The sequence below is a fragment of the Saccostrea cucullata genome, unplaced genomic scaffold (genome assembly GCF_032062105.1).
Source record: "Saccostrea cucullata isolate Sc308-1 unplaced genomic scaffold, CSIRO_AGI_Scuc_v1 ctg1665, whole genome shotgun sequence".
Lineage (NCBI taxonomy): Eukaryota > Metazoa > Mollusca > Bivalvia > Ostreida > Ostreidae > Saccostrea > Saccostrea cuccullata.
This window is the reverse complement of record NW_026923101.1, coordinates 1-211740: the sequence shown is the minus strand read 5'-3', so window position 1 is coordinate 211740 and position 211740 is coordinate 1. Positions and strand designations below refer to the sequence as shown.

At 33.7% G+C, this 211740-nt stretch overlaps 11 protein-coding genes and 2 long non-coding RNA genes across 19 annotated transcripts; 7 read left to right on the top strand and 6 right to left on the bottom strand.

Moving 5' to 3' along the window:
• Positions 1 to 8768: 8768 nt before the first annotated feature.
• LOC134263174 (uncharacterized) lies at positions 8769 to 30539 on the bottom strand. 2 transcript variants are annotated; one of them, XM_062745486.1, is made up of 8 exons: positions 30439 to 30539; positions 25280 to 25454; positions 25079 to 25093; positions 13963 to 14066; positions 13358 to 13422; positions 11234 to 12441; positions 10202 to 10546; positions 8769 to 9573 (listed from the first exon to the last, which is right to left on the bottom strand). In XM_062745486.1, exons 1-8 carry the CDS (start codon positions 30508 to 30510, stop codon positions 9182 to 9184), a joined length of 2376 nt encoding a protein of 791 aa, XP_062601470.1. In that variant the 5' UTR covers positions 30511 to 30539; the 3' UTR covers positions 8769 to 9181. The 2 variants fall into 2 exon arrangements, with proteins under 2 accessions (XP_062601470.1, XP_062601469.1); XM_062745485.1 differs by lacking the exons at positions 25079 to 25093; positions 25280 to 25454; positions 30439 to 30539 and adding exons at positions 14245 to 14259; positions 14733 to 14907; positions 18482 to 18616.
• On the top strand, positions 19192 to 19691 carry LOC134263161 (uncharacterized). Its single transcript, XM_062745470.1, has 2 exons — positions 19192 to 19353; positions 19515 to 19691. The coding sequence occupies exons 1-2, from the start codon at positions 19192 to 19194 to the stop codon at positions 19689 to 19691; spliced, it is 339 nt and encodes a 112-aa protein (XP_062601454.1).
• LOC134263175 (uncharacterized) lies at positions 20263 to 25059 on the bottom strand. The gene is made up of 3 exons (XM_062745487.1): positions 24783 to 25059; positions 23607 to 23671; positions 20263 to 21581 (listed from the first exon to the last, which is right to left on the bottom strand). Exons 1-3 carry the CDS (start codon positions 24906 to 24908, stop codon positions 20672 to 20674), a joined length of 1101 nt encoding a protein of 366 aa, XP_062601471.1. The 5' UTR covers positions 24909 to 25059; the 3' UTR covers positions 20263 to 20671.
• Positions 30540 to 34406: 3867 nt separating the features above from the next.
• LOC134263165 (uncharacterized) lies at positions 34407 to 40882 on the bottom strand. The gene is made up of 4 exons (XR_009991199.1): positions 40765 to 40882; positions 36706 to 36861; positions 35493 to 35576; positions 34407 to 35255 (listed from the first exon to the last, which is right to left on the bottom strand). It is a non-coding gene; the product is annotated as an uncharacterized LOC134263165 (long non-coding RNA).
• Positions 40883 to 43259: 2377 nt separating this feature from the next.
• Positions 43260 to 46626, top strand: LOC134263171 (uncharacterized). 2 transcript variants are annotated; one of them, XM_062745484.1, is made up of 3 exons: positions 43260 to 43326; positions 44801 to 45559; positions 45698 to 46626. In XM_062745484.1, the coding sequence occupies exons 2-3, from the start codon at positions 44807 to 44809 to the stop codon at positions 45887 to 45889; spliced, it is 945 nt and encodes a 314-aa protein (XP_062601468.1). In that variant the 5' UTR covers positions 43260 to 43326; positions 44801 to 44806; the 3' UTR covers positions 45890 to 46626. The 2 variants fall into 2 exon arrangements, with proteins under 2 accessions (XP_062601468.1, XP_062601467.1); XM_062745483.1 differs by lacking the exon at positions 43260 to 43326 and adding an exon at positions 44326 to 44472.
• A 5016-nt stretch (positions 46627 to 51642) lies between these two features.
• LOC134263164 (uncharacterized) lies at positions 51643 to 149778 on the top strand. 3 transcript variants are annotated; one of them, XM_062745473.1, is made up of 5 exons: positions 51643 to 51720; positions 53207 to 53489; positions 53882 to 53947; positions 148522 to 149280; positions 149429 to 149773. In XM_062745473.1, the coding sequence occupies exons 2-5, from the start codon at positions 53280 to 53282 to the stop codon at positions 149618 to 149620; spliced, it is 1227 nt and encodes a 408-aa protein (XP_062601457.1). In that variant the 5' UTR covers positions 51643 to 51720; positions 53207 to 53279; the 3' UTR covers positions 149621 to 149773. The 3 variants fall into 3 exon arrangements, with proteins under 3 accessions (XP_062601457.1, XP_062601456.1, XP_062601458.1); XM_062745472.1 differs by lacking the exon at positions 51643 to 51720 and adding an exon at positions 51725 to 51794; XM_062745474.1 differs by lacking the exon at positions 51643 to 51720 and adding an exon at positions 51736 to 51794 and having other exon boundaries at positions 53207 to 53282; positions 149429 to 149778.
• On the top strand, positions 74842 to 139792 carry LOC134263170 (uncharacterized). The gene is made up of 17 exons (XM_062745482.1): positions 74842 to 74997; positions 87269 to 87412; positions 90165 to 90396; positions 90633 to 90708; positions 91500 to 91667; positions 91751 to 91957; positions 92349 to 92637; positions 93038 to 93200; positions 94100 to 94206; positions 102608 to 102723; positions 113319 to 113416; positions 115477 to 115532; positions 132541 to 132746; positions 134775 to 134916; positions 137850 to 138062; positions 138266 to 139189; positions 139454 to 139792. The coding sequence occupies exons 1-17, from the start codon at positions 74907 to 74909 to the stop codon at positions 139609 to 139611; spliced, it is 3390 nt and encodes a 1129-aa protein (XP_062601466.1). The 5' UTR covers positions 74842 to 74906; the 3' UTR covers positions 139612 to 139792.
• LOC134263163 (uncharacterized) lies at positions 109733 to 111686 on the top strand. The gene is made up of 3 exons (XR_009991197.1): positions 109733 to 110194; positions 110349 to 110448; positions 110760 to 111686. It is a non-coding gene; the product is annotated as an uncharacterized LOC134263163 (long non-coding RNA).
• Positions 149779 to 160388: 10610 nt separating the features above from the next.
• Positions 160389 to 165412, bottom strand: LOC134263162 (uncharacterized). Its single transcript, XM_062745471.1, has 6 exons — positions 165288 to 165412; positions 164887 to 165014; positions 162436 to 162527; positions 161654 to 161866; positions 160669 to 160695; positions 160389 to 160517 (listed from the first exon to the last, which is right to left on the bottom strand). Exons 1-6 carry the CDS (start codon positions 165408 to 165410, stop codon positions 160501 to 160503), a joined length of 600 nt encoding a protein of 199 aa, XP_062601455.1. The 5' UTR covers positions 165411 to 165412; the 3' UTR covers positions 160389 to 160500.
• Positions 165413 to 169794: 4382 nt separating this feature from the next.
• On the bottom strand, positions 169795 to 177889 carry LOC134263166 (uncharacterized). Its single transcript, XM_062745475.1, has 12 exons — positions 177852 to 177889; positions 175398 to 175994; positions 174215 to 174610; positions 173956 to 174043; positions 173808 to 173840; positions 173562 to 173644; positions 173241 to 173364; positions 172220 to 172342; positions 171860 to 171990; positions 171526 to 171560; positions 170911 to 171038; positions 169795 to 170403 (listed from the first exon to the last, which is right to left on the bottom strand). The coding sequence occupies exons 2-12, from the start codon at positions 175956 to 175958 to the stop codon at positions 170246 to 170248; spliced, it is 1860 nt and encodes a 619-aa protein (XP_062601459.1). The 5' UTR covers positions 175959 to 175994; positions 177852 to 177889; the 3' UTR covers positions 169795 to 170245.
• Positions 177890 to 185885: 7996 nt separating this feature from the next.
• Positions 185886 to 190186, bottom strand: LOC134263167 (schlafen family member 8-like). Its single transcript, XM_062745477.1, has 7 exons — positions 189913 to 190186; positions 189074 to 189768; positions 188699 to 188817; positions 188395 to 188548; positions 187901 to 188014; positions 187003 to 187735; positions 185886 to 186748 (listed from the first exon to the last, which is right to left on the bottom strand). The coding sequence occupies exons 1-7, from the start codon at positions 189972 to 189974 to the stop codon at positions 185923 to 185925; spliced, it is 2703 nt and encodes a 900-aa protein (XP_062601461.1). The 5' UTR covers positions 189975 to 190186; the 3' UTR covers positions 185886 to 185922.
• On the top strand, positions 189395 to 197288 carry LOC134263169 (uncharacterized). 3 transcript variants are annotated; one of them, XM_062745481.1, is made up of 4 exons: positions 190386 to 190400; positions 190568 to 190648; positions 196406 to 196500; positions 196664 to 197249. In XM_062745481.1, exons 3-4 carry the CDS (start codon positions 196406 to 196408, stop codon positions 197064 to 197066), a joined length of 498 nt encoding a protein of 165 aa, XP_062601465.1. In that variant the 5' UTR covers positions 190386 to 190400; positions 190568 to 190648; the 3' UTR covers positions 197067 to 197249. The 3 variants fall into 3 exon arrangements, with proteins under 3 accessions (XP_062601463.1, XP_062601465.1, XP_062601464.1); XM_062745479.1 differs by lacking the exons at positions 190386 to 190400; positions 190568 to 190648 and adding an exon at positions 189395 to 189476 and having other exon boundaries at positions 196664 to 197288; XM_062745480.1 differs by lacking the exon at positions 190386 to 190400 and having other exon boundaries at positions 190460 to 190648.
• Positions 197289 to 199684: 2396 nt separating this feature from the next.
• Positions 199685 to 201224, top strand: LOC134263168 (serum response factor homolog B-like). Its single transcript, XM_062745478.1, has 2 exons — positions 199685 to 200165; positions 200819 to 201224. Exons 1-2 carry the CDS (start codon positions 199696 to 199698, stop codon positions 201000 to 201002), a joined length of 654 nt encoding a protein of 217 aa, XP_062601462.1. The 5' UTR covers positions 199685 to 199695; the 3' UTR covers positions 201003 to 201224.
• The last annotated feature ends 10516 nt before the right edge of the window (positions 201225 to 211740 follow it).

The following is a 211740-nucleotide window of genomic DNA, read 5'->3' as shown; positions in this document are numbered from 1 at the left end:
GTCCTCCATGAATCTTCCTCCAATCCTTTTAACAATGAGGGCAACACAAGTTTGACTCCATGAGCAGTCAGCATACTCATCACTGCTTTAGCTGTATCATCTGCTGCCTGGAAATGTTTAATCATTGCATTGTTGTAATTCTAAGACATGACTATTGTTGTGTAATAAAATACTTGTTCATTTGCAGAACACAAGACTAATCGCAAAATTTTGTTCTCCAGTAGATTTTCTTTAGTATAGCTTATAAACAGCAATAACCTGAAATGATTTCAACTACACATGTACCAAGTACCTATCTTGTGAAAAAAAGAGAAGATTTTTGGAGAGTTAACCCATACCCACCTGTCTAACATAAGGACTGCTGTCTCCAAAACAGAGCAGTAGATGTGGGAGAATGTGGACAACATATGGCTCAAACAACTTCCCCAGCATAGTACACAGCATCTCATAGGCAAAGAGGGCACCTGTTAACGAGATAATGAGATATATAGAAGCATCTCATAGGCAAAGAGGGCACCTGTTAATGAGATATATAGAATAGACAGCATAGTACACAACATCTCATAGGCAAAAAGGGCACCTGTTAATGAGATAATGAGATAGACAGCATAGCACTCAAAATCTCAGGCTATCAAAATTTAATTCTCTGGTTCTCAGGCCAATTTTCTCCAAAACAGATGAGGGAGGGAGGTATTTCATTTATCATTTTATTGGCAATAAAGTAGATGAGGGAGGTATTTTTTTTATTTTAATTTTCGAATTTTCTTTAAAATAAAGATAATTTTTTATTCACAGATATACTTTCCAAGTCTCATCAAAAGGTTTGCTTTATCCATTGCTTATCAGCATGTGAACATCGTAGGCAATGTCTTCGAACGTATTTTCAAAAGAAGTAGCCAAAATCTCTTTGCAAATGGCTACCCGAAGTGATATTTGAGAACTAAACTACGAAAAAATGAGGACGGAACCCTTTTTTCCGGATTAGTGTCCGCAATCCTAACTTTTTATTTTTTATAAAAAATACAAAAAAATTAGCAAAGCCGCTACCTCAAAACGGATGCACGCGGGCCTGAGAACTAGAATTTTAATTTTATGTAGCCTCATATGCAAAGAGGGCACCTGTTAATAAGAAATGTAGAATAGACTGCATAGAATACAGCATCTCATAGGCAAAGAGGGCACCTGTTAATGAGATATATAATATAGACAGCATAGTACACAACATCTCATAGGCAAAGAGGGCACCTGTTAATGAGATAATGAGATATATAGAATAGAAAGCATTGTACACAGCATCTCATAGGCAAAGAGGGCACCTGTTAATGAGATAATGAGATATACATGTATAGAATAGACAGCATAGAACACTGCATCTCATAGGCAAATAGGGCACCTGTTAATGAGATAATGAGATATACATGTATAGAATAGACAGCATAGAACACTGCATCTCATAGGCAAATAGGGCACCTGTTAATGAGATAATGAGATATACATGTATAGAATAGACAGCATAGAACACTGCATCTCATAGGCAAATAGGGCACCTGTTAATGAGATAATGAGATATACATGTATAGAATAGACAGCATAGAACACTGCATCTCATAGGCAAAGAGGGCACCTGTTAATGAGATATATAAAATAGACAGCATAGTACACAACATCTCACAGGCAAAGAGAGCACCTGTATCTATTGAATACATGGCATAGTACACAGCATCTCATAGACAAAGAGGGCACCTGTTAATGAGATAATGAGATATATTGAATACATGGCATAGTACACAGCATCTCATAGACAAAGAGGGCACCTGTTAATGAGAATAGACAGCATAGTACACAACATATCACAGGCAAAGAGGGCACCTGTTAATGAGAATAGACAGCATAGTACACAACATCTCACAGGCAAAGAGGGCACCTGTAAATGAGATAATGAGATATACATGTATAGAATAGACAGCATAGAACACTGCATATCATAGGCAAAGAGGGCACCTGTTAATGAGATGTATAGACAAGAGGCCCATGGGCCTTATAGGTCACCTGAGTATTGTGTAACAACTTTCAAACAATTAAATTTGGTTCATGTTTTAAACCAAAGGCCATTAAATTCAGTTTTGAAAGAGGCACCATTGCTTATCATAATTATAAACTTAGCATGCTTACCCTATTTACTTAATACCCAGAGGTAGATCAGAGTAACAAATAGAAAATGCACTTCCACTTTATCACCACTTGTGCACCTCATCCCAAAAGAACCACTGATCCTGGGGCAACATATTTCAAAATTTTGCAAATCTTATCAAAAAATGGTTGATTAATACCAAAGAGCAGATTTCAAAGCATTTATTAATATTCAGACTATGTAACCCCACCCCCCCCCCCCCCCCCCCCCCCCCCCCCCGGCCCAGGGGGGGCATAAAAAATAACCATTTTGCAAGATGCACCTTTCTTCATCATCAATTTATATACTTGGATCATTGGCATAAACCTAGGAGCAAAGGAAAAAAATTTCAAAGAATTCATGCATTTTCACGATATAATCAATAGAGCCCCGCCCTAACATCAGAACCCCTGACCCTGGGGCCATAAAATTCAAAATTTTGGAAGAGGCACTCTTGCTCATCATAACTATGTACTTAGTTAGTGTATTTAATACTCAGAAGCAGAGAAGAAGATTTTCAAAGAATTAATGCATTTTCACTATATAATCAATGGTCTAGCCCCGCCCGCCCCACCCTAACACCAGAACCCCTGACCCTGCGACCATAAAATTTAAAATTTTGGAAGACGCACTCTTGCTCATCATAACTATTTACTTACTTAGTTTATTTAATACCCAGGAGCAGAGAAGAAGATTTTCAAAGAATTAATGCATTTTCACTACATAATCAATAGAGCCCCGCCCTAACACCAGAACCCCTGACCCTGGGGCCATAAAATTCACAATTTTGGAAGAGGCACTCTTGCTCATCATAACTATGCGCTTAGTTACTAAGTTTATTTAATACCCAGGAGCAGAGAAGAAGATTTTCAAAGAAATAATGGATTTTCAATATATAATCAATAAAGCTCCGTCCTAACACCAGAACCCCTGACCCTGGGGCCATAGAATTCACAATTTTGGAAGAGACACTCTTGCTCATCATAACTACGTACTTAGTTGGGTTTTTTTTAATGCCCAGAAGCAGAGAAGAAGATTTTCAAGGAATAAATGCATTTTCACTATATAATCAATAGAGCCCCCGCCCTAACACCAGAACCCCTGACCCTGGGGCCATAAAGTTCACAATGCTGGAAGAGGCATTCTTGCTCATCATAACTTTGTACTTAGTTAATTTACTTAGTACCCAGGAGCAGAGAAGAAGATTTTCAAAGAAATAATGCATATTCATTATATAATCTATGTAGCCTCACCCTAGCACTAGAACCCCTGACCCTGGGGCCATGAAATTCACAATTTTTGAAGAGGCAGTCATTTTCAACTCAATTATGCACTGGCTTAGTTTATTTAATGCCCAGGAGCAGAAAAGAAGAATTTCGAAGAAATAATGCATTTTCACTATATAACCTATTTAGCCCTGCCCTAGCGCTAAAACCCCTGACCCTGGGGCCATGAATTTCACAATTTTGGTAGAGGACTCAATGCTGATTACAATCATACCAACAGTTTGACTGCTTGATGTCCAGGAGTAAAAAAGAAGATTTTTAAAGATTGCACTAATTTTAGTGGTTTTTGCCCCACCCCCCAGGCCCCAGGGGGCAGGGACTATGAAATTCACAATTTTTGTTCCCCTTCACCCATAGATGCTTTGTGCCAAAATTGGTTGAAATTGGTTCAGTGGTTTCAGAGAAGAAGCTGAAAATGTTCAAATGTTAACGCACGACGAACGACGACAGACGAAAACGGATAGCAATAGGTCACCTGAGTTTACTCAGGTGATCTAAAAAGACAGCATAGAACACTGCATCTCATAGGCAAAAAGGGCACCTGTTAATGAGATAATGAGATATATATAGAATAGACAGCATAGCACTCAAAATCTCATATGCAAAGAGGGCACCTGTTAATGAGATATATAGAATAAACAGCATAGAACACAGCATCTCATAGGCAAAAAGGGCACCTGTTAATGAGATATATAGAATAAACAGCATAGAACACAGCACCTCATAGGCAAAAAGGGCACCTGTTAATGAGATATATAGAATAAACAGCATAGAAACTGCATCTCATAAGCAAAGATGGCACCTGTTAATGAGATATATAGAATAAACAGCATAGAACACAGCATCTCATAGGCAAAAAGGGCACCTGTTAACAATCACAGGGACACATCAAGAAATCAAAAGGAATTAGCATGATAAAATTGAAAATATTCAGTGATATGAAAATATTTTAATTTTGATTCTGAGAGCTTTCATTCTTCATTATGTGAGACTTCTCTTTGCGATAAATCTACCATGGTCTTATCATGCAAAATACTTCCATGCTTTTAATTCTACTGCTGTTAATCTTAAGAGATTCCCACAATACTCACCTTCTTTCCTGCGTGGGTTTTTCTTGTCTTTGACTGCCTCCTCCAGGGTAGACATAATCTCCAGCTGTTTGAGGGCGGTGATTCCCAGCCCCCTCACCAGGCCCGCCAGGCCGTACGCTGCCCCCCTCCTCTCTCCGTAATTGTCAGACTCCAGGAGGAGGTGGAGAAGCTTCTGTACCAATTCTGGGGCATTCTGCTTAATTCCAGGCACCAAGGGAGGCAAGCAGTTAGCTACAGCTTCTTGAACCTTAACATTAAAGATCAGTATTAAAGACCAGTTAAGTAAAGTCTTTTTTTTAATTTTCAGCTTTAGCATATAAAATGCATGTATAGGAATAAATGTTAGATACACTACCTCCTGAGAAGGTGTGGACAATGCTCCAATCAGTTGAGCCACAATGGGTTTAATTTTGGGATTGTCTTTATCTAAATGTTTGGCCAGTGATCCCATGAGGATAACAATACTTTGTCGTACGGCATCAAAGCTGGCCGTGTCTGGTGCATTACTCAAACAGTCCTCAAACACAGGCAGAAGGATGTTCACATTCTCCTACAAAATACAAATTTTACTGAATCAATGCTGCAAATTTATACGAAGTAAGCAAGGAAATAATGTACATATTCCGCCAATAACCCCCATAAACTAAATAGGAGTAATAAGCCACAAATACATGCACATGTAAAAGATTTCTGTTACTGATAATTTACTAAAAAAAATTTCTATGTTTGTAGTATTCTGTAAAGTATTCTCATTGTACTCTCTATGACCCTATCTCAACAATATCCAAAGCTTCAGTATACATTGTACTTCAAATAATATCAGCCAATATATACGCATGATTTAAGTTCATTCTGAATTCTGTAGACCTACCTTTCCATGTGCTGTGACGGTTGCTAAGGCAGCATCTCTCATATGCGTCCTGACCTCTGGTGACCTGTCACCTAGGGCTTGAGGTACATAGAAGGAGAACAGATCCTGTATCTGGTCGGCAGGAAGAAGTGGAGAAATCTTCTCTAATGCCAGGGCTACCCCACTGCGACCCTCCCACTCGTCCAGGGGAGGTTCCCCGATCTGTCGTCCAAAGGAGTCCAGAACAGGAGGAGGCATCTGAAGGCAGAGAGGAAAACTTTTATTTTACTCTTGGAACTTATAATAACTGAAATAAGTTACATATACATAGTAAAACATACAACTCTGTAAGAAGAAAGTCAAGTTTAATACATCTTTGCATGCACTATATCTATACAGGACAGTGCATAGTGTTAAACTATAAAGATCAACCTGTTTGCTTGAATTTTTTTAAAATTGTGTCTGTTTAGAAAACATTTAAGCAAATAAAATGCTTTACATAGAGCTTGTCCTGGTATTTTTCCTTGAGTTGTTGGATGGTGGTGGTGATAAGTTCTGGGTGACAACTGATCGTTTTTTCCAGGGCCTTGGCTGCAGCCTTCCTCACTATTTCTTCTGGATGTATGACGTCATCAATCAAAGGTAGACACAGATCTTCATATGGCTCATCCAGCTGGAGCCTCTCTCGTAAGCTATGAGGAGTCCATTTAAAATTATGAAATACATGTACATGTATATACAAACAAGAATAAAATGCAGAATTTATGTTTATTACTGTGGAATCATCATTTGTGAAGAAGACAGTTTTCATTCCCAAACAATAAGTTGTACAATGTGTCTGTTCATTACATCTTATAAATGATTTACCCGACGGAGTAAAATATTGGTTCCAAATTATTCTTACTGATTACTTTTTTAAAACATCAGGAAGAAGTGATTTCCCTTCAGATAATTTTTAGTCTTACATTTCAGCTAGCTGCTTAATGTTGTCATCATCATCATAACTAACCACCCACACCCTCTGAGCGATTTGTAGCCCAAGGTCAAGGTCATCATCAATATTCGGCAGGACGTCTGACAGCCTTATAAGTCCCTGTAAAGGGCAGAGAATGAAAAATTAAATCAACGTTCAAAATATGAATGCATATTGAAAATTCTCTTTTCAACACTTATAAATGTTCTGAAATTCATCTGCCAATGTTTCAAATTTCAAAAGGAAATCATAGAATTTAAAAGAACTAATACCAGGAATTTTAATTTTCCTGACCCTTTGATAATATATATGTAAATTACCCTATCAATGTTCTTATATAAGAGACAGAATTGAACCATATTTTACCTGTAAAGCAGAATCTCTTGAAGTAGCAGATGGTAGCTTCAGAGCTTCCAGCAAAACCACAATGTCTTTCTCATCAGCTTTAGCACACCCCTCTTTCCCTGAAATGGAATCTGCCACCTCCACCAATGCAGTGCTGGCCAGTTGTTGAATCTTAGAGGAAGAGGTTGTTCCAATCACTTGGAGTAGGGTTCTCAGGATATCATGGTGAGGAAGTAATTCAGGGTTCGACTGAAAAGTGAAGAGTGCTGTATAGATGAAATGGACATAAACATGGTATCCTTAAATTGTTATAATTTTCTGTTAACTTTCAGAAAATAATATATACAATCACATGCATTTGATATAAATTAAAAATACATTCTAGTATATGTACAACTTCCATTTGTATTATTTATTCTAAATATCTTTGTTCTTTACATTCATTTATATTTGACATATGTCTTTTCATGCTAAGTTATATGTAATTTTCCTCTACAAATCATATATTGCCTTATTAATATTATGATAGAAACCCTCTAAAGCATTCATTGTACAAGAATGAGTATTTTAACAACAGATGCTAACGTAATTTCCAGACTTGGATTTCCTCATCTGAGCATGTTCGATGATCATCTTCAGACTCTGACACACTGTCAGTTCATTACCGCCCACTATCTCTCCCCCGTTACGTAGAATGACGGCCAGAAGGTAATAAATAAACACAAAAGTGGAGGCTTCAAACAGTTCAGTCTCTCTGTCTGGATCGGAGGCGTCTGGCACCGAGGTCTCACACAGGACCTGTACGATGTGAGTGGCTTGTTCTTTGACTGGAACTCGGATCCACTCCTCACTCAGTGGACAGGCTGGCTCCAACAGTCTCAGACCAGTGTTACTGACCTTTACACCTACAATAGAAACAGGTTTTTTTTTTTAAATTCCCTGCAACAACCTCTTTTTTGCTTCAAACAATTCACACCGTTTAAAATTATTTCTTTGTAAGATAAATATCTTTGAATATCCATGTACATTCTTTTCTCAGAACACAGAGACCAAAAAGCTGTTCTCTTTTTTTACTTTTTACATTACACTTTACATATGTAAACTTTGTCAATACTAACCCAGCATTTTGTCCTCAAATACTGCTTGCCCTAGACTGAGGTACACTTTGCTGGCTTCTGGGGCTCCCAAGGGGGACTTCAGTAGTGGTACCAGACACCCAGAGAGGGCCTTCATATAATCACAGGTAGCTTGACTGTTACCACGGAGACAATAAAATTTTGCATTTAAAAAAACATGAAAAAGTAAGACATTTTAAGAAAAAAGGAGCAAAACTTGAATGTCTAGTCTAATTTGTTACGCCTTGAATTTTTGACGTTTGTACGCTTAAAAGACGTATACAATAACGTCAGAAAAGTATATTTTGACGTTACATAATCAGCCCCAATTCTGTGCGCGACGTCCATGCGCTCCTTGTCATAATCGGGTAAACTGAAAAAAAAATCGTCGAAAATTCACCGTGAAAATATTAATCGAACAATTTGTATGAAAAATGTAACCACACACAACTTAATGATAGATAGATATTGCTATCCAGGTCATTATTTCAACAAGAGAATTTTCGAAAATCTGATTGGTTGATATTTTTGTTTCATCAACATTTTTCTCAGTAGTTTGCCTCGTTTTAGAAATTGATCGCATATAAAGCTTGTTCTTCCGTACAGGATCAGTTTAACTGATAAACTCTATATCAGGTGATAATGGTGAAAGGGAAGTTGAAAAAAGTCATAATGTTTATAAAAATATTTGGTTGATAGGTTAATTTAGCAGTTATCGTCTTTTTCTCGTAAAACATCCCAATATAAAACAAATGTGTCAGATCAGACTATGTGGTATCTTTTCTCTAGAGTTCACAAAAATATACATCGAATCAACAAAGTAATGAAAATAAAAATTGTTTTTAATATAAAAGTATATAAGACGTCATCATAAATTGAAAGTAACAACAGGATAATTCTCTTTTTTTTTAATGCAGATGCTTTTAAATGAATTCTGCTTGTTTTGATTACAAGATTCTCCCAATTTTAAATGTAAACTTCACTCACGAAAGTTGTGAGTTATTACTTATGGCAAAAACATTTATTTATTTCGAAGGGGAGTGTACAACATGTCAAGATCCTGTTTTTTTTTGCTAACAATAACCTCAACATGAGAGTACAATTATTGAATTCTAAGACATGATAAAAAATCTTCACTGGAAAATGATTCCAAGAAATCATGTCAGACAGATAACTTTCGAAAGGTGAACTGAAAGACTTAAAAGTCTAGTCTGTGTGCAAATTAAAAGTGTTATCATCAAATATACTCCAAATCGTATAAAACGATGCCTTTTCTTTCCTTAAATAAATGTGCGGATTTTAGGATGCTGTATTCTAGTAGAGAATAAACACATGTTAAGTTCAAGAATTTTCATGTCTCTGTTTCTAATGTACCAAAAGTCAGCGTTACGCTGTTACTCAAAACAACCTTATTTCCCGCTCCAGCATTTTGTAAAAAGCAATAAAGCGTCGATCCATTTAAATCTGACCGATATGAAAACACCGTAGGTTCAGTTTCATGAACAAAAACCCATTCTCCACAATTTGACGTATAAATTCCACTTCTATCGGGAAAATAGACGAATTCTGCAATTTTATGATCAGTTGAGTTGAAAATTTGAATTCCTACATCCTGAGCCGAATCGTTAGACTGATCTTTTGTAGCATTACAGCTGATCAGGACACCGGCAAAGGTTTCATTGCTCGTGATGTTAATCACGTGTTTGGTCGCTCTAACAGTAACAGCTGGCGGTGTCATTGGAGCTGAAATGATATGTAAAATGATTTTAACGATCATTGGTTACTAGAATGAAAAAAAAATACAAGTACTTACGGGTATATTTTATATACGTGTATTCAATTTGTACATCACACTTTTACTATCAAACCTGAATATTCCATTGATATATGGAGATCACCAAATTTCAAGATTGACATACAATACTTACCCTCATTGTCAGAATTGATATATTAACTTTTAACTATTGAAACAAAAATTTAAATTTATATAGTTAGTTAGCTTAAAGAATATTAATTTTTTTCTTTCAAAGTCATATAGACAATTCTTTTAATCATCATCGATTAATAAGGTGTCACATTACATAATAATCTTTTATTATTGATACTCAAACCTTTTATTAGGAAAAACCTTTGAATTTTCAATTTTATTTAAAATTAAATATTTAAAACTATGTTTTCTTGTGACTTTGAAATTATAATTTGACGCTTTACCTCTTTAAAAATCATAAGATAGAATCTTTACTGAACGCATACAAATCCACTGCATCTTGTAACTTAATTGTACGCATGTAGAATATATAAATACCCAATTTCACAAAGTTTATCATAAGATTATCAGTCTTTGTATCTCTTCATTTGTTTTTTTTCTTACCAATTATTGTAAAACTGGCGGTAGTATTGAAGAAATATCCATGTTTCATCTGCACGCTACAAACAAATTCAAACTGTCTAGATCCACAGCGTTCCGATGGAAACTCGGTTAAGTTAAAATTCACTGAAGCATTTATCCAAGAGGTATCTGCCTCAAATTTGGCAGTGAGAATACTGTCGTTGGTGTATATAACAGTATTGCCATTTTTAAGATAAACTGCTAGATTCTCTTGTCTGTCAGATTGTCTGAGATATACCTGCTCCCATTCACCACTTCTGATGTCAATTCTGCAAGTATGTTCAACCACTTTGCCAATTTCACCATATGAGTGATCCATTGCAACAACTGAAATAAAGAAGAATAGAACTGTTATCAAATGCTTTTATCTTTACCGATGCAAACGAAAGGGTACAATTGTGACTTTCATAAAATAGAAACATCTTTTATTGCAAACTATAATATGTACACAACATATAAATACGCTCATCAATACAAATGTCAATATTAAAACCATAGCTCTAATAACAAATTAAAAGTTATTTCAAAACCTTCAATTCGAAGCATTTGTATGATATTGGTACAAATGATAATTTGCTCAATTTTTTTTTAGATAAAGTACTGTTTATTAGGATTCTACACACTATAACTAATTCAAGTTAAATGTATATTTTCATTTACTAATGTTGCTTGCTAAATCTGGAATTGATCTTTTCATTGTATTATTTAGAATTGTTTCTTGAATAAAGAAAAAAAAAAGCATGCCATTTTTTCCCTCCAAAGTTATTTGTAAAAAGGTCTACTAATGTTCAAGTTTCTAATACTAGTATCATTAAATCAAAAAAAATTTTCTATGTAAAAATATCCCCCCCCCCATCTAGAAATACATGTACGAATAGTACTTGTACTAAAATATAAACATCTGTCAACGTGTTTTATGTAAGCTTTAAGCTCTTAATTTCCACCTGTAAAAATACTAGTTAAATAACTACAAACTATTAAACAGAATCTTTACTAAACACACATATAAAGTACCTGCAAATTGTTGAGGAGAGGTAGTAGTATACGTTAGGGTTACTGAACTATCAGAGACATTTACATTAGAGGCATTGGTAACAGAAGGAATAGTAGAACTAGAGACATTCAAATCTGGAAAATCTGTCTCGGTGGTGCTGTCATCTGAATATGGCTCGGTTGTGGTAATCTTATTGATTGAAGTTGGAGAAGTGGTCTCTGTATTCCAAGAAGAGGAAGTTCTGGAATCCGGAAGCTCTGATGTTACATCTGATGCATCTTTAGGAATGCTGGTAGTGGAAGTCGAGTCTTGAAAATCAAGTGTTGTGCTTTTACCTGTTTCAGTGGATGAATCCGTAAAGTTATTGGAATTACCAGAAGGAGAGTTGGTAGAAAATGTTGATGAACTTTGAGGAGATATCGCGGTAGAGGTTTGAGTGACTGCAGAAATGCTATCGTCCTGATGAGTTGACTCTGTTGAAGAAATAAGCATAGCTGTTGTAAATGAAGCAGTTGAACTACTGTCTTCAGAGTTATCATCCTCTGAAACCATATCTGTTGATATCGTCGATGAAATAAGAGAAATGTTTTCTGTTGATTCGCTTTCTGAAGTAGTTGTTTGAGCAATGACAGTTGTTACTTTTGACGAAGCCAATGATGAAGTATCTCCTTCTAAGTTTGTTTGTGTGGTAAAAGTTGTGACAGTGGTTTGAACAATTGGCACGTCGCTTAATGTAGTATCATCCTCAGTAGTTGTTGTTTCAGTAGAAGTATCTCCTTCTAAAGTTGTTGTTGGTGTGGTTAATGTTGATGCAGTGGGTCGGGCAGTTGACATGTTGCTTGCTGTAGTATCAGCCTGTGTAGTTGTTGATTCAATAGGCATAGAAACAGAGATACTACCGTCTCTCGTAGTGGTTATATTTTGTAAAACATTTGAGGTACTCTCCTCAGGGATTGTAGATGTTACAGTCGTTGTTTGGACGGTACTTGTTATCGAAGAAGGTGTGACAAATTGTGATTTTGATATTGCATTGGCATACTCAATTTGTTCTTGTCGACTTACTCCAACATCTAATGTTTCTATTTCAATTAACACGTTGAACACATTAGCGAATGTGACATTAGAACGTGCCCTGAAGTACTTGGACATTTCTGTTTTTACATTGTCCGAAGTCACGATGACTTTTGTGTAAAAGAACATTGAGAAGCTTACTATGATACTTCCATTCCTATTAAAAGAAGAAAAGTGTTATCCTTCCATGATGCATTTTTAAAATAACATATTTTGCAAAATCTGTCTTCAAGCTTTCTGTTGACAGTCGTGATTTTTTTTCTGCCTACTATAATTAAAATCCAAGAGGAAAACGAAATGTAATCAATCTAAAAAAATCAAAGGCCACAAAATATTGGCAACTGAAAATTCCAGCTGTTTGCTCGTGTATCAAGGAGTAGTTAGTACATCCTGTCGACAGATAAAATCGATCGGAGGAAAGTCATTGTTTTGATAAAAAAAATTATTAACATTAAGTAGTAATACTATTAGAAAAAGTAGGGTCTAAGAGTTAGAATGAAATACTTCTGAATAATTAGGACCCAATATGACAGGTTGGACTTCCTATCAAAATCATTTAACAACCACAGAACGAAATGCTGACTTTAAATGAATTTGAAAGACTGTACATAAAGTTTGTCAGAAGTCTGACAAAATTGACCGAAAAGAATGGAGGCATAGACATTAGATATATCAAATAATATCATTTTTCTTACAGTTTAATTGCTGTATTGTCCTTAACGTCAATGTCAGTAAAATATCCAAATAATGAAACAGATATGATATGGTTGCCTTTATTTCAAGTTCATTGGGATATATCTAGTCAAGAAAAGGATGGACGTTTACTGTTGTTGAGTGATAAAATTTTAAATAAAAATATTTGAAAAATGAGTGGAAGACCGTAGCACGTATTTATTTAATTTCACTCAGATCTACCATACCTAGTCACTGACATATAGTAAAAGAAACATGATATGTTCAAAAATACATTTTTCTTGTATTTTATGGATGAAATTTATAATCATCCTTTTGATAGTAAACATAATACTTGCAGCATATAAAATCCAATCTATAAAAATGGTTATTTTACAAACCGTATTTCTGTAACTAAACAGCCTTGGTAGTCATTGCTGTATTTATTTTTCTGTGTGTTCTCCATCTTTGAAAAATGTACAATAAATGATAGCCATTACTATGCAATTCATTGAGTTTACGCCTTAAACTATTCTCAAAAAGAAGCACAAAAATACAAGTACATTTACAGCTTAAAAAAAATTAATCGAAACAAAGAAAAATTGTTTTAGAAGTCCAATTCAAAATTTCCAAAATTTGAGGCAAGCGGAAAAGGTCAGGATAGAAGTACAGACTGTTTCATTCTTTTGCATGCATCAAAACAAAATTCATTTTGCACACATTTTCACACAATATGCAAGGTGTTTCTTAACAGTTTTTCATGAAAATGATTGTGCAAATGCAATATGCATTTCATATCATTTACTTTCATTTTATTCTACGTTTATTCTTGAACAATTAACTCAAAAATTGTTATCAATTGGATAAAAATAAGTATAATTATTAGAGAATATGTCAACTTATCAGGGTAATATTGATTGATGTTGATAATTACGAAATTCTTATTCTAATGATATGGATGTCTGTAGTAATTAATATTTTCAATATAATCTATTAATATTTTTACCGTATTGCAAAAGTCCTTCTGGAACTCTTTAGATGTCGTACTACTAAGGTTACCAAGTCTCTTATCGTATTGCCCCTGTAACCTCAATGTAGCTGTCGCCCTGTCTGAAATATCGGTATATTTCATTAGGCGTCATTTTCACTAAAAGGTTTCATGAATATATACTTGAATTAGAGATACAACAGGATTTTTCTTTGTCAAAAAGAGTTTAACATTTATTTCTCCCCTTTTACAACAAATGTCCGTACTTTGTGAAATATGAAATAAATATGCCAAACTTACAGTATTTGAATTGATCTGAAATAAAATAATAAAATATATAAGTATAAATATATATAACTAAAAATATTTAATGTGTCGAAATTTTGTGCTTTAAAAAATGGAGCATTTGAATTGAAACCCACTTGTAATTTAACACTAGAGGTACTGTGAGCAACGAGCTCACTGAATGATACCCCCGCCTCTGTCCCTGTTTTAATCTTGAAGACCCAAAAAGTGTCAGATCAAAAAGTGAAATAGGAGGTGCACACTGGCATTATGTAAAAAAGAATCTGTGAAAGTATCATTTTAAAAATATCAATTAGTGGTAAAAGAGGTGTTGCGGATAAGAGATAGGTACACCAAAGCGTAACAGATAGACGGACGGACAGACATCCCGATTACTATATGCCCTCCCGCTTTTTGCAACCGGGGGTATAAAAGTTCTACGTATAAATCATGAGTAAACATGCATTTTTGAAGAGAAACTTTAAAATTCATGCCTAGTGTACCTTCTTCTATTAGGTATAGGATGAGAGGAACACATGCAGCGCCCAGTAAAAGGATAACCAGAGATGTGGCCACCAAAGACCAGACAGCGCACCTGCTGGAGCAAGGCCCGGATTTCTGATCTGGTCCGGAAGTGGTGCTACGGCTGCTGCTGGCTTCTTTTTCTGAACTGGCTTCCTACAATCAAAGGCACATTTCAATCACTTTCCCACGTCTAATCAAGAATACATGATGGAATAATTTTGCAAGATACAGAAGGGGTATTTATGAATCACTTGGGTGTATATAAGATATAATCCTTACAATGTCATGGATGTGGAGCTCCCAAATCACAAAACCTTGCTATGATAAAAATTAAAAACCTCTCGTATACTAGTGATACTAGTGATAAAAGAAATACGTACACTTTCAGATAATTTTACTTTTGCCAAACACACCTATGGCACCTGATCCCACCTCTGATGTTTCGGAGGTTCGTGATTGCACTGCTCCTATTTTTGTGTTGTTTTATGGACTTTGAGATTGAATACTGTTCGTTATCTCCATATTTTTCCTAGATAAATTTGAGTCACAAAAGATTAATGTTGAATTCTTCACTTAAGAAATTTAATGAATATGTATTAGAATAATAACATTTTGTTTTCTAGTCAAATAAACTACTTTTCTCACTAAATATTAATGGTTAAACATAACAGTGATCACTTTTGTAAATCTGGGACAAATAAAACAAAGTAATGCAAATCATGAACAGCAGGAATAGCGCAGAAACACAAACATAAGAATTATTTTTTTACATTCAAACGTTTATTCAATTTGTGGCCTAACATGAGGCATAAAAATACACAGAAGAAATAAATCAACAATAAAAAGGTAATAAATGAATAGATTAACAACATATATATACAATATAAGAGGTAATGGAAGGAATTTCAATATTGAAATTCCTTCCATTACAATTTTACCATATTTTGCCAAGTCAATTAAGGTAAATTTATCATCACTGTTTAACAAATTAGCAAAACTATTAATGTTTTTCATTTTTTTTTTTTTAATTTTTCCTTTATCTTTGAATAAAATGCAATTAAAATATAGTGAAATTGATCTCAAGCCGAGCATATCTTTAAAACAAGACAGCATTCGAAATCGACCCAGCTGCAAATTATGCTTAACCTTATCCTTGCAACGGCGTTGCAGATGAAAAACAAGCATTCAAGGAGTTAATTCTGCAATAAAAATACAATACTAATGTTTGTTTGAATTTAGAAAAAAAATCATTGATGCGAATCGGATTAAGAATTGAAAACTTGATCTGTATATGTAAAGACTAACAAAGTGTGGGATAGACAAACATTAATCACAGGGGAGAAGATCTTTATCTCACCTCCTACCGATTTCACGGGTCGGGGATTGATAATATACAATGTAATACAATAGGAATGACAGTCCACCTTGCGTTTCTAAAATAACTTCGATGTAATAAATCTTCCTGAAGTTTATCATTGTAATTATCGTGCACATTTCAGTAGCAATTTTAACATACTTATGACACATTCAGTAATGAAATGCTATACATATATGCATACGTTGAGAGTCACATTGATGCGTCTCTCTTTCTAGAAAGGATAGATATAGAGCAAATTTGATCCATTTGTTTCGGCCTTTCGTAGTCCCGTTACCACGCAATAAAACATATGGAGATAATGAACAGTGCAGTGTCAAAATCTAATAAAAGACTTTAATACACAATTTATAAGTCATATGCCTTTTTAAAAAGAAAGGTTTTAACATTTTTCTTTAACTCATCGCAAACAGGATAAAAGCTAGAATTTCTATCAAATGTACACGAACACCTTTCAAAAATTAAAATTCTTTTACTCTCTTTGTTGTCGCTCTAGATTTCTTTCCATCATTGATCCTGGGAATGAAAATGGTGAAAATAAAAGTGATCGCCCTCAAAAATCTTTATCACAACAAATCTATGAAAATGGCACATAAATACGGACTCCCAGGAAACTCTTTAGGTAAGATCAGGTGCCTAAGAGGAGTAAGCATCCAATGATGAGCAGTCACACCTGCCGTGAGACTTGTGTATTGATCAGGTAAACGGAACCCTCTGCAGTCTAATTCAGTAAAAGCAATGGCCCTACAGTTGGTTTGAAACAAGTCAGCCAAAGTCATATTTTCAAGATCATTATAAAGACCACAGAATTTACGAAATGCTGACATAAGACAAGGTTGTTGAAATCCATGTAATATCAAATTATCTGTCGGTAGCCTGATCCAAAATTGTTTGTTCTCGGGGCAGGTATGAAAAGCATTACATATAAATGTAGGGTTGTTCAAATGTATGTACTACGCAAAATTTTTGACCTAAGTGAGCGTCGCGAGCTATAGACCTTTTGTTAAAATCCATAAAAATCACCCTTATGTGACCATATTTCTCAACTAAAATTCAATCATTTAGTGATTAAATTAAGGTTCATAATTTGAAAAAGATAACACTGGAAAGATATATCCGTCAGTATGAAGATAATAACTCAAAATTTACATAGCATGAACTTGTGTCTCGTTTTAACTTCCTGTAATGCAATCTATCTGACACTGAAGAACGTTGACGAATGAGAGATTGCCCCTGACAGCCTGTGAACGAGGGATGCGATACCCGTAGTTGTTAAATGATCCTACTAAAGACGACCTCGCCCTAATCTTACTGTCACAGATGAAAACTTACCAATAGACACTTCTAAAAATACATATACATTTACATTCACATTTTAAGTATCGGTTTGGTTAAATTTTCTTAATTCATAATCTTTTATATCTTATGATCAAAAATATTTAATCTTTTGATAAGCATCGACTGATATGATAAGATAGACTTTCTTTGAGAAACTTGATTAGTGTTAATATCTAAATTATTCTATATTTAGATCTTAGACTACTTGAAAAATAAATTATTCATGTAATCTTTTTCTACACTTTGTCAATTATCTGTCATGTCTTTAAGTTCGATTTTTTGACAACATTCGGTGATATTGTCCGATCCAACGAGAATTAAGTCTGAAAGTCTTAAGGCTACCTTATCTTCATTACCAGCAATGTTTCATTTCAACACCTATTGCCTATTCCAGTGGCTTTGCAACAAGCGCACCTATCTAGGGGGTGTCATTTTACCTACGATGTCTCTCCGATTTGTAGATTATCCAGTGTCTTTGTGTTGACTTCTATCTCAAAAATCAAGGATCGAAGAGTTTTTTAAAAAGGAAAAATAAAGAAAACACCCCTAAACAATATCATAACACATGATTCAATCGCATTGTATTTATTTTATGTTGTTAAAACGGCGATTAAATCTCAATGCATATTTTATATAATTCCTGCTATTTGTTGATACAGAAGTATATTTCCTATTGAGAAAATAAAATATGCATAAAATATATATTATTGGTGAATATCACAAAGAAGAAGGAACGTTTTAACTTAGAGTGGAGAAGAATATTACTGCATTGTTAGGAAAAATGTTCATTTCTTAGACACAATATTCTATATCAAATGTATTGAATTAAATACCGGGTATTTTTACTTCCTGTGCTCAACAATAATGCAAAAGCATATGGTGTCTTAAATATTGAATGGCTATTTGTGCCTTTAAAAAATCGATATATTCAAATGCATGTCGAAATCATAAAATAAACGTAGTGACTTTCACTTTAGAAGGCGGCAGGTAAATGGTTACACAAAGTACACTTACATTGAAATATTGGATCCACTGGGGAACATTAAATCCTCTGTCTTCTAATTCGAATATGTTTCTATTCGACATATTTGTCGCAGAATTCATAACAACCCGCAATAAGAGTTTCGTTCTCTTAACGCTTGAGTGAACGCCTTTGATTTTTTTAATCAATGTCTAACGCGAACGGGTATATTATGTAACAAAAAACCTGTTGCGTTTGTGGCATATTAATGTATGACATTGTATTGTAATATTTATTTAACTGATGGGCGAGGCTTTTCTGTTTTATTAAAGAAGGAAATAATAAAGAATATGTATGCTCATGTTCTAGAAGAATGTTTTTATTGTTTTGTTGAAAGATACCTTAAGGGGTGTTTTTAATATCCGAAACACTTTTGATTAAAAAAAATCATTAAGAAAAACTACACTTAATAATTTATAAAAATCAATTAAAAATAATTTTTGATATTGAGTGGAAAAATCTTAACTGAGAGTTTTTAAAGAATTGAATTATTTTGGTCAATTCTAGGAATCAAATTTCCTTTGCACACAAATACGCATAGATTTTATGGGAAAAAACAAAATATAATGTATGGTGCCTCTCTGCTTATTTTCTTCTAAATACCTTTCTTGATGACATGTATTTGATACATTTTACGGACATTTAAAGTCCAATTATGTAAGTGTTGCCTTCTACACCTTGCAAACAAAAATCCATTTTTAAAATGGTTTGCCCATTAATCAAATCAGTGTCCACTCTACTTGGACTATCGACAGAATCTACTGACCTGAAATTTATGCGAAACATGTTGTCCAAAAAAAAAAATCTTTTTGATCGAGCTGACGAAAAACTGGAAGAAATCGCTCGAAAAATCGACTGGAATCGAGTAAATTTCCAGTTCTTATATATTGAAAAGAAAATGTTTGTGATGAAAATGGAGCTGGACAAATTTCTCAAAGCAAGTAGTGACAACGAATTTTCGAGTATTTCAGACGAGTATTTCAGTTATCCCACGAATTAATTTTCTCAAGTTATATTTTGATGGAGGCAATGCGGGCCAACGAATGCAATCGTCGTCAAGTGCAAGCATTCATATTAGGACTAACTAAGCTAGCAATTGTAGGAGCCGAGATTGAGATTGCATACTACAGTGAAAAGCTTCCTACCTATATCTCGATGATCATACCTCAAATAAATACGATGCGTGTGGCCATGAAAAAATAGACGAATGAAGTCGCTACGAAAGACGCAAAAAAGATTCTTGCACGCAGCCGACGCAAATTAATGTACTTATAGCGAATGAGATTTTCTAAAAACTCATGGTAAAATTTTACTGGTGCAATTGGTTTGTTGCAGTCTATGGCGATATCAAAGAACATCACGTCTGGCTCTGCAACGAGACTGCCACCTCGATCTTACACTACACCGGGTTTAACTTGTTGCTGGCCTTAAAACAAGTTGCTGTCCTTTAAAAAAGGAAAAAAGTTTCAGGCAGCATCAGGATCGATAGAACATGTAGCAAGTACTCTTGTTTGGTGGTCATGAGGCGGTCATGAGGCTTATGACAGATGTTGCTACAAAGTTCTCCAAGAAAGACTTCTTAGTGAAAGAACAGAAAAAGCCTTACAGTTTGTTCCTCTTCCTCTAGTTAGTTTTGTTAATCTGCTTATCCTTTAGTAAATTTTTATATACATATAACATTTGGCTTTGTTTTTTAGCAGCCTCTGCTAAATTAAACACATCGCTTCAGGTATTGTTTATAAAATAATATACATTTAATTATTTACGAACAGGGCATTCGAAAAGCGCTAAATCAATCTTACGCATACTTGAAAATTCAAATTCCCACAAATATTACTCCTGCAAAATAAAGTGCATTTGATTTTGTTCCTTGCAATACAATGTAAAATTGTTAAGATGTAAAATACAAGATTTTTTTTAAAGTGCATCTCAAATGATAATGGATTTCACGGAGAGGTAGAATTGTACATGGTAGATGCTGAACTGTCTGTTGTAGTAGAAGGGTGCACTAGAGGATTTGGTAACTAAAGAAAATGTAGACCTCATATCTGAAAATTCTATCACAGTGGCGCTGTCATTCAACAAATTGCACGGTTATAGAAAACTTTCTGACGTGGTCTCTCTATTCAAGGAATAGGAAATAGTGGCATCTGTGTCCTATGCCCAGAAGTTGACAAAGAGGTTTAAATTGTATCCGTGACTTCTTCAGTGGAAGTGGTGAAATCTGGAAGCTCTGATGTTGCATCTGATGTTTCTTTTGGACTTTTGGTAGATGACACTGTGCCTTGGGTATCGAGTGTTGTGCTTGTGAAGGCACCACTGGTACTTGTTTCAGTGGATGAATCAATGAAATTATTGGTATCGCTTGAAGGAGAGCTGGTAGATGTTGATGAACCTTGAGGAGATGTAGTTGTTGGGATTTGAGTGACTGCAGAAGTGCTATCACTCTGATGAGTTGAATCAGATGACGAGATATCTGTTGTTGTAGTGAGTGAAGCAGCATAAGTACTGTCCTCTGAAGTATCATCCTCTGTTGTCATAATTGTTGATATCGTTGACGAAGTCAGTGAAATGCTTTCTGTTGCCTCGCTTTCTGAAGTTGTTGTTTGAACAATGTCTGTTGTTACTGTGGCCATTGACGAGGTATCTCCTGCTAAAGTTGTTGTTGTGGTCATTGTTGTTGCTGTGGGTTGAGAAGTTGAAGTGTCACTTACTGTAGTATCAGCCTGAGTGGTTGTTGTTGCAATAGTCGTAGAAGAGATGCTGCTTTCTGTCATAGTAGTATCATTCTGTAAAACACTGGATGTGCTATTCTCAGTTGTAGTTGGTACAGTCGTTGTTTGGACGTTAGATGTTATCGAAGAAGGTGTGACAAATTGCGATTTTGATATGGCATTGTCATACTCAGTTTGTTCTTGTCGACTTATTCTAACATCCAATGTTTCTATTTCCATTGACACCTTGAAGACATTAGCAAGGGTGACATTAGAGCGTGTCCTCAAGTACTCGGATATCTCTGTTTTTACATTTTCCGAAGTCACGATGTCTTTTGTGTAAAAGAACATTGAAAAGTGAACTATTATACTTCCATTCCTGTTAAAAGAAGAAAATTGTCATCCTTCCATGTTTTCAGTCCCCTACAAGTGAAACCGAAGGGGACTATAGGTTTTCTCTGAGTCTGTCAGTCCGTCTGTCTGTCTGTCTGTCCCTCCCTCTGTCTGTCAGTCTTTCCCACTTGGTTTTCCACACTGTTTTAAAAACGCTTGCAGATATTAAGCTGATCTTTGGTATGTGAGTGTACTTAATAGGTTACAGATCATTTTTAATTTCTTATCGCTTCATTGGTTTTTGACGGTATTATGGTATTTTAAATTTGTCATAACTGGGATTACGATCGGGTTCGTTATGCACTGAATTAAAGTTCAAAACGAGCTTGTTTCATAAAGAAAAAAAGGGGAACCCGGTAGGGAACATATTCTAGTATTGATTATGCAATACTCTCAGAATCTTGTTAAATTGTATAATTTTACAAATATGTCTTCAAACGTTCTGTTGACAATCTTGATTCTTTCTACTTTTTAAGTAAAATCCATTTAGAAAACGAACAGAAATCAATCTAAAAAATCACAGGGCATAAAATATTGACACCTGGAATTTCCAGATGTTTGATCAGAATGGAATATTTCTGTCAAATAAGACAAATGACAAGTTGGAATTCCCATCAAGATCATTTAACGACCTTCGAATTTACGAAATGCTGACTTTAAATTAAGTTGTTGAAAAACCTGTTAACATAAACTTTGTTAGCAGCCTGTTATTGGTGAAAAGTAAAATTGACCGAAAAGTACGGAGACATAGCCACCAAGTATATCTGATATTGGACAAATAAGGAAAGTCATCGATGGTAAAAGTTTAGGTCTTGATCTGTCCTTCTTGTCTTTTTCAGTAAAATGTCCAAATATGAAACAAATCTGGTTACCTTTACTTCAAGTTCATTGGGATATATCCAGTCAACAAATGGATTGAAGTAACTGTTATTGATTGATAAAATTAAGTATTTGAATAATGAGTTGAAGTATTTTTAAATCTTACTTAGCTCTACCATAATTACAGCTCAGCGCACTTTTTAAACTCACATGGTTTTTCGAACAAATTAAGGTAACATTTTTCTTGCAATAAAACTTATAATTATTGAGCTTCAGTGCGAGACATAATCCCTATTTAATCAAATATTTCATGTTAAAGGTGCATATTCTCTAAATTCATTATCTTACGTTTTAAAACTCGATGTATAAAAAGGGAATGTGTTTGTAAATTGCATGATGTTACATGTGTATGATTCTACCATAGGCATTCACAAATTAATTAATCGAGCTTTCCTTGATATATTTAGTTGAAACATTCAAATTGATTTTTTTATGGATGCATATTTTTCTAAGTATTATACACATTTTCCGTTCTTGTCTGGGTTTTGTCGAAATGCAGCGCCATAATATGACAAAACTGCACAAAGAAATCATGTCAAAGGATAGGAAAATAAAGTATTGTTTTTCTTTCAACATAGTAAATTGTTACTATTGAAAAGAAAAAATTTTTACATTTATGATCTGAAACTTTGAAATTTTAATGTACAGAAAATACAAAAGTTACATAAACGGCACATAAACTGCACTGTTTCTGTATTGCAAGGCAAAAGTTTACTTTAAAATGAACGGATACAAAGACGGCTGCATTTGAAGAGAAACCATAAAAAACCATATGGGAACTGTCATAATCCCTCATGCAAGAGCAAATAAAAATCATACTAATTATTAAGTGTAAATTATATTTAAAGTAATGGAATAAGATCAAAATAAGATCAAAATCAAGCTATAAAAATTTAAAATATATTTTGTTGTTACGTTACACAATTTTGCATTATAACAATGTGACCTTAATTTGTGCGGAAAACGATGTGAGTTTAAAATGTGCTTTGAGGTGTAGTCATTGACATATACATGTATTTAAAGAGGCGCAATATGTTCAAAAGTATATTTAGCCCTTATGGGTGTCTTTATAATTAGCCTGTAGTTTTAAACATGATATATATCCAGTTTATAAAAATGTTAAACTACAAACCGTATTTCTGTAACTAAACAGCCTTGGTAGTCATTGCTGTATCTATTTTTCTGTGTATTCCCCATCTGTAAAAATTGTACAATAAATGGAAGCAATTACTACGATTAATGCTGTACAAAAATAATAAACAATACAAAAGTTAAACTTTTTAGTAGAAAACTATACTGAACTAAACCAAGGTCTTTAATTAATAAGGTTTTCTATCCGTAATAGCAACAGATTGAATAAAATTAAATGCATAACAGATATGTAGGTGTTGAATACATAGTATATTTATACACAATTCCCATTAATTACTGTTAGCATGTAAGATTGGATGTGTCCTTTTCTATGACTTGAATTTTTGTAAGAATTATATCCCACTGTTTTAAATAATAAAAATCAATTTCACAAAACTTATTTTTTAAAAATCGCTTTTCCCCAAAGACTTCAATGCAATCTTTGTTAATTCGCTACCTGCTTAGTTAGATAATTATTAAAACTTTCCCTCCGTAAATAAGTTTCACCGCAGAGTTTTTAATTTTTTATTCAAATTTTCACAAAATGGGATTTGAAGTGAAAAATCTTTGTATAGATTAATAAGGATGGTTTCAGAGGGACAGAATTTTGAACACCACAGAAGGTTTATAAATTCCTTATATTCTAGAAAGTTTATATTTGCATCATTTGCAATGAAATTAGGCCAAAAAATATACAAAATTCCAGGCATCCATTTTTGTTTGTATCATCCGTCCTTAATTTAATATCAGAGTATTATGTACTATGTTATATGTTTGAAATATCCAATTCGAATTAATATTTGTAAATTTAAGGCAAACAGAAAAGGTAAGGGTAGAAGTACAGAATGTATCATTCTTTTGCAAGCACCAAAGCAAAATCCGTTTTGCAGATATTTTTACACAATATGCAATGTGTATCTTAACACTTTTTCATATAAAATGAAAATTGTTAAAATGCAATTGATATTCAGTAACATTTACTTTCTATTTATTCAACTTTCATCCTTGATAAACTCTAAAAATTGTTATCAATTGGATCAAAATAAATATTGATTATTTGAGAATATGTAAACCCATCAGGGTTGATTAATCATGACAACTCAGAAGTTCTGATTCCAATAATCTGGATATCAGTTGTGACTAATGATTTTCAGTGTTATTTATTTATATTTCATACCGTACTGCAAAAGTCCTTCTGGAACTCTTTAGATATAGTACTACTAAGGTTACCAAGTCTCTTATCGTATTGGCCCTGTAATCTCAATGTAGCTGTCGCCCTATCTGAAATATCAGTATTTTTCATTAGGCATTATTTTCCAATTAACTACATTGTATATCATAACTATGTACTTGAATCAGAGATACAACAGAGTTTTCTTATTGTAAAAAACAGCTTAACAATTTTTTTTTCTTTTTACAGTAATTGTCTGCACTTCGTGAAATACATGTATAAAATAAATATGCCAAACTTACAGTATTTAAATTGATCTGAAATAAAATAACAAAATATATAGATATAAAATATAACTAAACGAATTAAGATATGTCGAAATTATGTTTTTTTTTAAATGCAACATTTAAATTACAACCCAGTTATTATATTAAAAAATACTTATAAATCATGATCAAACTTTCATGTTTGAAGAGAAAGTAGAAAATCCACGCCTGGTTTACCTTCCTCCATTAAGTATAGGATAAGAGGAACACACGAAGCACCCAGTAAGAGGATGAATAGAGCTGTGGCCACGAAAGACCAAACAGCGCACCTGCTGGTGCAGGGCCCGGATCTTTGTTCTGACCCGGAAGTAGTGCTGCGGCTACTACTGGCTTCGTTTTCTGAACTGACCTCCTACAATGAAATACCGTATATGGAGAAAACGAAAAGTATTTAAGATCAAAAGTCCATAAAACAATACAAAATAGGAACACAGCAAACGCGGACCTCCGAAACATAAGAGATGAGATCAGGTGCCATGGAGGAGTGAGCATCCCCGGTCGGTCACACCCGCCGTTTGCTCCTTGTCAGGGGTATATAAATAAAGGTACATTTCAATCACTTTCACATGCTTTATTTAGGTTTAAAGGTTTAGTTTTATTATTTTTCAAGACAAAAAAGCGGTTGTCTAAGTCACTTTGGTGTACCCGGGCATATAAAACATAAAAAAAGAATAAAAACTTTCATGTTGGTGATACTGCTTATTTATCATAGGTCATTTTTTACTCTTTATTAAAAATCCGTTTTCGTCACTGATATTTTCACTAAACACTTTTAAACAAATATGAGACACATGAAACAAAAGATTTAAGTTGAATTCTTTATTTTACAAATATTAATGTAGATAGATGTTACAGTCAAACTATTTTGGTTTCTAGTCGATCAGATTATTTTTCTGCAGGTAAAAACAGGACAGCTACAACTTTCTCCTACGAGAAGAAAGCATAGTTACCATGTTCCAACCGCTGTGCAAAATACGCCTAACGAAAGGTTGTAGATGCAAATTAGGTAATTATAAACTATAAACAGGAAACAGATTTCGCATGACTAGAACTTTATCCCCTACAACTCCGATGCGAGGAGATGACAAGAATTCAAACCAATCTGCAAAGAATTCCCGACATTTGTTTTATTATTTTAATTCCGAAAAAGAATCATTGACGCAAATCGAGTTGAGAACTTGATTTTTATGCCTATAAACTAAAAGACTGTTGGACAAACAGATGAACAGACATACTTGACGAGTAAGAAGTCCTCCCACCCACTGATTTCATGGCGGACTAATTAAGTAAGGGATGACGTTACGATAGAAATGAGCGCTTACAGTCCACATTCCTTTCCTGAAATATACGATGTTATGAAATAATCCACAAGTGTATCACTGAAAGTGTATCACTATCGAGTACGTTTCAGTAGCGAAATGTAATGTTTATGTCACATTCAGTAATGAAATAATTAAAAATACACATGTATACGTTTGAGTTACATTGAGGCGTCTCTCTTTCTAGAAGGGGTGGATATAGAATAAATTTGATACATTTGTTTCGCCCTTTCGTAGACCCTTTACCACAGAATGAACACATTTAAATGTTGAAATTTGAAAATGCATTACATCGGCAAGCACTTATGCAACTCAATTAATTCGGACATAATGTGTTCGTACATATATATTTATTCAAAAAACCCTAGGCCTCAGTATGGAAATTTATTTATTGACCACATTATATATAAAGATATATATCAAACAGTGGATGAGAAAAATATCTTTGTCCTTATGAAATTTGGGAAACAGGCTAAAACAAAAAGAAACAATACATTGGATCTTTTAGTATTAGGAATTCTTGTTTGTAGAAATAGTTGTCTTGACTTCCTATGAATTCAAAGGAAACTAGTGCTAACTGTAACGGGAACCGTTACAGATGTTCCCCAAACGCTCCCCAACTCCTTTTTGGTGCCATATTCCCTGCAAGCTTCATTAAATAAGACAAACTCTGTGCATTTTTGACTTTAACAACGTTTTCTCAGAAGGATACCAATTATATTCAAATTTTAGCATTGCACCCGTGCGCATGTGAATGCATGTGCGTTATGACACTCATTCAAACGTATTTTTCATTTCACTCGTTCCAAATGCACGCACGTGCGTGCACGTGCATGATGACCATACCTTCTTGTAGGAGTCCCTTATATCTATCTATATTCTAAATCCCATCCTGTTTGGTTGAAAAACAAGGGAGTTATAGCCATTTCAAGTTTAAGCCAATCAGATTGCAGCACACGTGCATGCACGTGATTTCATGATTTTTTTTCTACATCATATTGTAGTATATCCTAATGCATGACTATGTTTTAAATTTCAAAGCATTTCGTCAAAAAACAAAGGAGATATAGCCATTTAAAGTTTCAGCCAATCAGATTGCAGCACGCGGGCATGCGCATGCTTTCATGAAAATTCTTATATATCACGCTGTAGATCTTCATAATGTAGGTCTATGTTCAAAATTTCAAAGGGTTATGACAAGAAACAAGAAAGATATTGAGACTTTAGTTTCAGCCAATCAGAGCGAAGCGCACGTGTATGCGCGTGAGATCTTACTTTTTTGACCATGTCATTTCGTCAAGCCTTCTAATATATACTTATAATATGAATTTCAAAGCATTTCATCAATAATTTTAATAGTTACGTCTGTATCAATTATATTCGACATTTCTCGTGTTGCACATGCGAGCTCTTGCAAGCACATGTGCATGCACATGCTTTCATGATAAATCTTATATTACAGGCTGTAGATCTCCCTAATGTATGACTATGTTCAAAATTTCAAATGATTTTATCAAAAAACAAAAAAGATATTGAGACTTTAGCTTCAGCCAATCAAAGCGAAATGCACGTGCATGCGTGTGCAATCTTGCTATTTTGACCATGTCATCTTGTGCATACTACTAATATATCCTTACATTATAAGTTTCAAAACATTTCGTCACAAAATAGAAAAGTTACGGTTATATCCATTATATATTGGTCATTTTAAGTTTTGCACGTGCGCGCTCTTGCAAGCACGTGCGCGCAAAATGACCTTGATTCCGCAAATCTACATAACATGCCTACTTACCCTAAAAAGGTTTCACCTAAGTCGGATGTGTAGTTTACAAGATCACTCGCAGAAAAGATTTTCCCAGGAAGAAAAATAATAAGAACTAGATGCGTTCTTGTTGCTAGGGCAACAAGTAGGTCTTCCGACCGACTTTTCTTTAGAGTTCTATGCTGCGTCATCCCATGAAATAGATTTCAGAATATATTTTTTCGTTTACGTTCATTTACAGTAGTTTCACAACACAGATCGTGATTGTTCCAGGTATTTCACAAAATATCTCCAAATATAGCTTTTAAAAATCGGCAAAATGTTCCACACATGTTATAAAAGAGTGAAAAGTAATTTGCAACTGAAAAAAAGACAAAAAGAAAGAAAAAATTGGGGAACGCCTCGAGCGGGATTCGAACCCCCGACAGTAAGACAAAGTTTGGTTCGGTCATATCTTTGCAATAAACAAACGCATGAAGAAAATGAAAACATATATAGATATCTTTGAAGACGCTCTATAAACCCTGTAAATCCGAAAGAAAAATATTGAAAAACAAAAAAGTTGTAAAAATGGACTTTTTGAATTCACTTCCGTTTGCGACCGGAAGTAGGAACGACAAAAAATGAAGGACGTTCGGCACATCTACATGTGATGTTCTTTCATGTCCATAAGTTTCAATGTCATATCTTTCGCCGTTTTCGAGAAAAGTAGTGTACAAAAATCCATTTAAAAAATACAAATTTCCCCAAAAATCGCGAACGGAAGAAAATTTTGAAAAAATGAAAAACACGTCTGGAGATATTAACCTGATGCATCTTTCCTGTAAAAATCTTTGAAATCCGTACAGTCACAACTGAGATATCTCCATAAAAATGAAAAAAAGAATAATAATAATAATAATAATAATAGGAAACCGACGGAAAACAATAAGGTCTTCCGAAGGAAGTCGGAAGACCTTAATAATAAGAATAATAATAATAAGAAACAGAGTAAAACAATATGTTCCCCAACTTCGTTTGGGGAACATAATAAGAAATAGTGATCTTAACCTAGTGATGACATTAAAATTTATGATTTGAAAAATTAAGTTGGGAAGATATATCCGTCAGTACAAAGTAAATAACTCAGAATGCACATCATGAACTTACAGTATTCTTGTTTTAACTTCCTGTAATGCAATCTATCTGACTTTGAAGAACGATGACGACTGTGACATAACCCCGGCTGCCTGTGAACGAGGGAAGTGATACCCTTAGTTGTTAAATGATCCTACCTTAAGCAGATCTCGCCCTGATCACACTGTCACAGATGAAAAGTTACCCGAATGTCTGTGAACAAGGGAAGTGATACCCGTATTTGTTAATTGATTCTACAGTGTAGTACCTAAGAACAACCTCGTCCTGTCCATACTAGCACAGATGAAAACTTACCAATAGGCATTTTTATAATAACTTTGAACAATTTTACTATCAAGTTTTACAAATCTGGTAGTTGAAATCAAGGCGATGTCCCTAATACTGTCCGACCTATTTAAGAAGAGGTAAAGGTATGCAAATATTTCGACGTTATGTTTAGGGATTGTATTATCAATTAATAGCCCACTCCAGTGGCTTTGCACAAAAAGAAGCATCTAGCAGGGTGTGATTTTCCTTAAAGGCACCCTTTTCCTGATTTGCAGATAACCAGTGTCTCTTTGTGCATTTTTTTTTAAATCAAAGATCTTATTTTTTTTTGTGAAAAAAGAAAATTTAAATTAAAACACCTCTTATAAAAAAGTTTATTATGATATGATTCGATAGCTTTGTTTTCTTTTTATATTTTAATCACAAGCATAATCGAAAATGAAGATTTAATTATTGTTAAAGAGAATTTTCTTTTTAAAAAAAAATGTTAAAACGGGGAATAAATCCCAACACATTTTGAAATAATTCCTGCTGCAGAAATCTATTTGTTATTGAGTGGACATATGATCTATGATCTTCATATGTAATTTAAAAATGCATTGTTTGAGAAAAAAAACCTCATTTCTCATATATAATATTCTAAATAAAATGTATTGAATATCATAATTTTTCTACTTCCTTTGCTCATTGATAATGCAAAAGCATGGTTCCTAACATATTAAATTGCCATTTTTTGCCCTTAAAAAATCGATTTATTCGAATGCATGTCGAAATCATAAAATAAGCATATGTATGAAATTCCGTGCCATTAGAAGGCAGCAGATATAAATGATAGCGTAAAAAACACTTACATTAAAGTATTGGATCCATTGTGGAACGTTAAATCCTCTGTTCCCTAATTCAAATATGTTTTTGTTCGACATATTTGTCACAGACCTGTTAATTGTCCACAATAACAAATTCGTTCTCTGAACGCTTGAGTGAGCGAACTTGATTCTTTTTATCAATGCCACCGCGGACGGGCAGATACTATAACCAAAACTGAAATGAAATACTTTAACCTGTTGCGTTTGTGGCACATTAATGTATAAAGTTGTGAGTTTTATTTAAATGATGGGAAAGGTTTTTCTTATTTTAAATCAGGAAACAACAAAGAACTTTAAAAAAAAATGAATAGACTGTTTTTAAATGAATTGTTGGAAGAAATAACGAAACTCCTAGGGTTGTTTTAAAAATCAGAATCAATAAAAGAAATTTTTGAGAAAAATTAAACTTATTAATCATACTAATCAATAAAAAATACTTTTGATATCGAGTGGGAAGAATTTTTCATCTGAAACTTTTTTAAAGGAATGAAGCTTATTTTAACCTATGTCATACTTGTGACAGTTAATGTTTTATAAACTGCGATGCGTACGATTTCACTAAGTTTGTGGTATTTACATGTAATAGTAAACATAATAAATTTCATGACCTATTAGTATCACTTCTACAGTTCTATACACAAGCATGTCAAAGTAGAACTAGTGACCTACTTTAGTACTTAGTATGTGCACGTACTGCAGAATATTAATTAAATTGATTAAGTGTGTTAATCTACCGAGACAAAAAGAAGGTTGTTATAAGGAATCCAGCCCATATAAAGCTAGGTAATTAGTCTCTTAATGTGAACCTGGATAAAAGGAATTAGGTCCTAGAAGTAAAATAACGTTCAACGACCAATATATGATGATATAGGTGTTCAACATAACCTAATAAAATGTTCAACTGTGCCATAACTCACATAACTCATAAAAAAAATTCATCGGAAACTAAAATCGGATACACAGGGAAACCTAGTAATCAAGTCATGGTTCAACAGATCCCAGTCACCGAACAGTGTAACCCAGCCACTGAACTACATATCCCAGTCACTATTCAACATTACACAGTCATGGTTGAACTTAAACAAGTCTCTAAACTACCTAAATCCAGTAACAGTTCCACATAAATAAGTCTCTTAACAACCTAACCCAGGCACGGTTCAACATAAACAAGTCTCTAAAGTACCTATCCCAGTCACGGTTCTACATAAACAAGTCTCTAAACTACATAAACCAGTCACGGTTCTACATAAAGAAGTCTCTAAACTACATAAACCAGTCACGGTTCTACATAAAGAAGTCTCTAAACTTCATAACCCAGTCACCGCTCTACATAAAGAAGTCTCTAAACTACATAACCCAGTCACGGTTCTACATAAAGAAGTCTCTAAACTACATAAACCAGTCACGGTTCTACATAAAGAAGTCTCTAAACTACATAACCCAGTCACGGTTCTACATAAAGAAGTCTCTAAACTACATAAACCAGTCACGGTTCTACATAAAGAAGTCTCTAAACGACATAACCCAGTCACGGTTCTACATAAACAAGTCTCTAAACTACATAACCCAGTCACGGTTCTACATAAACAAGTCTCTAAACTACATAATCCAGTCACGGTTCTACATAAACAAGTCTCTAAACTACATAAACCAGTCACGGTTCTACATAAACAAGTCTCTAAACTACATAACCCAGTCACGGTTCAACATAACCGAGTCTCTTAACTACCTAAACCAGTCAGGGTTCTACATAACCAAGTCTGTAAACTACCTAACCAAGTCACGGTTCTACATAAACAAGTCTCTAAACTACATAACCCAGTCACGGCTATACATAAAGAAGTCTCTAAACTACATAACCTAGTCACGGTTCAACATAAACAAGTCTCTTAACTACCTAACCCAGTCACGGTTCTACATAAACAAGTCTCTAAACTACATAACCCAGTCACGGTTCTACATCAAGAAGTCTCTAAACTACATAACCTAGTCACGGTTCTACATAAAGAAGTCTCTAAACTACATAAATCTAGTCACGGTTCTACATAAAGAAGTCTCTAAACTACATAACCTAGTCACGGTTCAATATAAACAAGTCTCTTAACTACCTAACCCAGTCACAGTTCAACATAAAGAAGTCTCTAAACTACATAACCCAGTCATGGTTCTACATAAAGAAGTCTCTAAACTACATAACCTAGTCACGGTTCTACATAACCAAGTCTCTAAACTACCTAACCCAGTCACGGTTCGACATAAAGTCTATAAACTACCTAACCCAGTCATGGTTCTACATAACCAAGTCTGTAAACTACCTAACCCAGTCACGGTTCTACATAACCAAGTCTGTAAACTACCTAACTCAGTCACGGTTCTACATAACCAAGTCTGTAAACTACCTAACCCAGTCACGGTTCAACCTAGCCAAGTCTCTAAACAACCTAACCCAGTCATGGTTCAACATCACCAAGTCTCTAAACTACCTAACCCAGTCATGGTTCTACATAACCAAGTCTTTAAACTACCTAAACCAGTCACGGTTCAACATCACCAAGTCTGTAAACTACCTAACCCAGTCACGGTTCTACATAAACAAGTCTCTAAACTACCTAACCCAGTCACGGTTCAACCTAACCAGGTCTGTAAACTACCTAACCCAGTCACGGTTCAACATCACCAAGTCTGTAAACTACCTAACCTAGTCACGGTTCAACCTAACCAAGTCACTAAACAACCTAACCCAGTCACGGTTCAACATAACCAAGTTTCTAAACTACCTAACCCATTCATTGTTCAAGTGGTATCCAAGGTCCAGTCTGTTACATTCCTTCTTTCTTAAATTTTAAAGGTCTTCACCCTTGACATAACCCAAGTTCTTTGTAGCCTCTTGCAGGAATTTCACCTGCAAGTCCAGGAGTGGTCAACGACACCAAATCTGTAAAGTAGAGAAGAAAATGCAGCGGACTAGACCGAGATTCGAACCCAGGCCTCCTGAAAAACTGGTTAGGTGCTCTACCAACTGAAGTATCTGGCCACCGAAGATCGAACCTGGCTGACCGCCACATTCCTCCCTACTTTAAAGTCTTTTACTCTCCAAAGACCCAAACCCAGGCTCATTCTAGCAGGTCTTTCACATGTCAATTCCAGGGCATGTCTCCAAATGTAAAGGTAGAGGAGAAAATGCTGCGGACCAGACCGGGATTCAACCCGGGCCCCCTGAAACTCTTTGATAGGTGCTCTACCAACTGAGCAATCTGGCCATGGGTTATCGAGCCTGGCTGACCGCCACAGTTACATGCAATTAAAAAGCTTAATTTGAGAGCATTGTTACTAAACTAAACCAAAATACTTCTATTCAATCTAATCATACCGCTTTATCATTTCGGATTTACCAGTATCTGCAGCAATTGGGTCCAGTCAATGAGAGTCATCAAGATAACCAGAAATATGTCCATAGGACATGAATGCTCTACTGAGGGTATACTAGTAATGCAAAGTTAAAACATAGGTAATCAAAGATTACAAAGCTAACCTCGAGGAATGTAATTAGTTTAAGTAATGCAAATCTCACATCATATTTTCTTAATACTTTGTAATTATTCTGACAACAATATTCAAGCATGTTCTGCTTAAATAAGTCTAGAAGTTCATTAGAGAATGAACGTGCTCCAAAAAACTTTATTCTGATCACTCATGTGGAAAATGTAGGTCAGATCCAGCATCCGAAGCAAGTCTGGTAGTGTCCATCTCTAGATGCATCATCCATGCAAGTTTGGTCCAGGAAGGGCTAATAGTTACTTGGGAATGGACTTGCTCCTAAAACTTTAACCTGGGACGCTAACGCCGAAGCCGGGGCTATAGCATAAGCTCATCTTGACTTCTTTTTCATCGTTTAATAACATCAAGTACTCATATACCAATATGTAAACTATGGTTCAAATAAGAATTACAAGTAAAGCAATCTGGAGTGCATTTAATTTGACTGAACTCAAAATTTACAGGGTTTATGAGTTTATCTACATTAACCAGACACACTGGATCAGCTCTGATAGAGTCCATTTGTATGTCATAACAATTAAATTTAATCAGATACTGATCAAACAAGAAATCTGTGAGCCAATGCTCACTAGTAATATCCCCGCTCTGATGTAAATAAGCACTATCATGTTAATATACACTTACAGGCAGATCCACAGAAAAATATGAAGTTGACATCAGATTCATATCAAAATTAATTCCACCATATGGCATGCCTAAACAAAGAGTGTAGTACAATTTCAAACATCTGCTATATATAGTTAATGAGAAAATTTGTTATGTATGAAACCGATGGATGCACAGACAAACAGGAAGTTGACATCGAATTTGAATAAAAATGTATCCCACAATATGGCATGCCTCAGAGAAGATTGTGTTAACATTTCAAGCATCCAAGAAGAGGAATTGCTGAGAAAACTGCGACAAAAATTTGTTACCAACAGACACACAGACAGGCACATAAGGGTAAAACAGTATACCTCCCTCTCCTTCGGAGCAGAGGTATGAATATACCTGTAAACCATATAGCAATAGCAAACTTGTAAAATATATAATTTATACAGTTACTGATGAAGAGCAAAACAAATTTGTTAACTCAGTCAATCAAAACATAAAACTGCTATTTCACTGGGTATAGAAGTTCTTCGGCTTTTCTATATGTGATGTTCTTGACAATGGAATTGGAAGCTGCGGTAATGATTCTTGCCTAAACAAGCAACACATCTTTAAAATATCAAACTTCTTCATTAAAACTCTGTCCTGTCCTAAAAGAGAATGAAAATAAATAAGGGTAAGAATGAAATTCTTTTGAATATTAGTCATTTCAATAGCACTTCAGATGTGACTAATTAAATTATGGATATAAAGACTGGTCTCCACATATGGTTTACCTTAAATGTTAATAAGTTGATTGGTTATCAAAGAATCACAAATTCACTTTACAATATGCATATCTATTTTCTTTACGGTAATTTATTCTGAAAAAATAAAATTTATCATACCCATCTTCCAGTGATGTGAAAACCTTTCCATTTTGGCAGTTTTTCAAACTATAAAGGTAACATCCTGGAGAACTTAACATACCCCTAAAATCAGTGAAAAAACAAAAAAAAAGCTCATTGAAGAATGCTTAACATGATAAGTCAATGGAATAGGTTTTGTGTGTTGAAAAGGGGAAGTGGAATTAGATTGTGTGCTTTTTTAATGTATGCAATATACAGTGTATCACTGGGGGAGTTACCAAAGATCCAGATCCCCAGGCCAGGAATATTTCCTAACATGCAGTTAAGAGAAATAGTCCTGGTGGAGGCGAACTGGAAAAATACATTAAATCATTACTCTCAAGATATTCAAGATAAAATCTTTAAAAAACAAAACAAATTTGTTTGGGACTCAACAATGAGGGTTAAGATGTTAAAATTTTGGTATCATTTGAAAAAGTCTTGTAATAAGGAATGCACATCTGAAATGAATGCTGACCCAACACGGAAAATTAAAAAAATCTATGATTATGTGAGATTTAAGTTTTTCAAAGGTAGTCATAGTTCAAGATCAAGGTCATGAGGTAAACATTAACACTAAACATTCAACAAGAGGCCCATGGGCCACATCACTCACCAAAGCACTGTGGCTAGAAAAAAAGCAGAAATCAGTTTATGATTAAAGTTTAAACCCAAAAGTGGTCCCAACCAATTAAAGGAAAAAGGGTATGATTTGATCAAAGTTCAGTCTACACTAACCTAAGGATGCTTGAATATTTCTTTGACTACCTGTGGCTTTATTGACCTTTACATTTGAACTTACTTTGTGCCCCCCAACTAAAATTAGACCAATCATGGCTTTGCTGTCCAAACATTGATTTGCCATTCTGGCCCACCCTATCCCTGAGGGTCATGATTTGAGCAATTGAGCTATTGACTAGTGAATTTTAGGGGTGGGCAAGTGAAATTTTATCGATCACTTGCCCATGTGCAAGTGACTTAAAAAAAGCCATATGATCTACTTAGTATTTGTCTTCCTCTTCAATTTAAAAATATTTGTATTAAAATACAATATTAGGTTATGGTAGGACAAGCAAAAATTCAGGTTTCGCAAGTGAATTTTGACCATGTACTTGCCCTTGGACAAGTGCCTTAAAAATCTGTCAGTCAGTCCTTGATTATAAATGTATTGATCATATTTATAAAAGCACCTTTTATAATTTCATTTTTTTACCTCTCCTTTCTTGAGACTTCTATGATATTTCACAGTCTGTTAACTGTACATAAAAATAATTTTCTATATTTTCTGCAGGTGAGACCTTTGGGTCTTCTTTAAGTTTCACGAACACTTTCTTCAGAGACTTCTGGTGATGAGGTTTGTTTTCTACACCTGAAAAATATATCCATAAAATTTCATGTTGTTATACATGTTACATGTATTGATAAATATTCAATAATTAATGAAACAAATAAATACATATCAAATAGCTTAAAAACTTTCAAACATGTTAAATATTAATTTGAACAAAACGAGCCATTCTGCACTAATAAACAATTTTGTTGACATGTGTGTTCAGACTACAATAAAAGATCTGGGTTAGGTTGTTTAGAGACTTGGTTAGGTTGAACCATGACTGGGTTAGGTAGTTTACAGACTTGGTCATGTTGAACCGTGACTGGGTTAGGTAGTTTATAGACTTGGTTATGTAGAATCATGACTGGGTTAGGTAGTTTAGAGACTTGGTGATGTCAAAGCGTGACTGTGTTAGGTAGTTTACAGACTTGGTTATGTAGAACCGTGACTGGGTTAGGTTGTTTAGAGACTTGGTTAGGTTGAACCGTGACTGGGTTAGGTAGTTTATAGACTTTATGTAGAACCGTGACTGGGTTAGGTAGTTTACAGACTTGGTTATGTAGAACCGTGACTGGGTTAGGTTGTTTACAGACTTGGTTATGTAGAACCGTGACTTGGTTAGGTAGTTTATGGACTTAGTTATGTTGAACCCTGACTGGGTTAGGTAGTTTAGAGACTTGGTTAGGTTGAACCGTGACTGGGTTATGTAGTTTACAGACTTGGTTATGTAGAACCGTGACTGGCAGACTTGTCGAAATTCTTTAATCGTTGTCAGACATTTGGTCTGACACAGTCGAATGTTTTGTCGGACCAGTCAAACTTTTGTCAGACCAGATACCAAAATGTCCTTTATTATTTTCAATAGCCTTCAATCTAACAAGTTTCCTTTCTTGGGATAACAAAGACATAAATGAGAAGTTTTATGACTTTGCTATAACAAATTTACTTAGCTAGCATCAACATGCTGTGAACGCGGCCATTTTTTTCTGTTTGTGACCTTGAACTACGCATCCCGATCCCGACCATTATTAAATTTGCATTACGCTCATTTTTTTTCAAACGGTCATCTGGACCGACGTTTTCTTAAATGTTATCGGTCCAGACAAATTTTTACCGGCCTCGCAGACAGGACCGACAGATTTCGACAAGTCTGGACTGGGTTAGGTAGTTTATAGACTTTATGTCGAACCGTGACTGGGTTAGGTAGTTTACAGACTTGGTTATGTAGAACCGTGACTGGGTTAGGTTGTTTACACACTTGGTTATGTAGAACCGTGACTTGGTTAGGTAGTTTATGGACTTAGTTATGTTGAACCATGACTGGGTTAGGTAGTTTACAGACTTGGTTAGGTTGAACCGTGACTGGGTTATGTAGTTTACAGACTTGGTTATGTAGAACCGTGACTGGGTTAGGTAGTTTATAGACTTTATGTCGAACCGTGACTGGGTTAGGTAGTTTACAGACTTGGTTATGTAGAACCGTGACTGGGTTAGGTTGTTTACAAACTTGGTTATGTAGAACCGTGACTTGGTTAGGTAGTTTATGGACTTAGTTATGTTGAACCGTGACTGGGTTAGGTAGTTTAGAGACTTGGTTAGGTTGAACCGTGACTGGGTTATGTAGTTTACAGACTTGGTTATGTAGAACCGTGACTGTGTTAGGTAGTTTATAGACTTGGTGATTTTGAACCGTGACTGGGTTAGGTAGTTTACAGACTTGGTTATGTAAAACCGTGACTGGGTTAGGTTGTTTAGAGACTTGGTTAGGTTGAACCGTGACTGGGTTAGGTAGTTTACAGACTTGGTTATGTAGAACCGTGACTGGGTTATGTAGTTTAGAGACTTGGTTATGTAGAATCATGACTGGGTTAGGTAGTTTGGAGACTTGGTGATGTTGAACCGTGACTGGGTTAGGTAGTTTATGGACTTAGTTATGTTGAACCGTGACTGGGTTAGGTTGTTTAGAGACTTGGTTAGGTTGAACCGTGACTGGGTTAGGTAGTTTACAGACTTGCTTAGGTTGAACCATGACTGGGTTAGGTAGTTTACAGACTTAGTTATGTAGAACCTTGACTGGGTTAGGTAGTTTATAGACTTGGTTATGTAGAATCATGACTGGGTTAGGTAGTTTAGAGACTTGGTGATGTCAAAGCGTGACTGTGTTAGGTAGTTTACAGACTTGGTTATGTAGAACCGTGACTGGGTTAGGTTGTTTAGAGACTTGGTTAGGTTGAACCGTGACTGGGTTAGGTAGTTTATAGACTTTATGTAGAACCGTGACTGAGTTAGGTAGTTTACAGACTTGGTTATGTAGAACCGTGACTGGGTTAGGTTGTTTACTGACTTGGTTATGTAGAACCGTGACTTGGTTAGGTAGTTTATGGACTTGGTTATGTTGAACCCTGACTGGGTTAGGTAGTTTAGAGACTTGGTTAGGTTGAACCGTGACTGGGTTATGTAGTTTACAGACTTGGTTATGTAGAACCGTGACTGGGTTAGGTAGTTTATAGACTTTATGTCGAACCGTGACTGGGTTAGGTAGTTTACAGACTTGGTTATGTAGAACCGTGACTGGGTTAGGTTGTTTACACACTTGGTTATGTAGAACCGTGACTTGGTTAGGTAGTTTATGGACTTAGTTATGTTGAACCGTGACTGGGTTAGGTAGTTTAGAGACTTGGTTAGGTTGAACCGTGACTGGGTTATGTAGTTTACAGACTTGGTTAAGTAGAACCATGACTGTGTTAGGTAGTTTACAGACTTGCTGATGTTGAACCGTGACTGGGTTAGGTAGTTTACAGACTTGGTTATGTAAAACCGTGACTGGGTTAGGTTGTTTAGAGACTTGGTTAGGTTGAACCGTGACTGGGTTAGGTAGTTTACAGACTTGGTTATGTAGAACCGTGACTGGGTTATGTAGTTTAGAGACTTGGTTATGTAGAATCATGACTGGGTTAGGTAGTTTGGAGACTTGGTGATGTTGAACCGTGACTGGGTTAGGTAGTTTATGGACTTAGTTATGTTGAACCGTGACTGGGTTAGGTTGTTTAGAGACTTGGTTAGGTTGAACCGTGACTGGGTTAGGTAGTTTACAGACTTGCTTAGGTTGAACCATGACTGGGTTAGGTAGTTTACAGACTTAGTTATGTAGAACCTTAACTGGGTTAGGTAGTTTATAGACTTGGTTATGTAGAATCATGACTGGGTTAGGTAGTTTAGAGACTTGGTGATGTCAAAGCGTGACTGTGTTAGGTAGTTTACAGACTTGTTTATGTAGAACCGTGACTGGGTTAGGTTGTTTAGAGACTTGGTTAGGTTGAACCGTGACTGGGTTAGGTAGTTTATAGACTTTATGTAGAACCGTGACTGGGTTAGGTAGTTTAGAGAGACTTGGTGATGTTGAACCGTGACTGGGTTAGGTAGTTTATGGATTTAGTTATGTTGAACCGTGACTGGGTTAGGTTGTTTAGAGACTTGGTTAGGTTGAACCGTGACTGGGTTAGGTAGTTTACATACTTGGTTAGGTTGAACCGTGACTGGGTTATGTAGTTTACAGACTTAGTTATGTAGAACCGTGACTGGGTTAGGTAGTTTACAGATTTGATTATGTAGAACCGTGACTGGGTTAGGTAGTTTATAGACTTTATGTCGAACCGTGACTGGGTTAGGTAGTTTACAGACTTGGTTATGTAGAACCGTGACTGGGTTAGGTAGTTTATAGACTTTATGTCGAACCGTGACTAGGTTAGGTAGTTTATCAAGTTGACCTTTGGCAAAACTTGAAGTAAATTTGTATATATATATACATAAATATTTCAATTTGATTTTTTCGTATGCTTAAATATATTTATACCAGACCCGTTGAACACTGTTGAAGTGTTTACACCGCATATTCAATCACTATTTCAAAACATATCTCTATGTTTACTACGTTCATACCTATTTTCTTCATCCCTTTCATGGAGCTGTTGTGAAGAAAGAGGTCGTACTTCAAAACAAAGCAGTATACCGGAATTCCTTCCATAAAATACATGTCAAGATTAGATTTACCGCCTTATATGAAGGATACAATCGGGTTCGGCGTTCAAGAAAATTATAGATGTGAAAACCAATCCGGAAATAATTTTCCCGAAATCCAAGACTGGGTTATGTTATAGACTCTACCCATCAGGACACTTATCATTAGTTTTTATGGTGAAAAATTAAAACATAATATTTGGCACTCCCCTGCTTATTTCCTTCCTCTAAAAAGATCTTTTTTGATGACATGTGTTTTATACATTTACGGACGTATAAAGTCCAATCTTGTAAGTGTTGCTTTCTTCACCTAAAACTAGGTAAACTAAAATCAGAATATATACAAACGTGTCTAACTGCATTGACAAAGTAATGAAGTATAGATAAATAACGAATAGAAAATATGCTACAATATGAACATAAATTAGTCCAGTTAATGGACTACACAATAAAAATAGATGGAATAATTTAATATAGGTTCTAACTTGAATGTGCATTATGGGGAAATAAAAACTCGCCAATCAAATTAAAACTCTTACTGTTTAGTGTCGGGTGAAGATAATGAACAGTGACATATCTAAAAAAAAAAAAAAAAAAAGAAGAAGCAAAAATCCTTTAAATAAAAAAATGGCATATTGAGGAAAATCGGACTTCTGAAAACATCAGAAATGGGATCAGTGGTTCTTTTTCCAAAAAAATATTACGACTACCGCTCTGGAATTCCTCATTGGCGGATCCAGAGGGGGGGTTCCGGGGGTTGGAACCCCCCCCCCCTTTATTTTTTGGAGAGTGAGAGGGGATAAAACGTTTTCCGAGATTATTTACATTTGTATTTGTACGTCCCACTTATTTATTGAATACAGAGATTCTCACACATTAAGTTTCCTCCAGTCACCTTCTCTATTATACTTTTTTATGAGAGAATGGTAGAAAATATTCTACTTATTTTTATATATCTAGATCTTGTATGTAGCATGCGAAGTTTAATATGATATTGGATTCCCGCGATCTTTGGCTGTGTTGGCTATACTTGTACCGTTTTTTATCATATCTAGATCTATTGAAGGAACTAACATGTAACTCTGTTTTAAAGCCCACCCGCATCCCACCCCCAAAAAAGTTTTTCAAATTCTTAAAGAAAATTCTTTATACTCTTCGGAAATGATACAAATCCATTCAATTTTAAGGCTTCCGTAGTTTTTGAAACGTGTTTTTTTTTTTTTTTTTTTTTTTTGGTTTTGTTTTGTTTATTTTGTATTTGTTGTTTTGTTCGTACTGGGAAACGCTTTAAAAAAAAAAAAAAAAAAAAAAAAAAAAAAAGGCCATAAAACAAAGATAGTATTTAGCACAACCTTAGATATTTCCATACAAGTCTGTGAATCTTTGCTTGAGAGTAGGTATTTGGGGGGGGGAGGGGGGTAAGAGGGGAACAACCCTGGAACCCCTCCTTTCAAAAATTGCTGGATCCGCCCCTGTTCCTGTAACATCAACTTAACACGTGTGTTGACAACATTTATGTTAAATGTCAATGAGGAACCCCCAGCATCCTTTTAATATCAAACTTTAGAGTACTATTAATCACAAGCGATAACTTTTTTTCGATTAATTACGCGATACGGTATGTTCGCAAAAATACTATTCTAGTATTGAGTTGGATAAAGAAACCACCTCTCTTTTTTGACATCATTTTAATTGTTTGGGCACTCAAAATAAAATTAAGATGAAATTTCATAGAATTTAGAGAATAAGGTAACAATAATGTTATACCGCATGCTTGAATTTATATATTTGAATGCTCATAACTTACGATTTTTTTCTCGGATATGGCATGTAGAAAAAAACGTTATGTTTGATGTTGCGCCACCAGGACAATATTGTATACATTGAATACATTTGAAAAAATATTATTAAATATAGATAAAATTTTATGAGGTGACGCTAACTTAATGATCGATGTACCTCAAATAGGTTTAAATTTTATGACACTAGACCACGAACTTTATATATTGATAAACAATCGCATTATTTATAAATCTAGCTGCTATCAGATATCGATACAAAATGCTTAGGTAAAGATTATATTTTCAGCCTGAGTTTTTAAATATAAATAGATTGTCTTTTTTGTCTATGTGTGATTAACTTGTAAGAAACAAAAATAACTCATTACATCATTTCTTTATTTAAGTAAAAGAATTGATGGTGAAAACGAAAGTAGTAACACTTAATATTCAATATAAATAATAAATAATAGATTATTCAGAACATTCACAATCTGGAAAATAATGCCATAAATAATAAATATATATAAGATTCAACGGTACTTTCTTTTTATTAAGGATTTTTGTAAACAGTTCCATTTTCAAGAACTGTACGTCTGTATTCTCTGTATGCAGTAAAAATGTACTGTCACTTTCTGTTTATTTTCTTATAAATATTGCGTAACTATTGCAACGATAACTGTACTGAGGATAAGAGAAGGAAGAGGTAGGAATTATATAGCAAGTATAACAAGTTATACATTAAAATAGAAACTTTTCTCTTAGATCAATTATTTTCATATTTACTCCATGCACTTTAACATGTTTAAATCATATCTATTCCATATTCTTAAAGTCAAATATGGCGTTTTAGTATTTTGTATAAGATCAGACTAACTTAAATAAAAAAAATCTTACTATTTATTTTATTAATTCATATAAAGATAGAGCTTTTCCTGTGAAAAACACAATTTAAATCAGTCGCGTTTCATAAATATAAGAAATTTCAAACAATGGCCCATTCATTCAAATTTGACAGTAAATAATGAAATATATGGAGATAATGAACAATATTCAAGCTCATAAGTCTATAAAACAATATTAATACGAAATAGGAGCAAAGCAAACACGGACATCAAAAACATCAGAGGTGGGATCAAGTGGTTGCAAACCGGGTACACCCGCCGTGTGCTCCTTGTCATGTTCGGGAAATAAATCCTTCGTCATTTCAGTGTGTAAATAACGGAAAGATTAGTATGAAAAACATCAGTCAACATTTTACTCGATAATAAATTATAAATAACAAACATCACGATCATTAAAACTCAATTCGTATTCTTATTTCTTAGCTAAGATACGCCATGTATAGCTTTAAATTCAATAATGCTATCATTTTGGTATTGGATTCCAATGTTTACAGTTGATAAATTTATTTATGAATATGATTTAATGATATTATTAATTTCAATTTGAATTCTCGAATATCAAAAAAGAGAAAACAAAATATAGTATTCGTGTAGATTCAAATGTGTTCAAATCATTCCCCGGGTTGTAAAGCTGGGCCATAAAGGACAATCAAATTTTTACATATGAATATCTAGAAAACACTTCATCTCAAGAACAGCAAGGTCATGATTGATCTCTTTTTATATGTAAGTATCCCCAGGTAGTGAAGATTCAAGTTTATTCAAAGCATGGTCGAGATTCATTTTTTAAAATAATTCTCAGGAATAGCAAAGCCATGGTTGATATTACTAGTATTTGTATGGAAACATCCTCAGGTAGTGTAGATTTTGATTTGTTAGAATTATTACGGGGGCCGGGGGAGGGACTGGATTTGTTCAAATTATATTCCCCTGGCTTCCTTTTAAAGGTAGGTTGGGACCACTTTTAGAAATAACTTTTCAATGGTGAACTTATTTCTGTTTTTAGCCACAGTACTCAGGTGGGCAATATGGTCCACAAGCCTCTTATTATATCATGTATATATTGAATGCAAGGGTTTTGCCTGGAACGTCCAAATGAAGTTGAATTTCGATAGAATAATTAGTTCTAGTTTTGCATGCTCAAAGTGTACATGTATTTTGTTTTTATTTTGTTTAAAGGCGTAAAAGAATGAATGTATAAAGCATGCTTTATATATTGAATGATTTGTTTTAAAATTGAAAGCATGTAAGACGTTCATGGACATTTTTTGTCAGATCAAAATGGAAAACACATGCAACAACTGTGGAATTCAAAGAGAGGGAATGCAGAAGTGTGGACGATGCCACTTGACGTACTACTGCAGTAAAGAGTGCCAGAAAAGGGACTGGAAAACGAACCACAAAACACAGTGTGATGACCTGAAGAATGCTAGAGATACGGAGATAAACGATAGAAAGGGTAATTCCTCTTCTAGTGGATTTCTTAAACAGTCATTGAGAGATTCGACTGATCTTCCTTCGAGTGCATTGTGTATGTTTTGTGGAACTAGTTCAGGACAACTCAAGAAATGCGGACGTTGCCTGACTGTCAGCTATTGCTCGAAATCATGTCAAACGCAAGACTGGCCCGACCATAAAACCGTTTGCAAAAATAAGGACATTGTTGACGTTATACAGACCGATGGGTACAAGGAACAGTTGAAGAAATCAAAATCAGACAGAATTCTTTCGCAAGCGACCCAGGGCCGTAATAGTTTTACTGCTTTTGATAATGGAGACCAAGTGATGTTTGGACCCTCAACAATGTTCAGAACGGATTCCGCCGATCTTTCTCTGCGAAAGTCAACAACAAAAGACCTTAGAAGACAGGCAAAGATATACGTTGAACGAAAGTTTCCCATGCAGTACATTATTGACGATATTGAAGAAATACCCCATGAGCTTCCTTTGAGTTTTGGTAATGCAAGAGTGTCCTTCGTGGGGTTTATTTCCAGATACCACCACTATAGAGGGCGCCACTGTGTGTATATACAGGTAAGTACGATAACTCTATTGAAATTATGCAGAAGAAAAATGAAGAAGAAAATGTTATTAAAATTTCTTAAATTTAAAACCAAATCAGGATGGCAAATAAATTCAATGCCATACTTAAATTAATTATTCATATTTTAGGATGGAAATAATACTGAGATATACGTCGGATTTTACCTTGATTACGATAATCCCTATCCGTATTTTACCTGGGGAGATGTTCGCCCTGGCAAGTTCATCTGTCTCCACAATCCCAGAATTCACTTCTTTCTGGATGGATCTGTCGGTATCCGCGTTAATGAAAGCAGCGAGGCCTTCTTTTTCGACGTCTGAATTCCTTGACTCTTTGATTAGGCTTAATACTTCATTTTAAAAATACATAACTGAATGTACTCTTTCATGTCTGGTTGTGACGTTTTCTTTAAAACATGTTTGTTAAAGTAATTAATGTTTTTGATTCTGATGCTATTATTTAACAGTCTTTATTGATTACATGTATGCAAAACATCCAGGAATAAAATTGAAAAACAAATACGTGATTCATTTTATTGCACTTAACTGATATTGGTACGATAAACTTCACCTGAGATCATAGGAGTTATCTATATTTTTCATTCGACAAGATATGTAAAAAATTACATATACTAGTGATTTGATATGTGATTTGAAAAGAACGTTTAGGTTCTTTCTTAAATATGTTGTGTTTGATTACAATTTTGAATAAACATCTGATAGAAACTTTTCATTTTCAAATTGGTGTGATATTTATTAAACTTTCATTATTTGTTAGACATATGTATATGTTTTACATAATATTGATATAAAGAGAAAAGTCATTTATACGTGTAGTGTACTTTTTGAATCCTTCAAGGTTCTCAATTTGATTTGTTGAATTTTTGAGTGTAGAGTGTAAGCTAAATCCACTATATAAGATACACTACATTCAAATTACAGAATCATAATAGAAACTTTTATGCCTCCTATTTTTCCAAATGTTATGAAAAAAGACAAATGTATATTGAATTTGTATTTTATCTATCAAAATAAAAGTTTTGATCAATTAACAAAAATTGAAGTTAATAAAAGAATCAAAGGTTTCCAACAAAAATATATGGACAATTGTTCTTATACACATATAAAATATTTCCTCCATGCATGTATAATAATAACAGAACACAAACTCTATATTAACTATTGTTACACCCCCTACTAAATAGTCCCTATATAATTTCTTACTTAAAAAAGTCAAACAGTTTGACTGTTTTCCCCGACAGCCTGTGTAACGACGAAAAATGACCCCCGTAGAATATTGACCAAGGGGTTATTTTTCTACGTAGAATATTGACCAGGGAGTTAATTTTCTACGTAGAATATTGACCAGGGGGTTAATTTTCTACGTAGAATATTGACCAGGGTCGGTATTCTACGACAATTTTTCGACCATAGGAGAACAATCATGACTAGCAATTCTACGACTTCACACACGTTGAAAAATGACCCCCATAGAATTTTGACCCGCTACTGTTTATACAAAAAAACTTTATATTTTTGTCCCCTGATATTTTTTTTTACTTTCAAATGTAACATGTGTAAGGAGGGTAACTTTTTTATGTATACTTTACTCCTTTAAGTTTTAAACATAAATTAAGTATGCATATTATACAGAGCACTACATTTACTTATTTCTTACAGAAATCTTCAGTCTACAACAATTCTTTTGGTGTAAAAGACCATTAATGACATTTATTTTTAATTTTACGACAAGTAATGTTCGTGTTGCTTCTGTACCATGCAAATGAAACTGGAATATTCATGAATGCATTAACAAAGTTATGAAACATACTGCAATAAAAGCGTTAAACAAAAGGATTGATTCCAGGTACAATAAAGATAACATATATTACCCAATATCCCGTGGATATGACTCATTGGATATTCTTTTGATATCCTAAATCACAGTTAAGTGCACTTGTGACGTCACAATGGCTACTGCGTTAGCGCGATGAAGTAAAATAAATTGATGTCCTATTTAAAACAGTATAAAACATTGGGTGTGAATTAAACATGGGATAAAAAGAATCTCTCATGATTTTTAGTTAGATACGTCACTTTTCTCCGACTCGTTATGTGTTAAAAAAATCCACACACCTCATTGGATAATTTAAACGAGGATTTAAAAGCATAATAATTTTAACAAAATAAGTTTGCAGTTGACAAGAAATGTATAGTAAATAAACCAATTTTATATTTATTGGAAAACAGCCTTTACTAATGATGTCAAAACGGCTGTTCCTCAATTTATCGTGGATAAATTTTGAAAAATCCTACGTTTTGATGGTGTTGACTTTGGAAAAAAAAATGGTGTTTGCAAACATTCTTAATGTTCCATGGAGTTTTTACATGTACGTATCCACGTTTGATCAAAGCCACTTCTATAATATCAAGAATTATACTCCTAAAGATTCTCTTCACTCAAAGCAGTTATTCTTTTCGTGAGAAGTAAAGAAGGATCCTTGGTACATTTATTAAAACCCGCTATATACTAGTTTATTAGTTTTTGAGGAGTTCACTAGGAAGTGAAAGACAACAATACTACACTCAACCCCTTTCCTTCAAACATTGAACGACTTCAGCCAAGTTTCCTTCCAGAATTTTATTTCTTTTCTTTCTCATTACCTCAGATAATGAAATAAAGAGGAGATACTATCTCTCATAAGTTAATTTATTCTAGTCGTTATAAAAAATGGAATTGATTTAAATGAAGTTAATTCGTTACCAATTTTTGTACTACGTTTTTTTTTTTTTTTTGATTTGAACATATTTTATTATGTAAAATACATAATTGGATTGGGCAGCAGGCATAGCCTATATAAGCCCCCTCCATAGGTACAAGGTTAATTAATACACATATAGTATTAGTAACAGGTTTATATATGACCAATAAGTTATATATTACTGACACAAATTTAAATAGAACATAGAGGAAAGAAAGATACATGAGTAAAGATAGAAAAAGAAAAAAAAACAATAAATGAATACCGGTTTATAAATGTGGAAATGAATTGAAAAAAAAATCGAAAAAATGAGAACTACAGCAATTTATAAACATACAATGAATGTGTATTTAATTTAAGACATAAACTGGAATAAGTATTACATAGTTACACTTCATTTATGAAACCTTTTGGTTTGTGATATATATTTGTGAACACAATCAAATAATTTCATATTTTTTGCATATGAAATACTACTATCACCAAATAATAAAAGATTTAGGGAAATAGGAATAGGATTTTGCAGGTCTATACTAGATATACAGTTAAAAAGAGTGTTTCTTTGCTCAACATAACATGGACATTCAAAGAAAAAATGATATGCATTTTCTATATGAAAATTCCAATTTTCACATTTTGAGCTATCACTTATATAATCTTTCAGTAAATCAGCATTTAAACTACTAGCATTATTTCTTAGCTGACAATGAATGATATTTTGACTACGATTTCCATGATTAAAAAGTTTATTGGGTGTTCTATAATGAGTCTTTTTAATAGCATTAATGAAAGAAGATAGTGTTGGTAAACTCCTAATATGGTACGGTAAACTATTCCATAATTTAATTGTAGATGGGAAATAACTATTCATACGAGGGTTGTTAGAAAAGTTCGCGGACACATTGAATTACGGAATATCTTTTGTGTACTGTGAAGTATGACCTATGTCTGAATAAATTCCTATATTTTGTTTATTGGTATGAAAAAAATCAGGTCCATATAATAAAATCTTGAATATTTACAACGATTTTTACTATGAGGTCATGGGATTCATGGAGCAATCACTTGACGTAAGGCGACGTGACAACCAGATTTCAACCGGTTAAACTTTGTCGCAGCTCTATAAATCTTTCATTTCTTCAGATTTTTCTTATCTTTTTTCTACTTTAAAATTGAATATCTATATCAAGACATGTTATTTTTCTTCTATATAATGTCTTTTGTACTGATTCGGATATTATTGAGATCTTAAAAAAAGTCCATGCAGTTAATCGATCAGGTATGGAAACTGTGCAAAACCATATAGGCGCAACGCAACGTCCTTGCGATACGGGGGTATTGAAGTATCGATGAGTTAATCATTCAAAATGTTAATCCTTCCATTTTTATGAAGCTACAACCATTTGAAAACTTGTCCTTTGTAGGTGTAAGAAATTCCCGAAAGCATCTTGAACATTTTAATCTCTTTTTAGACATTTTCCAGTCTGCATACATAATTTTTACGTAGTGCAGTGCTCCATGACGCTCAGTGACGTTCCGATTTTTGGCTGTGTTTTTAGGCGTTGATCAGTTATAAACGGCTATAAAACAGTCATATACGCTCCAATTTAGTTCAAAATTTCTCCCAGTGACGTTTCATGAATACTTTAGCGGCAGGTAAAATATCATAAAACTCTTTGCGGTACAATTGTGCAATTTTAAATTTTAATAAAGAGTCTTTGTGATGTAAACGTGCCCAAATGTAGCATGCTCCGTGAAGCAATTTTTATCAAAATAAAAAAGCTGTATATTTTTCAGTAATCATCGGGGAGCACCAAATTCTTGTATATTTATTAGAAAAAAGGTAAAGATTTTATCTGGAAAGTTTGACCGATTTCGTGGAAATAGCGCGCTCACAATAGAACTTGTCCGCGAACTTTTCTAACACCCCTCGTATATGATGTGGTCCTCGTCTGAGGAATAAGAAAAGTAAGACCGTCATTGTTTCTTAATGAATATGAGGTTTGGGGTGGAATACAAGGTCTTAGAAGATCTTGAAGGTACTGTGGTGCTAACCCATACACAATTTTGTAAAATAATATTAATTTATGTACTTTCCTTCTGTCAGATAATGTATTCCAACCCAATTCATCATATAAAAGTGATCTTGATGAGTTCACTCTCATTCCTGTATTAATTCTTGCAGCAGTAATTTGAACTTCTTCCAATAAAGATGACTCCTTTTCATTACAATTATCCCAAACAACATCACCATATTCTAAAACTGGTCTAATAAATGACATATATATTTTTATTAGCGCGTCTCGACAAAGGGAATGTTTTAACATTCGTAGAACATTTAACCGTTTACATGCTTTTTCATAAGTAATTTGTATGTGAGATTTCCAATTTGCATCACCCTGAAAATTTAGTCCCAAATGTGTGTGATTGTCCGATGGCTCAATTAAGGGGCCATTTAAACCAAATTTAACATTGGGATGAGAAAAATGTTTTCTGGAAAAATTTACATTCACTGTTTTCTTGGGGTTAAAATCAACTTTCCATTGTTTTGACCACTGATCCAACTTTTCTAAATCATTTGTTAACTACGTTTTAATACATTTCAACTGTTAAAACATTCTTTTGAAATCGTTATAACGAACGCATTATTAACTATAACAGATTAAATTCTTTATTATCAATTTTTAAAAATGAAATAATGAATTCATAGTGTTAAAACACATTTTACAATTCAACTTAATATCAAATTCAAAAAATATTATAAACAGGACCTAATTAAGCAGGCTTTATTTTGGCTTCCATGTTAAATGATCCTATCGATATCAGATAAATTCTAGATTAATGTATGCAAGTACATGTATAAAACGAAAGTGATATTAATTGAAAGAAAAAAGCTCATATCATTTGGAAAATATGCTTGCATTTATGTTTAAAAAATCTAAATAGATGAGAATACTAAATAATGTTATTTTATATGCTATCAGTTCTGCAATTAAAATGTAGTAAAATTTCACGTTTGTGAAAGGCATCTTTCAGGAATTGATTTTTGTTTCTGTCGACTGATTTTGTAATCGAATTCGCGGAACAAACACATCAGCTAATACTCCATTTCTTTGTTTGGGTAAAAGAAATCAAGTTGAAAGTAAAACTAGAATAAAGAATACAGATAAACTATTTCAGTATCTTTGCTATAATTTTAAAATTAACCTTTGTACAAAGCCAGCTAGTTTTTTTTTTTGTTATGAAGGATTTCGTGAAATAGTTTATATTATGCATTTTGTCTTATTTGAATAGATGTACATACTTTCATTTTCTGTTTGTTTTCCTATTAATATTGCATAACACCTCACAGTTCAGACTTTACTGTTAACATAAAGACAGAAGGAAAAGGTATACGGATTTATTTAGCAATTAATATTTATGCATTGGAGTTACTTTCTTATCTACATTTATATTGAATCCATGTGAGTTTTTCAATTGTAAACCAATAATTTAAAGTTGACAATACGTAAATGCAAGAATGTATAATGTTATTGTGTCATACACCTGTAAAATACCGATGCACACAATAGTTTAAAATAATGTATTTGGAATTTCAAACTGTTTTCGAGCACACAAAAGGTTAAAACAGGCAAATATACCGATCCATATTCATTCTAGATTATGAGAATATTATAGTAAAAATTTAGTTTTACACAACCACATGTACTATCATTACTCTGATGAATTGTGAATTTATAACTTTTTTTCATAAAAAAACTGAAAATATTAATAACTTGACGTTAATGAAATATAGATATTACTACGTGGTAAAATCATCCTCAAAATGAGTGATATATCTTTTATATAAAATTAAACTATGGTAAGATTGATTGATTGATTGATTGATTGATTGATTGATTGTATACTGTTTAACGTCCCTCTCCAGAATATTTCACTGATATGGAGACGTCACCATTGCCGGTGAAGGGCTGCAAATTTAGGCCTACGCTCGGCACTTACGGCCTTTGAGCAGGGAGGGATCTTTATCGTGCCACACCTGCCGTGACACGGGGCCTCGGTTTATACGGTCTCATCCGAAGGACCGCCCCATTAAGTAGTTTTTTATGACAAGCAAGGGGGTACTGAGGACCTATTCTAACCCGGATCCCCACGGGATAATGATGGTAAGAGGAATCCTAGTAAAGTTACATAAATGGAGTTTAGTCATTCTTGTTAAGGGAAATTAAACTTAAGATGAGAGTTACGTCTACCTGATCAATATATAAGGTTCACGGCGGGTGTGGTCGGTCTCCACGGGAAGTCTCAGTTAGATTGTACACAATTGTCAAATCAACCTGACTTAATGAGTGTACAATAGATGTCATTAAATTGTTCAAACGGAAAGTACACATTTGGCAAAATATCCTTTCAAAAATATTGGATGACTTATATGACAAGAAAAAAATACCTTTACCATGTGATTACTCGTATCTCTGGTGTCATGGTCAGGGCAGCACAAAGGGATAATTATGACAAAATAAAAAAAAAACCACACCGCTTTTATATGCACTCTACAAATACTAAATACTGCAGGAAAAATCAAAATTTGTCGACTTCAAGTATAATAATGATTCTTTATTTGAAATTAATGTCTTGTAAATTATATATGCAATTCATAACTTAATATTGTCTCAGATATGTGATTCCTTAGAAAATAATCTTGACAAAGCTCTACAAAAACATATTTATTAGAGCGTACAAGGATCAGATTACCTGATCCCACCTCTGGAGTTTCCAGGGTTTATGTATATGGCCTTCTCACAGATTTGTGTTATTAAATGATTACTGGAGATTGATCACTGTTCTTTAACTAAATCACTTTTTTCATTATCAGTTTTTATTCTTGCTTTGGTTTGCATTGGATAAAGCAAGGTCCTGAAGACGTTAGACCAACACAGACGTTCGACATGGTAAATCTTATGAAAATATTCATCGCTGCCTTACCGATTCTACTTGTATTCATGCCAATCAAGTTTTTACTCAGCGCACCTGCTGAGATGCTTGCTGAAGGGATAAAGTACATGTATTGTCTGTATGTGTTCGGACAAATTGTCGCCATGGTCATAACACTGTGTGTTTTGGTCTGCTTTTTACTGACTTTTACGAAAATGCTCCAGGTCAGCTGTTAGCTAATTTCTATCTTTTGATGTGAAATAATAAAAGAAATGTAGTTAAATAATGACAACACAATTATGCATGCAAAATAAGGATTATATATATATATATATATATATATATATATATATATATATATATATATATATATATATATATATATATATATATATATATATAAAGCACTAAAAAACCAACAACACTGTATATCCTAAATGTCGGATCTACCAAGTATATATATATATATTGTATATAGCTCCAATATTAAGATTTATTGAACAATTGCATCATTTACGTACGTCAGATATATAAGGATCAAAATAAATTCGTAAGTACACTTTTGTTCTCTCCAGATATATCAAACATATTTTTTAAAAATGTTTGCCTATTTTAGCATGAAGAGCAAGGATTCAAGTCTAAGGCAACTCAACTACAATCGAGAGTCAGCAATTTTGCCCCAGTGAGTGAGCCCTTAAACACGATCTAAAGACTGAAATATATATGATTATTTCCTATCTAGCTTGGAGCACGAGCTTTGATTGGTTACAAAGTCGGGTGTAAATATCCGTGCTCCCAACTTGAGCCGGGTGTAAATAAAACGTGACGTCACAATGCATACATTCTCTATGATAAAAACCAAATATCATGACGTCACGATGCATACATACAGCTCAACAAACTTTTTAAACTCACATGGTTTTTCGCACAAATTGTTATAATGCAAAAATTATGTAATGTGACAACAAAATATATTTTAAAAATGATTTATAACTTATAATTTTGATCATATCCCATTACTATAAACATAATTCACACACTCTTGGTTGATATATTATGTTTTCCAAATGGTTTTTCATAGTTTCTCGTCAAATGCAACCGTCTTTGTAACCGTTCATTTTGAAGCATACTTTTGCCTTGCTTTAATACAGAAACAGTGCAGTTCATGTAACTTCTGTATTTTCTGAACATTAATATAACACTAAGGCACAAGATGATAGAAGTATTTCTCATCTGTTCGACTGTTTTCCATGATAAAAAGATGGCATTTTTTCAGGTTAACTTCCTGAAATCTAGCATCATAAAGCATACCTTCCAACAAAAAATTTCAAAGTTTCAGACCATACATGTAAAAGAATTTTCTTTCGATATTCACAATTTACTTTATTGAAAGATAAACAATACTTTATTATCCTATCCTTTTACATGATTTACTTATGTAGTTTTGTCATTTTTCGGCTTTGAATTTCAACAAAACCAAGACAAGTATGGAAAAAATGCAAAGTACCTCGAAAAATAATCATCTTTAAGAAGTAATTTTGAACGTTTTAACCAAATTGTATCAAAGGAACTTCCATTTATTAATATGGAAAAACCTATAATAGAATCATACACATTTAACATCATAAAATTTATAAACAAATTTCCTTTTAGAACATTGACTTTTAAAACTTAAGATAATGATTTAAGAGAACGTGCACTTTCAACATGAAACAATTTAATAATATAAGGGTTATGTCCCTACTGACACCCTTGATTGAACCTGGATAACTAATATTATCTGTCACAGAATGTTGCGAAAAAAAGGGGAAAAATATTTTGAGGAATGAAAAGGGTTTAGATAACAAACAGTTGACAAAATCATTAATCAAGTAAGAAATTCGAATTGTGAAAAATGCAAAAAACGGATCCCTTTAAACCTTAGAAGTGGGATCCGATTAAACATATGCACAATACACCACCTAAGTACAACTCTTTAGAAACACAACATATTAGGCGTTGAAAAGAAAATTTCATTTGCAAACCTAGGCATAAGGTTTTGAACTGAGACACGATTTACATCTCTAATTCACAACCATTCCTTCTAAAATAAAATAAAAAGTAATACACGAACAGTAATTGTATATACATGTAACATTCTCAATGGAAAAGCCAGCTAAAGTGTCATTTAATTATAGAGAGATCAGGTATGTGAATCCACATTTAGGCTTTCAGCGGGGAAAAGCCTTGGATAGAGTCCAGGAATCTTCTTGAGTGTGGAATTTTGATTTTGATTGATTGATTGATTGATTGATTGATTGACTGTTGTTGTTTGTTTTACGTCTCTTTCGAGAATATTTCCGTCACATAAGAGATATCACCATATAAAGGTGAAGGGCCTTGATTATATCCAACCATAAGTTTACTAAAAGAGTTTTAATTATACAGCAAAACTCGGTTTTAGCGATGTCACTGGGACCTATGAAATTATTTCGCTATATCCGTAATTCGTTTTAACCGTATAAGAAATTCATTAAATTTATATAGCTGAGGATCAAAGATAACTTCGCTATATCCGTAAATTCGCAATATCCGTATTTGTACTAAACGAGTTTTGCTGTTATAATTATTATATATACTCTCTTTTGTTTGTTTTTTTTAAAGGTTGGTGTTTGCTTTGCTCCTTTATATTGTTTCAAAGGACTTTTAAGATTAATTATACTGTCCATTATCGTCATATTTCATGCTTCATGTAAAGATTTGTTAAACGGCGTTATCTTAACGAGAGCTTTCCCCTTTGTTCAAAACTTAAAATGTTTTTCCTTCTTTGTATATTTGTTGCCTATTGTATGACCATAACATCGGAAGTATATGGTTGATTTAATATTTAAACCATTTCAATGATTAATTTCAGTTTTTAAATCATTTCAATGGTTGATTTTAGTGTTTAAATCATTTCAATGGTTGATTTTAGTTTTTGAACCTATTATTCAGCAAATAAATTATTATATTAATACCGTTTTTAAATGATGGTCCACATTGAAAAATATTAAAACACATCCAGAAAACCATTATTCATCAAAACGCTGTGTTATAAAGAAAAATTACGAGCTTCGACATAAAGAAATCTTTTTACTACAACTATTTTACCAGTTCATTTATTCATTCAATTTATTCATTCTTCATGTCCTCTATTTAAAAATTTGATTTCCAACACATCTTTTACAACCTAAATACACCAATGATACTGTAAAACAGAAAATGTGATGTGTACAATTTGCTTATATACGCAGTATGAGAACAAAAAAGGAACAACCTCATGTTTGTGTTTCATGCACAAGTGGCTATACTAGAAACTATAAATGAAAAACATTTTCACATAAACTTCTTTATGTATTCTTATGCTTATATGCAAGCTCACCGCAGCTTGTTTTTGCTAATTTTGTATAAGTCAAATAAAACACTTTCATAGAGATGAATAATGTCATTTATTAAAATGACGGTATAAATGTGAACAATTTAACAAACAAGAAGGGGGATCAGATTCACAAGCTTTGATTAGCAGTTACGTAAAATATGATAATGTCTGATCCCCCAAAACTGACTAGAAAACAGTATATGTAAGACAAGACAATGAAAACTTCATATGAAAAAGTTAGCAAAAAGATGGCACATCAAAACAAAATAGGCCACAAGATGTGACATGCAAGTCACATCCATGTTAGATGTGACGTGCAGATCACATCCGTGCCATTGGCTAAGATTTGGTCATGGGTACGTACAGATTATTTTTAGCATATAGGTCACGGTCAAGGTCACAAGGTTAGACAGAGAGACAGACAGAAAAATAGACATACAGTCAAGACAAAAATAATATATGCTCCGATCTATCCATCCGGGCGCATAAAAGTCGTACTCATCTAAACTGTCAAAATCATTAATATTAACATTATTTTTATTCGTCTGATAATTCAAACATTAATTTTAGTAGATGTTATAGAACACAATGCTATGGCATTCTGAAACTGTTGTTAGTCTTAGAAAATGTATTAGTAAAAGTCTTATAGACCCAGGCACCTGTTTCGGGAATAAATTTTAACCCATAGTATAATAATAACACAAGATATCTACACACGGCGTACCCCCCTACCTTAGAATCGCGCTCATTTACACTTTCAGAGAAAAGGCAGTGGCAAACTGTTTATACCTAAGTCATTTACGATAATTTATCGACCACATATGGCTTGCTCGCCTTTGTTTTCTTCAATCTCCGTAAACAGCGTCAAAACTATACTCGACGAGTAGAAAAGTCGAACTAAACCATAAAACGGTATGTGCTAATCTCGGGCAATGAGAAAAATTAAAGAATGCGTTGGTTTAAAAATTTTATTTTAAATTTTAAATATAGCATTGAATAAATAACATTTCATAGTGTCTTATTTTCCATTAAAACACTACGATGTTTTTCCGATGTAATTTTAAAAACATATTTTTAGCCAATCAAATTCTTTGCCCGAGACTAGAACATACATGTACCATTCTATGGTTGAGTTTCACTTTCCACCCGGCGAGTAAAGTTTTGAAGCTGATTACGGAGATAAAAGAAAACAAAGACAAGGATGTCAGATATGGTTGTGCAGATAAATTATCGTAGAAGACATAGGTATAAACAGTTTACCCATCATTTCCTGTGAAAGAGTAAATGAGCGCGATTTTAAGGGAGGGGGGTACTCGGTGTAAATCGGAGTTAGATACCTTGTGTTATTATTATAGTATGGGTCAAAAATTTATTTATTATTTATCTTTTTCGTGCCAAAATTATGCCCAAAACTGGGGATTACACATGTAATTAGATATATGTACATATATATATATATATATATATATATATATATATATATATATATATATATATATATATATATATATATATATATATATATATATATATATATATATATATATATATATATATATATCAGATTATATATATATATATATATATATATATATATATATATATATATATATTTTTTGCATTAACAAAACAAATGCCAAGGTAAAAATACACTTCTTTTGAATAAAAATATGATTATTTGAAAAAAAATGTTGATTTTTTTACTGGGAGAAATTTATTGAATGCAACATCATTTTTTGTTTTTCTTGAATCTTCTAGTCTGTTGATGTTGGACTCAGTTGTTCACTGAAATAAGAAAATAAATTACTTGAGCACTGGCAAAAAACTGTACATAGTGACACAAAAGTTGAAGTTTTAAAACACTTGTATATATGTTTTTAAAAATGTAATTATATTGATAATTACATATACGAGGGTTGTCCCGTGAAATCGTGGACAAAGCGTGTTTCTCGAAAAGTAATGGGCGCACTAAGCTGAAAATTTCAGTAAATGTTTATTTATCATATTTAAGAGCATGATAATTTTTTGATAAAATATAGGCAAACATAAAGATTTTATTATGCTTGAATGTGCACGGGGTATTGTCCTACGGCGCATGGACAAAAAAACCAAGGTTTTATTAAAGAATACACAAGTTTGAATTCAAAATATAAGTTTTAAATACATAAGATTTGTATTAAAATTATCCTATTTCAATTCCACAATCAATTTTGTAGTTTTTATAAAAATTTTAAGGCATTTGGTTAATTTTTGGCAGTTTCTCGAGCATTCGAAATGGGAAAGTGGTAAACACAACACACTAAAAATGGCGACGTTTTATGACGTTACGGCGCACCGGAGAGCAGTTCCGTTTTAATTCGATGTTGTAATGACACCTTTAGAGACTTGAAATGACCATAGAAGAAAAAAGATTATAAAATATCACCATGTCTTAAGTATACAAATGAAATATAGGAATTTTCTTAGCGAATTCTTTTTTGATCGAGTCCCTGGGGAGTACAAAACATACGGACAAACTCCTAATGTAATAGCAAAAGACGCTGTCACAGTAGATCGCCGATATGAGATTTTCTATTAGTTGAATGATGGTGAGAATATCGTCCGTAACTTACTGATAAATCTTCAGAAGATTGCATGAGGTGTCAATTGGTTCTTCGGCTATTTATGGAGACTTTAAAAAATGTGTATTAATGAAATTCCTAAATTTAAGTCGGACTCATCCAACTTCATTTTCACCAAAGATAAAACGTGACGCTGTTTTACATTAGAATTCCAAACGCAAGATGGAAAAAGATCGCTGAAGAAATCATTCCAATCACGGGCCAAAAGAAATCCGAGTTTTCTCCTACTCTTCCTAAAACAGCCCTTAGCTGTGATACATTGGCAGCCAATAGCGAGGCGTCTAACAGTTGTCGAACGAATTTCTGGCTATCTGAAAATGGATTTCTAGTTGAAACCTAAAAAATAAGAAAAAAACCTCTTCAAGTGTTTTATCTTGTCAATCGATGAAACATATTAATATTTACAGTATAAACGACAGCATTTTCTTTTAAGAATTGTATATAGATATCGCTTTTTACATAAGTGATATGGTTATGTCGAAATAATATTCTAATTTTAAGCTATTTCTTTTGTTATCTAGAATCTAAACTTACCACGTCTTCTTTTGATTTGGACGTGGGGCAATCTAGTTCATCATCATTTTTAGATTCTTTTTCCTTGTCGGATGACGAACCTTCGTCATTTGGCTCTACAATTGACTCCTGGAAAAAGACATTTATCTGAGATGAACATGATAATCCTCAGTGAACTTGAAAATTGTCCATAATTCTTCCACTGTTAAATTCTTACAATAATTTAATTTTGCATTGATTTTAAGGTAATGTTACGCCAGTTAATGCTTGACAAGTCTTATTATAATCTTTTAAAAAGCTGATTTTGACTATTTTTTGTTTCTGATGTTCAGTGTAGAACGCAAAAGATTAATTCATGAAGTCTCGCATTAATCGGAAATTAAGTAAATATTTCAGTAAAGAGATATCGTTACATAAATCAATCCCCCAGCAATAAAAGTTAAATTTATCGGCAAATGTTAAAATCAAAGCTTGTTTTAGGATATTAAACAAATGTATGCATTGTTTTGCTCCCAAAATAATAAAATTTTTAATCTTTAAATCAAAAACTTTTCTGAATTACCGTTTCGGAAGTTAAATTTGAAAGAAAGACAACCGTTTTTCTCCAAATCTTTTTTATGTCGAAAACGTAATTGCTAAAATAGCTGATTCGCATCTAGAATCAATGATATAAGGTTCCGTGCTCACTTTCAGATAAGTTTCAGTTCATGAAACTCGGATGACCTTTTGCTATTCGTTTTCGTCCGTCGGCGTTCGTCTTTCGTCGTGCGTTAACATTTGAACATTTTCAGATTCTTCTCCAAAACCACAGAACTAATTCAACCAATTTTGGCATACAGCATCTATAGGTTAAGGGGAACAAAAATTGTGAATTTCATGGTCCCTGTCCATCTCGGGCCTTGAGGGTGGGGCTTAAACCACTAGAATTATTGTAATATTTAAAAATCTTCATGGTGGAGCGAGTGTTTGATCGATGCAGATGATTCGAATTTTGAAGGTCGTGAGTTTGAATCTACGCCGCGACTGAATCTTAGTTGATAAAAAATTGGGTAGCAATGCGCTCGATACTTTGAAGTGAAAGTGCATAGTTATGTTGATTATGACTGCCTCTTCCTAAATTATGAATTTCATGGCCACGGGGTCGGGGGTTCAAGTGCCAGGGCGGGGCTATATAGTTTATGTAGTGAAAAAGAATTATTTCTTTAAATATCTTCTTCTATGCTCTTTGGTATTGGTCTAGCTAAGTACATAGGTATGTCGAATAAGGCAGCCTTTTCCAAAATAGTAAAATTTTATAGCCCCGAAGTCAGGAGTTCTCGTGTTAGGATGGGGCTCTTGATTATATAGGGAAAATGCATAAATTCTTTGAAAATCTTCTCATTTCCTGCATAATAAAGGAATGAACTACGTAAATATTTATGATGAAGAAGAATGCCTTTTCCAAACTTGTGAATTATAAGGACCCTGGGTCAGGTGCTCTTGTGTTAGGGCGGGGCTCAAATGTTTATATAAAGTAAAAATGCATGTATTCTTTGAAAATCTTTTCCTTTGCTCTTGGGTATGATGCCAATGATCTAAGTTCATATTTAAGATGAAGAAAGCTACCTCCTCCAAAATGGTTGATTTCAGGGCCCCTGGGTCAGGGGTACTTGAAGGGGGATACATAGTCTGGAAATTAATTAATGCTTTGAATTTGCTCTTTGGTATTCAAAAACAATTTATTTAATTTAAACAATATTTTATGCACTGATGTTATCGTGAATAGGATTGGGCAGCAGGCGCAGCCTATTTTAGCCCTCTAAACAATTAATGGTTGGGGGGGGCGAAAAAAAAATCTGAGAAAACTTAACCAGCAACAAAGGGGATGCTAAACTCCAAAATAAAATTTTTCATGAAGGGAAGGGGTTCTTTCAGCACCAAATTTTATTCATACTCTGCTACTACATTTCCCTTACGTGACTTGCAAAAAAGGAGGGGGAGGAGGCAACCGTCCCTCTTAGATGTCCAATATAGCGGAGCGGATAGTGAGGGAAATATTTCACTTGCGGATACAAGCACTAAATTGAAGTTTCCTTGACTATTACCGGATTAAGAAATATCGTTGGCCATTCAAGTTTCGGCCATGTTCAAGATGGCCACCACTTATTTCAAAATGGCGTCTGTTTTTATAATTTTTTCCTGATAGTTTGAATGTTTCTTGGTAATACATTTATTTTTTCTGAAATAATGAAAGGGGACTTGGTATATGATATTATTTAAGCTCCATTATATATAAACATACACTGCGCATGCTCTTCAATACAAACAATAAATACTGTGCCGGATAATTATGCCACTTCAAAAGTGGCATTTTGGCGCCCGCCAAATCCTAATTTCACATAAAAATCATGTAGGCCAAGTGGTAGACCATCACTCACAGAGTTCATAACTACCTTTGTTACAGGTAAATCTCACCTGTCAGGTGAGATAATCACCTTTTAACAAAAAAATCCCATAGGAAAAATAAAGTTCCTATAGGAAAAATAAAATTCCTGAGGGATATTATCAATATCCTGCAGGATATTTAAAGATTCCTGTAGGACTTTAATTTACCGTGGGAGAATTTAATTTCCTAAGGGAATTTATTTTCCTAAAGGAGAAAATAAGTCCTATAGGAGAAAATATATCCTATAGGAAAAAAAAATTCTCCTATAAGGTAATTTTTTTCTCCCTTGGCCAAACCAATAAAATTTCTTGTTCTTCGGACAAATGACCCAAAAAAATTGGGACGAGCGAGCGATTTGATAATTATAATATTAATATTTCTATCAACATAATTTCCAGGCAAAGAAGTAAAATAACGGAGCGAGCGATTATATATTTTTTGTTTTCCTTTAAATTTCTAGAGAAAATCATTATAAAATCTTTTCCAATTCCCCCGATCATGTAAGACATTTAATATTTCATATTTGTACATAAACAAAACAGCCATAACAATACTCTTACTATGGTTTCTCACTTTAATTACATAATGACTTTATTCCATATGTAAAAAAGAAAATTTTAAAATATACAGTGATTCCTTTACATGTTTAGAGTATCATTAGAACATTAGATACAGGTTCTTCATCTCATAAAGGTAAAGAATTCTGTAAATAAATCTAATAATATAGAATATTAACTCTTCAATGCACCAAAACCTTTGGTGTATTCAGGGGTCCATGTTTTTGCCCTGTACAAAAAGTGTTTGTTACCTCAATCTTTTACCCATAAACATTTTGAAAACAGTATTAACAAATATTGATAAGAATAAGACTATGTACAACCACATAAAACTGGCCAATTCCAGCAGCACTACTTTTATTATTATTTTTCTGTATTTATGCACAATATCAGAAGCTTATGAGAAAATATCACTAAAATCCAAACTTTTTTCTATTCACAAGAGTTGACTGACATATATTTTAAAATAAAGTATCAAAGATGTTTAAATATCATGCCAATTATGGGAAGCTACTTCAGCAAATCGTTTCAGAAGATGGATACTTTAATTTCTTCTGGCTGATCCACGATAGCTTAGAATTAGTACATGTAACCATGGAATCTGTTAAAGAATTGTCTGAGGTCGGACTGAGGTGGAAACGATTCTATGGCTTCATGGAAATATTATCTACCTACAGTTTGCCAGCACTGTGGTTTAACTGAAGACCTTCTTGAATGACTGATCCACGTCTTCACCATATGAACAGTTCTCATGGTTTTAGTGCAGTTTATTTTCACTGTAGAAATTCAGCAAAAACCACCAAATCTTGCTTGAGCTAGTTCCTTCAACATTCAACATCCCAAATAAATCAAGTAGCCTAGAAGTTTCCCTAAAACAAAATAGATCCAACTTATTAAAAGTTTTCAATACATACTTATTCAGAAAAAAAGTATATATGTATCTTTATCTTAAGTTTTAATACCTTGCACTTACATTTAGGCATCTCAAAAAATTGATTTATGTCCATGGTGGATTTATCTGCCTAAATAACGGATCTGCTCTATCCAATCATCACAGTTCACCACGATGGACTAATGAGGTGTAACATTACTTGTTTCCTTGTCGTAACTCTAAAAAGCATCCTTAAAAAGTTTGTCCGACTGTGCATCGTTTGAGCTAATGACGAATGCGGATGGTTTCGCCCCAATCACATGTTCACGCCGATTTTTAACGACATATACGCATTAAACTGTCAAATTTAGCTCAATAGTCAATACATCAGAGTGTCAAGTGTCCTTTCTTGTGCAAATTGATTAAACTGGTGCCCTGACATTGGTAAACGGGCGCAAGCGCCCTAAAAAACCAACGTCCTTGTAATTCCTAGCGGCAGCGACTGGAATCAAGGGCAGAGAACCAGTGCTAGCAAATTGATCAATGTTGTCTCTTTTTTTGACGAAATTAAAAAATTTTCTACTTAATTTCAAACGCAGACATGACCGATTATGAAAATAAAATGAAAAATGGGGCGGGAAATGGAACGAAAATTTCCGGAAGCGGGAAAATTAAAATAATATTATTTACGTTTCTCTGAAATACGAGCGCGCGGGTCCGACGAAAAAGAAATTTTATTGGTGAGGCCTTAATTAATATTTGTACGTGATTTTGATAAATTGAATCAGATTCATCTTTTACCCTAATGTATTTTAGTTGGCTATAATACAACAATATACAAGGATAATACAAAACGGAATGTAGCTCCGCCCTCTGAGTCCCGTTCAGAACAGCAAACTTCAACCTTGATTTAACGATCATCGTATGAAATTTAACATTTTATTTGTTTTGGTTGAAAAATCAGCGTAGACTGCCCTTTGTTTTGAAAAGTCCGGTAGGTGGCGACAACTCTAGCCTCTGTTTTTAGAAGATAAAAACTATCCTCCAAAAACAGAGGCCACCTAGACCTGACATACGTAGACTTATAATAATGGGTGACGTCAAAGAAGCTTTTCTTAAGTCATGTGACGAAAGACTAGTCTAAAGATAAGGATCAGAACGAAGGGATTCGAATTTTCAACTCAACTGATAACTGAATTGCAGAATTTGTCTGTTATCCTGATGGATGCGGAATTTATACGTCAAATTGTGGAGAATGGGTTTTTGTTCATGAAACTGACCCTACAGTGTTTTCATGTCGCCCTGATTTAAATGGATCGACGATTTTTCTGCTTTTTTACAAAGCGCTTGAGCGAGAAACAAGGTTGACTTTTGAGTAGCAATGTAACACTGATTTTTGGTGCATTGGAAAATGAACCTGAAAATATTAAACACATTTTTTTACACAATACAGAATAATAAATATTGAACATTTATCAGAGCTTTTTATTGTTATTTTTTATGATTTGAAAAGTTAAATATTGTGTAAAATTTTGTAAAATACAAATTTTGTGAAAGAAACTCGTATTTCTCTTCAAACCTAGAATTTATAATACTAACTCGTTCCAGTTAAACCCACTGAAAGTTATTCGTCGGACATAATTTCTTGAAATTATTTCCCAGCGAGTCAAATTCTTATCCTGTCGTCCAGTTCAGTAATTGTTCTATCATTTAAGTGTTGAAATTATAGCCAGCAATATAACTGGACCTTGATATTTTATACCCTACATTCGAATTCAAAAAAAAAAAAAAAAAGATTTCGATCATAAGCGATAAAACTTCCGAGTGTAAAGTTAACAAAAACACCGTATATCCTTTTTTTGTGATGATCTATTTTTCACTTTTTTGCGATCAATTGTCCTTCACAAAATACAAAACACGCCAAAATTATGTCACCTTTAAAATAAAAAAATAAAAACTGTAACATAAAAACATCACAATTTAAAATAAAAAACTTACGCAAAAAACTGTACAAATCTATCTCTATTTCGTTAAATTAGCAACACGCAAACATGAACCACAACCCTTTCTGTTGAATTTGATGCCGTCTCAAGGCAATTTGGACCAGAAGGGATATCAAAAGGCGAGATATCCTCAGATGTACTTACCAACAGCAATTAAACCCGCTGTAGTGGAAAACCGAGGTTGCAGTCTCGTTGCAGAGCCAGACGTGATTTCTTTAATATCGCCATAGACTGCATCAAAGCAGTTGTGCAAGGAGAATTTAACTATAAGATTTTTGGAAAATCTCGTTAGCTACAAGTACATTTGATTTGCCGCGAGAATCTTTTTGCGTCTTTCGTAGCGACGTTTTTCTTGATATTTTTTCCATGGCCTCGCGCATGTTATTTTTTTGAGTGATCCACTTCTGTTCATGGGCATAGAGGTATGTAAGAAGCTTTTCAATGTAGTATACAATTTCAATCTCGGCTCCTAATATGACAAGCTGAGTAAATCCTAACATGAATGCCTGTACATCACGACGATTGTATTCACTGGCCCGCAATGCCTTCGTCAATATAGTACTTGAAAAAAATGATTCGTGGGTAACAATATGTCTGTATAGCATATGAGCGCTGTTTTCAAACACACATTTAATACGTTTAAAGAAATGTGTCTGAAATACTCGAAAAATCGTTGTTACTACTCGCATTGAAAAATTTGTTCAGCTTCATTTTCATCGCTAATATTTTCTTCTCGAAAGTAAAGAACTAGATATTTACTCGATTCCAGTCGATCGTTTGGGAGATCTCTTCCATTTTTTGTTTGTGACAAGAATATTTAAATCTGTTTCTGTTCTCGTGTAAAGGTTGTCTGAGGAATGTCCAGAATTTTTTTCTACAAACCAACAAAATGGTATGAATCTTCTAATAGACAACACGAGCAATTTGGGGGAAGGATATGGAGATAGCGAACAGTATTTAATATCAAAGTCCATTAAACAATACAGAATAGGAGCAGAGCAAACACGGACCTCCGACTTATCAGAGGTGGGATCAGGTGCCATGGAGGACATCCCCTGCTGACCGGTCACATCCGCCGTGTGCTCCTTGTCATGGCTAATTCTTAAGTTACACTGAAGAAGATCAGAATTTAAAAAACAGTAATGTCTCAACCTTGAGTGAATAGTATATCAAAATTTCTGTGAAAAGGGAAATAATCTGGAGGTTTAACAATATTGTTTGACAATTTTTTAAGGGTTACCGAACCTTTGATAAGACAGATAACTTTCAAAGTACTAAACATGAATACTACTCACAATTTTCTCAATCAAAGTTTCGTAATTGAGAAATCTAAGTTGTCAATTTGATGAAATCTAACATGTAATGGAAATATTACTTTCTATTTCTTTTGCCATTTTCATTGTTATTGTATTATATTTAACAAAACAATATATAAATCCAACTTCAAAGGCCTAATAAATTGAATAAGATGTATCTTTTAAGCACCATTTTAAAATTGGTTTTAAGTACTTAATGCAACATTTTTGTTTGTATGACAAACAAAAATGTTGCATTAAGTACTTAATGCAACATTTTTGTTTGAATGACATTTTTTCACATGAAGAAATATTCAGCAGAAAGATAACTCTTACTCACAGTTTTATTTTTTTTCTTTCAACCACATACAACATTGTTATTTTCTGACTTGGGGAGCATTGCTTCATGGTGTTTTCTAACATTATTTTAATAGGTGTAATACAAAGTATTATTTTCATATGCACTTCGTATATTAAATTTAATGTTGTGATAATAAATCGTTACTCTTTCTGTTCCCTTGGTTCGATTTCTTCATATCATTGTCTGACATAAAAATCATTTCTGAAAAAAATAAGCAGCGCTTCATACTTCAAACTATTTTCCATGACTCTATAAAATGCCTAGGAAAAATCGAAAAAATAATGCAGCAGAATTTACCTTTGTCAATATATTTTTTAGTAGAATGGTATATTTATAGAACCTGATACACGATAGATCCCCGAATAAAAATCCTGATTAATATTTAATTTTTTTATTGAACTTGAATGTAGGTGATTAAAAACATGTTTGATTATAATAATTCTTTCAAATATTTAACTTACATAACTCAATAAAGAGACTTTGATTTGGAGTGATAGAGGGGAAATCTTTCTTAAATAAATAAATAATATATGCCAATATCCAACGCTAAGAAAATGTTTAAGGATATACGATCTTCAACCAGTAGGAATAACTCTTTAATTTATAATTTAATTCAAAAATTCTTAAAATAAAGCTTGAAATTGAAATTTTTTCATGCAACAATTTTCATTTTAGGCCTCTACGTATGATTCAATGTTCTTTAAAGTTTTAACAAACGATATTTAAAAAAAAGTTGATATTTGTACCTTATAAAATGAAGTAAAACTTGCATATTTAAAAAAAAATAAATTTCTTTAAAATAAGCCTTAATTACCAATGTTTATATAAGCATGCTTTGAAATTAGAAGTGGTTTACGGTGTTTTCTTTGAAAGAAAACACTTCATACACTATGCATTATGAAACGATGGATGTAAGTAGGAGAAAGTAAAGTACCACATACGTGTAAAATTCATGCAATTTTCTGTAAAACCCTCAATACCTATGGTTTTTATTCCTAAAATGTATTTTTTTTATCAATTATCAATTAAACAATATATGCGGTAGGTAATTCAAATCGCATTTCCTGAAAAAATATTTGAGATTTACTAATTTTCCCTATATAATATGATTAAATTTAAAATGAAGTTTAAAGAAACGCCATGGGTAAATACATTTTAATTTGAGAATTTAGAGACATCTTTGTGAGCATTTTCAATTACTCAATGCCTGATTTTCAGAACCTGAGGATCGCATAACCTTAAGTAATAATGATTTCTTAAATAATACGCAGTTGTTTTGATATACATGTAGTGTTTTGCACGTCTTTAACATTTTGTGACTGATGCAATCTTGACCAACTGTTTTATTGACAGGAAAAGCGGAGATTATATCTGTGATATCCTGTTCTTGTATCTTTATTTTTGGGAACTTATCATTATATCTAATTTCTATATTTGAAGATTTATTGTCACTATCATCTAAGAACATGATACATGTCAAGTACTTGTTTAAGGATATACGATCCTTAGCCAGGAAGGATAACTCTTTAATTTATATTTTAATTCAAAAAGTCTTAAAATATAGCTTGAAATTGAAATTTTTTCATGCAACAATTTTCATTTTATGCCTCTACGTATGATTCAATGTTCTTTAAAGTTTTAACAAACGGTATTTAAAAAGTTGACATTTGCACCTCATAAAATGAAGTAAAACTTGCATATTTTAAAAAAAATCAAACTTATTTTTATTTAGCCTTAGTTACCAATGTTTACATGCATGATTTGAAATTAGAAGTGAATTACGGTGTTTTCTTTGAAAGGAAACACTTCATACACAATGCATTATGAAACAATGGAAGTAAGTAGGAGAAAGTAAAGTCCAAATAAGTGTAAAATTCATGCAATTTTCTTTAAAAGCCTGGATACCTATGATTTTTATTCCTAAAATGTATTTCTTGATGAATTATCAATTAAAAAATATGCAGTAGGTAGTTCAAATCGCATATCCTAAAAAGTTATTTGAGATTTACTAATTTTCCCTATATAATATGATTAAATTTAAAGATGAATTTTAAAGAAACACTGTGGGTAAATACATTTTAATTTGAGAATTTAGAGGCATCTTTGTGAGCATTTTCAATTACTCAATGCCTGATTTTCAGAACCTGAGGATCGGACAACCTTAAGAGCTGAATTTTATTAATTTCTAGTATTGCAAAACCATCATTTTACTGTTTTCTTTGATATACTGAATGGGTGGTATTTCATTCATGTTGTGTGAAAAATAGTCTTTCAGTACATTTTTGTATTCTTGCTAGTATCCCTTAGACTAAAATCCATATTATCATAATAATAAGTAATGACATTTTGTTTTATGTTATTATTCTTATTTCGTATATAATGATTCTTCATTTTATCTGTTATGCAACCTTGAAATATTCTTTGTTTATTTAAAATTGTTTATTTTCAAACTGTTCAAAATTAATATTCTTATGTTTAATTAAAAGTCCAAATTTTATACCATTTTTTTTTCTATTCGGTTATAAAGAATTTTTGGCTGTTTGACCAATATACTAATAAAAAGGATTAAAGAATATGATAGTATGTGTCATTTAGGTTTGTCCTGTTGTTAACAGATTATTGAATTGTAAACCTTTAACCTTTAGACTATACACTAAACAGAATTGCTAACACACCACCAGATGAAAGTAATACAAGTTGTTATCAAAAAGTTCGTAGACTGAGGCTATAAAATTAGTACTTTGTAGTATGTACTTTCAAAATTTATAAGGGACATAAAACAACAAAAAAATTAAGAAATGTTGAAAATTTTAGCTTGTCCGCTTGTTATACCTCATACACTTAATTTGATGAGATTCCCTGGAGTTGAGTAAGGACTTAAACCCATCTTGTTTATATGACTTTACAATGTCAGCAACAGCGGTTTTCAATGCATATAATAATGCAATTGGATGATACATAGGGAGAGATCCTCGCTCGATTGTGCCAGCATATTTTACTTTTGGGAGTTTAATATCTACATCATATGATCAACGTCATTTTTTGACGTGATTGAATTTTCACACCTTGACCACAAATCGACATTAACTGTGCATCCCTTTTCTCCTAATCTCTTTTGGCATTAAAAAAACAAGAACTCTGGATGCATTTAATTTCTCCAAAACCAGTGGAAACATTTTCTAGGTCTATACCAATTTTTTTCAGGGCCAAAACTTTATAGAATGTTGCAAAATGAAATTCCTCCCCCATTTTGACGCCATTTTCAAGGACTTATTTGTTTGGACACTCCATGTCAAATTTATGATAAATTTTCAAAGAACTTTCAGAATGAAGTGAAAACTTTAAATTATTTTTCGTAAACGTCATTTCCGAGATAATGTGAATAGTACTGCGCAGCCGCCAAGTCATTGAACTGAATGTAGCCGGAGCCGTGGACTTATTTGCTCGATCATTATTGATACATTTAATTACATATTGACGAGGTCAATATATTATTAGAACTTTTTCAGAGTTCATTTTTGTTTCTGACGTAGTCAGATCAGTATTCGGGGGGGGGGGGGATTTTGTCTGCCGTGGTCAGATATTTTTTCATCGGTTTTGAAAGATCAAACCACGTGCATCATGGCGGACGTTCCTAACCCTGACGATGATAATGCACCGGTCAAGGGAAAGAAAAAAGCCCCGAACAAATCATCGTCTTCGGAGAAGACACTGTCTAACGTACGTGCGTCGTCGAGTTCGTCGACTTCGACTGGCACTTCCACGTGTTCTCGTGGTCATGGCGGAGGACATGATAGTTCCGCGCCAAATAACGAGAATGAGATTCTCAATATATTAAAAGCGATTCAAGAGAATCAAAAGAAACAAGAGGATCGTATGACAGAGCTAGAAAATCTGTATGATTATGATTACCAAGAATATGTGGATCGTTAGGACGATACCCCGGACGAACCGGGTACTTCCGGTGTAGCGGCATCGAGGAAGCGCGCATCAGACGAGATTCTGACTGATACGGAAAACAAGTACGTCAATGCTGGTAAGAAACTTAAAGTTAAAGAGACTTGTGATAAACCGATTGATGATGAACTAGCTAATCTCGTGACAGATTGGTTCCGAGAGGGAATCGAGGAAGAACGATATAATGAGCTAATAAAAACGACAAATCGTCCTGAAAACTGTTCAGCATTAGTGACTGTGAAAACTAACCAAATGGTTTGGGATTTTTTGAGCCCAACTACAAAATGCGTTATGTTAATGCATTTAGTTTTTCATGGGCAAACATTTATGGTTATCTTAATCCTCCTTTCAGCCTCATTAGACGTGTGGTGAGGAAGATTTGTCAGGACCAAGCAGAGTGTGTACTGGTGGCTCCAGTGTGGTCAACACAGCCATGGTTCAATCGTGTGTTAGAAAAACTGGTGGATCATCCGGTGATTTTACCTGTGATGGACAATCTGTTGACACTTCCAGGCACAGATGTGCAGCATCCTCTGAAAGACTCGTTAGTGCTGATGGCATGTCGATTGTCCGGTTGCAGTACCAAAAACGAGGAATTTCTCATCAAGCAGCCTCGATCCTTTTGGCATCATGGAAGTCGGGAACCAAGAAACATTATAAAACATTTTATACGAGATGGTTTCAGTACTGTAGTGAAAAATCGATTGATCCATTTTGTACAACTATAGAAACTGTTATTGAATTTTTAGCACATCTTTTTCGCTTAAGTTTAGTGTATAGTGCTATTAATACTGCCCGAGGGGCTTTATCTTCTGTTGGACTGATTTTTGATGGGTTTACTGTTGGATGTCATCCACTTGTTATACGATTTATGAAGGGTGTTTTTAGTTTGAGACCATCAAAATCTCGATATGTACATACTTGGGATGCATCTATTGTTATCAAGTATTTGAGAAAATTGTCACCTGTAAAATACTTAAGTTTGAAAGATTTGACACTGAAGTTAGTTATGTTAATTAGTTTAATTTGTGCAAGTTGAGTACAAACTATTTCATGTATGAAACTTAGTAATATGACGAGAAGAAAAATAGCTTTGTTTTTACTTTTAGTGATTTATTGAAAACATGTAGACCTAACAGTAGTATGTCTGACATGGCTTTGAAATCATATCCTCCAGATAGGAGGCTTTGTGTATATATTGTTTTATGTGAATACTTATCAAGGACTGCAAGAATTAGAAACAAGTGTGATTCACTTTTTATCAGTTATGTACAACCACACAAGGAAGTATCAAGAGATACTGTTGCCCGTTGGATAAAAACAGTGATGTGTTCTGCAGGTGTTGATACTACTATTTTTAAGGCTCATAGTGTTAGATCTGCATCAGCATCTAAAGCAAAAGAGAACTTTGTTCCTGTCGATGATATTTTGTCCAAAGTAGGTTGGTCTGATGTTGAAACCTTCAGAAAGTTTTATGACAAACCTGTGCTGAATGATGATAAGTATGCAAATGCTGTTTTGAAATTAAAATAAAGAATTTGATTTCAGTTTGAAAATTTTTTGTGTTGTGCTTTAAAGATTCACATTATCTCGGAAGTGACGTTTACGAAAAATAATTAGGAAATTAAACGAGACTTACCTTGGTTAAGTCGAAGTTTGATTCCAATTATTGGAGTAAATAAAAGGCACTGTAGAGATAAGGTGCCTCCCTCCCACCCTGCAGGTGGTGAATGTATTATTTGAAATTATTAGTGAAATGAATTTGGGTTTGATGTTTTGTTGCAAATCTATCAACCCAAAAATTTTTAGCTTTGAAGCAATGACTTGGCGGCTGCGCAGTACTATTCACCTTATCTCTACAGTGCCTTTTATTTATTCCAATAATTGTAATCAAACTTCGCCTTAACCAAGGTAAGTCTCGTTTAATTTCCTAATTTTTTTGAAGCAATAGTGTCCCAACATATACCTGAATTAACGAGAATTTTGGACGTTAAACGTTCATATCAAAAGATTTTTTCTCAGCTACACTTCGGTCGAAAAAACGTCGTTTTCGAGGTTGCGCCGCCTGGTCATACCATAGCTTACAAAAACATTACTAATTTATAAATTAATAAAATTTATGATTTGCAGTTTATTCTATAGATAGAAAAGATTATGCTAACCAGATATTTTAAAATTCATCGATGTACCTAAAGCGGTTTTAATTTTATGGCGCCAATCCACGAACTTTTTGATACCCCCTCGTATTTTACTTATCAAAGCTTGTTTATGATGTATTTGATATATTATAACGTTACATAATCAAAAATAAACCAGTTAAATGTCTTAATTGATAAATAACTACAATGTTAACTGAATAATAACTATTTGAAAGAAAACATGAAAATCGTGTCCATACTTATTTGGGAGAATAAGTTTTCTTTGTATTTTTGTTCTTTATGTTTGTTCGAACTAAAAATAAGGGGAAAAAATACCATATGCGGCATTTGATCCTGGAATAGCGTGATAAAACAGACGGTATGGTGTCTGCATGGAGTTTCGTTGGAAAAAAATTGTAATAAAAATTAAAACAATGATAAAATATGTGTTCTTACAGTATAAAATTGTTGCAAATAGATTAGTAAACAAAAAAAATGTTCACTTTAGATGGCCAAGCCATTAAGTAAACACCACATCACAATTTTAATGTTGTTCCACAAAATTGGGGCAACCGGAAGTTTAGTGGACTGGGTATGGACACCAGGGCATTGGATGACTAGCAGGCGATATAATAGTCAATCACTGAATATTATTAGATTTTTTTTTACAAGTAAACTGTGAGTAATCACTATCTGTAATTAGCAATGCAATTATTTGGACAAAAAAGGTACACAGTGCGTGTCGGGAAATTGGTTTTTGCGCAAGAAGGTCAATTTGGGGTTATGTTATGACACTATGACATTTGTCAATCCCATTGTATTGGAAAAAATGGCGTATTATATAGACTAATATACCGATTAGGCAAATGTTCAATTCACAAAAAAAAAATTAAGTGGTACGTCAGCAATTTTGTCTAGTGGATAAATTGAAAATTTCTACATCTTATTTATAAGCATTCGGATCATCAAGTTATGTTGTATTTTTACAAAAGGTTAACAGGGTCAGTTTTCCTCCAAACCTGATCTTTATTTCAATTAAATTAAATTGCTGTGCATCGTTGTTCCAGTTTCTATCGCAGAATAAGAAGTTAACTTCAAAAACTGCACAACTTAGAGAACGCCAGGGAAGCTAAAAATTCTATAATCAAAATCATAAGCGATCATCGTGTATACATAGATTTTGGGGATGCTTATCAACAAGTCGCACTTTAACCAATTTTTTGTTGTTTTAGAAACCCATGCATATTGCCCTTGCTGAAAACTTATGTTGTTTCAATAAACTTTTGAACATAATTGCTGTTCTTAATTTTAAAGTAGAAATACTATGCAAAACGAATGACCAGCACAAGGAAATTTAAAATACCATGTAGTAATTTAGATGTTGACATAGAAATGACACCGGAAGCTAATCAGTTTTCCGTCATGTAAAGAGTCGAGATATGAAATGCAAATCCCCTGCTTGTAAATTTGATTTAGCCTCCAGACTCTGGCTTAAATACAACGATGATTTGGCAGTACATAATTCCACTAATTATTTTCATGGCGGCTTTAGACAACGTAACTTTGCAGGCAAATGATACTACTTATGCATCTCGTAAGTCTTCTTGTCTTTTTTGACATCAAGCTTTTTAATTGTCCCTCATTCAGAACTTTCCTGATGTTAATTATTATAGTTATTATTTGATGAAAATGTTCCTTTTGCTAGGTTATTTCACACAAATGTATCTAATATGCCTCTTTTTTTACCAAAAGCACAAGGTAAAATTTGAAAGATTTTAGTTAAACCAGTATATACGTGGGCTGTTCAAAAAATACGCGGACTCTGCTATTATTTACTCTTACAGACGTCATATAGTTTTGAAATTTTGCAGAGATATGTATCTTAAAGATTCTAATAAAGTTTAGAAAAAAATTCCGTATTTGGTAAAATTTAACCTAAAATTATCGCTGTGTTGATATCGCTGATAGAGAGGTACGGAGCACGACAAAAACTTTGAAACAAAAGCATGCGGAATCCAATATTCAATTCATTAATTTTCTATAAATTGCGACATTTTTCGATAATTTTCTCAAATGTATCTTTATATTGTTCTAATATTTATTTCTGACGTGATACTTGAAGTACTAACAAAAATATTGTGATTTTTCTCTGATGTGATTCCTTTGAATACGACTCTGAAAATGACGTCTCCTGAATTTACGGAGCACCTCACTTTTGTTAAATTATAAAACATGTATAAAACTAGGGTTTTTGTGGCATTTGTTTACAAATAGCAAATTTGAATTTTAGACCTCTGTTAAAAGGCTAAATGGTAGGACGGGATGGGAGGACAGGAGGAAGATTATCGACGAAATTTTTATAAGGACTTTAAAGAACATGATTGGCAGTGACCAATGTCACACTTTATCTCATAAGTACCTGCATTTTTTAATTTTAAAACAAAAATGGATTTGTTTTACTTATTTTATAGAGTATAAGCTTGACAAAAAATGGTGTATGGATGTTGATTAGATAACGTAGCTTAAACTGTACAGGAACTCATGGGAAAGTGAGAAAACGAAAGATCATATTATTTTTAGAATGCCCGTGACGTCGAAGATTTTGATGTTCTGATAAATCAACCAAAATTGACATCAATTGACAACATTTTGATATGAAATTTTGAAGACATTATAAGAGAAGATACGTTTACATTTGTGTGACATTTTGCGCGATTATGTCGACAAATATTTTTTCTGTGTAAGAAGTCCGGGTAATTTTTGAAAGGCCCTCATACATATATTAGTTTCTCTCTATAAATATCTCATAAGGCTTGAGCTTATTAATTATCAAATTACAGCTAATTAAATTTTGTTCTTGTAAGTTATATGTCTTGTGCTTAAGTATATTACACATGTACATTTAAACCAATTCAACATTATGAACATTAGGTTTATTCTAGATGTTTCCAACATATAATTATTGAAGAATATAAATGATCTGCATAAAAACGAATGGGACACTTTAATTGTATGTTTGCAAGTTTGTTACAAATTTGGAAAAAAAAATTCTCTTTAGTAAAAAGGCGAACACAAATGTGTTCTTCATAATGCCCATTGCAATATGATTTCGTTAAACAAGATCTAAAGAGGAAAATCTTGATTTACATAATATCGTAATGATCCACAGTCAGATTTCTTCTCTTAAATTTTTTATAACTTAAAAAATATTCGAAATGGTGTCTGCTGAATGCTTTTAATGGTGTCTACAAGCACTTTTAAAGTGAGGTAATATATGGGGATAACGAACAGTATTCCTGCTCAAAAACCCATTGAATGTGCAGTTTTAGAGTAAATAACACACATCTTGAAACTTCAGAGGTGGGATCAGGTGCCATGGAAAAGTGAGCATCCCCTGCCAACATGTCACACTCGCCGTGTGCTTTAAGTCATGACCAGGAAATTACGGTAAAATCCGTCGACAATTCAGTGTGTAAGTATTATATAATTATTTGATGCCTGAGCAGTCAATAGTCAAAAATATTTTTCCCCTGGTGCAGTGAGCAAAAAAATTTTGGTCTATTTACTGTCCAGTCATTAAATAATTGTTCTATTACCTATTTTTATTTTTCGTATTAAGTGTTTCCAATTGTATATTACAAGAGGTTCCCGTGTCATTATGAATTCAAATTTTTGTAAATTATAATACATAGAGGTGGTGCATCTGTATTATTTAAAAAAGATTGATTGATTGTATATTTTTTAACGTTTTCACTTTTCGTTAACATTTAATTTTTCACTCATATGGAGACGCCGCCACTTGCCTGTGGAGAGCTGCAAATTTTGTCCTATACTCGGCACTCAGGGCCATAAAAAGCAGGGGGGTGTGTGTCTTTTTTTTGTGTCTGCACCTGTTTGTTGTGACAGGGGAACGGTCTCCGCACCCCACAGTAATTAAGTAAAGTAACTCTGATCGAATAAAACAATATATACTCACCGTCAATAGAAACGCACCACCCTAATTTTAGGGTGAAAATTATATACGGGATATATCTATGTACTAAAAAAAATTACGACAGTAACTAACTTTGCCAAATCAGTTATTTAACGGTTGAACGATTTTCATTCCATTACCGGAGGTTGATTTTAGCCCTTTTTACAGAAATAAAAGATTAGCATTTTTTATAAAATTATTGACAAATGAATATTTTGGGTTTTTAATGTTTTGTACCTGTTAATCATAAGTATTGTACTAAAATCCCGGAATGATATCCTTCTTTCTTTTCCAGTTTTGATGCCTTTTTTTTCAAAATGACTGAAAGCACGCATTTCATTGTTAATGCTGGAAATTCTCAAAATAACGAAAATAGAGAGCTACAGATGCAAATACACGTATACTCTACAGAACGCCTTTTCGGGCTCATGTATTTCATAGCATTAATGACAGTTCCTTGACCGGAAGTCTTAGGGCTTCTAAACTACACCAAATTAGAGAAAATTCAATCTCGGTATCTGAAAAAAACAGGCATTTTAATATGCCAAAAAATATTCATTTCGCTAAGATAAAGACATTTATTTAATAAATCAAATGCATGGTACAGGCACGTAGCATCGTTTTTGAAAGTGGGGGGGGGGGGCAGCAAGAGAATTTTTTTTACTAACCTGAAAATGTTGACAAGCAAAAAAAGAAGAAAAAAAAACGAAAAACTTAAAGTTGCCCAAACTCGGGGGGTGGGGGTGGGGGTGGGGGGGATGGGGGGTGGGGTGGTCAACTTTTTCAAAGCCAAGTTACTTTCATTCCAATTTTTCCCCTACATTTTCCTTTAACACTGTACTATGGTAAAAAGTAATGGGGCATTCCTTTCAATGAACATTTCCTATAGTAAAGGTAATGTTGCGGAAAAAACGTCGGGGGCAGCCCCCCCCCCCCCTCCCCCTGCATATGCTGTATATGACGGACTAGCACATTTTAATTAGATGGTCGGGATGTTTTAAAAGTTGTCTGACGAGTGTTTAATTAAGAGGGCCTAAAATCAACTTCCGGTTATAGAATGAAAATCATATAATCGTTTTATTACTGATTTGGCAAAGTGAAAGATGTCAAGTTTTTTGGGACATAATTTTATTCCATTTATAATTTTCACTTATAATTAGAGTGGTGCGTTTCTATTGACGGTGAGTATAATAAAGATCAAATAAAATGATTGTTTCGCATACTATGTCTGTGCAATGTTACAACTAAGTTCGAAAACCGAAATACCCGTCAGTCAATAGATCGGTTTGAAAAGATAAGAAAAACAGAAAAGATGAACATATTAAATCTCTATTAAAACAAAAAATTCATTTGATTAGGTGATATAATCGCTTAACATTATGTCTGAAAAACGTCAATCAGTACATTTCAGTACAATTATTTGACAACTTTATTGAATCGACCAATTTGAAAGAACTTATAAAATGCTGACTTAATACGAGACAGATGAAATTCTTATTACATCAACTTAGCAGTCAATAACTTACCTCGTTCAGAAAAAAATAAATATATTATGTAATAAACAGTGGCGTATAATCCATGTAGGCAACAACGCTGTAGCCTACGGAAGCCAATTTAGGACCTATCAATAATATAATTGATTATATAACGATTTTTAGAATTCGTTAAAACGAATTTAATTTGTTATCACAGATTCATTGAATTCCTTTTAACGAATTTAATTTGTTATAACAGATTTATTGATTTCGTTATAACGAATTTAATCTGTTATTACAGATTTGTTGAATTCGTTATAACCAATTAAAAATTCGTTAAAACAAATTCTTGAATTGGTTATAACTAAGAATCTGTTATAACAAATTAAATTCGTTATAATGACTTCAATGAATCTGTTATAACAAATTATATTCGTTATAACGAATTCTAAAAATCGATATAACGAATTCAATTTTTTTTTTATAGGTCCTAAATGCGCTTCCGTAGTAGCCTAGACATTTTCTGAGGAATAAAATTTGGCTGAATAAACACCCATTCTCAATATAAGGGCTCAAATAATGTCGCCTCATTTTCATTTAAAAGAAATACCACTGATGTAATTTTTAAATCAACATTATAAATAGTCATATAACAATGAATAAGAATTCATATAATTATCGATCTGAAAGGGTATTTAAGGAGTTCCAAATTCAAATATAGTAGCCTATTTGAAATGTACGTTACTGTCGCCGAGGCAAATATTATTCTGAATCCCCTCTGTGTAATATATAGTTTTGATTCTTAAGTAAAAATTTTCTGATAAGTTAAACCTTGTATCATATATATTTCTTTTCATAACAATAAATACATTTTCTTTGTGATAATAAATAATTTTTATTGTGCAATGTCCCTGTCGCTTAATTTTATTTCAACCACATTAAAAGCAAACACAAAGATTATACACCTGATAGTTTTGTTCTCCTTTACTAATTGATGGGCTAAATTTGAGATTTCAATAGATTAATTACTCCTACTTAGATAATGTAACATGAAATTGAACAATTTGAGCAACTTTTTTAAATATGTTTACGGAATGAAAGACATTTTCAATCGTAGAGATAAGAAAGAAATGTACGTTACCTATATTTTCCCATTAAGAATATATATTAAGAAGAAAATATGAGACGACTCTGAATAAGCAACCCCTTGTACCCTGTAAACTGGCAAAGACGATTTGATTAACACAATTAAAAATTATTTTTTACATGAAAAGTTATCATTTGAAATGTACATTACTGAAATGTACGTTACCATGAAATTCAAATTAAGTGAATCTCGCACGAATTTTCATGTATTCTCATACTTTCACACAGTCGAATGTGTACACAAAGGAAAGTTTCAAAGGTTGGAGGTCGGCTAAATCCCAAAATTAATGAAAAGAAACGTTTCTGCTGAGGAAAAAAAAATATATTAAGGTCAATTATATGTAAAATAATTTTGATACCTGGTATATATTTCTGAATACGAAACCTGTATGATGCATTTCTTATGATATGCAAGTTCAAATAGTATCAATATATTGCGTGTCTAACGTATGCTTGTGGAAGAGAATTGATTTTTATATTTGAAATGTACGTTACGTATGGTAACGTACATTTCACGTATTTCTAACTGACATTTTTTTTAAATTTAGTCAATGAATTGCGTTTACACGAGCGAAACAAAATTATCGTTACAATCCATTTGACAACTGGCCACATAAATCCATCTAAATGCACCCCCAATCCTCGTAAATGTTTTAGACTGTTACCACATGCTAGAAAATTTATTTCTAAGTGTCTTAAATTCATCTTTGGCAACCTTATTGCAGTTTGTTTACTTTTAATATGCGACTTTTCGTCAATATTATAATTTAATTGTTGTTGATAATTTAAACAAGGTATGCATAGGCTTATAATTGGTAAAAAAAGAAACAAAAAATTGAAAAAAAGAAACAAATAGGCCTAAACCCAGAACACAAGACGGTCACGTACCTTTCAAATACTGAAAGGCACACAATACTCAGTTTTGTTTGAATCATTGCATTTTGGGTTATATTTTTCCAGATCTGCTGAAAAGCACGTATGTTTGTGTTTTGAAAAACGATGTTGCAACATATTAAATGAAATTGTTAACATACTGTCAATGGATATATTCGGAATAGATTTATGTTCAGTTTCCATGGCCAAACACGAGCATATGTTAGATCATAGCAAAATACGTCTGACTCTTATATTTTTTTGTCTGTACCCTTGCACACAGGTAGAAGTAACTAGGCTACGACCGGTGTCAATTTCAGCGAAACAGCACAAAAGAATGGTAATGAACTGAGGTGGAGGGGACTCTCCAATAATATGTGAAATGAACGTTACCGAAGTGACGTGACATTCATGTAGTTAATGACAAATAACCTCGTTTGTTACATTATGATTTCTTATATTACTGCCTTAAAACGCTTCATTGAAATGAATTTTATGTCAATAATTGCTTTTTTTTTCAAAATTTTCTTATTACTAATTTACATATTACAAGCTTGAAATGTACGTTACCTACTCATATTCTGAGGCAATCGTATCTTCATAATGGTGTTTGCGACATATAACACAATGTGATTACATAGAGAATCTTTTTTTTAATAAACTGAATCAAAACAATGAATTTTTAGATGAATTTTAAGCTTTTTATTAAACAGAAATATATCTTGAAATGTACGTTACATTTACGTAGTTTTCTAAATCGACATGGATATATGTTAAAAAAGATAGTAACTACAAAATAGAATTTTTCTACATGTACATGTTAGGTTCCAGTATCTATAAAAAATGACAAGATTCCAAAGTGATCGCTCTAAACAAAACAGAGAGAAGAATTTAAAGCATATCTTTAAAAAAATGTTTTTATACATCTGGATCAAAAAGTAACCTTTGTTTTTTGAAAGGAAAAATCAAACGCACGTTCGTTTGCCGAGAAAATATGTTGCTGACAGAGTTGGTAGGATGTGCTGGTGTTAAGATGAGCTATTCAAATTGTGATTTTAATGACTACATTTTTTTTTACATATCTTTTTGGACATTGAAGAAAGAGTAACGTACATTTCAAGCTACATTTCTGAATAAAATCACCCTCTGCTTTATCGTCTTGTCATTATTCAATGTATTATAATTTGATGAAAAAAAATCTGGAAACAAAATCTTCATATACCTTCTTTCAAAGGTAATTGATAGAAAAATTTTTTTCTTGAACTTCATTTTTTTAAAAATCAGAGAGGCATTTGTGCCCTTATATTGAGAATGGGTGTAAAGGGGCGGGGAGTTGATAATAAATCGTACCTACAATTCATTTTGTTGCAAATGCCAAAAAAGTGCAATCCGCACTTTTATGTCTTTTCAATTATGTTAAAAGTTTTGCTTTATATTTAAGAAAAAATCCTTTAGCTTGATTTTTAAAGCCAAAGATCAAGTGTTATTAAATTAATGTTAAGTCTATATCAGACAGTTTCATCAAAAGCAACGGGAGTCCACAACATGTGAGGAAACGAAATTGATAACTTTAATTATTTTTGGTTAGTAGGAAGTACAACGTTTTGCTCTAGTCTTGATTTTTCAGTAAGGAAGTTTCCATATTTTCATAGCAGATATCGGATAAAAGGATAAGAAATCTCAGTTTTGTTAAGTAGTTTTCACATCACCGTAGAAACGATCAATACATCTACAATATAATTTTCATTGGTCAAATTTCTGAGCTTGCATTAATGCTCCCTTTGACCCCCTACCTATCTAGAGGAAGCTCCTTGTTTACCCACACTTTGCACCTAATCTCTGACTTCCCACTAGCTTACACATTAGTAGCACTACTGAATTAAATTTCCCCTCAGATTCCAAAAATCCCCTGTCGTCCCCCTATTAGTCCCTGACATTTTCCTGTCTCTCCCTGACTTTCTCCTATGATCCCCTGTCATAGTCCCTGACTACACCGTCCACTCCCTGTCGTTCCCTGTCGTCGTCCCTGTCTGACCTGTCAACTCCCTGTTATCCGCTGACATTCTCTGATCTCCCTGTCCACTCCATGTCGCCCCCTGTCTTTGTCCCTGCCTAGGCCGTCTTCCCCTGTCTTCCCCTGACATTTATTTTGGCCAGGAAAAGGATTTTAATCTAGATCCCTGTTGCAATTAAGTGTGAAAATATTATAGTCTTGACAATTGTTAAGTTTTTTTTATATTACTACAAACTTATTAATAAGTTGGCACATATTTAAATGCCTTAACAAACTCCCATGTATTTAGTTTCCATGATTGGTATTGATTTTTTAGTTTGGTAGCTTTTCAGAAAAAAGGCGAAGAAATGCATTGATTCTAAAGAAGAGATAGATTCCTTGTTCATTGCATCTTGTGAAACTAGATGGCATGTAAATGTACTTTAAAAACAAATATCTATTTTGTTTTAACTTTTTCATTTAAATATTGATCTACCGGTACTTTGAATCATCTTTGAGCGTAATAAATGTTGATATAAAAAACTAGAACTAAATATTTGGGAATAAATGATCAAATCTATGTACTGAATATTTGTTTTCTAGTGAATTAAATAAAAAATCAAACGAAAAGAACAGTATAAAAATGCAATAATAAAATAAATCACTAAATAATAAATTAAAATAAATAAATAAATAAATAATTTATTTTATTCATTCATTCTATCAATAAAATATACTAGTATCCACAAATGAATAAATATAAATGGATAAATAAAAAGTAGGTAAACGATAAAAAATAAATTATCCTAAAATATTTTACAAAGTATTTTTAAGCATATTAAAACGACTTTCAATTATTTTACGTCCATGATGGATATCAAAATATTCGTCTCATTATGCACAGTCTTAGTTTTTTGATACTTTTACTTTGTTTTGATTGAAAAAATAGGTTTTCAAAACCCTTACACGCTTATGAAAGAATTTCAAAGCCATTTTACCAGTAACTTAGGGTACACAGTCATGGTACCTATTGTCTTTTAAACTGACCGCTATACCTTGTTAATGTTTTGAAAGAGCGACTGTGTCCACTCTGCAGCTGTTTGAAAGAACATTCTCTCTGTATGAGAACTGTTGTTTTCAATCAAAACAAAATAAAAATATCAGAAAAAGCTATAGTAAATAAAATATAATAAATAAATAAGTAATCATTATTTAATTACGTCAACCACTCCATATACATTGATTGCGCTAAACTTTGAATACGCTTAATCATGTACACATACAGTAATCTATACAAGCGCAAACAGTTTATAACACTACATTTTCACTGGATTTGAGGCCGTATTCACCGGAGTCGTCAGTGCGCGTGCAGCGGCATTGTGACATAACAATCAACGTTTTAAACGACGTTGTAAACAATGGTTACAACGGCCGAAGCCACTAGTATCTGAGCAGGACGAAAACAAACCTATCGCAGGATTATTTTTAAACATTTGGACGTCTTACACGTAGCTAAACTCAAAATGGAAATCACGGATATAAACTGTAATCTGGATATTTTTTTTTATTTTCAACAAAGGAAGGATAATGGTGTCGTCTTGCAGCATTCATTGTCTTATTTATTAATTTTCGGACTATATAATACAAAATTATGGGCTCTTTTGGTGTGCAATATGGTTTGTCGGCTTCGCTTCTGTCAATATTGATATTTTTCTCGTGAGTAACAAACCATATTCAACACCTACACCGGCATTGTGACGTCAAAATCAACACCTTAAACAACGTTGTAAACAAAAATGGTTGCAACGTCTGCAGCCAGCTATGTATCTGAGCTGCAAAAATGTTAGACAATCCTATTGCAGGATTAATTTTAAAACATTTAGTCGTTTAACTCATAACAAAACTCCGAGAGAGAAAAGGGAGGTTACAAACTGTTATCTGGACTTTTTTTAGGTTTCAACGACGGAAGTTCATAAATGAGAATGGTGTCGGCAATATTGTAATCTTTAATGTCTTATGAATCCAAATCCAGACTATATGATAAAATAATCATGGACTCTTTTGATGTTGAATATGGTTTGTTATTCACAAGGAAAATATTAATATATATCACGGCTTCGCCTTAGTCAATATTGATATTTTTCGAGACCGCATCATTCACGACAACAAAGACTTTATTTCTATTCTGCCAAGATCGATAAATGCGGCTGATCGTTTCCTCTATAGAGAAACGAATTAGGTCACCATGTCTCGATTTCGCTTTTCTATTTAACACCAGAGGTAAAATTTGTTTGCTTACCTGTGTATAGAATGCAGACGATTTGAGCTTTCGTTACATTAAAAATAGCCTTTTTAGATTATAAATTTGTTCGTGATATGTACTGATCAGTTAAAATGAATATACAATAACAAAATCATGTTCCTGTTTTACTGCTAAAATCACGTTGTTTAATGTGAAGGGAGGGCCGTCGAATAGCCCCACTTAGCTATAAAAACCGATATTCAACAGCAACTTGATGCAATTTACAGTGTTTATACTGCAAAAGACGAAACATCGATGCAGTCTAAACAAGTAAATTCTACAGCCAAACATGCATTTGAATTGTTCAGATTTGATACGTGTTTCTGATCTGAAAATTTTTTGATGACGTTCGTGATTTATTGGAGAATAATGTCCGGTGGTTTCCTTTGATGTTTTCAATAATCGTGGTAGAATAAACCACATTCAAGCACAAAAAGAGACCATAATTGTATAGTATGAAAACTGTCAGTGAGCATTTGACTCAATAATAAATTGTATTTTCTGACAAGGTCATTGTATTGACCAAAGAACTTATGAAATGATGGCTTTAAACGGGACTGCTGAACTTCGTGTTTCATCAACTTTATATCTCGTATTGTTCATACGTTTACAAAGCATGCTCTTCCGAATCGAATCTGAGATATACGAGAGGTTATCAAAAAAATCGTGACTGGCTCTATAAAATTAAAACCGCCTTAGGTATAGTAATGAATTTTAAAATATTTAGTAAGCACAATCTTTTCTATCACAACCACAAATCATAGATTTTATTTTTAAAGAAATTAATAATGTTTTTGTAAACAATGGTTTGTCTTGGCAGTGCAACCTCGCAAATGACGTTTTTTCGCCTTCGGGTATTACTGAGGAAAATTCCTTTGTTATGAATATCTGACAAAAAAAATCATTCGGTAAATTCTATAAAATGTTGTACATTTTGTTTGGAGTGTCCAAACAATTAAGGGCTTTCAAATGACGTCAAAAGGGGGGAGTGGGTTCATTTTCCACTATTTCATAAAGTTCTGCGCCTGTAAAAACTGTTTTACACCTAAAAAAAAGTTAAATCTGGCTACAGGGAAATAAAATGCATCCAGAGGACTTGTTTTTAATGCCAAAATAGATTCCGAGAGAAAAGGACTGAACAGTTTATGTTGATTTGTACTCAAGGTATGAAAAGTCAATCACGTCAAAAAATGGCTTTGGTTATTTATGGTTGATAGAGAACTCAAAAGCAAACTGGGCTGGTACAATCAAGCAAGGATCTCTCCCAATGTATAAATCCACATGCAATATCATATGCATTGAAAGCAGCCTTTCATGACATCATAGATGCATACAAACAAGACGGGTTTAAGTCCTTATTCAACTCCAGGAAACTTCATCAAGATTAGTGTATGAGGTAGAAGTATCGGACTTCCAAAATTATGACGTTTTTGGGATGTCATAAAATTAAACGACGACAGCGCGGGGTGATCATATAATGTCGTTTTAATTTTATCATAATTTGGCAAGTAATGAACGTATGAAGTTAAAAATTTCAACAATTCTTTATTTTTTGTTGTTTTATGTTCCTTGCAATTTTTGAAAGCACAGACTACGTAGTATTAATTTTATCGCCTCAGTCCACGAACTTTTTGATAACCCTCGTAAACACCGTATGCAGGTGATGAAGATATATTGCTGCATAAGTAAGGGAAGCTGACGATATATCATAGAGCTAGGTTGTAAGTTTACCATCACGTATATTTCAAGTAAAATATCCAGATATAAAACAAATAAGTCAGACTCTGTGGGATCTTTTATTTTAAGATACTCAGGATATATCGTATTAACATAAGAATAAAAGCTGCCATTGTTAATTGACATCACGTCGTGGCATTGTTAATTGACACTACGTCGTCAATATATCTAGATATCGAGTTGAAAGCCACAGCAAGTACGTTTTTTTCACGGTTAAGATTTTGCACAGTTTCTGCTCCATATAATAACGGGGCACCATTGGCACTATGGGGTATTTTAAAAGATTGTTGAAAGGCGGTCTCCCCGAACAACATAGATGTAGTCTATAGTCCGCGCATGTTGAAATGATTTTGAAATATATTTCAGTCTCTTTGGAAGAGATGGTGAGTGGATTTCGTTTCCAACAATTGCAGCTGTCAACAACAATGATGAACGCTAGTATTCACGCGAGACTTCCCGAAAAGTTGGCTTCTGCAGAGGCACAAGAGGCGGATCAAAGGGAAGCAAAAGGTTTAATTCTTATTTATAAAAACAAAATTGTCTTATATTGTGAACACAAGCGCTTGACGTTACATATTTTTCTTTTGTAAAGAAAAAAAATCACCTCATACCCCAAAAGGGGGTTAAAAACATGTCAAATTCTTGTGGATCTGAATGATGAATTTCTATTAGGATGTTCAATATCCCACCTTCTGCAATCATCATTATTAATTTCTGACACAATTTGTCACTTTAAACCCAACAATTGTGAAACTTTGACACTTTATATGCAAACTTTGAATGAAAAATGAAAATCTATTAGATTAAACCCCTTTGATCTTATAAGTTTTACTTACATATACTATACTATCTATACTATGCAGTATATATTTATAAACATAACTAAGTGCCTTTTATAAAAGTTTTTTTGTGCGCCATCTATCCTTAAGCATTTGACATGTTATTACATTGATGGATGTTTGCTCCAGATAATTTTTTACCCAAAAGTGTATTTCCTTGAATTTTCAAATAAATGCAGATTTTGTTTTCAGTAAAATGGTTTCAGAAAATTTTGCTAATATATATAATATATAAGTGTTTTAGCAGAGGAAAAAATACGAAGAACAGTGTCTGCATTTATTTCAATAAATTTTGAAAATACAAACAAGACTTTTGGCTTGAACTACGAAACTTTCTTTTTTTTTTTTTTTGACAGGGAAGGAGAATGACATACAGTAGATAAAGTTATCATAGGCACTTAAATCTTTTCCTCTATTTAAGATGATATCTTAGCAAGAGTAAATGATAGAAAAAAATCTTTTATATGCGTTGGCGAGTTGAGAGAAATAGGAAATTGGCAATGGACCCATTATAAAAAATAAACGTTGTATACAAACTGTCTGTAAGCATCTTACAAATCAGAGAACTCGAGAGAATTTAAGAGAGCTCTTGATCGGTATACTAAAAATGCAAAAATCGATCATTATTTAAATCTTTGATGCTTTCTCCCAAAAATGGAAATCATTGTCGCCATTATAAGTAAGAATATTCCTTGTAATAAAACGCATTAAATTCGGTGTGTTTCCCTTTTGAGAAAGTTCACCTTAAAAATCATATAATTGACTAAGTCGTAGATGTATTTATTTTGTATTTCAACCCACTGTACGCATTACTTTCGTGGTGAACGATTGCTATTATTGCGTAACTGCAGCAATTGATTTTATTGTCCCCCGCTTGAAAAGTGGGGGATATTAATTTGGGTTTGTCCGTCCGTCTGTCCGTCCGTCCATCCGTCCGTCTGTCTTTCTGTCTGTCTGTAACGCTTTCGTTTCCACGGAATATCTCGAGAACCCTTTGAGCTATTGCAATGAAATTTTACATAACAACTCCCTGTGGCCTAAGGAAGACCCTTATTGATTTTGAAGTCAAAAGGTCAAAGGTCAAGGTCATAAATAAGCAAATTCTGTCTGTTAAAACACTTTCGTTTCCACACGATATCTCTAGAACCATTTGAGCTATTGCAATGAAATTTTATATAACAACTCCCTGTGGTTTAATGAAGACCCCTATTGATTTTGAGGTCAAAAGGTCAAAGTTCAAGGTCGTAAATTTATACATTCTGTCTGTGTGTAATACTATTATTTCCGGGCGATATTTCAAGAAGATTTTGAGCTTATGCAATGTAATTTTATATCAAAACTCCCTAGAACATCTCTCGCCCCTCTCAAAGTGCCCCGCCCCGTTTCTTTTATTGGTATTTATAGTATTACATGTCGCTATTTTTAGCACAGGGGCATGAGGAGAGTTATTGCGTATAAAACAGGTTCTCGGCGGACTTTATGTTCTTATTACATCTATTAGAAGTGTTAAATAAAGGCTAAATAAATCAAACACCATGGATTGTGTAAAATTTTGAGAATACCGGACATGAATATATACATGTATGTGACTTCACTTCTGCATATACTTCACGCCATGTAAAGCGATTCCGTGGTCTAGTGGTTAAGTCTCTCGCTTCAAATGTGAGAATCTCGGTCGAACCTTTCTTTTTTTTCTTTTTTTTAACTACTTTTTTTTATTACTAAATGATAGTATTCAGCATGTGAAATGAAAAATTTATGAGGTTATAAAATCATCATTACAATGTGATAAAAATTCCATATAAAAAATCTTCTATACACATAATGAAGAATAAGCAATCAAATCTTTATATGCATATTGACATACATGTATTTTATTTGCTTCAGTATACATGTATATACATTTAATAATTCTACAAATTCAGTCAGGGGGAGCCGACTTTTTCCCTAAGCGGGGTACAAGAATTCTCTGAATTAGCTTGTTTTATCAGCTTTAATTGATAATGCATTTTTTGAAAAATTAAATGCATATGTCTGCAGATACATACCTTATCTGGAGCTCTGTAGTTGCATGAAGTGAAAAGAGAAGATTATACTTCTTATTTTGCCGAGGAATTAGAATTGTTTATTGATTTAATTAATTCTTACATGTATTTCTAAATTAAGAATATTTACGTGCAAGTCTGTGTACAGGGTTATTTTCCCCCATGTAATTTTCGCCTTTTCACACATGCAAACAATTTTGCTCCGTTTGAAATTCACCCATTCATAGTTTTATAAAAGGAATTATGTTGAATTCTTTGAATTCGCACCGTTTAAAATTCGCCCAAATGAGGGTAGGGCGAAAGGGGCGAAAATAAAACGGAGGCGAAAATTTCCCTGTATACAGTTTATTGATTTAACACCATTATCTTCTATTGCAGCATTCAGAGCCTTTCATGAAGCCCAGACTCCATTTATCGCCACAACATCGCTCTACAACTTAGGGTACATAGGTCGTGGTTATGATTTATTCAAGGGGAACCCCCTCAGTGACGACGGGGTGGTGGATCAAGGATTTCGCCTCCCGATCATGGAATTACCCTACACCCACAAGTTTACTGCCGACGGAGAATATCGGATTCCAGATAATGTTGATGTCATTGCAGAATCAAGGTACTAATTGATAGATTAATTCATTAGTGTTTGACTTATCCATTATATATGTGGTAAGGTTTTTTATTAATTTATTTTTTTTAAGCGCTGATATAAATTTGAATAAACTCAGTACAGATTCGAAACAGAAAAAAAACATACACTAGAAGAAACACGTAGAATGAAATAATAAAGAACACTGACGATTGGAAGTATTATTTACATACAAAAGACAAGTACATTTTTTTCTTCTACAGCGCCAAGTTTGGATCCTCTTTCTATTCAGTGCAGTCGGAGTCGGACTATAAAAGAATGTTGAGTGTGGACGCCTCGGTATATCTTATTTTATCTACTTTCGTTTTCTTTATAGTATACACAAGTCAAATCAATTTTATTTCATTCTTGCTATCTCTTGACAAGATGTGTATTAATATGATTATATTCATATTTCCCCTATGATTCTTAAAAAAAATGCAGTATATTTTCTCATGAACTACATTATCAAGGTCAGGAATCAGCATGAATATCTCCATTGTTACGTCATAATACCGGCACTTGACGTCAAAAAATATAGTCCACACTGATTTGCTTTAAAAATGACAGATGAATGGCGAAAGTTTTTGAAAAGTCATTAGAAAAATAATGTAAATATAAGAAATTAATTTATTTTTTGAAAATCATTAGGTTTATGAACTTCAACGCTTCATTCCGGCATATTTGTTATGAAGAGCTTACGCGCTTCATGAAATATGTCGGCGTGAAGCGTCGTAGTTCATAACCTCATGAATATTCAAAAATTAAATTCATTTCTTAAATGAAAACTATATTTAACAACTTGCTTATTAAATTTCATAAGAGCCAAGTAGCGACTGTTGATTGAAAATAGCTTCAAGGCTTATCGAAACAAAGTTAAGACAAAATTAAACGGAATGATAATATTTATTTAATGTATATCACTTCTACAAAAAATCTCTTCCGAAAATACCAAATCAGATAATTGTTTTTAAAAATCTTTTTGTTGAATTTTAATTTGAGTATCAAAATATATTACAAAGCCAATTTTCACATTTTAAGCACGTGTCTTTAATTGAAAAGTAGGAAAATATTATGTTAATTTTTCTTAGGTAAATGCTGCAAGGGGTGGATGGGGCGTTAGTGCCAGTTTCAGTGCCAGTGCATCTTATCAAAAAAATACGCGGGAAATTCATAAAGGGGAGACAACAACTTTAAACATTGTCAGCCGAGCTGTGGCATACAGAGCTCGTATGTCCGAGACCGCCAAAATGTCAAAGGTAAAGACTCTTTCTGTTGAATGATTATGAATATAAGTCTTCTTTTATTATACACTATACGATGGATTATCTGATTTTCTTAGGTAAATGAATACGTTGAGAAAGCTGTGATGTTGCTGCCTATGGAGAATTGTGAGGACGAATCATTGCAAGAAATGTACCTCAATTTTATACGCGAGTTTGGGACCCACTACACAACCCAGGTAGTCATGGGGGCAAAAGCAGTTCAACAGCTTACCTTTGACAAATCTGACCTTTCAAGACTGGAATCGGAAGGTATTAGTGCTAAGGTAAGACCTATAATAAGAACATGCATGTAACTTCAGTTTGGAAAACTATAGGCCACAGTTTGCTCTCTCGAATTTTGTATACAATGAAACAGACATATCAATATATATTTTTTTATTACATGTGGGCAATTTGAATTTTATCAATCACAGCATTACATCATAAAAATGCTAAGAGCTAAAATGATCATCTCCTGTACTGATTTGATACTAGAAATAGCTACAACCTGTTTATGGGTTCCCTAATGTACCTCTTGGGTTTGCATTTTTCATCTTCAATATTTGATATTTTCCGTTCTTGTTAAACATATTAATGTGTGTATTCAAAGGTCGCCTTTGTTATTATATTGGTGAAGCTTGAAATAGTTTTACTTTTAATAAACTGTATTCCTAGGTAGCTGCACAAGCCTCCTTCAGCGGATTAGGTGCCTCGGGCGGTGGAGGGTTCAGTGTGGGGGTTGGCTCCAAAGAGGAGTCAAAAGAGCGTGTGCAAAATACCAACAAAGAACAATATGAATATTACATCGGCGGGAATCCACCATCCGGGGATTTTTCATTAGGAAGTACCGAGAGTTTACGAGAATGGGCGAGATCTGCAGATGAGAAACCGGTACCGATTCAGTACAGACTGACCTCCATTGAGACGCTCTTGAAGCCTGGATACTTTAAAGATATTACTTATGGTATATGCCATTATTTACATGTGTAAAGTATTTTGGGTGTAATAAGTTTTGAATTCGTTGGCTTGTTTAGTCATTTTTAAGGATATAAATAATAATTTTCTTCATCATCGCTTTGTTTACCTTTTTGGCCCTGCATAGTAGGTTGAGGGGTGGGGAGGGGGATCTAAATCAATAAGATTTAATGCGATGTGTGACAAAATCATGTTTTAAGCATGCTTAGTTAGCAGTGTTTTCTTTCTATGAAAATATCAAGAGTTGATTTTGATAAAAATTGCCTGTGCAGAACTTGTGCTTATGTAGTAATTAAATGCTTACAAATTTATAGAATTCACATATTTAAAACTGAAAAAAATTAACACTGAATATATTTATATCTGGTGAGTATAATCTTCAATTTCAGGTTTGTTTGAAAGACGTCAATGTTTACGTCGGGCCCTGTATACTTACTGTAAGTCGACGGCATCTCCTTCCCTGTGTAATCCGCCAGACGGCGCTTCTACGACTCTTACTTCACGACGCAAACGACAGGCCGAGGATGTCAAAAGGTTCAATGATGGTATAAAGTAAGGAACTCTGAAAAAAACATCACCTGACATATTTTTATGATATATGTTTCTACAGAGGGTGCGGATATATTGTTATTTATCGAGTTATACATGTGTACAAAGATAAATTAATGTCATTATTATTTTTGTGTCATTTGAAAGAATAACATAATATACATGTAGATATACGTATTCGTTTATCGATGAATAATACTGAATTTTTTTAAGTTTTTATGCGATCACTTAAATGAATTTTCACAATAAAATGATTTCTTTGGTTATAAAAACGTGAATAAATTTAGCAGAAAATGCATAGCCCGTGTATTATTATTATTATATAGCACATTTTACAACAACTCTTAAACTAATATAACTGCCCTAAGTAAAGAAATATTGATGTAGAAAGCACAAAGAAATACAATTTTATATGGATACCCATTTCCGCCCCCAGCCCGGGGTTTTACTCTCGACCTTCGGAATCTGTCTCCTAGCAGTGCTGGAAAAGCGCGCTAGACCGCTCGGCTATCTATGAGAGTAAAAAACTTGCTTTCGATGCCGATGGAATTCTCCAAACGCTATCCTACACTACACATTCATTGAGATTAGAAGTGAGATACAGTTATTTGGACATTAGTTTTAACAGAGGATTATTACCAATGCACGTTGTAATGAAATTAATTATTATTTATGAAGCACACTTTACAACAACTCTCAAACTAATATAACTGCCCTAAGTGCAGAAATATTGTATGGAAAGCACAAAGAAATACACTTTTACATGGATACCTATGCACCTACCACCATCCCCCATATATATATATATATATATCCTCGTGAAGCTAATTAACCCATTATCAACACACATGCTACTGTTTCTAACAAACAGTTGTTTAAAAAAAATGGTAATTAACTTTCAGGTTCGGTGATTTTGTCACTCTTCGGAACAGAAATTCTACGAAATATTTGGCGTTGTCCACCTCCACGGGATACTTATATGGGACAGTCACGAAACCACTCGTGCAAGGTATGGAGGGGGGAAAGGGAACAGGGCTAAACATCTATCGTCTATATGAACACTATAAGGTTTGAAATGATTTTAGAATCTTAAAAAGAAATGAAGAATTAAATTTGGTCTTAAGTCGTAAGTATTTTTCTAAATTTTATATTTCACTTTTCGCACAAAAGTTACATATTCTGAAATTTGTTTTCACCTGTAAACTTTGACTGAATGTGATGTGTCTATATTTGTTTTTGTTTTTTTTTTTATTATTGAAATATCACTAGTATTTTCCAAGTATATTTCCAATTCCAGTTTTTTTTATTTTTGGCATTTTTAAAAAATCTTCGCAAGAACCATTGAGACAGAAAAGATGAAACTCATTTGAAATCATCCTCAGGTAGTGTAGATTCAAGTTTGTTCAAATCATGACCCCCGGGGGTAGTGTGGGGCCACAATGGCCGATCAAAGTTTTACCTAGGAATATATAGGAAAAATCTTCTCAAGAACCCCACTGAGACAGGAAAGATGAAACTCGTGTTAAATCATACCCAGGTAGTGTAGATTCAAGTTTGTTCAATACATACGTTGGGGCCACAATGGCCAACCAAAGTTTTACATAGGAATAAATTAGGAAGTCTTTTATAATCTCTTTCTCAAGTACTGCAAAGCTATGATTAGTGAAATTTATATGGAAGCATCCTCGGGTAGTGTAGATTTTAGTTTGTTCAAATCATGACCCCCGGGGAAAAGTTGGGGCCACAAAGGCCAATATAAGTTTTATATAGGAATATGTTTGGAAATCTTTTAAAATCTCCTTCTTAAGTACTGCAAAGTCATGATTAGTAATATTTATATGGAATTCTATCACGATTATTGAAAACATCAAAGGAAACCGCCGGACATTATTCTCCAATAAATCACGAACGTCATCAAAAAATTATCAGATAGAAAACACGTATCAAATTAAAACAATTCAAATGCATGTTTGGCTGCAGAATGAAATACTTGTTTAGACCGCATCGATGTGTAGTCTTTGAGAAATAAACACTGTAAATTTCATAAAGTTGCTGATGAAGTCGGTTTTTATAGCTAAGCGGGGCTATTCGACGGACCTCCCTACACATAAAACAACGTGATTTAGCAGTAAAACAGGAACATGATTTTGTTATTGTATATTCATTTTAACTGATCAATACATATAACGAACAAATTTGTAATTTAAAAAAGGCTATTTTTAATGTAACGAAAGCTCAGATCGTCTGCATTCGGATTTCCATACACAGGTAAGCAAACAAATTTTACCTTTAAATGGTACAGCGTATTCGAGACATGGTGATCTAATTCGTTTCTCTATAGAGGAAACGATCAGACATATTTATCGATCTTGGTAGAATAGAAATAAAGTCCTTGTTGTCGTGAATAATGCAGAATAACCTCCTCGGTCTCGAAATGTTGTTTGAAAAAAAGCCTCAACTAACTCCTCGGCTTTTATCTTTCAAACATTTCTCGACCTCGGATATTCTGCAACATTCACGAAAACGCTGACTTTATTTCTTGAGCATCCTCAGGTAGTGTAGAATTAAATTATTAGGTTCATATCATAATCCCAAAGGGTAGGATGGGGTCTCAATGGTGAACGAGTTTTACAATAGGAAAATAAAGTGGGAAATCCCAAGAACAAGAAGGCTATGTTTAGTCATATTGGCATGAAAGCATTTTCATGTATTGAAGATTTAAATTTGTTTAAAGCATGACCCTTAGTGGTATGGAGGGAAACAACGGGGGATCAAATTCAAATTATAACGAAATAATATATACAAACAAAATAAAAAATCTTTAAAACCTTTTTCTCAAGAACAGCAAAGTTATATGCTGTATTCATATGGAGGCATTCTCAAGTAGTATTAAAATTCAAGGCCTTCACCCCAACCCCTGTAAATTGTGCTTTTTAATAGCCGGTGTGCTCAGATGAACAATGTGGCCCCTGGGCCTCTTGTTAAATATTGCGAAAATCACTATTTCTGTGCATTGTTGACTTCTAGAAAAAATTCAAAAAAAATTCAATGGTCAAATGAAAGATTGTATTGATTGATTGTATATTGTTTAACGTCCCTCTCGAGAAATTTTCACTCATATGGAGACGTCACCGTATGCCGGTGAAGGGCTTCAAATTTTGACCTATACTCGGTACTCAGGGCCATTGAGCAGTGAGAGATCTTTATCCTGCCACTGACACGGGGCCTCGGTTTTTAAGGTCTTATCCGAAGGACCCGCAACTTTCACTTCAAAGCGCATGGCGAAAGAACAGTTGCTACCCATTTTAACGACTAGGTCGGTCGCGGCCGAGATGCGAACTCACGACCTCCCGATCAGGGAGCGAGCGCTCTACCGACTGAGCTACCGTGAACAGTTCATATGAAAGAAGAATGATTGGTGTTAAGATACTATTTAATATCAGTAGAATTGTTTGCTTTTAAGAACATCTGATTTTAGGTCAACCGAGTAAACTCGGCTATTGCTTTCCTTTTTGTCCTTCGTCGTGCGTCGTGCGTCGTGCGTTAACATTTTAAACATTTTTCAGCTTCTTCTCTGCAATCTCTCAACCAATTTCAACCAAATTTGACATAAAGTATCTATGGGTGAAGGGAAACATAAATTGCGAATTTCATGGTCCCTGCCCCCCAGGGGGTTGAAAGGTGGGGCCAAAACCACTAAAATTAATGCAATCTATAAATATCTTCTTCTTTACTCCTAGACATCAAGCAGTCAAACTGTTGCCATGATTGTAATCAGTATTGATTCCTCTATTAAAATTGTGAAATTCATGGTCCCTGGGTCAAAGGTTCTAGTGTTAGGGCGTGCTTTATTGATTATATGGTAAAATTGCATAAAATCTTTGAAAATTTTCTTTTCTGCTCGATCCTGGACATTAAATAATCTAACCAAGTACATAGTAATGTTGAATAAGGCTGCCTCTACCAAAATTATGGTCCCATGAATTTCATGGTCCCTTGCTCAGGGGTTCTAGAGCTAGGGTGCACTATATTGATTATATATGGTGAATTAAATTGAATAATTCTTTGAAAATCATTATCTCTGCTCCCGGGCATTAAATAAACTAACTAAGTAGATATTTATGTTGAATGAGGCTGCCTCATCCCAATTTGTGAATTTCGGGCCCCCAGGGTCCGGGGTTCTTGTGTAAGCTAGACTGGGGCTCAAATAATTATATAGTGAAGTGCACAAATTCTTTGAAGATCTTTTCCTTTGCTCATGTTTAATATGCCAATGATCTAATTACACATCTACATATTTAAGGCCAGCATTTTTTTTATATTTAGGTTTACAAACCCGCCGGTCAAGTTTTTGAATTTTTAGGGAAAAAAAATTGAAAAAAAAGAAGAATTTTTTCTTCCCGATGTCAAATTTGAGTCGGGATCGAGATTTCAAATTTACGAACTCGTACCTCCGGTTGTAAGATGGACATGGCGGGTTAATAAATGTAGATCTGAAAAGTTCCATTAGACATATGTCTATGAAAGTTTATAGCAGCACTAATGGCTTGGATAAGTGTAAAATTTTATAAATAGGAGTGTCATTCAAAACGTTTCACCCGTTCAGAGGACAAATAAAATGCTGACGACTTTGTTGCACAATGACGTGCTGGTGAGATAATTATGTTTTCATATTCAAAAGTATCTGACTGCAAATTATTTTCCTCCCATGGGTTTAAAACTGCCCTCGGTAGCTATTGCCAGCGACATTGTTTAGGTCTCTGCTATAGTTTACAGTCTAAGCATCATTCTTCAGAAAAGGGTCGCTTATGAATCAGATGTAAGGAATAAAGCTAGGGGAGAAGTTAAGTTCATTTGAGGAAGAAATAAACAATAGCCTGAAGAAATTAAAAAAAAAATTCAAGTATTAAAAAGCAAGCATATACAAATATGTACTGGCATTTAGTATGGTTTGTGGGCGCCAGAAAAATTTTACACTTAATTGAAAAATTGTTTAACCTACTCCTCAATACTCCCTGTCTGCTTTATAGTAAGAATTATAATTTTATGCATCAAGTATATTTTAGAACAATTTCTACACATTCTCCTGACACATATTTAAAAAATTAAGATATATTGAAAGAATGTTTAAGAATTAATTTTTTGAAATCTAATTTGATCAACATCACAAGATTTATATCACTGGCCCTAACTGGCAGATTATGAAATAAACAATTAAATGTTTAACTTTCCTATTTGTAACAATTATGTGTCCAGTGGCAAGGAGTTTGTTAGGATAGCATAAAAAAGAAGCAAAAATGAATACATGTACAAAAGTCGATAATTTATCCCAAAAAAATATTTTTTTTTTTATTTTCTCCTCCTACGGGACTTTTTCATTTTGATGTTTATAACTAAACCTGAAAATTACATAATGCTGGCCTTATGATGAAGAAAGGTGTCTCTTTCAAAATGGTCAATTTCAGGGCCCCTGGGTCAGGGGCACGGGGGGGGGGGGTACTTGGCCCCTGGGCCTCTTGTTTGTCGATCCGAGGTGTTGTTTGCTGTGAAATCAGTTGTAACCATCTTAACGTACCTTAGTTTGATTGTGACTTTTAATTCCAAGGCCAAGGTCATTAAAAAAAAACTTGATTTCAACTCTTGAAATTGAACACAGCTATATATAATGACGTTTTTACTCTTGCGTCAAGGTCAATTATCAAAGTCAAAAGTCTAGGTCATTTTTTAAAAATACAAATCTAAGCAATTTTGAAACTTTTTCACTGACTTTGACCTTGACCTTATTTTCAAGGTCAAAAAATCTCATGCAGTTGTCTCCATGTCTTTACGACTTGTCCTTAAGAAGAATTTTAATTCTTTGTAATCATAAAACTAAATTCAAGGGCAATAACTACTCAAAAGAGTTAAATCCTTTTGTACAGGAAGATTTTCGAGTCTGCTAAATAAGTCGAAGACTTTATTAAAGGTACTTAGACACAGATTTGAAGCTATTATTTTCTCTATAATATTACGACTTACATATTTTAATAGCATTTCACACAAAAATTAATAAAAAATCTTATTTCATATAAAAAAGATATTAAAACTTCAATTTTTTTGGCGGGTTGGATGACACATCCTTGCACTTTCACAAATTTATGATTTCTTGTGACTTTCATACCACATGCAAACATGTAGGTACCTGAAAATTAGGTCAACAGTTTATTTCCTGCATAATATGTTCCGCCCAAAATCTCAGGCGAACGAGCTCGTTAGATAATTGCCCTCGGATGTAAGAGTCCGAGGTATAGGGACGTTAACCGAGGCTCTTACTTGTAGGAGTAGTATACAGGTATGTATCGAGGTGCACTCATTCTTGGATTACATCAGGGATGGGGTAATTGAAAAAAGTAATTGTAATTGACTGTAATTAATTACATTTTTTGAAGTAATTGGAAGTAATTTGTAATTGAACATTTTTTCAATTACTTGTAATTGTAATTTAATTAATTACACTGAAAAAATACCTTGTAATTTCAATTACTTTTTTAATTACATTCAATTACTTTATATGATACACATGCTTGATATATTGTCACCACAACCTCCCCATTGTACTATATTTTATTGCAAAACATATTCTCATGCAGTCCTTCAATTATACAGAAGACAGATTTTTTTTTATAATAATAATGTAGTTTCTTTCTTATCATTTTATAAAATTTGATTTCTTTGTTTTATGTTTACCTGAATTTTGCACCACGATTTCTAGGTCTATTCAGCCATGAAACACACATAATTTATTATATTTCAATCTCTTTTGTTTGTTCAGTGAAGAATAAGAATATGTGTGTCAAGAAAAAAAAAGGAATGTATGTGTCATTAATGAAGTTCTCTCTTGTTGGTATTAAGAGATAATTGCCCTCCAGATCACACCTGTAAATTACAATCAAAACAAATCAACCCCTCTTGATTTAGATGACAAAGCCAATGTATGGGGATAATTATTTCAATTAAAAATGCTCTGCTAGTTTGAGAAAAGAAAAACTTTGATAATTATTTTAACATTTGCAATTTAGGATTTTACCGTTAAAAGATTACCTTTATAAGAAAAGTTTATTTTGAGGGGTTACAGTTGTGACTTATTTTTACTCTATTGAAATATCCCCTTTTAATCAAATATCATATCCAATGCAATTAGTGTACATGTAGGTTTTGTGTGGAGGCAACTGCATCAAACTCACAGATTTTGAAGAGATCTTTACTGTTTTATAAATAAAAGTTGTGATTTAAATTCAAAAAAATAAAAATGTAATTTGTAATTTAATCAATTACATTTGTAAAATAATTGTAATTTAATTAATTACATGTCTTAGAAAGCCTGTGATTTAATTGTTATTTAATTGAATAAAAGGTCAAAGTAATTGTAATTTAATTAATTACTTTTTAAAGTAATTGACCCCATCCCTGGATTACATATACATGCAAGTATCAATATTGCAAAAAAAAAAAATAATAATGATAATAACTAGATGAGATCTCGTTGCGAGCAACGAGTAGGTCTTCCGTCCGATTTTTCGATAAGATGAGAAATGATTTTTGATTATGATCTTTGTAACAAAATAATGATACCAAGACTTCTCTCACTTGATTGAATTGATTTGATTTATTTAACAATATCAAATACTTGTAGATGACAGTGCTTTGGTCCCTCTCGGTACCTTATTTGAGGTGGCCAGCCCCTTTTTCTTGATTTCAAATGAAAGGTCTCGTGATTTTGAAGACTGTTTGTTCAACACCTATTCACATATTTCTTTTCGTTGAAAGAAATCTTGAATGGTAATATTTAGGGGCCACCTATGCAAGTCCCTAATGGACCTTTTTTCAAAAACTCAAACGATGTATATTGTTTGAAACAGTATTCTGACCATCCTTTGTTCAATATGATATTGCTTATCATAATATTCGCCCCTTTTGAGATATAAACCGTCAAAGATTTCACATTTTGGCCCCTTGTGACCCCCTAATTACATAACATATGATCAAAATTTTATAATATATAGTTGCAAATCGTCAAGATAAGCATATTTTCTTCAGTAATGTATTACAAAATACTGATCGATAACGAGCTAAAGATAAAAGACTTTTGGCCCCCTTGGGCCCTTTATTTGAGGAGTCAGCCCCTTTTTCTTGATTTCAAATGAAAGGTATTGTGAATTCAAAGACTTTTTGTTCAACACTTATTCAGAGATTTCTTTTCGTTGTGGAGATATTCTGAATGGAAATATTTAGGGGCTATCCCTCCAAGTCCTTAATAGACCCGTCTAACAAAAATTTGAAGTATGCATATTGTTTAAAACATTATTCTGACCATCTTTTGTTTAATATTGCTTATCAAAATATTCGCCTTTTTCTAGATATATAACCTCAAAGATTTAGCATTCTGGCCCCTTGTGACCCCTAATTACGTAACATATGATCAAACTCTTATTATATATTGTTGGAAATTGTTAAGATAAACATTTTTGCTTCGGTAATTTATAACAAAACATTGATAGTGAACGAGTTTTAGATGCAAGTCTATTGGCCCCCTCTAGGCCCCTAATTAGAGAAGGCAGCCCCTTTTTCTTCATATCAAATGAGAAATTTCACATCTTTGAATAAATTTTCTTTTGTATGTCTTAACAAAACGTTTACAGATGAGAAGATATAAAAGAAAAGTTGTTAAATTTTATGAGATATTTTTGTGTCATTTTTTAAACACAGGTTAGCTTCGGTGCCTTTTGAGCTGAAAAGATATAGCCTCAAAATGGCACTTCTTCAATCCATCCTCTATCTACACTGAAAATCTCAACTCCATATCATAAGTCGTTTAAGTGGAGTTACCCAGACAAGCAGACCCTCTGAAAATCAGAAAATCGTCCATATCTCACGACCGGAAGTGACGATCTCAATGCAAAAAATTTCCAATAAGGTTCAGACCAATATCTATTAAATCTGAAAGTTTCATGAAAATCCATCGAGCCGTTTTTGAGAACTCGCGTGCACAAAATCGGTAAGAATATAGAAAAATAATAATAAGAAGAGGGAAAAAGAAACCGAACGAAAACAATAAGGTCTTCCGTTGGAGACGGAATACATTAATAACACAATATTGTAAAAGCACATATTTTCGTGGGTTGAAATTTTCGTGGTTTAAGAAAAAATGTTTGTTCGTTGGGATTTGATATCGTTGATAAGAAGTTTTTAGTAGTTGAATGTATGAAAATTTACATTTCGTGGTTGGCATGAATTTTTAGGTCTCCCCATACCTCGAAAACAATGAAAATTAAGCCACCACGAAAGTAAGTGATTCACGGTATCAATATATAAAATTTGAAATGTAAATAAAAACTTATTGCGTCATAATTATATACAACATTTTCTAACAGTCGACAGTATCACGAATTATGACGGACTCTTTCAAATCAAGTCTGGAGATGACGATTCCACAACACTAGGAACTCCATTGGTGTATGGTCAGAGTTTTAAACTTGTGTCAGTGGAGGTAAGTTCAAGTTTTTTCTCTCAATATTGTGTTTCACAATATTTGACTTGATGTTGTTCAGTTAGAAATCACTGCACAAAAATATAGGCTAAGGGTATGTAATGTTTAAAATTAAATCAGTTTGAACATAAAAGTCAATTTTCTACATTACGCCCGCAAGCAATACGTAGGCAAACAAATTAAAATTACATAAAATAGCACTGCTTGCATGTTCAAGCTCGGATTTATCACTAAATTACTAAATCCCCCGAAATCAGTGAAAACTCCGCATTTATATCACAGAAAGTTTAAAGGAAGTGAAAAAAATTGTAACTAGATGCTGTCATGAGACAGTAATACCCGCACTAAGGTGTTTGCCTCTAAATGCACACTTCTTCATATTGGGCTTTACCACGGAAAAAGTCAATATAATTCAATAATTTACATAATACATGTTTTATCAAATTGAGCATAATATGCTCAGGTGACCATGTGACCCATGGGCCTCCATCTAATAGGTATTTCATATTCTTAATTCATTACCAGTCTGAAATTAAACAACAGAATTAAATTAATGATGTAAATTAGGTTGATAAAGGGGGGGGGTTATAAATTTTTGGCACATAATTGGAACTTTTTAAATCTATTTTCTCATATCTATAGATCAACAACAAATAATATTATTCAAATAAGTGTAAAGCGTTTTTGATGAATTTTTCAAAATGTGCAAAGTTTATCTATATTTGATTAGGCAGTTCTAAACTTCTTAAAAGCTGCCATATACACAATCAATTTAGTCAACCCCCACCCCTCTCCCATCAACACACACACAAACACACCTTATTTGCCTGTTTTTGGAAATAGGCCTAGATGGCAAAGTTAAGATAAAACATCTTCCGTAAACATGGTAAATGATAATTTTCAATTTGTTCTTGCACTATACATGTATTTGAACACCTGCATCACATTGGCCTTGCGTCACGTACCCAACTTAAGTACTAGTTTTACCATTGGCATTATCATTTTTAGATTTCACTGCACGTGCAGTAGGCTACTAGTGTGGTATACACATCATTGCATATATGTCAGTAGGAATTATTTCATTTTGTGTTTTAATTGGATTATATTTCATGAAGATTACAGGACCTAAATAATGACAATCGGTAAGTACAAAGTTTTGGTATAGATTTGGGTAAAATAGTCTGAAATGCAAACGGTTAGGTTCAAGTTTAAAGGATCAAAGGTCATCCGATGCTGCAATAGACGAATTTGACATTCTGAAGAGTTATCCCCCGTTATCAACGTTACATTCAGTTAGATCTACAAGATCCAGAATTTTTTTCTGGGACGGGAGGGAGGGGGGTTTCCAGACCAGAATTTCCCGAGAAGCAAAAAAAAAAAAAAGAAGTTATGTTTTGGTCTGTTTTCTAAGGTGGAGGGACACTTAGGGCATCCAAAGTCATTTTTATTTCCTCCAGTATATATTATAGTCCTGAAAATTCCGGGGGGGGGGGGAGGTGGGGGTTGAGAGGGCGACCTCCCATTCCACTCCCTGTGCCTGTAATGACAAATGATCATGTGACTCCTAAATAGTTGGAAAGTTTTTCCATTTGACTATCCATAATTTTGTTTCTTGTGTTATTATGTTATGTAAATTTAATGGTATAAAGGTTATGAACCCCTGGAGGTCATTCCCACTCTCCTAATGTCAGCTGGAAATGTTCACAATATGACTGCATTAAATTAAATAAAAGTGCATCAATGATAAGATTACTTGACATTTTATTCATGAATTTGTGTCAACCTATCTTCCTAGAATTAGGAATGAAAATCATTCAGAGATGGACCACATTAAACTATTTGTATAATTTTTTTTTTAATGTAATACAAGTAGTAGTTTGCATACATAAACAAACAGGGGTCTGGGAAGGGGTGAGGGGAAGGATCGAGTTAATATTTCTTTATGTCTTAATGGTTGAAAACTCCTAAAATGAATGTTGACCTCAAATCTAACTTGTCCTCATTATTTTTCAAGTGGTGGTGTCTCCATATGAGTGAAAAATTCCTGAGAGGGATGTTTAACAACAAACAAAATGACATAAAAACACAATATTGATTTGCGTTAAGAAATATGCAGGAGATTTTTTCCATCATAATTCTTCTTCTCAAGAACAGCAAGGGCATTATTGTCCTCTGTTTTGGGGAAAGGGAGGGGATGTTAAATCTCATTTGTCTGTCAGTTTGTCCATCTTATTGACAGCTAGTATGTGCATCTGTCACAATAAATTTAACCTTGGTCATAACTTTTGAATAATAAGAGATGGTGCTTTCATATTTCACATGAACATTACCACAAAACTTTCTAAATAATACTATGATTTTTTAACCCAAGTGAGACCTTGACCTTAAAGTTTTACCTACTTTCCAAAAAATAACATTTTAAATTGATCAATTTGAAAGAGAAAAGAAAGGGCATTCAAATTATACATGTTTATTACATGTGAAAAGACTTTTCTAAATATATCATGACTTTTGACTCTGTGACCTTGACCTAGAAGTTTAACCTACTTTTCAAAAATATTATATTGTATATATATAAATTTTGATTCAAAAGAGATAGGACTTTCATATTTGACATGTACATTACCTGCAACAAAATGTTTCAGAGCATGCTATGATTTTTCCCCTTTGACCTAATTTTTAAAAATTGATATATGATATGGGTGCATATTTGACACATAATCTGCCATAAATTATGGCATCCCATTCACTAAAACACAGAAAGCAGAGGACCACAATTCTTTGAATTTGCTTGTATAATCTTGATAGATGGAAACATCCTCATATAATGTAGATTCAAGTTTTTTATGCCACACCATGATTAAGAATACATGTATAGTTTTTGTCATGTCCGTCCTCCACCCTTCCATCTGTCTTTCGATTGGGCTTAAAGAAACTTTCTAGATATTTTTATCAAAGTTCATAAGTTGATGCATACTGATGTAAATATCCAATTAAATTACTGTTTAGCTTTATTTTAAAGAAACCATTCAAGTTGTGTAATGAAACTTCACATGATGATACATACTTATGTAAGCTTTACAATGCTTCACTCTTTTTTACCTTGACCTTTTCTGTGACCTTGACCTCACTTTTCTAAAATTAATGTCTAGATCAGTTTTGAGTAAACAATTCAAAATATATTTATCAAACATCATATGCTGATACATATTGCTGAGAGCTATTAATACATCAACTTATTTTGACCTTGAATTTTCCTTTGACCTTGACCTCACTTTTTAAAATATGTGTTTATCTAAGTTTTAAATAAACCATTAATTATACAGTCCCTGAAACGTTCTACTTTCCCATTTTTCCGTTCGCTCACCGTTCGTTCACCGTGCGTTCAGCGTTCGTTCACCGTTCGTTCAGCGTGCGTTCACCGTTCGCTCTTCGTTCACAGTATTGCGTTCACCGTTCACCGTGCGCTCGCGTTCACCGTTCACAAAACGTTCACCGTTCGCTCTTCGTTCCGTTTACTTTGCGTTCACCTTGCGTTCACCGTTCACTTATCGTTCAGTCTTCATTGTCATTCGGAACTCCGAAGTGAAAGGACTTATCTTTTGATGGTAAGGATTTACTTGTTTTTTTTAATTAAATAACTTAGATATCGTGTTTGAAGAATAATTATTTCATTGCAAAAATTATCTATGATATTTATTTTTCTATTATTATAACTCAGCTGTTACTTATTTCATGAATTTTCCCTGGAAAATCATTAATACATTAAGTACCTACATGTATGTAGAACGATGCTAAAATATTAAATTAAAAAAGGGCAATGTACAAATGCTTCACGCACGGCATCAATTTGATGTAATTTTAAATTGGACAAATTATTAATGGATGTATAATAATTAATCGAAGTCTTATACAGGACAAGAATACATAGAAAAATTACTTCTACAGTAATACATATTTAAACTGCATGTAGGTTTGAGAATTATGAACAGTACTGCAAATATTCAGTTAATTAAATTTCTTTAGAGCTAATTAAATTGATGGTGTGGTTTTAAATTTTAGAAAAGACCAACTGTTTAAAATTGTCTATTATTAGAGAAGAAAAAATCCTTCCTTCACCTACCTAAACATATGTTTAAAAATATGATTTTTTGCTACTCAATATAATTAAGACCCCCCCCCCCCCCCGGGTGCCTTTTCTCCCGAAATAAAATTCTTATTGAGTTTTTTTTTTCAGTATATTTTCATTAATATTAAATTTTTATTGTAACACAAGAAAATCAGACTTAAAACCAACATCAAACAGTCATTAAAGAATAGTATTTTAGTATAAACTTGTGCCGACAGTAGTATTTTAAATTGGCGGGGAATATGTTTCAAATTCAATTTAAAACTTAATCCTTCTAAATATATGTTAAAATTATTTTTTTTCTGCAGGAATGCAAAAATCAGATCTAGAAATGATAGGGAAAAATATTAAAATTTCTTGGACTACTAATATAAGTGACTCTTTGCCTTCGGCATGTTCAGTGAAACGCGATTTCCACACCTCCACTGTGTCGAATTATTTTGATTGACAGCACCAGCACACTACTAAATATGTAGCACGGACTTCCTGTGAACTGTGTGAATTTGATGATGGAAAATAAAAGCCAATGATTACTGTCAAGTGGATTTGTTAATCTATTAAAAAAAGATTTCCTTTATTGCTTGGAATATTTAGGAAAAATAATTAGAATTTTTATTTGATACAACATATATCTGAGAATCGCGAGGGTTATCTCTCTCTTTTACTCTCTCTCTCTCTCTCTCTCTCGTACATATCTCTGTTCAATAAAACTATGACAACACATTACTTATTTAGTTTGGAACATTTAATCTACACATGTATTACAAATAATTCGAATGCCTCTTTCCAACATCTTGACCGAGTATAATCACGGCCGGGAAATGTCTACAGATACATGAAGAAGTTAGCTAAAATAATAAAAGAATAAAAAGGCACATATAGAATATTTTGCAGTAGAATTTAAATAAAACGAGAATTTTTATGCAGTACGATAACAGTCAATGTCAACAGATAATTGTGAATTTTAAAAAAATCCGTTATTTTACTCAGAATGGCTTTGACACGGAAATACATGTACGGTTGTTTCAACCCCGTACAATGTAATTAATTAATTCTATAAGTAGCAGTTTTATCTTCAGAAGTCCACATTATCTTATTAGTGAAAAGAATAAGCATAATTATTTACTATATAAGTAGATTAATTTATTTTTTAAGTACACGCAGTAACAAATACACGTTTGACGGCGATTAAAATCATGTTATTAAAATATCGATTTAAACATAGGTATGTGCAGAAAAAAAATGCTTTTTATTTATTTATTTATTGTTTATCTCAGTAGTAGTTATATCTTCTGAAGTCCACATTATATTATTAGTTAAAAGAATTTATAAGCATAATTATTTACTATATAAGATTAATTTATTTTTTAACTACACGCGGTAACAAATACACCGTACACGTTTGACAGCGATTCAAATCATCTTATTAAAATATCGATTTAAACATACGTAAGTGTCGAATATTTTTTTTTTACTATTTACTATTTATTTATTTATCTATCTATTTATTTCTCTTTTGTTTATCTATTATGTATTTATATTTATTTTTGACATTTGAATTATAGAATAAAAGAATAATTTCAATACAAGGAAAAGACCGAAGGCATTCCGAATAAATCGTTCATCTTGCGTTCACCGTTCGTTCACCGTTCACTTTGCGCTCGCGTTCGCGCTCCGTTCGCGTTCTGCGTTCACTCACCGTTCACCGTTCACACATCGTTCACCAAGTTGCGTTCACCGTTCGCACATCCTTCACTCACCGTTCGCTCTGCGTTCGTTCACCGTTCGTTCAGCGTTCGTTCACCGTTCGTTCACCGTTCAGGTGGGAAAGTAGAACGTTTCAGGGACTGTAGTTTTATCAAACTTCATATGCTAATAGTAAATTCGTACTGATGTAAGCTTTTCAACTGCAACGATTGACATTTTGGCCCTAACCTTTCCTTTGACCTCTCTTTTCTTAGAAAAAGTGTTAAGCTCAATTTCATTAAATCATTCAAGATATTTTTATCAAACATAAATTGCTGATAACTTCATCAAAAACTTCACCTTGCACATTCCTCTGACCTTGACCTCCATCCTTTATAATTTGTATTTCGCTTAGTTTTAAAGAAATAATTTAAGACATTTTTATGTTTAGCATGCACTTATACATAATTTGGTGAGGATTTATAATCTATATCCAATTTATTTAGATTTTAGTTTCAATTCTAAAGAAACTGTTTGAGAAATTTTAACAAACTTAATACTCTAATACAAATTTTCCTGTAGCATGAGTTATATACATCCAGTGGGACATTCATGTCCTATAGACATATTTCTAGTTTTTCAAATCATAATCTCAAAGGCTAGGTCAGGCCACAATTTGGGATCGAAGTTTTATTTAGGAATAAAAGGAAACAAATCTTCAAAATTCTCCTTTTCAAGAACAACAAGAGCATGATTAATATGGAAAAATTCTCAAGGTGTAGATTCTAGTTTGTACAAATCATGACCCCCTGGGTTAGGCAGGGGCCATTTTATCCTGCCCCTTTTGCCATCCACATGAAAATGTAAAATTTCGAAACCATTTTACACATACACAAAACAAACCAATCATTTTCCAAATGATCATGGTTTAAAGCTAATACATAAAATATTAGGGAAGTTCTAGAATGCAGGGTGATTAAAAATATCAAATATTTAAAAAAAAATAAAATAAATAAATCTACCCCCATTTGACCCCCCGGGCAAAATGAAAATTCCGAAACCTTACTGCACATCTACATGACAACACCAACCATCTCTTAAAAGATAATTAGGCTACTGAGTCAAATGGAGTCAAAAGGAGTTCAGGGAAAACGGGGCTTCCCTTACCAAAATGAAATGTTTGCTGCAAGTTTGCGGCAAGCTTGCAGCAAGTTTGCGGCAAACAAATCTATGTACCAGAACAGTATGCCAGAAGTGTGCAGTAAATGCAGCTAGCAGCACACAGTATGCCACTTGTGGTTCATTGTGTGCTGCTAGGGGCACATATGTACTTCTAGCGGCACATTAAATGATCTGATGCACATATGTGCCAGAAGTATGCCACAATTTTCCCTTAGATGCCTTTTATTTATATAGTGTGCCAGAAGTGTACCAGAAATGATTCTTTTAACTATCAAAATCATTGTGTGCCAAAAGTGTGCCATAAAGATTTAGGAACGACTTGTCTGTTACGTTACAGACCTATCTAAGAACGGCTTATCAGTTCACATCCGGTTTAGAAGTTTGCGCCAATTTTAAACCACCTGGGTCATGACTCATGACAAGAACAAAGACAAAGGAGAAAACAGCAACATAGACCGTGGATAAAGAGAAAATGTGAGTATTTAAAAAAAATTGTAAAACACTGATGTCTTTTTAACATAGAAATAAGACTTGACTGTATTTGTTGAGCCAGTTAGAATTTTTACAGTCCTTGTTCATAACAAATTGGGTCGATATAGTATATGTTTTTATTTTTTGCTCTATCCAGATGGACTGATGATGAATCAGTATAAACCCTCCACAAAGAATAGATCAAGAGGGCATTTATCTGCAGGAAAGGATTCTGCTAACTAAGAGATGGACAAAAAGTAAGTAATCATAATTAAGAATTAGGTCCATATTTAAATGTTTATGTCATATAAACAAATAAATAAATGATAAAATACACTTAACATTATATAATTTGTCAAAGAAGCATGTAGTTTTTTTTTAATGAAGTGTTGTTTTTGAATCCTGGTTTGTCAATTTATCCTGAAATGCCATTTAATATTATTTTAATGCACACAAAACAGATACAAATGTGGGATCTCTAGGTCAAAATTAGGTTTAATTCATTGCTTAAATAACTATTGGTTTCAATGACTGCAATGCGAGTAATTTCTCTCTATCTTTTTAACAGGTACTTGCATAATGTTGGAAAGGAAGCCCCCTCCCCCCCCTCCCAATCATGAAAAGTTAGTTGAAATGTCAGAGTGAACTTGAAGTACCAAGAAAGTAGTTAATAAATATTCCTATCAAATGTGTTGCCTGCATGGTTAGAGTGTTTGCTCTCGAGTCACGAAGTAAGGAGTTGAATTCCACTGTGGATCCTTCAGATGAGGCTGTATAAACTGAGGTCCCATGTTGCAGTAGGTGATGATCAAAAAAGATCCTCCCTGCTCAATGGCCCTGAGTGCCAATTAATGTAGTATAGGACAAAATTTGCAGCTCTTCCACGGCAGATGTTGGCATCTCCATATAAGTGAAAAATTCTCATGAGGGACGTTAAACACTATACAATCAATCAATTAATGGGAAATGCAACAGATGAGGACACTCTTTCAACATGACATGGATTCTTCAAGGGGATTATGTTTTTTTTTTTTTAAAGTGATAGAATCAAGACACTGGACAAAATGGTCGCCTTTACTGTGTAAATAATATTGTGAGATTTGATTTGTCAAAAAACTTTATATGTTTTTATTCATATCGTGCAGCACTATTACTTTGATATGTGCAGTTGAAATTCATTGTAAGAGGTGAATTTTTTCTTTGATGTAAAATGTTTTGTGATTGTTGTTAACTACAAATCCTTTATTCATTTTGCATAATGACCAATGTAAATATGTGCCATTATATTACTCAAAGGTTGTGAATTTATTTTTTTTTAATCTGTTTCTTTCTCTATCTGATGTATGCAGTGTAACTGTTCAATCAACAGATTTTGTTCTCGTACTGTGCAAGTTTTTTTTTAAACATTAATATTATAGTTAGTGTTATATATACATGTACCTTTTTACCTTGAAATTTTCATAAATAATTTTTAAAATGGCTTAAATGTTCTTTTTTTCATGTTTAATCACGTTCTTTTAAAATTAATTTGTTTAGGTAAGGTATATTAGCTTATGGAATTGTGTATGCCAGAAATGTGCCACAAGTGTGTGCCACAAATTTGCAGTTAACTATATGCCAGAAATGTGCCGCAAGTGTGTGCCACAAACTTGCAGTAAACTATATGCCAGAAATGTCCCGCAAGTGTGTGCCACAAACTTGCAGCTAAGTGCATAATGTAAGGATTTGAAATGTTTGCCGCAAATGTGCCAGAACTTTGCCGCAAATATGCCGCAAACTGTGTGCCAGAAAAAAATTTGCATACGAAAAATCTATTTGCGGCAAGTTTGGCGCAAATATTTGCCGCAAGGTTGCGGCAACTTTGCAGTAAACTTGCTGCAACTATGTGCCAGAAGGCTTTTATTTTGGTAAGGGTTCTTGCATAAAAAACGTCATTTTTCGACCCTCATTTGACCCCCTGGGCCAAAATCAACATTCCAAAACCTTACTGCACATCTACATGACACCATCAAACATCTCCAAAAAGATGATTCGACTACTGTGTAAAATATAAGAAGAGTTCAGGGAAGACGGGGCTTTTTGCATAAAAAACATCATTTTTCGACCCCCATTTGACCCCCGGGGCAAAATCAAAATTCCGAAACCTTACTGCACATCTACATGACACCAACAACCATCTCCCAAAAGATGATTAGCCTACTGTGTAAAATGTAAGAGGAATTCAGGGAAGACGGGGCTTTTTTGCAAAAAAAAAACATCATTTTTCGACCCCCATTTGACCCCCCGGGGCAAAATCAACATTCCAAAACCTTACTGCACATCTACATGACACCACCAACCATCTCCCCAAAGATGATTAGACTACTGTGTAAAACATAAGAAGAGTTCAGGGAAGACGGGGCTTTTTGCATAAAAAACGTCATTTTTCGACCCCCATTTGATCCCCTGGGGCAAAATCAACATTTCAAAACCTTACTGCACATCTACATGACATCACCATCCATCTCCCCAAAGATGATTAGACTACTGTGTAAAATGTAAGAGGAGTTCAGGGAAGACGGGGCTTTTTGCATAAAAAACGTCATTTTTCGACCCCCATTTGACCCCCTGGGACAAAATCAAAATTCCGAAACCTTACTGCACATCTACATGACATCACCAACCATCTCCCCAAAGATGATTAGACTACTGTGTAAAATGTAAGAGGAGTTCAGGGAAGACGGGGCTTTTTGCATAAAAAACGTCATTTTTCGACCCCCATTTGACCCCCTGGGGCAAAATCAAAATTCCGAAACCTTACTGCACATCTACATGACACCACTAACCATCTCCCCAAAGATGATTAAGCTACTGTGTAAAATGTAAGAGGAGTTCAGGGAAGAAAAGTGTGACAGACGGACGGACGGACGGACGGACGGACATGAGTAACAACAATATACCCGAACTTTCTTTAGAAAGTGCGGGTATAATAAACACTAAAAGGTTAAAGTGGTTAATAGTAGTTTGTCGGAACTTTTTTTTTTTGGTAACGATTTTTGTGAAAATTAAACATTCTTTTGCAAAAATGAATAATTGCATGCATTTTCGCACAACCATGAAATAATTAATTGATATGCATCTTTTTAAGGCAGGAAATCTGTTTACTGGAAGATTATTTATTGATGATATAAGCAGAGCCCCTACAAGTAAACTTGAAACTCTCTTTAAACGACAGGACGGACGGAAGTATGTTTTATTTTATGGTATAATTTATTTCAATTTCAGACGCATTAAATCAAAGTTCTTTGGAAAACCTCATTGAAACCTAAACATTTCATCTAAATAAAAACATTCGTAGATTTTAGAGCATTCATCCTAAGGTATTCCGATCATTGGGTTCTGAAAATCATTCAATTAATTATAAAAAATGCTTACAAAAATGTCTCTTGTTAATTCGCAAAATTTTTATTTCTTTTTTAAGTAACATGTTTTACCCTCGATAATTCTTCAAAATAAATCTTTAAGTTAAACATATAGTATAAAGGGAAAATTGCTAAATGTCAATTTGTTTTAAGAAATGCGAATTAAAATAACTATTATGCATATTCTTATTCATATTTGATTAACAAACACATTTTAGGAATAATAATCCTAGGTATCCAGGCTATCGAACAAATTAATTATTATTAATTATTAATAATTAATTATTAATTATTTAAAATTACATATTTATAGAAATTGAGTTTCATTTTAAACTAACCATAGATACAAATAATTATAACATGATATGAAATTAAAAGTGATTAATGGTGTTTTGCAATTATAAGAAAATCTTTATACACTATGCTTTGTAATATGATTGAAGTAAATAGAAGATATTAAAGCACCTTATATATGTATATACGAGTAAACTTTTATGGTGTAAAATTTCGAATTGTTATAAGACCTTTCCGAAAACTTCAAAGAACCTTGAAGCACATTGAGAGGCATAAAATGAAAATTGATGCATGAAAAGATTTAATGTTTAAATTTTTGAATTAAATTATAAACTAAAGAGTTATCCTTCCTGGTTGAGGATCAGATTACCTTAAGGTAGAATGCCACACCATTTTTTTATTTCATAGATCTTTGAGTCACCATTTTTAAACAATGGTTTCAGCATTGAAAGGCTGATATTAGCTCTTAATTATTTTATATGAATTTTTTTGTATTTTTTCAAAGAAAATGAAAAAAAATATTTACATCCAAATTAGATGCTTTCTTGTAAAAATTTTGCTGTAAATGAATGCATCACATAAATACCTAATAAAATATGTAAAGAAAGTCTGGTTAGACGTTTTAATTTTTTTAATAAAAAATTATTTATGAAAATAGACCACATTATTTGTGAATATTTTTTAAACCTATGGTTAAAAACACTATAAAACTAGTCACAACTAAGGACAACATGTTTGTCAATCATATTTTTAAAAGAAATTGAAACGAAATTGAGAAGTTTTAGAGAAATTAATTTTTTTAATATTTGGACCTAACCCGATCAAAATTAAACTGATCCCGATTAAAATTAACACAAAATGAATAAAATGCTAATTTATTGCCTCATCATGTATTTACAATGAAGAAATCTATTTTATTGTCAGGTTCTATAATGTTTTAACCCTTATAACACCTAATCAGACTAGTGTTCTTAGGAAAATGTTATTTATTTCCAATAATTGTACAATTATGGTCGGGATCGATTTAATTTTGATCGGGATTGCCCAAAATTAAAAAAATTAATTTCTCTAAAATTTGGCGACTTCGTTTCAATTTCTTTTATAAATATGATTAATGAACATGTTCTCCCCAGTTGTGGCTGGTTTTAAGAAGATTTTAACCACAAGTTTAAAAAATATTCATAAATTATGTGTTTTATTTTCATAAATAATTTTTTATAAAAAAATTTAAAAGTCTAACCAGACTTTCTTTACATATTTTATTAGGTATTCATGTGATGCATTCATGTACAACAAAAATTTTACAAGAAAGCATCTAATTAGGATGTAATTAATTTTTTCCTTTTCCTTTGAAAAAATACAAAAAAAATTATATAAAATAATTAAGAGCTAATGTCGGTCTCTCAATGCTGAAACCATTGTTTTAAAAGGTTGACTCAGAGATCTATAAAATAAAAAGTTGGTGTGGCATTCCTCCTTAATAAAAAAATGTCAAATTTAATTTATGACAAATCGTAAACAAAACATTAATCAAATTATTTTCTAAAAACAATTCTTTACGTTTCTCAAAAATTAAATTTCTTTTCAAAGATTTTCAGCTCCAGGGGATATCACTGATTTCTCCATCTTCCAAAGATTAGAAAAAGGTAAAACTTGACAATCATATTTTATTACTTATTATATACATGTTCATGTAGCTATTCAATAGTCTACAATAAAATACTACCAAAAATCTAGATCGAGAAGTTTAGCGTTCAATATCTTGACGTTTTATTGAACAAAAAAAGTAGTCTGGTCAAATTCTCAGGGTTTAATTCAAGAAAGGAAGTGGCATCGAGGTAAGATTTGTTTTTTTTACACAAAAAGGTAATTATTTATAACAATTTAGTACGTATTAGACCCATTAAAACCTAAATAATCAAATCAAATCGCTCGGTAGGGTCATCGGAATGGTGCGATATTGAACGCTTACAGGACAGACGTTAATTTGAATACCGATACAAAAATTCATTAATTTGACATTTTTTTAGTTGGAATAATTATGATAACTTATGTGGAAATGTTTAAGCTATATAATGAAGGAGTTTTTGAAATTATGTTGGTGAATATTGGCACTCGTTGCATTGGTTGTTCTAATGCACTCGCAATTTTAAGCTTGTGTATTTGAACAGCCAACTTGTGCCAATATTAACCATTCTAAGTTCAATAACCCTATAATATTTTTGTTCATGATTTGTATCGTTTAATCACATAAATAAAGTGAATGGTTTACTTATCATTAGTGTATACGTTACTGCTCTAGTTCCCAGTGTAGTCGTTAACAATTCGATTTATAAAAAGGGTAAATTGACCCAAACCAGATTATACTCGATAATTTGGCCAAGAGAATTAGAGTCATTCCTTATAATTTAAATCATGGGCATTCCCTATCTTAATTGTTAAAAAATATATCTCTACTATACTTTAAACAAAACAAGGCAGGAAACTAGCCTCCATGTTAGAATTCGCTTAGGAGCATTTTCTGGCTAATAGCGAGAATTTCTCGCCAAAGTCGGGTCTTATTCAGACATCGGGAGCTCTCACATTTATTGAAATAAAATCTAATCGGGCTGAATCTTGCAGTAGGTCCGCTGCATTCACGCGTTTTCCAACATTCTTCTGCAAATCACCTTTCCTCAGCCGGAAGTTGAGAAACATCCATGCTTGAACACTACTGTGATCACTAAATTTTCGCGACACCTTATTATCGCGAGATAGTCATTGACTCTTGATTAGCGAGACAAAATTTTCACGAATTGTGGTTACTGCTCTATAATCTTAAGGAATACTATTGTACGCGAGAAATAAATATTCGCGAGCACACTGTCTCGCGTAATTACGCGAATATAAAACTCTCACGAACAAGAGGCCCATGGGCCACATCGCTCACCTGAGAAGCTTTGACCATTCTGTTCTTTAGCAGATTTCACCCTTGTTATACATAATGCATCCCCATCCTACCCCACTGATCATAATTTAGACATTTTGAAATCTACACTACCACATGATCCTTCCATGGGCACATATTTCAGCTTTTTGGCCCAGTGGTTCCCGAGAAGAAGATTTTCAAAGATTTTTCCTATATATTTCTATGTAAAACTTTGATTCCCTATAATGGCCCCGCCCTTCCCCCGGGGGTCATGATTCCTACAATTTAAAATTTACACTACCCCAGAATGCTTCCACATAAGCTTCACTTTTTCTGGCCCAGTGGTTCTTAAGAAGAAAATTTTCAAAGATTTTTCCTATATATTTCTATATAAAACTTTGATTCCCCATTGTGGCCCCATCCATCCCCCGGGGGTCATTAATTGAACAATTTAGAATCTACATTATACCAGGATGCTTCCACATAAGTTTCAGCTTTTCTGGCCCAGTGGTTCTTGAGAAGAAGATTTTCAAAGATTTTTCCTATATATTTCTATGTAAAAATTTGATACCCCATTGTGGCCCCGCCCTTTCCCTGGGGGTCATGATTTGAACAATTTAGAATCTACACTATACCAGGATGCTTCCACATAAGTTTCAGCTTTTCTGGCCCAGTGGTTCTTGAGAAGAAGATTTTCAAAGATTTTTCCTATATATTTCTTTATAAAACTTTGATTCCCCATTGTGGCCCCACCCATCCCCCGGGGGTCATTATTTGAACAAATTAGTATCTACATTATACCAGGATGCTTCCACATAAGTTTCAGCTTTTCTGGCCCAGTGGTTCTTGAGAAGAAGATTTTCAAAGATTTTTCCTATATATTTCTATGTAAAACTGTGATTCCCCATTGTGGCCCCGCCCTTCCCCCGGGGGTCATGATTTGAACAATTTAGAATCTACACTGTACCAGGATGCTTCCACATAAGTTTCAGCTTTTCTGGCCCAGTGGTTCTTGAGAAGAAGATTTTCAAAGATTTTTCCTATATATTTCTATGTTAAACTTTGATTCCCCATTGTGGCCCCGCCCTTCCCCCGGGGGTCATGATTTGAACAATTTAGAATCTACACTATACCAGGATGCTTCCATATAAGTTTCAGCTTTTCTGGCCCAGTGGTTCTTGAGAAGAAGATTTTCAAAGATTTTTCCTATATATTTCTATGTAAAACTTTGATTCCCCATTGTGGCCCCGCCCTTCCCCCTGGGGTCATGATTTGAACAATTTAGCATCTACACTACCCCAGGATGCTTCCACATAAGTTTCAGCTTTACTGGCCCAGTGGTTCTTGAGAAGAAGATTTTTTAATGACCCCACCCTATTTTTGTCTTTTCTTGATTATCTCCCCTTGCGAGGGGATATGTCCCTTCATTTTAACAATTTAAATTCCCCTTTACTCAAGGATGCTTTGTATCAAGTTTGGTCAAAATTGGCCCAGTGGTTCTTGAGAAGAAGTCGAAAATGTGAAAAGTTTACAGCCGGACAGACAGACAGACGGACGGACGACAGACAAAATGTGATCAGAAAAGCTCACTTGAGCCTTCGGCTCAGGTGAGCTAATTAAAACTGATTTACAGTATATAATTTATAAAACCTAGGGTTATGTCATTGTACTGCAGTTCGAAAATAGAAAGTTTTATTAGAACAATGTGACCTTAATTTGTGCGAAAAACCATGTCAGCTTAAAAAGTGCGTTGAGTTGTAATTAAACAATTTTGGATGCAAAATTGTGTTGCTTTTTATGAGTTCAAAAAGCGCAATAATACAACCGTAGTAACGGAAGTGATGCGAAGCGATGCATTAGATAGATCTAGCAGCCAAAATTTTTGTTTATATGAAGTAAGTGTTTCACTTAGTGGGTTACTAATGCAATGTACATACAAGAGGCCCACGGGCCTTATAGGTCACCTGAGTATTGTGTAACAACTTTCAAACAATTAAATTTGGTTCGTGTTTTAAACCAGAGGCCATGAAATTCACAATTTTGAAAGAGACACCATTGCTTATCATAATTAAAAATACTCTACTTACTCAATACCCAGAGGTAGATCAGAGGTACAAAGAGAAAATGTTCTTCCACTTTATAACCAGTTGTGCACCTCACCCAAAAAGAACCACTGACCTTGGGGCCACATATTTCAAAATTTTGCAAATTTTATCATAAAATGGTTGATTAATACCAAAGAGCAGGTTTCAAAGCATTAATTTATTTTCAGATTATGTTGCCCCTCCCCCCCCCCCCTCGGGACATAAAAAAAAACAATTTTGCTAGATGCACCTTTCTTCATCATAAATATATATACTTGGATCATTGGCATAAAATTCACAATTATGGAAAAGGCACTCTTACTTTTCATAACTATATGCTTAGTTAGTTTATTTAATACCCAGAAGCAGATATTAAGAAGATTTTCAAAGAATAAATGCATTTTCACTATATAATCTATAGAGCCCCGCCCTAACACCAGAACCCCTGACCCTGGGGCCATAAGATTCACAAATCTGGAAGAGGCACTCTTGCTCATCATAACTATGTACTTAATTAGTTTATTTAATACCCAGAAGCAGAGAAGAAGATTTTTAAAGAATAAATGCATTTTCACTATATAATCTATAGAGCCCCGCCCTAACACCAGAACCCCTGACCCTGGGGCCATAAAATTCACAAATCTGGAAGAGGCACTCTTGCTCATCATAACTATGTGCTTAGTTAGTTTATTTAATACCAAGGAGCAGAGAAGAAGATTTTCAAAGAAATAATGCATTTTCACTATATAATCTATAGAGCCCCTCCCTAACACCAGAACCCCTGACCCTGGGGCCATAAAATTCACAAATCTGGAAGAGGCACTCTTGCTCATCATAACTATGTACTTAGTTAGTTTATTTAATACCCAGAAGCAGAGAAGAAGATTTTTAAAGAATAAATGCATTTTCACTATATAATCTATAGAGCCCCGCCCTAACACCAGAACCCCTGACCCTGGGGCCATAAAATTCACAAATCTGGAAGAGGCACTCTTGCTCATCATAACTATGTACTTAGTTAGTTTATTTAATACCCAGAAGCAGAGAAGAAGATTTTCAAAGAATAAATGCATTTTCACTATATAATCTATAGAGCCCCGCCCTAACACCAGAACCCCTGACCCTGGGGCCATAAAATTCACAAATCTGGAAGAGGCACTCTTGCTCATCATAACTATGTACTTGGTTATTTTATTTAATACCCAGAATCAGAGAAGAAGATTTTCAAAGAATAAATGCATTTTTACTATATAATCTATAGAGCCCCGCCCTAACACCAGAACCCCTGACCCTGGGGCCATGAATTTCACAATTTTGGTAGAGGACTCAATGCTTATTACATTCATGCTAACAGTTTGCCTGCTCGATGTCCATGAGTAAAGAAGAAGATTTTTAAAGATTGCAATAATTTTAGTGGTTTTGGCCCCACCCCTCAGGCCCCAGGGGGGCGGGGACCCTGAAATTCACAATTTTTGTTCCCCTTCACCCATAGATGCTGTATACCAAATTTGGTTGAAATTGGTTCAGTGGTTTCAGAGAAGAAGCTGAAAATGTTCAAATGTTAACACACGACACACGACGCACGACGCACGACGCACGACGACGGACGAAAACGGATAGCAATAGGTCACCTGAGTTACTCAGGTGACCTAATAAAATCCCCAGGCACGTTGGCAAGAACTACAGCCATGAACGATAACCAAAACTACGATTTATTACCTCGACAAAACGAATACATACATAAATGTATAAATGCTATTCGTATTAGCAAAACGAATAAACATAACGTGTTACATCTTTTCTCCTTTGTAAAGTTTCTTTCATTGTCCAATTATTAGTCAAGATCAAATTTCAAAATGATTGTGTTCAAAGAAATCATCAGTGTAGCATTAAATTGACTTGTAAATGCAAAATGTATGAATTATGATTTTTTTAACTTCACATACAGACATAATACAGTACAGATGATAACAATTTGAGCTCTTGCTCAAAATTGGTAAGCCAGGGATTATTATGCCCTATTCACAACTTACCAAACATAAATTGTCATAAACACAAATAATGCACTGACAATGTTACTTTACATAGTCATTGAATCGGATGGGCACTTTCAGTTCGCGTCCTGATCTGGTGATTGTCTGCGGTGCCTTTAATGTATCCTGCTCTTTTGCGGACTCAATCATCTGTTTCGAATCAGAGATTTGAATTGGCTTCTCTTGTTCGACACGTATCTGTCGGTAATCCTCAAGGGCTGTATCATCACTTTCCGATTGTTCCTGATGTTTGCTGGGTCTTAGATGTCGTCTATTCCTGCGGTAGTGTTGACCATCAGACTGGACCTCATAAGAGCGATTTGGTAAAACTTTGGTCACTACCCCTTTCTTCCATTCTTTTGACTGTCTGATTCCATCAGGTGGTGCAATGCCCACAAGGTCTTGAATCTTCAATAGTTTTAGATCCTTGGCCCCACGATTGTAGTAATGTGCTTGTCATTCTTTCAGTCTCACAAGCGTCCTTCCCTGCTCCTTCAGATCTGGAACTTCCGGCTCTAGTAACGACTGTTTAGTAGGCAATAATGTTTTCGTTCTCCTATTCATGAGACGTTGTGCTGGACTTGTTCCCATGCCTTGTGTAGGTGTATTCCGAAAGTCCAGTAAGGCTAGATAAGGGTCTGAATTAGACTTCACTGCGCGCTTCATCAATCTCTTTGCCATTTTCACGGCCTGCTCGGCTCTGCCATTGCTCTGAGGGTATTTTGGAGAACTCGTAATGTGTTTAAATTCCCAAAGGTGAGCAAATTCAGCAAACTCATCTGAGCTAAACTGCGGTCCACTGTCACTGACAAGAGAGTAAGGTATCCCGTATCTCGCAAAATGAGCTCTGAGTTTCTTGATAACGGTTTTCGATGTTGAACGGGAGAGGTGGTCAACTTCCCAGAAATTCGAAAAGTAATCAACGGTCACCAGATAATCTTGGCCATCAAATGTAAAAATGTCACAAGCAATCTTTCCCCAAGGTTTATCTGGAACTTCATGTGACTTAAGTGTCTCTTTGCACTGTTTGTCATCTAACGATCTGCATATGTCACATCGGCTGATGAAATCTTTGGTCTCTGCATTCATGCCTGGCCAGAATAAGTTCTCACGCGCACGACGTAGACTTCGTTCCACTCCTATGTGAGACTTGTGAATCTTGCATAACATGTCGTGCCTCATGCTGATGGGTATTACAATTCTGTCTCCGCGGAAGATAACTCCATCCTGTACGACTAGCTCATCTCGAAAATTGAAATATGGCCGCACTATGTCCTTGACCTCAGATACCATTTCGGGCCATCCGGTAAGTATTACATGAACGAGTTCCTGTAATGTGTTAACTCGTCGAGTTTCGTCACTGATTTCTTGAAGACTATTTCCTACCGTCCGCTGTAGATGTGTGAAATGAACTATTTCATCTAGGAGTGCACCTGTACGATCACTGTTCTGAAAGTATGCTCTACTAAGCGTATCGGCTAAGTGCATTTCCTTGCCGGGATGATACTCTAGCTTTGTTGAGTATTTCTGCAGTCGAAGCAGCATCCTCTGTAAGCGTTTCGGTGCTGTACAAAGTGGCTTCTTCATTATGATCTCTAAGGGTTTGTGATCACTTTGGACTGTAACGTTTCGTCCATACGTATACTGATGAAACTTTTCTAATCCAAACACAACAGCGAGAAGTTCCTTTTCTATTTGGGCATATCTCGTCTCTGTGTCTGTAAGGGCTCTGCTGGCGTATGCTATCGGTTTCCCAAGCTGTAGCAGTGCTGCACCCAATCCTGTCTCCGAAGAATCACATTGTAAGGTAAGTTCCTTATTTGGATCATAGTAGCTAAGAATTGGTTCTGACGTCACCAATCTTTTGATTTTCTCTACTGCTAAGTCATGAATCTCGTGCCAGCTTCACAATGTGTCTTTCACAGTAAGCTTTCGTAGCGGCTCACAAATGTCACTCAAACTCGGTAGAAACTTGCTTAGGTAGTTAACGAATCCCAGGAAGCGTCTCACTCCCGCGACATCTGTTGGATTCGGCATTCCGTTCACCGCTTTGACTTTCTCAGGGTCGGGTTTCAAACCGTCCTTTGTTATGAGATGTCCTACAAATCTCACTTCCGTCTCACGAAGTCTTAGTTTGTCCTTGTTGAGCACAAGTCCTCGTTCACATCTCTTCATGAGTGCTTTCAGTTTCTGGTCATGGTCTACAATGGCATCATCTTCTGTGTCGCCTTCACCATAAACCAATATGTCGTCAGCAATACTCAAGACACCTGGTAGTCCTTCTACCGCCTGATCTTGACGACGTTGATACTCTTCCGGTGCAGTCGAGATACCAAAGGGCATCCTTAACCATCTATATCGTCCAAATGGAGTGTTGAATGTAGTAAACATAGAGCTTTCCTTATCTAATTCAACATGCCAAAATCCATTACGTGCATCCTGAACACTAAATACTTTTGCACAAGAAAGGTTTGGAAGTATTTCTTCTATCGTAGGAAGTGGATAATGGCTCCTCTTAAGTGCTTTGTTTAAGTCCTTCGGATCTATGCAGATTCTGACTTTGTTTGGTTTCACGACCATCAAACAGCTGGAGACCCATGGTGTTGGTTCACTTACTGGTGTAATAATGTTCATTTCCTGAAGTCTGTCAAGTTTTGCTTTTAACAATGGCTTCAGTGCGATAGGCACTTTCCTTGGTGGATGTACTACAGGTTGTATGTTTTCATCTAGAACTAAGTGATATTTTCCTGCGAGACGACCTACTCCCTCAAAGACATCTGGATACTCTGCGAAGAGCTGCTTCTTGCTGAGAGGTGATGGTAACAGCTGTCTCACACTTAGAATGTTCTCCTTTCTCTAGTTCAAGAGCTCCATGTGCTGTAGAGTTTTATTTCCTAAGAGTGGCATGCAGTCCTCCTTCATCACAACAAATTCAGTGTCATATGAGGTACCATTCCTTGGATTGGTAACTTGCAAGTGTACTTTTCCTAGAGGCCTTATGGTAGATTTGTTGTACATCTTCAAGGTGTAATTTGTAGGCTGAAGTGGCGGCATGTTTGGAATCACACTATGTGGTAAAATGTTACATGTGGCCCCACTGTCTAGTTGAAATGTCACTTTCTTTCCATGAATTATCATAGACGCATGTACACTGTTGGAAACTGAGTGTGCAGAATGTGTGTTTTCTTCTTGAATGGTCCAAACTGAATAGTCATCATCCCTGTCAGTGTCTGAACAACCTGTCCCAATGTGATGTACAGTTTTCTTCTTGTACTTTGGTTGTGATTTCTTGGTAGCACTTCTGCATACTGTTTCGAAGTGATTCATTTTATGGCACAGTCGACATGTCTTTCCATATGCCGGACATTTTTCTTTCTTGGGCTCATGTACTTTGGCACAATATTTACAAGGTTTGTTGTTATCTGTGTGTGAATGTTTACTTCCACTTGTCTTTGCACTGGGTTTATCTTTGCCGATTTTGTTGACATTTTCTGTATGGCTGCTTAACGAATTGCTGTTGCCGTCCAATACACTAATTCCTTGTTTTGTGATTTCTGCTGCACGCGTTATGTCGACACACTTATCCAGGGTAAGTTCTGGTGTTCTTAACAAACGTTCTCTCAGGTGTGAGTCAAGTATCCCGCAAACTATTCTGTCTCTCACTAGTGAATCAACTATTTCTCCATAGTTACACTTTGCAGCTAATGTTTTTAGATCAGTAATAAAAGTTTCTATCGTCTCACCTTGTTCCTGTTTCCTCATATTGAACCTGAATCTCTCTACTGTTTCGTTTCTTTTGGGTCTACAGTAGGTGTCAAAAAGCTTCGAGGACGTCTTTTAATTTTCTGTCCTTTTCTTCTTTATCAAACTTCAGTGTGCTGTAAATCTCTCTGCCATCAGCGCCGATCAAATATTTCAGTAATTGTAACTTAGCTTTGTCTTCTGCATCCTTCATCGATAGAGATGCATAGAGTTCAAATTCTTCTCTCCATTTTCTCCAGTCTTCACTAATATTCTTAGTGTTGAACCTTATTTTACCAGGGGGTGTCAATCGTTCGAGCGCCATTTCCCGACCGGGCTGTCGTAATCACGATGCAGCGCGCCAAATCGAAGAAATCGAAATATGCACAATATACTCAAGATATGGCGAGAAAAACAGTTCTGCTCAATCCTGCAATCCTCTTCTATAATCCCGCATCTGACACCATGTTTCACTTAGTGGGTTACTAATGCAATGTGCATATAAAGTCCCCAGGCACGTTGGCAAGAACTACAGCCATGAACGATAACCAAAACTACGATTTATTACTAGACAAAACGAATACATACATAAATGTATAAATGCAATTCGTATTAGCAAAACGAATAAACATAACGTGTTACAGTAAGATCGAGTAACTGTTTGAAATTAAAGGTACATTTATTAAATCTGGAATTTTGCATGGATTCCGAGGACTGGACATGCGGGGATTGCATGGATAAGATGATTGAGCTGGTCGTCAAGGGATGTGTCCCCATACCAAACCAGATAATACAAAATAATTTGCATGCCTTTTGGGAAATCAACCAATACAAACAAAAAATAAATTATATTGAAATCAGACCAAAACTGTAGGAGGAGTAGCATTTGAAAGAATTTCACAGAAATTTCTATTTATAGTAACAACGCCAACACCGTTTGTCGAAATCAATCAAAGTATTGAAAGTACTCATAGGAGTTGAACATTGTATTCTGAAAGATCTCACAGAAAGTAGAGGAACATTTTCATGCTTTTAAATTCAAGTCAGCTAGAATTTGTTAGAGATACAACACAAAACATTATAAATAATTTCAATTGCATTTGAATAGCGAAGATCATGGGACTGCTTTTAAATAAGCTGCAGAACTATAGCTCTCCGAAAAAATATTTTGATAGACCTGAGAGCTACAGTGCCAGCTATTGAAAAAACTGTATAATTTATTGCGCACAAAACATGTGCTGTTTCTCGATTTATTTTTCCATGCTTTTAAACTGTCATATCAAAATATAACTATCATGTTCTTAAATATTCTTTCACTGTTTCCACAACAAAACATTCTTTATAATTGTCGTTAATAGCCCTTCTGGGCCTTGAAATTGAGATCATCTAAAATATCGTCTGTTTATGCCTCTTTATTGCTGAAACTAATTGAAAGAAGTTGGGTATAACCTTAGTGTTCCTTTTGACATTACATGTATTTCACAGCTTCTTACTCACACAGCAGACAAAAGTTCTATTTTAAATAATTCCGACCCTTTCCGAAGACTTTCCTAAATCTTCTCATTTCTTTATATGATATGACCATCTAACCACCTGGGATAAAAAGGAGAGAATGAACTAAACTTGCATATCAAAAAATTTACTATTCAGAATTAACTTTTAACAGCACTGCCGGATTTAGAGGGGGCACACGGTCCCCCTTTTTGTGTCCAAAATAAACGCAAGATTTAATAACTCATTTCTTTTTTGTGAAAAAAGAGTCCTAAACTCTGAACAAACGGTTTTTATTTAAGGAATATACAGTATCCGATTGTGCCATTAGTGATCGTCAAAATTCACGTGCAATGCGCACATTTTTTGGTGTTTTAGTAACCTTTATCTGCATACTAAAAATAAACTTATTCTGTATATATATAAACATTAATTCTGTCTGTATATTGTGAAGTTTTGGTTTTAATTTCTTTAAAAAATTTACACATAATACATTCGCCGAATCAGACTTGTATTATTTTTTTAAAGTGATAGTAAGTTGTAGAATGAAAAATGTACAAATGTACTGAAAAAAAAAAATAAAGTTTTCGCCTTCTATCCATATCGGTCAACGCGACTGCGTACGTAAATGTTTTGTAAAAGTTGAATTTGATTTTCTGTGAGTTCTTGGATCCACGTCTTGGCTGCAGAGGATCTTTACACACGCGCTGACCCAGTTAGAAGATTCTATCGGGTTCTGACCAACATTTACGTAATAGACAAGAAGACTATACAGTGTATATTTCGAAGTACCCCACCACCCAAGCGATTGTGTGTGTCTCACTCTCTATGATTTCTGTACAGCTTGTTTTATTTATCAACAATCAAGCAGATCGCTCATTGTTTACATCTCTTTATTTAGATTATCGCGTCATTGTCAAACAGTCGTTGTTCCTTGGACTTTTTGCAATGGAGCGTAGTTGAGTAAGCCGAGGATAACCGATTGATAAATGACAAAAATCTGGGACTTTTTTAATACGTAAATCAAATTTATGTGTCATTTCTCGAGAGAGATGACAAAAATATGCCATTCAAATAAAATGAATAAAATTCAATTTTATTTACTTTCAAATAATGTATGAAAATTAGATTGATTCAGAAAAATGAGATGGTATATTTTTATTGCGGACATTTCTGCGAGTTTATATAGACTGGTATATGAAGTTATATTGAATATCACAGGGGAGTAAATCGGTCAACACAGAAGCACCACGACGGCCGCTATATAATCTATTCTAAAATTACTGCGCTGGAAACCGCGTGACGACTCAGGGAGGTTGAACATAGTTCAACTCCCAAAGGCCGATTCACAGAATTATGTATCTTAGTGTAGTCTATTTGTGTGCCAAGCTATATTGAAATCAGACCAAAACTGTAGGAGGAGTAGCATTAAAAAATGTTTACAGACAGACAACTAAACAGACGGACGGACGCCGGACGTATTACGTACTATCGCATAAGCTCTTGTGGTCTCTGACCAGTAGAGCTAAAACCAAATTTATTAGCTCACCTGAGCCGAAGGCTCAAGTGAGCTTTTCTATTCAAAATTTGTCCGTTGTCTGTCGTTTTCGTCGTCGTTAACTTCTCAAATTTTCGACTTCTTTTCAAGAACTACCTGGCCAATTTCAACCAAACTTGTCACAAAATATCCTTACATGTAGGTGAAGGGGATTCAAGTTTGTTGAAATGAGGGGCCACGCCCTTATTCAAGAGGAGATAATTCAGAAATGGTAAAAGTTTGGTGGTATATTTTAAAAATCTTCTTCTAAAGAACCACTTTGCGAGGAAAGATAAAACTTATAAGGAAGCATCCTAAGGTAGGTTAAATTCAAGTTTCTTCAAATCATGACCCCCAGGGCGTAGAGCGGGGCCACAATAATAAGAACGTTATAGTCATGGGTGATTTTAATGTAGATGAAAATAAAAACTCAAATCTTAAAAATATTATGAAAACTCAGGGACTGTCTCAAATAATTAAAGAGGCCACTAGAGTAACAAAAGACTCCAGCACCCTCATTGATCATATATATGTGTCCAAACCTAAGGATATATGCAAATCTGGCGTAATACATATGGGTATAAGCAATCATCATTTAATTTATGCTGTCCGAGGAAAATAAAGAGCGGCACAAACAGTCATGTTAACATAAAATTTCGTAGTTTTCGGGATTAAGATGGAGACCAATTTCATAAAGATCTCGGTGAGGTTGATTGGAATGAAATTAAGAAGTGTGGTGACGTAAATCAAATGTTGGATTTTTTTAATGCACAATTTTTCAAAGTCATTGACAAGCATTTACCTTTTAAACAACGGCGGATGAATGTTAAGTCAGAGGAATGGATAAATGATGAAATTTTAACTGAAATGCACAACCGCGATTATCTACACGAAAAAGCACTACAAACGAAATCAGCGGAGAACTGGGATCTTTATAACACCAGCCGAAATTGTGTTACTCTCAAGATCAGAGAGGCGAAACTGGACTTTGTAGAAGAAGCAATTGATCAATGTACCAATCGACCAAAAGATATGTGGTCTAGATTAAAACAATTTCTACCATCAAAGCAAAATTCTTCAACATGTACACAATTACAAACGGAGAGTGGAACTTTAACATCTTTTGAATCTATGGCTAACTATTTCAATGATTTTTTCTGTAGCAATTGGATATGAAAGAGTGAAACAGTTTGATTCTTCTTAGAACAACTTAAACCGCCAGGTTCATTTAGAATTCCAGATATCGCATGAATTTATTGCAAATAAAATTGTTAAAATGTCATCTTTGAAAGCCACGGGTATTGATGGTTTGTCTGTAAAACTTTTAAAGATGTCTTTTAATCATATAGGTGATATATTACATTTTATTTTTAATGAATCAGTATCATCGTGTACATTTGTTGATGCATGGAAAGAGCAAGAGTAGTTCCATTGCACAAAGCGGGTGATGAAAATCTAGTTAATAATTACAGACCCGTATCTATTTTGCCAGTCATTAGCAAAATTATTGAGCGTCATGTTTTTAATTCTTTTTAAGAATATTTATCAAAGAACAAACTAATAATTAACTGAGAGTCAATAAGGTTTTCGGCCAGGTTACTCATGTGAAACAGCACTAGACAATCTAATAAATAAATGGTTTAAAAACATGGAGGACGGTGAACTTACAGGAGTTCTGTTTATTGACCTGCGTAAGGCCTTTGATACAGTCAATCATAAAGTTCTTTTACACAAGCTGAGGTCATTTGGAATCTGTGAAAATACTTTTAATTTTTTTCAATCTTATCTTTTAAATCGTAAGCAATGTGTCAGTTGGCGAGGTGCTCTGTCTCAAGAAAAAGATATATCTTTAGGTGTCCCTCAAGGGTCAATTTTAGGACCGTTATTTTTTATTTTATATATTAATGACTACTCAAAATGTCTTAAAAACTCGTCAGTTACAATTTACGCAGACGACACCTCGCAGGATGTAAGCGATAAATGTATCGACGTTATTGAGTAAAAACTTCAAGAAGATCTAGAGTTCAATGGATGATAAAAAATAAGCTCAGTATATATCTAAAAAAAACGCATTGCATGCTTAATTGCACATCCAAAAGCTTGCAAAAATGTAGAAATCTTAGCATAAATTTTAATGATGTTCAAATTGAATTTGTGAAGCAGGCCAAATTACTTGGTTTTTATATTGATAATACCTTATTTTGGGACGTTCATGTTGTTTTTATTTCAAAGAAAATTTTAAGAAAACTTGCTGTGCTTAAGAGAGTGAATCATTTTATGCCACAAAATGCTTTAATTAAAGTTTTCATTAGTATCGTATTTCCGCATTTTACTTACTGTTCCACTGTTTGGTGCAATGTGAAAAATCAAAATTTTTTTAGAAAAGTTATTCAAACTTCAAAAGAGGGCAGCTAAGATACTCTTAAACATTCGAAATATTTTAACTCCTACTACCTTTTTATTATTTTAAACTGGATGCCAATCAAAGATTATTTTATGTTTAGACAGGTCATTTTTCTATTTAAGGTTTTAAACAATCAAATGCCAGATTATTTGAATGTTTCAATATACAAGAGATGTCAATTGTCGCTAAATCAGGTCAAATGATTTTATGTCAAACAAATTGTATTTACCACGAGCTAAAACAGAAAATTACAAACGTTCATTTAGATATTCATCTGCATTTTTATGGAACAAACTGTCACAAAATGTTCGAAATTCTAGGTCAGTGGATAGTTTTAAATCTGTGTATCTCGCTGAGTATTTTAACAGACTCAATTTTTAAAATGGATTTTCCCCCAATGTTTGAGTGTATAAAATATATGTTCTTCATGTTTATATATGTATGTGTTGAACTTTTATATCTTATATTAAGATGTTAATTTTGAATATCCATATGTGATTGTAAATATGTTTTAATGCCGGACCACAATGAAAACTAGCTTTATGCTAATTCTGTTATCCTGGATAAATAAAGGCTATTATTATTATTATTATTATTATTATTATTATTATTATGGCCAATGGTCTTCTTCTCAAGAATAGCAAAGGCATTATTGAATTTATTTGGAAGCATTCTCAGGTAGTGGAGATTCAAATTTGTTCCATTTATAACCCCTGGGGGTAGGGGGCTTCAATGGCCGGTCAAAGTTTTACAATGAAATATTGTAAAAGTATTAAATTTAGCGGTTTATTCTATTTAGCGATTTTGACGGAAATCAGAGTCTGCTAATTCAAGTACATCGCTAAATGTCTTGAATATCATACAATGTACATTTTCAACTAGCACATTCAGATAGCGCTAAATTAAACCTACGCTAACATGTTGAAAATTGAATTTCCGCCAAATAGCATACACGCCTAATGTAATACAATTACAGCATATAGATCCTATTTACTTGGAAACATCCTCAGATAGTGGAGATTCAGGTTTGTTCAAATCATGACCCCTGGGGGTAGGGTAGGGCCCCAATGGCAGATCAAAGTGTAACATAGGAATATATACAATGTAGGTAAAATACTTCAAGGACAGCAAAGCCATGATTGGTCATATTTTAGTCGGGCAGGGTGGATTAGAGGTTAGGGAGGGGGCAGAATTTAAGTTCAAATGTAAAGGAAAATAAAGCCAAAGGTAGTCAAACAAATATGCAAGCATCCTTAGTGTAGATTCTAGTTTGTTCAAGTCATACTTTCTTCCCTTTAAGGATTGGATGGGACCACTTTTGGGTTTAAACTTTTCAGTAATACTGATGTCTGCTTCTTTCTTAGCCACAGTGGTCAAGCGAGCGATGTTGCCAATGAGTCTCTTGTAATTTTTACGTCTGAACTATTCCCATAAATAGTCACCGTCAGAGTATATAAACCCTTCGACTTCGTTACACCCGATTGCACACTTGAAACTAGTGGCCGACATGTAGTACTTCTTTTGTGGTCTTAGAGATTTTGCGGATATCACTTGTTTTAAATATGCATTTTCTGTTTGTAAATTATGTATTGACTTGCATTTTTATGCCCCCGTAAACAAAGTTTCGGGGAATATAGTATTTGTTGTGTCCGCCAGTCTGTCTGTCTGTCTGTTTGGCCGCAATTACCTTGCCCATAACTTTTGATTTAGTGGAGCTATGAATTTCACATTCACATGTGTATCTCTTGTGACAAGAACTTTGTTTGAATACCACTAAATTTGACCTTTTGTCCTTGACCTTCGAGTTTGACCCACTTTTAGACAAAAATTCCAAACTTTTACTTTGGCCTTATCTTTTGAACAGTAGATACCAGGACATTTATATTTCACATACCGGTATATTTACTCATTCTCTAGAGGACCTGAGTACTTAAAGGACTTAAAGAGGCAGCAGGCCAAGGGCAACATTTTCACCTTCGGGTCCAACAATTCACATGTTGCCCGAATCCCAGTCTATAACTGTTTTGTTATACCCTTCAGTGCTCACTTTAAAAGATTTAATCAGTACTCACTATATTATCACAAAACATATCCTTCGCTTCTCCCTTACCTTGCTGGTAGCAACATCTCTTGTAGCCCTTAACATGGGCTATTTCCGTGTCGCCGATATTGTCGTTAATTAATTACTTGTTAATTACTTACTTAATTACCTGTGACGTATCAGTGACGTTGCTGTCTAACAATTCTTATGTTGGACCGGTAGCTATTCAACAGTGAAATTGTTAGACCGATGTAATAAACATTTCTTTTGTTGGACTTTTTATTAGTAATAAATATATAGAAAGCTATTTATAAGGGTATAACAATATTTTTTTTATCTATCAGAAATGTTAAGTTAAAAGTTAAATGATAGTTTTTTAAAAATTTGTTTATATTTTTTTCGTCCTCAAATTTAGATCGGTCGTATGTGATAAGTTTGCAGATAAACTGTTCTGGAAGAGACAATCCTCCACAATATCAAGTGAATCTGGAGGGGACAGCAGGGACTGCTAAGTTTGAAATGGACAATCTATGTAAAGGTGGATACTATGGTCGGACTTCCTGGTATCATGGAGCCTTTGCCGACAAAGATATTGGTCAACTTCAGCGTGTCAGGTTAATGGTGTGTACTTTTCATTTCGATTAACTTATTTGTTATATCTACAGGCCTTTAGATCGATCAAGAAAAAAATTAGGAATGTTAAAAAAAGATAAAAGTATTAAAAAAAAGCGAGGTAAATTATTGAATAGCAAGTTGATGAAACAAGAATATCAAAAGTCTTGTTTAAAGTAATCATTTTGTAAATTTTATAATCGATACAATGACCTTGTTGACAAATACAATTTGTCATTGAGTCAAATGCTGACTGACGTTTATCATACTAATTGTTAGTCCATTAGTTATACATTGAATTGACGGCAGATTTTCCCGTTATTTCCCGATCATAACTAGGAGCACACGGCGGGTGTGACCGGTCAGCAGGGGATGCTCACTCCTCCATGGCACCTGATCCCGCCACTGATGTTTCGGAGGTCCGTGTTTGTTCTGCTTTTATTTTGTATTGTTTATGGATTTTGATATTGAATACTGTTCATTATCTCCATACATTTCTTCAAAAGTGTCGGACGTGAGGTTACATGACGAATTGAAAGACAGTACAAAGTACATGTATTATAAAAGATATAACAAAACATTGATTGACTATCTTCTCGGACAACATGCGTTTTGTCGGCCTAACGGCCTCAAGCATACAGTTTGGTTCTGCCATGGATCCGACAAAACGCATGTTGCCCTCGATCTCAGTCAATAGATGTATAATGTGTGACACCTTAGCATGGTTAACATTGGGTGCTATCCTTAAAAATAATGACTGCGCAGAATATAGGTGTTAGTTCAGTTACATTTATTTGACTTGATCTCGTATTTTTACGTTTCAGCTGTAAACCTATAGGGTTTAGCACAGACATATTGTGTGAACATTTTAAACTTAGACAATATTAATAACATAATCATTTTTAGTTTTTAGCAGTTAAAATAAAACGAGATAAAGATTTATTAAATCAGAATGTATATTATTAGTGACGCAGATTCGGTGACTTTATAATTGGAAAAAGGACCTTAATTTTATAAACAATTATTATCTTGTCAAAACAAATTGGATTTTGTTGTTGTTCAAATGCACTATAATTTGGTAGATCATTTTGTAATGAAATTGATCCGAATAGACAAATCAAGCCTATCGATAGTAAGTAATAAAATTTGAACGGAAATACAATGGTATTATTAAGAGTTTTGACTAAGAGCAATAAAATTGGGAACTTTGAAGTAAATAAGTAAAAGAGCTTAAGGCTAGAACTCCTGTGGTGCATAATTGGGGACTGAGCCCATAAATATTAGTAACATGCATTTACCTACATTAGAGGGTGGTGCCATGTTGGGGTTCATAGGTCAACAGACAGACCTACGGACAAAGCGTAGGTGGTTGGTGATGGTGAATTAGCCGATGAAATGTATTTTTATATCCGGGACCATGGATATTCCCACTGAGCACAAAATACCCTGTTTTAGTCAGAAAAGAGCATTCCCGCTTTTATTCCTATTCCCGGTTTTATTCTCAAATATTATTCTGGGAATCATTATTTCGGACTTTTGATAAATTTTGCTAGTTGGAGTTCAGTCTTAAAACTCTTTACATTCTGGGACGGATCTAGTGAACATTATTGTGCATTGGTCTATACGAATCACTTTTCAAATTCGAAAACTATACGATCACGGAAAATTGTAAATTGGATTAATTTATTAAACTTTGGAAATCGACAAAAGAGTCGTTATTGGCTTACACAGCTCGGATAAGCCATAAATATAGCTTTAAAGAAAAATGAAAAGCATGTGCATTTCTAGGAGGGTGTCGAAGGTGCATGGGACTTTAAGAAGGGCAGGCGGGAGACGGAATGTTAAATAAAATAGACCCTTACCCATCCCTACCCATCTATTTGCGTATGCTTTTCTTTTCTTTAAGCGGGGACAAAGATTCTCTGAATTACCTTGACGTATACTTATAGTCATGCATGAACTGCATGAACTGCTTTATTGCTATAAAAAGGAGCTGTTATAGTTAAATGATCAGACAATTTTTATTTCAACTTAAAGGGCAGAGGAACTGAACCAATCAAAGGGATTCAAATACTAATAGGACAGGGTCGTGACATTCTGAGACACATTGCAACTGGTTTAAGTTCAATCGGATACGAATATAGGTTTGATATGGGAACAGCAGAAAGGAAACCAGTTGGTATGCCTTTTTAAATTGCATGTTCATCTTTGTCAGAATTTCAACCTATACATGTATTTCGCATTTTTTTCTTACTTGTCAAGCAGTGCAGCACTAGGGGATTAAACCCTATGTGCGGCATGTTTGTCTGTACGCATGTTTTACATGTTACTTATACGAGGGTTGATCCTAGAGTCATGTCACAACTTCAATAAAATTGCTACTAGTCCACGTAAATCAACAAAATTTAAAATGAGTGAAGCTGTAGTGAAGCTGAATTTATAACAAATTAGTCCAGAAAAAATTTATGAATTATACTTTTCAAAATATTATTTGTTATCCAGGTTTAAGTGCCAATCGCTATCAAAGGCAATCTAAAACAAGAGCTAGATAGACTAGAACAGTTAAAGATCATTAAAGATGTGAATACTCCTACTGACTGGATCTCGAGTCTTGTTTTTGCACCTAAATCAAATGGACGGTTTCGGTTATGTATTGATCCAAGACCACTGAATCAGGCTCTTAACTCTTTACAACTTACTGAACTGTAATGCAACATACACTTACTGTTCACGTCATAGAAATTACTATTTCCCCGCAAGCACGTGCACCTTATAGTGTGGTACATGTTTCTCTAAAGTTAAGTGCAAATAATATTACATGACGTGATATCACCTGCTCCCGAGGAGTTCCAAAGACGCATGGAAGAGGCGTTAGAATGACTTGACGGAATCAAACCTATTCATGATGACATCTTGATCTATGAATGTGGAGACAATAACGAGGAAGCTCAAAACGACCACGACTGCAAGATGGAAGCCTTGCTGCAGAGATGTTCAGAGAGAAACATTAAACTGAACAAGGAGAAAATGAAACTGAACTGGTCTTTCTCTCTTACTTAGGATTTTTCAATTCAAAAATTGACCTGTGCATAGATCCGCAGAAAGTGAAAGTAATACGAGAGATGCCAACTCCCCGGGACAGACAGGGAGTGCAGAGACTTCTAGGGATGACAGACTTTGTTCAACGATTTGTGCCACAGCTTTCTAAAACTACAGCACCTTTAAGAAGCCTTCTGAAATCTGACACACATTTTAGATAGAGTGAAGATATCCATGGTATTCAAGCATTTGAAAACTGTTTTATAGAACACTCCAGTGTTTAGATTGTTTGATGAGCACAAGGAGCTAGTTTTGCAGTGTGATGCATCCAAATCGGACCTTGGAGCTTGCCTACTTTAAGAGGGACACCCAATTATGTATGCATCAAGATCACTAACAGAAACTGAATGCAACTATGCTCAGATTGAAAAGTTACTCGCAGTTTTCTCGGGAATGGAAAATTTGAGAATTATACTTATGGTAGATACGTTCTAGTAGAATATGATCATAAGCCAGTTGAGATAATACACAAGAACAATCTACACCGTGCACCAAAGAGACTACAAAGAATGTTGCTGAGACTTGAGAAATTTGACTATGAAGTACTCTAAAAAAGAGGTACTGAAATTTACTTTGCTGATAGTTTATCCAGAGCATATCTGAAAGCTCAGCCAGAGGACCTAGAAGAAAAGGACCCCATGGAAGTACACAATGTAGACTATAAGGAGTATCTACCAGTGTCGTAGCAGTGCATTGCGGAAATCAGAATTAAAGGCATCAGAAAGAGATAAAACTATGGATATGCTGAAAGGAGTGATTAAGACTGGATGGCATAAGACGAGGGTAGAAGTTCATACAGAATTTTCGACATACTTTCTATTTCGGGAGGAACTTGTTCAAAATGGACTCATTTAAAAAGGTGAACGGATTGTAGTTCCTGTAGAAACACGCAGTCACCTTCTTGAAAGGATCCACAATTCTCTCATAGGAATTCAAGGATGCCTACGAAGAGCTAAATGAAGCCTTTACTGGCCAAATATTTCTAAACAAATTGTACTGTTTATAAGTAAATGTGAAGCTTGCAACATGTATGCAAATGATCAAGTGAAGGAACCAGTGTTTAGTAAGAGAATTCCAACTCGACCTTGGCGAGTCATTGCGTGTGATTTATTCGAGTTCCAGAACAAAGACTAGTTAATTACAGTAGACTACTACTTCGACTACTTCGAGGTTGACCGTCTATACAGTAGAACTGGTAGTACCATAATCAGCTAATTGAAAGCTCACCTTGCAAGACATGGGATACCCGACAAACTAACCTCAGACAATGGACCACCATTTAATGGTCAGGAATTTGCTGAATTCTCGAGAATATATGAATTCAACCACGGAACATCTTCACCAAATTATCCGCAATCCAACAGCAAAGCCGAGAATGTTGTGATTAATATTATAAAACGCTCGATAAACAAGAGTGATGCTGATCAGAAGAATCCATACCTAGCATTATTAGACCTTAGAAACACATCCAGTCATATTTGATATTCTGCAGTACAGCATTAAAGTACGAGTTAATCGAATACGAAAAATCTCATGTACGATCTATTGTGTTACCATGTTGTCTCGTTCTGAAATAAATAAGATTTAACACTCAATACGTGGTTCTACATTTACATGACATATATACCCACGGACTGATAATGATACAAATATGACGCCAAATATTAAAGATATGGACACATTGACATTACTTTTGGATCACCCTCGTACGAGTACCTCTTTTGTTTTGCGCATGTATTGTGTTGACATACTATACTAACTAGACAGTGATTCCTTAAGAAACTTGCGAATATACTCCATTTCAACTCGTTGAATAAATTCAATATCAAATCATACAATATAGATATCCTCTAATTACTATGCATCTGATCCCACCTCTGATTTTTTAGAGGTCCGTGTTTGCTCTGCTCCTGTTTTGTAATGTTTAATGGACTTTTGAGCTCGAATACTGTTCGTTTTTTCCAAATACATACATGAAACACCGTTTAAAAATATTGAAGTGCTTTCTTTTAGAAATTGACATCTACCCTGCACTGTTCTCCTTCCATAGTAAAACACACCCGGCGGGGAGCGTGGTGAGACGTCGAGACACCGTCTTTATAGAGGTCGTGTCAGCCGTGGACAGAAAATCATTCTGGGGTCAACCAGTGTCCCACTTACTGTCCAACAAAAACGGAATGGTCACTATAAAAGAAAAGGGACCAGTGCCGCACAAAGCCAAGAGAGGTTAGATTTATTAATTTTAAAAAATATTCAACATTCATTGTATAGTTAGACGCAGATTATTTTATAAGCGGAGAGTAAGGTGATACAAATGTATAGAGTGTGGGAGGAATTGTTCATAAAACTTTCATCAAACTTTCATGTTCCATCACTTTTGAACTCTCTACGAGGCAGTTATATTAGACATTGAGATTTTTTTCTTTTAGGCTGCAGTGGCATCATTTTCCCCGACAATGGCATACTTGGCGTCTTTAATAATTTTGAAAACCGTTACTTTGTGTCTTTTGGCGTCGATGTCATGATAACCACAATTTCAATCAGAACGAAAAGGAGTTATCTGGCAAACCAGTATTCAGTGGAATACATCGATAGAAACAGTCCAGACTTTCAGACGTTACAACACATTACCAGAAGACCTACCTCAGGAAATGTTAATAATATGGAAATCACGTTTCCACAAATGTATCTCTCCGCAATCCAAGTGTATGTGAAAGGCGTAGCTGACTTCGCAGACAACGTAAATAGCTTGCTGATAAGGGGGTGTCCTAGTGCTCTTGTAGAGGCCGAACCCCATAGCACAGACGCAGAGGAATGGGATTTAAGACTCAGCGAAAACCAAGTTCAAACGTACCCATATTTACGAGTTGTCCCAACACAATACAACGTGTCCAATTTTGATAAAGTTTTCCAAGAACTTGAAAAGCCTTTCTCTTCAACGAATTACAGAAAAGTGATAGACTTTGAACCAAACCAGAGGGGATGTGTGGTGGACCAGAACTACATCCAAAACTATCTGATGATCACTGACGAAATTGAAGGGCTGAAGTTCCGGAATACTCGGGTGAAGTCTTCTGGGATATCTGTCACAATCATTACTGACGTCATGGCCATAAATAAGATAATGTACGAACAGAACATGCCGGCGGTGGATAGTTTGCTTCGTATGGCGGTACAGAGGTACCCCTGTAACTCCAGAGATGTTATCTTCTCTTTACAACCGTCGTTGGAGGAGGGAGCGGGCCTGTCGACTACAGTTATTGCAGTGATAACTAGTCTAGCTCTTTTGGATGTAGCGACGATAGCTATTTTGATAATTGTATGTGTGATAAGGCGAAAGCGCGGAACGACAGGTAAATATGCTTTTATTTGCGATGTATCTGTGATGGTGTAAATTTTTAGTTTACCAGGAAAAATTTACATGACAAGTCAACTTTATTTTTATAAATTTAGTGACATCTGCTAAATTCAAAATTTACAACATGACATACATTTATTACTGAATTAATGTTTTTCTTCCACGAAGCTTGATTTCTCGCAGTATAATTTTTATCATGGTAACGGGTGTATGATTATTTTTAGTTGAATACCGGTTACATGTATATATTTTTTTACAGTAGATAGACCTGACAGACAACCAACGACGAAAAAGAATATCAACATTGAAGAGGGGGAAAATCACGAATACATGTACCCTAACAGGTCCTTTGAGGACACGAGGCTTCAGCCCCAGGCTCCCCCCGCTATTCCATCCCAACAGAGGCGGATGACATAAATTTGACAATAACCTCTCCCAAACCACATACACACAGAACATAAAGCACAGTATGTTGATACTTTCACTTCAATTATTTTTTATGTAGCTCACCTGAGCCGAAGGCTTTTATAATGTAAACAAGGCTATTGCTTTGTTTTTGTTTACATATCTAAATTTATCATATTCATTTTACAACAAAACGAAATTCAGCAAATCACTAGAACTGTCTAATCGTATTTATAGTCAAATTCTTTTAACCAATCAAATCGTTACCAGTAAGATCATCGTATATTGTTGAAGCGAATGAGTCTAGAATTGTTCCGAATTTGACCTCTGAAGAGACCCTCTATCACCCTTGCATCAGAAGCTAAAAAGATGGGATAGTACAGGAAACATAAAGAAAGTCTTTTTATGTGATAGAACTTTTTAGAGGGAAATTTTCATGTCCAGTATTATTGTCATTTATTAAGCAATATATTGATATCCTTTAATGTTATTGAATAAATACTAATTTTCATATGTCTTCCATATTTGTTGATTTATTTACAATAAATATTTTTTTTTAAATTATCAATAAAATGCATGATTAAATATTTAACTAAAATCCTATTACTTTTCAAATACATATACTCTTCCGAGAGGAATTAGGTACAACAAAAAAAAGTAGAAAATAATTTTTTTTATAGAGTAATGGGAATTTTAGAACTTCAATCTTTATTCAAAATTTCCAGTGAGAATAATATTTTATTATACAACTATAAAGGCAAAGAAAATACGAATATTATGCAAAAGAAATTTATGATCACTCAAACTGTCTCTTTTTTATACTTTACTACTCTATTCTTCACAAGGATAAAAAAGTCTTTAATCTGAGTAGAAAATGAGAACCTTACATAAAATTCAGCAAGAATTATCTCTTTCTTATCCATAGAAAATATATTTATCTGTGTAAGCTGACATAGTTGAAAACTAAAAAAAAAATCTTTGTTTCGCCGCATTTCGCCGATAGCCGGCGTCACAAGATCGCCGCAATGCATCTCAAAACACCTGTCCGACGAAGCCTCGTTCAAAAGGCACCGACATTCACACTCTATTTAAACCCGAACATAGGTAGATTCGCCATTATTCTGAAAACGTACCACAAGAAGAATGCCTTCCACTGTGGTTGTACAGTTGGCAGAAAAGTTAGAGAATTCCGAGAGGTTGTTCCAGTCATGCTAAACGAGCTAAACTTGCAGACGATATCGGATCAAAGCATGGCGCATGCGTCCGGTCGGCGTTCCTTTCGATACACTGCGGCAGAAGCTGGCCGTGATTGAAGGGCTGCGCAATGTCTACTTCGAGTTCGCCACCATTAAAGGTACAGAACACAGATTTGAAGTTAATATTTCTTTATAATATCACGAATTATTTATTTTAATAGCATTCACACAAAAATTAATTAAAAATCTTATTTCATCAAAAAGTAAAAAAAAATTTTTTTTGGCGGGTTTGATTGATACATCCTTGCAATTTCACAAATTTTTACTTCATTCTTAATCCTTAGGAAATGTGGCAATCTTGTTGTGTATTAATGAGAAATTAAAAAACTTTAATCCAGAAAAATAATTTTATTCAATGTAGAAATGTAAGAAAGCAAAACACCTTCACAAGTATCGTCATTCCGAGCTTAATGTTGTGTACAGAGTTTAACAAATCGATCACACTCGTGTTAAGACCGGTATACACGATGAGATTTGTAGTATAATACAAGTATTATAATATTTTTGTATCATAATACTTTCCTGTACTCACACTTATACATGTCTTAATTATAAGATTGTAAATAAACTACTATTCCAACGTGCTTTTCCAACCGTCTGTCAAAGTAATAAAAATGGAGGATGAGGCTCTGATAGCAGTGTCTTTCATCGAACTTATGCACTGCTTGATATATTCCAGAAGTCCTCTTCCTCTTCCCATTAAGCCAAGAGTTTTTCGATGTCTTTACTTGTAACGTCGACCATTATTATTTATCATGTGCTTTTTAGTAATGATAAAAATAGGATGACCCCTAGTGTCATTAGATTTCATTGTTCAAAATTGATAGGTAAGTTAAGACTTGTATTAGGAAAAAGAGCATTTCTCTATTCTTAATACAGTTTTATAAGATTCGAAAAACCTTATGATACATTGTATTAAGAGTGTATACACAGTAAGATTTTGTATTATAAAACAAATCTTATATTACAATTCTTACCGTGTATACCGGCCTTTATGTACACAGCTTTTGTAAATAGGACACGAGCTCTGTTACTGTTGATGTTTACGATTCACCGGATGCATTCAATCATCAAAGTCTTCTCACCACAACTGCACGGACTAACAATTTATTGTGTGTTTGTTTTTCTTTGGAACATGTCTTCTCTGAATTTTTTGGATTATAGTTTCAATATTTTTCATTTATACACAACAAGATTGCCACTTTTCCTGAGTATTAAGAGTAAAATTAAAATTTGTGAAAGTGCAAGGATGTGTCAATCAAACCCGCCAAAAAATTTGAAGTTTTAATAACTTTTAAATGAAATAAGATTTTTGATTAATTTTTGTGTGAAATACTATTCAAATATATAAGTCGTAATATTTTATAGAAAATATTAACTTCAAATCTGTGTCCAAGTATCTTTAACAGTAGTTGTATATTTGGAAAGGTAATGTTGTGTTAAAAAGAGATTGAGATACAAACATGCGCTCATGGTTAAACGGAGGAAAAAATGCTTTTTCTTAACACTCATTCATTCTGTTGTAACCAAGGGTTGTGACACGTTGAATATCATAATTCACCACGTGATATCTTTTGTGAATACTTAATTCCGTCACGTGACTTATAGGTAGCATGTTTTGTGATTACTAGGACAGTGTACTCGAACACGTTAAATAGTTAGCCATCGATTTAAAATATTCTGTACTTACATGAATGGGCTCATACGTTTTAAACCTTTGTAATTAAATAATGTACATGTACCTGTGCCATACAGAAGAAATAGCAAGATGGACAATAGAGATTTTTAATTTTTTTTTATACATGCCATTGTTATTCATCCAGTCTAATTTTAGATCCATTCTTACGATGTTTGCTCCACCTTAAATTCATACAAAATGTTTAGTCAAGGGCTGGAAAGTGTAAATTCTCTATATTTGGAAAACTGTAAAGAGAAAAAATACGAAATTAATTATTTGTATTACAGTCTAAAATTACATTTAACTTATGTGTCAAATTAACATACTACCGTAGTAAATATATAAAAGTGAAATAAGATTTAAAAGCAACAGAAGCGATCAAAAAAACAACAACCCAAAACACAGTGTTAAGTGCAGTCATCCTTTAAGAAAAGATTGCGGACTTTGCATTATAAAATTTTACATGTATGTATGAATTCCAAGTGCAAAAACTTTAAATTGATATTTACTTTAGTTAAAAAGATTTTTTTTATTGTGAAAACATTTTGTATTAATTTATTTATTCTTTTATTTACTCCATAAAAATGTGAAGAATATTGCTTGACGGACAAAAAAATTAGAGACGTTTAAAAATTACTTTAAAAACTATTTTATATTTTAACTGTCTCAGGACAAGGTTTTCAGTCCGTTATCTCTAAGTGGAAAAAGATCGCACGTTTTTTTTGTAATTAGAGGTAAGAAAGATAAGTCCTGTAATTATGACAAGCTCTTTTACTATTTCTTCGTGAAATAAATTTTCTTTCAATAAGAGAGATATCTCTCTAGCATATAGAGGTATCTATTTGACTAATAGAGATATCTTCATACATTAATTAGAGATATGTCTTTATAAACAAAAGAGATATATCTATTTGTAAAAGAGATATCTCTTTTACTTAGAGAGATATCTTTATAGGCTAGAAATATATCTCTTAAAGCTAGAGAGATATCTCTTAAAATAAGAGATATCTCTTTAGATGTTCAAAAAGAGATATCTTTCAGAGCTAAAAAGATATCTTTTTAATGAAAGAAATATCCTTTCCCGTAATATCCTTAAAATAAAATAATTAGTTCTCCCCCTAAAACACAATCGAAACAGGAAGTAAAGTCTCTGGAACAATTTCGCTGTTATAAGAAAAGCACACTGAGCATGCAATACCAAGAATAATATATGTACTATGTAGATAAAAGTGCTATAAATCCCTTGTTTGAATTTAACAACAAATAATAAAAGTTTAACATTTATGAAACCGAAAGAAAGCATTAAATCTCAAATACAATGGAATGCATTTTCTGTGCTTATGAAATTATCAATTATTACTTAATTTAAATCTTGTAAACACTGAATTACTTGTCATGTTTAGAAAAGCTATAATGTAAAATATCATGAAAATATCAACATTTAAAGATACTTAAATGTACTTCCGTATATTAAAAGCTTACTTCCGGTAAAGCAAGAAGTCATTTCAAATGGAGTTGAAATAAAATAATGAAGAGAGATATCTCTTTGCAATAAAAAGATTTCTTTTTTTGGCTTGAGAGATATCTCTTTTAGACATTTTTGAGAGATATCTCTTTCACTTTGAGATATATCTCTTAAGATGAACTAAGAGAGATATCTCTTTTACTTTAAGATTTATCTCTTTAACTAAGAAAGATATCTCCAAAAGTAAACGAGATGTCTCTCTAGGTAATCACTACTTAGGTGTTGACTTTATTTTTACTGAAAAAAGAGAAACAGAATGTATATGGCTTATTGTAAACTAAAAAGTCTGGACTGAGTGATATTGGTGTCCCCTTAGCTAAAGATAAAACTGCAGGCCCTACAACAAGAATCACATGATTAGGATTCGAAATATACTAGTACGCTGCTAAATAATTGTCATACAAGTTTTACAGGCAAAAGTCTCTATGTTAATAAATATGGTAAAGGAGATATTGCAGAAAAAAGGTTACTATTTTGAAAATTACAATCCGTAGTTGGATTCTTCAATTTCTGAAGTAAGGCAATTAGATTTAGCATGTGAATATGAGAATTAGTGATGCAACGAGTGTTGCATCCAAACCTTAGACCTTATCACTTCATTTGAATTTCAACAGGCATAAAAAGTGATGGAAATGTGGTTGAAGTTTTTACAAAATTTCAATGGTATACATTTATCACATTTTAATACACATTGATAACATTGCAATGGTAAGTGTTATTGTCAAACTTATGAATCAAGAAGGATAATGGATTTATTAAGATTATGTGTTAAAATCATGATTTACAATGTCATTTTTAAAGGTAATCATATATACCAGATGTTTTCAATAGAGGGCGCAATATCTCATACACAGTAGAGGCATTTCAGGGACCTGGCACCAAGGACAAAAGAGACACCATATAGCTTACAAAGGAATTTGTGAGAATGATCTAGGGCTTAAAGTAAAAAGATTACTGGAGGCATCTTTGTCCACAAATTCAAAATTGAACTATAATTTCAAATGTTTCATTACTTCTTTAATTAGAAAAGAATAAATGTGGCCACCATTTTCATGATTTTTTAAAAGTCGCAGTACAGTGTTACATTCTTGTCATGTTTATGCTCTTCATATTCATCAGATTGGGTCATGCAATGTATGTTGCTGCAGGTCATACTGCTTATGTTGCAGCCATCAGTTTTCAGTGTAAGTTAAAAAAAATCTTCAGAAAAGGTCACAAGTCAGGTTCATTTATTCACTCAAAACTCTCTAAATAAATGATACTTAGAATAATGTAAAATATTACAGTATATAAATTCAGGACAGGGGTACAGGTAACAAAGTATTTTTCAAAAAGAAAAAAAAGTACATTCAAGTATAAAATGTAATTTGATGACAACATATTTAGTTTTTTACTATTTCAACCACAAAAATTGTGCTAGCCTAGTTGTATCCACATTAGGTACATATAATTACATATGAATCTAACCATTCTTATGCTTCATTTACATTAATTCATTCTTTTTTTGTTCTTTTTATTATGCATGGTTTGTAGTATACTTTGCTTTTACATCCAGAAATCATGGTCAATTTGTTTTATACTTGCTGAATTTGATTGATGATTGATTGATTTGTTGTTGATGCTGAAGTGGGTCTGCCAATGTTGTGTTGATTTTTGCGGCGACCCACGAATAATGACACGACAACATTCACCACATACAAATAAATAATCATTAACTTTTGGTGGTGTTGATTTTTTTCTATGTAAATAAAATTATTTCAAATTTGATTTAAACATAACCATATATTTTACAATTCTATAAATATGAATTAAGATTTATCAAACTTAAATATTACTCAATATAAAGATTTAAAAAAAAATTTAAAAACTTAAGCATTTATTAATAAAATAAAAACGTTATATCTGGAGCTGTTGCTGTTTAGTTTCATGACGTTCGACAAATGTTTTTTTTTTTTAAAAATGTCCGTTCCCTCTATGTAACCTCATTTACTTATCTTGATGAGATTCAATAGAGTTAAATTATTTTTGATACGGTAACCTGTCTTGTTGATATGAATTTGCATTTTACAGCTTCTTTGAGTGCACACAATATATAAAATTGGATCTATATAAATAAGGTTCTTCTAGTATGGCATTGGATAAAAAAAACTCTCTTTTTGACGCCACTTTAATTGTTTGGACACTCAAAATAAAATTAAGATGAAATTTCATAGAATTTAGAGAATAAGGTAACAATAATATTATACCATATGCTTGAAATTATATATTTTAATGCTCGTATCTTAAGAGTTTTTTTTTTCTCAGATATACGCCTGTAGAAAAAAAAAACGTCATGTTTGATGTTTCGGTACTAGGACAATATTGTTTACATTTAAAACATTTGAAAAATATTATTAAATATAAGTAAAATTTTATGAGGTGACGTGAACTTAATGTTTGATGTACCTCAAATAGGTTTAAATTTTATGACACTAGTCCACGAACTTTATATATTGATAAACACTCGCATTATCTATAAATCTAACTAGTATCAGATATCGATTGGTGCTTTAGTAAATATTATATTTTCATCCCGAGTTTTTAAATATAACTAGATTGCCTTTTCTGTCTATGTGTGATTAACTTGTAAGAAACAAAAAATAACTCATTACATCATTTCTTTATATAACTAAAGGAATTGATCATGAAAATGAAAGAAGTAACACTTAATGTTCAGTACATGAAATAAATAATAGATTATTCGTACATTTACAATCAGGAAAATAATGCTATAAATAATCAATATATATAGGATCACCTGTACTTTCCTTTTATTAAGAATTTTTGTAAACAGTTCCATTTTCAAGAACTGTACGTCTGCATTCTCTGTATGCAGTAAAAATGTACTTTCACTTTCTGTTTAGTTTCTTAAAGAAATTGCGAAATTATTGCAACGATAACTGTACTGTGGACAAGAGAAGGAAGAGGTAGGAATTATATAGCAAATATAACAATATATACTTAAAATTGGAAACTTATCGCTTAGATCAATTATTTTCATATGTACTCCAATTTAACAAGTTTAAATCATCTCTATTCTACATTCTTAAAGTCATATATGGCGTATTAGTATTTTGCATAAGTTCAGACTAGCTAAAAAAAATTTAAAATCTTACTTTTTATTTTATTAATTCATATAAAGATAGTGCTTTTCCTGTTAATTACACAATTTAAATCAATCGTTTTAAGATATAGGAAATTTAAAACTATGGCTGATTCATTCGAATTTGAGTGTAAATAATGAACTATATGGAGTAAACGAACAGTATTCAAGCTCATAAGTCTATAAAATAATATTAATACAAAATAGGAACAGAGCAAACACGGACATACAAAACATCAGAGGTGGGATCAGGTGCCTGCCAACCGGTCACACCCGCCGTGTGCTCCTTGTCATGGTCGGGAAATAATGGGAAAATCCATCGTCAGTTTAGTGTGTAAATAACGGACGAAGATTAGTAGGAAAAACATCAGTCAGCATTTTACTCGATAATAAATTGAAAATAACAAATATCACGGTCATTAAAACTCAATTTCGTATTCTTAGTTTTGGCTAAGATACGCCATGTAAAGTTTTAAATTCAATAATACTATCACTTTGGCATTTGATTTCAATGTTTACAATTGATAAATTTATTCATGAATCGATATAATATAATAATATTATTAAATTCAATTTTAATTCTCGATATCAAAAAGGAGAAAAACAAAATAGTATAAGTGTAGATTCAAATTTGTTCAAATCATCCCCACGGGTTGGGGCACAAAGGACAATAATGTTTTTATATATGAATATCTAGAAAACACTTCATCTCAAGAACAGCTAGGTAATAATTAACTTTTTTAAATATAATATGCAAGCATCCCCAGGTATTGAAGATTCAAGTTTATTCAAATCATGACCCTTGGGGGTATATGGTGGGGCCAAAAAATTTTACTTTGAAAGATATACATTATTTGAAAAAAAAACTTCTCAGGAGCAGCAGAGCTATGGTTGATCTAACTGTATTTGTATGGAAACATCCTCAGGTAGTGTAGATTTTGAATCATAACGGGGGCCGGGGGAGGCCTGGATTTGTTCAAATTATAGCCCCCTGACTTCCTTTTAAAGGTAGGTTGGGACCTCTTTTGGAAATAACTTTTCAATAGTGAACTTAGTTCTGTTTTAGTCTACAGTACTCAGGTGAGCAATGTGGCCCACGAGCCTCTTGTTATATATTTAATGCAAGGGTTTTGCCTAGAACGTCCAAATGCAGTTCAATCTCGATAGGATAATTAGTTCTAGTATAACATGCTCAAAGAGTACCTGTATTTTATTTTGATTAAAAGAGTAAAAGATAGAATGAATTAAACATGCTTGATAAATTGAATATTTTATCTTAAAATATAAAGCATGTAACACGTTCATGAGCGTTTTTTGTCAGATCAAAATGGAAAACACATGCAACAACTGTAGAATTCAAAGAGAGGGAATGCAGAAGTGTGGACGATGCCACTTGACGTACTACTGCAGTAAAGAGTGCCAGAAATGGGACTGGAAAACGAACCACAAAACAATGTGTGATGACCTGAAGAATGCCAGAGATACGGAGATAAACGATGGAAAGGGTAATTCCTCTTCTGGTGGACTTCTTAAACAGTCATTGACCGATTCGACTGATCTTGCTTCGAGCGCATTGTGTATGTTTTGTGGAACTAGTTCAGGACAACTCAAGAAATGCGGACGTTGTCTGACTGTCAGCTATTGCTCGAAATCATGTCAAACGCAAGACTGGCCCGACCATAAAACCGTTTGCAAAAGTAAGGACATTGTTGACGTTATACAGACCGATGGGTACAAGGAACAGTTGAAGAAATCAAAATCAGACAGAATTCTTTCGCAAGCGACCCAGGGCCGTAATAGTTTTACTGCTTTTGATAATGGACACCAAGTGATGTTTGGACCCTCAACAATGTTCCGAACGGATTCCGCAGATCTTTCTTTGCGAAAGTCAACAACAAAATACCTTAGAAGACAGGCAAAGCTATACGTTGAACGAAAGTTTCCCATGCAATACATTATTGACGATATTGAAGAAATACCTCATGAATTTCCTTTGAGTTTTGGTAATACAAGGGTGTCCTTCGTGGGATTTATTTCCAGATACCACCACTATAGAGGGCGCCACTGTGTGTATGTACAGGTAAGTAAGGTAACTGTATTAAAAACATGCAGAAGAAAAATGAAGAAGAAAATAAATCATTTAAAATATATAAATTTAAAACCAAATCAGGATGGCAAATAAATTTAATGTCAAACTTAAATTAATCATTTATATTTTGATATTGTAGGATGGCAGTAATGCTGAGATATATATCGGATTTTACCTTGATTACGATAATCCCTATCCGTATTTTACCTGGGGAGATGTTCGTCCTGGCAAATTCATCTGTCTTCACGATCCAAAAATTCATTTTTTCCTTGATGGATCTGTCGGAATCCGTGTCAATGAAAGCAGAGAGGCCTTCTTTTTCGATGTCTGAATTCCTTGACTCTTTGATTACACATTATATTAAGTACATACGTGTATATACGTTTTTCCTGTTTGGTTGTGATGGTTTTTTAAAACATGTTTGTAAAAGTTATAATTATTAATGTTTTTGATTCTCTTGTCCATATCTAGATGCTGTTATTTTACTTTAACTATATTGGTTATGTAAAACATCCGGGAGGATAACTTAAAAATGAATATTTGATTCATTTTATTGCAATGTATTGGTATTGGTTCCATATTAATTCACCTTAGATCATATGAATTATCTATATAGATTCTTTTCGACAATAAATGTAAAAAAAAAAATATACTACGTATTCAAGTATGCTACTAACAGAAATCATTAACATATTATTTAATAAAAATCGTGGTGTGATTTGATTTATACGGATGTTAAGATTCTTTTTTACAGATGTTTTATTTGATTACAATTTTAAATAAACCATATGATAGAAACTTTTTATTTTCACATTTCTATCTTTGACATAATATGGATATATATATTCAAAAGTCATATACAAGTACGTAGGTGTACATTTTAAATCCCTCAAGGCGCAAATTGTTTAATTTTTTTCTCAAAACCACTACACAAGATACAAGATAAACTATTCAGAATTACAGAGTCATAATACTTTTCTATTTTTTATTGGAAAAAGCTTTCATAAAGATACAAACATTTGATAAAACCAAAAATTTATCTTTAAGGATGTAACCCTAGCCCTGCAATACCAACATTTAAGATTACGATGAAAAACATGCTAATTTCGTCGCATCTTTCTACTTTCAAGCACTTTTCACAGAAACATTTTTTTCTTGTGCATTTTGTGCATTTTGTATTTGTGCATTTTGTTTTTGTGCATTTTGTATTTGTGCATTTTGTGCATTTTGTATTTGTGCATTTTGTGCATTTTGTATTAATGCATTTTGTGCATTTTGTGAATGAAATCTCTCCGCTACTCTTTCTTTCCTCCACCTTTGGATCATTAGAATTCCAAACGCAAGATGGAAGAAGATTGCTGAAGAAATCATACCAATCAAGGGCCAAAAGTAATCCGAGTTTTCTCCTGCTCCTCCTATTACAACTCTTAACTGTGATACATTGGCAGCCAATAGCGAGGCGTCTAATAGTTGTCGAACGAATTTCTGGCTTTCTGAAAAAGGACTTCTAGTTAAAACCTAAAAAATAAGAAAAAAAACCCCTCTTAATGTATTTGATCTTGTCAATGGTGAAACATATTAATATTTACAGTATAAACGACAGAATTTTCTTTTAAGAATTGTATATAGATATCGCTTTTTTCCATAAGTGATATGGTTATGTTGAAATAATTTTCCAATTTATAAGCTATTTCTTTTGTTATCTAGAATCTAAACTTACCACGTCTTTGTTACCCGTGGCTATGTTACCCGTGGCTATGTTACCCGTGTCTGGCTGGCCACAAAAGAAGGAAGAGACAGATGAAGCATATAAAATGAGGCAATGGCGGATTTATTAAACTTTGTCTAATATATATTCATGTCAACTTATAATTATAACAATGATAAGCAAGATATACTCAGGCCATAAATTAAGCCTTAAAATACTCCAAACCATGCCAACTTTTATATAAATAACATAAGAACACAAAATGGTATTTTCCCTTAATACATGAGCTTGGTTTCATTTATCAACTGACTAATTTGAGGCAATGGCGGATTTATTAAACTTGGGGATTCACCGCTTCCGGTCAAGAAGTCGAAAAATATAAACAGAGTTATCTCGCTTTCCACCCAAAAAATAAAAATCCACCCCCTCCTAATTCGTACCTCTCAACATCAGGTGGTGGGTTGCTAGATGATTTATCTTTATTTTTCATGTCGGAAGACGAGCCCTCGTGGTGTTTGTCAGATGACTTTTCAACTGGCTCCTGGAAAAAGACATTTATCTTAAACATCTCTTATCATGAGATGAAAGGATAACGAACAAACAGTGTTCATCGGATAATGGAATGAGATGATACAATATATTTTACACAATATTCAATAATTAGGACAAAATGTAACATGACTGGCGTGGAAAAAACGTAATAGTAGTGTTTGGAAAAAAGAGATGTCGAATCTTTCATATTAAATTTTTGAAGAAGAGACATTTTTTCAAATGATATACAGTGTGTGTATGTATGTATCTATGAAATTTTTAAAGTCCTCTATTTTTGTAAATGTAGACAGGAAAACGTTTTCATCACGATAAAATTTGCAAATCTCTTACAAATGATTGCTCCACACTGAAAGACTTTGGAACACGGCGTTACATGTATGGCTTTTGAAAGTACACGATCTAATGAAATATGCACTTCTCATAATGACAAATGCACACCACATAATTACTTAAGTAATCACACAACAAATGACAAAAGAACATCACATAACGATACAATTACACCACGTAATGACAAAAACACATCACATAATGATAACAAGAGGCCCAAGTGCCTTATAGGTTACCTGAGTATCATGTAACAACTTTCCAAAAAATGAATCCTATTCGTGTTTTAAACCAGAGGCCATAACATTCACAATTTTGAAAGAAGCATCATTGCTTATCATAATTATACACTACGCATGTTTACTTTGGTACTTAATACCCAGAGGTAGATCACGGTAACAAAAAGGAAATACATTTCTACTTTAAAGTTTACTAGAGAACTACTGACCCTGGGGCAAAATTCAAAATTTCAAAATTTTGGAAATTTAATAAATTTTATTTCATCACTTTGTTGATTAATACTAAAGTGCAGATTTCAAAGCATTTTCAGACCATGCATTTCAATATACATGTGTTAACATTTAAGCCCTGCCCTAACACAAGAAACCCTGACCCAGGGGCCCTGAAATTCACAAATCTCAAAGAGGCATCCTTCCTCCTCATACATTGTTTATTGGTTTAATACCCTGGTACAAAAAAGAATGAACAGAGAAGAATAATTTAAAAGCATTTGTGTATTTTCACAATATACAATTATAATTAATAGAGACCCACTCTAACTCAGGGGCCATGAAATTCAAAATTTTGGAAGAGGCAAACTTATTCAACATAACTATGCATTTGGTTAGTTTATTTAATGCCCGTGAACAGAGAAGAAGAATTCAAAGAATTAATGCATTATCACTAGATATAATCAATAGAGCCCCGCCCTAATCCAGGGGCCAAGAAATACACAATTTCGGAATAGGCAGCCATATTCAACATAACTATGCACTTTGTTAGTGCATTTAATGTCCATGAACAGAGAGGAAGAATTTCAAAGAATTTTTGCATTTTCACTACAGAATCTATTTATGATATAGCCCTGCCCTAGCACTAGAATCCCTGAACCTGGGGCCACGAAATTCAGAATTTTGGAAGAGGTAGTCATTTTCAAATTAACTATGCACTTGGTTAGTTTATTTAATGCCCAGGAATAGAAAAGAAGACTTTCAAAGACATTTTAACCATTATAATTTACTTAGCCCCGCCCTAGCACTAAAACCTCTGGCCATGGGGCCATGAATTTCACAATTTTTGACGAGGACTCATTGCTGATTACAATCATACCAACAGTTAGACTGCTTGATGTCCAAAGTAAAGAAGAAAAAGATTTTTAAAGATCGCTTTAATCTTAATAGTGTTGGCCTACACTCCAGGCCCCAGGCCATGAAATTCACAAGTTTTGTTCCCCTTTGATCATAAATGCTATATGCCAAAAATTGGTGGAAATTTGCTCAGTGGTTTCAAAGAAGAAGCTGAAAATGTTCAAATGTTAACGCACGACGAACGAAAACGGATAGCAAAAGGTCACCTTAGTTTACTCAGGTGACCTAAAAACACATCACAAAATGATACAATCAATTCACCTAAAGATAAAAGAACATCACATCATTACCTATGTACATCACATAATTTAAAACAAGATGTGTTTGTGAAACACTATGCGCCCGGCGGCAACAAAATTCGAAAAAAGCTATTTTTAGCATATAGGTCACAGTCAAGGTCACAAGGTCATTGACCTTGGTGTCATTTGAAAGAGCTTAATTGATGGAGTAAGCATATCAAATATGAAGTCTCTATCTTTCATTGTTCAAAAGATATGGCGAAGGTTAAAGTTTGCAGATAAACAGCTATTTTTAGCATATAGGTCACAGTCAAGATCACAAGACCATTGAACTTGATGTCATTCAAAAGATCTTAATTAGTGGTGTATGCATTCCAAATATGAAGTCTCTATCATTAATGGTTCAAACGTTATGGCAAAAGTTAAGGTTTGCAGACAAAACAAACGGACAAACAGACAGACAGGACTACAACAATATACACCCCGGATCTATCAATCCGGGCGCATAAAAATGCCTTACTAATATTCCAATTCGCTTTTTCTGCAAAACAAAATGGAGATTTGACAATTTTCTCTATATATAATATGATTAACTTTAATCTTTAACTTTAAAGAAATACAGAGGAAATAATTTTGTGGATTCAGGGATACTTTTATGACTTTTTTTTTTATTACTTAACTGCTAATTTATAAACCTGAGGATCGGACTACCTTGATAACTTGTTCAAAGAATATTGAAATAAAATTTTAGTGACCACTTAAGGTTGAAAATGCATTTGTATTTTAAGTATCATGCATCAATAATCTGGCAAAAAACAAGAGGCCCAGGGGCCACAGTGCTCACCTGAGCACATCAGCTAGGAAAAAACACATATCAGTTCAGAACTGAAAGTTAACTTAAGTTAGGGGGGCTTGAATTTTTAACCCCCAAGGGGATCATAATTTGAACGGACTAGAATGTACATTACCTGAGGAGGATTCCATATAAATACATTACTAATCCTGGCTTTGAATTACTTGAATAGAAGATTTAAAAAGGTTTCCCTATATATATTCCAATGTAAAACTTTGATCGGCCATTTTGGCGACACCCGTACCCCGGGGTCATGACTTGAACAAACTTGAATCTACACTACCTGAGGATGATTCCACATGAGTTTCATCTTTCCTGGCCCAGTTGTTCTTGAGAAGAAGATTTTTAAAGATATTTCCTATATATTCCTATGTAAAACTTTGATCGGCCATTTTGGCCCCGCCCTACCCCCGAGGGTCATGACTTGAACAAATTTGAATCTACACAACCTGAAGATGATTCCACATGAGTTTCATCTTTCCTGGCCCAGTGGTTCTTGAGAAGATTTTTTTTAAATGCCAATAATTTTTCTCTTATTCATGATTATCTCCCCTTTGAAAAGGGCGTGGCCCTTCATTTGAACAAACTTGAATCCCCTTTACCCAAGGATACTTTGTGGAAAGTTTAGTTGAAATTGGCCCAGTGGTTCTTGAGAAGAAGATGAAAATGCAAAAAGTTAACGACAACAACGACGACGACGACGACGACGACAGACAACGGACAGATTTTGATCAGAACAGCTCCCTTGAGCCTTCGGCTCAGGTGAGCTAATAAAATGTTTTACACGCATAACATCTGAGCAAAAAACTGATTTTTCAAAAAATGAGTAGGAAATTATCATAAATTAATTAATAAATTAATTAGTATCCTACTAACCTTATCTGTTGGAGGATAAAACACACGTTCACTCCAAACAATTTATAAATATGAATGGATATATCTTCCAAAAACGAAACAAAAGTCCATAGAAATATCACAATTAACATGTTCCAGCAAACAATGTTACGGCGTGCAAAAGTTGAAAAATAAAGTAATTGATTGATACTATGTGGGTGTATGTGGGTGTCTTGACTAATTTATTCAACAATACATTCAATGCAAAAAAATGTATAAGGAGTTTAAATGTTGAATAGGTTGAGACAAAGATACATTATCATCAATAAGTTCAATGAGTTTTAATTCACGTCAGGAAATCCAAATTATACATGTTATACTAGCAGTTAAAATGATCAACTTCCTTATCACATTTCAGTATTTAGTACTTTTAACATTTCAGTCAACCAATGTGAGTTTTATCTATATCAGATTCATACACATCACAACAAGATGTGTTTGTGAAACACTATGCGCCCGGCGGCAACAAAGTTTTAAAAACATATTTTTAGCATATAGGTCACAATCAAAATCTCACAAGGTCATTCTTGGTGTCATTAAAAAGAACTTAATTAATGGAGTATGCATACCAAATATGAAGTCTCTATCTTTCATTGTTCAAAAGTTATGGTGAATGTTCAAAAAAACTATTTTAGTATATAGGACAGAATCAAGATCACAAGGTCACTGATCTTGGTGTCATTTGAAAGAACTTAATTAGTGGAGTATGCTTACCAAATAGGAAGTCTCTATCGTATATGGTTCAAAAGTTATAGCGAAGGTTAAAGTTTGCAGAAAAAAACTATTTTTAGCATAAAGGTCACATTCAAGGTCACAAGGTCATTGACCTTGGTGTCATTTTAAAGAGCTAACTTAGTGGAGTATGCATACCAAATATGAAGTCTCAACCATTCATGGTTCAAAAATATATAGCGAAGGTTAAAGTTTGCAGACAAACAGACAGACAGACAGAAGGGCAAAAACAATATACGCCTCGGATCTTTCTATCCGAAAAAAAGAAATTGTCTCCGCATATTCGGATTTCATTTTGTTTCGCTATTTTCCTTACAAAGTTGATAATTAAAGAATGCTTGAGTTCCTCATTGACAACATTTATTTAGTCTACGGAGACCATGCCTTTCAAAAAGCTGTTAAAATTTCTATGGGCACAAATTATTCTCCTTTATAAGCCGACCTGTTTTAGCTCTGCTTATTCTGTGACGTAAGCGGCCCAAAATCTCATCGACCGGTCCAACATCTCACCCGGATCAACGGTCCAACATCGATTGTTTTTTATGCCCACTCGGCAAAACATTAGAAATGTTAGACTTTTTAAATTAGGGAATAACTATCTTCTAATTTGGTATTTGCGACCGTTAATGCTGATTTAACGGTCGCAAACTGAGTTTTACCGGCGACGCGCAAGTAAATACCAAGTTAAAAGATTAGTTATTCCCATTCTAATGCAATCCATGCATTTTGTTTGTTTACGTCTTATTTTGATGAATTTTGATACATGAAATACGTCACGGAGCATTGTGTTTTTGCGTCGCTCTATTATGACGTCACAATGAAAAAGCTTTCACGCTCGTTAATGCTCGTATTACTACTTCAACTTCAGTGCATTAGCCAATCAAGACATGTTTTACAAAATAATTGCATTAGAATATAGATTTCTATAGAACAGATTTTTAAAGGTATAACAAATGAGTCTTTTTTATGTAATTTATATTTATTCATTTGACTAAATTTGGTATGCATAAGTCAATCATATGAGGCACAAAAGAAAAATGTATCTATATTTTCTATCTTGGATGAAATATAGTATAATTTTAGATACATGTATTTCAGAAACCATTAATTTAAGTATGAAATAAACAGTTTTGCATGATGTAAGTTTGGATACTCTCGAATCTCTTCGATTTCATTGTTTGCGTTAAGCTTGTAAAGCATAAGATGAATTTTATGCGATTTGTATGAAGGTTTGATCAAAATTTACATGAAATCATTTATAATTTTGTCAAGATTGATGTATAGTATTGTTTTTTTTGTAATATTTTTTTCAAGACTGATAGCATCCCATTTAGCTTTAAATGTGTTAACTAAATTAATAATCAGGAAAGTTTCATCAAACCTTGTGTCCTTGTATGATAAAAAGTTTAAGTGGTTACAGAACTGCTCTGTAAATTATCCAATTATTAATTTCATTTTCCTTGTAATAATTTCAAATTCACTTGACTTTTAAACCATAGACTTTGTTACATCTAAAAGGAAGAAACCTGTTGATTTAAACATTTTATACACATGTTCTTTGGAATCGAGAATCAAAGCAATATATTAAGTTTCTCGCAATGGTTGACAATAATTTGATTGAATGGAATTGGTCTCTAATTTACGCCACCGCGCCGACAATCACGGTCGTTTTGCTGTACCTCTGTTTCGGTTCCATTGGAAATGCAGTGCTTCTTATGTTCTACATAAAGAAGAAAATCTCTGGAGATGGTCGCTATTTTATCCCAGTTCTGGCCTGCGTAGATTTACTGGCTTGTACCATATGTTCTCTCTGTGTTGTATTGAATTTTTATTTTCTGGTACTCTTCTATTCAGATTTATTGTGTAAGTTGTTTTATTTTATCATCTTCTGGATTCTCAGTACTTCTATTGTGCTGGTTTTCGCGATTTCATTTGACAGATATCGTAGAACGTGTCAAATCAAAAAGAAACAACTGACAGACAGAGAGAAGAGGAAACTGATTTTTTTTATAGTTATATCGTCCGCCATTTTGAATTGCCGACGTTTGCAACGTGTGGAAGTCAGTCATTGCCAGTGACAATTGATAACGAGACATTTCAAGGAGCCTTCTGTGCCATTGCAACTAAAAGATACCCAAATCTTGAACACATCTACTCCATTGCCATAGGATTGGCTACAGTAGGGAATTTTACGTGTACTATGGTCTTGAACGTAAAGATTGCCTACGTCATCCGCACAAGACTCCGAAAATTTTCATCTCATTGCATTGAAAACACAACTAAACATAATCCCGAAGACCTATTGGATATCTCGATTACAGAGGAAGACATTCACATAAAACCACTCACAAGAGGAACGGTGGGTGATGATTTGGACGATTCACAACTGAATCACCCATGTTGTTCTTCGAACAAAGAGTCTCAAACCCTAGAAATAAGTACATGTATTGAAAGTGACCGTGCAATGGGAGCCAACAGTGGCAAAAAGAAAACTTTTTTTTCCATTCATGAACCAAACAAGGAACTCGCAAATTTGCCAAAATCCCGTGAAAATCCCATACGATCCATTTCAATTAGAACGGCACTAAGGAGATCTCGATTTTCTACTCATATAATGTTTTTAACAATGTTTGTGATATTTCTTATTTCGTATTTACCTCCTCTCGTTATTGTGCTCATATTGTATAATAGTCCTCAAAATTTCCAATGGTTAACGGAGCAGAGTTCTTTCAAAATTAATTTGTTCTTTCTTCTCAGGACATCATATCTCTTAAGTCACGCTGCAAACCCTTACATAAATTGTCTTTTTGACAGAACATTCCGAAATATTTTGATAAATTCATTTAAATGTACTTAACGTATAAAGAGGAACATGATTGAAGGGTAGAATTTAAAATCTAAAATCAAGGTCTTTCTTTTATTTTCCCACAGCAAAGCTGTAATAATTTGAACTTATTTCGCCTCCATCATAATCATATGATGCATTTGCGTAACTTATATCAAATATATCTAGCTTTCATCATGTTCATAAGTTATTCTCAGTAGCTTTCGAGATTTATTACTCTATTAAAATGAATTTTTTCTCATTTAACTTGGTGAATTACATGCGGTGTCTCATTTTATTGTTATTGTTTAATGCTAAAATTTTCTTACTGTCACGTTGTAATTCATACATGTAGTCTGGGAATAAAAAGAATGCAGTATTATCTCTCTTACTGAATGTACATCATTCTGACTTTAAAAATATTACATGGTTTATGAATAATAATCAAACATTCTCACGACAGGACGGAAGTTTGATATTCATTTTATTCTATTCATTTTGTTTAATTAGTCATTTATTAAGTTTGGTTTAATTAGCTCATTATCTCCTAAGGGAGAGTTGTACAATTATGGCCAAGTGTAAGTCTCTATATTCCTGATCCTTTGATATTGTTGAAAAGACAATGGCCAAAGGCTAGGTCATATATAGATTTTTACATTCTTCTTTGATAAAGTTACAGCATAATAATTTTTTAAAATTTCTTTTGACTTTGAGCTTGTGCATCTTTGACTATAGTTGGAGCTTCTGAAATCATTTTAATATCTCAATGTTCCGATCGTCAAAAATAAGGACACACTTTCGGGTCGTGTTTAAACTTCTTCCGATGAACAATGTCTCTCATGTTCAAAATGAAAACAATTGCCGTCCTACAGAAATACTGTTAAACAGTATGAGTCGTACATGGCTATCCTCACAACCAGTAACACTTTTCATTTCATATTTAATGGGTTTGACTGCAGTAATGAAAATACAAAATCTTTTTCTTAGTTCTCAACCTGAGGCCCGCGTGGCGCAGTGGTTAGGGCGTCTGCTCTAGAGTCGATCGCGGAGTAAGTAGTTGATCCTTATGTCACGGGTTAGAATCCCACCGTGGGACGTGGAGACCGGTCCTGCGGATGAGACAGAATAAATTGAGGTCCCGTGTGACAGTAGGTGCTGGCACGAAAAGAATCCCTCCCTTCTCAATGGCCCTGAGTGCCGAGTATAAGACAAAATTTGCAGCTCTCCATCGGCAAGTGGTGGCGTCTCCGTATAAGTGGAAAATTCTTAAGAGTGACGTTAAACAACATACAAACAAACAATCTGTCGCCAGCGTGGGGTAAAAGTACGACTGTACGTCTGCTCCGGAGTCGTTACGTTGTGAGTTCAAATCCCACTGTTGAATGTAGAGATCGGTCTTTCAGATGAGACCGTAAAAATTGAGGTTCCGTGTCGCAGTACGTGCTGGTTCGAAAAAGATCCCTCACTGTAGAATGTTCTTGAGTGCCGAGTATAGGAACATTGTATTACCGGGTAATTTGAAGCCCTTCCCCGCATAGTGGCGTCTCCATATGATTGAAAAATTCTCGAGGTGAATGTGAAACAACAAAAAAACAAACAAAATAAACAATCAAATTTATCTCTTAAACAATTTAATTTACAAATTAATTTACTTCACAGTTCGCTGTCATAAAGTTGATCGGATTTCACCGAATATTAATTTGTTCCAAAGTCTCTTACTTCCCAACTGGGACTGGAAAAAAATGAAAAACTGACAAATATTCTACAAACATATGAAAGCCATATTTAAGGAAATAGAGAAATGCATGAAAAAAAAATTTAAAAGACAATTTTAATTTAATGTCTAACTTTTTCCAAATTATCTGTAATTCAAGTATACTTACTAGTTGGAATCGGTACCTGACAAAGACCTGAAAAAAGAAATAAATTTGTCTGATTAATATGATATTTTCTCATATTGTATGAAATGGTCAATTTTATTTCGTTTTAGTCGATAAGACCTTTTAAATGTAGCATTTAATTTGTGGTAGCTGTAGAGAACAGGCGCGTAGCATCGTTTTTGGAAGTGGGGGGGCCAACCTGAGAAATTTTTTTTTACTTACCTGAAAAAGTTGACAACCAAAAAAAAAAAAACAAAAAAAAAAAAGGAAAAATTAAAAGTTGCCCGAAGTCGAAAATCCTATTTCGTGGGGGGGGGGGGGGGGGGGGGGGGGGGGTTGGTAGTGGCTAACTTTTTTCAAGAAAAGTTTGAGGTTACTTTTCTTATAACACTACCCTTTGCTGAAATGTGGGGGGGCCAACCTTCCTTTCCTATAGTAAGATAATGTCGGGAGAAAAAGTGGGGGGGGGGGGCCTGGCCCCCCCCCCCCCTGGCCCCCCCTGATACTACGCCCCTGGAGAATACCGGTATAACACTATATATATAATATGTACGACCACTATGATACAGTAGTTTGAATGACAAATAGAAATGAATACTATGGTTAGAAATTTGAACATTTCATTGTTTTCGTCCATAGACATAAATTTAATCTATGGTTGCTTCATAAGACAAAGTCAACAAAATTAACCACCACCACTACCAGAATAAGAGATTTCAGAAATCAAAAAAAAAAACAAAAAAAAAACAAAAAAACTAGTGATCAAATATTTCGTAATATCCTATATACAATTAAACTACAGTTTACCTCTATCTGTCTATCGTTTAACCACAAATCGCTAGTTGTTACAGAATATAAATATTTGATATATTTCACATTTTACTACATATTTAAATTATTTATATTTTCGAGAAAAAATGGCTTAATACTGAAAATCCATTTTTAATTTCTAAATTGACAATGTACGTGTATATTAATGCTACCAGACCTGTGGAAGCTTGGTTAAGGTGATGATTTTCCATACATTTTAAATCCAGGTGAGCCTTCAGCACAGACCGCTGTGGTGTGGACAGAGCAGGTGTCCGGGAAAGCAGGGAGACGTGAACAGCTGACCTGTCACAGGTACCTTGGATTTCAGGAGCATAGCACAGGTACACCAGGGCAACGTTTGAGTAGTCAATGTATGCAACTCGTAAAGCAGCTACATGTATTCAAAAGTAATATTAAAAGGAAAAGGAACATTTAAAAAAAGTAACTAATGAATAAAAAAGCCAAAAATATAAATAAATACTTATGATGAAAGAGACCAAGCATAAATTTATTGTTTTTTTTTTTTCAATAAATCGAGCAAGTTGCATACATTTCGTTCGACATGGTTCACTGATCAAAAAATATAAAATTATTAACTCACGCCTTCCCCTCTGACTTCAATGTGTGAACTTGATACATGTATCTTATACAATATACCTACACGCTTTCCCTCTGACGTCAGTGTAACTTTAATACGTCATCACTCACCTTCCTACCTTCCCCCTGTCGTGCAATTTGTTACTTCGTGTCTTCTTAAACAGTAAAAAAGTCTCTTGCTACAGTGTGTACACACATACATACATTCTCTTGATCCTCTCTGGCGTCAATGTGTAAATTTAATATCTCGTGACTCATTTTGACTCGCCTTCATATCTTCCTTCTGACGTCATTTTGTAATTTTGGTATCTCGTGACTCATCATCCGACGTCGATGTGTAACTTTGATGCGTTCATGACTCACCTTCATATCTTCCCTCTGCCGTCATTGTGTATGCCCCTCCTGTTCCGCTCAAGAGTCCGGTGTTAGGGGAAGTACAAGACTGTGTGCGAGGACTTGAAAAATTGATTCATTTATTGTATATACTGTGTATCTTTTCATTCTTCTTTTGGCATTCAAAAAGCATGCTCATGTATTATTTTCCCCTTCTATTCATTTAATTATTACTCATCGGATGTTTGACGTCAAGTATATAAACACATTTTAGAAATAAGTTTTTTTCCAAACCAAACCGCAATTATATTCGAAAAATGTCAAGTAATGAAGAAATTTTCAGACCTCAACGGTATACATTTACTATACTAGAGACTTAAATTTAGAAAAAATATTATATACAGAGTAGAAATGTTCGAAATCAAAACCCTTCACAAGTATCGTCATTTTGCAGTTAGTGTTGTGTACAGAGTTTCGCAAATTGAACACACCCGTGAAACGTACACAGTTTTTGTAAACAGGGCTCGAGCTTTGTTATTGTCAAGGCTTACGATTCACCGGGGTGTTTAAAGTCTGCTCACCACAACTGCACGGACTGAGGTTATTCTGTGTGTTTGTTTTGCTTTCGAACATTTTTACTCTGAATTTTATGGATTATAGTTTTAATATTTTTTATTAATATACATCAAGATTGCCACTTTTGCTAAGTATTAAGAATAAAATTAAAATTTGTGAAATTGAAAGGATGTGTCAATCAAACCCGTCCAAGTTTCATTAACGTTTAGATGAAATAAGATTTTTAATATATTTTCGTGGGAAATGTTAATTGCAATATATAAGTGGTGATATTATACAGAAATTTTGAGAAAATATTAAGTTCAAATCTGTGTCTATGTACCTTTAAAGGAAACACTTGAAATGGGACATATAAATGTGTATACTAGTATGTAAATTTTAATACAGAGAACATTAGAAGAAATCGATAGATGAGTTTCTCTGAGTACTTGAAAAGAATTAAAAGAAAACATTTTGTCCTACTTCTAATATATTTGTCCTGCATAGTTTAGAATGTCAAGGCTATCATTCAAAAGATAAGATTTAGTCCTTGGTTTGTGGAATAAAATGACAAGGGGCAAACGGCGGGTGTGACCGGTCGGCAGGGGATGCACACTCCTCCATGGCACCTGATCCTACCACTGATGTTTTGGAGCTCTGTGTTTGCTCTCTTCCTGATTTGTTTTGTTTAAATGGCCTTTGGACTTCAATACTGTTCATTATCTGTGTATATCATGAAAAGGTGTAAACTATAATATTGATATCAACTTAGGGACCTATAGGCCTTGACTGTGAATTGTGTAACACGTTGGAGACCACTAGTATCAGTATTTAGGAAATTCTTCCTGTCTGGAATAGACATTTGGATTAACTTAAAATTATAATTGCATTTTCTTTTCATGAAACATATGGAGATAACGAACACTATCCAAGATCAAAAGTCCACAAAACAATACAAAATAGGAGCTGAGTAAACACGGACCTCCAAAGCATCGGAGGTTGGATTAGGTGCCATGGAGGAGTGAGCATCCCCTGCCGACCGGTCACACCCGCCGTGTGCTCCTTGTCATAATCGGGAAATAACGGGAAAATCCGTTGTTATTTAATTCAGTGTATGAATAATGGACTAACAATAAGTATGAAAAACGTCAGTCAGCATTTGACTCAATGTAATTGCTGACAATGTCATTGTATCGACCATAGAACTTACGAAATGATGATTTTGATCGAGACTGCAGTATTGTCAAATAAGGTTAATACCTGGATAGGGTTTTGTATAGTAGTGTTCGAGTAAAAAGTTTGATACTGATAAATGTTTTAACATTTACTGACCATCATGTGGTTTTCAGATTTTCTCAAGAAAATTTCCTACATGTGGTTGTGTCTTACCCCAGGGGTCATGATTTGATCAAATTTGAACCTTCTTTATTTAAGAACGATTCTATATTATTAATACGACTAACCATGCCTTGCTATTCTTGAAAAGGAATATTATAAAGATTATTCTTATGCATTCCTATGTAAAACTTTAACCGCCAAAAGTGTAACAACCTGTGGACAAATGATTTTCACAAACTTGAATCTACACTGTCTGAGGATGTTTCTATATAATATGACTAATCATGGCTTTGTTGTACTCGAAAAGTACATTTTTAAAAGATTCTTTCTATGAATTTCTTTGTCAGCATTTTGATTGCCCTTTGTGGTCCCATCCTACGCCTAGGGGTTATGCTTACAGCTCAAATAAGCAAAAATGATATCGAAAAGAATTGTTAATTAAATACTAGTTACGAGTAATGTACACGCACTGAATACTGAATATTCTATTTTGTAGCATATTTCTCCCATATTTTGATGACATGCAATTGAGTAATCACTAGATGTAATAAATACAGTGATGTTAAATTTAGGCTTTGTTGTACTCACGCGAACCCTGTGTATGCCATATACAGGTGACCGTCGCTTCCTCGTTTAAAGGTCCACACCTGGGAGTCCCACGTGTTGTCTCCCCATTGAAATGTCGTCCTCTCTAATTCATGCCATGTACCAAGAAACTGTAGAAAAAAATTCACAGAAAAATTATTTTTTAATAATAGTGCATCAACGATTGTTTATCAATAAGTATGCCTATAAATAAATTATCTCATTTATAACTCTGCTAGTCTAAGAACTTTAAATAAGAATTTTTAATATCATTAATATATCCATTAGTTGGTTTTACTGCAAAGCTGAAAAAATATAGAAACTGTCAATCATAATTATGTAAGAGAGCAAGATTTTTAATAATTTATCTTTTTTTAAAGTGAACGAACAAACAACATACTTACTCCTGTTTCATTAAAGTTGTTTACTAAATGCGTTCTGTCAAAATCACATCTCACTGCTTGTAAGACTCTGATACCAATTAAAAATAAAAATGATGAAATCAATGTCAAGAAATGTTCAAACATGTCCAAAAAAAACCCCCGAAATTCTCGATAATTCCCAAATTATATCAAACTTTTTGATTATACGTGGACTATCTATATAATAATATGAATAAGCTAGGTTATGTAAGGACAATAAATTTATGATAAAGATATATATACGGCACACCAATTGGATCTAAGGATTTTCTGACATGAACAAAATACGTTTTAGATATATGCTTGATTTCTTCAGAAGTACTGTGCAACAATTTTCGAGAAGTGATGTTTATCAGATGTAGATACTTAAAAATTCAAAGGAACTTTTGGAAATCACAACATTTTACCAAAATTAAAAAATGATTAAACGTTCTTTTTGAAAAATTTATCGAAAGCTCTTTTATGTTAAGTTTGTGAGTAAAATGTCAAGAGTTTACTCATCGATAAATTTTTCAAAAAGAACGTTTAATTCTTATAATTCCAATTACGAATTTTGAAAAAAAATTATTAAAATTGTTTCTCTCTGAGGCCTCCATACAATGCGTTATTTATGTACAGCGTAGGAATACTTTAGGGACCAGGCAAAATGTATCACAATGGGGGGACCAGAACAAAACAAATTTCTCAAAAAAAAGTACATGTCCCATGGCATTCGTATTAAAAAAAATTATCTGTCCCATGCCTTAAGACTTATAAAAAAGTTACTGTCCCATGGTTACATTTACATCTTGGTGTTAGTGAAATTATTGGAACAGATTACAGATATTTCAAACATCGATGAAGGGTTTTTTTTTTTTGTTTTTTTTTTTTCATTTTCAAACTTTGTAATACATGTATATTCCAATAATTTGAAGATTTATGATTTTATGTTGCCATTTGTATCCTTCGTTTGAGTTTCAAAGATGTTTTTTTTTTAATTATCTGCCATAAACATATTAAAATTATATGTTTAAATTTAATGAATATATTTCTCTTGGGTTAAGTGCTTTAACTCACTGGAAAAAAAAGTTTGTGTCCCATGGGTCTTAATGCTAAAAATGTTTTTGTACCATGGTTTTCTTCGATGAAAAATTTCATTGTCCCATGTCCGTTTGTACCGGTCCCATCATTGTGATAAATTTTGCCTGGTCCTTTAAGCCGCAAAGAAACGAAATCGAGATGAATTTCGATAGAGTTCAGCTTAAATTGTCAAAACAGTCAATAAATAAACTTTTAAAAATTCACCAAATATGTTGTTCAAGGCAACAAATATCGTAAGTACGAGTATACCTCAGAATAATTCGTCCTTGACCATGGCCATGTTGACATTAATTAACGACAACGCTCAGAGCGAAAGTTGCAGACCGACGACGCTCTCGATTTCCTCTGGTTTGTTCAAAGATTGAGGAAGAATATAGGATGTAAAAATATGAATTTGATGCTTATACGGCTAGAGTTTGAGGTACGTTTCTTTTTCCTATCACAACAATACCAACTGAGCTGATTAAACAAATTGGTGAAACAAGAATATCAGCACTCTCGTTTAAAGTAATAATTTTGTAAGTTCTATAAATTTGACCGGTCGGCACAGAATGCTTACTCCTCCAAGGCACCTGATCCCAGCTCTGATGTTTGGGAGGTCCGTGTTTGCTCTGCTCCTATTTGCATTGTTTATTGGACGTTTGAGCTTGAATACTGTTGACTTCGTTATCTCCATATATTTCATTCAAATCCTGGTAATTTACGCCGAATAATTTCTCGGTCTAGAACTGAAGTTACGATAATTTTAGATAATCTTATAAAATTATCAGTGATCAGGGGGAGATAAGTTGTAAGGTACACTTGCGTTATGTAAGACTTATATCACCTGAGCTTTTGAACAATTTTTTTCTGGGTCCCTATTTCTAAATTTCTGACATATTTTTTTCATATTTGGATATTTTACTAGAAAAAGACATTAATGATACTCTAACACCAAAACTTTGTAATACACGTGATGACTTTAACATTCTATCCTCAATTTGCATTTCTTAGTAGAAATATACCTTTATCACCTGTATAAAGGGGTCTATTTTCTCCGATTGATTAGATACGCGAGAGCACGCTCTATGTACGATCAATTTCTAAATCAAGGAAAGCTTTCAACATTATGTAAAAGTGAAGATAAGGAAAAGTGATCGATCCCAAAAAATCCACAAACAATTATACAAACATGTGAAGACGGTATAAAACATGGAGCCCTGGAATTTCCCTGTTAACCACCACACCCGCAAGCTGTATGTATTAATCGGGTGTGCGGAACTTTCCAGTCAAACTTAGTATAAAAAAAATAAGTATAAAAACAAAGGTGTAAAGAATTCGGCAAAAATACGACCCAATGATAGGTTATATTTGCTCATTATATAATGATCATAGAATTTACGAAATGGCTACTTTAAAAGAGGTTCTTAAATCCCTGTTACAGTAACATCAACTTTTCAGTGAGTAGCCTGCCTCACTTAAGAATTGATCGTATTCAGAGCAAGCTCTTGATGAGACATAAATAACATCAGCAGGTGAAAGTGGAAAAAGGAAAATTGACATTGGGAGGCTAGCTTTAATCTATAGTCAGTAAAATATCCAAATATGAAACAGATGTGGCAGACTCTGCGGTATCTTTTATTTCAAGTTCATTTGGGATATGTCTATTCGTCATATGAATGAAAATAACAATTGTTAATTGGTCATTTGAATGAAAATAACTATTATTAATTGGTAAAATATTGTTGATTCATTTAAATGTCTAATTAAAGATCGCAGCAAGTGTTTTTTTTTCTCTTCTGCTGTAAAAGTTTTTGAATTAATTCTGCTTCATAGGAATATAAAAAGGTCAGGTATTAAAGGAGCACAAAAACCATCGGATTTCTAACGGTTCTTTGAAAAGTGATCTCTGAAGACTATATAAATGTAGTCAATGAGGAACCCCAGCATCTTTTTTATATCAACTTCAGATTACATAATCAAAGTAATTTTAACGCAGTAATTTCGCTGAAGACCAATCACAAGATGAAAACATTTCAAGTTGATGAAAAATAATATTAACAGTCTCATTCAACATGTTCAAAGTCATCATTTCCTAAGTTCTATGGTTGATACAATTACATTGTCAGCAAAATAATTTTCGTTGGGTCGAATGCTAACTGACGTTTTTTCCTGAATTGTTACGCCATTATTTACACACTGAATTATCTACGGATTTTGTTTCGTTTTCCCAGTCCACGATATGACAAGGAGCACACGATGGGTGCTACTTATCGACAGAAAATGCTTACTTCTCAATGGCACCTGATCCCACCTCTGGAGTTATGGATGTCCGTTTTTGCTCTGCTCTCAATTTGTAAAGCTTCGATGGACTTTTGAACTCGATTACTGTTGGTTCTCTACTTAAAATGGTGTTGTTATTACACAAAATTTAATTTTTGAACGGGGAATATTAAGTTAGTTACAACTTCATGTATTCTTTAGCTTACATGTAGGTAATCATATTTATTGATCGAAGTGCTAAAAAAAGTCATATGAATAAATAATATTTTTAACTTACCAATAGCCTATACTATATGGTTTTTTAAATTAACATTTGCTTGTTATAGTTTACTACATAGACTTTGTGATACAAAGAATATAAATACAATGTACTGTCAAACCTTGTTATGATAATGAACTTTGATAGGTTTGCTATATTGCTGAGATATTCGAGAAGTTGAGATATTGAGAATAATATTCAGAAAGTTTAAGTGTTTGGGACCTGCCATTTACTTTGAAATATCCATGCCATTTGAAATATTTCAGTTCTCTATTTTAAAAGGTTAAAAAAAAAATAAGGAAAACTGCAAAGTACCTTTCTATCAATAACTCTTCTGAACAACAAGTTTTGTTTCAAAAATCAATTTTATTTTCAGTTTTGAAGTTATTAACATCATGAAATAAAACTTTGAAAAAGGACGGAGAACTGAATACATATAAAACCAACAACACTAACTGTAAATCAATAAATATTATCACATGACTACCAGGTATAACACACAACAATCAAATACATGTAATATCACGTGATACATTATATAAAAATACCACATCTCTTATTATAAATACATTTCATTATAATGTACATCAATATGTCAAGTGAGGTGTTATGATAAGACTAAGCCATGCCCCATCTTTATCAATCTACAACAATTTACAGTTTTCAACAATGGAGGAGAAAAAGGATTTACATGCAAGAACATTTTCATATATGGTCATAACGCTACAATACTACATTAATAAATATAGATTCATATATGTACCTCCACACTTTTCCTCAAGTTCTTTGCCAGATAGAAATGGACAGAGAATGCAGGATAGATACCATCCTGAACATACTATCATTATATTGCACTTTTTTTTTAATCAACATTTACAATCTCACTTTTAATAATATTTTTAGAGAAATTTCAAAACTTTCATTACAATATTGGGAAAACGAAATAATTTTAAAAGAATGATTTAGAATAAGATGATTTTAAAATTGTTATGTTTTAAAATATGCAAATAAATTTCATTTACACTACTTGGGAGTTCTAAATATAAAACTAATGCCTCATTGAGCACACTAACCTGGAAGTCTTCAAAGTATCAAATGAAAATAAAGTTTGTACATATCAATTATTTCATATGAGTAACAAAAATAGACAGGAAAAGAAGGATCCTAAATGTTAAAAGTTTAATGCTGAAGTATGCAATGCACCTGATTCAATTTATATGCAATACACGACAAAATGATATATTATTCATGAACAGCTTTATGGGACTTTTAATTTGACAAGATTTAGAACACCCTGTAATTGGAAAATTATTTAATTTAAAAAGAAACTAGTTAACTTTTAATAGTGTCCTGCTGTCTCAGAATCCACAACACTTGTAAACTGTTCCTCTCCGAGATTCACGTTTTCCAGATTGGCTGCCGATTTCTTCTTGGCTAAGTACTCCTCTAGGTTTTTCATCACTGTATGGGGATTCCTCTTGGCATGATTTTCAATATCTGAAATTCAGTAAGTAAAATATAATATCAAAATGTATAATTATTTTGATTTCCACTTTAAAATCATTTTATCATGTACAATTTCAATCATCAAAATTTTAATACCTTTTTAATTATGATATCATAAGCATTTAGTGAAAAACTTAAGCTCTATGAAACGTTTAATTATCCTTATTATTTATGATCAATTTCCTTTTTTATTACTGACATTGAATTACTTGGATAAACATTTAATCAGTTGTCCTTTATGAGCATACTTATATTTATGAACCAATCAACCAGGATTAACTGAATGCAAATTAAGACAAGTCACATATTTTATAAACTAGACTAATAACTGTAGTGGACAGAATTTCCACCTAACACTAAGAGTTACTTATATAGTTTCCTGGATTACAGCTGGAATAACTTTGCCACCTTACACAAGCTTGAATACTTAATACTTGGATTAAAGCCAGATAGAAATTGCTGTAAAATTTGCCTCATTAAACAAAACCCAATACTTACGCTGTAAAACAAATCCAGAGTCTGAGATGGTTTTCCCCTGGGATTTCCACACTTGATACATCTGTAGATATAGTCCTGTGTAAAAATCACACACAACTGGAAGGACCTCTTTCTGTTTATTGCACTCTCTGTAAAAAAAAAAAATTGATTTTTAAAGCTCTTCCTATGTGTCTTTTCATAATAAACAAAGCAGCATTCATCTTCAGAACACATTCCTGGTTTGTCCACATCTATCAAAAACTTAATCTTTACACATAGTTGAATGTGTGTGAACTGTTGATAAGTCATTCTCACCTTCAATAGTACATTTCCTCTGACTGGTTAAGAACTACATACTGTATACAGGGTTATTTTCGCCCTGTGTTATTTTCACCCTTTCATATTTGGAAACAAGTTTGTCCCGTTTTAACATTACACAGGAAGATTCTTGTTGCACAATTACTGGTATATTGATATGAATTTGCTGACTAATAAAAAGGTGTGATAATATAGTGGTGAAAGTTTCCCTGCATTTTATATGAAGAAGTTTTACTTCTTATATTTCGGCTATTTCAGTAGAGCCTGCAGGGAATCAAAACCATTTCTTCACACATTTATTAATAATTTACAATTTACACATGTTGATAGGAAATATTTGAATTTTGTTTTATCTGATAAAAACAAGTATTACTGATAGTATATGTATATTTAAACGTCAGCTGATTTAACAATTCCATTAGGACTGTTGTAGCTACTGTATTTGCACTTTAAAAAGCGGGCTTTATATTGTAGCAGCTTTGAAGCAGACAGCGATAGGCAAATCTCTCAACATGTACCATCAATAAATTATTTATATAACCATATGGCACCTCTCAGTATCTATTTTATGAATATGCTAACCACTCAATACCTAGTTATTGTGCTAAATTTTGAATATGCCAATTTACTTACATACACAGTATATTTTTACCTGAGTGGGATGAAGAGAAAGTTTGTAGATTTCACTAGCCAGCACCTGTCGTTTGGCATCTCTCAACAAGTAGATCAAATGTAACAGACCTAGTAACCCTACACCCCTCAGATCTGTTGATGGATCCCTGCCTAAAACACAAAAATTAATAGATCAGAATTAACCACCCCAATTAACATTCATCAACTAAACATTTGTCAGACCAATCAAATTATTAAATAAATTTACATTATACATGAACATTCAATTCAGCATTGAATAGCAGGAATCAGCTTATAATTTCTTCAAATTGAATCTAACTGTTATACACGATATATACATTAATTTGATTTTTCACTCAATTTTTCTCTCATAATTTACCCTGAAATCCAATTTCCTCCCAATGGTTTCCATAGCGCGGACAGTCAAACCTTGACCCCGTGAGACTGCGATAGATTGTCTGTAGAGATCTGACATGGATCTGGTTAGAATTCTCAAGCACCGCTGGAAATAAAAAAAAGATTAACATGAAAAGGGGTGTGTGTGAATCCACTTTAAAACTTTGATGAATGACTTCCAATTTAATTTTGTTGCATTTGAAGCTTTCAAATTCTTTAAGCATTGCTGTAGTTAAGTTTATGTTTTTCCTGACATCCCCCCTTCACACAAAAGAAGGTTTTTTTAAAGACTGATGATGCAGATAATTTGCATGTGAAAGTTTTGGGGAAAGGACTTTTAATGATTGAAATGAACCCTTTGACTTTCAATTTTCTAAATTCTACCATTAAAAGATTTTTTTATTTGATACATCAGGGCTCGACATTAACTTTTTTTCCTACTTGTCCATTCAGACAAGTGACCAAGACATTTCCTTGTCCGAATTTCAACTTCACTTGTCCAAATTTTTTTTATTAAACATCTAATTCTGTCAACAGTCCATTTCAATTTTCATACTTGCTTGATTGATTTGTGTTGTTATTGATAAATACAACAAACACATAAAAAAAATATCTAAACTTCTTGTCCTGATGACAACATAAATGTTCAAAAATGAATCGGTAAACATCAAACAAATATAGGCCTATTCCAAATGTTGTAATGCCTTGCACTAGTATGCAATCAGTGAACATCGATCCCAATGAAGTGTGAACTTAATATTACAGAGTGACTGATATTGGGATCAAAATTCGGGGTTTATGTACTACAGTGTACTTGCGTTTTTATTCGATAAACTTTTCACTAGTCTTTTTTTATTATCATGATTATTTGGATACTTCTTTACATGAAAAAGCACTTGTCCTGTCAGACAAGTGTCCAGCAATATTCACTTGTCCGTAATTTTTTTTCACTGGTTCTGGAATACCTTAATGTCAAGCCCTGTACATATATTGAAATCACTTACATGCAGCTATACAAAATATCCTATCTCTTTCTTCATGTAGATTTTTATGCAGTTTTGGTGGTCCAAAGAGGAAGTACTTCAGTGCAGAAAAACCATGACGCTCTACAGTTGTCCGGATTTTGTCCTGAAATCATACAAATAACTGAAAATTAGCATCTCTCTCCCACAGCAAATACTCAACAACTTAACTATCATTTTTTGTTCTTGCTTTTTCCAGTTAATTCATATTTTGACAGGAAGATAATAAAGAGATAAATATGTTTATTCAAACACTTATCATTTTCTTGGGGGAAGGGGTAGGCTCTGAATACATGTACTGACCTTGACTCCTGTGAAATCCTGGGAGACAAAATGTTCTGACATCTCAAAGAAAGACAGCATCGGGGCATTGGTCACTACACTCTCTGTGGATATAAGACTAAAAGTTGATTAAATATTTCAATTCTGAATCTAATTACAGTGTGCATTGGGTGAAGAGAGGAAGAGGTAAGCATTTTAATTTATTTTCCGGAGGAAGGGGGTATCATTTACTCTAATCATTAATACCATTTTTTTCTGGTGCATTACCTTTCTTTCTTGTATCATTCTCATCCACAAACCCTATAAACAGAAAAACATATTTAATCTACAGAAATCTGCAATTAATTTTTTCTGGTACATCTTCAGTAAAATGTACTGATTTGAATCACTGTATTAGGATGAAGATGATGTTTACCTGCTTCTATAGTCTGTACTTTATCCCACTCGTCCTGGGCCCGATTGTTAACGTGGAATGTCTCAGATACTGCACCATTCTCACAAACCTGGCAAATCAATAGTACTTAGTAATATTCATAAAATGATAATACTTTAATTAATTCTATTTCATAGAGGTCATTCACCATTTAAAGACTTAAAGGTGACAATATTTTGATATAATTCCTTCAATCTAACAAAAAGTAGGGGGTCATTGGATTGTCATTGATCAAGTTTACCTGTTTCAATACAGAGTTCCCTATCTCACTAACTGTCTGACCCTGCAAGGTTATTTTCTCTCTGTCAGATGTAACATGAGATGTTCCTTGATTGGTCAAACTCTTCTCAGAAACATTTACCCCTGGACCAGTTAAAGTGTCCGTACTAGACACAACCTTCACGGTCGGTTGAATTTCTACCTTTGGGCCTACGGATTCTGTAGCAGTCTGAGATTTTAATGCAGAGGGCGGTGAACTTGAATCTTGTGTTTTTGGTAGGTCTGTTTGAGGAGGGAGATTCTGTGGAGTGTTTTTACTTGTAGGTACATCAAAATCAAACTCATCATCCGAGTCTTCACAACTCTTTGACGTTGAGATCTTTTCAATTGTCAAGACACTGCTCTTCTCTGTTATTTTCTGAAGGAAAGAAAAAATTATAGCTCTTAAGTTAAATTGGACATCTTGAATTATGCAGAGCTGAATGTCAAAATGCCATTGGTTAAATTGTTCAAGTTATGTAACAATCATGATAAACTTTATTCCAGTATGAACATTTTTTATTTCAAGTAAAAAACAAGATGTGTTATTGAAACACTATGCGCCCGCTGGTAAGAACGTACCAAAAAACTATTTTTAGCATATAGGTCACAGTCAAGGTCACAAGGTCAATGGCCTTGGAGTCATTTGAAAGAGCTTAATTATGATTGCATGCATACTAAATATGAGGTCTCTATCTCTCATGGTTCAGAAGTTATAGCCAAATTTCGAAAAGCTATTTTTAGCATATAGGTCACAGTCAAGGTCACAAGGTCAATGACCTTGACGTCACTTGAAAGAGCTTTATTATTGGAGTAAGCATACCACATATGAAGTCTATATCTTTCATGGATCAATAGATATTGCAGAAGTTTGAAAAAGCTATTTTTAGCATATTGGTCACAGTCAAAGTCACAAGGTCATTGACCTTGATGTCATTTGAAAGAAGTTTATTGGTGGAGTTTGCATACTTAATATGAAGTCTCTATCTCTCATGGTTCAAAAGTTAATGCAAAGGTTAAAGTTGACAACAGAAAGACAGACAAACATATAAACAGACAAACAGACAGGACAAAAACAATATACGCCTCGGATCTATCGATCCGGGCACATAAAAATGCTACACATTATTATTAATGATAATTATTAATGTTAACTAAACAATTACCTCTCCTCCTTCTGTTTTAGTTATTTTTACTTCAGTCGTTTGTTGTTCTATCTTCATTGTTTGACCACTACTGGACTGTGAAGTCTTTATTTTCTGAAGAACATTCTTCATCAGAGCAGACTGCTGAACATCCTGGGCAGTGTCAGGCTTCTTCTCTAGATTTTGTTGGACAGTACCCTTAGCTACACTTGAGGAAACTGAACTTGATTTATTTTCAGTCGACTCCATTCTTGACAAATTTCCGAAATTAATGCTTGTAAGGCTTGGACCCACATTCCCACCAGAGCTATTATTCCCTGAGGATTCATTAAAATCTTCCAAAGGATCTTCGGTGTATTTCATATCAAAACCAAAGATGTCCAAAGGTGGGGGAGGGGGAGTTGAGGCTCTGACAGAGTTATCTTCCACTGTTTTGACCTCTGATTCACCACTAGGTGTCTCTGTAGTGAAGTCAATTGATTGGTACTTCATGTCCACATTAAACAGGTTGACTGGAGGTCCATGTCCTGCCTTAGATTCATCAATATCGATTGAAAACTCCTCAAATGTTGCCTCAGTCATTTTGTTTGTAGGTTTTATACAAACATTCTTTTAAATCTGAAATATATTACGAGAAAAAAGCTAACTATTACTTATCCTAAAAGGGATCAATTATACATTTTCCAGGAAATTTAAAGCAATGGATACACTTAAAGTCTTCTCTACAATAATGGAAACATTTAATATTAGACCATTATAATAGGTCTCTGAATGATAATGTATACATGTTGTACGTATCATATCATATCATGGTAAAATCTTATGGTAAATTCAATATTTATTTTGGGTAGACTTTACTTTACTGGTCTCCAGATCCGTAAGATCCTCGTGCGCATTAGACTATGACGTAACAACTACGTCACTCATATGAAATTGGATAAAATTTTGACACTATTTGACTGATTAGGGATAATGAGTCTTGTACCCACCTGAGAGATTAGGGTTAGTTCTTGCACTAGTGTTCGACTGATAAGGGTTAGTCTCGCATTCATCCGAGAGAATTGGGTTAGTCCTCTCACATTTTTTGACTGATTAGGGTTAGTTTGGCATCTGCCCGGGAGATGCTAAACGTCTAAGTCCTTGCATACAATCCGATGGATTATGGTTAGTGACTCATTCTGTTAGATAAGTTAAAAAATTCAGTTGTTTTTGTAATTTTTTTCAAGATCATAATTCATGCAGCTTCAAAGGCACTTCGTTCGTTTCTTTACATGGAAGAATGGCTAAGTCCGAAAGAAATGACACTAAGCATGTGCTGCAAAAAGAATTATTCTTTGTCTTCCATGTATATTTATTCATTTTTTAATGTAAGAATTTAAAAATGAAGTTTTAAACTAAACTTTTAACCGTTGAATTCGATTTTTGGGTCAAAAGGCCAAAAAATATCCTATTTAATTTTTTTTTTATCACGATCTCATGTATACTGAATTCGCCTTCGTCGACACTAGATTTTAGCGCGTTTTTCTGGGGACCGGTAAAGTAAAGTTGTTCCTTTATTTTTTATTTTTTAAAAGTACTAGTGGTCTTTGTTAAATGAAGTTACACGATTAAGTTGGGCAAAACAACTGTATTCAATGGAAGACACATTAACAACTGTGAACTGAAAAGCATTAAGCAAGTTTAATAATGAAAAAATGTTTTAAAATGGACCTAAAGCCTTTGAATTTGGATAGCTGTAACTAATTTTGAGAAGAAATCTACAGTGTATGCAGGGCGGTGCGTGCAGGTCCAGCACAATACCCCGATAAAGGTATATAGCTTGATAAAGCTATATAGCTTTATCAAATTAAAAATACCTTGATATTTTTATGCACTAAAATTCAAAAAATTCTTTAAAAATTAATTAATGAAAGTCTACTTTTTGTCAGTAAATTCACCCATGGGTTCAAACACAAACAAATCAGTATTCAAACGTGTCGTGTGAGGAGACATTTTATGCCTTATACAGAGTGTACATGCACGAGTAACACACTGCCAAAAATTAGAACTCGACTTTAAATTAATTTTTAAAGAAAAATTAAAAATACCTATCAAGGTATTTTGAATTTGGATAAAGCTATATTTTATCAAGCAATATACCTTTATCAGGGTATTGTGCTGGACCTGGCGTGTGTCCATTAAAAGAAAATGGTAAATTTTTCGGCGAAGATGGTTGCAGCTTGGAACTAACTTGGCTTGAACGCTTATTTTCATTATTCTCGGCATCTAAAAACAGTACTATACAGTCATTGTTTGTGGTAAACGCGGTGGATTTTGAACCGAATTTCCTATGTGATAAAATTTAAAAAATGTGACAAAAAATCCATTGTTTTAACTAAATGAAAGAAGCAATATGTTGAAATAAATTGTTTACTACGTAATGCATATCATTAAAATGATGTTATCCTTAAAATAACACAAAAATATCATTTTTACCTTCGAAGAAAAATAGTTTGTTTACATGGATTTTTTTCTTGAGCAAGTCGTACATAGGTTGAGATTTTAATCAGCTCGTTCATAAATTGAATTTCAATCGACTCACGAATGAGGAGTTTGTCCGCCTCTTTCGGGATTCTCGGTTTTACATACATAGGAATAGGTATTATAACATTGCTAAGATAATTATAAAATAAGACATCTCCCTATTTATGAAAAAAGTGCCCCTCTCTATGACTGCCTATATAAAAAAAAATACACCCCCCCCCCCCCAAAAAAATACTATTGACACAAAATGATGCTTTTTAAATAATTCGATATTCATTATCTAGAGCCACAAACCAATCATTCTCCCATTCTTTATTATTCATGAGCCGATCAAAATTCCATGGGGACGGCCATTTGATTCTGAAAGGGGGAGGGGAGGATTATCTGTCATCGAAAAAGGTGAAAATAATCTATCCCCGAACGGCCAAAAAAGTATATAAATCTGTCCTTGACAAGTGATACTCATCCAGCCAAAATTCCCATAGAAACAGAGTTTTGTAGTTTGTTCGTTTTTTTTAAAAAAAACTTTTTATCAGCGAAGAAGAAAAGGAATTAAATGACATGTCCTTGACTTTATCTTAAATTGTAAATAAATATTAATCTGTCATGGATAAGGGGTGAAGCTAATGAATAGTTATCGATCTCATAAAAAGACTTGGACGCCTGGAAACCCCGGCAGAGGTGGGATCAGGTGTCTCGTCGGAGTAAGCATCCCCTAAATACCCCACCTCTGTTGATTTTTCCGTGAAATCCTGGCTTACGATTGGTTGAACTCTGTCACGTGAAGGCGGTGGATTACTTATACCCGGTCAGTTGTAAATCCATACCCGGTCAGTAAATCTATACCCGGTCGATGTATTACGTCACAAACACAAACATGACGTCATAATAGGCACAGTATAAGCGCGATGAAGCATTTAGCAGGGAAAAACATTTATAAACTACAGATAAAACGTAAATGTTTCATCGGTGGGGTAAATTCGTTACATAGTCATTTAGTGACAGGGTATGGGATGATACCTGGTTAGTAAATTTCATACCTGACTCGGCTCCGCCTCGCCAGGTATGAAATTTACTAACCAGGTATCATCCCATACCCTGTCACTAAAAGACTATGTAACTAATAATACAGATCGGTATACACCGGCCATGAGCCCTGTGTATTGATCGAGAAGACCGCGAACATTCCGCGGTCTCTAGTACTAAAACCATGAGAACATAGACCTAACTGCATGTGCCCTAACATGAGATATGAAACAAGGTACTAGCCAAAATTCTACTCAGTATTAGGTTGCACTTTTTAAGATCATAATAATGACCGCAGAACTCATTATATTTTTTTCCATTATTTGAATTTTAAGCTATTCTTAATTATGGACACATTTTCACTCCTCCAAAGGCGAATAATTTCATCATTTTTTTTAATATGACTTCCACTGGCGAATAAGCAATATAAAATGGATAGGAGTCGGATTTTTCTTAAAAATTAATAAATGATCTTAGAAATAAAATATTACTTTTTTTATACAGTGAATTGACCACGGATTTTCCGTTATTTCCCGATCATGACATGGAGCACATGGCGGGTGTGACCGGTCAGCAGGGAATGCTCACTCCTCCATGGCACCTGATCCCATCTCTGATGTTTTGACGATCTGTGTTCACTATGCTCCTATTTTGTATTGTTTTCTGGACTTTGATTTTGAATACTGTTTGTTATCTCCATATCCTTCATTTTTTTCCATATAGGGTCTTCTTTTCTTAAAGAAAAGGCCATGTATACTGTGCGTTTTTGAAACTTTTGAGTGGTGATGGTTGTGGTGGGGGGGGGGGGGAGCACCAGAAAAAAATTATTTCAGATTAAAAGTGATTGTCGATAGGATCCCTGTCCCCCCCCCCCCCCCCCACACACACACACCAAAAAACACAAAGATGTGTTTGTAAAACACTGATGCCCCCGTATGGCAACATACATAATGAAGCGAAGGATAAGCTTTCTCAAATGCAGATCCATTATATTGGTACCCAAAGTAAGGCCCTTTCACAAGAAATACTAATGTGAAATATAAAACCCTAGTACCACCTGTTCAAAGTTTATGACCAAGGTTAGTGTTTTTAAATGTAAGACAAACTCCAAGGTCAAGGTCAATGGGTCAAGATTCTAACTGGTTTCTAAAGAAAGGCCTTGTTTTATAGATTACATATGGTAAGTATGAAAGCGCTGGCCCTTACCGTTCAAAAGTTATGGCTAAGGTTACAGTTTGTAAAAAGTAGGTCAAACTGCAAGGTCAGGGTCAAAGGGTCAAAGTTGATATCCAATGAAGGTCTTGTCACAAGGATTACATATGTGAAGTATGAAAGCTTAAGCCTTTTTAAAAAATTTATGGCCAAGGTTAAAGTTTGTTAAAAGTAGGTCAGATTGCAAGGTCAAGGTCAAAGTTGTTGATATCCTATAAAAGGTCATCTTACAAGGATTACATATTTGAAATATGAAAATCCTTGCCTTTACCGTTCAAAAGTTATGGCCAAGTTTTTTCTTAAGTACGGAAATCTCCAAGGTTGAGGTCAAATTTGTCGGTTTCAAAAGAAAGGTCTTGTCACAAAAAATTGATACTCGAAATATGAAATTCCTATGGAATTTGGATGTTGTGTTAAAATGGGTGAAACCCAAAGGTCAAAGGGTCAAGATTCTTGTTATCAAATAAATGGTCTTGTCAAAGGGATTAAATATGTGAAGTTTGAAAGCCCTAGTCAACACCCTTCAAAAACTATGGTCAAGGTTGTATTTAAAAAGTAGGTCAAACTCCAAGGTCAAAGGGTCAAAGTTCTTGGTATCCAATGAAGCATCTTAAGAATTCTCACAAGGATTTGTGAAGAATGAAAGCTCTAGCCTTTACCATTCAAAAGTTATGGCCAAGGTTAAAGTTTTTTCATAAGTACGTAAATCTCCAAAATCAAGGTCAAAAGGTCAAGGTTGTTGGTATCCAATGAAAGGTCTTTCCACAAAGAATACATATATGAAGTATGAAAGTCCTAGTTTCTACTGTTCAAGAGATTTGGCTAAAGTAAAAGTTGGAAATATCTGTGTAAAAGTGGGTCAAATTTCTAGGTCAAGGTCAAACGGTCAAATATGGTGGTACCCAAAGAAAGGTCTTGTCACAAGGAATGCACAAGTAAAATATGAAAGACATAGCTCCACTAAATCAAAAGTTATGGGCAAGGTTAAAGTTTTTGCTGACAAACAGACAAACAGAGAGACAGACAGACAGATGGACAGACACGACAAAAACTACATACCCCCGAAACTTCGTTTACGGGGGCATAAAAATAATCAAGACACACTAACACTATTGGCTTTTAAAACCCCTGTCCGTATGAAAATCCACTGTCTTTCTCTGTATCCTACAGCATTTTCACAGTAATCTACGGTATATCTACAGTATGCTACGGTATGCTAGCTCTGTATATACAGTAAATCTCTGTATGCCACTGTATGTATCCCCAGCATGCCACAGTTACATACAGTAGGCCCCGATACGCCTACAGTATGCCACTGTATGGCTACTGTTTCCTACAGACAACTACGGTAAACCCCAGTATATGTCCCAGTATGCCACTGTATATGTTCAATGAAGCAAAAAGAAGAAGTTTACACACTCCCAGAGCACTGTACGGTTACCTAAGATTTGGGATTATCAATAAAGTACACAGAGTTACTTACCTAAGAAATTTTTTAACATTAATTTAAACACATAGTAGTATTTTTTTTTTAATTTGTTGGGAAACTTATTGTGTTCTTTTATTACTCTGAAATAACTATGAAAAATTAATAAACCAATGCTTCAAAGAAAATTTATCTATCAATTTTTAAAATTAATTATTCTTTGGTTTGATTTATTAGTTAATTAATTGATTTATTTATTTTGCGAACTTATTTAATCCATAAAATTGGAGTGACTTTGTAACTTTTGTGAAAAAAAAATGTAGCCGGGGTAAATCTTGGTTTTTTTTTTTAACTTATTGATGTTCTTAAAAACTTTAATCTAATCAATTGCATGTAATCAATCATTGCGTAAAAACTTTTTTTCAATTTCTAAATTGAATATACAAACAAAATTATTAATTGTATACTCGAAAGTTGGATTTATTTGGCTAATTTTATGTAAACAATTTTACGCTAAAATGTGTTTCAAAGTCTTTTTGAAGCATATTTAAATTATTTTTAATTATTTTACTACCGTGTTGGTAATCAAAATAATCGTCTAATTATGCACAATCTTAACCCGTCAATAGCGTTTTGAAACTTTTATTTTGCTTTGTATGAAAAAAAATCGGTTCTCATACAAAGAGATAATGTTATCTAAAGCAGCTGCAGAGTGGACACGGTCGCTCTCTGTCACAAAATAAACAAGGTATAGTGATCAGTGAAAAAGACAATAGGTGTCATTACTGTGTACCCCATGTCGCTGGTAAACAATCATTGGCTTTTAAGTTCTTTCATAATCGTGTTACAGTTTTAAAAACATCTTTTTTCAATCAAATCAAAGTAAAAAAAATATGAAATTGCAATTGACAAATTAAAATTGTGCATCATCTGACGATTATTTTGATATCCATCATGGACGTAAAATAACTGAAATTCGTCTTAATATGCTAAAAAAATACTTTAAAACATAGTTTAGGATAAAAATCTTAATACAAAAAACCCTACAATATCTCTTTTCGGGGGATATAAATAATTAATTATTTCGTTTTATTGTCAATTTAAAAAATATAAATAAAAAGTTTGACATTTTTATGATGATAAATAAATAATTTATTTTATTTATTTACCATTTATTAATTTCTCTAACACCTATTTAATCCATAAAATACTTGGAATGGCTTTTTGTACCTGTTGGAAAAAAAATTATACACACACACACCTTCACAACAAGAGTAATGTTGCTTATTTAAAAAAAACATAGTTTTTAAAATCAATTCAATAATTGATTTTAAATGGTTAGTGAATAAATAGATAAAACGAATTTACAGCACGTATTTAATCATTGTAAAAGAAACAAAATATTTTTCTATTTAATTTTAAAATTGACGATGCAAAAAATTAATTAATTATAATCCCGAAAGTTGGATTTATTTGGCTTATTTAATGTAAACAAGTTTCCGCTAAAATGTCCCTCAAAGTCTTTTTGAAGCATATTGATACTACTTTTAATTATTTTACTTCCGTGTTGGATATCAAAATAATCGTCTCATAATGCACAATCTTAATCCGTCAATAGCTTTTTTGATACTTTTATTTTGTTTTGATTGAAAAAAGAACCGGTTTCTCACAAAGAGAAAATGTTATTTCAAACAGCCTCAGATAGGACACGGTCGCTCTCTGTCACAATATAAACAAGGTATAGTGGTCAGTGAAAAAGACAATAGGTGTCATTACTGTGTACCCCATGTCCCTTGTAAACAATCAATGGCTTTGAAGTTCTTTCATAATCGTGTTAGGGTTTTGAATACCGATTTTTTTAAGTCAAAACAAAGTAAAAATATGAAATTGCAATTGATAAATTAAAATTGTGCATCATCTGACGATTATTTTGATATCCATCATGGACGTAAAATAACTGAAATTCGCTTTAATATGCTAAAAAAATACTTTGTAACGTAGTTTAGGATAAAAATATTTATACAAAAAACCCTAAAAATTTTCTTTTTGAGGGATATAAATAATTAAATATTTTGTTGTATTGTCAATTTAAAAAATATAATTAAAAAGTTTGAATTTTTATGGTGATAAATTAATTATTTATTTTATTTATTTACCATTTATTAATTTCTCTAACACCTATTTAATCCATAAATTACTTGGAATGGCTTTTTTGTACCTTTTAGAAAAAAAAATTACACAAAAACACACACCTTCACAACAAGAGTAATGCTGCATTTTAGAAAATTTTAGATTTTAAAATAAATTCAATAATTGATTTTTAAATAATTAGAAATTAAATAAATAAAACTGATTTTAAGCACGTATTTTATCATTGTAAAAAAACAATTTATTTATTTTTTAAATTGACGATACAAGCAAATTTATTAATTATAATCCCGAAAGTTGGATTTATTTGGCTTATTTAATGTAAACAAGTTTCCGCTAAAATGTCTCTCAAAGTCTTTTTGAAGCATATTGATACCACTTTTAATTATTTTACTTCCGTGTTGGATATCAAAACAATCGTCTCATAATGCACAATCTTAAACCGTCAATAGCTTTTTTGATACTTTTATTTTGTTTTGTTTTGTTTGACAAAAAACGGTTTTCTCACAAAGAGAAAATGTTATTTCAAACAGCCGCAGAGTGGACACGGTCGCTCTCTGTCACAAAATAAACAAGGTATAGTGGTCAGTGAAAAAGACAATAGGTGTCATTACTGTGTACCCCATGTCACTTGTAAACAATCAATGGCTTTGAAGTTCTTTCATAATCGTGTTACGGTTTTAAAAACCGTTTTTTTTTTCAATCAAAACAAAGTAAAAATATGAAATTGCAATTGACAAATTAAAATTGTGCATAATCTGACGATTATTTTGATATCCATCATGAACGTAAAATTATTGGAATTTGTTTTCATATGCTTAAAAAATACTTTGTAGCATATTTTAGGAGAAATAATTTTCATATAAAAATAAAACTAAAAATATCAATTGGGGTGTGTGTATATTTAATCACTTTGTTGTCTTGACAATTACAAAATAAATAAATTATTTTTTATTTAGTTTATTTATCTATCTATTTGTAGATAAATTGATAAACAAATAAATAAATAAGATAAATAATTAGTTCATTTATTAATTTTGTATTTCTAAAGTCATTTATTTTATTTAATTTTCACTTACCCCTTCACGTTATTTATTTTGTGCCGAGTTTACTATGCAGCTCTGTATTTGTCAAGAAATAGATTGATTTGTTTTTAAAATGATTAATGTCATGCCGTTAATTAATTATATTTATTTTTTCAAAGAAACTATATCAATTTTAAAAACTACAATTTTCCAAAATTCAGCATTACCCCGGACGTGTTTTTTTTTTAAAGTTCAAAGTCACTCAGTCAAGTATTTTATGGATTAAATAGGTGTTTGCAAAATAAATAAATAAATAAATTAACTAATAAATCAAACCAAAGAATAATTAAATAATTAGTTTTAAAAATTGATAGATAGATATTCTTTCAAGCAACAATTTATTAATTTTTCATAGTTATTTCAGAGTTATAAAAGAACACAATTAATCTCTTAACACTTTAAAAGAAATACTACCATGTGTTTAAAATAATGTTCAAAAATTTCTTAGGTAAGTAACTCTGTGTACTAAATTGACAATCCCACATCTTAGGTAACCGTACAGTGCTCTGGGAGTGTGTAATTTTCTTCTTTTTGCTTCAATGAACATATACAGGGGCGTACTGGGGCATATACTGTGGTTTACCGTAGTTGTCTGTAGGAAACAGTGACCATACAGTGGCATACTGTAGGCGTATCGGGGTCTACTGTATGTAACTGTGGCATGCTGGGGATAAATACAGTGGCATACAGAGATTTACTGTATATACAGAGCTAGCATACCGTAGCATACTGTAGATATACCGTAGATTACTGTGAAAAGGCTGTAGGATACAGAGAAAGACAGTGGATTTTCATACGGACAGGGGTTTTAAAAGCCAGTAGTGTAACCAACACTTTGCAAAATAAGTTAACAACAAAAACATTGTTACATGTACGTATAATATATTTTACTTTAAGTTTCATGAATCATGATCAGCATATTCAGTAAATCATTCAGAATAATTTGTAAAATCAAATAAAAAATAAATAATTATATATATTAAATGTTTATATCATTCAATATACAAACAGGTTCATAGACATAGAGATCAATGTTTTGTGATCCTAAACGTGTTTTTAATATCAAACTCATTCTATATTAATGCCTATGATTTTATGCCTATGATTATATGCCTATATTTTGGTATCAAGACTCCTGGTCACATTTGAGTGTTTTCTGAACATCGTCTGAGGTAGAAATAATCACAAGTTTATCACGCGCACGGGTTGCCAAGCTGAGGATGAATTTATTCAAATCGGCGTGTTCTGGATTGACCTTTGGATCCACCCCGACAATTGTCCCTCGATCTAGTCCACTGAACTCCTTCACCGTGTCTACTTCTACTCCACGATTTGTGTTCTCTGTCAGTGGCATCACGTCTGCTGTGATTTCTGGCTTGTCTTGTTTACTCCCAACAAGTACAGCCAAATCGTTGACACTGACTCCACTGTCGATAATATTAGAGATGACTTGGAAGAGTTTCTCTTTCAGATGTTCTTTGTCACACTTGAGAATTTCTACAGATTGTCCTGAACTGTATTCATGACCAAGATGAGGCGAGCTTTCAATCTCTCTTAGATCTTCTGGTGATATTTTTTTTACATTGATGGGGCCATTCATGAAGTGCTGGGCATATTCAAAGATCTCCTTAGAATTACGGGTTATTTCGCTCATCATGAAATTGTTTTTTCCAATCACAGAGGGAAGACCAGCATCATATTTGTGAACTTTCTGGGTGTAATCCATGAATACCCAGAAGAATCCATCTTTCTCTAGATGATTTGAGCTGGTCGGCTGCAGTGAGGAATTTTCCAGTGGTTTGGTCAAACGTTCTGCTGCACTGTACCAGTCTCCATCTCTATCTTTGAAATTTTGTGCCTCGTCTACGATGACATTTTTGATATCCCTGAAAGTGTCATCACCGGCATTCATGAAGTCACGACGTGTGGACACCTGGCATATTTTGAAAGACCTGAAATAATAATAAAATTGATTTTAGTAAAGAAATCATCATTCACCCCCTAGTAATCATGGTTGGCATTATAAATGCTTAATATGCATTGAGAAGTATCAATAATACTAGCATCGTACATCTTATCACAAATTCAGATAATTTTTTTTTGTAATTCTCAGATTACCCATCTCAATTGTACCCATGTGTTTACTTTTCATGGACTACACTTTTGTTATGCTCTCTACTTCTAAGATTTGATTCTGGAATCTTACCTGACATATGAGCAGAGAAGTTCATTCTCAGCTAGGTACAGGATTTCTTTTGTCTGTGACCCTCTACGTTTTAGCTCTTGAACAAACTGGACAGCTGCTACTGTTTTCCCACCACCAGGAGGACTGTGTACCCACAATTCCTTAGTAAACTGCTGCGTAAATAGCAGTTGAAACTGATCACAAGTGAGCATAAAAAAGTAAGAGTCCTGAGACATAATATTTTCCACAGTGGTCGTATTTAGGGTTGTAAAATCTACAGGTTGGTAAGCAGCCATTGTAACAATGAGTGAGTCAATCACACTGTCAAATTTCTCTGAGGACATATCGAAATGAGAAGGGTAGAACCGCCTTTCAAAATTGCCTTTAACATCTGAAAAATTTTTAACATTGATGATATGTGTGGTAATACCAAATTTGAAAACACATCCACCGAGGGCCACCATCTTGTATTTGAGATGGGCAGCCACATCATGTGTATGAGTCCAAATGGCATTGGATTCTGAGGTAGCAAAGGTGATTAAGTGACACCCACGGGTCTCACTGACAATGAACAAATCGCAGGTCACTTTGGGGAGGGGTGGCAGTGGAACGGACAGCCCCCAGCAATTAACAAAGAGGGATAGATGTCTCCCTCCAGAAAACAGGTCCACAACGGAGCAGATGACGTCCCTAGTGTCCAGGCAATCAATGGTGGTCAGGTAGTGGTGAGGCTGAGCAAACTTCATTGATTTCTCTGCAAAGGAATGCAAAGTTAATTTTTTTTTCAATGTATGCTATGCCAATTAAGAACAATTAAAAAAGCTCTATGCTGCTCAACTTTCACAGCTATTAAGGATTAAAATAATGCACTTTGTACAATACCCTGTTAGTTCTATTTAAAGTATTATAACCAGCAAACCTGTAAATAATTTGGCCTTTATGCTGTTTATTGTGTGTTTTAAGGAGAAAACCAGGGGTGCCTGAGGTACTGTTAGGGGAAGCTTGATGAAGCGTCCATGTAACTCTGGCTTATCTGAAAATTTACATAAAACAGTTGAAACATTTATTAAATAAATTCAATTTTACTTAACATGCTTAAGCATTATAAATGTTTCCTTGGAATTTGAGCGATAGTATCAATGATTTATAAATCTGTTAAAAACATGAATTTATTATCTAAGATTATATTCTTTGCTATTTATTTTTTCGCAAAGGAAGTTCCCATTTTAGATTCTGGTGAGCATTGTAGTCATTTGTTCTCCTTTGCAATATTCCCTTTACTAGGTTTCATTGACATCTCCAAAATCTAGCTGTCATTGCAATATTGGGTATTAAATTTGAAGAAAGAGAGTGACTAGAACATTTTTATGAAGTGCATTTTCCAGAATTCCCTCTGAATCTCCCATGATTTACCTCTGAATGGGTTCAGCATTGCTTTCTTCCATTGGTCAAATGTCCAGCAGTCCACAGTCTGGGTATTGGTGTTGACATAGTAACTATCTGGGGTGGCAGAAAACACGCCGCCAGGAAATTTACAAACAGACACCACAACTACTACTCGAGGATTCTGTGGGGAAAAAATCATCATCATGCATGAAATAATTTTGTTCCTTTAAATTATACATGTAGATGTGTAAAACTATCATATTTGAACTTTTATATATTGAAGGCAAGAAAAATGTTTACCATTTATATTTGAAGTCAGGAATACATGTACCATTTTATGAGGCACATTTAGCACTGGGAAGAAGTGAATGTCCCACTGTATCCCTCTCTGGGCACTGAAGGAGGAACTCCCCCAAATCATGACATCCATCTTCAACTGGACCAGCTTTACTGAAATTAGAAGACTTATAAATGAATAGTGTCCATACAAATTGAACAAGATATCAATAAATAAATTGAGAGCTGAAAATAAACTGATGTTCTAAAGATGCTGGTAAAATTAAAAAGAAAATTTTTCTCATGGATACAAACATGTACTTTGTCTCACAGATATTTTAACACACACACATGATCAATTTGTAGAGTTACTGTTTGATATAAGGTACTGCATGTTAAGTTTGATATAAGGTACTGCATGTTAAGTTACCTGTTCTCTCTTGTTCCTGATAAGTCATCTCTTCTCCGTAAACAGCAGCCTGATCATCATCAATCCCAAAATAGATGTGTCCTCCCTCATGATTGGCAAAGGCTGTCACATATTTTGATATCAGGGTCCTGATTTTATCTGGGGTTCCTTTTCCATCTCTTGAATATCGACTTGACAGCTGTTTGAATTGAATTTGCTTAGTCTCCTGTTTAAGATGCTCATTTGTAGCACCATATTGGAAGTTTGTAGGGATGGATGGGAGGGCCGAGAGGGGTTTTCCCGATTCATCTTTTTGGAGCAGTTTAATCACGGACTGGTAACTGACTTCGTGTGTAGCTGTGTCAGTGGGTAAACGGGAATGATAGTCTATTGTACAGATATGCTCGGCAGACTTAATAAAAAGGTACAGATCAGCGTCATCGTAATTTCCCACCATGTCAAAATAGTTACAAATGTCATCTGATGAGATCATTTCAGCTAGCTTTATCTCCATTCCACTCCACCAGATATCTAAATCTTTGGAACAGACGCCACTTTTGTAATCTTCATTCTTCATGTGGAGTATACCTCCACCACTATTGGCAATTCCACATGCATAGCGTAAAACCACATCATTGTCCAATTCATGGATTCCTCGAGATATGTGGATACTGCAGTGGAGAATGCACTCCCCATAACGATGAAGATTTGATGTTCTTTATTTGAAAGTCAAAAATTAAGAAAGCTATAATTTAAATACAAACATTGTCAACTGAATGTGAAACTTAGAATTCACTGACCATTTATGTTTAAACAAGATTTTAAACAGAAAATTATATATGCAATATATATATACGTACATGTCATGTGTAGAGAGTCCAAAAATGTCTGTAGACATTTTTTGTCTTTTAATTTTTTTCATCACTGAATTGCATGCTGAGTATCATTGCTTTGAGAGCACATTTTGGGACAAGTTGGAAATTTGAATTTTGTGCAGTGCCAAAATTTATAAAAACAAATCAAAATTTATGAAATCATTCAATGCCATGACTCTCTGCAAAAATTAAGACAGAAAGTATTTTGTAAACAAACAAAGGAAACGGGATAGGGCGCTGCCATTTTACCGGATATTCAACGGGAGAGTTTATTGAAGGAAAAAAGTTGAGTTTAGGGCTATGCTTTTCGTCATTTTTTTTCATAAAAAGATGTTTTATAATCCGTTAAATATCGTTTCAAATCTTTTATTATGAAATTTGAAATAATAAATATCGGTATGGTGAAGTCCTAATCACGAAAAAATATTTTGTTTTTAATAGTGTTGCCTCCCTGAAGCTCTTTAATGTTGAAGGTAAGAAAATACTATTGTTGACATTACTTTCACTTTCACGCCAGTTTCAGGTTCAATAGTTTGCGTAAATAACTGTAAGAAATGGATATTCTTTAATATATAGATGGATTTTTTATAGTTAAGATTCAAGCCTTAAGAGATAGATTTATAATTACCATTTTGTATAGAACAGCAGCTTCCGGTTTGATCTGTTAAGCACTAAACAACTGCTAAAGGACATAGGTCACGATACACCTGTACACTGAAAGGTTTGTTGAACAGCTGTCGTTGAAGGTTTTTATGACATTTGCATGTGATAAAATATCATTATATCCACCCATTTCAGATAAAATTGAATGGATAGAGGCGATCTCGGATGCAAATAATACGAAGTGTAGATACACTTAACAAAACTTCTAAGTGTTCACTTTAATAAATGTATTTATTTACAAACTACTTGATAGAATGGTATGATATTTTGGCATTATCCTGTTATTAGCATCGCGATGCGAATAATTTTTGACGTTGTTGACGTTGTTGACGTAAATAAAATTATAATTTTGCGAGCTTAGAAATAAAAATTTAGTCTTTAAACAACAATATTTATGGATTTTATGCTTATTCCGTTAATTCCCACTCTCTGTCATCGGCTTATAAATACATAAGTCATGTCTGACAGAGGAACGAAAGACAATTCCGCATGGTTACTTCCGTGATATTTTTTTAAATAACCTTATTCTCAAGTACGGTATAAAAAAATAATGCATTTTTGATAATTCGGAATAAATGTCTTCATAAACAAAACTATAAATTATATAATTAAAAAATTCAATATATATATACTTTATTTTGTTATAAATGAGTTGAGATAAATATATAACGGAATAAATGTCTTCATAAACAAAACTATCAAAATTTAATATATGAACTTTATTCCGTTATAAAAAAAATAGTTGAGATAAATGTATTAACGGAATAGATGTCTTCACAAACAAAACTATACTGCAAAATTCAATATATACACTTTATTCCGTTAAAAATAAGTTGACATAAATATATTACTGAATAAATGTCTTCATAAACAAACTATCAAATATCAATATATGCACTTTATTCCATTATAAATAAGTTGAGATAAGCATTTAACGGAATAAATGTCTTCATAAACAAAACTATCAAAATTCATTATATGTACTTTATTCCGTTATGTAGAAATAAGTTGAGATAATTGATAACGGAATAAATTCCAAGGTCTTCAAAAACAAAACTTTCAAAATTCAATATACCCCGGATGGTATGCACTTTAGTTTACTGTCTTCATATACGGAATAAAAGCTATCCATTGCTATTACATGTAAATGCACAATACATTTTAGTACTCTCATTTATTCTTTTTCTGATCAATTTCATTCATAAAGTAACATATTTAAAATTTTCATATCGGATATTTTATTTCTGCACGGATTTCAATGTACAACGTATTCCAGAACAGGTTAGGAAGTAAAAGTCCTTTGTTTGTACGTTGCGTGACAGTGTAAAGAAATCCCGCACGCTTCAGTACAGATAGAACATTGAGGAGTCGCTCATCACGATCGTCTACTACACTTTTAAGATAACTGAATGCATTGTGAAACCAAAAAAAGTTGTAATCTTCTCTCTTTTTGATATTCTTCTTGATATTTGGAAACGTCGTCTCCCTATATATACTCCTGTTATTAGCATCGCGATGCGAATTAGTTTTGAGGTATTAAAATGTTCTTCGTCTCTCTATATATACTCCTGTTATTGGCATCGCGATGCTAATTAGTTTGGAGGTATTTTATCCATTAAAACGTGTCATTTTAAGAGTGATCCCCCCAAAAAAGCCAAGCCCCATTTTTTTCTGATGGTATCCCCCAAAGAAACCCTTTTCTCGGGAATACTTCCCTTTGTGGAGCTTATTATCTTGATATTTGGAAACGTCGTCTCTCTATATATACTCCTGTTATTAGCATCGCGGTGCGAATTAGTTTTCAGGTATTTAAATATCCCTCGTCTCTCTATATATACTCCTGTTATTGGCATCGCGATGCTAATTAGTTTGGAGGTATTTTGTTCATTAAAACGTGTCATTTTAAGAGTGATCCCCCCAAAAAAGCCAAGCCCCATTTTTTCTGATGGTATCCCCCAAAGAAACCCTTTTCCCGGGAATACTTCCCTTTCTGGAGCTTATAATCTTGATATTTGGAAACGTCGTCTCTCTATATATACTCCTGTTATTAGCATCGCGATGCGAATTAGTTTTCAGGTATTTAAAATGTCACTCGTCTCTCTATATATACTCCTGTTATTGGCATCGCGATGCTAATTAGTTTGGAGGTATTTTAAGCAGTAAAACGTGTCATTTTAAAAGTGATCCCCCCAAAAAAGCCAAGCCCCATTTTTTTCTGATGGTATCCCCCAAAGAAACCCTTTTCCCGGGAATACTTCCCTTTGTGGAGCTTATAATCTTGATATTTGGAAACGTCCTCTCTCTATATATACTCCTGTTATTAGCATCGCGATGCGAATTAGTTTTGCGGTATTTAAAATGTGACTCGTCTCTCTATATATACTCCTGTTATTGGCATCGCGATGCTAATTAGTTTGGAGGTATTTTAAGCAGTAAAACGTGTCATTTTAAAAGTGATCCCCCCAAAAAAGCCAAGCCCCATTTTTTCTGATGGTATCCCCCAAAGAAACCCTTTTCCCGGGAATACTTCCCTTTGTGGAGCTTATAATCTTGATATTTGGAAACGTCCTCTCTCTATATATACTCCTGTTATTAGCATCGCGATGCGAATTAGTTTTGCGGTATTTAAAATGTCACTCGTCTCTCTATATACTCCTGTTATTGGCATCGCGATGCTAATTAGTTTGGAGGTATTTTAAGCAGTAAAACGTGTCATTTATAATGATCCCCCCAAAAAAGCCAAGCCCCATTTTTTCTGATGGTATCCCCCAAAGAAACCCTTTTCCCGGGAATACTTCCCTTTGTGGAGCTTATAATCTTGATATTTGGAAACGTCCTCTCTCTATATATACTCCTGTTATTAGCATCGCGATGCGAATTAGTTTTCAGGTATTTAAAATGTCACTCGTCTCTCTAAATATACTCCTGTTATTGGCATCGCGATGCTAATTAGTTTGGAGGTATTTTAAGCAGTAAAACGTGTCATTTTAAGAGTGATCCCCCCAAAAAAGCCAAGCCCCATTTTTTCTGATGGTATCCCCCAAAGAAACCCTTTTCCCGGGAATACTTCCCTTTCTGGAGCTTATAATCTTGATATTTGGAAACGTCCTCTCTCTATATATACTCCTGTTATTAGCATCGCGATGCGAATTAGTTTTCATGTATTTAAAATGTCACTCGTCTCTCTATATATACTCCTGTTATTGGCATCGCGATGCTAATTAGTTTGGAGGTATTTTAAGTCCAGTAAAACGTGTCATTTTAAAAGTGATCCCCCCAAAAAAGCCAAGCCCCATTTTTTTCTGATGGTATCCCCCAAAGAAACCCTTTTCCCGGGAATACTTCCCTTTGTGGAGCTTATAATCTTGATATTTGGAAACGTCGTCTCTCTATATATACTCCTGTTATTAGCATCGCGGTGCGAATTAGTTTTCAGGTATTTAAATATCCCTCGTCTCCCTATATATACTCCTGTTATTGGCATCGCGATGCTAATTAGTTTGGAGGTATTTTGTTCATTAAAACGTGTCATTTTAAAAGTGATCCCCCCAAAAAAGCCAAGCCCCAATTTCTTCTGATGGTATCCCCCAAAGAAACCCTTTTCCCGGGAATACTTCCCTTTCTGGAGCTTATAATCTTGATATTTGGAAACGTCCTCTCTCTATATATACTCCTGTTATTAGCATCGCGATGCGAATTAGTTTTGCGGTATTTAAAATGTCACTCGTCTCTCTATATATACTCCTGTTATTGACATCGCGATGCTAATTAGTTTGGAGGTATTTTGTTCATTAAAACGTGTCATTCTAAGAGTGATCCCCCCAAAAAAGCCAAGCCCCATTTTTTCTGATGGTATCCCCCAAAGAAACCCTTTTCCCGGGAATACTTCCCTTTGTGGAGCTTATAATCTTGATATTTGGAAACGTCCTCTCTCTATATATACTCCTGTTATTAGCATCGCGATGCGAATTAGTTTTGCGGTATTTAAAATGTCACTCGTCTCTCTATATATACTCCTGTTATTGACATCGCGATGCTAATTAGTTTGGAGGTATTTTGTTCATTAAAACGTGTCATTCTAAGAGTGATCCCCCCCAAAAAAGCCAAGCCCCATTTTTTCTGATGGTATCCCCCAAAGAAACCCTTTTCTCGGGAATACTTCCCTTTGTGGAGCTTATTATCTTGATATTTAGAAACGTCGTATCTCTATATATACTCCTGTTATTAGCATCGCGGTGCGAATTAGTGTGATGGTATTTTAATTATTTTTTTCCTCTAAATATTACTTCCAACAATTTAAAATCATTAAATATTGTAAAATTAACTCATTTTACGCTTCTGACGTTACGTAAAATAACGTCAAAAAATTATTAGCATCGCGATGCTAATAACAGGATAATGCCGATATTTTCAAATTTTTACAATAAATGAGTCTTCTAAACAATTGTAGAAAAAAAATTCAATATCATCGATGAAAACCAATGTTCCATGACGAAGTTTAAAAACAATAAATCTGTAATTTGCGGCACGTGTTTTGTGTAATAAGCATGTTTTTGTGGTCATTATCAAATTTTTAAAACTGGTTTCACTAAAAAACACAAAACATTGGCAAAATAACCATTGAGATAGATGGGAGAGCCATTGGAATGTTGATATCTGGACCATCTTTGCACCACGTTTTACTCACTTTTATTTTAGTGCTTAATTGTACTTGTTATTACTTTTAAAAATTATGAAACAGTATCAAAACCCATTTAAACACATTTTTCTATAGGCTGTGCTCATTTTTCAATCATTAATTTATCACAATTTGAAAGTTTTTGACAATATTCATGATATTTAACCACATCGGAAGTGACCTTTATCTTCTTCTGAGGAGAAAACTTCGCGCCACACCAGGTTAAAAGAGTGTTAAAGTGTTCTGAAAAAATCTTAGAAACATGGAAACAAACTATTTCAATCGTTTGGAAATGATAAGAAATCGGTGCTCGTGGCAGTCTTATATCACCTCAAGCACTCTGAATTATTCTTAAAGCAGCGCACTTATGTGCTAAACACCCAAGAATATTGACCAAAAGGCATCTGTGTGACGATACACTGTCAAATTCCCGGAGCTGAATCCCTTTGAACACATTTGGGATTTTAAAATAAATTTCAAAGCGCCCCCCCCCCCCCCCTTTTCCTCACAATTTCAATGTTTTGGAAAGATCTATGCAGAACATGTAAGTGTGGCAGCAGATGGGTCAATCTTCTATTCAAGTGTACATGGTATCCAACAATAAAGATTGTCTTGTAGTAATTAGAGCGAGTAGAGGGTCTTACTCCATCGAGATTTTATTGTGTGAATTTTTATTTTGACGGTACATCATTTCCTGGACATTTTGCTTAAAATTCTGACGAGAAACTTACATGAAATTTACGCAACATCGAACTTAAAATGTATCATTAACCAAGAATTAAAGGAATTATTTATTGTTTGCATTAGTTCTTTAAAACTTCAAAAATGTTAGGTGAACACTTAGAAGTTTGGTTCAGTGTAGACTAATTAACTTTTGGTATCCAGGTTCTGGGAACAGGAAATAGCAAAGAAAATGAATAAATGTAAATGAAACACTTAGTCCATCTGTATAAAAAAAACTCCACTGGAATGGCTAAAATTCACCCCCACTGAACAGGATGGTGAAGAAATACACAGAAATTTACATTTTAGTCAAACATTTTTAAACAGAACAATTTTTTAAACATTGAGGTATTATTCAAATTTGCTGTTTAAAACATTTGTCATAATTCATGTGATGTACATCTCATTATACAGATGGCAGGGATAGATTATTGCACTGTTTTACCATCCTGGGACTTTGACAAAGATCCAGCGACAATTGTAGAGTACTACTTCGGACAAGAGTTCAGGTGTGTGAAATTGAAATAACAAATTATGTTTGTAGTGAAGCAGATATAACAAAAGCATGTTATGAAAATCTCACTATGTTTGCTCCTATATAATCTGTGCTTTTTGCTTCCCCTTTCCTCAGTATTTTTTGTCTCCAGTGTATTTTTTTATAAACATTTCTAGCTCACAAACAGATGATAATGATGATGATAGAAGTGGACAACAGCCCTGTCAAGATATCAACCCGAGAACCTTCCTCCAGCTGACCAGCGTGGAGGGGGAGGAGGTCTGTACCGTGACCTTGACCTGTAAACCTCAGTACCACATCAGCATCTGTGGGCTCCATGTGTTCAGTCAGGCGAGACTGATGGAGATCTACGACGCCAGTGAGGGGTACCTGAAGACCGTGAGGGGGCAGAGAGTGAGGATGATGGGGGACGATGAAGGGGGGGAGGATTCAGAGGTGGTGTACAAGTGTAGGACGTCACTGGACACGTGTTATGGACTAACCATCAAGGTGATATTATTACAAAGTTGTTTTTTGTTATTGTTTACATCAGCTGATGTGGATACTCAAAATTTCTAAAGAACTTTTGGACAATTTGAAATCACAAGATTTTACCAAAATCAAAAGCTTAAAAACTTATGACTTTTCAACTTTTTACACAACCATTCCCCGCGATAAATTAAAGTCCAGGCTTTTTGATGTCATTGACAGCTGCTTTTTTAATAAAAATGGAACTCGTAAATTTACTTATCTGGTCTTTGGTCATTTGCAAAATTACTTTGTTAAAACACATTCTGATTGCACACACAAGTACTCTGAGGTTGATATCAAAGAGATGCTTGAGTTTCTGATTGACAATATCAGAGTTCTTGAAATCTTTTTTCCACTGTCAGTCATTTGAACTGACTGCCACAGGAAGTTTATCGGTCCAGACAGATTTCTATCAGTCCAACAAAATAATAAAACATAATTTGTGATTAAAATCTTATTTGAATTTTATTAAACACTATACATGTGGCCTTAAACACACTTACTTCATGCGAATTTGATCATCGTATAACAAATGTCAATTTCCAATGGTAATTTTCCAGAGGTTTTTAATCTTAGTTTGATATATCCACCTGGCTAATACCTTATCGGATCAAAAACTTGTTTAAACAATTAATCACATCATAGTTTGATACTTGCGATATTTTACTTGAAAAAGATATTAATGGTAAACGTAACAACCATGCTCGGTTGATAAACATAATGACTTTAACTTTTCTATCGTCAAGTTGCTTTACTTATACAATATACCTTCATCACCTGCACACAGAACGTATATATATCTCAGTTGTTTCGATACGCAAGAGCATGTTCTACGTATGAACAATTTCTAAAACGAATAAATTATTTTTTGAGAAGCAAGTCTTCCAACAATCTATTGAATTCCCATGGGTACCAATTTAAAGTCATTATTTCAGACCTATTTTTATATTCATATGAAGCAGACCTTGTGCAAAATCAATTTATCATTGAGTCAAACACTTGCTGTGGCCTTCAACTAACTTTTAGATATATATACATCGAATGTCAATTAACAATGGTAATTTCCATGTTTTTACCTGATCATGACATATATCACACGACTTGATATAAAAGATCAGCAGGGGATGACACATCTGTTTCATGGCACTTCCCACCTCTGATATTTTACTTGAAAAAGATGTTAATGGTAGTCTAACAATTTTGCTATTGTTTAATGGACTTTGATGACTTTAACTTTTGTTATCTCCATTCCTTATTATGCAGCAATATACCTTTTCAGTGGATTTTCAGAGTATATATATACAACAGTTATTTGATCACCATGAGCTGTATTTGTCAAGACTGTCCTTAACATACCAATAAATTAATCTAAAATAATAAATGAGTTATCCATCTTTAAAGTCATAATTTTGTAAGTTTTATGGTCGAAACAATGACCTTGTCAGCAAATACAATTTATCATTGAGTCAAATGCTGACTGATGTTTTTCATACTAATTATTAGTCCATTATTTATACATGGAAGTGACAACGATTATGGTTTTTAGGTGATCTATGACAAAGCACAACATGTGAAAGGTCAAGGGTTATGCTCACAGGTCCATGGCATCTGACAACATTCTGATGTTTCGGAGGTCCAGTGGGCTGATGCTCCATTTTGTATTGTCAAATGGACTTTGAGATTTATCCATATTTTAAATGGGACATATTTTTTAAATACATTTTGACATATGGTGTGTTTTAGTGGATTTTCTTGTATTAGCATATTATACAAGTTAGCCAAGTCACCATGAACATTTGTCAGACTGTATTTAAAAAATTGATATAAAATAATTTGATGTATTTATCCATATATTTACATCCACTGAATATTTTCTCATTTCAGTTTCCATATTGAGTTCATCACTGCATAAACTACAGTAGGCATGTCGCCTGTACAAATTTCTTAATCAGTTGTTGTTCCATCACACCCCGAAACGAAGAAGATTATGGTGGAGGTCATCATTCAATATAATAATCAATCTTTATTAATCCTACTTTAAATGATTATTTAAACAGATATAAATATAAACAAATTTCAGCAGGTAAGATTTGTCTGTTTTATCCATATTTTAAATGGGACAGAAAGTTTTTTAAATACATTTTGAATTTAGTGTGTTTTAATAGAGTTTTTTTCAACATAGAATATTATACAAGTTAGCCAAGACCATAACATTTGCAGAATCTATTTAAAAAATTGATATAAGTATAGAATTTGAGTGTATTTTACATCCATGTACGTGCATTCACATGAGTTCTTCATTGCTTAGTATCATTTACATGCAAATGTTAGTTGCTATTGACAATGAAAATACATTTTTTTGTATATAACATAGGGCTATTAAGGCAGTGAACAAAAATCAATTCTTTGTTACTTTTAAACAGTTAAAATACAAAATACTGAGTAATATAAGATATTTTTGCAGTTTGCACCTGTTTTTAATCCGTTAATTAAACAAACATCATATACATGAATATTTTCCATGAAGTACTAACTAGAAGCAATAACATTTTGTTTGATGTGCACCTCAATAACATTCAAACTCTTAAAACATTCGTTAATTATCCAACCCAAAGCACAATTTATTGCTAAATCTTTATGGTTGCTTTGATATTTTATCTAGAATCAGAGGGCTTCGATGACTGGAATACACAGTCTTCTTGGCCAGCAGCCTTCCTCTACAGGGTCCCCACTAGGAATGATGGGATTGATGTCAATGCTTTCTCAAATGGGAATAAGGTCCAATCAACTTCCGGGAAAAACAAGCAACAACCAATCAAATTCAAACAATTTATCTCAAATGGGAAGCAGGTCCAATCAGCTTCCAGAACAAACAAGGGGTAGCCAATCAAATTCAAATAATTTGTCTCAACAAAGAACACAAGGTCAGTCTGGGAATTCAAATGAGAGTGACTCTTCTGATGTATTCTCTCTACTGCATAACATTTGTGGTAGAGTTTCTGGATTGCGAGCGGAGGAAAAAAGGAAAACAGAAGAAGCAGAGGAGACGAAGAGGAGGGAAGAAGAAAAAGCGAAGGAAGAGAAATCACAATCAGTAGACAATGCTTCAGGAAATACAACGGACGCAAATATTCCAGAGGAAATAAGGTGGGTATTAAAGCTTGTAGTTTAATGTTATTTTGTTATTTATAAACTGTTCTTTGATAAAGGAGTTGAAATAAGTGTGAAAAACAAAACAAATACAAGGTAGAGGGTTTGGATTCTGCTGTCAGCAAACAGAAATGTGTGAATTCATACTGTGGTTTCATTGATATTCATTGAGCACCAATTTTCGAGGAATTCGTTGTTGAGCATATGCATGAAATTAAATGTTCATTTAATTGAGAAATGTGTTATTCATTTGTATAGACAATGCTTTTGTCCATGAAATTAAGTATCCTATGTTTTACAAAATCATGGAAAATTGATGACAACGAAAATTGATGAAACCACAGTATTTAAGGAGGCTGGGGGTCAACAAATTAACCACAGATTAACCGCCAGATTTCACTTATTGTTTTAGATATGGTATCTTAACCTGTCAACTATTTTTTTTCACAAATTTTATGAAAATTTTATCATTTTTGTATATCTTTATATGGACCCCAAATAATCGCTCCTCAAAAAAATACCCCACTATACATTATCATGAAAAAAATATAAGAGAAAGAAAACTTAGAATAACTTAGTGAGTGTTAAGAATTGGTATTTTATTGCAGAACCACAACTAAAAAAACTTTTCAATTAAACTTTATTTTCAGAAACCAAGATACAGATTATGAACATTCAAACCTTATGAATAAGAAATTAGAGGACCTTGAACAAAGACTTCTGAGTCATGTAGACTCTAAACTTAGTGAGATGGAAAAACGTATTAACTCAAGACTTGACGAAATCTTAAAATTACTTCAGACCAGAGATGCCATATCAACAACAGAATCCTGACACAGAGCACTGAGACTTATATTTTCTGTGAAATTTCTTTTAAGTTTAATGGTTGTCAAATGAAAGCCAGGCATTATGTTTTCTTAGGACCTAACCTTTGAAAAAAAATTCTTTATTATTTTATTTAAAATTTTCCTACAGTTTTTGTAATCATGCTTTAGAGTGATGTGAACAATATACAAAAGTTTTGATGATGGTTAATTATATCAGTTTAAAATCTCAGATTCTTTGTCCAGATTTGTGATTGATAAATATGTATTTACTCGATTTTACTCAAAGAAGTGAAATATATTCAATTTAAAAAAAAACAAATTGATGGTATTCTTTTGCTAACATTTTTTTTTATTAGTTTGAAGTGTTCTTTGAAGTAACAAAATAAAATAAAAAATGTTTACATCAAAATTAAAGTTCTGTAAAAATATGATCTCTTTAAAATCAAAACAACATGAGAAGAACTTCAACTTGACATTTAGATATACTGATGACTTTTTTTTCAATTAACAGTAGTTACTTTCTTTCATATTGTGGACTTCATAAATACCAGTGAATTTGAAATTAAAGATACCATAGTTTCAAAATCTTGTTTCATATTTGGATATTTACTGGAAAATTATGTTGATGGTAAATCAACAACAAAGCTTTGTGATAAACAAGATGACTTTCACATTTTAATCATCAGCTACCCTAACTAATGCAGCAATATACCCTTTTCACCTCCATATGGAGTTTTTGTCTCCATCGGTTTGGTATGCAAGAGTATACTTCATGAACAGACAAGTTCTAAAACATAGCAATCTATTGACAAACAAGTTGACGAAACAAGAATATCAACATTCTCATTTAAAGTAATCATTTTGTACGTTCTATGGTCGATACATTGTCCTTGTCAGCAAATATAATCATTAAATGGAATACTGACTGACGTTTTTCATACAAGTTATTAGACCATTGTTTTCACGCTGAATTCACAGTCTGCGGAGTTTTCTTTTTCCGTTTTCCCATCTATGACAAAGAGCACAAGGAGCAAGTTGGACTCTTGTCGACAGCGGATGCTCGATCCTCCAATGCTCCCGTTCCGTATCTGATGTTTTTAAGTGGTATTAACGAAATCCATTCCTCACTTATACTTGTTTGCAAAATTTATATGTGACTTATAAGTTACTAATAAGTGGATTTGCACTTATAAGTTTCCCCAAGGGAAGGCAATCTAATGACAAACAAGTTGACTAGTATTGTTTTTCGTCCTTGTCGGCAAATATATTCATTAAATGGAATACTGTTTTATGCGGAATTCCCCAGGCCTGATGATTTTAGGGACTGTGTTTGCTTTGCCCCCATGACTAGTATTGTTTTACGTCTAAGTTTTATGGCCCCCAGGCCTGATGTTTTTAGGGACTTTGTTTGATTTGCCCCTCACGACTAGTATTGTTTTACGTCTAAGTTTTATTGCCCCCAGGCCTGATGTTTTTAGGGACTTTGTTTGATTTGCCCCTCACGACTAGTATTGTTTTAAATACTTTAAACAGACGTTTGAGCTCGATCACTATTCATTATCTCCATATTTTAATAAGAATGAAACATGGAAATAACAAACAGTATTCAAGATCAAAAGTCTATACAACAACATAAAAAATAGGAGCAGAGCAAACACGGACCTCCAAAACAAGTGCCATGGAGGAGTGAACATCTCCTGCATACCGACCGGTCACATCCACCGTGTGCTCCTTGTCATGGTCGGAAAATATGTAATGGAAAGTCCGTTGTCAATTCAGATTATAAATAATGGACTAACAATTAGCATGAAAAAAGTCAGTCAGCATTTCACTCAATGATTAATTGTATTTGCGAAAAGGTCATTGTATCGACCATAGAACTTACGAAATGATGACTTTAAACTAGACTGTGGATATTCTTGTCAATCATTAACCTCATTTTAGAAACTATTCATACGTAGAGCATGCTCTTGCGTATCGAATCAGAAAGAGATATAAACTCCGTATGCAGGTGATGAAGGTATAATATTGCTGCATAAGTAAGGGAAATTAACAATTGTAAAGTTAAAGTCTTCACGTTTATCATAGAGCTTGGTTGTTAGATTACCATTAACGTCTTTTTCAAGTAAAATATCCAAATATGGAACAGATGTGTCAACTCCGTGGTATCTTTTATTTCTAGCTCACCAGGATATATCGCATCGACCTAAGAACGGAAGTTACCGTTGTTAATTGACAATAAAGTCGCAAATTCATCTAAATGTCGAGTTGAAGGCCATATCAAGAGTTTTCTTCGTGATGTTTCTCAAACCATTTAATTGTTGATACATTTTTACACACGGAATTGTTCACCGATTTTCTCGTTTGTCCGATAATAGCAATGATGCTTAACATCCATGGTACCCGATCCTACCGCTGATGATGTTTTAGAGGTCTGTGTTTTTCCTGTCCTTTATTTGTGTCACAGGGTGACAATTACTTGTTTTTATTTTATTTTATTTAGAATATTTAGTTCATTAAAGATTAGTACAGCTAACCTAGGTATTTATGTAGTAGATAAGATAGCTGTAGCAAATTCCTTTCATTCATTCATTCATTCATACCTGATCATTCATTGTCATCGTGTTTGTATTGTATTCTGGTTTGTCCACTGTTCCGTGTCACGTGAGTGTTTGGTTGTCACGTGATTGTCTTGTGGTCTATTATTATCCTGGGTGTGAGTTGTAAAACCAGTATGTATGGGGTGTGGTAGTTATGTACGTATGTGTGAGTCCTGGTATATATACTTATGCACGGACTATCTCTTTTTAATCTTGACTATACATTGACGATAATTTTGGATGTTCTCCTGCGAGAAATCCAGTAGTAGTTTGTCTAAGAAATTCCTTACGGAATCTTAGTGCCTTAATTGATGTGACTGGTAAGAATAATTTAATATTAATACTGATTTTAACTATTGAAATTAAATAAATATTAGTGTGTGTGAATTTGTACGAGTGTGTCATTTTCATTGTAGGTCACCTTTTTTGGTTCGTTTATACTTCATCTATCATCGTAATTGTCAGCTATTAAATTATATAAACCTTTATCGAGGAACTGTTGTGTTGCTTTATAATTTCCTGAGATGGGAGACCCGTGACATTTGTAATGTTTGAAGGGACTTTCGAGCTATTCAATATCTTCTAAAAATATCAGATATATGGGACGAGATCATGCATCTGCACACCGAATAAACTGGGAGACGTAAAAACATATTAAGTTATACAGCTTCACAAGAAAGGGAAGTTGACGACAAAAATTTAAAGTCATCAGGTTCCATTGAAATATCCAAATTTGAAACAGGCCCTAAGACATAAACTGAGAACAGACTTAAGTCAAAATTTTGATTGTCAATATTTTAAGTTTCATTTAACGCATAAGCTTGAAAAAATTGTAATAACACTTCAATTCAAATATGATAAATCAGATGTGGATACTTAAAAATTCCAAGGAACTTTTGGACAATTTGAAATCACAAGATTTCATCAAAATCAACAGCTTAAAAACTTGCGTTTTTTTAACTTTATACACAACCATTCTCCACGATAAATAAAAGTCCAGCCTTTATGATATTACTAACAGCTGCTTTTTCAGTAAAAATGGAACTAGTATTGTAAATTTACTTACCTTGTCATTGGTCATTTGCAAAATTATTTTGTTAAGAACAAGTACACTGAAGTTGACATCAAAAAGAGGATTGAGTTTCTGATTGACAATATCTATGTCGTTTTTGGAGACCTGGTCTTCCGACAATCTATTGGAATTCCCATTGGTACCAAATGCGCCCCGTTATTAGCAGACGTATTTCTGTAAGGCAGGATTTGTGCAAAATCTTGTGCGTGAAACGTAGAAAACACTTGCTGTTGATTTCAACTCGACATTTAGATATATCGACGACGTACTGTCAATTAACAGTGGTAAGAAGATGGGCGCATTTGGCGTGTGATCTGCAGGAATCATTTGTACGAAACATTTATGGTTTAAATGTCCATGATTTGGTTGGCTGAACATATCTGGTCAGATTTTACAAACACGTCCATGGTTTTTTTTTTCATTTAGTTTGAAAGACATTGTGAAATTGTAACATTTATGTCCATTTTTTTTCTAGGGGGTACTATAACATAGTAATATTTCACAAAAAATAAAACCTAAAATATATTTAATGCATGATACGTGTACATGAACATTATAAAATAGAAGATTAGAATTGATTTCGCTTGAGAACCAAACTGAACCAAAATTTATCTAATTCAAAATTTTAATACATCAGTACATAAAACGAAACTGACAAAATAAATGGTTGCTTGCCTGAATAAAAAAAAATTAACGCCCCATACCAGGTTCGAACCAAAAACTTTTCGCTTCGAGTGCACCGAACAGGTAGCCTAACTTCCTGAGCTATCACCGCTACACATGTACAAATGTCTTTAAAAGGACAAAGACGCACCACATTGACACATTTGGATTTTTTGGGGAAAAGTTCATTTTTCGTGGTCTCTGGGTCTTCTCTCCATTTTTTTTAAAAAGTGTAATCGTTTCTTTGAATTAAAATACACACAAATAACGTTTCAGAATCATGGAGAGAAGACCCAGACATAGAAAATTTTTAGAAAAATGTGTTTCAAAATGTACAATTTTGTACCAAATGTCTGATATGGCCAATTTTCAAGTTATTTTTTAGCAAATCAAAGCTCAATTTCGGGAAAATATTTTCCGTTCCTGTTGCACAGGAACCCGATAAATTAAAAAAAAAATGTTAAAATTTCATGTGACATGTCAATAAAATTTTCACTTTTCAATTACGCCCAGGTTCCTGCCGAATCCCAATCAAAAGCGCCCTCGTTCTTTCCATTCTTATGTATGTCGATACAATATATCATAATAAGCTTGAGATAAAAGATGCCACAGAGTCTGACACATCTGTTTCATATTTGTTTTTTTTACTTGAAAAAGACGTTAATGGTAATCTAATATCCAAGCTATATGATAAACGTGATGACTTTAACTTTTCTATCATCAACTTCCCTTACTTATGAAGCAATATACCTTCGTTATGGAGTTCATATATCTCAGTTGATTCGATATGCAAGAGCATGATCTACGAATAAACAATTTCTAAGACGAGGTAAATTATTGACAAAAAAGTTGCTGAAACAAGAATTTCAGCTGCCTCGTTTTAAGTCATCATTTCGTAAGTTCTATGATCGATACAATGAACATGTCAGCAAATACAATTTATCATTGAGTCAAATGCTGACTGACGTTTTTATATTTATTATAAGTCCATTATTTATACACTTAATTGATGACGGATTTTACCGTTATTTCCCGATCATGACAAGGAGCACACGGCGGGTGTGACCGGTTGGCAGGGGATGCTCACTCCTCCATGTCACCTGATCCCACCTCTGATGTTTCGAAGGTCTGTGTTTGCTCTGCTCCTATTTTGTGTTCTTTTATGGACCTTTGATCTGGAATACTGTTCATTATCTCCATATGTTTCATTGTTAGAGATAAATCGATTTTAAATTTTGATCCAAGTCTGTCTCAGTTTATGGTCTTTAAGTCAGATATGTCAGACTCTGTGGTATCTTTTATTTCAAGTTCACTGGGATACATTGATTTGTCATGTGAATGGAAGTAACTATTATTATTAGTCAATATCTGAATGCCAAGTAGAAGGCAACAACGTGTGCTTCTTTGCCTGATATTAAAGTTTCTGAATAAATTCATATGTTTCATATGAGTAAAAGATTGATAAAATAATAAGTTTACAATTGCTTGTAATGGGGCGCAATTGGTACCCATGTGAAGATTGATGGAGTGAAATATATAGAGATAACGAACAGTATTCAAGCTCAAAAGTCATTAAACAATACAAAATAGGAGCAAAGCAAACATGGACCTTCAAAACATCAGAGATGGGATCAGGTGCCATAAAGGAGTGAGCATCCTCTGTCGACCGGTCACACCCGCCGTGTGCTCCTTGTTATGATTGGGAAATAACGGAAAAATCCGTCGTCAATTCAGTGTGCAAATAATGGCCTGAAAATAAGTATGACAAACGCCGGTCAGCATTGGACATAATGATGGTATTTGCTGACAAAGTCATTGTATCGACCATAGAACTCAGGAAATGATGACTTTAAAGGAAACTGTTGATATTCTTATTTCAGAAACTTGTTTGCCAATAATTTAACTCTTTTAAAAATTGTTCATACGTACAGCATGCTATCGAATCAACTGAGAAATTAAAACCCGGTATATGCTGGTGATGAAGGTATATTGCTGTATAACTAAGGGAAGTTGATAATTGAAAAGTTAAAGTCATCTCGTTTGTCATAAAGCTTGGTTGTTAGATTACCATTAACGTCTTTTTTTAGGTAAAATATCTATAATAGGAAACAGATGTGTCTGACTCTCTGAGTTTTTTTTTTTATTTCAAGCTCGCCAGGATAAATGGGTAATGGATATATGCCGAATATTGCTTTATATATAAAATTATCAAACTGTTTGAGGCCCGCTAGAACCAAATCCTGGAATTTGAAGGGATTCATTGTTCATGCCCTGCCTTTATATTTTGTATTGTTTTTGTAGGTTTTGACATTGATATTCACTGCTCGTTATCTTCAGCTCTTTCACTCAGTATTCTACTACCCTTTAAGAATTAGATGACTGTTAATAATCTCAAACTCTGATATTTTTACTTTAATGTTGAACCACTCGAGGAATATGTATTTTTGATACAGATTTACATTTGTCAGTGCATGTTTTGTCAATATTACCGGTATAAAAAGTCTAAAACCTTCAAAATTTGTTTGCACTCTATCAGACCTCCAAATATTGTTTGCTTCCTTATTTTGGTTTCATAACATCAAAACTCGTGGCTCTCTATATCATTTCCTCCATATAAAAAAAAACATCTATGGAATATAAACATGTCTGCTAGCATGTGAATTATCTAAGGCTCCTGAATTGCTTATCCCTTCACAATACATAGAAGAAAAATTAATTAAAAAAAAAAAAAAAAAAAAACCAGAACGCAGAAAATTCAGGATATATAACAAAGTAAGAGAAACCCAGAAACACGCAGAGAGCACGAGGAGGAAGTAACCTATTTTAGGTTCAAGCCCCTCTTCCGGTCTTTTGCCATTCATAAATACTGGAGTATAAGTACAGTATGGCATAAGTAGAGTGCGATCTAAGTAAACGGGAAATAGAAGACAACACTGGAAAGAAAAGACTACATCGCATGTCATCGTCTGAGCGTCTTCACATTAAGAAGTCAAGGTAAGTATTATGTTTATACTTTAATTTTAACATGTGTAATTTAATATAGGTTTGATGTTGAGCTTGGAATGAAAGCTATCTTTGGAAGCTCATATGTTGTTGAATTTTTAAGACAGGAAGTTTTTATACTGGAATACACGTGTTCCAGTAATGACATACAAGATTTTTTCCTGTTTACAAACAGATGGACATTTGAAAAATATACTCTTGGTGGAAAACATATATACATGTACAGTTCTTGCATGAATGTCTTTGCCACCAATGCAAATACATTAATTGATATCATAGCCCTAATAAGGAATAACTAAATTGAAGGAGATGGGAAGCATGGTGTGCATAATGACAATAGATAACTTCAGATTTGTAAAATCTTACATCGTGAATTTAACATTTAGAGTAAATGAAAGTGTTGGAAATTTATGAAATTAAGATAATAAAATTTGCTGAGGAAAATTTTCAAGGTAAAAATTATTTTTTATTAAAAACAAGATGTGTTTGTGAAACACTATGCGCCCGGCGGCAACAAAGTTCTGAAAAAGCTATTTGTAGCATTAAGGTCACAGTCAAGGTCACAAGGTCATTGAACTTGGTGTCATTTGGAAGAACCTGATTAGTGGAGTTTGCATACCAAATAAGAAGCCTCTATCTCTCATGGTTCAAAAGTTATGGCGAAGGTTAAAGTTTGCAGAAAAAAGCTATTTTTAGCATATAGGCCACAGTCAAGGTCACAAGGTCATTGACCTTGGTGTCATTTGAAAGAGCTTAATTAGTGGAGTATGCATACCGAATATGAAGTCTCTATCTTTCATGGTTCAAAAGTTATGGTGAAGGTTAAAGTTCGGGACAAACAAACAGACAGACAGACAGACAGACAGGACAAAAACAATATACGCCCTGGATCTATCGATCCGGGCGCATAAAAATAACGGAGAATTCGTGGGATACTAATCATAGCAATAAAAATCTTGGGTATATTTCAATTGAGAATAATTTTTAATACACTCATCATTACGCTACATAACTCCCTAAGAATCATGAGAATAGTGGCATTTAAATCATGTTTGTTTAATAAAATATCTATGACTAAATGGACTTCAGGTTTTTCCAGGAAAGATGCGAATGTTGTGTCATAAAATTGTATTTTTAAGGTCTAATGGACCCTTTTAAATGTATTTGCTCACCAAAGAATGTATATTCATTTTGTACGCAAAATTTCAGGATAAACTTTAATATTAATGATGGAGCGAAGACCAACTAAGTATCAAATTTGTTTTAAAAGTACGTACAAGAAACTCATTTTTCCCCCCTCTTTTATATGTAGACAAGGTATAGTAATATTAATCCTTTTAGCATTTTTTGGAAATTTTTAAAGTTTAACACAAAACTTAATATTATATAATATATATCAAACAAAAAAAATCGTCGTAAATGAGATTAAACTTTTAATCTAAATGTTTGTCGCACTATAGACAATTCGTTTTGAATATTCGTCCATCTTGAATTCAGAAATCCTTTAATTGCTTTAAAAATTAAATTCCCGATTTAAGACCATACAAACGCAAGTATCCGTGGAATATACATAACTTTTACTTATAAAAGTTGTAAATTTTAGCACATTAATGATTTAATGTGGCAAATTAAGCCACTCTTGAAATGATATTTCTTTACATTACCATTATAAATCTTTTCCTCACTTGATGTATTCTACCCTATCCTCTTTCTCTCCAAGAGGAGAGGTTTGAACAAACAATACTATGTGAGGAATCTTTTGTATTATCTGGTCCAGTGAGTTTTTAAAATATTCTTGCCTTTTCTTAAGTTACTACTTTTACTTATGAGAGTGGAATATCGATTCTAAGCTCCTTTCAATCAGTGCAATGATTTGGATTGAAATTTAGAGAGAAATATACATACACATACGAAATAATACAAAAAGACGACAATGATGACAGAAAATATACCGTGATCAGATAAGCACAATAATAATTAGTTTAAGGTTTGGCTCAGCAGATTTTATACAAGGTGATCTTAAATGTGGTAGATAAAAAGATTGAACAGGCACGGTTTGATTGCAGAATAAGGTTGATAAAATCCGGAAGCATGCAGGAAACACTGCAAGTCTTTGTGCATGGAAGGAAGTTATATACTATTCTTTTTTACCATTCTCTTAGGGAAAAATCTAACCTGGACATATTTCTCGGTGGGTAAAAAATCAGCTTGGGGAAAAGTTTCTGCTATAATACCAGGATTAACATTCCTGTACATACATATATCTATTGTTAACGTTGGAGAAAAAAAATTCTCTTTTATCAATTTCTTTTGTTAATGAGATTCCATGTTGGTCAGATGCTCTTGAAGGCTAATATTTTATGTTATATACATATACTGACTTGAAAGGAGTTGATCCTTACGTCGCGGGTTTTAATCCCACAGTGGGACGTGGAGACCGGTTCTTTGGATGAGACCGTATAAATCGAGGTCCCATATTAAACTGTAATGGAAAGTCTTGAAGTTCTTATAAATGCTCAATGGAGTTGAGTACCGAGTATAGGTCAAAATTTGTAGCTCGCGATCTCCACCGGCAAGTGATGGCGTCTCCATATGAGTGAAAAATTAATTTCGAGAAGAATTTTATCCAATAAACAAACAAACATACAAAGTGACTTGAAAATAAAGCTCATTATAAATAAATTATTCATTATTGCAGGAAAAGTGCTTCATATCATACATTTTCTTATATCCCAAATACTCACAAACAGACATGAAGGCTCTAAATAAGATGAAAGATATCCAAACAACAACCTCCTTTATGTCTTGATACGATGTCAATGGATTCTCATTTTAGAGCAATTCATTGGTTTTTATTTAATTGTAATAGTATGTCCTTACAAGTACTTTATTCCAAGTCAAACCTCTTCATAAAATATTACAAAAACACTTTTTGAACTCTACCTACTTGAACTCCTAATTCCTTAATGGTGGAGTTGGTGAGTCTTCATGTAAGCTGAATATTGTTCAGATTGCAATCTTAATTTTCTATTTTAAGTGCAACATCCAGAAATGAAACAGATAAGTCAGTCTCAGTGATGTTTTTCATTTCAAATTCTCAGGCATGTATCAAATGAATGAAAATAACGACTGTTAATTGATAGAACATCGTCGATATACTAGTAACTTAATGTCGAGTTGAAGGTCACAGTCATTGTTTCTGTTTCTCATATAGATTGATTGATTGATTGTATATTGTTTACCTTCCCATTCGAGAACTATTCACTCATACAGAGACGTCATCGTATATACCAGTGAAGGGCTTTTAGTCCTATACTCAGCACTCAGGGCAATTGAGCAGTGAGTCTTCTTTATCGTGCCAACACCTACCATGACACGGGACCTACGTTTTTAAGATCATATCCGAA

Coding starts and splice junctions, on each gene's coding strand:
- LOC134263168 (XM_062745478.1), top strand. CDS start 199,696: ATGACTGGAATACACAGTCTTCTTGGCCAGCAGCCTTCCTCTACAGGG. Junction 200,166..200,818: donor AATATTCCAGAGGAAATAAG/GTGGGTATTAAA, acceptor CTTTATTTTCAG/AAACCAAGATACAGATTATG.
- LOC134263169 (XM_062745479.1), top strand. CDS start 189,432: ATGATAGTCTATTGTACAGATATGCTCGGCAGACTTAATAAAAAG. Junction 189,477..196,405: donor TCGGCAGACTTAATAAAAAG/GTACAGATCAGC, acceptor CTCATTATACAG/ATGGCAGGGATAGATTATTG. Junction 196,501..196,663: donor TACTTCGGACAAGAGTTCAG/GTGTGTGAAATT, acceptor AAACATTTCTAG/CTCACAAACAGATGATAATG.
- LOC134263161 (XM_062745470.1), top strand. CDS start 19,192: ATGGTTTGCCCATTAATCAAATCAGTGTCCACTCTACTTGGACTATCG. Junction 19,354..19,514: donor GAAAAATCGACTGGAATCGA/GTAAATTTCCAG, acceptor ATTTTGATGGAG/GCAATGCGGGCCAACGAATG.
- LOC134263164 (XM_062745472.1), top strand. CDS start 51,751: ATGCATTGGAGTTACTTTCTTATCTACATTTATATTGAATCCAT. Junction 53,490..53,881: donor CTTTTACGAAAATGCTCCAG/GTCAGCTGTTAG, acceptor TGCCTATTTTAG/CATGAAGAGCAAGGATTCAA. Junction 53,948..148,521: donor GAGTCAGCAATTTTGCCCCA/GTGAGTGAGCCC, acceptor GTTTTTTGTCAG/ATCAAAATGGAAAACACATG.
- LOC134263167 (XM_062745477.1), bottom strand. CDS start 189,974: ATGAAAAAAATTAAAAGACAAAAAATGTCTACAGACATTTTTGGACTC. Junction 187,736..187,900: donor AAAGGCCAAATTATTTACAG/GTTTGCTGGTTA, acceptor ATTCCTTTGCAG/AGAAATCAATGAAGTTTGCT. Junction 186,749..187,002: donor CTTCTCTGCTCATATGTCAG/GTAAGATTCCAG, acceptor TTATTATTTCAG/GTCTTTCAAAATATGCCAGG.
- LOC134263174 (XM_062745485.1), bottom strand. CDS start 18,571: ATGAATTCTGCGACAAATATGTCGAATAGAAACATATTCGAATTAGAA. Junction 14,908..18,481: donor AGTGGATCCAATATTTCAAT/GTAAGTGTACTT, acceptor CTTTGATTGTAG/GAAGCCAGTTCAGAAAAAGA. Junction 9,574..10,201: donor CGCCAGTTTTACAATAATTG/GTAAGAAAAAAA, acceptor ATATCATTTCAG/CTCCAATGACACCGCCAGCT.
- LOC134263171 (XM_062745483.1), top strand. CDS start 44,341: ATGGTTGATATTACTAGTATTTGTATGGAAACATCCTCAGGTAGTGTA. Junction 44,473..44,800: donor CCCCTGGCTTCCTTTTAAAG/GTAGGTTGGGAC, acceptor ATTTTTTGTCAG/ATCAAAATGGAAAACACATG. Junction 45,560..45,697: donor GCCACTGTGTGTATATACAG/GTAAGTACGATA, acceptor TTCATATTTTAG/GATGGAAATAATACTGAGAT.
- LOC134263162 (XM_062745471.1), bottom strand. CDS start 165,410: ATGTTTGAACATTTCTTGACATTGATTTCATCATTTTTATTTTTAATT. Junction 162,528..164,886: donor ATGGCATACACAGGGTTCGC/GTGAGTACAACA, acceptor CAATTTTTCAAG/TCCTCGCACACAGTCTTGTA. Junction 161,867..162,435: donor GGCAGAGGGAAGATATGAAG/GTGAGTCATGAA, acceptor GAATACATGTAG/CTGCTTTACGAGTTGCATAC.
- LOC134263170 (XM_062745482.1), top strand. CDS start 74,907: ATGATTTGGCAGTACATAATTCCACTAATTATTTTCATGGCGGCTTTA. Junction 91,668..91,750: donor AGACCGCCAAAATGTCAAAG/GTAAAGACTCTT, acceptor TGATTTTCTTAG/GTAAATGAATACGTTGAGAA. Junction 113,417..115,476: donor AAACGACAGGACGGACGGAA/GTATGTTTTATT, acceptor TTCTTTTCAAAG/ATTTTCAGCTCCAGGGGATA.
- LOC134263175 (XM_062745487.1), bottom strand. CDS start 24,908: ATGAAAAATACTGATATTTCAGATAGGGCGACAGCTACATTGAGATTA. Junction 23,672..24,782: donor AGAAGGACTTTTGCAGTACG/GTATGAAATATA, acceptor CAATTTTTACAG/ATGGGGAATACACAGAAAAA. Junction 21,582..23,606: donor TGTTTAGTTACAGAAATACG/GTTTGTAGTTTA, acceptor TTCTTTTAACAG/GAATGGAAGTATAATAGTTC.
- LOC134263166 (XM_062745475.1), bottom strand. CDS start 175,958: ATGACTGAGGCAACATTTGAGGAGTTTTCAATCGATATTGATGAATCT. Junction 171,991..172,219: donor GGAGGAAATTGGATTTCAGG/GTAAATTATGAG, acceptor TTTGTGTTTTAG/GCAGGGATCCATCAACAGAT. Junction 171,039..171,525: donor AATATTTCCTATCAACATGT/GTAAATTGTAAA, acceptor TTTTTTTTACAG/AGAGTGCAATAAACAGAAAG.